At 37.6% G+C, this 288,358-nt stretch overlaps 2 protein-coding genes across 7 annotated transcripts; one reads left to right on the top strand and one right to left on the bottom strand.

The window, feature by feature from the left end:
• Nucleotides 1-62,419: 62,419 nt before the first annotated feature.
• Nucleotides 62,420-223,302, top strand: PDE1A (phosphodiesterase 1A). Of its 6 annotated transcripts, none has more exons than XM_014954703.1 (17): nucleotides 62,420-62,760; nucleotides 63,087-63,200; nucleotides 159,173-159,286; nucleotides 172,306-172,488; nucleotides 172,942-173,008; nucleotides 174,006-174,122; nucleotides 175,546-175,686; nucleotides 184,979-185,079; nucleotides 187,596-187,721; nucleotides 193,592-193,693; nucleotides 193,813-193,933; nucleotides 197,714-197,795; nucleotides 199,409-199,529; nucleotides 201,752-201,936; nucleotides 212,451-212,726; nucleotides 219,680-219,799; nucleotides 220,112-223,302. In XM_014954703.1, the coding sequence occupies exons 2-16, from the start codon at nucleotides 63,097-63,099 to the stop codon at nucleotides 219,754-219,756; spliced, it is 1,917 nt and encodes a 638-aa protein (XP_014810189.1). In that variant the 5' UTR covers nucleotides 62,420-62,760; nucleotides 63,087-63,096; the 3' UTR covers nucleotides 219,757-219,799; nucleotides 220,112-223,302. The 6 variants fall into 6 exon arrangements, with proteins under 6 accessions (XP_014810189.1, XP_014810188.1, XP_014810193.1 ...); XM_014954702.1 differs by having other exon boundaries at nucleotides 62,420-62,859; XM_014954704.1 differs by having other exon boundaries at nucleotides 62,422-62,508.
• Nucleotides 223,303-232,266: 8,964 nt separating this feature from the next.
• On the bottom strand, nucleotides 232,267-284,219 carry PPP1R1C (protein phosphatase 1 regulatory inhibitor subunit 1C). Its single transcript, XM_014954230.1, is given in 6 exon segments — nucleotides 232,267-232,703; nucleotides 260,087-260,147; nucleotides 262,043-262,080; nucleotides 281,565-281,625; nucleotides 283,897-284,021; nucleotides 284,024-284,219. Coding segments are annotated over 6 exon segments (498 nt in total). The 5' UTR covers nucleotides 284,148-284,219; the 3' UTR covers nucleotides 232,267-232,614.
• Between the last annotated feature and the right edge of the window lie 4,139 nt (nucleotides 284,220-288,358).

Raw genomic sequence — 288,358 nt, 5'->3', positions numbered from 1 at the left:
GGCCCCCAAAGATTTGTGGAGTTTTGAGCTGTAGAGTGCTGGGTAATTGCCCAGAGAGAACCAGGAAAAGCTGCTGCAGCATATAACATGCGTGTCCTAATGCTAGAGCTTTTGATTTGTGTGGAGGGTGTAATGACTTGCAACCTTAATGACTTTCAGTGACTTGTGATTCATGTAAAAGCAACTTCTTGCTTCACTTTGTGATAGGTATTTGTCACCTGCTTACGTCAAATAGTACTGGAGTATAACTGAGCAGGGCCATTTATGCACACAATGAATGATGTTACCTTTTCTCACTAACTTAAATCATAAGCCATGAGAACAGAATGAAGTCCATTCTAATCTAAGCTTGTTGTTAGTAGTCACATAGTTAAACAAGCCCCTGGCTCAGTGATTGTGGTGGTGGTTTGTCTACCTTTTAGTATGTTTGCTCTGAGTCAGCTTTAAAAAATCATGCCAGTAACTATAAATAATAATTGTGAAACCCTCCTTTTTGCTGGAATTACCGCATCAAATTTGTACTCTTTAAAGATTTTATGAAAACTTTACCTACTATGCTCAGTCTTTTCTTTGCATCTCCTTCTTTTTTTTCTTCCAACCATGTGATGGTGGCTTTGTGGAACTATGTAACCTGATTTTATTTTCCCCTGGGGAACCTGATGACAGCATACCTTTTCTCAGTTGTCTGTCTTTCATGACATGAATTCTAAGCAATTTCTTTAAACTTTCTTCTTTATTATCTCCCTCAAATCTTTTACACTCATCAGTAGTTGTATCTTATTATCATAATAGCATCCATACCTATATCTTGTTTGAAGGTGGTTTTAAGGTCTTCATAAAATAAATTCCATCTTATTTTTCATGTTTCGCTATTTTTGTTTTTATAAAGGGGACAGGAAGGGAAAATCTAAAAAATTGGTTTTTAAATTAGGACTATTTAAAATAAAGGAACCCAATAGAATTATAAAAAACTGTTAGCATTATGATGAAGAAGAAATAGGAAGGAGATGGACAATTAGATTTTTCACATGTGTTAGAAAATAGAAACTAGGTTGGTAAGTTAGTGTTGCATATGAATATTTTAATTAGTTTTCTGGTTAATGTGAGTGCATACATAAAATACTTTGTAATTTAAATTTAGAAAGCCAATTGGAAAGAATGCCATCAGATATATATTCTTTAAAATGCCATTTTATAGAATATATAAAATGCTTAATTAAGCAGTAAAGCCATATAAACCGTCTGCTTCTGTTTAAATAGTCAAGATGTTACAGAGCCATTTCTTGTAATTTAAAACATCTATGCATTTTTGATTGCTTTAAAATTAGCATTCAGCTTTCCTAAGAACCTACTTTTTTTCTTCTGCAGTGAAGTATGCAATAATTGTTAAAGATGAGGATTTTGAGCAGAAATTCTGTTCATTTTAGCACATCTTGAACTTTAACTTAGCGATTTTTTTCACTTTTTTGTTCTTAGTAGCAGTTTAAAGAAGATCAAAGCTAAAGTAGACACCGGCAGTTTGAAGGTTTCTGTATGATGCATGGTGGGTACTTTAGGAGGAACTGGTTTTTATTTTTCCATTCATCAGCTGGACCTTCTCCAGCAAACTATTTCATCAATGCTTAGTAGCTGAAAGTGTCATAGGATACAGCTCTTTCAAGCCATGGTGTTCAACATGAACTCATGTGATGTAGAGCTGGCTGGAGAAGGGGTATGAGCAGAAAGGCTATGTCTCTTCAGTCATTCCCGGTGGCAGAATTCCTGAGGAACCCCTGCACAAATCAAAGTCACTTGTCAAATCTGAACTACACCCCAAAAATCAAAGGAGCCCACCAGGAATTCCATAGCCATGTTCGCAAACATTCAAAATCTTCTGTAAATGCAGTGTGGTCTCATAAACAGGCAGAGCTATATTTGACTGTAACTTTCGAGTGTGTTTGGAGATTCTCTGATGCAACTCAAAAGCTGTTTTGCAAGGTGCTTCTCAGAAGGATCATTTCTGACAGTTTAGAAAAGATGAGGAGATAAAATGAGGTATGACTGTGGGGGCAGAAGTTTCCTGTAAAGTATACTTCACTGTTTAAGGGTTTCTTTACAGATCTTGAATGCAAAAATGTACTTTCTGTCTGACTTGGTCTGCCAGTGGTCGATCTTTTAAATTCCTGATTGGGGTGTTATAAAGTGTTTTTTCGTTTGTATGTTCCAGGGATTTTGTTTCCTAGTGGCCTCCCAGAAATCTTTATACCTGCTTTAGTGGACAGTTTAATATATACAGATATTGTTATAAGAACATGAAGTGTTAACACTGATGATTTTGTAAGTCTAAATAGGATAACTTGTGTTGTAGAATTAAGCTTCAAGTTACAATATTTTATAGAATTTTCAGACGTATTATCTGATGAGATGTTCAGAGGTATCTTCACTATAGTCCACTAAAAGATTAAAAATTTTGACAGTTTTGATTCCAAAACTCCTGTTTTCCCCTACTCTGTCATGACTGATCAGTTTTTCCTAATTCAGTAATAATTTAAGGGCAAGGGTGACTAATTTGTATACAATGCATCCATAAACGTGACTGTCTCTTAAAGAGCTCCACATCTCCTGAAGTGAGGTTTCACATACAGGGGGAGCCTGCGAACCACCACAGTGTTAGCAGATGGTGGAGTTGTCTGAGTATTTCAATATTTGATGTTTTAATATTAATGATTCAGTTCCTAGTATCCTTGAAGGAATTTTTATTAAAGAGTGCAGAAGAATAGCAGTAACAGTGCAGCTCTTCAAAAAGTCTAAAACCAAAGCAGAAACCTTAAAAAAATGATGACAGGTGTGTCATTTTAGAGAGAATAGCAGTGGCAGTGTACAAAAAAAACCCCAAACACATGGAAGCCGTTGTTAGTGTTCAGTGTTTAATCAATATGCAAGATGGGCTCGCTGCTTCTTATTTACTTAAACTTCCCTCTGAGGGTTTCAGATTTGTAGTATCCTACTCTAATTCTGCTGACTTACTGCTGCTTTGCAAGGTGTGTGGGCTCCTTTTCAGCAATTCTGAGCTCTCTGGCACTTTTTGGAAACAAAATACAGCATTCTTACAGGAGTACTAAGATTTCCCATCTTCATTAACTACATACTATAGCTATGGCCCATGAACAGCAAGTCAAATTGTTCAGCTTTAAGCCAATAATATGAATTAGGGTGAAATGCGACAAGTCTGTGTTTGTCCTGCTTCCTCACTTCACTGCACAGCTTTGTTGTTCCTCAGCGTATAGGTCTGCTAGTGTGTGTGTCTGAGCAGTTGAATTATTTACTCCAGGCTGAAGTGCAGGTTTTCTGCTTTCCATGGGTTTATGCCTGGGTGTCGTGCTGTTTAGAGAGTGCAGTTATTCCATGTAGACCTTGTAGTCCAAATTTAGCTGCTCGGACTAGGAAAAGCTCTACTCACAGGAATTAAAGATAGAAGTTAAAAAGGAGAACAAAGAGTCAGTGATTAGGCAAATTGGGTTGGAGGAGGCAGAGTTGAACATTTTTAGGCTAGAGCATATCAAATCATGCTTGTCAAAGGCGGTGAAAGTGACTGCTGGGGTCATAATGGGTTAGTTATTTAAAGATTGGTATTTTTCATATTAATGGCTTAGGTTGTGATCTTTTACTCTCCCTGATGAACACTTATTCACAAAAATAGTTCCTTTGACATCATGAGCATTATGCTTGTAAATGCTCTTCAGAGCAAGGGGTTTGTGATGTGGCTGTATGGTGCTATTTATGCAGAGTACCTCCCCCATCAATGTACAAATCTGTCACAGTTATATTCTACTTGTCTTTCTGCCTCAGTGTTTCCTCATGGCTGTTGCATTTCTTTAACCTGAACCATATAACATGCAGCGTGTAGTGGAAACCATATGTCTTCAACAAATCTCTACATATCAAACTTCCAGTTCTTCAAGGAGTTAGTCAATAGGCACTGGGAACCTGCCCTCAGGGACAAAGGTGCAGAACAGAGCTGGTAGATCTTTAAGGGTGCTTTCCATAGAGCACAGGAGCTCTTGATCCCCAGGTGTGAGAAATCAGGACAGGAAGGCAAGAGACTAGCATGGAGCATGGATGAGTTGAGACCTGCTGGTCAAAGTAAAGGGTAAGAAGGAAATGCATATGCAGTGGAAGCAGGGACAGGTATCCTGGGAAGAGTATAGGGACACTGTCTAGTTGTGTAGGGATGGGGTCAGGAAGGCCAAGGTGCAGCTGGAACTGAACTTGGCAAGGAACACAAAGAATAATAAGAAGGGCTTCTACAGATGTGTCAGCCAGAAAAGGAATGTCAAAGAAAGTGTACCGCCGCGATGAGCAAGACTGGTAGACTGGTAACAGTGGATGTGGAGAAGGCTGAGGTACTCAACAACTTTTTTGCCTCAGTCTTCACTGGCAACCTCTCTTCCCACACCTCTCAAGTGGGGACTAGGGGACTAGGGGAGCAAAGTCCCTCCCACTGTAAGAGAAGACCAGGATTGTGACCACCTAAGGACTAGATGATCTTCCAACCCAAACTGTTTTCTGATTCTATATTCTCATATACAGTATGAGAATACACTGTGTGGCAGCCTGTATGCAGACTAGAAATACAACTGTTCTGTTGTCACAGAGTTTTAAAATCATCCCCCCTTGGGGCACATAGGTCATTACTTTGGTTTTATTTAGTATTTTACCACTGAAGGATGGAACAGGTGTTTGACTGCAGTTGTTTGCAATGATGATGCTGCCCCTTCTGCTTTGCAAGCAGATAAAGGTTTATTCATTGTAGGCATGTTCTAGAATATCTGGAACATCAAATTGCATACACTTACGTGCTGTATTAACATGACCTCTTCTACCTATATTATAGCTGTCAACATACAATGGGCTTTTGGTATTAGATATCATGCTAAGTTTGATTTCTGAAGACAGCATTGTGAGAAAAAGCATTCATTTCCACTGGTATGACATATATCATTGCCTATACATTTGACTGCACAGGGTGCTGCAGTCTAAACCTTTAAAATAGTACAGAAAATTTAAAACGGATTTATTTGCATTGTCCGTTTTTTTACTTTGTATATATAATTTGTGGTGAGAAGAAAGTGTTTTAAAAGCTTGATATATAAATCCAATATATTATTTTAAATTTCTTGTGATTCACATTCAGATATCCTTAATGAGCCTAAGAAACGATAGCCAACTAATCTTGGCTCGTTAATTTAAAACTGATGTTAATGGCATTATTTTTATCTATATTCCTTTAAAGTTGTTCCCTGTGCTCCTGTTAAAATTCATGATCCATAAATAGATTCCTAATTCATGCTCTGAATCATCATATAGTTTGAAATTGTAATAAAGTGAAGATTTCTAATAAATACTGGCTTTTTAAAGCATCTGTCAATTCAGTCAGTTTGCACTTGAGATTCTTGCAATAAATGTACGTGCTATAGTCAAAATAGAGAGTGTTTTAAACCATTCTGGTTGCTGGGCTGGGTCCTGAACAGAAAACTGCTTTCCCTGTGGTGCAAACTGGCGTGATTTTCAGTAAGCTCCCTGGGAATTGTCAGCGTCCTCTTCACAACTCTGCAAATCTCATCTTACTTCAGCTTCTTTACTAAATAGTATTTGAATTAAGAAAAAAAATGTCCTCAATTTATGTTTAAGGTGAAGGTTTGTAATAATATGTGATTTCTCATAAGCAAATGATAAGATTATTAGTAGGATTGTTGTTAAAGTAGTACTTTTCAAAGTAAGAGGAAACTGTTCAGCATACATGGTCTCAGTTCTGTAGGCACTTTGCATTCATGTACATTTGTTTAAAAGAAATCTCGACTGCACTTTAAAAAAAAAAAAAAGATGTCTGTGTGTGTGAATGTTGGCAGAACTTAAGTCTGTACAACTGAGGCAACAGATTCAACAGCTGTAGAAATGCCGTAATGCATTAACGTGATCCAAGAATTTATCAGAATATGGTGGAAGCCAAAGTTACTGTGGTTCATTTTTTGTTATGTAAACTAGCATACATACAGAGATTGCAAATCAGCATGCTTCAGCCCTGACTGTCTTTGATATTTGTTGTCAATATGTAAGAAATTTTTACCTGGCGCTCGTTCAAAAATGCGGTTGTTACTAAGAGCTTTGTAGTTGCTTTTAGAGTAAACAACTTTCCTATCAGTGTTCAGCCACTGCCGAGGCTGAAGCTGAGCCGGGTGGCTGTGCTGGGGGGTGGCAAGCGTGGGCAGCCGTGGGCCTGCCCTTAGTCCTGGCCTGGAACAATGGCAGAGCCGAGATGTGGGGAGGTCCCAGTTTTGTTGAAGGGCATTACCACTGTGCCTGGCCTTGCGGTGGGACCTGAGGGTGCTGGGTCCCACCTGGACCTGCTTCCTGGCTATGGTCTTGGCTGCCACTGATAAAGTCAAGGATGTTTGCAGGCACTTGTCTGAAATGGAGGGCAGCACAGAGGAGCTGTGCTCATGCAATTGTGGTGATCTCAGTGGTGGGGTGAATTAGCAGTAGCAGCGTTATGAAGGGCACTGGAGTAGAAGCTACCAGGCTCATCTGAAAGGGAGTTTTTAACTGTTGCCTCCTAGGAAGGGAGAAAACATGGTGCTTGTCTCAGCTAGAATGCAGCAATTTAATGCTCAGATCCCTCTGCTTTGACTCCATCCTGTCTACCTTACAAATCAGAGCTCCCAGAGTTGTGCTGGCTTGGTTTTGGCTTAGGAATATTAAATGCCTAGTCTCTGCTCAGCCCCAGGCCAAACTGTCTTGGAGAGCTTGGAGCTGCAAAGTTGTCCTGCTGGAGGCAGGGTTGTGGGTTGGCTGCTGTGGCTGTTGATTTCCTGAGGAAATCAATAGGCAAGTGGTTTAGAGTAACTAAATAATTTATTCATATCCGAATATATTTTTTTTCTAGGAGATCATAAAATTATTTTAATCACAGGCTAAATCATGGTATCGTAGAATGGTTAGAGTTGGAAGGGACCTCAAAGATCATCGAGTTCCAATCCCCCTGCCCTGGGCAGGGACACCTCCCACTAGACCAGGTTGCTCAAAGCCCCATCCAGTTTGGCCTTGAACACTGCCAGGGATGGGGCATCCACAACTTCTCTAGGCAACCTGTTCCAGTGTCTCACCACCCTCATAGTAAAGAATTTCTTCTTAAAATCTAATCTAAATCTACCCTTGTTCACTTTAAAACCGTTACCCCTTGTCCTATTGCTCCATTCCCTGATAAATGTTACTATGCTTTCTAATGATGCATTGTGGGATGCAGTATATTCAGGTTTTAGGATGCAGGTTGACTGAAACCCTTTAAAAAAAAAATACAGAGCTACCAAAAGGGGTTCTCCCTGAAGAAATTTATATTGATAGTGATTCATTCCTTTGATTATTTTTCAAACACTAAGAAAGCCCCAAACCCCATCTTTTAGCCAGCTGGCAGGGAGCTGTAGGACTTGTGAAAGAAGAAAGGAAGCTAATATGAATTCAAGGCAGAGTGAGCTCTGTAGAAGGTACTGAATTGATTTTGTGTTTGCAAACTTATGTGATGTTGTATGTAATCTTTGATAATCCTTTCCAGCCCATAATAATAGCTGCTAGCTTGTTTTATTAATAGGAAGGAAGTCTTAACTGCATTAGTAACGAAAATGTGTGTGATGTAATTACATGTGTAATTTTGCACTGAAGCATAAAGAAAGGAAAATATGACATAATGCATTTGCTTCTATTTGTCTTGGTGCTTACTTACTAATAGAAGGTAATTTTTAAAAGTGAGAAACTTTTTTAGAATATTGTTGCTCTCTAGGCCTATAGTTGTTTTAACTGATTGAACTCTGCCATGTACCTGTCAAAAGCCTAAGGGATTTCATGATGCCATTCAACATATTTTTCCTTTAATCAGTGCCACTGTTTTTTAATAGATTGTGCAGGTGGTTTTCAGTGCTCAGCCTAAGAATTTAAGGAAGACTGAGATAGTCAAGGCATCAGGCTCTTTACGCACTATGCCTTTTCCTGGGCAGACTCTGCAGACGATGACTATGATATCAGTCCCAGCAATGCACCCAGTACATTGCAAAGGGAAAATGAAAATTAACTGATAATCTCCAGTGGGGAAAAAAATGGTCTGAAAATTATTAACTGTTTTTAAAAGAAAACTAAGAAAACTTAATAGCTGTCTTAATCTAGTAATGCGTTAGTTGGTCTGTTGGTTTTTTTAAAGCACGATATAAGATTTAGGTGTAGAACTGTAGAGTAAAACAGTAGCATGAATCCTAGCATTAGGAAGTGACGGAAGCATTTATGATTTATTGTATCTCTGTCAATGACAGATTTTAATCCATATGTTTATTTTGGTTGTAATTTATATATGTGCAGCTGTGTTAATTACATAATTGTAATTGTCAGATTTATGAGGAAGTAATAATCTCTTTGCTCTAGAAGAGGCTGTCACATCTACAATGTAAGATATTTTTCTGAAGGCAGTTCTGTGTTTTCTTTCCCAGTGAGTGAGAAATAAAAGAACATAAAAACACAAGGCTGCAAAAGTGCAGATTTACACTGGGATTTTATACATTCAAAAGTTGTTTTTTTTCCCAGTTGTTTGTTTCATTTTACCAGTTACAGAAAATGAAATGAAACAGTTTATTGTTATAAAATTGTTGTATTCCTTGTCCCTAGGATTCATCACTGCTGCTTGTATTAGGTGGAGAAAGAGGTACTTCATACTTCACATCCATGCTGCTCATGGAATTGTGTCAGGGACTATATAATCCGATTCACAATATGATTTCCCTTTGCTTAGGGAAGAAAAACTGAGGCCAGTCTTTTTCCTGGCTCAGTTTACTCCCCCATCTATGCTGCTTTAGGTCTGCTTCCTTGGTGTATTTGGTGGGGGAAAGAAAGCCCAGCCCAGTCTCACTCTGTTGCTCACCATCTGCCCTCCACACTTGCTGACTTTTGGGTGGAAGACAAGAGTATGTCTCCCATAAGTATGGGTTATAACGCAGTTTTCACTAGTTGATGGCAAAAGTTTTTCACCCACGCTTTTTATGCCCTTCTCTAATTACTGTGGAGGTAATAATCTGCTTGCATGTTCTCGTGCTTGTATCAATGGGAAAGCATCCACTGGCCTGAATCAAACGCGATCAAACTCCAGATTGCTACTGAAACAACTTTAAGAGATGTTTAAGGTGAAGGGGATGTTTTTACATATACATCATGCACTTATTTAAAGATTTTTTTTTTTATATAAATACAAATAAAGGATTCCACTTCTAAGCTGAGCTTCAGGTTTTTGAAATATCTCAATTATTTGGATCTTATGATAGATACATGGAAGATCAACATTTACTGCACTGTGCTAGGATTTAATTATCTGTACAAATACATATGTAACTGTAACAAATACATATGTAAATACATATATACTATGTAACTGGGAGTATGAAGTTCTTTTTCACTAGTGCTATCTCAGAGCTTTTGTTTGAAAGGGAGCTAAATAGGGTGTTGGTCCATGTAAATGACCTATGCAATCTTTTCTAATTCAAAGTCTATATCAGAGATAAGACTCTAGAGGGAGCCCATCTCACAGTTTTCTGCCGCGAGAGAAATGGCTTTGGAAAGATCCTAAAACTATTTATATTAATGAGTAATTTAAAGTGAAATTTCTTTTGGCTCTGAGATACAAAAGAAAATACCACAGAACTGTAGGACACTTAGTTGCAAATGTCTTTAAGACTTTTGTAATTCACAAAGTCAATTCTACCTTAACCATTATCTGTGTTTTTTTAATACTACAGGGGGTGTATATTAGAGTAATTTTCAATCTTGTGCTTACATAATAAAAAGCAATTGATGACCTTTTCCTTTAAAGAACTCTCAAGACCCTGTGAGTGTAGTGACACAGAGGAAAGGTTTGATTATGTGCATTTTTAGGCATTCTGCTTGTGCAGGCAGTGTGAAAACACAAGATTTTTGAAGAGTAGGTCACAACACAGGATTTTACATTTGTTTGTGAAAGCCTGTATATTGCATATAAATTCCTGCCGTATGTCAGTGGACACATAAAATATGGGTCATGCAGTAATAACTTTTTTAGCCATGATTTCTAACTAGCTAGCTGTGTGTCAGTTGACACCGGGCAATAGACCTTGCATAATGTTACAGCAACTTATGGTTCATGTCTATAGCGATTATTTAATTTTAGTCCTTAAATTGTTGGTTTCATTTTTTCTTCACTAAATAGAGAGGCTTTATAATTTAGCAAGATTTTTGCCCAAGACAGATTGTTTAAGGCTGCACCTGCACTCCATGACATCTCTTCCATCCTGTGTGACTGGGTTTCCTGCCCATGATACTTCCAGGTGACAGTGCCCTGGGTGGGCACTGTCTGCTCCCATCACGTGGTCAAGATGCACACTCAAATCTGAAAGATGGGAAGCATCCCCAGTTTCTGTCTGGATGCAGCTGGACTCACCCAAAGTGAGAGTGAAAGTTTGGATCAAAGTTAAAAGCAGACTTTAGTTTCAGCTGCTCAACCTTATATTCACTGTGCTGGATACCTTCATTCCAAGGAACTAGAAGATTGAATGTTTCCAAAATTTGGATTAATAGGGAATAGTGGGGGAAAAACCTGTTGTTTTTATAAAATACTAAAATATATTATTTGTTAATTCTGAGTGACAGCTTTCATATTTCATGAAGCAATTCACAAGGGATTTGGTACTGAAGACATTCAATATCCTAATTGCACTTTATGTTTAGTCTCTTGGTTTATAAACGATGGAGCTAAATCCATCAAAATCTGTTTACAAAGACAGTACTCAGTATTAACTGCTTTTTACTTGCATTCAGATAACTGTCATGCTTGTAGTTAACAGCGAGCGTTTTTTTTCAACACCACATTAGCAGAAGATTATGTAAGTGTGTAGTGCAACTTAATCACAGGGTAACTTGTATCAACATGGTATTTACAATTCAAATAGGAATAGAGATGTATGTAATTTATCAGGACACACTCTCTCCATCCATCTGTTGCACTGTGCTCTTAGAATGCTCCATAAACTTTGAATATTCAGAAAGTAATAACGCAAACATCTTAGTGTATATACCATTTGTCATCATGAACTATACTTGTGGTTTAGTCCAGATTGTTTAGTCCAGACTATTGTGGTTTAGTCAAAGGTGCCTTCAATCACAAAGAACTTGGCTGAAGTAGCATTGTTAAGATAATAGGATATTACTCCTAATAGTAAAAAATCAGAGCCGCTTGTGCAATTTTTTAAAATTAGCATATGTTATGTTTGTTTGTGTGTGTATTTTAATATATCAAAATATATTAATTAAAGGATTGTATACATTTAGTGCAAAGCTATTATTTATATTTTTTTCATGGTGTGAAGAGCAGTCAGTGCTTTTTCTGCTCTCTGCCCTTAGCACAGAATGAACACAGAACTGTTAATTTTGTAGGCCTTTGTGGTGGTTAGCGTGGATGTAGAAAAGGTTTGTAAATATCAACGACCTGATTTTTCACACCATTCCTCTGAAGTAAAGGGATATTTCTTTTCCCATTTTAAAACTGGGAATATAATACTCAGATTAATACTGGAGTAACAAGTTACTTTATGATGTACACCTTTAAGGAAAAGCAAAAGCTATTTAGCCTTCTGAAACTGAGCATTAGGTCTTGATGCATGTCTTGTTCTAGTTCTACCCCTACTGTTCGAGGTTACCAGCACTCCTTTTTTCCTGAAGGCGCTTGACATAAGCAATTTCTTACCCATGAGTTAAAATAAGCTGGGTTAGTTTAACCGGTAGGAATATAGTTCTAGTCACACAACTTTTCTTTCTTACTAAAATGGGCCAGGATGTATTATCATACAAGCAAACAGTCAACAGATTTGGAAGGTGTGGCACCCTATTTCAAAAAGGACAACAATAAGCAGTTAGAGGCAGAATGAGTTATTAAATTCTTCAGCTGACACAGTGACACCAAGAAGAGAATATAGTCCCAGGGTAGTGGGTTACTTGCAGTCTAACAAACTGTCATGTTAGCAAATCTTTTGTAACTGCCTACCACTTACTAGCCTTTTCCATTTACAAAATAATGTGTTAGTTTGCTCCACAAAGGCATGTGAATCCCAGTTCGTTTTTGTAAGTTCCTTGCCCAGCCTTTTCAGTCCTTACTTACCCGTTGTCTCATGGGATTTGGCTCTAACAGGCACCTGATAGCACTGTGCAAGTAGCTCTTTCTGTTAGTTGTGAAGTAGAATGAGCTCAAATGGGCGAAAGTCTCTCTCTAAAGGACTGGCTGTGGAGGCAGGTACTTGTGTTACACGGAGAAAGAAGCTTCCTGAGTTACAGTGAGGAGGCTGTAGGCTTCTAAGTGTTCTTCAGATGACAGTTGACCTGGCTGGGATCGATGTATTCAACAGTATTCAGGTGTTGGTGGAAAGCTGTACTTGGCAGATTTCAGTGTCTGAAGTTCAGAGAGTCTGGAGAAATATGCAGACCTGTGGATCTCTGAACTTTCCTAGTAGCTGGAGATAAAGATTTCTGGACATGAGTGAGAGAAAGAACCTTTAACAGCAGTAACAACTCACAAGTAGTGAGGGACTGACTTTAAGTAGCTATGAAAATCTTCTGAAAGCATAATTTGGAGGAAAAAAGCTATTTTCTTGTTTGGGTGATTGACAGTTCCATCACCAGCATTTTTCACAGTCTAAAAGCTCTTTCCATTAGACAAAGCAAATATAAGTATATTCTAGTCCTGCATCATACTGATGCATTTAGAAAATAATTCTAGCTTTGTGTAATTGTTTACATGAATTACAGGCTTGAAAGAAAATTACTGAAAATTAATTGGTGAATCTGCTTCCAGTCATATATAAAATTGTTTTTTAAGATAAAAATCTTGAGTGTCCTTCAAACAAAATTGTCTTACATTTTATAATAAAGGTGATTGCTAACTTGTAGAAGTAAACCATACCAGAATTTTTCCACTTGCCACAAAGGGAGGGAGGAGGAAGAAAGTCCCAAGTATCTGCCTACTTGTTCAGTGTTCTTTCCAGTATATTCTTATGTAAGGAAGAAAACTCATAAGGTGATCTTTCATATGTATTTACGGTTACTCTGAGTAATATTTTGCTTGTGTTCCTTCTCTTTGCTGTGTGAAATATGTGAAAGGATGGAGCTGCAGCTGCAATAAGAGATGTCTTGGTAGAATCTTGTGTTATTACAATTAGTTATCTTGATCTGAAGGTGTACAAAGAGAAATAATACACTAATAGAAATCTGTATTTAAGCATAGCTACAGAAACCTGTGTTACAGAAATAGCATGTCCTGTGCCCTGTACTGCCTCTTGTGGTAACTAGAAAGTTTATGTGGGTTTGAATTCATTTGGCTGGACTCTGATGATGGATTTTCATTTTTTTTTACTGCTGTGAGTAAACACCAACTTCTCAGAATGGGTTCAGTTTGAAGAAGAGCAACGTGCTGGCCAGTGTGCATGAAATATCGGGTAAACAGATGATAAGCCTTGCTCCAGTGCCTATCTTATTCTAGCTGATTTGCAAACGATATGCAAAATTTGCTGAAGGATTTTAATCCAAGTGATGAGGACACATGCTTTTACAATAAAATGCCCAGGACTGCATTTCAAAGGCTGTGTGAATGACATAATTTTTGTGAGACTCAATTGTTGTTGTTACTGATGTCAGTATAATCATGAAGATATATGACAAAGTAAATATTATTTGATAGGCAGACAAAGTAAATCTGAATGAAATAGGGCTCATTTGAGGATTAATTTTTGTTTTGTGAGAAAGAAGAAAGCAAATACTTGTGATTTAGATGTGAATTACACATTTTTTCTATCCTAAGGAATTTATAAGGTAATTGTACTTTTGCTTTCTCTTCAATCCTTAACCAGATGTGGGCTTCATTATCTTTAGGCAGATGCTTTTTGTACACTGTTATGTTTTACTGAACAGTAATTGATTTCTTACTGTATAAAGACATAACTCTGTGGACTAAGCTGAATGAAAACGAATATCATCATCAAAACTTAAGTTACCTTAAGCCAGAGGGTGATGAATCTGTGGAAGAGAGGTATGACAAGGCAGGGGTGACCGTGACATTAGGAACTTGCAAAAGGAAGTTTTGAAGGGTGTCCCCTGTGATACTAGCCAAGTAGGAGCCCATGGGGGACTGACAAGAGTCTTTTCTTAGCCACTGTTGGTCTTGCTGGTTTGCACCGTATTATTTGATGATCCAGAGAGTTTCCTCTCTCTTCTCCCCTTTCTCCAGCCCCAATATAAGGAATTGTCTTCTATGGTTTTCCCCTTCCTCTGGAGCAATGAAGATTGAATGTGGAGGAGGGAGATGCTTTACCAGAAAATACAAAATTGTTGTTACTTCTTTGATATTAAATCTCTTCAGTTTCAGGGTTGGGATGCGTTGCAGTATTTTGAATCTGGACAGGAATTTCTGGTGATTGATAGAGCACATTTTGATTGTTTTTGTTTGTCTAATTCTTGTAACGTGGTAGGTTTCCCACTTCAAAAATCGTCTGGTAGTTTTATCTTCTGAATTCCCTGCTGTTCTACCTCATATTCAACTTAACAGTTTCTGTGACTGTCTTGAAAATTAGACTGTGTTTTGGTTACTTAAAATACTTGCTTTCCTATTTGAGAAATAAAGGCTGATCCTGCTAAATGGTGGACAGCTTCCACTGTTAGAATGACTTTTCATGCCTCACGTTGTGAGGAATACTTGAGTGAGCTTTTTAAAGGTAACTTTAGCTTTCTGTAAGCATGAAGTACTGCTTACTGCATAACAGTACACGTAAGCTTAGGTAATATTATTAGCAAATAATCTGGTTCTCTGTGAAGATCAGTATGACTGAGGGGTTCAAACTGATTATTGATTTTTATTCCCTTATGTGGAGTCTTGCTTTAGTGGAATCAAGTCTCCTATTTACAGGATTTGATCAAAAACTTTCAAAATATGCTAAACCTTAACATTATATTTTATATACTTCATCTTATGTCCCCAATACTAACGCTGACAGATAAATCCTCCATTGTTGTTTGTAGGAAATATTATATTATTAATTATGCAAGCAAATTATATCAGATTTTTTTCCAAATTTTGGTTTGTTTTGTGCATTTCATGTAGCCATTTATTTTCTAGCACATGGGGAGCACTGCAGAAATTCTGATTGCTTATCATAAAGTCTTAAAAAAATACATATCTTTGCTTGATCTGAAAATTAATTATTCACTTAAGAAAAGGTCATGTTACATGTAAGTCTGATTTCAGAATCATTTTTTCAGAATCTTGCATATCCAAGGATGAGTAAGAGCTGTGTCTAGCGTTACTTTTGAACAGATAATGACCTAGTTTCTTCTTTATATAATTTTAATTCCATAAGCTAATTAGTTATTTTTGCAAATGGAACTGGAAAGTAGTGATAAATTATATTCCAGTGCTGATTAACAGCATGGTCTAGGGTTACTTGATTAAATACATTATGTATTTGTTTGGAAAGGACAGATAGAATGTGTCACTTGCAGCATGGGTAAATTGCTATTGAGATCATTGTTCTGTTTTTCAAAAAGCAATCATTAAAGGTAAGGGCTGATCTTTCAAATATTTTTCAAGTGGGATTAATGCGCACACAGAAATGGAGACAGTACTTTCTTTAGAGACTACAGATTGTCTAGCAAATATAAATTAATGTGATGTACATAAGTCCAGCCTCAAACTATGGGTAACTTGTGATTTCATCTCTTTGCGTCATTCTAAAAATGGAAACTGCTGAATGCAAGGAATCTTTATCCTTTTATTCATCTGTGTAATATGTTAGAGCATCCTACTTGAACTAGATGTAAAAAAATTGGAATATTTAGCAATATCTACATGTATACATTTGTATATATGTACATGTGTATATGTTCATTTATAAGTACATATGTGATGGACAACAGAATTTTTTGTCCCCTCTGCTATTTGTGGAATCATTGATACATTTTTCAAAGGGGGTCCTATTTCTTAACTATAGTGTCACTTGTCATATAATTTTAAACAGATAGTTCTTCGTAAATATTACTCGATGATAATAGGCATTGCAACACCCTTTATAAAACTGTGACTTTATGGTGTGCAGGTTTGTTTAGCAAGAGTAACCACAGTAATGTGAGTGCCTGTTTCTGTATGTACAGAAATCACATGGAAGTTAAGATTAATGGAGCGATGCAGCAGAGAACAGTAGAAGACCGCTTAAAGTTAGCAGAGAGGAGTGCTGCATTAAATATTTCAGGTGACAGAAATCATAACTTGGTGTTTAATTTGCTTCTTTTAGCTGTGTGCTGTAATAATAAAGGCTTCTTTATCATTTTAGAATTTTAAAAACGTATTTTAGCTGTGAAATGTAGCTGTTTTTCTGGTGTGGATTTATGGACATTAAAATCTTGCCACTTCATTGTTAACAGGATCAGATAAATCTGTTTCTGCCTCTTACAGAAGTTCAATTTTGTATACCACAATTTTGTATACCATTGTGTCGTAACTCAGAAGACTAACAAACAATAGGTACAACAAAAAAATTCCACAAAATTTTTCCCTTTTTGGTTAATATATAGGTTATACATAGTTTGCAAAGTACTCTTAGGGGCCCTTTTACCCCTGTGACCTGAGTTGCATGACTATAATGTTGTACCTCATGTGTTTTGTATAGTGAGATTCCTAGAAACTTGCGCTTATTAAAATGGAAACTTCCTGTGGTTAGAAACGCTTTTGTACTGGACTGGTCAGATTAAAGTTGTGGGAGAAACCAAGGCCACTCTTCTATTACTAACTCTTGAATCAGACTGAGTGGGCCATAGATGTGGACAAAACCTGTGAGTAGACTGCTGGGAGAAAGCAGAAAACCATGCCCTTTTTGCACTAAAGAATAAAAGGCCAATAGAGTTTTATGATCTGGGAAGAATATGTAGATTGGTGTTTTGCCTTTAGCTGCCAATTCTTTTGGACTACTGAGCCCTGGGGGGACGATGTGATGTTGGAGAAACTTCCTAGAGGAGAAACTTCCAGTTGCAAGTAAATGCCATTGGCAGTTAGAGAACGGGAGGAAATAGGGATATAGCTATCCCGTAGTTTCAAATGCATGCACTTCCCTGAAGATGTGACCTCTCATTATACAAGTAGTGGCATTGCAGCAGTCCTGTACAAGTGACAAGCTGTAGAGCTCAATAATGTCTGTCTTTTGCATCCTTTTCAAAGGCAGGTTGTTATATAGCCAAACACTTCATCTAGTAATTCTCCCTATTTTCTTCCATGTCAATACTGAATATGTAACTGAACTTCCATTCAAGACACAGAGAGCTGAAATCTAAGAAATTCTGGGATCAAAAGTCAGTGTTATGAGTATCTATAATGTCAAGTATTGGAAGGATGTAATTAAACCCTTATGTACAGTTGAATACCTCCTGAATTTCATTTCAGTTGCAATCAAGCATCTAAAAAGCAGTTGGTGTAATCACAGGTTTTATGACATTTGATAGAGGATTTTTATTAGCAATCTGTATCAGTTATGAGATTTGAGAATACTTCTTCATTGTGGCTTTTTCAAGTCCAGTAGTAAAAGACGGGGTTTATTTCATAGAAAGCCTAGTTGGTAGGGTGTTTCAAGAGAGGAAGTTGTTTAAGGAGTAAAGATCCTAAAGTTGTCATTCAGCAATAATCAAAGAAAAAGTTCAGATTTAATGCTTGTGGTTTTTATGCTTTTATGCAACTGCAAGAAATCGGACTCACATTTCCATTTCCTTGGGGAACTGTGGGCTCCAAAGTACTCGTATCTTTTCAACAAGCCACGCGTCTCCAAAAAAGGCAAAAATGTCATAGGAATGACATTTTAAAATAAACGGTGTTTTTCCACATTAAAGTTTCTTGTTAAAAGGCATAAGTTCCCTCACCTCCACCCTCTTACAGTAGAAATAGGCACAGTTTTGCATAACCACTTCTGCATGATAAATTATCATGTTGGTCTTGAATACACATAAAAACGTGACTACAGAAGAAATAGAACTGAAGAATTCAGTTTAGGTTGTGTTTTTTGGTCAATAATGAAATTGAAGAGCTTTGGTTGCAGATATATCCTATTTATGTAAAACTAAAGCAGTTCAGATGTGGTTAGTTTCCATGAAGAGCCCTGAGCAACGGTAATGCCTCAGAGGGATATGAAAGATTGGCTGCACGAAGGAAATGTATTGAAAAGACAATGAAATTAACAATTCAAACTGCAGAACCTTTAGTTTCTCTGCTTTATCTACTGAGGTTTTTACACTGATTAATTCAGTCCCCACCTATGATTCATTCAATAGCGTAGCCAGCCATTGCTCTCATGTTTTGGAGAGACTGCAGAGCTACTATTTTGGTCTCCAAAGTAGGCTCTCAGTTTTATGAAGTGTACACCATTTAAACCAAGCTTCACCTCTAGAATGACAAGAACAGCATTACTTTTCACTTCAGTAAACTTATGTGCTTAAAGAAGATCTGCTCTATAATCAGAGATGCATTGCTGAACCAAGTATCCCTGATTTTAATTACTAAGGAAATGTTGACCTTTTTTTCAGTACATCCTAATTGAGGATAGAAGATGTACAGTCCATGGTTAGAATTTCCATTCAGATTGTTTAGTATATACCACGTCTCTGACATTGGTGTTTTTAAGCCAGGCTTCTGTTGAAAAGAGAGATCCTGCCTTCCCTTTCATTCTCTGCCATGCATTTTGCCCTGTCCTTTGGGCTGTTGCCAAGGTAGCACACAGTATGCTGGAGCAAGGAACCATGCTGATTGAAAATGAATCAGTTTTTATGGTTTTTTTTGCTGGCTTAGTTCCAGCCAAATCAGTTTTCTGATAAGCTCACCATGTGGCCGCACAAATGCTTGCACTATTAGAAGGGAAGCAGCAGTAATACACTATTTAGGGTAAGAGGAAGGAGCTTGCCCCTTTAGGTAGCAGTGAGGTATTAGATTAGATTCATGTGGTCCATTGAAGCACATTTTGTGTTGTCTGGCATTGAAAAAATTAAACAAACTCAAGTGGTTGCACTCTTGTGACTGCTATCACTTATGTCTAGGGTCCTTGAAAGAGTTGGAAGCGTCTCTCACCTTTTCTAGTTTCATTGCTCCACTTTCCCCATGGGGTCCATTATAACAGGACTGCAGGGTTGATGCGTGGTGAAGCAGGCCAATTGAAAGCTGGTTCTTTTCCTAGAAGTAAAGGTCTGCTGTTGTTGCTGTCTTGTGTGCACAGGCATTTTGCCCTATGTCTGCAGCAACAGATAGCCACTAATATAGTGATGCTGATGGAGCTTCGCGTGAGAGAAGGAAAGCCAGCTGGCTTCCAGGAGAGGTAAGCACTGCTATGTGCGATGGTAGTGTTTGCAGTGGTGTTGTAGATACTATTTTTTTTGTTTATATCAGTTAAATGATTGGTTGCTGTTACCCAGACAATTTCCTGTATTAGACGTTTATTCCTGTGTAATTCTTGCTTCTTGCCATCCTCAGTAAGCTTATCTTCTAGAAGTATCCAGCTCTTAAATGAAATAATTTAATATCTGTGTTTTAGGCATGTAAATTATCTTCAATGGTCCAAGTTGCACATTCAAGTCGGGGCTCTCAGTCCATCTGCCAGTAGAGATTCTTGCTGCTGCTGCTCCTTTGTTCAAAAGCGTTTTATCCCAACTTCCTGATTTTCTTAGTGGAATTTTAATTTTGTGTGGACATAGCAATAGCCTTTAGGGGTGGCAAACACAGACCCAAGCAAGATCTAGAGGCGGAGCCTCCTTATTTTTAAAAACAAACTTGTTCATGAGCAAGTCTCACCCCTCAAACTGCTACTGTCTGACCTCCTGAACATCTCTATATGGAGAAGTGCCACATCTAATCTGACTAATTTGTGGCCAGATGTGTGATGGAATGGTGCAGGTCTGGGAGTGAAGAACTGCTGCCTTCTGTAACAATGAGTTATTACCATGTTTCTGCAGGTCTGTGATAGCATCTACTTGCGGATGCTTACCTGCGGCAGTTGCAGTGCCAAGCAGGGTTGCTTAGTCCTTGCTTGGGTTGCTGATTTCCTAGGAGAAGCAACAGAAGCTGAAAGGTTTGGGTTTATTCATTAAAGTCAATGGCTGTTTCTGTTTTCAGTGTCTGTTCAAGTAAGAAGCTGCTGAGTTAACATTTGTTTTTTGCAACTTAATTATGGTAATTGTGGTTTGTTTGGTTTTTTGTAATGTGCAAAAGTTAGAATGTTTTATGTAGGTCTTCATCCCTACATGACTGAACATGGGGAGAGCTGAATTCCAAGTAAAGAACAGGTAAAAAAGAAGCAAATCCTACAAAAAAGGAAGTATTTACTGTCTTTGTTCTTTCAAAATATGTATGTGATACAAGTATGTGACTGACTTTTTTTTAAAACCAGGAATTTATTGGTGTTTGTAAATCCTTTAAGACTTCCTGATTCTTTGCCAAATCTATAATTTATTTGATTTATAAATTTATTTTTATAACATGAGCTTGCTAAGGGATATAAATCATTCCTGTTTTTGAGAGTGAAAAAGACTCATGCTTATGTTTTGGTAATCTGAATAATAGGGCCTCAATTTAACCATAGGAGCAATATAAAGCAGCATTAGATGTTCTTATTTTCAGACAGTGTTTTTAATACAATACTCCGTATAACTTTTGATAATTCTTTCAAGTAAGAAACCCTTAATCTCATATAAGCAAGAAAATTTTTACTAACTACGTAATTTATCACCAGTCTATGTGAAATACGTTATCCATGCATACAGCTATTGCTAGATGATGTTTCTATTATTCTCATTTTTAAAACATATGAAAGGTTAGACACAATCAATGAAAAGATCTGTGATGAAATGCAAACATTCTGAGCTTCCTTGGCAGAAAATCTTACATTATGTTTCACATCAGGATGCTTTTCTCCTGTTTTCTTCCTTTATACTCTCTCCAACCTTTAGATATGATCAGCTTTTCCAGTCTTGGTATTAATGTGAGCTTTGGATGTTTTTAAGGGGATGGTGAAGGAAGAAAGACATTTTAGAAGATTAAGTTCTGAATTTTCTCATTAGAATTGCAGAATTTCTTCAATGGGAACAGCAAACAATGAAATGAGAGTACAACAAAAGAGAATGTGATTTGGCATCTTGTTGATGATTAAATCCAGGTACTTGAGAGACAGTCAGTGATACAGTTTAAGGGTCTTTTATATTTTAACTACTTGGAAGAAAGGAAAGGTCATTTGCATGGCATGCTCTCAGACTTTACAAACCATTCTCTGAAACATGAATTTCAAAGTGCTGCTAAAAATGTATCTTTCCTAATTGCTCGTACCTTTGAAGAGGTAAATTTATGTGTGCTTCCAAAGAACTATTTAGTGTGGGGTTTTTAATTTTTTTTTTTTTTACTTGTTATTTTATGTTTTAGAGTGTGTGTGTGATGGTATTGAAAAATTAAATACAAGGAATTTTTTGATGAATGGTATTTTAAGGTCAAATGAACTGAAATGCATTCGTGGATTATTCTCCTTTCTTTGGCCATTTGTTTGATCATTATTTTTATAATCAGTTTAATGAAAGTTAATGAAGGAACTACAAATAAAGTCTCATTCTTTGAGATGGCTGAGAAATGAATTTAATAGGCAGAGGATTAACAAAAACACTAAGTGTAGAACGTACAGAATTTTTCACTCTTCATAGTTTCCACTGGCTGTATGCTTCAAGTAGTCAAGTTTGCATTTGCATGTTTCCTTGCAAGCATATGAGTGCAGACTTAGTAGAAATTTTGAATCGTAACTAAGCTACTGATAATGGACTCAGTGAAGTACGTGGAATGAAGAACAAGTGAAATAAATAAATAAATAAGAAGTAATTGAATTGTCCACTCATCACTATTTTATGATTTTTAACATTAGAACTGTAAGTTCTTCAGGTAAATATAGTTACAAGAACCAGCATCTGGAAAGATTGCAGTGACCTGTGAGCGGTGTGGCTAATGGTTTTTTTTGTTTGTTTGGGTTTTTCTTTTGTGGGTTTTTGTTTTGTTTTGTTGTTGTTGTTGTTGAAACCGTTTTGACTTTTATTGTCTTGCCTTGCTGATTTTGCATACATTCAGATGCTGCCTGATTTTTTTCATACTGGAGCTATTCTAAGCTTTGAAAGTTTCTGGAGGATTTTTACTAAGTGCTTCTTGACTAGTTATTGTTTCTGCTCACTTGATTTTTTCCAAATGTGAAACTGTTGTGATTAGTCTTCAGTAGGATATGGTATGTGTTAGGATTCCCAGATGTTACGCAATAATTTGGTTTTACATCTCCAGAACAGTCTGGCCAAAAGCAGAAGCACTTCTGGCCCTGGGCAGAACATTTCTGTCCCATTCCTGCTTTTTGCCTTGTGTTCCTTTTGTGATGAATGTGGTTTGGCCAAACATGATTCAGAAGTTTACTTTAGTAGAGACATTACTCTGATTAACACTGGTATAGCAGAAGAGTATCAGGTTAAGAGTCCCTGTGGGCCAGACTGCACATCTGTTTGGAGCAAGAAACTTTGAAGCCTGAGCCTTAAAATCTAAGCCATATAAATTGCTTTATTGCTGCAGTAAAGTTTCTCATTATGACAAAGGATGGAGTTCTCTCAAGTACAGAACTGGTATTTCAGGTATGTCCTAGAGAGTCCAGTGTTGTGCACAAATTAATTGAGATTCATTGTCTCATGTTTATATGCTGTAACAACCATCCAGGATTTTTCGTAGTAGTTCAGAAGCGTCTTGAATCCTGAGTTATCTGTTAACCTTGGTGCTGGCAGTTTCAACGTATTTTTTTCCAGTTCAGTACTGGATTGTGAATCAGCTATACTTCACCAGTTTGCTAGTTTCTCTGCTGATATACATGTTCCTTAAAGGAGTCATTTGCAAATTTAATTTTGAAAAAAATTAAACCAGATAAAGCCCTGAGCAATCTGACCTCCTGCTTTGAGCAGGATTTGGGACTAGAGACCTCCTGAAGCCCCTTTTGACCTGAATTATTCTGATTCTAAATGAAAAGTGTACGTATCCCAACTTTTCTTTTTATTCCCAGCCCCACCCGCTCTTTATTGTTGATCTATTCTTCCCCAAAATGGGACTGCAGGAGTACTGCTTTAGGAAATCCTTCCATTTGCAACAATTCCACAGCGAAGAATCTTGCAGAATACCAGAAACTGGAGTGGTTGCATAGGTGGACCTGAGAAATTATTTCTATTCCCCTTGAAAACAGAAATATGTATTTGTTTCACTGAATAGTGCAATGACCTTTTCCTTTGGTCATTCATTGCAGCTTTTGACATGGATAATATTAGTTTGGAATCATGATCAGAAAAGTGGACCCTGTGTTACCCACTGGCATTTTCTATGTTGTCCTGTCATTTGCAGTTCAAGTCTATCTTTTTAGACAAAAGCAACACGTATGTTTTATGCTCATAAAGTAACCATCCCCTAAGACCCATAACCAGGTATTGACATCTCCTGTGCTTCTTCATCCATTCTAGGTATAAATGTTTTGGTCAGAGGTTGTACATAGAAATTGCAGATGCTTCCTTTGTGTCTTCAAAGACCAGCATGTCAGAACTGGCCTTGACCACTTCACAATGAAGAATCAAAATTTCCCTTTTGAAGCTACATGGGAAAAGAGCTGACAGTACAGGCATATATGGTTTATCTTACTTGAAAAATACCTTTATCCTCACTTTGGCATTACATGATCAATTCTTAATAGGGATAGGCAGTTTAGTAAGCACCTCTGTCATGGAAGTGGTGGCCAAACATTGGCACAGGTTGCCCGGAGAGGTTATAGAGTTGTCATCCATGCAGGTATTTAATTCTGACTGGACATAGTCTTGGGCTACCTGCTGTAGATGATCCTGCTTGAGCAAGGGGATGGGACCAGATGATCTCAATGGGTCCCTTCCAACCTCAACCATTCTGTGATTCTGTGAAAGATTCCTTAAAACAGGAGAACCGCAGTTTCTGTATTGGATTGTGTTTAAACTGTCAATAATCCTGTCTTGAATGATCTCAACATTTTTTTCACTATATACATCATCCCTAAGGCATTTAATCACAGCATAATATCCTGCTATTGATTTTCATTCAAAATTCCTGATGATTCCAAGGGGAATGATGGCAGAATATGACTCTGGAGTGTTCAATTAATATTATACTCAAGTCTCCTGACACCTAATTTCCTACATGACTGAAGCTCAACACTTGTAAAATTTATTGCCTGGTGATATTTTTAAAGGGCCATTTTGATTTTATAAACCATCCTTCAGTAATCAGGGACTACTTTGAAATGAATTACATTGTGCAACTGGGAACTCTTGTTGCATGTTTAGTGAAATATGAACAGTGTTTAGCATCTGGATACTATGAATCAGTCAAAAATTGTAAGTGAAAAAACAAAGCGTCTATTAAAATTTATTCCACTTGCATGGAGAAAAGTCAGCACTTTTACATAGAAATGTCTTTTAATCGACTGCTGAGTCGGTTCACAACTGAAATTAGACAGCAGTAACTGTGGATTTTAAGTTCCTATAGTGTAGTAATTCTGTATTTGTTCTCATTGTATAAAATATTTAGAGGAAATAAGCAGCAGGTAGAAACACCTGGTGAAAGAACAAGGTGTAAAAGCATGTTAGAAAATGTATAAATATAGCCCCAAGTGGTCCATAGGGTAAGGAGGAAGAAACCATCAATGTAATATCATACTCCTTGCAAAAAGGAGGACTCTCCCCTTCCTTCTCTCTCATCAACATCACCTCTTCATCATCATGCTCCTCCCAGTGAAGATTTGGGACACTGAAGTCTCACTATAAAGTTGCTGGAGGCTGAAGTGACTGACCTTAGGACCCAAAGGGCAGCGACAGGCTGAGCATAAAACCAGAGAAATGGGTAGATAGTAGAAAGATTGCGTATATCAGTTCTGACTCCGTAAAATTTTAACTATAAACGTTAGAATCACTTTTTAACTGGACAAATAATTATTTGATTAGACTGTTAAGGCTTTAATTAAACTAATGTAAATTGTAGCTTTGCATTTAACTAGTGTTTCCCCTTTTGCCTGCAAGATGTTAAGTATAATGTGAGTCAGCAGCAGGCCCACGCACGCACTCTGCTCCTTCCCCTTCCAGTTCAACAATGGTGTAGATACGTTCACATCCTGTGTTTTGGGGCACAGTGGGGGGAAGAGTTGGTAAGTCCGTGAGATACATGGCGTAAGAACTGAGTGGACTGAAATAATTCATACCATATTTTTCCACACTCCTCTTTTTCTAGGGTGATCTGGGTATGAACAAAATCTTCAGAGACAAAAGATTCTGCTTATGACTATGCATCTGCTATCTCAAAAGGCTCAAGAGGAAACATTTGGCTCTTTTGTGATTATAGTATTTTTCTCTGATAATTTCTGTAACATGCTAGCTGGCCTCCTACATCAACTCCTGAATGGCAACTGACAGCATTTTTTCTTCATGAAAAGAAATTTTTAATGGGCTGTACCATAAATAGCTGGAACTTGCTGTCTTATGTGAAAAATACAGGATATGAGTCATTATCAACAGTAGGAGACCTTAGATCCTCTGTAGCTTTACGTATCTTCTGTGGCCATATCAAGGACTGCGTTTAATCTGAGCGGCACATGTTCATTCCAGATAGCTATAGGAGGCGACTTGACTCCCACTGGCTGGTTTTGTAGTACCTGTTCTCTAGTAAAGCCCACTCCACTCTTTAAAGAAGCTCCAGTTCATTTTACAGTCACTCAGTTTCTGGTATGTTAAAGTAAAAGTGAGGAAAATAGAGTAATTACTGGCTTGTCTCTGGGGCAAGAGAGGGGAACAGACTAACTCAGGAAGCCAGATGTCAGTTCTTTCAGGAGTTTCTGCTGTCCCCTGTTCTGCCAGAGGAGTCACTTTTGTGATGTAAATGTCTTTCAGTGAATCTTTAAACATTGTAGCTAGGTTAACATTTTTATCAGTTAAAGAGAAATTAATTGTTATTATGAAAGCTTCTGTAAATCTCTAATTATTTATAACATTTTAAACATACAGTTCAAAAGCAATGTCATTTATTTCTCCTTGTATTCCATTCACAAGAGTTACATATGGATTTTGAAATTTTTGAATACAGTTTTGAGTGCTTTACATTTCAGTCTTTCACACGTAAAGCCAAAGCACAAACATTATAATTTAGCTTAATGTAGGGCGCAATGGGAGAGCCCTTCCAGATCTTTTGTTCCCCAGGACTGTATTTAATCAAACACCATACTTCTGGATAATCTAGCAGTAGTCTGCTAAGCAAGCTGAAATTCAGAAAACCTTATTCCTTGAAACCAGGTCCAAAAAAACAGCTTAATGCTTCACATAAGGCAGGTCAATTCCCAGATCTTTTAAGGGAAATGTTTTTAAATGTTTAACACAAGGTGGAACAATAGTGCTGACATGGTGGTAATGTCTGGAAAGCCACATTTCAGGTGGTCAGCAGAAACTTCCAGTGTCCTTTGAAGGCTACGCAAAGTCTGCCTGAAATCTCTTCCACTTTTTGATATTTCAGCAGGTTGTGTTATCTTGTGTTATTACAAAACACCAGAAGCAGGTGTTGGAACACTGGTGATAATACAGGTGTCTGTCTCCTAGGAAAATAGCCAGCTACTTGGCAATAAAGTTAGGCAGTTCTCGTGTAAATTCTGTTTCTCATTGTTTTACACAAAAAACGCAACATCTTTAAAGAAAAGTACTGAAGGCTTGGGGCCACCTGCCCGCGTTAGCCTGGTGGGTAAATAAACTTTTGACAGGTGTGACCTATGAAGATCACATTTCTATGTCCCTTTGTGGGTCTGAGGCCAGAAAGAATGTAAGACTGAAACCAACCTAATAGCTGTAAACTGAAAAATCACCTCTAATTTTCTCATCATGGTTGCTGTGTCTTTTATCAGCAACTGCATAAGGTATTCCTGAAAATAGCTCATGAACTTTATGATACAGTGGATCATGCAGGAGCACCTGTTAAGGTGACTTCTGTGGTTGTGATGGGTAATAATGTGGAGATTTTGACTCTGTGGAATTATGAAAACCCTACATATTAGGGTAACTGTACCATTACTGGAAGGACATACCCATCTGTAGAGTGACAACTGTAGAGTGAACTGAGGTTTAAATTCTGGTCTAGACTGGCACCTAGCAAACCCTGGTTTCCAAATATTTTTCATTCCCATAGAAGCTACATATTCAGCTCCCAATGCAAGTATATGTCAAGTGAATATTGTTCTGCTAAAGCTGCAGAATAATGCATCTCCGGAAAGGCTGCTACAGTCACTTGAGTGGAAATCTGGAATGTTTGGGCCGTAAGACTAAAACCAAAAACTTACAGCTGTGTCTGTCTAAGCTGCTTATGACATTAGTAAGTAAATAAGTAGGACAGGGCTGATAGGCCCTTGACTAACCTTGAACTGTCAGATGTCAGGCCAGAAAAATGATGGGTGGCTATGCGCTTTGTGTTTTCAGATGCCAGCTTGAAGCTGATTTATAGTAGCTTTCCAGTCTCAGAACAAACTGCTTAGGGCTTCAAGGACTGGATTGGATGTTATGGACTTTTCAGCATGTACACAGGCAGCTCAGAGAGGCTTTCAGCATGGGAAATGGAAAGTGAAATTAAGGGATTGATGTAAATCCACACTCTGAAGTTAGTCTTTCTGCTTTCTGAGATTTCTGATCTAAAAGATGAAGTGTGTAATCCTGAAATTTGGCAAGTGCCACTGAAGAGAGTAGCTGTTGCCTTCTCTCTGCCTTGATTTTCCACTTTTATTGGAACAGGTATGATGTGCAAGGTTACAGATTTCTGGCATTGCTCACCAGCCTTAAATGAGCACCTTTGCTGTAGCAGCAAAATGCCTAGTATATTTAATGGGTAAGAAGTTACCTGCAACAGAGCAGACATGCCAAAATCTTTTTCATGTCCTGAATTTTTGTTGACTACCTGTTAGAGCTGTGGAAAAGTTAAGACATGAGCCTGGTTTAGATAATGCTAATTAGCATCTGTGCTTGCTCGGTAGCTAATCAGAGATGGAAGTCATATTCTCAACACATTTCTGTTGTGATACACTTTGACAGGGGGACTGGCCAGAAGGTGTATTGCTTCTGCATCCATCACTCTGTATGCTCCCTGTTTTGTGGCAGGCAGTGAAGCTGACTCACAGTTCAAGCAGTAGTGGCTCATGATGTTCACCAAGTGGCAGTCCTAAATTTCATATATGCTTTTCTCCCATCTGGTAAGTGGATGAGTCATTTATGACTCAATTTTCTCTACTCAGCTTAAGAATAGTTCCTAATGAGTCAGACAGAATGTTTTCAGGGACTCCTGCTGTTGGAGAGCACTTCACCTCTACTACTCTCATCTTCTCATCTGTCCCATACTGTGGGCTGCAGTCTAACTTTCAGAGCACAGTCCTTTTACCTGAAACTCAAGATTGGTGAAATTGCTGCTTTAGCGAACCGTTTCTCATTTAAGTATGACTTTTAACATTGTCTGTAGTACTGCCACTTAGTGAGGTGGAGGTCAGCATCACAATAGTAGTGATTTAGTCAGTGTATGTAAAGCTCAAGTCCTGGACCTCCTGGAGGTTCTTGTGGCACACAAAATGCTTCCACAGGGCATGCTGACAGAGACAGGACCTGCTCTTTCCGGTGTCTGTGTCCACCGATGCCAACAGATGATCGTGCTTACAGCTGTCTAATACAGTGCCTCAGCAGCATGGGTACAGCTGTACCTTCAGCTGGAGGACATTCAGTGGGGACAATTAGGGTCACAAGTTTGTTATTCCTCTTCACAATGAATAGAGAGAGTAGGCCTGGGATTTTGTACAAGATCTATCTTAATTCTAGGCAGATCTTTATATGTTGGTGCTGTGTTTGGAGTGCAAATTCAATATAAGTCCCTTGTCATGGATGACTGTACTCTAACCCAGGAGACAGTGGGAAAAGGCAGGTGCCAGGCTGTTGGCAGGCTCCTGACAATCACTGGCAGGCTGTTGCTCAGTGACAGGAAAATGGTTAGGACTGCCACATTTGTGATAATAAAAATTGGGCAAACTGATCTGCTAATATGCAGCAAGGGCCTGTGTTTGTGCAGAGAGCCTCAATATTCTTAAAGTGGCTAGTGAAGTCTATAGATGATAAACAGGAGGTAAAGGGATGGCAGAGAACTTTTGGAGGACTTCCCTTTATGTGTATGTATGTGTTAGCTTTATATACTGCAGCTAAAAATGAATGTAAAGGAACAATTCCCGTAGAGAAAAATGCAGATAGTGTATCCATGAGATGCATATAGCAGCTCATGTCCCTTACTGTTTTCCCAACCATATGGCCAGTCCTATAGATGTGCCCCTTATAGAGAGACCCTGTTCTACACTTTACTGCTGCCTGACAGTTCACTGGAAAAGAAGTTGGAGAATCACCAATTAAAAGAAATGTCAGGTTTCTTCCGTATTTGAATCTCAAAGCTTTTTAATTTCCAAATCATTCCATTAATAATCAAAGTTTGTACACTTAAAACTGAATCTTTGGACTATATCTCCTTTTACTTATCTTTCCATTTAATTAGAACTAAATAGCTGTTTCTCCTCAGTTCATTCTTTTGCCCCTAAAGCAATTTCTTATATTATGTCCTCACTAATTAATAAAATCGCTTCTAGATAGCATATGTTCCTAATGGCTCTTTGATTGTTTGAGGATTCACCACAAGAAATAGCACTTGCTTCACAATCTATATCTGAAATTAAATGGCTCCTATTAATGTCATTTTCTGCTTGACATTATTCTCTGTTAGCAGATATTTTCTAATTGGAGATTAAAGATAATGTGGATATTGCCTCCAAACTTAAATGCTTTGCTTCAGTTTTAAGTAAGGTTGATAAAATAGAATGTAGAGGCAAAAAGAGGATGATTAATAGAAATAACTGCGTGAACACAAGGATTCCTACATCTGGAAGGAAACCCAAAACATTTTAAACATATCACCTGAAAGGGATCAAATTATTTTTCTTTCCAGATATCTGAGAGCCATGGAATATGAAAGGTCTTTTATTTAACTTAGTTGACACCAGAAGACTGCAGAATGATGCTTAAAATAACTGGATTTGAGGAAAGAGAGTGAAACAAACAAACTGCAGACCCCTTTGTTATCAAAATAACGATAAAAAATTGTCTTAAACACATTTTTAAGGACAGAATAATTAAACAATCACATTTGGGGACAAACAGTTACAGAAAAGAGAGAAAAATGGGCCAGACAAAAGAAAAAACAGTTAGGGTGGAGTGAGATTGCTTGGTAATACTCCCAAACATCAGCCTCTAGCCTGCTCTTGGGCTTTGGTCTTACTAATAGCTATAGCACAAAAACTAGGAATGTACTGATTTCAATTGATGCATGCCACAAAGTCAGGAGGTACAAAATAGCAGGGGAGATAAAAAACACATCACATAAAAGCAGTTGCATGACTTGTGAAACAAAATAACAATAGGAAATTTAATAACAGCAAAGGTAACGTTATGCTTCCATGAGTTAACATTTCTATTAGAAACTGGAGGCCCATCACTTGGAGGTGGTGGAGAAGATAAAGACTGTTGACTGCAAGGCACAAGAAGATGCCTAACCTTGAAAAAAGCGAACGTGTTCCTAGGAGCATCTTGGCTGAGGACATCCTAGCAAAGATGATTTCAGTGCTGTTGAACGAGGGGCTGTTTAATCTTTACATGCTTTGCTACACTGAAGCCTTGCTTGTCAGAACGAAAAAAAGTATTCAAACTTTAACTTTCCAATTCCACATGCTAAGAAATGTGTATGGATTACATGCTTCTGTAACCATCAGTCAATAACATTAGTGACTGCAGAGCTGGTTTTTGCATTACTGGAGAGAATGCTACTGCTCGCAGATTTTATATCTTGAGGAAGGTTCTGTTCTCTAAAATGCAGTTTTCCAACTAAGTGTTTTGATTTATCTACCACTAAATAGAACTACATTTCATTACTGACTTTAATGGAATTGGGAAGGGACCCAAGAATATCCATATTGGTGTCTAGTGTTTTGTAGATGCCTTGGGAAAATCTGGTATGCAGAACTGACCAAGAATAGCTATCTTCTTTCATGAAGTGATCTGCAAATAGAAGCAACTGAGAAAAAGATTTCTGAACTATATCATTGCCGTTTTATTTAAATTAGAAGAAATGGTAGGAGAACACACTTAAGTTCATCACACACACTGCATATTATTCTTTATTCATCACTTATATTTTCAATAGCACAAGCTGCCAAGTAATAATACACATGTAAAATATATATTTGGAGAGTGTCCAGCAATAGGCTGTGCCAGTGGATCCTCCCGGATTCTTTTTGAACTCTAAACAGAATGTAATAGGTGTTTAGGTTTAGTTTGAAAAGATTTATTGCATTAATTTCTTCCATTTGTTTTGCTGTAAGAACTGATGCAATAAAGAAGCAGCACCAAAACTCTCATCATATTTCCATTTCAGCAGGTTGATAACCCAATTATTTTGTTATCAGTGAAACATGCATATATTTATGTGCCTTGCATCCTAACTAGTATCACTAATGAAATATGAACTAAAAAGCAGTTACTGAAATATTGACATCCTGGGCACCATGGCAGCCTGGCATTCCCACTTGCATTAAAACCCATCCTCTCTCTCCTTTCACTGGTTTATTGGCTGTTTTACAATTCTTATGCTGACCCTCAGCTTCTCCAGTTTATTAAGAAACTTCCCACATGGTTCCTTATGGTTTGTTGAAGTCTGACTTTAAGCTTAATTGAGATTCATGCCCTGGATCATTTTCCAGCTCAAATTAATTTTCTGAGACTTTTTAAAAAGTTATTTTTCTGCTAGAAGGGAAAGGTAGCTGAAGTTCTTCTGCTTCTGTACCTCCCCAAGCTTGTAAGTCCATGTTTTTGCTGGGATTTTGCTGAACCCAGCTAGGATTCTGTGAAAGAACTAATTAAATTGTCATTACTAATGACTAGGCAGGTCAGTATTTCCTAGCAAGGAGTGGAGAGATGGATATAAACTTAAATGTCAGTAGATAATTCTCCAATGAATAGTAGATGTGAGGTGGGGCTGAGCTAGAGTTCGATGAATGCTGTCCAGGATCTATAACCTGAAATAATTTTTATCTTAGATAATACTTATTTTTGGATTCATGATTACTTTTTCCCCTCTTAAGTATCCTGCTCCTGTGTTTCAAATAGTACAACAGAAAATTTCCAATAAATTGTTACTTTTTTCAAAGAAATCTGGAGGTTTATCTGGAGGTTTATACTACTGTTAGAGAGCTCCAACTGTTCAGGCAGGGACATCTGAGCTTTGCACAGATATTTTGGGTGAAGTCACACAAGTTACCACAAGTAATGTTGGAAAAATAGTATGAGTAACAAGCAGCATTGGAGAGCTGCAGTCCTCAAGGTGCTGAGGGAATAAGGCTTCTGATATGCACAAGTTACATCTAGTCTAGGAGATAATTCTCAAAACTGTTGTAATTTATCTAATTTTTAATTTGAAGAGTTGAGCAGGTGCATTTGCAGTTGTCTTCACTTGGTACTTTTGTGTTTACCTCTGCAGAAGGGTAGTGCTGGGATCCCTCAGGTTATAAACCAGTCTGTATTTTTTTAGCCTGAAGGAATCCCTCCACATTTAATTAGAAGTGTCAAATAAGTTTCTGTGTGATACTTTGACCAGGTGTGGCTCACAGCATTTTAAAATTTTTGCATGTCTGGAACTCTAGATTAAAAAACAAAACAAAACAACAAAAACCCAAACTCTCTTAATTCAGTTTATTTCAGTCCTCTGCATTTGCATATTTCAAGTAATTTTTTCCACTCATCTTTGTGATGTTAGCTGTTCTCCATTTCCTTTGACAATTAGCAATAAACTGGATGTTGTCGGTCGGGATTTGCTTTTGCATGTAGAGGAGCACTTGTCCAAGGTCTTACTGCTGTCTCTGTCTTCCTTCCATGCCTATAAGCATATACTCAGCTCACTGTGCAGAAGAGAGATGAAACAGTAACTCATTGGATAATAATTCCTAGTTCACTGATTAGTCATTGCTTTAAAAGTTGTGTTTGAATTTATTGTTCCATTGTTCCCAATAGAAAGGATGAAGTTTGGCTTTGGTTGTGTTTCCCCCCCACCAAGTAGCAAGCACATGGCAGGCAACAGCAGCAGCAGCAGCAGCGTTAACTTGTCCATATCGCTCCGGCAGTGTACTTCACTTCTCTGCAGGAGCCATCCCCTGGGTGAGATAAAGTGCTTATCTCTGTCACTGTCAATTCTTAGCTTTTTATGTAGCCAAAATGAAGGTCAGCTCTACTATGATTTGCACTCCTTAAACTACATAAAGAATTTTCTCCCTCAGGAAAGCTACTAGGATTTGTTTTATATAGACCAATGCAGGCCAATTTAAAATTCTTGCGGGGGCATGAACTGAACCAGTGTTCTAAAGTGAACATAATTTTTGGAAAAAAATAAAAAATAAAAAAATTGCAGAACTTAAAAAAATTCTGTGATATGATTTTCCACTTAATTATATAAATTTTATTAAGAATTACATACCTGCATTTTAGAAATCAAACCCATTTTCTGTTTCATATTTAGTTTTGCAAAAGGCAAAAATGAGCCACCTTTCTGTTTCATTCTTTTTTTCAGTCTATATTGTCATTCGTTATTTTTCATCACAAAGACAGCTTGTTTCCACATTGCTTTCCCAACTGAGTGCTCTTTTTTGGGTGTACTTAATTAAATGACTCCAGACAGCATGAACTGCACTCAGCTAAAGCAACATCAGCAGCTGATGGCATTGTGTTGCCTAACAACTTCAGAACGGTTTCTACAATTGTGCTGAGTTGCCATAGTAATATCTGCCCACTGGTGGTGGACTTGCTTAAGAAATTTAAATAAAAACAACTGTCAGATTAACATCTTGACAGATATGTTAGCCACAGCAACATCAAGAAACTGGAAATTATTTCTGTCACAAACATAAATGAAGCTTAATTTTGTTTAGCATCATCCCTAGTTATGTGTCTGTTTTGGGAGCTCCAACGTTCTTCTTCTTTATTTGATATATATAACTATATGAGATTGGCATATATGAGTCCATGGAATTACTTTTTATCCATGACACCGCTGTCTCCTCTTGGTTAGTGTCAACTGGATTTACACCTTAAATTTGTGCTTTATACTGTGGAATATTACAATATTGGACACTTAGCATGTTACTTGTCTCAGGTAAACACTACTCAGCGAGGATCAGTTTTAATACTGTATTTTTGCAACACACTTCCTTTTCCCTCTTGCTGACATGGAACTGTAATGTATTTTATTTCCTCAATTTGCTGCAAATATTCTTGAGATAATCTCATTTTCCTTTTTAAGCAGTTCAGTTATTTGGAGAAGATAAAGGAGAGCAAGAGAATGTTTGTGGATATGATTTTAAATTATCTTTTTTTTATTTTAAAATACCTCTGAGTTCTGAGTACCTCTGAGTCTTCCCACTTCTCCAGAGTCTTTCAGACACTTTAACATATACTCTATAGTTGTAGGATTGAGGTTTTTCTGCCCTGGAAAGCTAGTGTAGCAACTTTAGCCCAGAAATAATTATTAGCCATCTGTTTTGCTTCACTGTCCTATGCAGACAGAGAGAAAAATCCCAAATCGCTGTCTCTGCAAAAGGCACTGGAGCCTTTACTTTGGATGTGTTTCCAGAGTAGTTCTGCTTAGCTCGATAGATGGAGATAACCCTTTCCCCTCTGCTATTCGGTCTGTCTGTTTAGGCTTCCTGGATTAAAATTCAATTTAGTCACATAGTCGGATGAAATGGTGCTTTAGGTTGGTGTCCCTGACAGGGATTTTTCCTCCCCTAAGCAGCAACTGATTGCTCTTCTCAGTACGCTCTGCAGCCATGGTGTTAAGTGAGAGCTGACCTAGGTTTCTGACTTGAACCGTGGTGTCAAAATCTCTGTTTATAAAGTATCACATTGTCCCATCCCAGTCTGCCTTAACTGTCCAAAATTAAATGTGATCAGAGTGGGACCCTGTTTAAACAGACATGGCGTGGAATATTAACTGCTTGCTGCTGATGTGTTTGCTTAGCAATTTGCAGGCTATCATTCTGATTAATAAAAAAAATATCACTGTATCTATGGAAACAAAGTGTGGAAAATTGCTTTTACATCTGAGGAATGTGCAAGAGAAATGGTTAGGTGGTCTTAAAAATCATAGCAGCTGTCTTCAGAGCAAAACTCAGGACATTGCTGCTGTAAAAAGGAATGTAGCAAAGTGCAACACATAGAACCATGACATTTTAACTTTATTCCAATCAAAAATTGTTTTAGCAAATTATAGTTATACAGATCATTGGATCTTTTTTTTCCCCTGATGCTTTTGTGAAATGCCATATCCTAATTAAGGAGATGTCCCAATAGAAGATTTAAATAACATTTATTATTAATGAATTGCCTCTAGATTCATTCTAAAGGAAATAAAAATTGCTACATGAGGATAATAAACAGTATTTGCACCAAATTTGCCACTGCTTTTGCTCTCTTGAAGAGCCTCTGTATGAAATGTGTGGAGCTGTGTCTTCTGCCTGGCTTCTTGCTGTAGAATTAAGGAAGCATATATGTATTCTTCTCTCTTTCTTTCCCGTTTTATTTTTCTGGCTAAAAGGCATTGGCCAACAAAAAACAGTTTTAAGGAAGCTCTTGGCATTAAAAAATCTAGCCTTTAAAGATGTGTTTTTCCCTCAGCTTATTGACTCCTAGAGGCTATTGTTTGATTTACTCAAAGTATCTGTTGTCATGTGCCATTGTCACAGGAAGTACAGGAAACTTCTGAACTCCTTTTATGATAAATAAAAGTAAGTGACTGAGTTTACTCACTTTCTCTGATACTGTTGATGGACATGGAGGGTCATAATCTTCCTCAGTTATCATGTTTCCATTCATATTACAAATGTGTCTTGGAGGACTTAAACTTGATTCTGTTTGGGTGAAGGTAAATAAGTAGAGGAGACATCATGCCCTCGGCTCTACAGGCTCTTACTCTTATTGCAATCTATTATTGAGGTAATCAACTGAGCTGTGAGTAGATTGGAGTAAAAACCCCAGCTCTCCCAGGAGGATAGGTCTGAATAGGGCTTTTTTCATTGGAAGAAAGAAAGGAGCTGAGGGAGCAAGTGGATTTTATATTTCACTATCTTCACTGTTTTATTAAGCGTATTCTTCAACAAGTTATTGTGAATGAAGAAAATGTCAGAAGAGAATATTCAATTTTGTTAGTAATATATTTGTATAATGTATTTTATAATTCAGTTCCTTTATTGTAAGCTGTTTCTAATGTAGAGTCAGGCCAAATGTCTTGCCTCTTGATTTACTTAGAGGAAAGGCTAAAATTGGAAGAATAAACAAAAGCTCATCTTGTGTATCTTACATTGCTCAGAACTAAGCAGGACACAGATCTGAAATCCTGTGTTGATAGTAATTTCCAAAGGTTTTGGGTAAAGGCAAAAGAAAGGAGCTTTACAGCATGTACACTGCATGGCCCAGCGTAGCTGGGTGACATGAACTACTAAGAGAGGGAAAACTCTATTGAGGCTGTGGTGGGAGGGACCCCAAAGCACAGTGGATAATACTTTGTAGCAGGAGCAGAAGGGAACAGGGTTTTTTCCATATTTTTTTTTTTCCCAGTGAAACACTGTTCCTCAGGGGCCAGGAGGTTGAAATGAGGTTCAAGAGCTGTGTGACAGCAGAGCCCCCTGTGTTCCTTGTGAAACCAGCCTTGGCTGACAGTAGAGAGTGGCTGCAGGAGCTCTTCTGTGACTGTGTCCCATTTAGATTGATTGGAAAGTTTGTTTTTCATTTAAAAGTCATACTTGCCTGTACTCTGTGTTCTAGGGGAAAAGAAACTTCTAGAAGTAAAATACTACTGGTGAGAGTCATCCTTGGGAGGTTTTACTTGTAAATCTTGTAAGCAGAATCTGAACGATATATTTAGAGGTTTGGGGTCCTTAACTTGACCTGGCCTAGACCTGCTTTTAACAGCAGTGGATCAGTTAGTGGGGAACAGAAAATAGATTGAAAGAAGGAATAGAAAGAAAATGTGATGTAACACAGAAGGCTAAAATGAATGAACAGGCAGACAACAATGAATATTTAAGATATGTCTCGAAATATATTTAAGATGCATAATATATTTAAGATATAATGCAATATAGTTGAAACATTAATTGCCAAAATATACATGCCTGAGCTTTTGAATGTTTTAATACTTTAAAAAAGCCCATGTAAGGCATAAAACTTCAGCTGTTTTAAAACTGCTATTATTGCATTGATGGACTATGAATATTTATCTGCTTGAAAAGAAACTGAGCTCAGTGAGGAATCCAAGTATATTGCAATAGTTCTAGCTGAATCTACACCTTTTCACTATGTGTCAAAAGAGTTGTTTATATGGATTAAAATACTTTAGCAGTTAAGTATTAGTCTACAATTTATGGGCAGCTGAGTTTGGAAGACATTCACGTAGAGGCATTACAAAGCGACATAACATCATCTGCAGAAGTGTTTGTGAAGGACTACACTGTGTTTTATCTAGCCATAAGCAGCAAAGTTCTCCTTAGTGAATGGTACAGAAGAGTTTTTCTGTGAGAAAAGATTTTTTTTTTTTTATGTGTTGTTTTGTTTCCCTATGCTTCCAGATATGATAAGAGTTTACAGGAGTGTTTCCATATCATACTTGTGAGATATACTGTGTGTGCAGTTTGGAAAGTCATACGTCTGCAAATGTGTCTGGATGTTCCAGACAATGTTGAATTGGTTTTGCAGTGGGATTCTCTTGGAGGGCCACAGATTGAATTCCAGCAAGGGAGACAGGAACTTGGAAAAAGTTGGTGAACAATCCTAACATCGAGAGTCTTTAGATTTTTAACACTGAGAATTAAAACCACAAGGAACCAATACAAAACCCCCCAAAAGCAACAAACAAAGAAACCCTACCTACCAAAAAAATCTCTAACCCCAAAAAACCAGAACAACAGCAATGAAAAAACCCAACCCACTGGAATACATACCAGAGAGCTGCAGAAATGCTTTTTTTTTTGGTCTTTGTTTTGACATCTTAATTTCCCTTTTTCCTCTTTAAGAATATGTCAAGGAATGGATGAAAATGATAAATATTATACCAGCAAACCTAAGATGGGAGACACATGCTTTGCTTTTCTTATGAAAGTGGAGTCTGAGGCACGGGAGACTAAGCAAGTTAGGCAAGGTCCTACAGGCAACCTGTGATAAAAATGACCCTCCCTCTCCAGATTCTCATGCTGGTGCACTTACAGCAACACTTTTTCCCAGTGTGGCCGTTATTAAACCAATGTCATTGAAAAGATGGCACTGCTGATAACATGTAAAAATTAAAGTGAAGTATTTGAGGAGACTTAAAAAGGCTACTGCTAAATTAATGGTGTTCGTGTAACAAAATTTGGCCAGATACCAGAATATTACTTACTTAAGTTCTAGGAAAAGTTTCATCCTCGTTATATAAATGGAAACAACTGCAAATAAAATAGTACTTTATTTCAAATCTAGCAGATAGGACCAATTTACCACAGTAAAATTTGCGTAAATTGCCCTATTCCTTTCAAAAAATGAATCAGCAATTCAAAGTTTCCAGTTCAGGTCTCTGTATTAGCGAGTATAAAGGAAGTTTTATAAAAGAATAATCAGAACATATTTTTAGGATATCACATCTATTAAACAAATTATTTCAAAGGCTCCTCATTGTGTATATGTGTATATATATCTATGAATTAGAAAAGTTTATAATTGTACATTTAATGGAATCCTGGTAAAAGAAACTGAATCTTCATCTGCAAAAGCCGTACTTAAGAAAGGCACACTTTTAAAAAAAAAAAAGCAGTTTACTCTTGTTAGCTTTTCTTCATTGTTGCTCTAAGTAGAAAGGAAATTCCCATTCATTTGAGCCTTGGAATTTTGTATTCACATAGTCCAGAATAAACTATATTCTGTGACATGTTTTATTTGAATGTCATGATTAAATCTGTTAAATTAGTAAATCTGAGCTGTGATTTGGAAAGGAGAACACTGCAGTTCCTTCAAAAAGCATCTTTTGTCAATGGAAGATAAATACAGGAATTCAAAAATGTAAGAATAAAGAATTGTTGAACTTGGAATTTTATTTGAATGGTTCGTGCCTGTGGAGACACAAACAGTGCGGTTACAAAATCACAGTTTACTTATAAAATCATTTGACTTTAACATTACAAAAAGTTATTAAAAATGCAGAGGAATACTTTTTTGTGTTCTCTCAAGTATGAGTGAATACAGAATATATCCCATGTATTTCTTTAAAATTTTCTTCATAGGCTGAACATCCTCACAGGTATCCTCACGCCCGTGTTTCTGCATAACAGAATGAATTTTTTGTGAAATATAACAGTGTCTTGAATAGTTATGTGATAAAGTAAACCAACTGAAATTAATAAATATTATCACTCTATAATACCCATCACAATACAAAAATGTAATTAAAAAGAATGGACTTAAGCAGAACATGTCTTTGTGTTAAATAAAGCAAAAACATGAAAATGAAATTTTTGCTAATTGCAAGTAGGCTTTCTTGGGATAACCTGATTGAGTGCAATTTAGAATCACAGAATCAGAATGGTTAGAGTTGGAAGGGACCCTAAAGATCATCTAGTTCTAACCCCCCTGCCATGGGCACCTCCACTAGACCCGGTTGCTCAAAGCCCCATTCAGCCTGGCTTTGAACACTTCCAGGGAAGGGGCATCCACAGCTTCCCTGGGAAACCTGTTCTAGTGTTTCACCACCTTCAGACTAAAGAATTTCTTCTGAAAATCTAATCTAAATCTACCCTTTTTCAGTTTAAAACCATTATCCCTCATCATATTGCTAAGAGTCCCTCACCATCTTCCCTGTAGGCCCCCTTTAAGTACTTTCAGCCTTCTCCAGGCTGAACAGCCTGTTTTATAGGAGAGGTGCTCCATTCCTCTGATCATCTTTGTTGCCTTCCTCTGGACTCTCTCCAAAAGGTCTATGTCCTTATTTTGCTGGGGGCACCAGAGCTGGATGCAGTACTCCAGGTGAGTTCTCACAAGAACAGAGTAGAGGGGCAGAGTTGTTTTGTTGCTTAGTAAAGGCATTGGCTTGTTCACTTTTCAATTGTCAAATGTGTATTAATTTTCTATTCTTATTAAACCTCAACAGAGTAGTTAAGTTAACTAGTCAGAATTCCATTACAACTTTAGGGTGCTCATACAGACATGTATAAATTAAGTTGCAGCTGCTGTAGGATTTTGGTCTGCAAATTCTTTGAACTTCCATGCTGCATTTAAAGGAAAAAGAAAGGTCTTTTAGTTTCAACCACTGGAATGTACTTCTTGTAAAAGCTACGTGTTTTAAGGCAAAATGAACAGTGCTCCAACACGTTGATTATTAAATAGTCTGCTCTGTAAGAAAGTGTTAGCAAATGTTATCTCCATCTGTGGTCTTCACTGAAGACTAAATAAGGGAGAACTTACATCAAAGAACATTTTGAGTATGATGCATTTGCTGTTAGAAAGGCCAAGTTTATGGAACTTTTGTATTGCAATATTAGTACTTGGAAAACATGGAGACTGTATTAATTCATGTAAATGAGGCTGCATATTAGGAAGATGGAAAGACTGACAACTCTGCAGTTAACATAAACTTGGATATGAACATCCGATTGCTATGTTAGAATGCGTTTCACTCAATATATTTAAATTCTAAAGGTCTTCTATAGGATAAAGGTACATGGAATATGTTCCCTGCTTTACTGTAGTTTAGTTTTGGGGATTCTTCTCATGTCTATGTTCCTTCCTGTTTTAAACTCTATATGACAACAGGATGATCTATTTTTATATATATATATAGAGAGAGAAAAGCAAAAAAGCAGAAGTATAGGGCCCACTTTTAATGGTTGTGAGAAGTATAAAGCATTTTAATTGATACTTGAATTCAGTGGGATTTAATCTGTAATTCCCACGATCAAAGGTTTAGCTAAGGACCCAGATTGCTATGGCTTGAGTTAACATAAAATTTTGAAATGTTTTTTAAGAAAATAGGAATTTAAAAAAACAGGATCTAGATGCTACATATTCTGTATAAGAAAATATTTTTTTTTTGTTCTGTACTAACTGAAGAGACTCCTAAATCAGCTTCAGATTCACTCCCGTGTACAATGTCTGTCACAGAGACCCCAGCTTCAAGTGAGTGCACTATAGAATTATGCACCCATGGTAGTATTTCTCTGAAATCCTTGCGACTGTCCTTGAGGGCTTAATGATGGAGGAAAAAGAGGTTCATAAAGTGGCATATGAAGGGCCTGACTTGTCCCTTTGAAAATACAGTTCCTTCATATTTAAAGGACAAATCCCACACCAAAGCAGCTAATTCTAAAGAATTTCTACTTTCTAATTTTACAACATATTAATTACATGGTTAGTAATAATAGAAGTAATATTGTTACAATGATATTACAATGAACAATCACTAAAATGCTACTGGACGAGTGGCTGTGATTGCATTGTAGGTTGAGGGACAGCATAAAGATATTTCATAGCTTCAGAAAAACTAGCAGAAGGCCTGGATGCCTTCAGCACGTCGTCTCAGGGTGATGTGTGCAAGCCCACCTACCTGTCACTGTGCAGTGGTCCGTGCAGTGGTAGCCAGTGGCCACTGGTTCCTGCAGCAGCCTGCTCACAGCTCACTTCGGAACTGACCTGAAACTTGCACTGTAGGCAGAGCTGCTGTGCTGGGTTAGCAGGTCTGCAATTCAAACTATACGCAGACATTTGTCTGCGTAAGCATCTTCAAATGGCTATTAATGTATTTAAAATTATGCTTTGTCTTAAATACTTTGAAGTAGGATCACAGTTACAGTTTTTATTATTTGCTTTTCTAAAATTCACTGTGTAATTTATGGAAATTTCCAAGATGTTTTGTTTATCAGTTAATTAAAAATCCAAAATATTGTTTTTCAAATTTATTCTCCTGTTTACACTTTCTGTTCCCCAAATGGGATTCTTGGCTTGGGACCAAATAAATGTGTTTTCTGTATAATTAAGTCCTAAATGTACATATATGAGAAGGACAAAAATGAAAGGAATGGGAGGAGAAAATGCAAAGATTTAATTTCTTTAAAGTGGCAGTCTTGTAAGTTCCTTATTATTCTTGATGCGGTTCTTGCTCTTAAAAAATGCCAAGTCTGATTAGAAACTATTTATTTAGAGAGCCATAAATTCTTCATTGGGGATTTTTTTTTACACTTAAACTCCATGTTATTTCTGGGATTTTGAAGACATTTATGAAGTGCCTGACAGTGAACAGATTATGGGTAAAAAATTATCTCTGTGTTAGTGTGATCAGAGTGATGAGTGTTTTGGTTTTGTCTCCTGTTGTTTGTTTTCTTTGCCATTGTTAGTTTATTTTTCCTTTGTTTCTTTTCAGTTTGAGCTTTCCAGCATGTCTGTAAATATTTTGCGGCATCCTTCGGGATGCCATGGGTTTGCACTGATTTTGGATTATAATCTATTTTTATTTACACTGAATTTGCAGCAAGAATGTTGAACATCAACCTTACAGAGTTATTTCCCTATTGTTTTTGGTGCATTACAAAAGATCTTTCTAAGCTGCTGTCTTCATCCAAACGGCTGAAACCTTGTACACAAAAGAAGACAAAAAGCTGCTTTGGAAAATATGGAGAGATTATGAGAAACTTGAGATACTGTTTATTTTTTAAAATTTCTAGCAAAAATATTCTGTTCAATCCACCAGATACTTGCTATTAAAACTGTGTGGAGAATAGGAAGAATCAGATCTTCTGGACTAATGTGATTCCACAGGAGAAAATATTTGTTAGTTACAAAAGCCACATTTGTTTGAAACTTACGCTAGTGCCAAGTGTAATTTTGTCTGTGCAGCCCCTGGTGCCTTGGCCTGGTATTAGTTTACTGTATAGGGCTATAGAGTGAAAGCTGGCCATCGTTTCTTCTCTTCTGTATTATTTTGTGCCAGAGACACAGCCCTTTTATCACATGCTATAATCTCTTTCATTTGCCTGAGCTTTATGTAAACTATGGGATACCAAGTATTTCACATTCATAAAGATTCAGATTAGAATAATAAACTTTCACCTACAATGAGTGATATGAAAAAGTGTTAGAAAAGGGTTTAAAAGGATGTACTTAAACTAACTTTCTGTCCTGAACTGTGTCTTACAGATGCACAAACAAGCAGTAAATTACAGATGGTGTGAAGTTATCCGTAATGGCCTTAGTTAACTTCTCCATTTATGGCTTACCATTGTGTCCCCTTGGCACTGCCTCTCCCTTTCCTTATGTAAGAAAACGCTGCTCTGCATGCCTTCAGCTGCCAAGAAATCTCTACTTGGCAAACTTTTAAAAGGTGGGTACTATTGTCTTTTAAAATGCTTACAACTCTAAATTCGCAACTTTTAAAGGAAATCGGTTGTTTCATGTCTGACATGATTGGGCTTTGTTGTCTGTAAAAATAACTTGAAGATTTTCTGGGGTTTATTTGCCTTCAGCAGAGCCTATAACCCAATTGAAATAGTTCTGCCTGAGCAGATCAGGCTTGCTTTTGAAACTCAATCTCAACTCATCAGGAGCTTCCTAACTTCCATGATTTCCTGAGGAAATCTACGACCATGTATGTTTTATCTTCTTTTTCTTCTCTTATCTTGAAAAAACCACATTCCCTTCCCCTCCCGAAAAAAACCCCACAAAAAACCAAAAAGAAAACCCCTCTCATATTATCACTACTGTTGGCAGAGGTCACAGCTGAAGAAAATCTATCCCCTTTTCTTTATAAGGAAGTGACAGAGGGAGACTCAAGAAAGGTAATGGGAAATAAAAAATTGATCAGAATAGATGCTCTAGCTTGTTTAGGAAGTGGTTGCAATGTGGCAGAAATTGTTTGTATCTGCTAGTAACTGTGTGGAGCAGTGTTGAGAGATGACATTTATTCTATTAAAACAAGTAAGAGCTATTCTGTACTTCTCAGTACTCATTTTAACTAAGTTCAGCTTCATTAACACAGAAGTTTTTGGACATACTCATAGTCCACAAAAGGAATGTATCTGTTATTGTCTCTTTCAATTTTTTTTCTAAAATACCTTGTAATGTCCAGTTGAGTGCAAAGTTTTTTTTTTTGCACATCTAGCCTTCTAGTCTAAGGGGTGTAGGAAAGCATTTCCAAAAAGGCTCCTGGCTATTGATTTCATCTTTATGTAAGTTTTACTTTGGGATGTACTTACTTTTTTAACATTTGCTTCTATGAGTGAAGGAGTTGAGGAACTGAGAAGGGAATGGAGAAGAATTTTTTCTTATGTATTCAGCACCTTTATGGGCTTGTTTTTAAATGCTGTAATTTACAAAAAAATAAGTAGAATAGAGTTTGTGTATGTTTAATTGCAACTGAAAAGTATTCACCCTCTCAGATACTTACAAATAGAAAACCTAGGAAGCGTACAGATTCACACTAATGAGGATTAATGAGCTGTTATGTAAGTTTGTATTTAATTGATTTGGATAAATATCTGTCTGTATGAACAAATGCATTTTTTTCATGCAAGTAATGTGTTTTGCATATGCAAATATATGTGCTTGGAGCTCTTTCAGTCCCCAGACAATTCCAATGTGGTCTTTTGGGAGATTATAGAAGGATGTGCCAAGTGTACTTTCAGTTAATTTTTCTGAGCAAAGTTGGATTCTAAAAATTTCCCAAGAAATCTTCAACTCGTGCAATTTACTGCCAGTTTTGCAGTCAATAACAGGAATGAGCTAAACACACTTTGATATCTACTATAAAAAATAAATAACATTGCATTTAATCTTCCTTTTACCATTGTCACAAATTTAAAATCTTGATAAATGTCATGGAGGTAGGCCCAAGGTAGAGATTTTTCTTAACTTGGATTTTCCTTATCTCTATTCTGTACTTAGCTCAACATGCCGTACATCTGTCTTCAGTAGTAAGTACGTTGCCACCATATCAATATGTCAAAAGTCATCAAATTGTGACACAAAGCATGTGTCTATCAAATAAAAAAAAATAATTCAAAAGAACTCTTAAGTATGTGCTAATACTTGGAAGGGCATAAACCATCCTAATAGTAAGCAAAATCCAACAGAATGTTGTCCCAAGCCAGTTTTACATATATTTCATCTATCCTTAATTTTAAGAACTGTTTATAGAAACCATATTTGGTTAAGTTACTTTTTATTGTCATCAGTAGATAATGTCAGTCAGATGGATCTGAATCTGCAGAAGGCATTACTTTTACTAAAGCTTCACTGAAATTAAATTTGGAATTTGAATGGATGCCCAGGAATGATGTCAGCTATAGCAGATTAAATTTGCTAAGGTCTCTTCATTTTAAATGTGTTTTTAAAACAAAGCAGATAATTCATCCAGACTTTGGCCTTTTAATTTTTTTAGCCTTTGTTTGGGCTAAATGAACCATTATACTTTGGGTTATTGAATATTACATTTTAAATCTATTTTGCATACAAAACCATGGATTTAATAGACATATATGTTTCAACAATAATTTATAATTACTAAAAAATTAGTTATTTAACTGTCTTTTGCATACTGTCATAAATGTTTCTTTATATTTTGGAGGAATGAGTAAAGGAAAGGCAGAGAAATAATTGCTGATGAGCAATATTGTCTGTTACTTACCCTCACAAATCAAATACACAAAATAGTTCTTCAAATATTTAATAGTGAAAACAGTATATAAGATGTAGGAAAATAGTTAAATAATTCAGTATTCTGTCTCTGATAATATTGTGTATTAGATATACCTGGCCACAATTTTGTATTAATGTAACAGGATAATTTAGTTTCTGTTCCATCTGGTGATATGCTTATGATCTGACTAAAGCCTGAAAATTGCTAGCCTTTTTATTTGTATCCTATGTTACATTAATACTAGTTGTCATTATTTATACTTAATCTGCTAAAAATCTTAATAACATAATTAAATCAATTGCATCCTGCAGCAATGAAATTCTACAGGTAAATTATATTGTCTATATCCTGCTATTGGAGACAATGTGAAGTGTGTAGATTTCAAGCACATCTTTAAAGGAACTTTCAAGTTATTGGAAATGAAAAGTCCCAGCTTACTGCAGTGCAAAGTGCAGCTTTGGTAACACATCTTTATCCATGGTGGCAGTACTTTGCTGTATGTTAGAATCATAGAGCCCCAGTTTTAGTTGGAAGGGGTCTCTGGAGGTTGAGTAGGGGACTTGTCTTGCTGAGCCTTGAATGCCCCTGAGGATGGTAATTCCACAGCCCCTCTGGGCAACCTCTTCCAGTACTTAACTAACCATATGGTGAAAATTATTTTCAAAATATTGGAATTTCTCATGGTAATTTTCCCCCCAAATACCAGAATTTCTCATCTTTCTACTTGTCTGTTGCCTTTTGTTCTATAAATATGCACCTCTGAGAGAAGTCTAGCTCCATCTCTTCTGTATCCTTTGGCAAGGTAGCTGTAAAGAGTAATGAGGTCTACCCTGAGCCTCTCCAGTTTCCCCAATTCCTTTGATCTTTCATAGATGATGGGGAGCAGCCTCATAAAGACCTCGTCTGGCTCCTTGAGCACCTTTGGATGCCTTCTATCTTTCTTTATGGACCAGTTGGTTAGGTGATCCCTTCCCTTTCTGCCTCTATAGTGAGTACTGTTTCACTCCCACAGTGTCTGTGAGGAAGCTTACATACTTGGGAAGCCTCAGGACAAGCCTTTCTAGGGAAAAAAAATAAATGCTTTTTTTCATTCTTTTTTAATGCCTTCCAAAGATACGTGGCAATTTTCTTTACCATCTTTTTCCCTTTTCCAGATTGTACCTTCACCTTCGGGTGCACCTCTCTTTTACCAATGCTAGTAACTACCTCAGTACCATGAGACCAATCAGAGAAGGTGGGGGGAACAGGTTTGCCATTCCTGAAAAAAAAAAAGGTTGGCTAGTTTGCACCTATGTAGCTTTAGTCTCTATTAGTTCTGTGCAATGTTAAAACATGAGGATTCGCTGATGCATAATGCTGAAACAGGGAGGTACTAAGGTAACTTTTATCTTACTGTTGCATTCTTTTTCTGGACTTTGGCTTATACAAAGGTCTTTATGTATTTTGACTACAATTTTTTTTTTTTAAATTTAGACATAATGTTACTTTCTGGTGCAAAAATATCAAGCAGTGGGTTGCTAATGCTAGAAAAGGTTTGTTAGGTTGTCAAATGTCATTAATCTCTGATCTCAGAAGTGGTACATGAATACTTTTTTATTCTCTTAGAAGACCAGAAACAATATTGGTCTGACTTCTGAAGACTAGTGTAAGATGAAATCTTTCTATCATATTCTGTTGTTATATTTGTGCTCCTACTTTTTGTCTTGTATACTCGTCATAGCACTTGGAAAGTTTATATTTCTGCTTGTTTGTCTTGTGTTCCTTCTGTTTTCCTTATAGTTTAATATAATTTCCTACACCAGCACAAGTTATTTATGAAATTCAGAAAGCCAGGCACAAAGTTCTTGTAAAACTTCTAGCTGACTTTTTTTTGTTCAAAATAGCTGCTTTTTTATACAGGGTGAGAATATATCTTAAAACTGTATTAGAAATTGTGTTATCCACTACCCCTTAATTTCTCTACTTTTCTTTATTAAGTCTTTCAAAAGAAAGGGGAAATTGTATTTTAAAAAAAATGTTCATGTGATACATATGAACTGTGTAAACCTGTGCTAATTTTAGCAACACTCTAACAATCAGCCTCTCTAGCCCCAGAAGCTCTTTTCTCTTCAGAACTCATTAGTCAAATAATTCAGTCAAGTTTTAAGTGATTTGCAAAGATGCCGTAGCATGGTTCATGGAGAGGAAATTTTACTCTGACCCTGCTGATTGCACAGCACTTGAGCAAGACTTTAGCACTGGTTAGTTACCTAAAGTGGGAATTCTCTGCTGTTGGACATCTGACCTGATGAGAGGCATCCTGGAGTCCTGAGGGAACTGGCTGATGTAGTTGCCAAGCGACTCTCCATGGTATTGGAAAAGTCATGGCAGTCAGGTGAAGTCTCTGGTGATTGGAAAAAGGGAAACATTGCACCCAATTTTAAAAAGGATAGAAAGGAGGATCCTGGGAACTACTGAGCTGTCAGCCTCACCTCTGTGCCTGGGAAGATCATATGACATCCTCCTAGAAGCTATGCTAAGACACACAGAGGACAGGGAGGTGATTCAAGACAGCCAGCATTTTTTCATAAAACTGCATTGCTTAGCTTCAGGTACATTCACTATTATACATCTGTTTTCAGAGAACATAATTAAAAACTTTTTCAATATATCTAGTGTTTTTACAAAGTAAATTTATTTTTCTCTATGAAGTACAGTCTTCCATTAAAAACTTAGTTGTATAACTTCAGAAAAGCATAATTTCTAAATTCTATGAATAATGCATCAATGATTCAGAGTTTAAACTCTATAACAACTGATCATAATTCAAGAATAGATCTAAATTCTAGTACTGCAGTAATAAGATGATTTCAGTTAGAGTTAGGTTACAGGGACTGATCAAGGTTTTCCTAATTTGAGGATAGATACTGTATGTAATTCATGTTCTGTGAAGGTTTGTTGGAACGCAAAATGAAACAAAATTCACATGACGGAATGCTAAAGAGGGTGAATTACAAGAGCATGCTAGCAGTAACTGATAGCTTTTTTTCTTGCTAAAAATGAGCAAAGAAAATAATCTTTTATGATTTCTGACAAATACTAGACAATTTGAATGTCAGACAATTTGTGAATAAATGAAAAATCATTAACATGGGGAAGGAAAAAAACCCAGTTGTGAAATTTACATACACAATATTGGCCTCTGTAATATTTTTATTACTCAAGAAAATGATTTTGATATCATTTTCATACTTATCTCAGAATGCCAGCTCAGGTCTCAGCAACTATGAAAAGATACATGAGAAGTTTGTAATTCTTAGGAGGAGAACTGAGAACAAAACATGAAATATTATGCTGCTCTGTAAATCCATGTCATTTACATGTGAATAGTATGAATGGTGTGGAGAATGTGAACAGGAATAATTATCTGATGTTCCTCTAATGCAAGAATTTAGGGAGATCATACACAGTTCTCGTGTGTTACACATAAAACATAAAAATGACTATATTTTCTGTAATGGGTTATTGAAGCGTAGAATGAATTGCTCCAGGTTGTTGTGGAGAATAATGAATAAGGGATTTCAAGAAGGCTTTAGGCAAATTCATATGGAATAAATCTAGCATGGGACATGATATCAAATGTAATCTCCTGCTCAAAAAGTCCCTAGTTTGGGAAGATGCTGGGGAAGGCTCCTTTTATTCTTAGCTAATTTCATATTTGTTCGCTGGGTATGCAATATTAGCTGTTTTTGCAGACTGGATTTGGCGTGGAAAAATCAAATCAGAGGTCTTTATAGCCCTCATATTCCAGAAACAGGGTTGTTTTAATGAACAAAAGGAAAGATATTATTCAGGCTATATCCAGCATTTTAGTGGTCTCAGTGATATTCTGGCAGGTGCTTCAGTTTAAACTTGAGCTGTGACTGTTTAGTGTAAATGTTTGCAAGAATTTTAGAGTTACAGCTCAAATCATGCTGATATTAAAAGCTTAAGATTAATGACTGGAGCACATTCTTTCAGTTTTGTCTGTCAAAATTTAATACCTTTGCTGAAAAATACGATGACAGGAGATATTTCCTGTTGCGTAAAATTCCTGCTCTGTGACACAGAGGCCAGATCCTTCATAATGCAGCAGCCCTAAGGGAGTTATTACCCTAAGATTCATTTGTAAAGGACCACCCAATGCAAAGGATTGTATCATTCTGTGGTCTCTTTTCTGCAGTTTGTGTGTCAGTTGCTTTTTGTGTCGATGCTGATATGCCCAACGGCCTCACAAAGAAAAGTTCGCTAGGCCAGGAGACCTCAGTGGGAGCTGAATCAGGCCTTATGGAAACAGTGGAACTGTCTGTGTTATATTACCAGTTTCTCAAGTAAAAGAACACCTTAGTTTACAGATTCATTAAAATTGGTATGGATTCACCAGTGTTTTGCTCTGTATGAAAGGTAAATGAACTGTTTTTTGCATGTATAAATACAAGCTAATGTCATTAAGTTCACTGAGATAATGTAAAAGTTATAAATTACTTAGACCACTTTTATAAACAAACAAAATATATTAAATTACATTTGGGTACTTTTTTGTGTTTTTTTTTCAAATGGTAGCTTTCCTTCAAATTTTTGTGGAAGGTGTATATAGTCATGAGAAAATCCCATTAATCCTTAAATGGGCTGCATAAGCTAGCTGTTGTATTAGAATAGAAACACTGTGCCTCTTTTTCTATTATCTATGTTGTTAATTATGTGTTTGACTTGAAATATTCCTTCAACTTAGCATATGGGAATTTTTAGAGGATATACTGTCATTCTTTTATCAGAGGAAAAACAAAATGTCACTTTTGAATTCCATTTCTAGGCCTCTCCTTTTCTGCAATGACAGTCAGATATCTACCCTAATGGTCATCATTTAGGCATCAAGTGCTGGCCTGCGAAGTGGTTAACAGTGTAAAGATGTTTAAAATAGTTCTGAACTAATAATAAATTACTAGTCCTCTATCCTGTTTTACTGATATTTTTCTTACACATTCACCCAGGCTATTTTGTAGCATAAAATAAGAAAGCGCTTATTTTCTCTTTTACTCATCTTTTTTTAAAAGTCATATAAATAATCTGATTGATGAACTGATCAGTGTTGGAAGCTATCAAACATGTGATACTTTTGCTAACTACTAGTTATTAAAAAAAAAATAAATTGCATGAGCTTAATCTTCTGATGACAAGTTACTTCACAGAAAACAGCTGTGGCAGCACAGAAAATAGAACTGTTTGAGAGCTCAGCTGGGACATTCAGGCTGATTTCACAATGAAGTTATCTTAACAAATGCTGGAAATTGTTTTGATCTAGTAAAAGAGTAACAAATGTACCTTTTTTTTCTGAGATTTAAGAACCATAGGTATGGACAAGAGGAAGCAATGTGCTGTAGAGAGGGATTATAAGGCAGGAGATGTAAATGGAAAAAGATCCTATTATTAGAAGTTGGAGCTGAAACTCCAAGTTGGAAATGAGGGACAAGTTTATTAGTAAAAAGAATAATTAAACACTGGAGCAATTTAGAAATAAGTTTGATTCTTTATTGCTATTATCTTTTGTTCTGATCTGTAAACTAAAAAAAAAAAAAGTTTTGTAAAGGTACACTTCAACAATACCATCGCTTTTGAAAGTGATGTGGGCTTGGTCAAACTAGCATGCTGATCTGTGTCCAGCAATGCCCCTGACTGGATAAAGCAATGCACTTTTTAGATCATAGAACATCCACATACACCCATTGCTTTCCATGGATACTTTCTGGAGAGTCAGAAATACTTTCATTTTGAGTGAAGTGCAAATCACTATTTGTTGCTAAAGTGCTTCTATAATGTTGTATTGATAGCACGGATATTTTTAAGAATGCTTTCTCTCTTTATAAGAAAATAACTGTGCTTTATTAATGGAAATGAAAATTAGATTTTACCAACCATTAGACTTCTGTGATTAGAGGTGTTCTTGTGCTTATAATGTGCTATCCCATTGCTTCTCCTTGGGACTCTCTGCTATCTTCTTTTTCATGGGATATATTTGAATATGTCAACCCAAGCTAATTAAAACACCTATTTAAGATTCCATTATCAACCTGGGTACCCAGCTCTAGTGTTTACCTATTGTAATTAGAGAATGTTTTTTAATTTCTAGCCTAAACTCTGCTACAAATGAAACTGATTAGTTCTCCTACTACCCTAACTATATATTGACAACCACTGCTTATTTTCTTTTTTAGTATTGATATCCAATATATATATATATTAAAAAACCCATCATATCGAATCAAACTCTTTTATTTTGTAGACTAGTAAACACAAGTATCCTTTCTGTATGCTAGCTTTATTATTTATTTATATTTATCTACACTCATGATATTTTTTATTGTTATTCACCTCACTCTTGTTTGAGAGTGACTCACTTTTATTTCCCCAAACTATTAAAGCTTGGTTTCTAAAACTGGGCAGAAGAGTTCACCTGAGATCTCCTAAAAACTTCTTGTCTTTAGTGTTTACTTATTTATATTCTGAAATTCGCCTTTTGTTGCAGCATGGTTACCTTTTTGACTTAATAATGAGCAGGAAGAGCCCTGATCTGGTAAGGCAGCTGTGTCAGATCACGCACAAATTCTTCAGCTCTTTTGACTTCTGTAAGCTGATAAATCCGTGCCTGTTTTATGCTCAGTCTGTGTTCTGTTTCAAGGGAAACCACCTCACTGTTTTATTAAACATTTTTAAACGCAGTAGAGTGAGTTTCACTCCTCCATCTCCCAGAGCTTGACATAGGTTCTATCTGAATTAATCTGCAGACATTTTTTTGCTATTGCTAGAATGTTTACAACTACTTACACATGCTAAAAATGGTCAGAAATTATGTTAATAGAGATCAATACAGGAAGGAAGCATTATGATGATAAATAGACAAACAACCAGAAGAAAAATAAGATAGCCCAAAAAAAGGATTGTAATGAGCTGTGTAGAGTTTACTCTTCCTTGTGCAGCTTCACCAGGCATATCAAAGTTTATTTGTCAGTATCAGAACTGCACAGAGTGAATCAGGCAAGAGATGGAGTAATGGTGTTTTTCAGTTCCCGCTCTATCCAGCAGTCCTACAGTGGTCTGAGAATAATGTCAGGTGCAAAGAAACATTTTAATGAAAATGTTCTGTGATGTAGGAGTTACAGCTATTCTTGAGGTAGAAAAAGCACTTTTGGTTGTATATCTTGACTAAAGATGTAACTTATTACTAATGTATTCCTCCATCAGTAATGCATTTGGCATTAAAAATAGTTCGCTTGCTCCTCTGGCCTCAGGTTTCAACCTGTAAATGCAAGTAATTTTCCTGCTCTCCACTAACAATCAGCCTTTAGCCTGTGCTTAACATTAAGTTGCTCAAGAGTCAATAAAGTACAAATTAAAAAGGTAGATAATTAAATCATGTGTTTAGAACCTGTTTTTCTAAGCAGTCTAACATTTAAGGAAGAAAAAAATGTTTTATTTGAAAACTGATCATTTTAGTTGCTTTTTGACTTCAGTCACATTATTTCTATCTTCTAATTTTTGTTGGGAACATGTATGCATAGATATTAATACCAAATCATGGGTTGATATGAAAAACTTGACAGAGAGATATTTTGCCCACAGAACTTTAAAACTTACCTAAACTTTACCTTTACACTTTGGTTGAACTTGCATGTTCCAGTGATATTAAACACATTTAAGTGATACTAAACATCTGACTGTCAGCAGAGTTTTGCTCTTGTCATTAATCTTTTTGCATGCTAGACTGTTGAACTAATTTTTAATTGTGCTGCCAGATTTTACCTTCAGTTTAATACTCCATTCATCTTTTAAGATGTTTAAAAGCCAAAAGCTGGAGTCCATCTTGCTGGATTTAAGGTTAAAATGCAGATTATGTTAAGAAAAGGCCCTTCTGATTTCAGCTGCACTTAGATTTGAAGTTATGTAGCAATTCCCCGAAGTGTAGAGGTTCTGAATAGACTAACTCTGAATCAGATAATATTGTGCATACTCCAACACAGTCACGTCATGCGCTTAATAATATTCAATACAATTCTCTTCTCTTTCATACTAACTTTTGGAGAATATTAATTTTGTACAGATTGATTTTTTTGAAATAAGAAGCTGCAAAAATTAAGGTTGCATTTGCTGATTTTTCTCTTGTTCCTTTCATGTCTTCTGTAGATTTTGTGCTATACAGCAAATTTTCCAGGCCAAGTTGAAGGATGCGTGGAACATATTCTTGGTTTTTTGTTAGGGGATCTATATTTACTTTTCTGCCATGCATATGGAGTACCAATGACTCCATCATCTTGTTTACTGAAGCAGAAGGCATTTTGCAAAAGTTTTATGGGAGACTGCTGCTCTATAAATTAAGGAGGAAAACTACTCATCTTCAGATACTTGGGTTTTTTTCATTTTAAAATGAATCAAAAAGATTTTTCTGTGTCATGAGAAGCACTTTTATATTGAATGAAGATTTCTGTCACTTAGTATTCTGTTCCCAGTGATGGACAGGAGAAAATACTTGGGAAAGGAATATAACAAAGGAGAGGTACACAGTGATCCTTCTTTAATACGCTTTTTTACCTTGTCTTGTAACATCCCATGGTTTGTTCACATCCTGAGCTGGAGGTTTCACGTGAACCATTTTGTTTAACAGCCATTGTGGTTAGTATCTTATCTAGTCCTTTTGGAAATAATTTATATATGGTCTTCACCATTGCTCCATGAGTTCAAGTTCCATATTTAGTAGCACAGTAACTGCAGAATTACTTTCCTGGAGAATTGTAGTTCTGTTCTGTTACTCATTAACACTTACATAAATTAAAGTAGTTATCAAGGATGTTGTAGTGAAAATACAAATTTTCCTGTTAACAATTCGTTTCGTTGATTCTTATCCTCTGCTTTCCCTGTTGTTTTGCCTGCCAGTCAATCACTACTGAATGCCTTTTTTCTTGTGTTTTCTCTAAGGATGAAAGAGATTTGTTGTGGGGTTGAGGCTTTCTCCTCTCACTGGCAGGAAAGGTCCCAAGTGAAACCTGGCAACCCAGGTCAGAATGCTTTTACTTACAGATGATTGTCTTTCTGCAGAATATGTGAAGTAGGAAAGGAGGTGGTATAGTATTCAGTATTAACTGGTTATTTTTTGAGGGGAAAGCCATTTTGTGACAACCCAAACCTCAGATCCTCTAGATACAGTTTAGATAGTCATGGTTTAGCTTTCTGTGCACACCTTCTGAAGTTTTCTGATTTTTAAATTTTGATGGGAATGATACAGGCATCCAGAGTGTAAGAAGATAGGCTTGAAAAACCCCTCATCTTTGTTTTGCTCTTTCTTCTGTTTGTTGGAGCATGATCTATAAATTTAAACAGCAACACAACAGTTGTGACTGTCTCCACATTCAATAAATATAGTCAGATTTATTTTCTCCCCCCCTCCTTAAGTAGGAACCAAGGTGGGTCCAGGTAATATCTGCAAGAAAGTAACTGTACATTTAGGGCATTTACAAATGAAAATAATCAGGTTATGTGTTTAGTTATTTTTATTGCTTTCCTTTCTTGATCAAGTGACTATTTCATAGGTGCAATATACTGCCATTACTAAGTAGATTTTTCCTTCAATATTTTTATAAACTGGATTGAGGAGGTAATTTCTTTACAGCAAAAGCATATATGAATAAAGACCTTGATACTTTGAAAGCAGTGTTTGATCTGTAAATCTGTAATCTGCTTTCAAGGTATCACATGCAATACTGTATATCACCCAGAACAGCATCACACTTGTAAGAGATGCTTGGGTTTATGGTGCAGAAAGTCTTGTGTCTCAAAGGGAGTACCTTTGCCCTTCTGTCTTGAAAAGTTTAATTTGTAGTTCAGGCTTGGAAGGGACTGCTATGTGTGGTGGAAAGAATTGATTCCACCTGTTTGGGGTCAACTACTAGTGGAAGACTACTTTACGGTAAAAACAGCACTGGTAAAGGTAGATTCCCTAATTTACATCTTTAGTTTGAGATGAAGAGACATTTTTTTTCTCTGCTGGCATCTGTTCTATTGCAGTCTTATAAATACCAAGAAACATTTTCTTGTTGCTATGGTCTTGGTATAAGTAACGTATAGCAAAAGGGAATGATTTTCTTGTTTTCTTTGTTGAGTAGCTCAGAATGAATGCTTGAAATAACCTCTTTTAGACAATAATTTTCTGAAACTACTTTACTCCATGTTACCTTTGTCTACACACATATTGCCACCATGGACTAGTTATTTTCTTTACATCTGATGTAGTTCAGTGGGATAAACTGGCAAATGCTTTGCTGAATGCAGATTTCCTGATTCCTTTTGCCTTGTATTCTCTCTTTCCCTGGTTATATACTCATCCTAATAACTTGGCAATAACAATTTTTTACAGCCAGACACAGCTTTTGTGGTTCAAATGACCTTACTACCTTACTGCCAAGCTCTTCTGTGCGTGATTATCAAAATTATAATGGCTTCATAAAAACTCCTAAAGAAGAGATTGAAAACATATGAAATTCGATAAAACAGGCAGTGGCGTCTGATTCAAGGAACACAACTAACCTAGAACATTTATATTTATTCTACAACTGTTTATTCTACACTATGGGGGAAGTCTTGCCCTTTTTGACATTGAAAGGTAAGAATCTCATGTTATTATGAAGTACACTGTTATCTTGTGATCATCTGTGGCAATTTCAATATGCCTTATTTCAACACTGCTGCCAGTTCTAGAATGCTTTCCTCTCTTTGCAAAAATCATCATATTAGTTTTTCAACTAAACTTCTTCTTAAGGGGGTTCCTAAAAGTTAGTGTTTGTTTCATTAATGATCTTCCTCAACTTCAGCCTATGCTTCTCAAAACCAGTTTGCCAATTCATCCTAAATAAAGAAATTAAAATCCACCAAACCTTCAAAACCCATAACCTCCATTTTCTTTGGTTATGCTGATTGCCCCATGACACTGTATAAGCTACATGCAATTGCTAAATTTCCTGTTTTCAGAAATTTCACTGAATTTTTAGAGTTGTAAGGGACCATAGAGATCACCTAGTCCAACTCCCCTGCTGAAGCAGGATTGCCTAGAGCATGTTATAATAATCCAGTTTTTAGTGGTTCTCTACAGTCATGTTTTCATCAAGGTAACCACAGCCTCTCACTCTCTTTCTGAAGTATTACAATTAAGTACTGAAAACTTATAGAGTCACTTTTAATGGGAAGTAAGGCTAAAGAAATCTTCAGAACTATTCTGTGTTCTCCATTTTTCCTACTTTCAACATCCAGTTTCTTTCCTGTGTATGAAACAGTTACCTTTCAGCTTAAATTACCAGTGAATTTCTGCTGACCAGTTTCCACATATCTGGAGAAAGATGTAGCATGCAAACTGCCAACTGAGCATCTCTCTTACCAAGCAGGTCAAGATGATCCTATTATCATTGAACAACTCTCTTGCTTCATTTCATTCACTAACATGCAAGACGCTTTCCACTGAACATTTGATTTCTTCTTGATTGACAGCTGTCTGTCTTTGTTCTCAACACTTTTCAAACTCTGCTTCCAAGGCCTCTTCCCAAGTCCAGCTGCTCAAAAAACAGTCCTCTTTTTATCTTTTTTCTGTCTTGCTACTAATGATGCAGTAGCAAGTTTTCCTCTGCAGTTCTTTCTGTTTGGATTATCTATAGCATGCCTCTCATGCATTCCAGATTTCTGCAATTATTCATTTTTTGCCATCTCTCTATCTCCCAGAATTTTTCAGATTGTTTCACTGAAGTAAATTAATGATTCCTTAAAGTAAATTGAGCAAATGACCATATTCAAAGTAAACTTAAAACCAGATGTGTCTACTTAAGGCACCTGGTTGTCTAAATTCCATTGACTGTAGTGAGGTCCTAGAAAACATTCGTGCAGATTTCAGACATCTGCTTTAATCACCCCAACTTTACTTGGCTCTGAAATGGTCTATGAGCACTGACACACAGGCATGGACAGATTTTGGAGCTGGTGACCTCTAGTAAGGGGCAGTATTGAACAATCAGATGTGACTTAATGTTGTAAGTAGGCTTGCAAATACATGTCTATTTGTACCCTGAGATTTATCAGCTAATTTTTTGCAAGCCTTTATGAGTATTTTTTTTTATTTTAATTGCCTAAAAGCTTCAATGAATCTGACTTAACATTCATTGCCAATATGATAGACCATGCACATAGCAAACAAATAGATTTTTTTTTCTCCCTGCTATACTTAAAGCTTGGTTTTTGCAGGACATATGAATGAATACACATACTTTAATGATTATATGAAGAAGCGTCAAATACAGTAAATCAGATGCAGCAGAAAATACTATAATAAAAAAATACATTAAAGGGAAAATGTTACTTGTTGGGTCTCCATATTTAGATCATTTAATCACTGTTAATATATCCCAACTATTTTACCTACTTAATTGAGTCGATGCCAATGCACTGTGTAGACCATATGTGTAAATTTTAAAAGTTGTTATTCCTCAATTATGTAACTCTTCTAATTTTATTAATGTATTCTATGGAGAATCTGAAAATCCAAGATTACTGTAACATCAATATTTTGCCATTGCCAGATTGCTGGAGATGTATGTATTTAAATAAAGTCCCTGAACTTTAATAAGACCAAATATTCCCTTTTTTCTCTGCTGCACTTCTTATTGATTAATAAATCACACATTTGGGCATTGCAAGCAAGCTGGAAACTCTTCTTGTGAAGGCAGCAATTGCACATCACAAATGCGAATGTAGTGGGGAGGGCAGAAGGAGAGATGGAGAACACTGTCTAGTAAACCATTCCTTTTCTTCAAGGGAAGAATTTGAGTGATGGGATCTTTGCCCTACCTTAGGTTCTGTTCACAAAGTGCCATGTAACACTGGAGTCCAGTGGCAGGCAGTTCTTCAGTGATTTAACTCCATTATTTACAAGTGTTGAACTCTGTCTTACCCAGCAAATAAATGCAATGCTTTACCTGCTTAAAATTAAATGTTTATTAGTTCTTTTTAGATCAGGGCCAAGACAGTCAGCAAACAGATCTAATACCCGCTGTCACTACTTAGAATAAATTTATCTTATCTTTTTGAGGGTTCGTTGGTTTTGTTTTGTTTTCATATGTTTTCAAATTTCTTAATTGGTTCATGGCTCTCCTGCAGTTCCACCACGGGGAAGTCTGTGTTGTCAGGTTTGGAGGGATGAGTATTAGTCTGACAAGTCACCCTGCAGGCCTCTTGATACTTCCTTATTCTCCATTTGTCATGAGTTAGATGTTTTGAAGATAAATTCAAACAAGGCAGCATATTTAATTTCCTTTCAGGAGCAGAGGATTTATTTAAAATAAAGCTCTAATTCTCCTCATCAAAACCTGCACAATCCCTTTCCTGTTTCTATAGTTAATCTCTAACTGGTCCAGCTGCAGGACTTTCCCAATTTTAAGGTAAGTTGTTTTCATTGTAACCGTGTGATTTTGGCATAACTATAAAGGTCTCTCACTACTCAATAGTGAAAATCCAGCCTGATTTCTTTACTGTTGGGTGCATTTTAAAATGATTTCATTGCGTTGATATTACTGCCGAAGTGAAGTATTTTTAGATGAAAGAAAAGGAGCTTAGGATACATTATCATTAAATGTAGGTTCCTATCAGAGGATTAAGTGGCACTGGAACAGTTTTATTTTGACATAATTAAGGCTGAAAAAGTTAATAATTCCTATTTTAATATATCTCCATATTGACTAATAGAGGGTTTCCTTTAGTGTTCCCTTTACTTTGGAAATTTTACACTAAAATTATAAAAAAAAAAAAAAAGAAAAAAAGCTGTAGGCAAAGGGCAAAGAAGATTATGTTTTTGTAGGATGAAGATGGACTGTAATAACAACTTGCTGGGACTGTAGCACAAACACTGGGTTAGGTGGGGCAAGAACAGAAAACCAGAACAAGAACAGGAAGTGGAAAGATAAAAATTATTTAAGATAACTTTATCATTTCAGGTGTTATCTCTTCAGTTGTTTTGGCTTCCTAAAGTAGCTGGTCATTGTTTAGTATTCTGGATCTTCTTTAGACCAGTTTGTACTGCAGGGGCACAGGTGTGTATTTCTGAGCAAGTCAGGTTGTCCCCAATCTGTCCCTTGATCCTCTCATTGTTATGTACGGGCTGTAATGCATGGTTGTCCTGTATTCCACCAGCACACTCCTGTCCTTTCTGTCACCTCTTGCAGCCAGAGGGGTGTTGGCACTGCTTTGGCTCTGTGCCTCCTCCGTGCCTGCCTTCCTCTGAGCAGGAGGAAGGGCACGGGCTTGGCTGCTTCATTCTCTGAGAGTTACTCACAGAAGCTAAAGGGAGGAAAGGTCCTTCATTTCCCTCTGTCTCCATGAGGACATCTTTGTTCACATTTCCAAGACAACAGCATACTTAAAAGTTTGTTTGTTTGCTTGTTTGTTTGACATGGTTTGTCTTTCTCTCCTTAAGGACATACAGGACCCTTGCTCTGGCTACTTCCTTTCTTTTCTAATGCCTTATCTATCTGGTTTTGTCTGTTTCCTGCTGTTTCTTTCATTTTCAGAGAGACAGTTTCATCCTTCAGTATGATCTTTGGTGTTTTGCTATATTGATCCTCAGGATAAGCCTTTGGGGAGGGGGCTGCTCTGGTTGTGTTTAAGGCATGTGAGGTGTGGTGTGGTCCTGTGGGTAACAAAATTTTTACAATTTTCCTTCGTGGAGTTCTGGTGAAGTTAGCAGGTGTATTTCCGTTTGCAGTGATATTACATAGGCAGTTTGTTCCTTCCTCCCTTCCCGAAGGATAATACCTGCTTATAATGCTTTTCTCTAGTAAATCAAAGCAATATATTGCAAAACTACTTATTTCCTTGTGAGGGAGAAAGAAACGCCACTATTTTTTCATTGTAGAAATGGACAAGAAGAGCCGGGAATACTTTATGAGAAAAAATAGGCCCTAAAAATTCCCCTCTGTCCCTGGAGGTTTGTGTGGTTTCTATAAATAATTTCTTTGCGTTGCTTCAGATGTCTGGCAGTTAAAAGGCAGGGGAGAACCCAAATTAGTGTGAGAGGTTCTCATTAGTTATTCCATGGAAGGATATTTATACTCTTTCTTACAAACTTTAGTTGGACTCCATGCGTAACAGGAATGGAAAGTTTGGAAGTTTTTAAGTGGATTCTCAGTGAAGTTACAAAGACGCTACTGCTGTCTTTAACCAAATAAATGCTTTGCAGTTTTTGAAAAAAACAGCTGTTTGTATTTCTTCACTGTTCTCGTATGATGCTGTTTGAAAATTGTAAGAGCTGTCATTCATCTAGTAACTGTTTTTCAGATATTGCTACTGAATTTTATGGGACTGACTCTTGTATGTCTGAGTCAGAAATAATTCTTTGAAAGTCCATGAATTACTACCAGTTTAAAATTGTGTATGTATTAAATCCATAGAAGCAAATGAAATGTACTACTTAATTATCCACGTGAAATCAGGGCTTAAAAGATGCATCTCAAACTGGTTTATAACTCTCATAGGGTATATTTTAAATCTATAATGTGCATAAAGAGTATCCTAGAGAAAGAAAATTGATTTGGAAATTCTGAAGTGTTAGGGTTATTTCAAAGCAGTGAGTCTCTCTTTTTATTTTTTTGTAAGATCCTGAGTACTTAACGATATTATCCATTTCTGCCGATTGCATCAGATGGGAACCTGTCATCATCTTACATCTTTGTAAAATTTAACCCAGCTAAAGCTATAATGAGATGCGTGTCTCCTACCCTTAGGCTACTTCCAGTCAGCATCTGAGGACGCTTGTCCTCATTGTTCAGTCATGGACCCAAAGCCCCTTTTCCCAGCTGACAGTGACACTAGTAGCTGGCAAAGTTCAGACATACTCACTCCTACCTGGCACACCACTCTGATTGAAAAAAACATGATCACTGAGATAAATCTGTGGTATATTTGATTGTGTGGCTGCTGCTTCAGAAATGAAACTCGTTACTGACTTACCAAACAAGGCAGGTGCTGTTTGCAGAGCTGCTCTGCAAAACCAAGTCTGTGGCTGAGCAAGCAGCAAGGAAATCCTCTCTTTTGCCCTCTCTAAACCCCATCTTTGGCTGTACAACTAGGTTCTGAGGTTTGCACTTGAAAGGCAGAGCTGGCAATTTGCTGCATGACCGGAGTACCATTTAGTCCTCAACCCTTTTGCTGTTTGCATGCACTTAATTGTGTTTTGCTGGCAGACACACACGGTTTAGCATCAGATTTTGACACATGCATGCTGTCCCGAAGGATTCGCTGAGCGGGCTGTCTTGCAGCTGCTGCATTTTCCACCAGTTAAATTGACAGTTACCTACTGTGTGGAGTTGCTAGGAGAAGGTGAATAGTCATCATTACAGCATATTCCTTCAATAACAACCTGTAGAGCTCTCTGATTTCTCTTCTGCAGGGATTTATACATGTCTTCACTACCGACTGAGCATTCGTACAGTCATATTTTTACTGAGAGGCTGGTAGATATTTATTCATTAAGAATCAATTCAGGATCAACTATAGAGAGGAAAGCTCTGGCATTTGAACATGCACTCTTTTTGTAGGGTGATGTGGCTGATACTGGCTTCTACCATCTGCTTTCCTATTGCAGCCTGTTTCCAACCTGCAGAGCAAAAACCAGCCTTTCTCTCCTTCTGGATTGTTAAAGCCGTTCACATTTATCCTGCATGGCAATGAACTGTAGTCCATTTTAAGGAATCTTTTGTGCTTCTGTGCATATTCCTACAGCAGGAAAAGTGCATGAGAAAGGAGCTTGAGCAGTCAGTAGTGTAGTGGCTGGCTCACCCGTATGGATTAGACTGACTCGTGAGGTCAGAGGAGCTGTGTGTACTTGCTCTGTGCTTGGGGGGGAAAGAGTGGATTTGTCTATCAAAGTGAATAGCAATTCAGGCAGGATCGTCCCTTAGCTGTTTTAATTCTAATGTGTTTTGATATGACAGCAGCTACTGTCTAACATGCATGGATCTTCTGACATTTGTAGTGGACTAAAGAATGCTTTTACTTGCTGATGAGCCTGACTGTAACTGTATCGCTGTAGGACAATAACGATGGGGGCTCGAGCGACGGAAACAACTCGGGAACTGGAAAGCACCTCTATGAAGTATCAAATAGGAGGACACGCAGAGAAAATGTGGCAACGGCTCAAAGGAATGTGAGTAGCTTCTCTTCTTGGCTTTTGTTCTGTTCCCTGGGAAAGATCATTTTCATCTGTTTGTTAAAATGACTAATTAGCAAATGGAAGCTGTGAATAGTATTTGCTTTCATAATACTGTACATCGCTCTCATATATGATGGTGCTTAGATTAATGTCAGACTTTGTGTAAGATTCAGTCACCTAATTTAAAAGATATATAACTAGTGGGAGTTATTATCCGAATTGAAATACAGGTAAGTCCTTTCAGGTTAACACTTCTAGAGCTCTGATATGATTTTGTAAATCTTCAGAATCAGCATTGCTGAAGCTGTTTCATCATTCCTCTTGGTATATATAGGTAAGTGTATGATTGCAGTTCCATAGGAGGTATTGATACTTTGCCTTTTGAGGGTGCAGGTAAAGAAGTCTATATTAAAAGGTGCTTAGCTATTCAGAGGATGCCAAGTTTCTAGTTTTTTGTCAATTATTTTGGTGCTCAATAATGCTAAAAACTGATTGAAGGACTATTTGAAGGGGCCACTATGCACCTGCTGTGTCTAATTCACTCCTCTCAAATACAATTTTCAGTGTAGACTTTTGGTGCAAATGATCAGTAAATACACATCTGCAACCTGTCAGAGAGAAACTCTGTCAGACCAGTGTGTTCTAAAACCTTTACTTAAACTTCTTAATGCCTCCTTTTAAGGGTTTTTGCTCTGAAAGCTGATGTCAGAATGTTACAAATAAATACATGTTGCAATTGTTGCTTTGGAAGCAAGGAAATGGCACTGTTATTTTTACTGGGAAGATTTGAAATACTGGGTTTCTAAAGGTATTCCACAGATGCTCTATAGTGCCTCAGTTGTTGAAGGAAATGGGTTACTTACAGTGCTAAAAGGATTAGATGCATTTGCTATGGCACTGCCTGTTTCCCCTATGTATTGAGTAGAAATTCAAGCTCTAGGAGTTCCTACCATCTGCTTTATTTTAAGAGAAAGTTGGTTTACTTCATTGGAAAGTCACTTTTCAGTTGTGGCCAGACTTTTACCAAAACTGCTCTGTGATATGCTTTTGAATATTTGCTCTGAGTCCTGTCATCACTCTGTTTAAGATTATGCACTTTGGGAACCATTTTTCCCCTAGAAACCCCAAAGTGCACATAGTGGAGCAAATATATTGGTCATTTCCTCATGGCACACAAGTTGCCTCTGAGTTTCCCCTACTAGAGTCCTCCACCCGCTTGTGCAGACTTCCATTTCTGTAGGGTCTAAGCTGCTGCTTTTTTTCATTCTGTATATTCTCTGTTACTGCTAGGCTCTTGGGTTGTAACATTTCCTTTCAGCTACCTCTGGAATGGTTCCATTAAACAGACAAATGTAAATAACTAAACATTAGTGACGCTCAGTACAACAGCTCCAGGAAATAAGGTTCATGCTTCTTTAGGAGTACTTAAAACAGTAGTTGGAGTTTGTGGTGTATCAAAATCAAATGGAGCTTAAATGTTTGACAACCGTGCATCTTGGTTGGTGCCAACCTCATGACTGTTGTGACTGCAGGACAAAGATAGTACTAAAATACTTGTATTTAAGAGAAACAGGTTATATTATTAGACACGTGCGCAACTGACTATTTTTCAGGCTTCCAAATGATTTCATTTTATTATTCAGTAGTCAATTGGAAATTACTGGCTAGTCAATATTATTAATATTTTATGGGGAAATTTCAAAGAGTTGAGTTTTTCAGAGCAGATCTCTGTGCTCAGTTTGTAGTATAAGCATCAGTCATTAAGCAAAAAGATTCATATTGCTGATACAAACACACTTGTACTTCAATATCTGTGTATGTGATAGGGAAGAGGGACAGATAAGTGGGACTGTCACAAATAATCTGACTTGGGAAGAATCCTTTTATAAATTGTCAGGGGAATTGTTTTGTCTTAGGGGAACTGTTAATGAAACTAGTATGTGTGAAGCAAATTACTGAGTTTTTAAAGGAGCATACAGTGGTGTATTTTCATTGAAGTGAAGACGTGGTGTGATGTATGAAGCTGAAACTTTTCTTGCTGGTGAGGCCTACAGAGTTTTTGCTAACATATACATGTGATTGCGCCACAGTTTTACTGTATTCTGTTAGTGAAAAGTGCTGATTATCTTCTTGCAAGCAGGTTATTATTTCTGAAAGAACATTGGTTTTGATTTAGGTAACTATCTGGATAGTGTTTAAAAGCTACACAATAGGTGCTTACTTAAAATAAGCTTTTCTTTTAGTATTTCAGCTTTTCATATAATAAGCATTTAAATATGGATTTGGCTGCAGAATTCCATATGCATTTAACCCCATATGTCTTGGGGTGATTTTGTTGTTGGCTGTTGTTGTTTTTTTATTTTTGTAAATGCAGGCTGTTCTGTAAGAGTTGCATACACTTAAGGATAAATTAAGATCTTTATTTGAATGCCCAGTGAGAAAAGCTGGGTATTGTGGAAGCTTGAATGAAAGGGTGTTTCTATGGATTCTATACTCTATTGGCTTGTGTAGACTTTCCTATTCTCGTGCTCTCCTTAAATGCTGTGATAAAAGCTTGGACGTTTTGAATAAAATGAAAGCCTTGCCTGACTTTCACCAGCTCCATGTGGCCCTACAGCCAAGCTCTGTCTTCTGCATTGCAAGTCAAAATCCAACTCTACTTTCTTTACATTGCAATTGCATTAATGCTGCAAAAAAGGAGATTCTCCGGCAGAGAAGAGATTTATTTGAAATTAATAACTTAATCAGCATTGGTGCTGAGTTTGTTGATGTCCGACTATATAAAACACAAGCTTACTGAAACAGGACTGGTTTGAGAAGAGGTCATGTACATTTCTGTCTTGACTTGAGCTGCTGATCTTTGAATTGAGAGATTTTCAGTATGCAGACTGTGAGCGTTTAATGTTTTGTACTTCAGGGAGAAAGCAAAAACAAACAGCAAGTGACAACTAAATGACACGTATAATAGTGGGGCTTTTATAATTCTTAGTTATGCAGAAGAGTGAAAGCAAAAGCCATTCAAGCCACTGTTGGAATTCCAGCTGCCTGACTAAAGGGTGGTGTTGTACACTTTCTGCTTCAGAAGGCATCTCATCACAGCCTGGCCAAGGTGCTCCTTCTCAGACCGTTCAATGCCACTGATCACACTTTTTCTCCCTTAGCCTTTCATTCTCTATCAGATGGAATCTTACTTTAGACAGTAACTAATTCTCCATCTTAAATGTATTCTTGTGTCAGGTGCTGACAGGGCATGGCAGTTGAGCTGTGAAAGAGAAACAGCTTCTTTAAAACATTTTGATTCAGATCCCAGATAACCAGATATAAAGCAGAGCTTTGTATGCTTGGTATTCTGCTTAATCTGCAGATAGACTTGACTTTGTGTTCTTCATTATTCTGTGAAATGGTGTGCTGTGTCTTGTCAGTATACGTTGGCTGTCTGCCACTTCACTCAATGTCACCCGCAGAACAGTCAGACCCCCCCGCCTTATCTTGGTTTGCAAGTAGGCATCTTCTTTGCAAGTAGCTTTTCGTATCCTCACCACTGTTGAATCCAGTATTAGGAGTAAGTTCCATTTCTGAGCTTTGACTTAATTAGTGAGAAAACATCTTGCTTTTCGCAGATATACATATTTGTTAGAATTGTCTCTAAGAGACCAGAAAATCTTTGAATGGAAAAAGTTGAAATCCAAGATCCCAGGAGTCTGGGGGATTGGAGATAGCATGTGGTTAGAGCCCGCTACTTTACTATCAGTAATTGTTACTGATTTAAAAAGAGAATATGTGTTATTGCCATCACTGTCCTAAAACTAATTTGTGCTGACTTGATGGCTAAAGGGATTTGAGGAAAAGCATGAGCTTCTTTCCTTACCTTCTTCCCTTTCTTTTCCTCCACATGCAGCAAAATAGACCCCATTTTCTCCAGCCTTTTGCAGAGTCTGAACCGTTCCAGGAACTCAAAGGGGCTGACTCATAGACCCAGTTTGTTTATCCTGCAGTGCTGCAGTGACAAATGCCTATCACTGCACGTGTACGCATTTTGTAGAGGCAAAAAGGGGCCGTAGCCACTGAGTTGAGGAAACTTGGCTTTTTGTCAAGGAAAGTAGAAAAATTACTTCCTCCGTACCTGCTGAATTATCAGAAGAGAGAATACTTTAAAATGCATCAAATAGAATCTGGATTAGCAGCCTATTAGGTCTAAAAGGGACCAGAATGGGTAATTTATGTAGTCATTCCTTCACCAGATTCATGGATACTTTGGAAGAGCTATAGAACAATTTCCAGAACTTATATGTCAAAGAAAGCTTTCCTTTGCTTTTCTAAATTCCTTGTTCACTTTTTTTTTTTAATACTGTATTTGGTGTTTGTGTTTGCTTATTGTCCTTTTTTGTATGCTTGATTTGGCTAAAGTATGAAAGTTTAGAAAAGGTTAAGTGAAGAGATTATCATTATAACAACATTTTGTGGTATAAAGGTTTACAAATTTCTGAGTACTGAACAATCAAAGAGAAGAGAAGAGCTAGAATTACAGGTGGAAAACTGATAAAAAATGGCGAGACAGAAATTGTCACTGTCACATTAGGAACAAATGGCTATACAGTTCAAGTAGTTTTTACTTGTGATGTTGCCTATTTTTACTTTTTTCCTAGCTTTTCTTTAAAGGAAAATCTTAAGCTCTTGAAAAAATTCCAGTGGCAGCTATTTCTAAAGCAAATTTAAGTAAAATTAAAGCCGTTATTTGTCAAATATGATTTCACAAATGCTCTGAACAGAAACTATATAATGATTTATCTGTTGATTGATATGTATCCCATTAGTGCTATAATTACAGTAAGAATTGTTCCATTATAAATTGGGAACAGCTTCTTTTGATTTTGAAATGAAAGTCTGTTTCTGTGTCTGAGTACTCAAGATAAACAATTTATAATAATAACTTTTTAACCTAAAAATATATATCTAATTAAATTTAAAATATGATAAATGCTAGAATTTTCAATAACTATAGATATTTTAGCCATACTCAACTACTTAGCATTAGCAATTTTGAGAATGCTTTTATCCAGTCATATTAGAATAATGATATTATTTGTTAGAAAGGTATTTCCAGTATTATCACGTACAGGAGGCACAGAATTAATTTTCTGGTTCATAATAATTTTTTGCTGCAATTTCTGGCACATATCAATGCTTTTGATGGATTAGAGTAAATGCTAATCCTCCAATTTACTGTGGGTAGGTGAATTGCTGTGCTTATAGAAAGCTCTACTAGAAATGATTGCAAATTGAAGGAGTGGTGCACAAGCCATAATTTGCCTATGATATCACTAAGAACAGCAGCAGTGTGTCTTTACAGGTCTCACAGTCCCTAAATAATATAATATCAAAATCCCCCGTTTCTAGACATTTAAATGTACATGTATATGCACTCCTCACATATGCTTCCAATTAAAATTAAGTAGTTTATCTAAGAACACTGCAAAGGCAATTAAAGATAACATTTCACGAAGCTGACAGTTAAACTGCAATATAATGAAGTCTCAAATTAATATATTCTGTATTTTTGTTTAGCTGAGATTTCTAATTCTACTTATGCCACATCAAACATTTCTAGGATTTCCTAAAAGACTCTTTCTGTGGCTATTTAACTTATAAATGTTCAATCAAGTCTCTGCCTAGAAAGCGGCTGTATAGAATCCTCTACACAAATAATTACTTTTTTCCCATTTTGAACTCCTGCCAGCTACTTGTACAGGGGCCCTTGTTTGCCCTGCAGACAACCAGTCATTATAAACATTTCTTTCAAAAATCTCATTCCCCAATTTAGCTGGTACACATTGAAGCCTGCCACAAAATGATTAGCAGTTTCTCAGAGCCATTGGTCAAAAACTCAGAGCTCATACTGCCCTTCCACATGTAACTCCCGGTTTCTGCTCCACCTCCACAACGGACTGAAGTTAAAATATCTGAATAGGCAAAAAAGCACCCTTTGTCTTGCTAATTATATAGAGTTGGAAAATTGCAAATGCCTAAATACTGAAATTGCATAGTTACCAGTGGAAGTTATAATAAAAATAGGCATCGACTTCATACAGCCTAAAGAGAAACATAACCTCAGGTTTATCAAAATTGTTCCTGCAGAAGTTTTCCTGTAATATGTCAAAATAATCGTTTAGGAGTGAATTAAGCATATAGCATTGTTCCATTTTGCTTGCATTTGCCATCCAATCTGGTTTACTCCTGATATCATCTCTGGAGGAGGGCTAGAGTGAAATAGTGCAATTATTGCTGCTACCATTTACCGGAGTCTTTCGAAAACTAAGACTGCAAAAAAAGGTTTAAAATCTGCTGAATGGTAACAAGTCCTCCTGTGCTACAGTATTGTGGTATCTAACATCTTTTTGTGAAACAAAACATCCAAAGTGCCCCAAAAGGAAGTAAAATCAATCAGCCAACCAACAAAATGCACTAAGCTTGACCTACAAACTGCAGAGTGATAAAGTACTTCACTTGTTTTTCTGGGGACAGCAGATGCTTGGGAGATTTTCTGTTTTTCCTGTAGTGCCTTGCCATACAATTTCATGAAGTGCTTGAGGTCAGCAATGCAATTTATGGAACTTGTAAAATAAGGCCTGATGGAGAGGAGCTATAGCGGCAGTCAGAACTTCATGTAAAGTCAATCCTTTAATTTTACTAAGGAGATAGAGAAAACTGAGCAGTTGAGACTCAAATAACAGAAAAAAATTCACTCTGCTGTGGTTAAGGGAAGCTGAACAGAAATTGAGTACATCAGTTATAAAGTTACAGCTGACAATGAAGTGACTCAGTTCTCACAGTCCATAAAGTTTTACAATTAGTCAGGCAGTGTTGCAGGGTGAACAAGCCAGCCTTCTCCCCAACTACCTTTTCTTTTAGACAACTGCTTAGACTTACTTGTAAAGAGCTACTGAAGGCATTCAATATCTGTTAGTGGCTGCAGCTGGCTGCAGAGTAGCCTGTGGCTCAGACCATAGACACACACATTCTCTGAATACATGTATACAAGGTCTTAGAGGAGTATGCAACTTCTGAAAGTTTCGATGATTCTCAGTTTGCCAGCATGTGTAATTTTGTAAGTGTTAAGTCAAATACCATTACCATGACTTGTTGCATTTATTCTTGTGGATTCTGCTAGAAAAGTGATTTCCAACTGGTCTTCTGTGAGCTGAGGGAGTTGTCAGTTACATGGTCCCTAAAAGATGACCTTTTTCAGCAACCATCATGGATTAAGTTGTCTCCCATAATTCATTCTTGTCTCCTAACTCTCATTGCTGCCTCCATGCTATCTTAGCTGCTCTAGTATGACTGTTTTTGATGCCATGCAGGAAATTCTTCTGTGTTAAAAATAACCTGTAATAGCTTTTTTTTACTGCAACCATAAATTTAAACTTGAATCAGTTCCTAGGTTGGACACCTTCTGTGTTTTCCTACCTAGTTGCATCCTTATAATGGAGGTTGTCTGAGGGTGGGAGTATCTGAAGTCAAAGTGAAAGGAAATGGTCCTGCTTGAGCAGCTCTCCAACAAAACATAGACCTAAATTGCTGATGTTTAAGTCCCTGATTCTGTGATACTGTAAATCCTACTCTTGGGTACCTGGTATTAGACCAAAATGTGAAAGAAAGTGTTGATCCAATATGAACTTATCCTGAGGGTTCAATTTTGTTGCAGTGTTTTTGAGAGGTTAACTTTGAGCTAGCAGATTTTATGAAGATCAAGTACTGCCCACGTCACTCCAGCTTTATGATGCATCAGATAACATCTGTGCTCCTGTAGCTGACAGAAAGCTGGCCTGAAAGAAGGCCATTATAAACATCTGTGTTGTGTACTTTGGCTGATTCAAGACAATTGTAGTCACATAGTTGCACCTCAGATCAATCAGTTAAGTACTGCTAGGTAATCTATAACTAGCAGTTACAGAACTGTAATCTAAACCCCCCCTAAGCCTATTGTTTGCCTTTGCCACCACTGGCAGTATTTCAGGTGTCTGCAAATCAAAAAAAAAGGTGATATGTTAAAATGCTGCTATATTAAAATTTTTATTCTTCTTGACCTGAATGCCTGGAGAATGAGTACTCATTAGTTGCCATTGTGCTGTTTATGGCCTGTACAATGAAGCTGGACAGTCATGAGATTTAATATGGGTTCTTTAGAATTAGCAAGAGAAGTAACGCTTCTCTGAGTCAGTGGCATAAGATGGTGAAAAAATAAGGCAAATATGGCAAATAAGGCAAATCTGACCTTCCAGAGAAGCCAATATACCTTGAGGTATCATCTGGAGAAGAGAAAAATGTGAGACCTGCATTAAAGCTTTACTTTTTTCAGAATGAGTAGTTCTACAAATATCCCTCCGAAAGTTTTTTTTTTTTTTTTTTTAAAAAAAAAAGGAATGTGCTTTTTCTGAAGTCTTCCTCCCTGATCTCATGGCTGCTGCCTAATGGCATAACTAAATGTTTGTAATCATAGTCATTCAGCATTTTTGCCTGGGTTTGTTGCTGTTTATTTAATGAGTTTTTCCACGTTAGAGACTCGAGTTACAGGAGTGTAACCTTCCAAGCATAATGCAGATACTATTTGATGCAGTGTTATTTAACAGGGAGAGATCTAAAGGAAGAAGTTTGTCTATGCAAGTGCTTATGCTCCATTATCTATTGTTTGACATTGGCTGCAGTTTGTTTGACCCAACCCTTCTCCAGACTTTTGGCGCCCCCAGGAAAACAAGTAGCCTCCATAAATATTATGCAGACATTTAATTGTTGTGAATTTCTCTGATAAATAGTGTTTGGAGGCACTTATATTTGAATGCTTCACTGTGAGTGTAATTTATGCCAGAAGGACACTAAGGAACAGACTACTGGGAGTATTTACTTCTTTCTTTGTTCATCTACAATACAGAACTATTTTTCTGCCCAGGAAAATTGTAATGAAATACTCTGTTGGGTTTTTTTCTGCTGTGTTGTCTGCAGAATTTATTGAAGAATCAACATCTAAATCATGCTTACCTGCAGTCATGTGATTTGTATTTTTATTTAGTGTTTGTTTTTAATAGTTTATTTTTTTTTCCTGTAATACCTCTGACACCACTCAGTTATATTCAGTAGCTTTCTTTTCCTTTTTTCTTAAGGGCTTGATGAAGGTTTGAAATTTTTCCTCTAAATTGAAAAATTTTATTAATATAATTGTCTTTCCTAACCCCAAATACTTTCAGTTACAATAACTGAGACACCTGTTTGGCCGAGAAGGCAAACATGCCAAGCTCAGCTGGAGCTGCAAACGGTTGTCCCTTTTCACAGTCCCTTTTTGTCATCAGTGTGTTATTTTCTCATGCACAGGCAACTGCATTGCACTGCACTGCAAAAAGCATCACATCATTGGCATTGATTTCCATAAGGGCGGGCTGGAGTGCAGAATTTCTGCTCTGAAGAAAACTAAATGCATAAAAAAGTCTTGAAAAAGGCCACCAAAATTAAATCCTTGGAAGAATGAATATTCTGAAATGTTTTTTAAAACATTTGATTCAGCATCTCTTGCTGACTTTTTCTACTTTCAAGACCGTAAACTGAGGTGACAGTAAACTGGTTATTTGAAAACCAGTGGTTCTAGTCTCTGTGCTGCCAAAAATGACCTGGGAGCATAGCTCTGAGCAACCCAGTGGAACAGTTACCTATAGTCAGGACATCTCTGAGACAGATATAATTTTATGGGCAAAGTAAGCTCTGCACAAAATGTGAAATTTTCGATTGGAGAAAAGGTTCATTTAGAGAATTACTGACCAACTCTGATTTAATTCTTTTCAACTTAACTAGAACAACCTTGGATTTTATGGGTAATTGGGAATTAGATGTTACCCTTTCGCAGAAAACTGCTGCAGTTTCACAGAGATGATACTTTATATCTCTGATCATATATTCATTTTTCTGTAATTTGGAAGATACGTTTCAATGCTACTAAGACACCTTCACCAGATTGTAAGATTAGTTAAAGTATACAAACCAAGTTTGTGGGATAATACAACAGTGAGTGGGAGTAAGGTGGAGATACAGTAGCTTTTTCCCTGCCATATGCTGCTGTGACAAGGAAACCCTATTCTAGTGTCATATCTCTGTTGAACAGATGTTATTGGTCTTAATTCTAAATAACTGGAACAAAAATGAGGATTCAGGTTAATTTACCTGTGACTATTTTGCATATGTACATACTTACAGTTTAAGTGTGTTTTACAGACAGATACATCAGGTTTTGGCTTTTTGGTGTTTTGGTTTTTTTTTTCCCCCTTTTTTTCTGTAAAGCTTAGCTCGGTTACAAGCCCAAGTTAATAATGAGAAGAAATTTATGTCTCAGTCTCTCCAGGTGGGGAATGCATTTGGGGCTTTTAACAGTGGTGTATTATTATATTACTCTGGAAAGTGTTGAGCCCTTCCTTCCTATTGCCACTATGAAGACTCCCCAAACTATGTTAACTGTTTTGATTTATTGAGTGAAATAGTACCCTTACTCTGGAAGGAAAACTGCAATCATTAGATGATTATATATAAAAGGAGTGAAAAAAACCTTATACTCTTCAAAATAAGTTCATTTCTACTAGGTACTTTCTTGTTTATGTAATTTTTTTCAGAAGTATTATGTTTTTAACTTAAAATGCCATAGATAAAAACTTTGGCTTATTTGGGCCTTTTGACTTCAAAGTTCCTTTCGAAGCAGATTGATTTAATATTGCTTGTTTCTCTAGAAATGTTAAAAAATATTTGTCAAAGAGATGTCAAAATGAAGAATGTTAATAGCATACACATGTAAATAGTTTAGTGATAACTATGAGAAACCTTTTCCTCCAAAAGAGAAATATTTAATTCTATTTTCAGTTGTTCTCTTGAGTAGTTTGGTCAGCCATTGTCTATGTAGCCTTGTGAGAGCTACATGTCAAAAAGGGATTCTGTCTCCACTTGATTGCTGGAACATCCCTACTGTTCCAGAAATGTTTGAGTATATAATGTGTAGAAGTAACTAGGTATGAAAGTGTTAAAACTTTTTGGCTCAACAGCCTTCTGAACAGAAATAATTATTTGGTTTCCTGGCTTTGCAATTTAAAAGGTATGATGCATGTAGTAGCTTCCTGCTATTAAGGGAGTTATGTCATGTCACATGATCTATTTGGTAAGAAATGAAAGATTGGTAATATATTTCTGTCCTGTGAAACAGAAAATTGAATTTCCAAAAATACCAAATGGGCAACTCATGAATGCTTATGGCTTAGGCCTTATGATTCCTAATTCTGATTTAATATATCAAAACTTTCCTCTTTCATTCACCAGCAATGTATTGTTTTATTCTTCAGTATTCCAAGAACACAAGATATACCCCTGTTGTAGATCAAATGTGATTTATATGCTGTGTGAAACTCAACATTAGCTAAGAGAAAAATGGTTTGCGTACATAACAGAGAGGGACAAAAAGATTGAAAAGTGAATGTGCAACAGCTGCAAGTTGTTTTAGAGCTGGATATGAGGTAAACACAGGATATGAGCATCCCAGAAGATTATAACAATTTATAGCTCAATCCAAACTTTCTGAGTTGCTCCTATCACTGTTACAGCCTAAACCAAAGTTTGTGTTCTAAGACTTAGATCCTTTTAGAAGACTAAATTGTAATAGATTTAATGCAACTATGACAATGAATGTCCTGATGTTTAAAATAAACACAGTATTAAAATTCTTATAGAAAATCTTACCTTTGATTTGGTTCTCTAATTGTGTTACTGCTTTCTCATTAGAATATTGCGTATCTGTTAATATCACATGTTAGCTCTGCTACAGTCTAATTAAATTCAACACTAATAAACATGCCATAATATGTTAATATTATCACTTCCTGGAAGAATCGGGTGACCGAGGTGGGCATAAGCTATGGAGTCATCTCTGTCACCTATTTCTCCCTTGACTTACACTCAGCTTTGACCAGATTCATTCTGGATAAATGAAAGAGTCATATATATCCTTCTAGCACTGTGCTGATCTTCCTTTCTTTATGACAAAGGGCTGTATCCAGAATGTCGTTGTATGTAGTTTGAAAATATCCTTGCATTCACATACAAGATGAAAGCAAAATGTGAAGACTGGATAATGAGTTAATGAAAGGATGTAATTTCCTGTGAGTTTTAGTTAAGACCTTTTAGTTTGAAAGTTCAGAACATTTTCATCATCAATTCAGTGCTCAAATCATCTCTTTGGCTTTGGAGAGGAGGACTCAGAAGTTGCAAAGTCCTTGAATCATGTTACTATTTAGGGAAACATGGTTATTAATAGAACTTTATTTTTAAATACTTTTCAACCTTTATCTTTATATGTTAAATGTAATCTCAAATGTATGCTTATTTTGAATGAACAAGGGAATGGAATCAAACTTTATTAAGACATCAGCTTCAGTAGGGGAAGATTTCAAGGGGAAGGATCTCAAGGAAAAGGTAGAATTCATAGAAGTTTTAGAGATTAACTGTATTCTTTTCATTCCCAGTAATGAAAACCAGTATTGCATCTTTATATACAGTGACTCTGCATTGAAACAGACTCAGAAAGATACTGTGTAAAGCTCTATAACGACAATGTAAAGTGACAACAGATGTGATTTCTCACACTAAAATGCATTCTTATCATTTGACAATGATTAACATTATGATGATCCTCTTGGCATGGAACTGAAATTTTTCTACATTGTACGAGCTATATTAAATCTGTCTTTAGCTGGCACCCATGCCTTACTGAAGCTGGCAGACTACCACATGCATGGGAGCAATTCCAGCTTTATACATGGGCATAAGTGCAAAAATCTCCATATGATGCTTCACTTCTGAAAATTAGTTGATGATTTTCACAAAAGGGCTGCTGCATAATGCAACTCTGTATCTCAGCAAAAAGTACTTCATGGCTCATATATGGGTTCTACTTTGCTCAGTCATCTGCTTTTATCCAATCCGTTAAGTTCTAATAATATTTAAAGGCACTGCAGTTTCTGGCTGTACTGGGACTTCGTGGTTCAATCTGAAAGTTCTGAAAATCTTGTAGCTTTGTGAGACTGGAGTTCAGAGATGTAAGAAAATGTCAAGATCCAACATTCAGTTCATTCCTTCAGGTAAAACATGGTGTTGGGCTACGGATTTTTCTGAAATGGACAGTGTGAAAGATGTTTGGGGTTTTTGAATGAGGAAAAAAAATGTATGTAATTGGTTTTGTGGCATAATTAACATAATAGAGTTGATATCATGCCTGTAAAGCATAGACCGTAGAACTTCAGCCTGTGATTTCTCCATCAAGTCCATAATTTAATAAAGTTAGCCTGGGTCTGGTCTCACTTACACCAGTATAATTGGAGGCTATTGAATTACAACATAATAAATGAGACCTCAAAACAGATTCACTTTATTGTGACAAAAGTGCACGGTATTTCATGGACACAGGGGAATTGCCTAAGGTTTATTTGTCAATCCTTTTTATGAACACTGGGCTACATCAAGTAAACTATAATTTTTCAAAGTTAGTTATTACTGAATGTGATTCTTCTTTTCTTAATTGCTAAGTGAGCAAGTCACTTGACAAGAATGAGTCCCTGAAACTTCTGTCTTTTTTTTTTTTTCTTCTCTTTCTTCACCCCCCACTTCTCCCAAAGGAAAGAAACATGTTTATCTCCCTTTGTCTATCACTTGGCTGCAGCTACAGTAGTAACACAGAAACAGATTGCAACAAATTTGCTATTTATTGCTATGATTTTGGACTTTTGCCACTCTTGCTAATGAGATATATTTTTGCAGATAGGCAAACTAAGGATGGGCTCCTCAGCTCACATGCACTCAATTGTCTCCCAGTTTGTCATTAAATTTATTTTTAACAATAAAATCAGCAGATTGTAATTTGTATTATGATTGTCACGAATAGATCTCACCATGTTTAATGCAACTGTGAAGCTTTGACTATGCAGATGAAGGGAGATAAACATTGAAAGAAAAAACAGTTGCACGGCATCATCTAAAATTTTATTTTAGCGGTTTTTCTGTAGTAATTTTAGGAATAATAACAGGGAGGAAGGGAGAGATAAGAGTTTTATCTAACGCCACCCCCACTTAAAGCAAATAATTACATTGTATTCCTTTCTAGTGCAGCGTCCAGCTACCATGATATGCAAAATATTGTATGGTATTTGGTATAATAGTAGAAGTATATACCACATTAATTGATGAGGTCTTAAATGTTGTGCTTACATTTTTATAGGTAGCTGAAGGCTTCTCACTATACACTCAGCACTGCTAAAAGTGTATAACAAATAAAAGTCAGAAGTTTTGGGTTTTCACTGCTGAGTTGCTTAAGAGGAAAGTGTCAGAAGCACAAAAGCCTTTGTTGCTTCATTTCTTGATTAAATCCAGTCTTCCCCATTGAAAGAGCTCTTTTCTTTTGCATTATTACCCTGTTACAAAATGTCTCTTCCCATCAAAAATATTTCAGTTGCCCTGTGCTTCTCTTCCTAATTAACACTGAAAGCCATTCCTAAAATTGTGAATCTAGAAGCTGCCATTCCTTCATGTGTAAAGAATTAAAGTCAGCAGTTACACATGTAAAAGAGATGTTTTACTTAGTAAACTATCTCTGTACCAAAAGTAGACTGCTAATGAGCAAATGTAGGCTACCATTTTTAATTTTTAATTTCATTATCCGCAAAGCACCAATACTTACATATGTGATTACAGCTGCCCAGATTGCCTTATGTGTAAATGAATTATGAAAGTGAAAATGAACAAAGGCATTATTTGAGCAACAATATAGTACCAATTGTAGTTATGTGATTATGCAATTATAACACTTCTATTCAGACACTTGTACTTCAATGGAGCTTGCACATGTAGCTTTTTTCTGTTCACATCAAGACTTTCCTAACAAATTTGGTAAGCATAAAAAGGTTGCATTTGTACTGTGGGAAAAATTATTAACACCAGGGGTTACCCCACTAATCTGCATCTGCTTCAACTCACAGCTTTGGATATGTGCTTGCTTCAGTAGTCAAGCTAGTTTCTTGTCTCTTACTTCCCTGCCCTTTTTTTTTGGGAAGGAGAGTTACCTTTAATCTAGATTATTTGTAGGATCCATATAATTTCAAGGATCTGGTTTATTGGCACGGTTGGAGGGATAGTGGATGTGTCATGGAGTGGGAATGAACTCTCAGAGATGGGGTGTAAGTATTAATTCACTGCTGAAACTGGTGTATTGAGAAATGGAATCCCTAAAGTGTATAGAAAAGATTTTTCTTCACTGAAGCTGACAAACACAAGGAAATGTTACCCCAGTAATGTTCACAGCAACGCCGGTGCTGAAGCACTGTTAACAAAACCATGAGTTTGCCTCCCTTCCCGCACCCCACAGTGCAGTTGGAACAATAGAAAACACTGAATCAAAGATGCAGTGTTTTACATTTGCTTGGCACCATGCTAACTCAATAAAGAATGAACTTGCTCAAGGATTTTTTCCATAGAAATAGGACAACAAGACATTCTAGTACCACTCCCAGAGTATGACTCACAAAGAGAAAGCAGCAGAGAAAAAGAGTTGCTTTTTTTCCTTTCACAAAACCACTCACTTCCTTTCAAGGTTATGCACTTGTTTTTATTTCTAAATGTGTTGTTTGATTCTCTTCCTATTAATGTTTGAAAAAACTAGTCTTAAAGGTAGATGACAGCAATATTTATGGAGCGGGTTGTCATCCCCCTCCATTTTTGCTGTAAGATGTATGCTACATTCCTTCTGTGTTTAGTCACTTCAGTACAACATGAAAACCTGACGTGACTGCAAGTTCTCTTGAGTCCTTACTAAATGGGTTTGTTCTAAGAAGATGGACCAAACAATACCAATAAATTCTCTCAACGTTCATTCATTAGCTTTGAGAATTATTGTGACGGGCAGGACTTCTCTTCATGGTTAAGGTACTTCTCACTCAGACTAAACACACAAGCTAGGTTTTCACTTCCACGCCCCCCTCCCCGATAGCCATTTCTTATCAGTTAGCTTCTAAACAATGTACTCAAATAACATGCTCAGATTGCTTTCCACTTAAAAATCCTGATCAACATTCTTATCCTACTTCTTACAGAATGATTAGGTTGCAAAGTCCAAAACTCACATTTACTTGCAGTTACTTGATATAAATTGGGTCATTGTTCCACATTCTCATTAATGTTGTGTTTCCCATCTGCTGTAGTTCATTATGACCGTGTTGCTTATACTGTCTATATACACAATCAAACAACTTCTCAAACATTTCAGGTTGTTCTTTGAGTTCCAGTAGCACAAAAACTTTAGTGTATCTGGAACTATTAAGCAAATACCTGTTGTTCTGAGAGCAAGAAAGTGAAGTAGTACCTGACCTAGAATAAAGGTCTAATTTTTAGTTTCTATTGATTCTGTTTTGGTCATGTCACTCTGTTATGCTAACAAAAGAGTTTAACACTTCACCTCTCAGAGAAAGAGGCTGAAGTGATATGACTGGTGGTGCTGTGGGACTTCTTCAACAGTAAAATCTGGTAAGTAAACCTAATACATTTCTGATAAGCATATGTTAATCGAGCTTTGGGAAATGTGCACGTTTTAGGTGGATGGCTCATTGCTATTTCTTTGCAAGGAGCAAAGTATTCAATTATTAAAAAGGTATTTAAAAGAAATAGTTAAGACAAAGGAGAAAGGAAGGTATATTTTGGGAACATGAAATATTTATCTTAATGGAAATTATCAGGATTTATTAATATGCCTAATATTTTCCTTTAGATAAGAAAGAAAGAAAAACAGGAAAGTGTTACACGCTTCCATGTTACCACCATGGGACGCGTCTCTGTGACTACTGTTGATTCTGACTATACCTATTCACACGTAGAGAGCTGCGAGTCGGTGCTGATGTGTAGTGAGGGCTATAAGTGAAGGGTATACACTCTAGATAATTCCAGTATCTGCAATGTCAGGGTTGGTTTCTGTGTTCAGTTTTCATTTTAAGGGTACTTTGAGCTTTTTTTTTTTTTTTTTTTTTTTTTTCATCTCAAAGGCAGCAAAATCAGCTAACCAAATCACTTGACTAGAAAGTTATATTGAATTTTCCTCATCTCTACTCCTGCTTGCCTCTTTGTATTTTGATTATTCAATGTTTCCCCTGATATATGCCTACAGGAGACTTCATTTCTCTGGACTGACTTTTGAGGCCTCTGGAATCCAGAGTCACTGGTAAAGCTGATTAAAAGCTAACATACCCATCCCATAAGAAATGTTAAAGTCTGTAGGCTTTTTACTGGATTATAAACTGTTTCATGGTTAGAAAGTTCATGCATCTTTTACTTTACATCTGCTGTTTTATGCAATCGGCTCATCTGGGACTCAGCAAGAGCCCCAGACAAATGATTATTGATTTGTTCAAGTTATTTATTGTGCAAAGATGTGGGAGAGGAGTCCAGTTAAAGACATCGATACACTGGGTGAACAAGTTACAAGAGCCCCAGACAAATGATTATTGATTTGTTCAAGTTATTTATTGTGCAAAGATGTGGGAGAGGAGTCCAGTTAAAGACATCGATACACTGGGTGAACAAGTTCTGAAATGTCTCCTTACCCTCTTACCCCTAATCTGCAAACAAAAGATTCTGGACACTGGGCAGACTTGGAAAGTAGCTCTACACAGAGTTCACAAAATTGGTATTTTAGTTTGATTTATCCTGGTTTGCTAATAAAGGCAGTCTTTGCAATAGGGAGTTTTTATAGTGGATATATGTGGGTGCATCACAACCTTCCACCTTCTGCATACTCGCGTAGACTTACATCTCATTACTGTCTAGCTATTAATTGTATGTGTCTGTGAACAATGATGGCTTCAAGTACTAAGCTGTCAATATGACTTCCCCAGATGAACATCTGAGTAGGCGTAAATGTCATGATAAGCATGCTGCCTTCATGTATCACAGAAAGTTATTATCTCCTTTTTGCTGATTCTTATATAACTATACTTTTGGGTGATAAAAAAAATACTTAATTTTTTCCATAGTCAGCTGTGTTAAACATATATATATAGGTGAAAATTCCCCTTACTAATACTGATATTTTTTCCTTCAAAATACCTGTCAAATCTGACTGATACTTTTTCACATGTTGTTACTTAGGTGCACTTGAATGCTTTAGAGCACTTAGATATGTGAAGTTAAATACACCAATATAAATTCAAGTCACCGACACCAATCGGCTCTCAGAAACTGCGGAGAAAGAAATTAATTAGATGCTTTCTCTTACTTAAAGTGTAAAAATAATCTTTAGAAGTTAACAGCACTACATACCATTTCCAAAAGTGTATCTGAAGGGCTGGGGACAGGCAGACTCATCCACAGTTTTTGAAAGTTACAATAAATTTTAAAAGTACTATTTATATTTTGGATTTTTTTCCTGTTAGTTTTCCAAATTGAAATAGTGTTAGACCCATAATAAATGCAGTAAACCACATGGGAATAATTAAAAAAAATCATGGCATGAAATTGATACTTTAGACAAAAACTGGAAACTGAAGAGGCATCAAAAGTAGGGCAATGCAGTCTCCACATTTAAGATAAGTATTGTTAATGCAGAATCTCACAGAAAAACATGTCCTTGCAAAAAAAAAAAAAAAACACCCAAAAACCAAAAAAAACCCCCAGAAAATGTAAGATCATGAAGCCTTTGTGGAAGTTTTATCCTTATAAGCACTTGTTATTATTATTTACAGTACAGCAGCTAAAAGAATTTTAGAGGTTTCTGGGCATTATTCTCTGGGCTGTTTATGTTCCAGGCTACTGGTGTTGCTGTTAGGCTGCACTGTTAGTGGTGCCTCTTCCCGGGAGTCAAAGTCTGACCAGTAAGATGAAATGCAGAATATTGCCAATCAGAAAACCCCCAGAATTTAAATGCAACAAAGGTTTGGAGCAGTTCAGATGTGAACTTATAGGCTGCCAGTACTCACTGTATTTAACATTTACTGCTACTCCAATCAGATTTTTTTTAAAAAGATCTTTATTAGAGTTTTGTGTCTTTTTGTGTCAGGGTCAGGAGCAGATGCTTGAACTTTCTAATCTGTTCTTGTCAGATCAGCACATGGAAAAATCAAACAAAGCTGCCTGCTACTTTTAAGCCTTTCAGAGACCTTTTTTTTTTTTTTTCAGTGGATGTTGAAGAACGTTAAGTGTGAAAATGTTCCAACCAAATGTTTGCCAGACATCTCTCACTGTTCATGTAATCCTCAGTGCTCAGTGGCTTTGAGAAAAAGCAGGAAGAAGAAAGGATTTATTTCTTATTCCTCTTTAAAAGATACTGCTGATTCTACTTGTCCATTAATGGCATAATTGAATAAAACAGAAAATGGTCATTTCCTTCAGTTTAACTATTTTAAATCAAAGTTTCTAAACATTGTTTTCTTAGTATACCTCTGTGTACAGCATAGTTGTGTGCCGGAAACTATTCTCAGTAGTGACTGACTTTTGTCTTAGTTTTTAATTAAATCTCAGATAAAATGGAGACATGTAAGCTGGACTTTTAGAAAGTTATTACGGTATTTTGGTGCCCAGCCTTTAATTTTTCATGGAAACTAAGTAGAGGACTTTATGGCACTTTTGATAATCTTGCCTCAATCCGTGATATTGATAAATTCCACTATTACAAGATTCTGCTCAGATAATGAACATAACACTAATTATTTCCCTGAAGTATCACCATATCACAAGAAACAAACTCAGCTCTTCGTCTTCTATGCCATTCTTTTCTTCTTAGATCTATTTACACGTAACTGAGTTTCTGCAGCTCTTTTATCATATCCTGTAGCTTAAAACTCCTCCTTGGTATTTTTTCTAGAGTTTTATTCCATGTTTTCTCCCCATACCACTGTGGAAAGTTTAATATTCTGGCAGTTTAAGTAGAGCCTCAGACCACATCTCTAGAACCTCTGTGACTTCTGTTGTCATTGGCTTTTCTTCCTTTCTGTTTCTCTTCTTCAAGCAGTTGTATTCTTTTTACATGTTTCTGTTTGTCTGTCTAGACCCTCAGTCTGGAAAAATATGCTGCAGCTTTTTGGACCGGCCACCAAAAAAAAAGAAGCAGAATTTCCAAGTTCTTAGTTTTAAAATAAGACAAGCAAGAGATTATGAAATGATTCATCACTTCCTGGCAAATGTAATTATCACTGCAATTGCCATTCATTATGTATTTACACCTTTTAAAGGTGTACTAAATATTACTGTAAGTTCAGAAAGTTATCATTTCAGCTGAATCAACTGAAAAAAATTAGACCTGCATGGGTGTGTGCTTTAAACAGGAAACAATACTGATCTCCAGAACTCTCAGAGCTGTCTGCCTTAGAATGACCCGCAAGAAATGTGTGACATCTGTGTAAAAATGGTGTATGCTGAGGTTAGGATAGCAGCTATACAAAAAGTATTTCAGCTGGTTTAGCTATTGTGTTTGCCATTGTTGGAAGCTGACTGCTGAAATGTGAAACCAGTTCCACCTCTTAGCTGGGTGTTTATTCACTGTCTAAAATGGGACATGGCAGATCCAGCAATTCTGTTTAGTATTCGGTTTGTGTATTTATTTATCCAACCACTTGTTGCTTCACTCCTATAGGTGGTAGCTGGCCATTATCTACAAGCAAACAAGGAATCTTATTTTCAGAAGGTATACTTGTAATTTCTGTGTATTTTGAACCTTACAAAAATGACTGAAAGAATAATTGATTCTGCTTGTAAGTAAACTACTGCAGGATGCAGATTCATTCTCACCAGTCATTACTGAAAGTTAAAACAAAATTCAGACTTGGTAACGTATCAATGTACTAATGTCTTGGATAGCTTATGTTGTGAGATCTTTGGGGCCGTAATCAGCTTTCTGTTCCGTTTGTATAGCAACTGTCTGTGTCTACCACTGGGAATTTTGGGTTCTCTCATGGCAAACAAATGTTTAAAATACATCATTTGAAAATCTATAGTGCGTGAAATTTTTTCCAAGTTGTTACAAATGACTGCTATGTTAGAGAAAAATCTTTACCTAACTATTAAATGCTGTTATTTTTGCATATCATCTGAGCTCTGTTCATACCCAGGGAGATTAGATGCAAAGAGCTGCCTTTATTTCTCTTATCTTCTGACATTCAACTTAAGCTAAAGGTCTCTCCCATGACCTTATATTGTTGTGCATTAGAATCAAAGCCTTCCTGAAACATGTCTCATGCTGGAATACTACTAGAAATGCAGGAATCAAATGGTGTGTAACAAAAGAAGTGTTAAGAGTGTCATGAGGGGAGTACTACTTCAATGGAAGTAGTAAGGGAGGGAGAAGACGTAAAACTCCCCAGAACTGATGTGTGTGGGAATGGCCCTAACCTACATTATCTAAATTTCTTCAGTCACTGTGCACAGCTGCTGATCAATTATGGTAGGACAAAACAGCATTTCAAAGTAAATTTCAGCTTTAGAATGAATGAATATATTGTCTAAGAGAACTATGTCAAAATATATAGACGTTTCAGTACTTTTATATCAGAAAAATAAGTAAATTGTGGTATTTGATTTAGAATCTTATATTAATTTGCCTTTTTAAATTTCACAGTGTGCAAAAGTGCTAGAGATTCAAGTAGATTTCATTTAATTCTTCATTTGAGTAATTAGATAGCTGGAAAGGGCCCTGAACACCTCCTCTGTTTCCACATGATTTTTAGAATCCAGAATAGTTATGTCTTTGACCTCTTTTCTAGGCAACCTGTGTGAGGCTGACTTATGGAATTTCAGTACTATTCCTACTTACTCCTACCCCAAGTCAAAGGTGTTAGTGAAGAGTCTTTTAAGAAGCTGAAGCAGGATAACCCTCATTGGTTTTGTGTCTTCAACTGAAGGGGAGTTATTGACAGACACTGTTCTTGCATTATAATGTTGCTTTACTTGAAAGATTGCATTGTGCTGATGGGAGAGGGTAGGTAGGTTTGCTGAACTCCAGACTTGACTAAAGATTTTTTTTTTAGTTAAAACCAAGATTGTGCAACAAATTTGAAGTAACCCTGTGATTTAGTGAGTCAGCCTGGTCAAGAGTAGTGGCCACCTTCTACAAAGTTCTTCAGTATTTCTCACTGTGATATGAAGTTTTATTTGTATTACTGACTGAGCAAAAGTCTGATATTGTAGATGGGGTTTGTCAGCAAGCTGGCAGAACATAAATTTTCCTTTCCTGGCACAGAACACATTAAGAAATTTATCAGGGAATATTATGCAGACTCAAAATCTGTCAAAAATATGAATGATGGTGTGACAGAAACCACCTGCATAGCTCATGATGTTCTTGGATCAAAGTACCAGCAGGAAATTACTGCAGTATTCCAAATAGTAAGTGTGGTTTTGGAACAAAGCAGAAACCTTGAGAACAAATTGATATTTGCCTTTTGTCACTTTTAAGCAGTTCCTTAAAGCTTATACCAGAACACATACTCAATTTGGGGCAAGTGCTAGTAAGAAATCATAGAATCATAGAATGGTTTGGGTTGGAAGGGACCTTAAAGATCATCTAGTTCCAACCCCCCTGCCATGGGCAGAGACACCTCCCACTAGACCAGGTTGCTCAAAGTCCTATCCAGCCTGGCCTTGAACTCTTCCAGGGATGGGGCATCCATGACTTCCCTGGGCAACCTGTTCCAGTGTCTCATCACCCTCACAGTAAGGAATTTCTTTTGAGTATCTAATCTAAATCTCCCCTCGTCCAATATAAAACCATTACCCCTTGTCCTGTCACTACACTTCCTGACAAAGAATCCCTCCCCAGTTCTCCTGTAGCTCCCTTCAGATATTGAAAGGCTTCTCTAAGGTCTCCCCGGAGCCTTCTCTTCTCCAGGCTGAGCAACCCCAGCTCTCTCAGCCTGTCCTCATAGGAGAGGTGCTCCATCCCTCTGATCATCTTCGTGGCCCTCCGCTGGACCCATTCCAACAGATCCATGTCCTTCCTGTGTTGAGGACTCCAGAGCTGGACACAGTACTCCAGGTGGGGTAGAAATAGAGAGTTACAGAGCCATAAAGGGACAAGATCTGTATGAGACTGGGGTGCCTGATACATAAGAGATACATAAAAAGATACCGTTAGACATTATTGCATAGGAAAGGGCTTTCTAAAGAAACTGTTGCTACAGATTCACTGAAATGAAAATTTGCTTGATACAGCAGAAGAAATAAAGGAAGAAAGAATACCTAGTTCTTACAAAGACTGTTAGTCCATAAAAATCAAAGCACCTTTTGAAGGGAAGAAATTTCATCAGCTCCCAGTGTTGAAACTTAGTCTGAGTTGAGAGTGACCTGTCCAAGATCAGTCAATGGACTAATCAAAAGCTCAGGGCTATTAGTTCCCAGCCCAGAGTCTTATCTATCAGTCCACGCTGTTTGCGTTTGTACAAGAAGGAAAAATAACCAGGTTATTTTTGCCATTAATCTGCTCTAAATGTCACTCACTTAACAAAGGACATTCTGTGAAGTGATCAGCTTCCACCATCAATATGGCATAAGTATACAAGGTTTTTTGCAGTATTAGAAATAACAAGCTAAATCTGTAAGTTAGAATTGATGTATCTCCTGTGCATTCAGATGTCACTTCAACATTATAATTTTAGATTAATCTAAGAAAAACTGTGAGGCTAACGTACTTACCACTCATGATACATGTAGTTTCCAAGGTGGTTTCAAACAGTTGGTGAAATTTTTTTTTAATCCAATTTATATATTGCTTGTCAACCTCACTTTAGACAGAATATGAGAAAGGGTCATTGCTTACAGCAGTTACCAATAGAAGGATGTTTTCCTACAAATTTGAAGGTATGCTTTTGATACCGGTTGGCTGAAATTAGAGTGTAAGTTTGATCTGTTAGCTGAGTGGTGGCTTCGCCTTTTAGACTTAGTTTTTCCTCTGCCGTTGACACTATGAATGAATACAGTGACTTGCTTCATCACCTCTTTTGTTCTATGGTTCCTTGAGAAACATATCCATATAATTGCTTTTAGGTCTTGGAGGATCTTTCTAAGAATGATACAGTGGCTGGAAACTATATTTGGCAAAGAGTTACCAAAGGTTTGTTGTCAGAATAGAAAGGTGTATCCACTGGCTCTGAAGTACTAAGGTACATTTTTGTTCTGTAGTTTGGAGTAGTATTAACTTACAGCAAGAGCTGCAAATACAGTGAGAGCAAAATTAGAATAAAAAATTATACTTGTGGTTGAAAAATACAGTGCAATTGCCAGACTTTTGCCACATTTAGGCAACAGTTCTCAGCTGTACAAACACAGGATAGGGAATAACTAGCTACATTGCAATACCACAGAAAAAGATCCAGGAGATAATCACAAACTTGAACAAAAGTCAGCAGTGTCCTGCTGTTATGAAACAGGTAAAATATCATGCTGGGAGATACAATCTCTGCTAGTGCTTGTGAACACTGTCACAGTGATCTGACTTGTGCAGTTCATCCATCTCTTTCCAAACACTGGTCATTGTCTTGGCTTGTATTGTTACTGTTGGTTGCAAAATACTAACTTATGTATCTGATTTTGAGCTCTGCATGCCCATCACAGTGTTATTCTTGAGAGGTTTTGTACTCTTTTTAATGTTCACAATGTCAACCTGAAGTACAAAATGTTCTTTATTTGCAAATCAAGAGCAAATGCAGTCTTTCAGTAGTATCATTCTGAGATACTTGTCCCACATCACCACCATAATTTGTTTGGTTTTGTTTTCAGGGATTCAGACTGCATGTTTGTGTAATGGCTGATTAGGTCTCCCACTTTTCACTCTTTTAAATGATAAGTATTTGTAGTTTCAAAATTTTTGGTTTTAGCTGGAATGTAATTTTCTTCATCATCTGCAGTACAGTTTCATAGTTGCCTGATCTAACAGGAAAATACTGTAATGTGAAGTGCATCAGAACCAGTTCTTCTAAGAACTAAACCTACTTTCTGTTTATTTTCTCACTGCTGGCATCCATTGCTGGAAGAAACCAATGAAGCATTGTTTAAATGTGCAATTATTCCTTATGTTTCCAAAAAGCCTCAGTTCTCTGGGAGCTCTTAATGGCTCCCTTCTTGCTGTTGTATTTCTTGCTTTAGATACCCTGAGCCACTTGGAAGTCCAATTCATTCATTATCCCCAATCATTATCCCCACATGGCTTTGTAACAAGAGCTTCTGCACAGCACAGTCACTGTTTGAACTCTCCCTGAACCCCTCCATGAAGATACAGTTCCCCAAACCAGAGAAATGTGAATCACAAAACCAGTGATTTACACAAGAGTATGAGAAACATGTTATCAGAAATAGAAAACAACATATTCGTGACATTTTCGTGGTCTTCCCGGTGTTTCTTTTCTAAAAATAATCACACCAAGATGGCCTTATCAGAGTTGACCTGAGTAGTCCATAATGTTTTCCTTAGCATATATGCTTTTGTGAAATGTTTTCTTAATTGTGATTTTTGAGCTGGTCCCTATAGTATCCCTAAAAGAATAATTTCCTAAGGATCAAAGAGTGTAATGGAAGAATTCATATAATTAATCTGGATAAAGGGATATTTAAATAGCATTGCATTGATCCAAGTGAGAAAAAGTCTTAGTCGTAATTGACATTTTACTGACAGAAGTCATGTGGGCACAGATGCTTGCTTGTATAGAGTCAGGGTGAAAGCCAGGTTCATAAATGTCTCAAACACTCTGTAAGAAAGGCTGTTAAACGAACAATTATATTTTAGCACCTGTCATATAGTCATTAATTATAATATGCTCATTTCATTTTACATGCTATTTAAATACTCGCCATTGTTAAATACTTTCTTGATCATATGTATCTGTAGATTGAATTCGGTCATTGTACCAAACAGAATCATTCTATGTAATTGAATTGAAAGTCTTTAACTTACTATAGTGGCCTTGCAATAACTATTGTGGGTTACTTCAAATGATACTGAAGAATAGGAGCAGCTGTCTTAACCTGAGACTTATGAACAGGAGAATTTCAAGCAATGCACCTCAAGAAACTGAACAGCAGTATGGGAGGAAAGGGTGCACGCTCAGTCTGCATCGATTGCACAGTGAGACACAGTGTCTCAGCAGGTGAGCATCAGCTACTAAAAGGTTGATTTGACCCATGCCTGGTTATCTTAGTCTAAGGCTTAGAGGACATACCCATGCTAAGTGCCCTGCTCAGGGCTGAGTAGTAGTACTACAGCCTTTTCTCTTTAACATTCCTGGTTCTGAGCTGTGCTGGTGCTGCTAACAGACTATCTGGAGGGACGTTGAGCATCTTCATGGCTCAATTTGTTCTTACGTAAAAGTGTGTAATTCCTCACTTGAAAAGTGGCAGTGAGCTTCACTAATGTTTCTGGAAGCATGTCTGACAGGTGTTACCCACGTTCAGGGCCCTTGCAAGGGAAGAAGTTTAAAATTCAGTAGAGAGTGTGTTTTCCCATAGGTTTACTTCAAGATCCTCTAAAACCTGTTTCTTTGAAGGAATATAAATAGTTCCTTCCTAAGGCTATCTCAAATTGCATTTTTTATTTTCCACTGCAGATGTCCTGATTAGCCATCCTAACTGGATGGGGTTTTTTGTCGGGAGTATGATTTACCACATATAGCGTATTTAATGATTATTGCTCCATCTGCTCTTTGAGGACCACAGTGACGATGACTTTGATCATGGAATGAATGCTACTGACATTAGTGGGACTGATGTTATAACAACTCCTCTCCCATGTGAATGAGAGATGCTCTCTCTGTTTTTCAAAATGTCTAGGATGAGACAATTACAACTCATGGTGGGAAATACTGAATTATTAGAATTTTGTTTAACTGTGGGAATTATAATTGAAATGAATTGGTGGTGTTCTGTTCAGTTGTGTCTATGTTGGCTGGTTGGGACTAGTTACATGACCATGTATGTCATATTTTTATTCCCTTATGCATTAATTTAATTCTTGTACCAAGTGGTCTGGTCTGAATATTCAGAAGCATAGAATAGTAGACAAAATAAATGTCTGATAATAGCACAGCTTGACGTTCCCCACAGCACACCTACTGGGCTTCAGCAAAAACATCAGTTTGTGGTAGACGTTTGTGGTATCTGTTATGCATTGTTTGACTGGATTGGATATTGTTATCTTGGACATGTTAATTCCAGTTCTGGCTTGTCTTGTCAGGATAGTAGCGGAGTAGCATTAATGAATGTACAGATCTCCCTGCTTAATTATAAATTCTGCAACAAGATAATTAAAAATCTGCTACCTTGCTATTTATATCATTAATTTCAAATTAGTCTCATTATGCTTTACTACTTGACAATAATTTGTGTAACAAAAGAGAGTTACTGTGTTCATGGCAGTGGTATTTAAAAGTTGTTGACAATATGTATTTTATATTAAAGGGAGAAATATTAAACATTAGTGAAGAGCTGATTTTATTACTGATAAAAATGAGGTTAGAAATTAAGGTATATTGTCAAATATTTAATAGGTAGGAGCAAGAAAACAGATATTGGCATGAAATATACTTGTCAAAGAAGAAATCAATGGCAAAATGTCCACTGTATTGCACAATGCAATGGCAACATTTGCTTTTGTCATGAGAATTTGCAAAAAATAGATGATGACATTGTGCAATATTTCTGTGTGCTGACTAAGGGGAACCACGAAGCTTCTGGGACTCAACAGAAGAATCTTGCATCTTTGCATTAATGATTCTCATCTGAATTGTGTTTCAATGGTTTAGTTCAAATTGCTGATTCTGATTCTAGTCAGACATAAAAAGTCCAGAATCATAACAAATAACATAATTTGACATATTTTTTGACAGGTTCCAGAGGAAAAGGTGAGATGGAATGACTGTGAAGCAAAACTATTTGTCCTTCTATTAGAGGATGAGTAGAACTGAGTGGTTAAATTCTAATAAGAGCGACAATATCGACACCTTTTGGGAAGAGGGAAAATGCACCCTGTCTTCATTACAGATAACATAAAATATTATACAGTGATCAGTTTTAAGCAACATCTTATTAACATTATTTTTCAGCTGTTGACAAGATGTTTTTAGATACGGGAAAATCTTTTTCTTACCGAATATTATGTTTTAATTTATCATTCAGTAGTGATTCATAAGAAGTTTCATAGTTCCATGAAAGACATCAGTACACAGATTTTGTTAAAATTTCTGTTCTTTGTTGCTTTTAGTTCAATTTTGAGACTTTAGTATGAAAAATATCAACTCATTCTTAGGTCCAGATACACCTACAGACCTTAGGTAAAGAATTTAACAAGGCTTTAGTGTGTGCTTTGTCTTTTTAGTGGATAAGAAGAATGGTGCATTCTCTAGGCTGGGAGCATAGCCCATTACATATATATGCTAAATTTGTATGTAAAATAATTGCATGAGTAGTAAAGGCAATTGTATTGTACCCACATTTAAACACCTCCGAGAATCTTAACTGGCAGAATTAGTCTGCCTCTGCATTGAGTTCAGGCAGATTATGGTATAAAATGAGTGCATATTCAATTATTTTTTTTTGCAGCCTGCGGTTCTAGTACAGTTTCGAAATAAATTTTTCAGAAATGAGATTTTAAATGTATGAGTGCAGAAAGATATATTTCCGTGAAGAAAAGGAAGAGAAAAAAATCTAGGCAGAGACCTTGCAGGAAACCATGACTCATTCTTTGTTTATAAACTATAACATTTGGTGTATTTCACATTCTCTACTCAGGTTCTTTTTATTTGATATTGCTGGCAAACTTTTGACCCTTGATAAAAAGTGTAAGCACTGAACTACTTTTCATCACAGTTTTTTATTTTAAAAAATTGTTGACTAAATAAGTGATATTCTGACAAGCTCACTGTAGATCAACAGAGCATCAGAGTTTATCCAAAGGAGTTACAGGTTCTGAACACAAACACTGTAATGAACCCTTCTTCAGGATCATTACCAGTGGAAAAATGCTGTATTTCCCATGCTGATGTAATTGTACTCAATTTCTCTTGCAAGAGGCTGAAGGATTCTTTTCTGGTTTCACACACATACTTTCTAAATCAAATGAGCTGATGCATTTAAAATATATTTAAGATTCTCTTATATCTAGACTAGAATTAGTGGGAGAGCATTGTTTTACGTAGTTTAGTCATACTAAGAATTAACTTTGCAAGAGGGAGATAGAGAAATACTTGATATACAAAAAGTCTACATTTCTCCTTTGCTTGTTGTTTTTCCTCTTTGGAAAAGCTATTGTCAAAAAACGGTCATTTTTTTTCTGGATCTCCCTCAAGTTTTGCTAGAAGAGATAAACTTCCCACTACTCTTCTGTCATGAGTACACAAATTTGGCACACTTGGAAGGGTGTCATCACAGTAAATAGAGACTTGGGAAGAAGTTCATGTGGTGTTGGGGAGACAGTGACCTGGAATAAGGAGGAAAATAATGTAGGTAATTTATTTGTAAAATAGAAGGTGCAAGTCTCATCTTTGAAAACCAGTACTGTGTATTGCAAAGGCCGTAATAGAAACTAGATAGAAAGAAAAACAAATTCAGATCATTACTATATGTATTACATTTTGTGAATAACTTTGCAATAGAAAGATAAGAATGATCAAAACGTTATTGTGCTAGAATAATAGATTTATGAGTCATGCACAAGACATTTTTTTTGTCTATGACCATGTTACATATCTGAGGATAGAGCTGAACTCAGAATTTAATTTATCACTATTTGTAAGACTTTAAAATGATGAATGTCAGATTTCAAGACATCTACAGGGAAACTGTTATTTAAAGCAATTTTCGCAATCAGAAAGCAAAGCTCTGGTATTATTAGTGTTTCTATTTCAAAGAAGCAGTTTTGTAAGATGATATATAATCACCTGTAGAGCTTTTGCTGTTGCATCTTCTTTTGTATCTAACCAATTCATAATGACAATGTGACCAAAGAACAAATAGTTGATAAAAAAGACACTGCAAAAACTCTCAGATACTGCTCTTCCCCTAGGGAAATGCATGTCTGTGTACTTTGAGATGATTTCTGGTATGCAGATTGAGAGACGTGGAAGCTTAATGATGAAAACCAGAAAATGTCAATAACTGTCCATAGACCAGAATATTTTAACCAATGGAAATGAAGTGATTTCCAGAAAACTAAGAAATAGCTGAACTTGGAGACCATGATGAAAGGCAGTACAAAATGCTTTCAAAATCTAAAATTAAAAAAAGCTTACTGTATCTGAAGCAGAATTGCCTGAAAAAAAAGTTTTAAAAAAATACTTATTTTTTATATACTGTTAATTAGATCAAGCCTACAGTTCTTCCAATTGTCTTGCAATGGTTTCTGTATTATGTATGACTGATGGTTGTTTAAATTTCATTTCAAGTTCATACTCTGCCACCTACACAGAAATTTAAAACTGTTAAAAAGTAAAACTTGCATAGTGGAGAGGTAGTTACAATAAATTCTTGCTCTTTATTCCAGTCTTTCAGATGAGAACTTCTACTGTATATATAGAAAATTGATACAGCCTACCGTGTCTTTTCTGATTCCTTTTAGGTCTCTGTCCTATTGAATGTCCGTATATTTTCTGTGGTGAACTGCAGCTTAGCAGAGAAATTCTTTTGCTCATGCTCTTGCTGTTGTCCAATAGCCATTCTTAACATATGCCACAGTTACTCATGTTTTCCTTTCTGGATAATTTTTGAGTTTTAAACTACTTTTTGCTTTCTTTAATTATTTTGCTGGCTATTTATACTGACATATATTTTAACCATTGTCTTTAAAGAATTTTGTCGCTATTTTTTGCTTGGTGTTCTGTAACCCATCTGTACTAAGTCCTGGGCATTTTATTACCCTTTCCCCCCCTTAAAGTACATTATGCTTACTCAGTAGTTGCTCTCTTGTCCAGTATATAGTTCCCATTATGTGTATACATTTAGAAAACACATGGCACATCAATTACAGTGTTTTCTAATAGAGACTGAAATTCCATCTACCATGGCCAACAATAATATTGCACTGGCTCAAAACCAAAGAATGCCATGTTTTGAGTTGTGTATTTCAGTGCTAATTTAGCATCGTATATCCCAAAGGAATTTCTTTCTCCTTCTCCTTTCCCCTCCCTTCCTTCTCATCCCCCTCTCCTCCTTCACTGGGGACGCAGAGTATAAAATCCTAATAATAGGATCAACAAAATACAACTGTGATACTGGTCATGTTCTTCAGAAGAGTTTTATTATTCAGGAAAATTAATGTCCCCATGAGAAACTGGTATTTGTATTTTTTTGTGTTTCTACTTACTTGCTTTGAAATTTCCTAGGACTCTTAAGATGCAGTAAAATATAAAAGCAAAAGTAAAGAACTGGGAAGCTTCTTAAGCCAAGTTCCTGTACTCCAGTCTGAGCAGGAAAGTCTTAGCAAGGAAATTAATCTCCTGTGTGACGGCATTGACGTAAGTCTCTGCTCAGTTTGTGTGTGCATGTAAACATGGAAAGCAAGAGAGAATAAAACAATTTTATAAATATTCTTACTTATAAGAGGTAAAAAGGGAAGTCAGAACTTAAAGACCTGCACGACTTTGCATGGAGCTTTACCACATGTACTATAATAGATCCAGTAACGTTTGCCAACATTTCTATCTGCACTCTGAATGAGTCACAATTATCTTCAGTACTGTCTAGTTTTTCAAGATCGGAGAAGTCATTAGGTTAAGTTTTAGAGTGGGTTTTGCTGACGCCAACGCAAAGAAATAAATTGAGACTGTCCTACACGTTTATGTACGCAGAGTGCAGTAAGCTTAATGCAAACCACCCAACTGGTAGAGCAGTTGGGTGAAAAAGTGTTCGGCCTGATCCATGACAGGATGGAATGTGTATGGAGCACGTGAGTAACTATAATTTAGCTCTTAAACATTACACATGGTTCTAGTAAGTGGTATTCTGTATTAAGCACGACATGTTTGTGATAACGATTACCCTTTGTATGGCGGGCAATCCCAGCACCTCTGGGGACAGTACAAGACATCAGACACCTGGGAAATTTTATTGGCTTGATATAGATGGATTTAGAGATCCTGCATGTGAACTGGAAGCTAGTAAAAGAGGTGCTGAGAGACATATTCCTCTCATTATCATGAAAAGGCTGTGACAGATAATCTGTCCTGTAGAGAGCCTTGGAAGACCCTCTTCCTTGCTTAAGTGACAGTGATGGCATAGATGGATTTCACGTCATCCCTCCGTTCCCCTTCTTATGCATCGAGTTTAAATGCTTAGCCTGTATGCAGCCTTTGTGGGGCGGTTTTAATCCACCATTCATATAAATAGCTAAATAAAAATCTTGTTAGGAGTTGCACAAGATACACTGACTTTCCTCTGTAAAGATTTCCTCTTCATGCTTTAGTGATTTAATTACATTACAAATTTCCTAAACAGTGAACTGGGGCAACGTACTGAACTGAAAAGTGAAATAGTATTCTTGTCATAAGTCCTGCTTTAGATTTATATATTTCAAACCTGTACATTACATGTAAGAAGAGAAGCAGGTGGAAGTATGTTGTCTTTTTTTTAATTCCTACTTCACTTAGTCCAGAAAATAAATGGATGCATGAAACCTCGCTCTCCACTTGTTCTCTTGTTGCTCATGAACAGTAGTGAAAAACCTCTGATCACTTGCTTTCTGATGGAAGCAGAACAGAGATTATGGCATTTAATTGATTCAAGTTTTGAGTGTCACACTCAATTGCCGAAACTAAGGATGAAATTTTGGGTGAAGTGGCAAATAGGTGAAACAGTTGAAAGCCCAGAAGGTGCAGTTGGTTGGTAAATGGTTTCATGCACACACAAATCCCAAACTAAACAGCAGATTAATTTGGAAGCTGATACCGAAGTTGGTTACCAAAGAATTTTAGAGCGATAAGATTGAATGATGTATCCAGAGATTATTTACTCCATTTTCCTATCCAAGGCAAGGCTAGTAATTTCCAAAATGCAACTTATATAGCCTTTTAAAAATCTACCCTTAAACCTACTCATTGTGATTTCATGAACAGATTTCCTCAGTAATTAATGTGCTTATCATTTTCCATTGAAGAGTATTCTTTTCACCATTGAATATTACCACAATTTATGACCCTATAAGCTATTTTGCAGCCCATTATTTCTTGACAAGGATAAGGAAAATAGTCTGTTTCCATAAACTTATATGGCTACACTTATAATCCGGAAGTTTTAAAATTATGTTTCACTTTTCCTTTGGCTACATTATGTGTGACTTTATGCCTTTCCTCATATGAGATGTTTTCTAGATTTCGGGGTTTACTCCAGTATGTCTCTGCTGAATCCTTTGTCCCAAAGCAAGAAACAACACTTCAGGTGGGCTGTGGGAATATAGAGAGAAAGGGAGGTTGCTCTTCTGGGCAATACTCCCTTTTAAATGTCACAGGGTGATGCTTGTTTTTTCATAAGACTGTAAGAGTATGTTTAGTTTATGATTTACTGCTACGTCCCATGCGTTTTCTGAAGAATTGCTGCCTAGCCAATGGCCCCTGGTCCACCAATTATAATTGTAATTTCTTTGCCTTCTCTTTCCGCTGGTCCTCCCACCTATGTTTCTTTCTACAGGGGTAGATGAGCCCTTAAACCCCGAGCCATATCTTCATTAGCCAGTAGATATTTTAGCTAGAAAGTAGAAAGAATCTGTCTGACACATAAAGGTTACTGGTTCTTAAATTTACCATCTTAATTGCCCATAGCTATGAATTTAAAGTAGGAAAAATATCTGCATTTCTAGACTTCTGGCAAAGATAAGAAATATGTGGCATTAAAACAAGCGAATAAAATATTTTGGGTTCTAGCTCACATATAGCCTTTTGACTTGAGACATAGTAGTAAATATCAAATTACTTAAATATTGCTATAGATCTCGAGGTTAGGGAAACTTGGATTTTCTGCATGTTAAAAACTATTACATGCTTTTGGTCCAAAAAGCCTGCTTTCACATGAACATATGCGTGGGAGGTGAAATAAAAATAGCTTGCATGACATGGAAAGAGCAGTGGTCATTGGTTGCGATGGGCAAACAATAGCAACGCTAATTGGAAAGTAAATTGAAAAACAAACAATTCAGGAGTTTTCTGCTTGAGTTTCATTCAGTATTGGCAAATTAAATACGATAACTCTAGGGCATCATTGAAATAGATTTTTACCATTCTAATTACTGCTGAAAGGATTAGTCTGAAGTAAGAAATGTGAAAATTATCTATAGAGGACTTTTAAAAATTGCAGTAATGCTTTCAAGCAAAATACTTCCTCATTCTAATAAAAGTGCCCCTCTTCAGTAAATTCTGTGTATCAGGTCTGGGTATATCCTACAATTTACTGATAGTACTCCAAGATGCTCTAATACTGTAATCTGCAAAAAAGTTACATGCAGGTTGAGGGAGCTGGTTCTCCCCTTATACTCCACTCTGGTGACAACCCACCTGGAGTACTGCGTCCAGCTCTGGAGTCCCCAGCAGAAGAAGGACATAGACCTATTTGAGTGTGTCCAGAGGAGGACCATGAAGATGATCAGAGGGCTGGAGCACCTCTCTTATGAGGACAGGCTGAGAGAGTTGGGATTGTTCAACCTGGAGAAGAGAAGGCTCCGGGGAGACCTTATAGTGACCTTCCAGTATCTGAAGGGGGCCTACAAGAAAGCTGGAGAGAAACTTTTTACAAGGGCATGTAGTGATAGAACAATGGGTGATGGCTTCAAACTGGAAGAAGGTAGATTTTGATTAGATATCAGGAGGAAATTTTTCACTGTGCCAGGTGATGAAGTGCTGGAACAAGGAACAGGTTGCCCTGAGAAGTTGTTGAGGCCCCTTCCCTGGACGTGCTCAAGGCCAGGCTGGTTGAGGCTTTGACCAACCTGGTCTAGTGGGTAGTCTCCCTGCCCGTGTCAGGGGGGTTGGAACTAGATGATCATTAAGTCCCTTTCCAACCTAAACCATTCTATGATTCTTTGTTTTTTATGCATGTGGCTTTTCCTCTGAACAAATTCAAGAAAAATCTTAGTGAGACTCAGGCTTCAGGCAGTCTAGTTAATTTGTCGTATCTTTCTGAAATGCCCCTTCTTGAAGAATTTGTGTGAATACTTATTCAACATGTAGACATGATTTCTGAATACTGTAAGAAAAAGGTCAGTGGGTTGTTGCCATGTTGAATGAAAAAATGATCAAAAAAGGCTCTTTGGAAGATGAAAACCAATGCAATTAAAGTGATGTTCTATTACCATTTTATATTAATATTTTCTTTCCCTGTCTTTTTTTTTTTTTTAACAGCTCAAAATTTCTTGTAGCCAAATAATTACACTGCAGGAATTTCAGGTCCCCCAAATAGTACTTTATACGGTGTCATGCTTGAATGGAAGTGGCATGAACAGTAATGTGTGTTGGACTAGGCCCAGAAAAATTTGCTGTTAAGATGCATACTAGTTTCAGGACCAATAAAACTGTGAGATGAAAGACTGGGGAGTTCAATGGAAAAACATATTTGGTATAGGTCTCACTGAGAGTTTCTTTCTTGAAACTCTCAAAAGATATTGGGATTTTTACCTTGAGCTATAGGTAATCTGTCTGAATAACACAAGTGTAGTAGTCCTAGGCACTTAATGTCAAACAGAAAGAAAAGGGAGACTGCTTTGTGATTTTCAGCTTTCTGTATAGACAGTGAGCGAACACACTTCAAAAAGCAGCTAATTATTTTGAAATGCTGAAACCCAGAGCAGGAAAACTGCATGAAGAAAAATGTGAATCTTGGCAAAAAAAAAATCAGTAAGATCATGACTACATGAAAGTCTCTAAAAACATGACAACACGCTGAAAACTGCATATTGTTGAAGAAGGATCTTCAGATCCTTCAAGATCTTGGCAAAAACTAATCTGTGACCTGATAAAGATAATTTTTTTCCTGACAAAGATGTGTTTCTCTCTACTTCTCAAAGGAGTAGAAATGAAAAGTGGAGCAAGATGAAACTGAATTGATACAAAATAGCTGGTGATGTGTGTCTGATAATTTTTCCTTTAGATAATTGCTCCATGTCTGTGTCAAGAAAATAGTTTTATATAGTGTGGGGATCAGTTTCTGGGTCCTTTCAGGCTAACCAAACTTGACACTGTCACTCTCTTGTATAAGCAGTGTATTTTAGCTCTAGGAAGAGGTTTTGCCTGTTTCAGTCAAATCACTAAACTGCAAAATTTTCCTTTGTGGAACTACATTTTATTGGAATGTTCATTATCTCTCTGTTTGTTATATAGCATTATTTCATGGACATTTTATGAATTTAATAATAATTTGTGCATAATGGAATATGAACTTTCTTGGTCATATACAGCCCAAGACATCTCAGTGTTACTTACTGTGCCTTTTCTGTGGATTTACAGTGCCCCTTGAACTAAATTTGGTAATGTGAGTATATATGCACATGACTGTGTAAGTCTACCACTTATGCTCTCCCTCCAACCAATAATGCAATTGAAAAGATGCCCAACCTTCGTGATCCTACTTGTGACATATCAGTAACTCCACTGAGCACATACTCAGTGCTTTTCAAGAGCTAATCCACAAGGGAGCTCCAGTGCTGGGTCAAGGGGGAAGGAGCAACTGGGGCAGGCAGGTCCTTTTTTCCCTCGGCAGGAAGGGGGCACACGGGTTCCAGAGTACAGGGCAGGCAGAGTGTGCAGCTACACGCAGGGTGATGGCTTGCTGCTCCTTTACGGCTTCTCTGGCTGAGTTCCATGTTTCCCGTCAAGCCCTTTGCCAGCACAGCTTTGTTATGGGCCCTTTGACGTGCCCGGGAAATGGCATCTCACCTGAACCACTCATGACTTCAGTTCACTGAGAACCACGGTCAGCCACTTCTGCTTTATAGCTTTCTTGACAGCCTGTGTTCGCTGCGGTTGAATTCTTCCTGATTTATGTCAGCGTGATGTCAGAGCAAGCTTTTCAGCTTGGAGCTCTGTTGAAATCTTATCTTGCAAACAGTAACGGTTAGCTACTGTCATTATCAGAACTTGGTCAGTTTTGTTTTCCTCACTCATGTAGTGTCGATTTGTTTTATATAGTTACGGTCCTACCGGCTGCAAACACCATATTCTGCTTCAGCCAACTCTAGGTTATTAGGTTATGAATGCTAAAAATTATGAGCAGTACTTTAATTTGCATAGTTATATCCACACATCATCCAGAGTGAATAAAAGCCAGATTGTAAAATAATTACAATCTCTTGAAGTAGAGCCAGCCTCACAGACCAGATCCATCCGTCTTCATTAATTTGTATACAGTTCTTTTACCAGAACAAACTTTCTGAAGGTACTCGCATGGGAATGCTGAAACAGCTGCACAACTTTTATTTTGAAGAAAAAAAAAAGTTGAGCCTCGGAACAGTGTGTTTTAAAGAGAGAGAGAGAGAGTGACTCTGCATTTAAGACTTTGACCAGCATGTGTAAGTAGTGCTCTCATGGCTGGAATAATCTAACAAATTTTTACCTGGGTAGCACTTGGCAAAGCTCCCCTTTTTTCTCGCACAGTTGAAAGGAATCCAACACAACTCCGTGCTTCAATCAGCTTGACTCCAGTTTTGCACAGCCTGCCCGGTTTGGTAGTGCACGGCCGTGCCTGGCTTATGTGGCCTCTATGGCCCTTTTCTGCTCCACTGTCAGAAAGAGGGAGGGAGGCTTCCCCCAGCACCAAAATATCGTTCTGTGTGCTCTCTGCAGCACAGTAGCTAAGAACAAGTTTCCCGATTACTCCCTGGTCTTTTTGGAGCTATTTGCTGGAAGAAGTCTTTTTCCCCACTTTAAATGGATGATTGTGTTACAATCAAGAAAAAGCATCTCCAAAGACCAATCTTTCGGTAAGTGATGCTATTATTACTTTGAACTGAAAATGTTATGAACTTTACTCTTTACATCCTATTTATTAACTTAAAGTTCATATGCAAACACAAAAAATTGTTCACGAGGAAGAGTCTAATATTACGTAGCCTGGTAACATGTGAGATGATTTTGGTGCTCAGAATATATTTTTTTCACTTGAACTGAGACTTTATAGAAGTTTTTTGCCTCTCCTCTCTGTCTTCTGTGTTCTCTAAAGTTTGGTGTGGTATTGTCTTTATTATGAACGACGAACAGCGTAGCTCTTGAAAACTTTTTGTGTGTGTTTTGTTTTCCTACAGCTCTGCAGTGCCTCACTGTATTCTGGAATTATAAAACTGTTTAAGTGTGCAACGTGGTTCTTGGTTGGTTTAGCTGATTATGTCTGGTGGCAGAATTTTAATACTTGAAATGATACACCTTTCAGAGTAAAGTAGCTTTCTTATTGGGATGTGCAGACAAGTGCTTAAAGTATAACTAATTTGTAGGACTCTTCTGCTAGGAAAGGTTCAAGTTTAAAGAGTCATAAGTTGGAGTTTTTGTGAGGTGGTTCTCCACTGCTTCCTACATATGTTATTTTGATTTATGACACGTCTTTATGATTTCTGATTATTTTATATTTTAAAGTCCATTATACAATTATTTTTACAGATCAGGATTAGATCTAGTTTATTTGTGCTTTTTACCATGGGAAACCCCTTGCTTTCCTTTGGCCAGTCCTAACTTCAGACCAAGTGACCTTGAGTAGGAAATAATGTTTCTCAAACTACTATGGATAAGGATGCAGTGGCTGTAAGATTAAATAAACCTGCAATAGTTCACACTTTCTTTGTGGCTGGTGACATCTTTAACAAAAATCCAGTTCTTATTGGGTGACATCAGTAGGAAGAATATTGTAACCACAGTGTTGATATGACAAATATAAAATTAGAGGTGGTCCAAGAGCAAATACAGGATTGTAATTTATTGGATGACCACTACTGATGTCATATATTATGGCAGTACAGTAAGGGTTGGTATTGCAGCTCCAGAGTAAGTTCAGACAGGTAGTCATGACAGGATTATGTACTACTAACATTATGTGTGCAGAAATCTTTCAGTAGTTACAGTTATAGTGCAGAAATAAAATCTGGACATTAAAAGGTTACTGCAGGAGTGAAGTGACTTAACCGTTAACCTTAAATTGTAATGTCCTGTGTGGATTTGCTGTGCAATTTATATCATAAATTAAATTAAATATTTTGCACTTTGCTTTAATAAAGTGGAGTTAAGAAGTTATCTCACATAAAGCTTTTGACTAATGATTAAGACACATTTGATATTTTCCTGAAGGGATATCTTTATTTAAACTAATAGTTTATTTCAATATATTTCAGTTTAAACATCAATAATTGTTTTTAAGGATCTATGATAATTATTCCATATGCTGTAACTTTAAAAAAAAAAGTAATCTTTTACATGCACATTCTTCACAGTCTTTTGGGGCCATTAGAATTGCGGGTGAATTAAGTGCATGTTTCCTGATGTGTTTAGGAATCAGCTACAGAAATCTGCTGTAGATAGTGTAGTACTGGATAGTTTGCAAGAGCTTTCTTAACGGATGTTTCCCTAAATTGCTTTGTGGGAGTAAAGTTAACTCAATGAAATACAAGAAGTTTCAACATTTCTGACTGAAATCCATTCCCGCAAATCAGTTCTAAATACAGAACAGCAACTAACTACTGTTGGCATGCTTAATCCAGAGCAAGAAAACCCCTAATATGGAAAGCCCCCTAAGAGTCCACAGCTCTGCAGTGACTCTTCTGGCAAAAGATTTTTGTAATACTACAGTAAATGCTTAAGAAACGTTTCCAAGGTCAAGACCAGCATAATATTTTAGTCAGCTCAAACGTAAAGACAATCTCTGTATGCCATAAAGATCGTATCATGTACAATAAATACAGATGCTATCAAAGTACATTAAAGACCTGTTTTTTCTAATGTGTGTTCATTTTCCTTATGACTTTGGAAACTATTTTGCCAGTGAGAAAGTGTTCTTGTACAAGAATTGTGAAGATTTAGCCTAAATCCTTTTAATCCTGTAGTTTTCTCTCCCTGGGTTTGAAATGGTTTTGCTGGGCCCAGACCTTACATCGAGGGAACTGAATTAGCAGTCTAGTCAATTTTTCCAAAAAAAAAAAAAAAAAAAAAAAGGAAGAAAATATCAAATTACCCAAATTTAATATATTTTGATATTTATCCATGTTTCACCTACAGCAAACACTAATTGTAGGTTACTCTTAAAATTTGAGTTTTTCTCGGGAGCTATGTCAGATCTTGATAAGTAGATATGAATATTTTCCTACTTAGCAAAGTTACATTTACGGTGGATTTATACTCTTACTTGAGTTGCCCTCCCAGTAATGTAAAAAATGGGTTGAGTAGCTATTCTAGATTGTGTCTTTAATATGACCAATTGTCTACATAAGAATGGGATAGCTCTTATGTTTCAAAGTGGGAAACAATTATAAAAAGACACTTCTGATTATTTTTCAGTTTATTTGTAAAAGTCCTGAATTTATGAACTAAACATGTTAAAATACTGGGAATGAAGTGTAACTTTTGGTATTTGCTGCACAGTAGTGCTTGGAAAAAAACTAAAAAATTCATTCAGAAATATAACTGTGAAAAAGCTAAGCCTATGAATCATGTTGAACTGATTACTAAAGCACATCGATTTGGATAAAATTTTGTAATTGCATCAGAAACTGACTGCCAAATACTTAAAGATTCCCATGTTCCTTAATATCAAAAGAACAGTTTGCTATATGCAAAGATATATTTCAACAGAACTTGTAGCTTGGATATTCACTGGCTATTTTAATGCTAACATAAATTACTGAGGACATTCCAAATTTTTATTAAGAACAGCATCTTGAGCATGTTTGCTATAACTGGAGATGGTGAAATTAATTCAAACAATAAACAAATCAGCTTTCTCAAAGAAAGCAGTGGGAGCTTCATAGCTCTGACATTTAAAATTGGACTGAATAAAGCCATATAAAATGTGCTGTAGGGAACAAATCCTTCCCTGCCAACTGCATAGATTAGATGACATAATAGGTGTTTTAGTTCTCAAATTTCTGTGATTTCTATTAACATAAGAATCTACACAGTCATTAGTGAAAGCTTATACTGAAGCTAACTTTTTTCTGCACTGTGCTTCCGTCTTCAGGGGGGGTGGGTTGTGGACTTTGGTCTTCCTGGTCTTGGCTGTGAATGCAAGCAAAAGGATCAGTGTATCACAAAGGAAGTTTTTCTTTTGGTGTCTTTTTTCCCTTGGAAGGATCAAGAAAGCCTGGAATTATTTCAAGAAACTCATGGTCTTTTGAGATTTCCAGATCAATGGCAATTGGATAATAACAAAGAATTTGTCCTTGCTGTGTAACGTCTTTGATTTAAGGCTCTGAATGTGCTTTAAAAATATTGATATGTTAGCTGCAAAGTACCTCTCTTTTCTGTTCTGCACATTTTCAGTGGTCTCATGCAATTTTGGATCAAGGGTTTTCACTTAGAGCAGTAGGGACAGAAATATAGGGCTCATGGTGCTGAAAACAAGAGAAAGAACAAGGGTGAAAAACACTTGTTTTCCAGCTCTTCAGGGAGCCCTATTATTATCTTTTCTATGGTGTCTGCATATGAAAGAAGCTCCTTGTACTGCTACTGTTGTTCCAGTATCTTTGTTCATTATATATATGAATGTTATATTAACTGCAATTAACTAGACTGGATATCTCTATAACTTTGAATTGTCCTTTACTGAGAAAATACCCATTCCAGTCCTTCGGTTTCTTGCTTCTAGTCCCTTAAAATCCCTTAAAATATATATGGCAGATTTTTTATTTTATTCTGTACTAAAGTCAGCTCCAAAAATTCAGTGCTGATCCTCGCCATAATGCATTGGCAGAAACTATTGGAATAGTTTCCACCACTACAGGGCACATAGGTAATTATATTCTGTATACACTGTACAGTATATTGTAAATGTTTACAAAGACCTGGTTTCCTGTTTCTGCTGCTGTAATTTGTGGAATAGGAATGATCCTATCAATAACTACTTGTTTTTTTTTTTACTTACATGCAGTGTAATGAAATATAGAAATAGCATGTTCTGGGACTTCTAGATATTATAAGTTTTTGGTGGAGACTCTTTTTCTCTGGAAAATATGTACTAAGGAATGTAGCAAAAAATAACAATCACTGTAATGCCCTTACATGGCTTTTCTTTTTTCTTTTTTTTTTTTTTTCTTTTTTCTTTTTTCCTCTCCTGGATGCTCAAAGTATTCATGAATTCTACCAGGTACAAGTAAATACATGCTCATCTATGCTAACACATTTTTTTTTCCTATTTTTGATTTCTATCTTACTCTCTTACTCCTGTTGCTTCAATATAGTATATACTGAAGAGGTATATTTGTGTTTTTCATGGGTATAACTGGTATTTGCACCTTTCAATTAGTGTCTGTGGAAGAAGTACTAATTCAGAACAACACGTGAAGAGGAAGCAACTTACTCAGTAAACAAGCAAAAATTTGTGTAACTATGGGAAGCCTAGAAAGATTTTAAGCAGATTTTAACTGCTTAGAAGCTCATAAAAAAAAAAAAGGATGTTTTCTCCCTTTATTTGCAGTGGCCTTGAAATGGGTCCAGATAATAATAATCTTTATACTGTGTATAGGGAATAAAAAGATGTATGGGAAACTTTGCCAGATTTATGTTGAATTGTGCACTGCAATTATGATGAATGTACATTATATGTCATTATTGCTAGTGATAGCTTAATTGTAAATTAATGTAGCATATTAATTTAATGAGTGACAATTTATTCCTGTGATGTAGGAGGAAGGTGGGCAGAGAAGAGAAGATGCAGTCATCCTTTGTTTTTTGCTCTAAGGAAAGGCAGGAATGTAAAAACACAGCTCCATAGGAACACCCTGAAGTCACAGTCTGTTTCTTGGTTGCCCTTTGCCCAAATGGCAAAGTTTTCTGCAACTTCTGCAAAGCTACGTATGGTTCATAGCCATGGCCATCCTCTTGGTGATGTTGCTAAGGGTATTTTCTGCCTACCTGCTTATTTCTACCCATTCCTGTGTGGCTTTAATGGCTTCACTGACAATGCCCAAAGATATTTATGTAGTTGTTTGTTGGTTTAAACTACCAATAGTTTTTAAAAATGACAGTACCTTAGAAGAGCTAGCTTATATATTGGAATTAGAAAGAGGTTGGTGTAAAAAAGTAATAATAAAATAACTGGGTTTTAGGAGGAGGGCTGAGAGGACAGCAGCGTCTGTTCCTAGCATGATAAGAAGCTATGAAAAAACAGTTTGATTGAAGCAATAAGTGAAGACATTTTTGAGGACTACCCAGATCATTAGGAAGGGTATAAAAGGTTCTTAGAAATTCATACTAATAAATTACACTGTTTTTGAGAACATGACACTTCCAGAAGATGGTGGAAAGGAAAATAAAACCTGAAGCAGTGCATCAAAAAATTTATCAGTAGGTGGCATTTTGTAAATTAAGAAAGCAGCAGAGACAGAGTAGTAGATTAGGTAGGGGGAAAGCATGGAGAATCCAATCTTCAGACAGATGATACACATGTATTCAATAAGTAGATTGAAAGGAGGCAGAACCAAGTGCGTTATAAATGGAAAAGAAAAGGAGCAAATGTCTTACATTTGCTTTTGTAGCTTAAAGCTGTTCAAATACATTTGAACAGCTGTCCAAATGTTAGTATTCAACCCCTTAATCATACTAGAAAAAGGTGAATAAATGCATTTTAGAAAATTCAGCAAGAAAAAAGCCTGTTTGAAACTAAATGAAATGCTCTATAATATAGGTAGCTTGGCCATAATTAGTTTGAGATAGGAAGTTAGAAGAGTGTTTATAGCCATCCCAGTAATAGTAGGCTAGATTGCTGTTGAAGTGATGAGGGGAATCCTGACTGGTTTTAAGAAAGAACTTAAGAGACGCTGTTCTGGTGCTTTCAACAGCTGAAAACAAAAGCTTCTGGTGGATAAGAACTATCACATGTTTTTATATTTTAGTCTACTGAAATTCCTAACATAAGACAGTTCATTAATGAGGGTCTGCTAATTTATTTAACTGAAAAGCATTTTGTTTTATATTGTTGTATGTCCAGTTTTGCTGTGTCCTGGGTTGCATTTTCTAGGGAGCATACCATATGAAAAGCAATATTGCCTATGTATCTCAAGCTTTTTCTTACAACTTTACGTAGTTCCTACTTAATCAAGAACTGGTTTAACACTAACGTTGACTGTAGACTTCTGAAGAGGAAATGTTAAGTGAGAATTGATGTGCTTTCGGTGAGAATTGATGTGCTTTCAGTGATTAACATTTTCATCTCTAAGGATTACTTTTAATTGGAATTAAAGTGTCATTTGCATGGTTTGGAAGGACATTCTCGGGGAAGTCAGGTTATGCCTCAACCAGGATCAAAAAGAGGCAATTTTCTGGCCCACAGCAGCAGATCAGGCATAGTTAGTTGCTTTTCAGAGGAGTTAAGAAGGGAGGAGTGGAACTTCTATTATCCCTGAAGAAATAGGAGTGATGAGCACTCTGAGTGTACAGCAGGCACCTGGCTTTGTGGCAGTGCTCCTTCAAGAGAAGAAAGCAATGAAGAAGGAACAAGAGAATGTTCAAAAGCAGACAGTGAATTTTTTGCACAGCCTAGAAAATAGAGAGGACAATAAGCAGCAAAGAAGTTGAATTCTGTTGAGAGCTGAGACTGAATTAATTTTTTCCCTGGTTGGGAATTTTTTTTTCTCCAATTTTTTTCTGAAAAATCAGGAATGAAAATGTAATTCTTTCTGGAGTGGAATTAAATTATTCTGGAGGCAGATTGAAGAAATAAATTATATATGCAAGCGTTTGGGGTCCTGGCATTGTGAAACATTGTATTGGACATACATTTTGTCAGACATAATAGCCATAAACCAAACCCTGTTATGCTGCGTTCTTCAGTTTTCTGAGACAAAGCCTAGGAGTGAAGAAGAAACACTGTAAATGGATATGATGGAAAGAAAAACACTGGCCCACTGTGCAGATTAACAGTGATTTATATTTTCAAACTGGTAGGAAAAGGAGCTGTAGCAAAAGCTAAGAGTCACTCTTATTTCACAGACCTTGCAGCCTTCAGTTTGGTGGGAGAGATTTATTTTTGCTCTTCCTGTGCATTATCCTTTTCTGGAAAGTTGTATGTTGTACTCATCTAGTAAGAATACTAATTTCTGCTTTCCTGAAGCATTACTACCTTCAGTACCCAGAGAGTACATGGCACATGTCTTGTCTCAGGTTAGCATGCTTCGTATCCATGTAAAAAACTCCATGATGAAAACTGTAGCTTGTCCTTTGCAGCGGCTCCATCAAGAAAATGTAAGGAATTAGCAAAGGAAATATGCCCTATCTTGCATGTTTAAGTAATAGGCAGGGTTTACCTGCAAACGCAGAGTTTTTGTTTCTCTGTGGTGGTGAGAAGAATGCATTGGAGCATGGCCTAGCGTCTTGCTGGGGTGAGGGACTGGGGTGAAGGTAGATCTCTCGCCTGTGTATCTGGGAGTGGAAATCAGTAGAGGAGGGAGGGGAGGCTGACTCCCCCTAGAAGCAGCAGCAAAGAGGGGAAGTGAAGTTCCTTTATACAGTTTATAAACAGCTGTTTCTATCAAACCAGGGTCAATATCTTCCAGCATAATCCTGGCTAGATCATAGGGGTCTCACACCATTGGTTTAAAAGACCGACTAGTATGACTTTCTGGGTTTCTAATTTGCCTGTGTGTACATGAATGCACTTGAAGCAAAAGAAATTCACTCATGTAGCGGATCTGTGTGTGTTGGGATTGGTCACAATGTTGAGGTGCTCATTAGTATTAATGTATAATTAGTATTAATCTGCTTGGAAATTGTCTTCCCTAAATAGGAGAATGCAAATGGGTATCTCCGGAAGACATGACATTTAAAGTATTTTTCTTTTTTTTTCCGTTCATAGGCTTAATATTTCAATGTATTCTGTATTTATAATATTTTGGCTTGCCCCTAAGGACCTATTGGATAATGTCATTAAAAATTGATTTCCAAACCAGGAGAGAACAGTAAAGAAAAATCCAGGCCAATACCCTATTTATTACTGGAAGTTACAGGAATCTTGACTTCTGAAATTATTAATTTTCCATTAAACAATCATACACTTGCAAGCATTCACTTTAATTCTTCATAATTTCTCCTTTTGTGTACATAAAATGATACATAATAGAAAAAATGACAGAAACTGCCTACCAACCTAAGAATGATAACTATATTGATTTACTTTTAAAATTAATATGAAGGTGAAAACAGGATTTTGTAAGGCATTAAAAAGAGTTTATCTTTTAAATATTTCTAACTTTCTGTCATGACTGTGATGCCTATGAGGCAATAATGACAAAGTCATGAAGAAAATTAGCAAAGCCAAAAGAAGGACTGGGGAACAGTTTACATAAAGCTTTGGAACTGCTATCCCAAAGAATTTTCTGAATTCTGCTCTCAATAATGATTTTAAATTTCTTTTAAAAATGTGAATTTTGATGACTTTCATAGACATCTGCATAGACTGCATTGGCATAAACCTGTGCTTTTCTGAGCTCAGCTACTAGTGTGCAAAATTGGACTTATCGGTATGTTCTTTGATAAGAGCTTAGTTGGCCATTGCAACACTACATCTAAAATTATACCACTTGCTTTAATGTTCTTGTCTGGCAATCTGGTTTATTCAGAGTTTGGAAACCTGAAATTCAGCAGGAAAGAGGAGAAAATACGAAGGACTTGAGAGCTTCATGCATAATACAGGTTCATCTAGAAATACTAACAACTAATATAAGCAGTTCAGTTATGTTAGCCTTAATATCTTAACTCATATACATAAATTTGTACATAGCCTTAAATAAAACCCTGGGTCTTCATTTATACATTATGATCTCAGCGTAAAATTGTAAAACTAACCAGAAAAATGTAGATTTTCTTCTGGTATCAAGTATAACTCATTTTCAGTCCCGCTAAGTCTCTGCAAGGCGTTGTGTTGTGTTGTGGAATTATAACAACATTTTTATTTTTAACAAGAAGTGTGCATGGAAATGTAGAAAAAGAAATATTTTCCATTACTTCATCTTTAAGTTTTGAAATTATTACTATAATACTAGGAGCTGTAAGCCAGAAATGTTGGATGATTACAAAAAGAGCAAGCAAAGAAATTGCAAATCATGGAAATATGATTTATTGATCAAATATTTGTAAAAATTATATCCATCATGAACTACTATAATAGGTGCCTTCTAAGCATGGATATTTATAGATCATTGTACTATTATGAAAAAGCCTGTCCTCAATTTATTAGTCTTGAAGATCATGCTTTACCATAATAAGAATAAATTCAACATTGTCTGTTGCTATTGTACTATGTTACCATTTAGTAGGCTCAGTCCCGACTGAGAGCCTTTTATGCTAAGTGGTGTACTAATAGAGACTCTGAGTGCTTTTTGATGATAGACTCACAAAAAGTTAAAAATACTAGAAATCTCATCAAAAGGAGAGGATAACTCATGGGGATGGATGATCAGTGAATTAAGCACAGGGAAAGCCAGGCATGTCATTGGTGCTGGAGGTGGAGATCATTTCATAGTGAGAGTGGAGGAGGAGTCAAGCCTGGCTGTTCTTAAATGGAGGAGATTGCTGCATATTGGTAGTGGGAGGGGAAGAGACCTGGGTTTTGGGAAAGGTTGAAGAAAGAGCTGGTGATTGTGAGTGGGAAAGGACATAGGAAGGGAGGCAAGTGGGAGGATAGGGCATGGTATAAGCAAGTGAATCTATGTTTACATCGTAAATCAAGTCTGAAAAATCTCTTCTCTTACCTCTGCTTACCTTGCAATGGAGATGTGGTTTCTCCAGCACTGTATGTGCCCATTGCTGCTCTGGGAGCCACTGAGGCGCTCCACAAGCTTGTGCCAACACAGGACTTATGATGACTCCGTGGTGACGTCTGGCAGTGTTGACCAGGTTTTGAGTGTTGCTGTTTCCACTCCAGGGTCTCTCCCTGCTGCTCCAAATTTCTGTGCTTCCTCTCTACTTTCTTTCAAGCAAACTTCTTTGTTTCAGAAATTGGTTCATAATTCCCTGGTTTATGTTTAATGTGGCGGATGGTCATCTTCCTCTTTAACATAAACAGTTTTGGGAAACAACCCTGTCAGAGAGTTTTATGTATCCCATCCACACACACTATTTACACTCATGCTCCTATTTTAACAGCTGATGTTATCTGGCCCTTTTGCTGTAGATGGACTCTGCAGATGCCCCCGCAGATGCAGATGAAGAGTCAGGATTTTAAGTATAGGATGTCAGTATCAGAATTGAACTTGATGATGATTGGGGTGAATATGTGAATATATGAAACAACACAAAATGTAGTGGCTTTCGTGGCAGAGGAACGCTTAGAAATTGATAGGAGCTTGTGGAATTGAGAAAGGAAGGATGATGAGAAACTTTACAGAAATGATGTAAAGCAAAAAAAAAGAGAGAAATGGATAATAAAGAAGTTAAAGCAATATTAAAAGAGGAAGAGATGAGTAACGGAATATAATGAGTAATGTGGAAATGTAAAGATAAGCAGGTGGTGAGCTGACAAAAAAATTAATGAGAATATGGTCATTTGCAGTTTTATATGCTTACTCATCCCTTAATACACTAAAACATAAATTGTGTTAATTATTCCATCTTATCTGTAGGTAGACCACAGATAGTGACAATGGTGAAATATGTTAAATATTTAATGTCAGCCTGATGGTCTGTCTGGGACACTGCTACTGTGCTGTTTTGTGCTATTCCCAGGCAAACTTTTCCAAGGTTAATGATGAACTCAAGAGACATTACAAGATCAGTTGTTGAGTCATTTTCCAACTGGCATGAGCGAGCTTTGTAGTTTCTCATTATGAAAAATGTCTGACTCCTTAAGGTACTTTAAGGCATATGAAGAATCCCCTTGGGAAGCAGATCCTGGTGGTGGTGCTTTTGGTTTTTGTTTTTTAGTTTGCAAAAATAAAGTAAAGCAATTTCTTGATCACCAGAAATGTTGACATACAGCTTTCCTCCAGGCCTGCATCTAGTATTTGAAACATTGCCAGACGCAGAGAAATTAGGTCTACTTTATTGTTCTGTACTGACATTCTGATTGTTGGAACTCAAAAGTTTTCAGTCCATGTTCAGACTTTAAAGAGTGCTGCTTTTGCCATGTCCTGGTGGTTGTTATAGATTTTATGGGTAGATGTTTCTACTTTTCAAGGAAATTAGTTTGGTCTCCTGGTGGCGACAACTGAGAAGCATTTTGTGCTGAGCTGATCATTCTTAAATTATTCATCTCCTAACTTTAGAAAACCCAGCTTTTAGCACCAGAATAACAGGTTCTGTTAACCTTTCATTTGAGAGCTAATCATGTGTTTTCTTGTGGCTTTGGATAGACACAGACTGGAACTTTTGTTTTATGTAAAACAGATAAAATGCATTGATGTAAAACTAATACATTGTAGCAACCTTCTCTGTTGATAATGGACAATTACAAGGAATTGTTTAAACATTGTTGTGAACCAAATTAATAGCTTCTTTAATGATGGAGAAAGGTTTTCAGTGCTATAACATGCTTCATAAAAATAAAAATTGAATTAATATTATACCCAGATAGCTGCAATGTTTTTCCTAAATAATTAACAGTATTTTCTTCTGTTTTGAACAAAAACAAATTATTGACTCCCTGTAAAAAATGCATATGGATTTTAAACTGTTTTCAGCAAGACTGATCTAGCCAGAATGATTGCCCCTTCAGGGCCTAAATTGAAATGTACTGCTGTGTTACCAGGTCTCCCCTTTTACATTCCATCCTCTTGGAATGTAAAAAACAACTTTAATGACTCTATTACCTGATGTAAAACCTGACTACATAGAGTTTTTCTTAGGAATCCTGAAGTCTATGTCTTAGCCCAGGCTGAGCTCCCTTCTGCTACTGACTGTTTCCATTACCTGGCTTGGCTTCTTTGCACATCTGGGCGTATCTTCTCTCAGTATCTGGGCACTACAATGAGATATGCTGTAAAAGCATGCCCAGTTTGAAAAGTTTGTTTCCTGAATGTATGGAGGAATAGTTTGTCATCAACTTCTTAATAAGTTTTTTCATGTGTACTTCTCTGGCTTTTGGTGATATCTTTGCTTGAGAGAACTAATCCAGTTCTTCAATATTTCCCTTCAGTTGGTGTTTCCTAAATTTCTGGGGTTTATTATTGTTTTCCTTTCAGTCTGTGGTGTGTCTACAGCTTTGTTCAAACTGCAGTTCCTCCAAAATAGACAGATTATTCTGGCAACAAGTTATTTAGGGTTTAGTTGATGGAAAAATGGTATGTCTTTATACACAAGTTTCTCTTATATCACCTCACCAAGACTTGCTTTTTTTATGTTATCATCCATTCTTAGTCATTATAATTTTCAATATAGTTCCCAGATTGTTTTCTGAATTGCAGTTGCCTCATAATTTGTCTCCATCTCCTTTCCATAACATTTTTCAATTGTCTATATTAAATTTTATTTTGTGTAACGAGGAGCATTTCTTCAAATGAAATATTTACCTAACCTCCTACGTGCATGTAACTTTACCCATTCTGTTGACTTTCACAAGCTCTGAGCACTGAGCATTATTTCTTCATCCAAGAGAATAAGCAATATTTATGATACCCAGCTTGCAATGTGCTTCTTCTTTGGCAGTGAACCATTGTTAATTATTTATTCAACCAAACATATCTTCATCTTAGGTAATTTCATCAAAGTTATATTTCCTTACTTTCTTGATGAGAATTTCCTGCTGTCCTAATGGGACAGACTTTAATAAAGTCAATATATTACATAAGCACTTCCTCCTTACACACTAGGCTGGTTAATCCAGCAGAGAAGAATATTAAAGAGGTTTGACATGATTTGCTTTGGGAAAATTAATTTTTTAACGTGTATGCTCTTATAAATGGATTTATTAACTAACTATTAACTACAAGATTTGATTCTTTTTGTGAATCTCAGTTAAATGGATGGATATATTTCCCAGAGTCTTCTTTACCTCCCCAAAGATAAGTACTTTGTGCCTTTCCTTAGATCTTTGATATCCTCTGTTATACCGTGCCTATTAGTTTATGTCACTATAACTAATGACTGAGAGAAAGTTTCAGGTAGTTCCTTTAAGTATGGAATGAAGTCCAGTGAATTTCATCAGGCTTTGGCTATGTGAATCTGTGTTAGTTTAATTTATTTTATGCCTCAGCCTTTCTGATTTCGATCCTTTTCCCTTCCTTTTCCTATAACTGACATACAAAGATTTCATCATTTTAAGAGAAATCTGTTTGCACTTTCCTGTCATAGCATATTTCTATTACTGTGCATAAAACTGAAATAATAGCCCATCATCTCTCTCCTTCTGTAAATATCTCTGATTCTTGAAACAATTAGGTGCCCACAACTCGTTCCTATCTACTTTGTACTCTCTGACATACTTTTTTATGAAAAAAACTTCAGAGCTCTTGCCTCATTATCTTTATGTACTTTTGGCAGTTTCTGTTCTTCCTTATCTTGGTAATTTTCTGTAAGTTTGCTTCATTAGTTGACCCCTGAAGTAGTCATTTAATAAAGCTACTTCTTCCCAAAGGCCCTATATCTTTCCAGTCTTTTTACTTGACACCATTTGTCTACATATTTATTCCTGATATTTGTCTCTTTTGTGCCTTTGGTTTCAGCTAGAAGTAAGAGTTAGGACACTTGCTGTGCTGCTGGTTGCTGTACTGCTTTGAGGATTGTATCTGGCAGTGCCATCAGTGACCATGGAAGAGCAGCAGCGAGCAGAGAACTGAATACTTGCCTCAAGCAGAAGAAAGTTTTTTGACCAGTGTCTTGCACTGACTCCTTCTAGCAGAACTGGGGTGTGGATTTTCTCACCAGCAGGAATCACCTCTCTTAATAGGAGATTTGGTATCTTGGTGGACAGAGAATGTGCACTGAAGGTAGAACACTGTCTGGCACGTGAGTAGGCAGTGACTAGTCTTATGCAGCTGCTGATGTAACTGCAGCCTCCACTAATTAGCTAATTCCCTCAATCCTGCACGCCTGGGTTCATCTTGTTGATTAAGTCCTTTGTTCCAGGAAGTTTCACACTCAAACCGTGCCCTCCTGCCGCTCTCCTGAACTATAGAGGGATGGAGTGATAGGACAAGGGCTAATGCCTTTAAACTGAAAGAGAGTAAATTTAGATTAGATATTAGGAAGAAATTCTTTACTCTGAGGGTGGTGAAACACTGGAACAGGTTGCCCAGAGAAGCTGTGGCTGCCCCATCCCTGGAGGGGTTCAAGGCCAGGTTGGATGGGGTTTTGAGTAACCTGGTCTAGTGGGAGGTGTCCCTGCCCGTGGCAGAGGGGGTTGGAACTAGGTGATCTTTAAGGTCCCTTCCAACCCAAACCATCCTATGATTCTATTCCTTCCTTGGCAGACATGTCCCAGACTGCGTGGTGATTCTGCCCAGCTTTCTTTGGCAGGAATACAGAGTCTGGTTATTAGGACCAGGGTGGATGTTTCCAGTGTCAAAGATCATTTTGTGGGCCGAGGCTTAGAGATGGAGACTGAAGAGGAGACATTGGTGTTGACATCATTTTGCAAAATGAATTAACCATGCTCTCTCTAGAGAAGTGTCCAGTTTAATTTCTCTTATGGAATTAAGTGAAATCCAAAACAGTAAACAAGCAGCATGGATTACATACATTACAAATTATTCATGATTAAAAGCACATCTGTTGCTCTACAAGTGTTCATTTAAAATAAGAGGTGGGTTGTTGCTTTGTTGTGGTTTTTTTCATACAATAAACTCTCATTTTGTATAGTGAGTATTCAGGGAATAAAGAGTGACTGGATGAATTGGATTGCTATCATCACTGTCCCGAGATCTTGTATAGATCCTGAATAGATCCATTAATGGGGTATTTTTTAGGCTGCAGCACAGATGTTTGAAATTTCCATGTAAAGCATTTTTCTGAGATTGCCAAGTATGCATTTATAGAAACTTGCAAACTGGTTTGGTAAAAGGCATTGATTTCATTATATCCATATTTTTTCCTGATTATGCTTTGTTGGTGTTTCTTTACTAAATAACGGTGTGATCCTGCAAATAATTGTGCCCATGGGTAGTCATTATAATGAGATCAGGGAAACTACACATAAGAAAACACTGTTCTTGACAGCGTTTCACAGTATCAGTCCGTAGAAGGTAAATGATCTATCCAACACTGACTTGGATTGAACACAGAGTTATGTTTAATTCAATTCTTCTACTAATTAAAAGTAAAGCATTAAGACTCCCACAGTATGTGGAGTGATGATCAAATTACATTTACATAAAAAGGATCATATTTATAAGAATATAGAATTTAAAGCGAACTGGACATAACTGTGTATTTTTCTCTTTATGGGAATGTAGTCAAAAGTTTGAGTAAGTGTGGTATAAAAAACTGTTATTGATTCAATTCTCAAGATAATATTTCTTTAATGCTAATATTATAATTTTAAAGCTCTATCATGTAACTTTACAGAAGCTTTAGTCCAGCTGCTGAGACAGATGCTACAAATCTCTCAAGATTGATGCTGTTCAGTGTGAAGATGAATTGAGAAATAGTCTTTACATTGTTAAAGTTATCTTTATCATTTATGTGGTGCAGATATGCAATATCTGATGATATATTGCAGAATGAAACTGAATATTGCAATTTCAAAGTATGCAGGAAATTTTAAAACTGGAAAATGGCTTTAGAGTTTGTTCACTGCTGCATGAACAAGAATCAGTTATTTCAGATCCTCTTTTATATAAAAATCTGCAACTGAACAAAGCAGGAAAATGACATTTAGGAATGGTTTAATGATAATGTATTATTTTTTTTTATTATTCTAAATCAATACTCGTTTGAATTTATTCATTTATGGCTTTACAAACAAGAGGGATTACTGTATTTACCTGTGTTGACTTCATGCTTAATAGAGTACATACGGTTGCTTAGAGTAAATCTCTGCTTCAAATCCAGTAACATTTGTTAGATAAATCATATCTTTTAGGAAAAAAAATGGTTAAATGATCAGTGGTAGAGATTCTAATATACTTTTTGTAAATTATTTTAATGCTTAATTACTTTCGTTGTTAAGACAACTCTAGTGTTATTTTCTCTAATTTAAACTTAATTTAATCCACTTTTATAACCTTGCTAGATTGAAATACTTCTCCTTTTAAGTTTTTGGCCCTACTTAGACATTGTAGACTGTGTAATAGGAACTTTTAAAACTGGCTCTATTTCCATATAGATTGAACTGCAGAAGTTTTACTGTAAGGCATTAATTCCCGTATATTCATGGGTTTTCTCTCCAGTTTTATAGCCAATTTTCAAAATCTTCCTTGAATTATGAACATCTTATTGAACTGCAGTGTTCCAATGCTGATCTCGCCAGTGCCAAATACAGAGCTATATGAGTTCTACAACTACTTAAGATTCCTTTGTTATATGTCCAAAGCTATAATTTACTCCTTTTAGGTAGAATATTCAGATAACTTATGTTTGGCCAATTATCCTTCATGATACCTGTGCAAGGCTACATGTGTATATGTACCTTTATGTATTTAAGAATTCAACAAAAAAAGTTCGATTTATGACATTTATTCACTCAGACAAAACGAAACAAATTTATCTGACCTGATATAAAAATACCTAATCACTGGATGAGGAGGTATTGAAGCTTGGCCCCGTTTGTCTTCTTTTTATATTTTACCACTTAAATTAAGTATCTGCTAGGATACAAACCAATTTCAGTTTATGCCTCCCATGCTGATGTCTCAATCACTCAGTTAAATAACTATTTTCATACTTAGGTCAGTGATTATTTCAGTACTCAGCAAAGGAGTGACTAAAGATCAACTTTGTGATTGTCATATGGCATGACAATTAGGACGCTTCCATAAGGTATCAGAGACCCCTTCCATAAATCAGACAGAGGGCAGATTTGAACAACCGCAAACAGTAATGATCAGGTGTGGATTAAGCTGCATTGATTGTTCTTAGTACTTTATGAAATCTTCTGTCATGTCAATTATGTGAATCTTTTAATCAGATTTTAGTAATTAAAATCACAATTAATTTATTAATTAAAAGAAAATACATGCTTATCAATGAAATATTCCAATTCAACTTATTATCCAGCCTTTTAACACTAGATAACAGTTAGTAGAGAATGGTTACACACAGTGTTATTGGACTCCCTTATGTATTTTCTTGGTGTCCACCTTGGTACCCTCCAAAGGATCTAGGTTTTGTTGCAATAGTAACATGCTTAAAAGAAGTATTCATCTCCAGATCCTCATCAGATTTGCAAGGCGAAGGAGAGACTTTCCACTCCAAACCACATAGATCCTGTCTCTCTGTAGTTCCCTGCACCAGACATTCTTAATTTCCTGCTTACAGGGATCCTTCTGTCTGGGTCTCAGCTCTTCAAATGTTACCTCTTTTTGGTCACCACGGGGTATCTCAAGACTCCATAAAGTTTCACCACAAAGACCATGAAAGATATATTTATTCCTCCCATTGCTCAGTCTGTTACTGATCTGGTTCCCTTGGAAAAGAATTTTCAGGAGGAGGAATAGCAGATGCCAGTATATTTGTCAGCACCAGCTGAGCCAGCCATCCTTTAATCATACTCTTTTATCCCAGATGATTACAAATCCTTCCAAAATCTTATGAGAAAAGTTGCTTGACATCTATGTGGAAGCAGTCCAGGAAAATCCTTACAGTGTTGGATGTATTGCACACAGCTGTGCCTAGATGGATAGCTTTACTCATGAGTGAAAAACTGTTGGACATGGCAAAATTCCTTTGGCAAGCAGCAGATTCTTTACCATCAATCTCCAAGAGAGCAGATTGTCATTAGTGTGGGCCTTCATGTGAGCAGTTCTTTACTTGTCCTATGCTGGACTTTCTGGTGGTAGAAGCAGTGAGCAAAAAGTCTGAACAGCAGTAGTTTTAATCTTTTCCATATGTAAAAATCCAACTGTAATTGTTCTATAAACTTCAACACAAGATTCCCAGACCCCCTTTACAGACTAATTTAATTAGGGCCTGAGGGAGTTTTAAGTCCTTTATTAATGACACTCAGCTTGTAAACAGAACATCACTGAAGGCCCTTTGTACTGATCCTCACATCCATTGCAACAAGTGTCAGGCTTTCTTCAGCATTTGAGACAGTTCTTCAGGGATTGCGTTTTTTACTGAAAAAAATTGTGAAGCTTTACAATCTACCTTAAAAATAAATATATATTATATGGATACAGTAGTGAGACCTCCATCATCAAAAGGCCATTAGGAACACGATGTCAGAAATATCTTAGGTAGGCTCTGCATCTGTCCTTGTGTGAGAGATGCTTCGGTCCTTTAATCATCTTTGTGGCACTTTGCTGGACTCATGGACTCATTCCATTGCTGTGAAAATATCAAGCACTTACTCAGCTTAGTAACATAACTACAGTTCCTGTGGACTATATTCTGTTATGTCAGTTACCAGATATTAACTATATGATTGATACAGTTCCATATTAAATGCTTCTGGCAAAGTGTTTATCACAGCTCTTACAAGGACTATTAATTAATCATTTTATGAAAATGCAGAATGTTATGGTGTTACCAAACCCGGACTTTGACCAGACAGATCCAAATTGCATCAAGAAGTACCATTTGTGCAGCATTAGATCTGAACATATTTTGGATCTAACATTAGATCCAAACATACTTTGACATACTTTCTTGCAAATATGCAAGCAATGTTTTGTGGTAAGCAAATTCTCCTTGGTCCCAAACCTTTGTCTCACAGCATGAAACAGATTGTTACAGCTTCACAAATGTAGATTTAATTTTTTGTAGCTCTTGCTAGGTGAAGGAGTCCTTCCACATGCTGTCAAATGTAGAAAGAGTGATTTGTGGGTTTTTTTGTTAGTTTGTTTTTGATTTGTTCAATGTTCAGGATGCAAATTAAAGCTAGGCAAAATTGTGATTGTCTCTCTTTAATCTGAAATGATCATTAAACATGGCTACTGGCTAGCAGTTTCAGCAACAAGAATTTTGCCTCCTTAAAGTCTTATAACAGAGAGGTCCATTTTATGCAACTTAAAATTTGTCAATGAAGTTTTCATATTTAAGGCTTCCAGTTGAAAGGGTTCCTAATTTGAGCAGAAACCAAGAAAATTATAGATGTAAAAATATAAAGTTGCCTTTTAGGTTAAAAAAGGTATAAATCTGCAAGGCTTAAAGTTAATAGCTATTGTTAGAAATCAATAAATCAGGATTAGAAATGTGTACTTCCTTTTGAGTAAAATGCACTTACTAACTTTTAGCAGTTCTTTCCATTTTCTGCTTTAAGAGTGTTTGGCTTATTTTAGACATTTGGTCCCGGTGTTTCTACTGAGCTTTGAGGAGGATTAGTATAGGATTTTCAAAGGTACAAAGGAAAAATGTTCCTTGTGAATCTTTGAAAATGTTTCCTTAAAGTTGTTTGTAGAACAATGCAAGATGCTGAAAAATGGTTCAGGATCTAATGCTGGCATCGGATACAAGGTACAAGATGTGAGGAATCAGACACAAGACAGCGAACAGGCTTTTGGAATGAAAACCTGGGAGGCATAGAACTTGAAGGTTTTAAAATTTCGAATAAACTTGACAGATCTCCTGGAGGCAATTGAAGAAATGTTCAAAGTCATAACATTATTTGTGGATATTTGATTATAAACATGTGGATAGCCATATGGTAGAACGTGAACAAGGTATGGGAGTGATGCCCTGCTGACCATGAGTGAAGAGAATGAATCTACAGAAAATTAAACACGAAACAGTAAATATGCTCATATAAATTATTTACTTGCTCAGCTCTCATTTAATCTCTGAGACCTCTAGGATTACCTCAGTTAGAGTCATAGTCTTAGAATTGGAAAGGAAGCTGACAGGAGGTTTCTTTGATAACCTTCTGACTATAGTTTATTTCATATTTTCTTCCAAAATAAGCCTCTACTGACTACCTCTTAACAACTCCTACAAAACTTTGTGTTCCTGGCAGTAAGTAAAGGTGATAAAGCAGCTTTACTAAGAAACTGCAGAGACCTTTAAAACATCTTCGAAAGTTGAACTTTATGTACATATATGTATTACTGAGAATAATAGATTATTTTTATTACTTTATTTTAATTTAAAACCTGTCAGGTCATACGAAAAATAAGTAATCTCACTGTGGAGTTACATATAGAGTTGGTGAGGAACATAGGTAGCTTTTGTTTTTGGAGATGTTTTTTCTTTTTAATACCTCTAAACACAAGGAAGTACCCTCTCTTTTTATTGCCCTTCTTGGGAAGGGCATCTCAAAACATTTTTTTTATTTGAGCTGGAGTCACAATATGGAAATCTTTGACAACATCTGACCTCGGGCAAAGTGTTTCTTGATGGGGTAAGAAAATAAGTAAAGAAATGTATAAAAAATAGTTTTTTATATTTAAAGTAATATCTGTTTATCTTTTCCTTGATGGTTTCTTATCCATGAGTTTGAAGTACTCCGTAGATATTGCTAAGTTCCTTTACTTTTCACTACTTGTGGAACATTATGCAAAATACAGTGACTTCTGGCTGTAATAAACTGTGATTGAAGTGGACAGGAAAACCTTGTCTCATTTAAGGAGTATACAGGCTGCTGTCTCTATTCTGTCTCCTAGTCAAAATATTTCACAATAAAAATTTACAGGCTGAAGAGCATTTCAAAATATTTCACAATAAAAATTTACAGGCTGAAGAGCATTCTGTTCTGAAGAACAGAAAGAAACTGTTAATGTGAATATGAGCTGGAATAGCACAGGAAAACAAGGTGTAAGGAAATTATGTTTAAAGGAAAATGAAAATTATCTTAACTGTAAACAAATTTATATCCTCTGAATGCCGTTTCTTGAATGGGAAGTCGTAGTCCACTAAGACAATGAACGATGCCCCATCTGCAGCCCTAATAGGATCCAAATACTATGGCTGTGCTCTGTTTGGTGTTAATGCGGTGCTTTTAGCATGTTCTGTAGCAGGCAGCTGCAGGAGGAGATAGGGGGAGAGTAAGCATTTCAGAGGAGAATAAACTTTTACATGAGGAGAGGCCTCCAGACAGTAATACAACTTGTGTGGGAAATAAAGACAAAAAAGATACAAATGTAGCAGGAGTAATGGAAATTGAAAAATGCAGTTGGGGTAAGGTTGCCCAACACTTTGATTATAAAGACCTGTTTCCTTCATTTATAACCTTGTCAAACCTATACGGAAATTTTCCATGCTAGGTGTCTTTCCTAGGATGGGGTTTTTTTATTGTTGTTATTGATGGTTGTTTTTTTACTCATTTGAAGGTTTTAGCCAAAACAGTACAGCCATTTCTGAAGCTAGACAAAAAATGTTGTTTTCCACTTGCACAAACTCCTACTTCAGAGTGATTCTTGTGTTCCCTGGCACTTGAAATGTGGCAGAGAGGTCATTTTGTCATCTACATTGTACCTTTTACTGACTTAATGAAGTCTTATCTCAAACTGGGAGTTATAACCTTATACTAAACTTGAGTTTTAATATACTGGGTTTTAGCTTGCTAGGCTTGTTAAGCACAGTCCCCAGGGGATTCTGTCCAGCTCAGAGAGAGACTGTCTTCACAACTCCTCTGTGCGAGTGAATTGGGTTTGAATTTACAAAGCAGTTATGCTAGGGGACTTTCCAAGACAGTCACATTGTTCTCCAGAGTGCTTTTGTTAGCAATTTTGCGATGAGGTTTCTGGTTCCTGCAAGCCTGAAGCTCAGGGAAAAAATTCAAGGTTGTCAAAAAGATTAAAGCTACAACTGCTATATAGAGTTGAGTAAGAATCTGCTCATTAAAGCAAATCAAAAGCCTGCACACATCATGGGTTTAATTTACATTCATGTGAAAAAAATAAAGAGACAATCATCTTTGTTTTGATGGCAGTACAATTTCAGCATGTATTCAGGTTGTTTTCTTCCTGATCGCTCCATGTACAATATAGTGGAGTTAGTCCAGAAAGCAAAAAGCTGAAATGTGGGCACATTTTTGGGGCCAGATTTTTCTTTTTTGATACCCTACAACTGAAGTCCTGCCATGCATGGCTTTCACAAAACAGTAGTTACCTAGTTACTTTTGCTGCAGAAGAAACTTCTCTGTTTTTTTTTTTTTTAAATCTTCTTTTTAAAAACTTTTATAGAAATAGAACAAAGTGAAACCTAAACCAGTTTTATTAAATATTTCCACAATCTGTTCTGGTTATGCCAAAAAGGCTATTACAAAAATTTTTCTTAAAGAGAAGCAAAATAAGAACATAAAATTTATCTAGGCCTTCTACTAAACAATGAAAATATGCATTCTCGGGGAGTATATGAATCAGAAAAATACAGGAAATACTTGATTCTGCTTTTAATATTTGCTTTAGTTATGTGTCTCTTTATACTAGTTCATAAAGCTCTTTCTTTTTTCTTTCGGTAGTTACTGCAAACAAAACTTCTAAAATCTGTTTTACTGTGAGAACGCAGTACCATCATCAAGGGAACGAGAGTGCATAAACAGTGTCATTGCTTGGCAAAGTTGCTTACTATCCTACCCCCACTTCACTTGGTAATTTTTGGTATGATGTGACCATCTGAGTTTTCTCAGATGAGAAGGTTTATAGCATGTAGGGAGCAAAAAGCTCATGGGAAAATTCCTTTTGTAACCTTTTCTCTGTTATTTTTCTTGACTGTTAGTTCTCTATTCTCATCTGTGTAAAATATGTCTGCCATAGTACAACTGTTAATTACTTACTTGCTGTCTTGATGTGAAAGTAGAGTAGAATTGTTAATAAAATTACTTGAGTAGAGTTTCTAACTGATGAAAAAAGGGAACTTGGATTTCTTTTAAAAAAATCTAATAACAGAGAAGACATTTTAACTTAAGACATTTTAGCCCTGGAATCTGGGAATTTATTTCTGTCTGACATGGAACTAGTGATCAGTCTATAGTTTGTTTAGATCGTGTTACTTTTTTAAAAATTATTTTTAAAAGAATGATTTAATTTTCCTTCCTCCCAATAAAGTAATCTCAAGCCACATTCCATAAAAAGATTTGATAGGCTGTTGTATATCATTCTGTGAAACTGGGCATTTTAAAGAGAAATCACGAAGCTTTTGAAGCCTGGGCTGTTCCTCACCATCTTTGTATTATGTTTGTTATTCAGATGTGAGTGTGCCCAGGGTATTTTAGGATTCTGATATATTCTAAGAAAGCAGGGCAAAACATTCACTTTGTGGATTCAAAATAGCACTTTGGTAGAATAACAATTTCATTTAAAGCTGATTGCTCAGGAACCCTTCAAGGAATACTGGAAAAATAGTGAATGAACACTGTGGGGTGTGAGCTGTCCACTATCTCTAAGTCATGTCTGTCTGGGTTAAGGCTGTGAGCTGAAAACTGAATATGCTGAAAAAGTGCTTGAAAATCTGTTTTGTGCTTCTTAATCTTTGTTAAACGTGGATGTTTGTGTTCAGTGTTCAGTTTGTTATTACATTTTTCCCTGCAAGCATTGGTCATGTCCCCAGATATGCTTTTAGAAATAATATAAGGGCTATCATTCAATACTTTATGAGCAAAATGATAATAAACGATGTAAAAAATAGATCTTTTCTGACCAATTTTTTTCTGAAGAGTGGCATTCTTCTACCTTTGTTATTTTTCAAACTAGTATTTGCTCATGGAAGTGTGAAAGATTGCGAATAGTTATATAAGATTACCAAGTTGCTTGTAGTGCTATGCAGCCCTCTTCAAAGAAGTGTGGGCAAGAACTCTGTTTGATCATTAGTGCATGCACAGGTAAGAAAACAGTTGCATGGGAAACTGTAATAAGTAACGATTTTCCATGCTGGGCCTGTCAGCAGTTTTGAAATTTTCCCAGGATAGACGAGAAGGGTACAAAATGGATTAAAAAGCAGATTTACTTGTAGATTTACTATCATTTGAAAACAACTCGATTAGGATACTGCATATACTAAAATAGACTTATGGGAAAATCAGCACTACAAGCTGCTTCTGCTCTTTCTTCTGTAATTCATATTAAGTGCTTTGCTGGAAGTGTCCCTTTGATCTCATTGATTGTAATCAGCTTTCTGTTTGTCTTTTAATTCCTTGTTGCTCTGCTTAATTGAAACTTTGTACACTCTGTTAATATTGAGTTTCTTCCTTATAGTTTAGGTATTTACCAGTTTCTCTTTTGCTACAACTTTGTCTACTATATTTCTCTATGTTTTTTTTTTTTTTTTTTCCAGACAGAAGTGGCTTAGTGGTTTAATAGCTAATCTAAGCTACAGCATACACAGAGACCGTCTTGCATGTGAGCACATCTCAAGGCTCTAATGTTTAGTTAAACAATCTTTCTACAAATATAGGTGTGGAAAAGAAATATGTCAAGACTGGCATTGAAAACATTCACTGGCAGGGTTTTCCTCTCTGAGATCACAAGGATTACTCAGCTAATGCAGTTGTTTTCTCATTCTGTTGTTGGGTATGACCTTGTGCAATAGGCCTTTTCAAAGAGTGTATTTCCTTTCAAAATACGGTTTCTGATGGCATCTAAACTTGCTGGCATCTGCACTCTGAGTCTGTGTGTAAGGAGGAACTGAACAAAAAAACACAGTAGTTTGAACCTGTTGCTGGAAGTAAACAGACTTATGAGGGTATATACAAGGCTTCTGTGATGGACAAAGGTGAAGATAATTAGGTATCAAACTGGGTGGCCCATAAGTCAGAAACACCCACCAGCCTCTCAGTGTGTCAGTTTGTACTGTGATATGAATTTAAAAGGAACATAATTCCCCAAAAGAAAACAACTATTCATTGCACACATGTGCAATAACTCCTAGGATGCCAAGTGAGCACCTTAACTGCCATGTGACTGGAGGTCACGCTGTTCTCAGAAAAACGTAGCCTATCTGTATGCTGTTATAGGGATAGCTTTGGTAAGAGTCTATTTTATGTCCCACTGAGGTTGGAATAACTCCCTGCAGTGTTATTAAGAGTTTCACAATACACCTGAACTACACTGACATCTTCTTGGCTGCGTGATTCCCTCCCCTCCCTGTCACAGCAGGATGCAGCTGTAGCCAAGAGGTGAGTCAGTTTAGGCAGGTGAGCTGGGGGAAGCCCCATGCCCTTTATTGTTTACCTATGTTGCAGAAAGTGCTTTCATTTTCCTCAGCTCAGATTGCTGAGCTGACTCACCTTGTGACCACCCTACCAGGACCCGTCTGGAGAAACTGGAAGGGGCATGTGAATGACAGGGGAGAATAGAGTATGATCACACCACCGGGTATTGATCACTGATACCCCCATTTGGTGCCATATGAAGTTAGGTCTGGCAGAATGGATAGAGAGCTGTTCTATGTAAAATACTGGTGCAAAGTAGACCTTGATTTACCACATTCACCATTATAGTCAATAATTCACATAGATACACAGTATTTATAATAGTAAAAGCTATGAAGAAATTTGAAGATTTTTTTTTGCAATGAGGGTGGTGAAACACTGGAACAGGTTGCCCAGAGAGGTGATAGATACTCCACCTCTGGAAATATTCAAGGTCAGGTTGGATGGAGCTCTGACCAGACTGGTGTAGTTAAAGATGCCCCTGCTCATTGCATGGGGGATGGCATAGATGACATTTGACGGTCCCTTCAAACCCAATCTATTCTATGATTCTATAAAATATTGATCTCGAGGATGGTTCCCTGTAGATATGCTTTATCACTTTTGCATCAGTAATTTAATTTCCCTTGTGTATTTAATTATGCTGACATCCCTGAATATAATGCTAGTTTGTAGTGAAATTAGGGCCAATAATAGACCTATTACTATTTAAATTCTGCTTTCAACCCTAAAGGACAGTCTAAGTTTGTGTTGCCTTCTGCAGGGATGTGCAAGTCCCTTGTACACCAAAAGAAATCCAGAAGATGGACTATACATTTCTTAGCCATTCAGGGCACATGACCCTGTAATGGCAGTATCACAGAATAGTTGTTCACAGTATAGCCTATTCCCCCCTGGTTCCATTACTGCATGTTTTTTTAGCTGAAGAAAGTTTGCATAGTGTATTGGAAATATAAACAGAGCTCTAAAAGCCACAAGGCGTCCTTAACTACAGTGCCATCAAACCTTCTGTTTCACAAATAAGTATCATGTTTTCCTTGGATTTATTAGCACTTTCTCACTGTTACTTTTTCCATCAGTAATACTATCTTAGTATGTAAGAACTCATTGCAACAGGTTTAAAAGGTACAAAATTACTGTGTTGCAACAACGCTCTGCCTTCTAATTTTCATCAGAATGAAAAGCTCTTTCTTATTAAGTGTCTTTTTTTTCTTCATTTAAGGAGTTAAGTATTCCTGTTACGTGATTTGTTTTCTCTGTAATCCCGTTTCACGATAGTTACTGAACAGTGCTTTGAATATTTTGCTAGTTCAGTTTTGTTTGTCGAACAAACAGGAGGTTTTTATAACTAACCCTAATTTTGGAAAGAAAATGTTTCCATGTTACAAAGATTAGCCAGTAAGTGAATATTAACTTTCGTTTCTTTGTGACATAAATAACAGGCGGAACAACTTTGCTCTGGGCAATTTTATTAATATTTTTTCCTTCATTTAGGACACACAAGGTAACTTTGTTTCCTAGCAGTTAACTCAAGACTTAAATCATGTATATGTAAAGGTACATCGATAGACTGTGTAACTTGTTAAAACATTCTGAATCGGGGTAATCATGATGTTTAATGGCATATTAGTACATTGCGTACTGCATAATTCAGTAAAGCTAACTTCAAGTTGCTGCTCTGTTGACAGTTACACCTGTGCATTCTTGCTGACGTCATTTGGGTTTATATGGAAATTAAGCAAGAGCAGTAATTGGCACTAAACATAAAATGTTCTGTTTGTAAAGAAAACAATGTGTGCAGAAAGGAATGAGTATCACGAGGGTTTAGAAAGTTTTGGCGTATTATTAAGAGGAAATATTTAACAGGATGATTAAACTTTAAACTAAAAATATTTTCCCATTGACTTTATTAAGAATATCTCTTTAGATTTTAAATGAGAAAAAGACACCTATAGACCAACTGTAGTCACCATGACAACAATGCACAAAAACCATAACAATTTTACTTGGCAGCATAGTTAACTTTCAAGCTAGTAGATCAAATCAGCAGATCATAGGCTAACCTTCACCTGAAGTCATTTATTTTTATTCTATCTTAATACATGAGCAAACCATAGTACAAAACAAATGCAAACTCATGGTTTGGCTATGAATTTAATAACTTTTTGTGAATTTCATTTGAATAACTAAAACCTTTTCTTATAAAGACAGGTCTTTTGGGGGGGACTGTGACTGTAATTTTTGCTAATATTAGTGAAAATAGAGACAGATAACTTGACTGTGCAGCTGGCAGGGGGTGGTGGTGGTATGTATTTGTTCAAAGAATTATGGAAAGCAGAGATGGCAATGACCTACCAGTATAAAGTCATGCAGCTATATCTTTTGCCAATGCAAAAATATTCCCCAAACTACACTGAGTGTTATTGTCTAGTCTAGTTTTCAAAGTTTAAAGCTATGTAGATTCCATTGGTTCCCTTGGGAGCCCGGGTTGTTTCACTGCCAGGAAGCCTTCCTGATATTCAGTCTCAATTTTTCCATGTTTAATTTCAGGCTAGTAATGTGAAAGTCTCATACTGAATAACTATTCTACTTTTTTGTTTATGATCTCAAAATATTTGTAGATGCTGTCAGTCTAGTCAAATGTGAACCAATCTATACTTAATTATTTTTAACTTTCCTCTTTCATTGAGCCTTTTAAAAGCTTCCAGTTAATGTCCTCTTCGAGCAATTTTTACTTTCCATGGATATGATTGCTTACAGAAAAACTTAATTCCATTTTTCCTCATACCAAAGTCATATGAGAAGTAATGCTCTCTTTCTTTTCCAAGATGTAGTTAAACATCTCCAAATTACAGGTATCTTTTTAGTGATATGCTGGCATGAATATTTGTTCCCCTGAAGTCTACCTCAGTAGTGCTCATTTTCAGCTCTCTCTCCCCTTGAAATGCATATTGAAAAATGTTCTCACATTTTTCTTAGCCTCCAAGCATGTGAGATTATTTTCATAATGTTGTTTTATGTGCATTTGCAATAACTTTTAAATCCTCTTTGTTGTCACCTGGCTTGAAATCTGAATATTTCATTAATCTTTTTCCATTATTAAATAATAAGTAAAAAAAAAGTTTTTGTCCTGGATATTAGCAATCTCATTGCTAATGAGATATATCATCTCATCCTGATGCTGCTCTGTTTATGATTTTCATGTCAATTTTCAGTTCTCAAAACTACCTTCCTTTGTGAGCCAATTTGAATTATATTTCCAGGTATTCCAGTGTCCAAATCTTTCTGGAAGTCTGGTGATGTAATTTCTACTCCACCTGATTCATCTACTTGTTTTACTGCTCCGTCAAAAAGGCACTTGAGATTACTTGGTTCAATCCTTACAAAACCCAAAAAGCTAAATTGCTTGTGATTCCATAGATCCCCAGCTAATCAGTGTGCTGTTCTCTTAGTATATGTTCTGAATTACTAGGAGCTACAAATTCAAATTACTTCTTGGTAGCTGCCAGCACCACAGTTTACTTCCTTCGGTTCTAACATTTACTTTTCATTGGTCTCCAGTTTTAGATATGTATATTGTCAGTATACTGGCAAGCTTTTTGGGGTTTTGAGTGTTTTTTGCTAATTCCTTCTAGATAGGCATTTTTGGAGCGCTTGTTGATTCATATGAAATTCTTTCCTGCATAAATCTTTTCATTATGATTATTGTGTTTAACAAGAAAGGAAATCTGAAGACCTTGCTTACAGGAAGAGCCACACAAACCGATTTGTTGATGCTAGATACTACGGTCAGAGCTAGAGGGGTCCTGCCTTCAGCCAGGTGGATGAAAGGGACAACTCTGGACTCTGGATTCGATGGCCTTGCACATCAGACCCACAGGAATAAAAGGCTCTGGTGGACAGAGGTCTTACCTACCTCCAACTCCAAAGCAGGGCCCACTTTGATTAGATTTTTGAAGGCTATTGTTCAGCTGAGTTTGAAAGAATAAGGAATAAAAGGCTCTGGTGGACAGAGGTCTTACCTACCTCCAACTCCAAAGCAGGGCCCACTTTGATTAGATTTTTGAAGGCTATTGTTCAGCTGAGTTTGAAAGAAGAGGGTATGTGCTTGTAGTCCAAGGGTGGAGATAATAAAGTAATTTAGTGTCCTTTTTAAAAAATCTATCATTAGCTATAGAACTCTGACTTTATCATCTGTGTCTTGATGAATAATAACACATTCTTTAGCTGATACGTTGCCATGAAACTTGCTTATCCAACAGAATACATCGTGTTTACTGAGTTTTGGGGCATGAACATCAGGGGAAGTACAGTAGTTCTCTTTCTGGAGAAATGTAACATGGTGTTGAGAAAGCTTGGCCATTTCTTTTGTAGTACTGAGAAAGCACAATTAGGCAAATGCCATTGCACCATAAAGAATAAATCAATGCAGTTTAAACTCCGCAGTATTTAAGTTTTTGAAATGAATCCTCCAGAATCTTAGGTTGTTTTTCTGTGAAGATCTCCTGACATGCCACCGGGTACGTCTGTGTGCCAGTACATGCTTTGCAGCCTGTGGTCCATAGCTGGTGAGGTTCTATGCTCTGCCTCCCAGGGGTCTGCAGAAAGTAACCAAGAAAATCCATGTGATATCTCTGCTTGAAAAATACTGTTGGAGGAGGAAGCAAACCAGAAAGAGTTGGTGATCATTATTCAGCTTCGCCAAGAGCAGCTTCAAAATTTTATGCAAGTCATCAGAATAGGTAAGGTCATCTATCTATTCTGACACTCAAATCTGTGAAGTTTAAACATAGAAGTAAGCTGTTGTCTGAAATGGGCTGGTCACGATTGTAGAGTTAAATACGTGCTTAAATAGCCTGCTGATAGAAGGACTAAGTCTGTCTTTTGTTTGCTGACTGATCCGATTTACACATCAGAAAAAACAGTTATGAATTTAAGTTATAGATTTGGTAATCAAACATTTGAACTCCTCTGTCAAACAATATGCACCTCTGACATAGTAGAAAAAATTGTGTTTAGCATCTGGGCAGACTGAATTAGAGAAAATAAGGGAAGAGACATCTGCTTGTAAGTACTTCATCTGTTCCTCCTTAGGCATGCGGGGGACTTCTGATAGTTTTGGGAAACTTCTTCCACTAGTGGCTTCATATGCCTTTACCGTTGCCTGTGGGTGGAGTTTCCCCCATCTGCATGGCAGATGAAGATTTTGGACAAGCAGTCATCACAGGAGTTGAAAAATTATCATATTTTAGGTACAAAAACTTTTCAAGTTCATAGTGAATTAAGATATATATTTCGTTTTGGTTCTGTGCAGTTTATAGGTGGGGACAAGATTTCAGAGCAATAAATTGTGGAGACTTTTCCGAAGAAAAATGTGGCTAAATAATCAGAGTTTCTTCATCAGTACCTTTCAGTGGGGTTCCTATCATTGGCATATAAATACTAAAACAAAAGTAAACGTTCTTAAAAGTGTGTCATTAGAATGCTCCTGAGGTCAGTAGTATATAGTTGTAAATTCTGGAAATGTTGCATGTGGGGAATGTCATGCATTTATTCTCAGCTGTTGAGCTGTTTGTCCTGTTTGACAGTAACAGGCTCGCTCTTTCTCAGAAGATTTGTAATATTGCATATGGCCTCTCTCCCAGTGGCCTTCGAAGCAATTTTACTGCTGCATAATAACATTTGTTTTTATGTTATGAAAGCAAATTTTGGCATCAATATATCTCTGAACATCTAACCTAAAATATGGTAACCTGTTTAAGCACTTAATAAATAAAAGACAGTCACTGTGGGCTAGTGTTGCTGTTTGCTAAGAAGCAGTAGAACTGGTGATGGAAATTCAATCGTTGTGTAACAGAGCCAAATTTAGAAAGAGAGATTTAACAAAATTAGGATATGTGTCATTTAATGATCCTGAAGTATTTATCTCATCCTGTGCAAGAACTTTGAATATATCAGACAATTATTCTCATGTGCTTTGAGAAAAAATGAAACATTAAGCATTATTGTGCTTTTGAGCATACGGAGTATAAAATGATTTGTAGATTAAAAAAAAATATCGTGTTATGCTTGCTTATTTTACTAGCAAAATAAGTCACTTTGCTAACAAATAGCAGCACTGAGCTGCTAATGTCATTTGGAAACAAGGATGCTCTCCAGTTACTAGCTCTGTATGTGCACATATATTCAAATGACCCCAGCTTTCAAGAATGTAGTTTGTATTTTACAATATTGGAGAGTTATCATTAGTTCCATGAATTTGTTGAAAACTGAAGTACCACATCATGATACTTTTGAATATGATGCAGCTGAAAACCAATACTTTTTTGTCAGACTGATTATGGTTCTGGCACTCTAGAATAATCTGTCTTCAATTTAAAAATTAGGAAAGATAATAAGGGTAATTTTCTTATAGTGAAAAGATTGACTTCACAGACTTATGACAGATCAATGGTTGTATGTGGCTTACCTATACTGTAGTTTCCAGTAGGGTTATTGCTATGTACCTTTGATATCCTTCAAATTTCTTTGCATTGAGTAACAAATTTGTCTTTCTCGGACTGGTTGAGCTTCTGAATTATAAACAAAAGGAATGAAGAAAGTATTATATTGCTGCCTTTGCTGCACAATGTTACAGTAAGTAAGGGGATTATCTGCTTGTCTCCCAATATATAGATGAGGAATAAAAAAAAAAAAAAAAAGAAAAAAAAAAAATTTTTTTTTTTTTTTTTTTTTTTGCAAGTTGATACACTTTCTGTGTTCATTGATCCTTGATTGAATTACAAGAAATCTGCAGTACATAACTCCCTTTAGAGTGAAATGATTATTATAATCAAGTACCTTACTCAAAATGTCAACCTTTTTTTTTTCTCAATTTTTCATAATTAATGTTAGTATTGTAGTTTCTTCAATGAGTATGTAAGTTACCTGCAAATATTATGGATCTACTGTATTGTAGGAGTTAAAATAGAATCTGTTTTTTGTCACTTGCCTCTGCTATTCATTAAGGAAAGAAAATATGTAAATTATGTAACTGTTTTTGTTTTTTTTTTAATTTTGCAATGAAATGTGGCATTTTGAGTTAGCTCTTCATTCATATTTAACCATCTTATAGGTTTGGCACAATAAACTCCTCTGAATTTTTTTTTTTTTTAAGCTAAAGAGTAGTATGACCATGTTAAGCAAAATAGAGATAACTTAGCGGAGAGTATGGCAGAAAGGTGATTTAAGGCGCGGACCTGAGCTTGTAGGAAACATTTTTAACTTCATTCAAAAGCTAGGTTTCACCAGGCAGGTAGTTTTCAGTAGTCAGTCACTTTGGTGTCATGAAACTGTAGTTCTGGGCAATGCAGCTGACTCCCTGTTGGTTTTTCAGCCTTTGGGAGAAACACAAGGCACAGAGTGGGAAGAATAAGCCTGTGAGCCAAGAGAGTTGTGTCCTATTTCCCATGACCCCTGGCACCTATCTTCTCATGTTCCTCAGTATCCCTATTTGTAGAACAAAGATAAAATTTGGTGTGTAAGTCTCAACTTGTTTATAAAATGTCACAATATCCTTGGATAGAAAGTGGTATGAAAATATAATCTAATCTACCAAAAACAACACCATACGACCAATCTCTTCTACTCTGTATCTTAGTATTTTAGCACAGTTAAATTCTATGAAAATAAACTGTCTTAACAAAAATGAAGAAGTTAACTCCCAAGAAATAAATTTAGTATATTGTCACAATGACAGAAATTCATGGAGCTCTTTGGCAAACAAGTTTATACATAATTTACTCCTAGGTTAGTTTTCAAACAAGATTCAAACACTTTTAATAATTTTTTATTTTATTTTAAATTTCTGACAATTAAAAGGAAAATAAATTGGGAAATTTAGATAACCTACAGCATAGAAACTCTTCATCATGTATTAATTTTAAAATGTGAAGAACCACTCATTACTACATTTATATGAATTGCTGCTTTTTGCTCAAGACTGAATGTAGAAGCCAAATAAATATGCAACATTTAAATTTTGAGAAGTTAACAAAGGCTCTGTCTTTAACTAGGAATAAGAAATTGTAGAATTTTTAGTAAACTTTTAACTGAGATGTTACTAACTTGAAACTGCTGTTTAGATTTTGTTGACAATAGAGCAACACTTTCCAAGGTGGCATAGTTAGGGTGATGGCAGAGCAGAATATGCAGGTTTTAAAAGGAGATCAAATGGTTCATTGTTGATTCTGTAGGGCCTTTTACTTGTAACTCTAAATGATTAAATGTGACAGATTGACTGCAGATTTCTTCTGAAAGTATTTCTTTCAAGCCATTTATGATTGCTAGATTTCTATTTTTATGAAAGATTTCCACAAAATGGTTAGTTTCACATAACATATGTTTTATGTGAGCATGTGCTTTTTTTTCTTTTTTTTTTTTGAAAACCATCTTTGAAGTCAGAACTTATTTTTTATTTTGGAAAATTCAAAAATCAGACTTGACATTCTGTATGAAATTCTAGACTATTTCTAAAAGCGCTAAGTAACCTAAAATCACCATATTTTTATTTAAAAAATGGTTTTGTTTATTATGTTTTTCATTCACATGAATACTTTCTAAATTTAGTACCAAGCACAAAACAGGTTTATATCCTTTTATTTGAAAATCACTGGGTCAGGTTCATGGTTTTAATGGCATGACCTGTCATTATTGAAAAGGATAAAAATTACAGGATGAGGTTTTATTTTATATTTTAAAGTTCAGAGTAAGACTTAATTTAAACTATTGGCATCTGGACATAGTGTATCTCCCAGCTTAAAAGAAGAGTAAGTAAGTTATGTAAATATTACATGATGTGAAGATGAGAAGGAAAAAAATTCCCCTTGCATTGAATGCCTTTGCTTAGTTACTACAAGATGTGAACAGTAATTTCTTTTTCTCTTGTTCCCAACATATTTTTTGCATTTTACCTTCCTGTGAAGAAATTCTTCTGGCTGGGGAATGTGTAGGGCATAAGTGTCCCTGACCTTGAAGGGAATTCCTCTGTCAGGACTCATGAGACTTCAGCACTTCCAAGCCTTTGCAGCTGCCCTGTCCCAGCATGCTCTGAATTCTAGGTACTTCTGAAATCTAGGTATGAATTCAGCATATTCTGTTTTCTCGGCAATCCAGCAGATTCAAACACAGTATATGAATAAGTGCATCTCTCAGCCGAAAGTATGTAAAAAGTGGCAGGGCAATTAACTGTTAGTTAAACAGTGGCAGTTACTCCTGTCTCAGGAAACAGCAGGATGAGACTGTGATGTTTTCAGGTTTTCCACTGAAAATAGTCAGGAAAGTTCAGGGAGTGGGGAACTTTCATACAGTTTTGCTGCTATTATACTCTTCTGCTGGTGTACCTGCTGATGCTGCTGATGATGTACTTTCCATTCTTTTTCTCTCTTTTGCTTCTGTTTTCTTTTGGCACCTGCTATTACAACAAAATTTCAGCAATGCCTGTAGCATCAAATGCATAAGCAAAACTTAAAATTAATATGCCAGACTGATGGATGGGCCCTGACATAAAGAGAGTGGAACCCTTTGGTCTTTTTGTGGGCTTTTTGACCAAAGAGAATGCTGAAGTATTTTGTACAACTGAAGGTATGGTCTTACAGCTCTCAAATTACTTTCTAACCTCTAGAAACATATTCAGAGACAAATTGCTATGGAGAATCTTCTTCAGACATCATGGAGTGGCTAAGAAGCCTTTGTATAATTATTGGGAGTTTGGGGCCAAGGCAGAATCCCAAATGAAGAAAAGAATATCTGCGTACACTCAGTGAGATACAGCTCATGTGGTGCGCGGGGAAAACATATTGTTCCATGTCATTTCTTATGTTTACTCCAAACACACTGTCTTTTTCAAAATCAGTTTGACTATAGGAATTAATAGCCAAATTTAGATAAAATGATTTGCTTGGAATAACTGTGGAACTTCTTAAAATTAGTATTATAGGGCACTTGGGTTTCTGGGAAGGTTTTATTTTAGTCTCCAGTGACGTGATATGGTAAGCTGTGCAATTCTGCAGCTAAATAGCTGGCACTATTTGAAAAGTACAGTTTAGTAGTATTTTCCATTGTTCACAAATGAGACTTTCTGATTTAACAAATAGTACTTCTTTCCTTTGGAAAACTGTAAATATTACAATTATAGATGTGCAGCAGAGCCAATTCAAGTATTCTCAGAAATACAGCCTAAACTTGATTTTGCCTCAGTGTTGGGACAACCGTGTTCAGGTCTCCACTATCCAGCTACCCCAGACTCCGTGCTGCGTGGGGCTGGTGAAATTTCTGACATCTTTAAGAGGGACAGAAGTATGGGAGGGTCAGTGGGATTTTAAAAGAGCTGAAACAGGTGTCTGAATTATTGCCAGGCCAATATTTTGCTGTCTTAGAGATGCTTTGTATGTTTTTAATGTTTCCTAAAACATAGAGCAAACAGTCTGATTTAAGTGGAAGAGATTGTGTGTAAAGCTAGGAGGACATGTTTATTTATATTACTTCTATAATGATTTTTTAGGAAAATTTTTAGCAATGGTAGTGCCATAGGCTGGAAGCAAAGTTAAATAGCTTCTAGTAGCTGGAAGCTCTCTACAGCAGCATAAGATGATTTCCTCCCACTTTTTAGTGTTGAGTGAATAGTGGTAAGAGAACAAAACTGCTGTCTTCTTCAATGAGAATCTCAAAACCGGAATAATATCTTAATTTGAACATATAAGACTGCTATATTAATTATTTGCATCCGTACCACAGATGTTTTCTACTGTCTGAACACATTAATTTTCTAGTTTGTCATAGATAAAATGGCATTGTATTAACAAATGTTGTTTTCTTAAAAAAAAAAACATACTAGAAGTTTATATAAAAGGATATTGTGTACAGTGACCATCAATCCACTCATACCTGCATGATTGTATCATGTTTTGAATTATTTTCAGAACCTCATGAAATGTGAATGTCATAGGTATTATTGATCATCCCTTTAAGGATATTTGTACCATAATCACTGCAAATATGTGATAAGCTGTTGAGATGTCTGTAAATTCTCCAGACAAAAACTGCCTGAAAAAGTTGCTTTGGTTGGTTTTATGAAGTCTTATAATTGGCCTGTGGTATAAAGTATTGTGCATAAATTATAGTCCATAATTTTGTACAAATGAAACTCTGCAGCAAAGGGGAGTTAAGGCATGTACCTCCTGTCAGGTAAACTTTTTGAACTCCCTCTAGTCCAGGTTAGAGTGGGGATGCATAAGATACAGATTCAATAAATCCAGCCAAGACATTCTGGTAATTATCCATTTAGATGATCATTCAGTTGCTTCTCAGCCACTGATTCCAGCTATATCCAGCTATAAGTCTTAGCTTAATATCCATCTTTCTCATATAATTTGAATTCTCTAAAAATATTCTTGTTTTGTACGAGTTTTGGACCTCACATACAATCATAGAGCCTGAAAATGTGATTGAACTTGATAAATAGAATTTTTAAATTATTATTTAAATTAATATAATTTAAATTAAATAGATTAAATAAATTTAAATTAATATAATTTAAATTAAATAGAATTATTTAAATTATTGTGTTTTTTCAAAAAAACAGGGTAAAGTGATAAGCTGTTTTTAAAGATACTATCATTTTATGTAGCCTTTTCTTATTAGCTAATTTCTGAAAATTGTCTTTAAGATAATAATAACTTTTAAACAAGTTTGTCCTTTAGTTCTTTTCCTGTCCTTACATAAAAATATCTGGATGTGATTTGGAGGGAATTTAAGGTCAAATAAGCAGGTGCCATGAGAAGGACAGGTGAGAGTCTAGATTCTGGCTTTGGTCATGATGGGTGGTGATGTCAGTCCGGTTCCTCAGGGACAGGTACCATCTCACACACATGACAGAAAAAAAAATTCTCAGCTGGTCTCTCCCCTGGCAACCACAGCCTGTGTCCTCAGTTCAGAGGGGCAAGGGGAATGACTGGGAGGATTTAGTTCTGGGAGACAGGAAAGGGGAGGAGGGAGATCCTTACACTGGACCACTCACATGTTCCCTAGGGTGGCTGGGTAGTCAGACCTGGTGACTAATAAATTGGATTAGGAGCACTGAGTCCAAGCAGGGACTGCAGAGTTGATCTGAAAAGAGAACAATAAAAAAAAAAAATCAGCATATGTTTTATCTGATGGGTTTGGTTCCCATTTACGTTACGGCCAGTGCATTATTTGCCCAGCAACGGAGGTGGATTTAATCTGTGCTCCTTCAATACCATGCCGGTGATGTAAAAAAGATTATGGTGCATGTTGCTTTCCTATGCATGTTAATCAGGCATCATGCTTGACTGAGAAGCAAGGTAAAACCTGGGCACAGTAGTAAATGACGAGGTCTCCTTTCTTAAACCAGGTTATAATCAATTGCAAAAGGTGAAAAATCATGCAGAACAAGGAATAATTGTGCTCCTGACACCTCAGAAGACTGCAGTATATATGTGCTTTCTCTGTCTCTGTCTCTCTGGCTTTCTCTCTCTTTTTTCTGTTCTCCTCACAACACATGTACGAGACCAGGCTTTTTATGTCATACTGCAGCAGTAGCACCATCCCACACACTCTCTGTCTCTGAAGAAATGTAACCCTTCTCCCGTTTATCTTCAAGTAGATTTCAGTGATTTCTGAACTGAGTATCTTCTGTCGGAAGGAGCGTATGTCTGCTTAACCTGTAAAGAAATGACAGCCTAGGCTTGAGTCAGTAGCTCAAATACAGGCTTCTAGTGACATTTGAGACACCTAAGGGTGCCCGAGACATCCACCCAGGGCTGGCAGATATGGCACAGGACCTGCAGGACACCTGCGCTCTTCTGGAGCAGCAGCTGGGGACCAGGTGAGATACTCCAGGGCATCTCCAATGGTGCAAGATGTCTCTATTAGATAACTGATTTGAGCCTCCTGTTTGTGGGCGTAATGTATATTTAATGTATAAGATGACTGATCAGAAATTGAATTCCTGGTTTTGCGTTTGTTTTGTTCTGAGGCCAAGATGTACAAATCTGTAATTACATCGTCTCCCTCTTGATGCTAATGGAACTGCTTATACACGTAATTGCTACTGTTGTGGGTAAAATGTACATGACTGAGCTCTCCCATCTCCAGTTCTGGCTATGCAGCAGCTGTTCTTGACGGGAACTTTGATAAATGACAGACCATTCAAAATTTGTCTTGTTCACAATATTAAAGGAGCAAAGCCACACAAATTTTAGAGCTAATAGCTAAAAGTGAATGTGTATATTTACACAGGAGGCTTTGCACTTTAGGGCTTGTAAAATCTTCTGTCAATTCTGGCAGTGTACAATTTGTGAAAGAAGCAAAAGACTTGATTATATAGCATCTCTCTCTGAGACCAGATTTATATTTTGTGTGCCAGAGCAACATTAAGCAAATCCTCTTCTTCCTGCTGAAGAAGCTAGCCAGTTTGTAGCTCTCAAGCATTTTCTTTTTTTAGTGATAAACATTACTTTGAAAACTTTTCCGTGCACCTGAGTACTGACCAAAGACAACAAGTTACGGAACAGGAAACCATAATTCAATTCTTTACTGTATAGAAAGCTTTCCAGATGACCTAAGCAGCTACGTTATTTGTATGCACTGGCTTTTTAAAGAGGTTGATATGTTTTTTTGGCTGATGGAAATGGAAAATCTGTCTCTTTTGGTGTATTCTGTGTGCATTTAATTGGCTTTTAATCTTCTCCATAGTTACATGCCTATACTGCTTTTCCTTCTATTTCAGAGAACAAGACAGAAAAACAGGCATAAAGCATTCCCAGCTACATGCCTTTCAAACATGCAAATGCTGCAGACTGAACTCGGTTGCACGGCTTTAAACACTGAGGGTTTAGAGCAAAATCAGTATAAAAGGGACCTTTCTGTTATTACTTAAACATTTCCTTGCTTGAGATGGGTATTCGTTATTCGTATCAGTTGTGGTATAGTATAGTTTTATTATGAATGCTGCTTGGTTTTTTTCCTTTTCTGTATCTAAGGTTGATTATCCATTCAGTTAATACTTTCTTCAAGTCTGATTTAAGGTTTTCCAAATAATTGAAATTTTAACATGATATCAGAATTGAAACTTATGCCAAACCTCACACCTGAAGACAGAGTGGATTGCTCTGTAGGTTGGCTCCTTTCCTTTGACCTGGCTTGAGAAAGCAAAGTGACTTCTGGCACTGTTTGTTGGGCTGTGGGAGGAAGCCAATTCCTCCAGTACCTCAGGTATATGCAATTCCTTGCAAATGCTTCCTTTACAGTGATAGGTAGAAAAACATCTCAAAGAAAAGAGATGGGAAAAAATTATTTATTTACTGTGGCAGTAGTTTTCCTTCTTTTTTTTTTTTTTACTTGGACAGATCCCAGACATTTTCAGCTCCATGAGCTCTCCAAGTGATACTGATGGCCAGCTCTCTGAATTGATAGGCAGGTTAAAGTTCAAGAGATCTTTTGGCATTATGCCAGTTATGATTCTTCAAGTATTCTTCAATCTGACATTTGTAGATATTTTCAGTTGATGTGTGTCTCTCTAGAGACAAAGAACTGAAGCTGAAATTTTCTATCATTCTGTCAAAAATGATTGAACAAAACAGGAATAAAAATCTACATTCTGCCTTCAGGAATTTTTAAAGTTTCTGTGTAGTAGATATAATATGCTCCAGTTCTCCAGAATATTTATCTTTTTTAATGCATCCAATAATCCGATCTAGAAAATTTGTCTACTAAACATACATTGGTAGTATGGGATCAAAACCTGCTAAGTATCATAATTAATATTTATTGCAGTTCCTCACAAAAAGTATAGAATACAGAAATCCAAACCTTTAGATCAGGTACTTTTGCACAAGACAAAAGTCTCCTGCACAAGACAAGGCACCTCTCCTGTTCTAGAGAGATGACAATTACGTGTCCAGTCTAGCTTACTCCATGGAGTTGATTGGATCACTAGATGAAATTTTGAATCTATTGATATAAATGGATAATTATTCCTCTTCTGTTGGAAGTGGAGCTAGCTTAGGTATTATAATATGTATATTTATGTGCAAATAGCTTTTACTACATGGTCTGAGCTTAAAATTTCATTATGAATTTTTACATACATGATTTTTGTTCCTCCTTCTCGGTCGATGCTTTACTACCTGATCCTCTCTGAAAAGATGAGTCAATTGCCTTAAGTATGCACATGAAGAAACTACAGAATCATGAGTTAATATGCTTATTTTCATAGCTGGACATCCTGGTACTTATTCCATCCTGGTGTCCTAGTCTGAGTGGCCACGAGTGAACTGGATTATAAAATCATTGAGACTAGGAACTAGGATCAGACTGTTGTTTTTTGTTGGGCTGATGAGAGTTCCCCTGATAAAACAGACATTCAGGAATTGGCTGATACATACTTACGTCAGCTAAGCAGAGGTCTAATGTACTTACTGATTTAGAGAAGCAGAACAATCCTTATCAGATGGCCCAGAGGTTGATGCATGTGAGAATCAACTGCCAAAGGCATAAAGCTGTTCTGTCATGTACCACTGGAAACATTCAGAAAAAAGCAAAGTGATTGCAAAATGCTTCCACTGTTCTGTGCTGTATTGATAAGAAGTTTTTGACAACACGCAGGCTGCTTTTCAGAGGAAAATGCTAGCTATTCAAACCCAAAAGCTTTTCTGATGCTGTGTAATTTTCAGTGAAATTTTGGTAGAGAAAAAGATCCATACTCAAAGCCTACTTGATAAATTCCACATTATTCAGAAATAGATTTTTTGTTTTCTTTCTGAAATATATTGAAAGCTCTGAAGAAGTTCTTGTGCTTTTGTTTGCTGTGTTAAGTTACATGAATGCCCATAGCATTAGATGTAAAGATAAATCTCAAATATTGAGATTAGGTCAAATCTGAATGTGGAATAGAACATTTGACTCTAGGAGAACCACTGTAATATACTTCTTTACTGTGATTGCTACAAAATTAGACATTCTCATTTTAAATTTCAGAATGATAGCTAAATCTAGTAGCTAAATAAAACCAGTCCCATTCGATAGGAAGATGCTGGCAAATGATCTAGTAGATTGCATAGTTACACCATCTAATCCAAGAGAGGAGTTGCAGGGACATTTTTTTATTAATAGAGAAAACAGACTACCATGAATCCATCTTAAAACCATGTTTATCTTTTTAATAATTATGAGTAGCTAGTTAAATGCAATGACAGGTCTAATAAACAGAGATTCTATAGGCGTTTGTGAATAGGATTATCGTGATACATTTATCTTTGTTTCTTTTTAAAACTCAAAATCTCTAAAAGGTCTGAAAAACCTCTTAACTGATTTTTATGGGGTTCCTGTAATCCTATTTATAAAAGAAAAGTTTCCATGTTCATTCGCTGATGTAGGTCCACAAAATACTGTTTAAAGATTTTTCTGTTTATATAAGATTTATGAGACAATATGTTTTGGAAAAGTGCCACAGTTTTACAAACGTGGGATTGGGAAGCACTGAAAAGATTCAACAAGGCAACTCAAAAATTGCATTATTCATCCCAAGCAAACATTGGAGCAAATCTGAAGAAAAAGTAATTTCCAAACCAGACACCTAGGCTTTACTCGTATTAAATTTACAGTGTTATAAAGGATGCTACTGAAAAACACAATGATGCTTAAGGTAGCATTTTTCCCACCACCATCAAAGAAAGGAAAATTCTGATTGTTTTATAAGACACCTGAAACTGGTAGTTTGAGACATAATTTTTTAGCCTTCTGCTAGTAGAAATCTGGTAGAGTTAAATGTAGTGTGCATAAAAGGACTGCAAAATCAAATAATTATTTTGTTAAAGATGATGCGTCTCCCTCTTAGAATGCTTCATGTCATCTCAGAATATTCTGACATGTCCCCAGTATATAATTTGGAGCTTGGAAGAGGCTACATTGCTGAAAAAAAGAACCCAGCATTGCAGCAGAAACCAGCCATTCCGATCAAGTCGATTCTTTGTATGTAACAAGAATAGCAGTGAGGAAAGGAAAGGTTGTTCCCAGTGAAGTTTAGTGCTAAATCACAATTTCCAATATGTAGATATGGTTATAGTAAAAGGCAGCATGGTGCTTGTGTTGTTTGAGAAATCCTTACATAATGAATCCTTCTGCTGTGCGTGGGAGAGCTGTTCTGTCTCACGAGTCCCAGAGTCCCACCATACTGACACCAGTCTCTTGGCTCAGCTGCCTGCTTCTTTGGCTCTTTGGGACACTAACTCTGCTCCTGCTGGGGATTTTCAAAGAAGTCCATCTTAAATTCTTTGTCAGCTAGGCCATTTGTGAAAAGAAGATGCACTTATATATTTTACGGTTTTATGTATTTTCAGGACTGAAACATTGGTTGAAAGCAATGAATTAAGTCCTTTTAAAGCACAAATTGTGCTTCATTGGTGACAGCAGTAAAATAGCTTTCATGAACTGTTAATCTGTATATCTTTATTATAGGCATGAGCTATTAATGTATTTCTAAACTCTTCTTATCTGTTTTCATAATTAAGTTGCTCAATGGCTTTGTAATGAAACTTTGAATATGCACTGAACTAAAAAAAATAAAAATCAGTGCAGGTAGTCTTCACCTAGAAGACTTTTTTCTTCATGTTATACAAAAATGCACCAGAAAACACGTGCTCATGTAAACTGATGTAACTCCTCTGTGTTCTGTGAGATTCATGCCAACTAAAATTCTGACCTGTGGTGACTAACACTATTACTGACGTCAGCATTATATTGCGGAGTGATAAAGATCTAGGAAACAGTTGCCCTCAGTCTTAGAGAACATACAATGTTTTGTATTTACTTGTTTTGCATCAGTTAAATATTGAAAATAAATACCTGTATCATCATTAGAGCAGGACTCCACAAGAATAATCTATAGGAAGCTGCCTTGCCTACTGACTTGACTGTTGTATACTTAAAAGTGTGTTACTTTCAAATCATTGTAGATAAACATTTGAAAAAAAATTATCAAATAATACATCTAAACTTAAAGTGTAGCTGTGTATTAATAAAATTCCTCAGTATGTGAGCTATACAGTTATGTGTAATGTATGTTGTAGATTAAATGTAAGGTGAGGGAAAATGTCCTCTTAATGCCAGTACTCCTCAGTTCACCTCTTTGGTATGAGTGGCAGGAAAAAAACCAACAAAACTGTAAAGGTCCAGGCTCAGTTTAGAGCAAAAGTTTTGAGGGACCTAAATGAAGGAAGGTCTGTGGGGGGCAAACTTTGTCTTTTGTATGCCTGCCCCAAGATTAGAGGGAATGCTAAAGAGATTAAGTGTCACGACTGGAACATGGATGTGGAGAGCAGGCATCCATGAGTCCTGGCAGGAACACATGGAGAGAGCAGGGAAATGCATGTGTTTGGTTGAAGGTGGAGGCAGCCTGCAATTAATGGAAATGGCAAAACAGAGGAAAAGATTCAGGTTTTATTGCTGTAATCCTTGCACTTGTGTTTGTATATCTTTGGGCTAAATTGAACAACAAGTATTGGTGTTTAAAACAATCTGAACCACTTTGCTCTGCAGCTTTCATAGGCTTCTGGATGGAAAGGGTCTGTAGGTGCACAATGCAGTTAGACTTGTGAGGTTAATGTAATTTAAAAAAATTGCAGCCTGGATTTTCAGCCTTAAAATGTTAGGACGGTCTGGTTGTAACCACAGGTGATTAGTCACAGAGGTAAAATTCTGAAATCTGCCTCACAAAGGAATTATTCCCATGATTAAATTATTTGTTGTCAGATTTGGGGGCTCATGTCAATCTGTGATCAAATATGTATCTGCATGTCAAGCTATTCTGCCTCTGAGCGGGATTAATTAATTCCTCCTACTGCAAAAATAATTGAAATCCATGTCAGACAACTAGATAGTATAAATGAAGTCATGAAAGTTTAGTAAATTTTTATGTCATTTCTGTATTCATGTTTGTGGTTGAGGTGCCAAGACCTCCTTTTTGCAACATACCAGAATCTCGCAGAATAGCTGTGTTTGAGTAAGTGCCTCCAACTCTATTAGCACAAAATGATTAGATCTTCTTCTGATTAATCCTCTTCATGGGTTATTATTGTCATTTTGTGAGATCAATTTTGAAAAGGTTTATTCCTTTGTACTGTAAGAATATCTCATTCTGCTATTTTGTGTTTGTTCATTTAACAGTGCTCCTGTTTGAACTTTAGTAAGAGTATTCCAGAGAAGACTCCAAGATTAACTATCCTGGATTAAAATATAAACTAAATGCAGCTGACATGACCTCAAAATAATAATCATAGTGAATGAAAAGCTTAAACAAGTATTTATGTACTAGTACATTTTGAAAACAAGAGTAGAAAACAGTTATTTCATGGCAAAGCATACTTTAAATTACTCCCTGGATTAACTTCACAATAAATCCGATTCACTGTAATACAAATGCCTTTCTTTAATACCTGATCTAGGATCTACAGGAGGAAAATTATTGCATTGATTTTACTTAAATTTCTTCTTCATGTAGATTACTTTAACATGAGTCCAAAAGTAGAATATTAGAAGTAGTTTAAGATATATTTTGATCAGGCAGCAAATTTCAAAGATAATAAAACCTGAAGATGAATAGAAAAATGATACAAAATACTTATAGTCCTTTATTCTCCAGACAGTTATGCCATGGATCATATCTTTTTTCATAACCATTAATTGTTCCCGCATATCTCACTTCAATTTCTTGTTATTGAGCCTTGAGCAAGTTCCTTCATAAAAATACATAAACATTTTTAGTAGTTTAGTTACTGTATTAAATGTCAGTGTCTTTACTTGGACTTGTTCATATTTCATTTATATTCTTTGGCTCACTATGGTAGAGGAGGGCTTTAACCTGACTTTCTTGCATACTCTCAGTTAATCAATCAGGCGTTTCAACACAGGTTTCCTAAAAAGGAAACAAATCCATCTTTTAACAACTGTTGCATTTGCCTTAAATGTTAAAAATGTTAAAAAGATTTAGATCTCTTCATTGGTTGATTTGATCCCCCAGCTTCACGGTGAGTGCACCGTTTCTACTTCAATGTGTATTTGATTTATTTATACATGGGAATACCTCTAACAACTTTGGCACTACAAATTTTTAATAAGCAGGAGTAAAGCTATATATATACCTTCCATTTGAGTGTTTTGCAATACTTTTGCTTTTCTTTTTTTTTCTTTTTGAGGTATATCCTCACTATGGTAAGAAATGTAGTTTGTTTTCTGTCTCTCTTTGTGTGTGTATCACTGCAATGGAAATCTCTGGCCAATGTTAATAGTGGAATTTCTCACACATCTTTCAGAATTACATCCTTGAATCAGCTTAAGAATTGCTTCGAGTCCACAAGTGCCTTTAATGTTCCTACAGTTCAATTTCTAGTCATCAATAATAATAAAATATGGCATTAAGAGAACACGAAAACCCACAGAAATAATGAGCTGACATAGATATAAAATAGCTTAGAAGACTCACTTCCTAATATGGTCAAATATAGTGTTATTGAACATTGCATAGAACATAGCCAGCCAGGGTCCTGACCCTGGTATTAAGGCCATATAAGCACATAGACAGTCTTTAGCAGTTACTGTCATTTGCTGACCTTAGGAAAGGGTGGTCTCCCAAAAAGGTGATATCCATCTGATTTGCTGTCATTTTCACATTATCTTTCCAGGATGAAATTGCACTCTAACATGACTACTCGCAATCTGTAATGCCAATAAAATCTTAGAGGTTTTTCATACCAATGATCACAATCAAACAGGCTGTAAACACTGTAAATTAAGCCTGAACTCTTATTTTTGTGATTTGTTTGATCAAGATACACATGCAAAACCATATTAATCAGAACTGAATTGGTATTAAGCATCTCACTTAGTTTTCCTTGCACCAATATCCATTAAAGAATGTCCTGAATTGCTGAATTACTCATGACATTATGTAGATATCTGCAGGTGAAAGCAATATATTAATAGGAAACTACTGGACAAGGCACTTGCACATTTGGTTTAATTAATACTCCTGTGTACTTTGCTCTAATATTTCTCTATGGTCTTTATTCAGGTAAGCACTCCCTCATGATCAACATCTGGATTGATCGCTACTGTATTAAAGCTGGCTTGATTTTCTTGGGCAGAGTACTGGCTTACTTCTCTGAGTAATGCTATGTTAGATTAAAATGAAGAATTTGATTTCAAAATTGAGGATTCCAATAAAAAAAATGTTGCGATAGCAGAATCTGAAAAGCAGTGGAAAACAAAACAATATATTTTTTGAGAATATGACAGGTAAATCACAGTATATAGTTACACTTTCTAACAAACTGTTTTACTGCCTATTTTGACTTTTTATATACACAAGCTTTTCCTAAATCCTTAGTAAGTGTGTAAACAAATGTTATCTTTTATCATTGAATCAAGAACTAGTTTTCTATTTTGAAATTAAAATATAGCCAGGTTCTTACTTGAAAGGAATGTCAAGGCTTTGCAGAGAGACTGAAGGATAGTGATTCATTCAGTAGAGCTCGGAAAGATGAAGCACAATTAGCAATTACGTTAGTCATGACCATAAGTGAGCTGAACTTTTCAGGTTAGATTTCATGTCCCTAGAGGACTACATTTAGGGATGTTATACTGTCATCCCCTTGAAGAATTCAAATTTTGATTTCTGAGTCCTAGAAAGGCACAGACATTAACAGAATTTTATGTTATTAAAACCCAATTTTGAAAATTTCTTAAAAAAACACTGCTTGCCTAGAAACCCAGTAATTTTCCAGCTGAAAGCTCTTTCTGGAATAGTATTTGTGTAGATAAAAACCAGGACATTTCTAAACAACATCACAAGTAATTAAATGCAGCTGGATTAATATAGTTATGTGGCTTGTTTCGAAATTGGTGTAGGATTTTTTTTAGAAAGTAATGGAGCAGTACAACATTTAACAATTCTTTTTAGTGGGTTTTTACCATAAGAGCACAAGAGGTGCTCTATAAGGCACAGCCCATGTACGTTGCCTTAGGAAATGATGCTGGATCTGATATTCTAGTTAGCAGGGTCAGTAATACAGTGGTGTAGCTCCTTAGAGCAGAGTGATAATTAATTAAAGAATGTTCTTTCTAAAATAAAGAAGCAAACACGTCTCTTCTGTAGGAAACATGACATATTCTGAAAACTTAGGCTGTAATCGCATTCAGGTTTAGAGATACCTTTTGTGTTATGTTTCTTTCAGCTGGAGAAACAGAGATTAAGTCAAATGTTATCTGCTGTGAAATTCTTGATGAATGAATGTAGTTTCCATGTTATTCTGATCATGAATATTCTATGCATATTGTCATGATTGGTTTGAGCAGCAAGTTCTGAATTTTCAATCCAGTCTGCATACAATATGTGTAAAGTGTATATAAACAGGCAAATTAAAGTCAGCTACACAAATGATGAGGAACAAAAGATTAAAATAATACCTTGGAGGTAAGTAACAGTCTATGTTTGCTAAATTTTCTCAGAAAACAAGACAAAAGTAACCCTTTTGATGATAGATTCTGGACTGTACCTTCTGAGGGATGCTCCACTTCAAGCCTGGAACATCAACAAATTGGAAGGTATTTCAGTGAATAGGCTGATAATCAGGTTGGTTTAATAGCATTTTTTCAAATCAGGCAAGTCAATGTGAAGAGCAGCTGGGGTTAGTATATCTTTTTGGGACAGATGAGTTAGAGCACTTTGTGGGATGTGTAAGAGAAAAGACCCAAACTCATCAAAGTCCTGAGTGCAGCAGAGAAAAAGCTAGGCAAGTCTGTGGTAAGGACAGTGGCCTGTTCCATCATTCTGTCCTCTACATTAGAGCAAGGCTGCAGTTTACTTCTTTCTGCATAATACTTTCACAGTCTCTTAGTCTGTTCTTATTAAATGTGGAAGAAATATTGAGGTGCCAGGCACTTTGCAGGCTGAGGAAACTGGCAGCTGTATACCAGGCAGTGACTACAAATAATTTTTTATTTGGTTTGCTACAATTGCTGTCACAACTATTTCCAGAAAAAAAGCCAATATCCATATAGCATATATATATTAAATGCTTGATAATGGCTTTAGTATGATATTGTTCAAGAATAACTTTTTTGGAAATATTCTTCCTGATTTGCTCGAGAGACTTGTTTTTGTTTGGTTCTGCTCATCCTGAAGTATTTGAAGATGGAGCTGTTCAAGGACAGATAGTGAATTTCAGCTTCTTACCTGACCTTAATTCAAATTTAGTTTCTTATGTAGACAAATCTTAAATCAAGCTCACATGTTTAAATAAGAATGGTCATGTTACATTTCATCCTATTTATGATCGTTCTTAAAGAATATAGGGGAAAAGTTCACCCTCTTGAATCTTTCCTCTTTTAAACATTTATACAGCTCTCAAGTATTTAAGCTTTTCTAATGTTCTACTTTTCATTACCAAACCTACTTTGAAGTACTTTGATTTGGCAATTCTTCAGCAGAACAGTTATTTTTAACAATTCCAAATGCCAGAAGTTAGTTTCACATGTAACATAGAGTGCTGGATTCTAGCATCTCCTATTTTATTTCTTTTTTCTTCATTTTAATTGCAGTATTGCAATTTTAAATAAAAGCCCTATTCATATTTTTTTTTACATTGTCATATACACTACACGTACTATATCCTTTCTTCAGAACCACTGAGGTGGTAATGATTTTGCAGCAAAATTGTACTGTAATTACTACAGCTGTTGTACTAAAGCATTTATGTCTTGCTCTGTCTTTTGAATGAAAAATTCTTTTAGAGAAAATAGATTTGTTAGAGCCGTTAATTATTCAGTAAAAAGACATCTGAATTAAGTTGGTGGTATTTTTTTCTGCAACATTTTAGGCAGACTAAGGTAACTCTTAAGTGATTTTAGTATTTTATTCAATAGCCTTTAATCATTCATAATACAAATATTTGTATTTTTTACATTTCACAATTTTACCCCCACAAATAGAGATCTGTAATTTGTTCCTAAGTACCCATGATACACTTTAAAAACAGAATTCAAGATAAATTGGCTCTGTCATCCCATCTGGAAGGTGTGATTATATATTAAAAGTATAGCTTTTATATTCTGCTACTTCAAGTGTTTAAGTTTAATTATAAGTAAAAAAGTAGGACTTCTAAACCAGATGACAAGTTAGAGCTTAGATTGAAGTAGGATTATGTTGGTTATGTTGGTTGTGTTGATTGTATGACTCTGACCATCCCTGGGGCAGAAGTAGGTCATGATCTTTCGTAAAAGTGAGAGAGATGCAGTCATGATGATTGGGAGCTGTGAGGTAGGGCTAAGAGAGGTCCCCTGAAGCACAGAGTGTGAGATGTGGTAGGTCTGTGCTCATTTGATAATTTCTAGTGGTACAGAGCTTTGGATACAAGTTTCTTGCTGGAATGTAGAGCCAACACTCAAATGTGAGTATGAGGTGTTCTGTTTAGAAATACTCTTCTTCTGCCATGGAATATTTTGTTAGAAATAATGGAGGGGACTGCTTTGGAAGATTTAGAGGCTTAATTTCTGCCTTTTAGCAACTTCTTCAATCACTGTGCTTAAAGCTGCTCTCTGCAGGAAAAATAAAGCTTTTCAAACAGCTGTGGGGAATAAGAGCTATGTGTGATTTGTTTGTTTTTATCGTATTAGCTCCAGCAAGTAAGATGTACTGAAAGTCTTCTATCATCCTCAAGCATGGTTTTTGGCAGGTGACAAGTTTACATTTGATTTCCCAGCTTGTTGTTGGTAGTGAATTATGATGAAGACTTTGAGACATATAGACTATTCAAGTATTTGGCAATACTTCAAGATACAATTTGGCAACTTCAAGATGAAGCCTAGCACTCTATATACTGTGTATACAATTCAGGGGAACCTTGTAGGTCAAATGTCAATCTTCAGACAAAAGTAAATATTCAGCAAAAGCCATTAGAAGGATAATTTGCAATTTACAAATCAGTCCTGTGATTTGTACATTATTTATCTTTGATTTCATGGTTTGATTGTTAAATGAGAATATCAGATAATGGAAATGGACATTGAGGTAATAGAAACAGTCGTAGAGTTTAGGGTAAGGAAAGACTGGTTGACTGGATCTAATAAAAGACAGATAAAACTCCTGAATGTATGTGCTTAGTAAGAAATTCAAAGTTTGAGGACTTTTCAATTAAGCTTCCACCTGGAAAGCAATTGAAGAGAGGAACCAGATGAGCCTTGATGATGGTTCATTAGCAGAAGTCAGAGAAAAGTTTGAAAGACCCTTAAAGTTTGGCTGAAATAGATTTCATTATGTGTCTTGAGTGTGCACAAAGGTGAGACAAATTCACATATGTGAGAATTTGTGCTGATGACATACATTGACTCTAATAGTGAAAGTTACTTTTGGGGATGGATGAGTAACTGGGGACGTGAGACAAAGACAGCAGGGAACAACAGCTGCAACAGGATCCAAGATGAGCCTCCTTCTTTGGGGTGTCTCTCCAGAGCTGGTGCTCATGATGAAGATGATGATGATGAAATGCAGACCTGCAAATGCAGACCTTTGGAGTTACTGAGGTTAAGATGCTAAGGCTTCTCAGGCACTTGCAATTTGTTTGATCAGGTTTGATGAGAATTAGGCCAAAATTTAAAAAATGCTTTAGAGAGCTTGGGTCAGTTTATGGTTGCAGGTGGAAACTGTGTAAGACTCCCTGGCTTTCTGTGGTTTCAGCTACATGCTAAAGAAAACTTAGGAATTTTGACTAAACTTTGGTTTAGCCTTTAAAAACTCTTGATTCTGGTACTAAGTGAGACCCAAAGGATAATATTTATACAGTATTAGAGTGCTAAATAATAAATTTATAGGGTGAGCAAGTTAAAATTAATTGAAGCCTAATAGAGAATGCTTGCCTGAAGGAAAACCACTTCATCTTGCATAAACTCGGTCAATATTTAAACAGCCAAGGCAGTTCTATCACTATGAAAAGGCGGAGTTTTTTCATTAAGAAAGTGTAGATTTCAATGTGTGTTATATTGCTGGAGAACTTCTATTTTAATTCTTCAATGTGGGATTGAAGTTTTGGTATATCAAAATGTTGGCTGAATTACCAGCATATTCAATATTTGTTTTCTAATGACTGAATCATAATTACAGATCAGTGTGTACCACTCATAGCACTTAAAATAATCATGAAATGAGTGTGATTCGTGAAACCCTTAGCAACCACGGGGCTTCCTGTGCATATGCTCAGACACAGTGGTGACTGAGAAGTAATTTCATAAAACACATTTGCAGCACTGAAAATGTGATGTATCTTTCTTGCGTTTCTCAGTATCAGAATGTATTGAGGGACAGCCCTTCTAATTAGAAGAAGTATTAGATAACTGCATTTAAAACTGCATTTTACATGATTTCAAGGAACTGAAACGTGCATCAAGGTCTGGGTCAAGAGCTGTCAGTTCTAATCCTTGCTCTCCATTGATATGCTGGCCTTGCCTTGACGGGTGAGATGGCTCTATATCCGCATGTTTTTCGCTACCATGATGTAAAAAACCTTGAAGTAAAGGTTAGCCTTACTGAAGCCATGTGAGCTGGCTGCATCGTAACCACAGGTAGGAGCAGGGAACAGGAGCGGCTGTTCCCAAGGGATCCAAAGGGCTGACCCAAAGGGATCGCTGCTGAATCTGTGTTACCATACTCTGAATATTTCTCCAGTGTCTCTCACCCATTTGTATGATCAGGTATAGGCTTTTATAGCCATGTATTACAAATATTACAACTGTAGCTGGTATTTTCCTTTTTCATAGTCACTAATTATCTTCCATCTTGCAGAATACACAAAAAGGGAATTGCATCCTTTGTCATAATAAAATATTTCTAGTAATCCATATATTATAATTTTTTTGCTTGAGAAAGTGAGAGAATAGACTTTGTACATGGTTGATTGTTATTATTATGATTTGTTTTTTATTTCTGATCTACATTATTTTAAAGTATAAATTGGAGGTGCCAGTGTATATAGATAAAGATTTTAGATGTGCATGCTCTTCATAGAAATGTATAAAATTCAAATGATCCCAATTCACATTAATATAATAGGAATTTGGGCAATTTACATAGGGAGTTTTATAATTCAAGTCAAATAGTGATATGTTGCATTTGTTGCGACTTTTCCAAGATGAAGCTTTGCTATTCCCATTTTGGATTTATCCTAATTCAGATATTTTCCTAAATCTCAAATGTGTAGGTATGTAAAACAACTTGGATTCTGGAATCGGGCTGTTTTAAATAGATGAGCTGAACTTCCCATGCTTAATGATTTGGAATTGCTGGAGATTGGCCCCTTTTCAGAGTGTTCATGTTTGACTTCTGCCTTTGAAAGCAGAGGAACTACTGGGTGAGCAATGCTTTCTAATGGTTGTGAGATTATTTAGCTGATTATTACAAGAATCACTACAGGTAGCAAAACTGGTTTCCAGTTTTAATTCTAAATAGTTTTAGAGAAAAAATTCCCACTTCCCCGAAGTTCTCAAAACCTAGTGGTATTTAAATGGTAACTGACAATCTTGTCAGAAAATGGTTACTCTCTTCTTTACTTTTAATTTCACATTACATATCAGCCCATTTTTAGTTTGTAATGTTCATGTAGAGGGTCAAATCACTTGCATAACAAAGATTACAATTATTCACTTATTTTTCTTATTCAGTATTAAATAGTCCAAACAAAACATGAAGCAATTGTTTACAGAAAATAATCTTTTGTACTGTCCTTAAACTTTTTAACACGTTGTCAGTATTTGCTCATAATCTTTTCAAGGAATTAATACATTTGGCACACAGCTAGGTTTTTCTCAACTAGTTCATGGGAACATAATGATTTACAACTTGTAATTGGAGTTGACTTAACCAACACAGATAATTTTTAAACTGATATTGTGATTATTGAATATTAATATGAATAAATTTTCATCTGTAGTTAGCATTAGCATGTGTTTATTAATTTCAAAGAATTACTCATGTTCATTGCCCCTCTTCCACAGTGACTTCCATTAATTTAAAAATAAAATAAGCAGGGTTAGTTTACAGTTTACTTCTTAGAGATTATTTCACTTCCCCTTTAATAGAATCTGTGGCAAAAGCCAACTTTTTTTTGTTCAAAGTTTCCAAAACAGTTTTAAGTGAAGTCCAGATGTGTAAGTGAGAAAGCTGTTTCTTTGCAGTACTTGGTGGGGAGACTTGGATGGCAGATAAAGGCAGTCTTTGGGAAAGCAGACACAGGGTCTTTTTCTCAGGTTCAGAAGTTAACTTCAGGCTGAATTTTCCTCTTCTGGATCTTGAAGACTATTAAACTGAACCTTTAACTCTCATTTATTGTCAGCAATCGCTGGTAATTTATTTTCCCTTGAAAGAGGAAGAGGCAGTCTTTTAAATCTGAAATTTAAATCCGAAATTTAAATCCTCCAACTCATCTGCCTCTCTATTTTACAGTCTCCCTCCTTAAATAATCCCAGCCCTGGCACCTTTCTTTGTTATCTTTTTAATCTGTGTTTAGGAAAATTATTCAGTATTTCCAAACATATTGGTCTTGTTGAAGTTTGCTTGATTCCATAGAAGAAAATATTTTCTCTTGACAACATTGCAATAAGTCTTTTTTAGTCACTGATTCCTTATCTTCCTTTTCTTCTGTAGTTCCTCAAAACCATCGTAGGAAGCCTTTCTCAATCAACCTAAAACCTCTCCTCTGTTAATTTGGTACAACCTCTGAAAGTTACAATAGGTTTATCAAAACTTTAATTCAAACATGGGAGAATTTTAATGAGGAAGGAGGGAACAATTGAGTGGTGAATTTGATTTGTTAATCAAGAACATGCTACTTTAGCTCCTAGTAAAATTCCTGGTTTGCCTGTGTTGCTGAGTGGGCCTCAAAGTTCGTTGCCCACAGTTGGACATAGGCATCAGCTGCATGGGGAGGCGAGGGAAACACTGGTCCTGGTAACCTCACAGATGGCACCGTTCAAGATCGGTAGGAGCAGAGCGCATTTGGATTGTCTGTAAAAGCATTTAATATCACAGCACTGTTAATGGTGTTTACCCAATATGACAGAAGATGGTTCTCCACCCACTCCCTTTATTAATTGCAGATGTCTCTTTCTCCCTTACAAACCAGGGCTGCTAGTTTCAAAATGCAGTTTTCAGTTGTCCTAAGAGAAAGAATCTATTTCTTTTTCTCGGTAAATCTCTTTCTTTCATGTTGTGTCATATTAACCCTGCGTGCAGTTTTCTTTGCATCTTAAAACAGTTCAGTTTCTTTTTCTATTTCATGAGATAGCCCTTCTGTTTTTCTCTTGTTGCTGTCTATTATTTCATAGTAGCACAGTTCACAGTAGCACAGAGTGATATAATTATCTCCAATTTTAAGTAGCATTTCAGGTTTTCTAATGGCATTTCTCATGTTTGTTTTCAATTTATCACACTTAATTACATGAAAACAAACAAATAAATAAAAATCCTGTCCAATACAGCTGGAGTAATAATTCTTTTTTGTTACCTTTCCCTGTCCTTCTCACTATTTTCTTTGTCTTGCAGAATGCTGGGCTATGAGTATTTTAAAATTTATTGGTTTGTCTTATAAATTAATATGTTTATTCTTTACTAAAATGTTAGCTTCATTTCTGAAATGTCTGCTCTTAAACTCTGTGGCTATTTTGCTTTTATGTGTAATATATATTCATATCTTGTTATAACCCGTTTAATTTTGCTTCATTGCAAGTTCATTTTTCTAACTTTTGCGGGAGACCTCCTGATTATGAACTGACCAGTGTCTGATCAGCAACACATGGAGGAATTGTATTGCTTGTCCAGCTTCCTAGTGGAAAGTTGTACTGTAGATAGAGCTAGATTTTTCTTGGAATTGCAGAGGTTGGGGGTCACTGGGCACAAGTTGCTGCAAAGGACATTCCAGTTAGATATTGGAAAAAAACAGTCCACCATGAGGCAGGTTAAACATTGAAGCAGTTTGCCCAGAGAGTTTGTGAGATCTTCATGCATTCAAAACTTGAGTGGAAATGCCTCTGAGAAATTTGAACTGACTTTCAGGTTGGCACTGCTTTGAGTAAGAGCCTGGACCAGGTGGAGGTCACTTACAACCAAAATTATTCTGTGGTTCTAAGATAGATCTGCACTGGGTCAGCTACAGACACTCTTGAGGACATCTCCACAACGCGTGGATGCATGAGATAACAAGGTCACTGGTCATCATTGCATTATAAGTATTTTGTCCTTCTGTGATTCTGTAACCTATTCCAAATCACTTTACGTTTGCCTGAGCAGCTTTTTCAAATTACCTGGTCTGTTACTGTGTCCTGCGTTCTTCCTAGAATATGAACTATACAGAGTAAGTTACATCAGTTTGACTGCCACCTACGCAGTGAGATATTGCAAGGTCATTGTGGTTTAAAGGCTCCCCAAGGGACTCCTTTCCTCCTGCAAATGTAAAAATGATTCCAGATATCTGTCATCTGGTCTATGCCCTGAGAAAATGTAGAACTACTGGAAATCGTAGGATTTTAAGCCATTTTGAGCTAATATTGTTCTACCATAGCCTGCCCTCCTGTCTCACCTCCCCCCTGAAGTGTTGTATTTTTAAATTGATTTATGCTTCCACCTTGGAAAGTAAGACTCGGAGACAAGCTCAAACATGGAGGGAACAGTGCAAGTGACAGAAACACGCCTATTGGCGTAATTGGTGTAAGTAGTGGCGATGATGCTGCCAGTCTCAGCTGGGCATCTTAGCTTTGGTGCTCAGGAAGGGTTGTACGTGTGTTTGTGTGCATTACTGAGGAGCAGACATCCCAGGAGAGGTAGAGTACATGTGTTGGGTACTGCAAGGTGAGTATCTACTTATGAATTAGCTTCTTTAGTCTATAGGTACTTCTGAAGTGGAAGGAGTTATGGACAGGAACTGCCTCCCCATATATAAGGTTATTTCTGTGTAGGAGATGCACTCCCTCAGTATTTCATCCACCCACTTCACTTCTCTGAGAAAATGTTTTGACACTAACTTTGTCATTCCATTGATATGCAATGCACTGTGTAATATACCAAGTAAATATGGTTGCTAAGAGCCTTGTTTGTGAATTTTCTCTGCTAATTTGAATTGAATTAAGACTTTGGAGAACTGAGGAGGCTGGGCTTAAAACTGATTGCTAAAATTATCCTTGCAGGTTTGGACATAATTATACTTAGGTCCAAATAAATATAAAGAAAAAACACAGAAATGGTTTTACAACAGAACAGTACTTTCCAAGTTTGAGGGATTTGTTTTGAATATCACAGCATTTTAAAGAAAATTATGCATTTTAGTTAAGTCAAATCAAATCTTGTATATGCCCAATAAAAATAGTATATAGACTATTATTATGTAACATACTATATATATTTCTTATATATTCTCTTTCATGTCATAAACATGATTTTTTTCTGAAAGTAGTCAGCTTTGTGCTGACTCAAGTTCAGTCCACTTTTTAACTAAATGCTTGTTTCACACAATTTTTTTTCACATTTCATACACATAAAAAAGATTATGTCATGAAAGTTATATTAAAATAATGATGTGTCTTTAATTACAGAAATCTTTATCTTATATGATAGAAAACTGTAGATTATTTCAAATCAGAGATATAGCACAGAAAGAAGGAAAATACCCATACTTCTTTAAGCATCCATTTAGTCACAGCTCTACACAGTTACTGATGAGGTTTTCATTTCACTCCAGTGCTGTGACTACTCTGTATAGTTAAGTTAAGCAGTGTCAGAAGTGCTCTTCTCATCAGAGAGTTTAGGAAAAATCTGGTATTCAAGGAGTTTATCTGTATAAGTGTATTGCTACAGAGGCATGAGTTGATGCATTACAAAATCCCCTTTGGGCGTATCCGTGTTTGTAATATAAAAGAATGTTCTTAAAACTAAAAGTAAAAGCACAATTGGGAAAATATTCGGATTTTTCTAATGCCATAGGCACCACCTTTCATCTGGTATAATGATGAATTTTCTGTAAACACAAAAACAATGGAGCTCCACATTAGCTCACGCTAATAAGAAATACAAATTCTGCAGCAAAAACATACTGGAGACCTAAATAAAAATTAAAGACCTTTAATTGACACAAATTCAGTATATAGTGGATATTAAATAATTACAATCAACCTTCTAAGCACAGACAAAGTTTTATTTGTTATTTAAATACATAATAGCAATGTCACGAGTTGATATGATATCCCTCTGATGGCAGTTACTGAGTCCTCTCTGACTTACTGGAATGTATATGTCTTTTCTTAATAGATCTTACACAGTTAGCAAGCTGTAAAAACATAAAACTGGTCATTGTTAGGCACGTTCTAAATCCATTTTTTTTTTAAAACAAGACAAGCAATGCGGTGACAGCCTTTTACCTCTACGTTGGCTCTTGTGTTGATTCCATTATTTCTAATAGAAAATGCAGTCACTAAAATTTTACATACGAAATGCACTGATGTTTTTGTTTTCTTTTTCACAGATTAAGATGCTTAGTAAAGCAGCTGGAGAAGGGTGACATTAATATAGTGGATTTAAAAAAGAACATTGAATATGCAGCATCTGTGCTGGAGGCAGTTTATATTGATGAAACCAGGTAAGTCTGAGGGGAAACAAAAATAAATGTAAGAATGTTGGGAATCACATTTTATAAATTTGGTCTTTGCATGCAATTGTAACTGAAGTGAGATGAAAGTCTCTGCACATCAAAAGATTCCTATGTGGCATATGTGGCTTGTAGGTCTTTTAGTGACAAGGTTGAAGCTAGTAAGATTCCAAAGGTCAGATGTAACAATCATCTGAAGAGTTTGTCTAGTTCTCGTCTCTCTCACTTGTCAAATGTCCACAGTATAGTCATAACAATTTTCTGAAGGATGGATTGTCTTTCCCCCACAGGCGACATACCAATAATCATGCTGAGGACTGTATCACTGAAAGAAATGGGCTGTTTTGGAATGAAATACTCTTGGAGATGAGTCAGAATATTGTAATCTGGCCTGTAAATACATAAATTCATGAAAAGCTGTGATTTATTTTACAATGTTTGATGGTTTGTTTATGATTATTGTTACTGGCAGTATTACTGGCAATCATTTTTAATGTGGGTTGACTCCAATTAAATTAGAAGTTCTAAGTATTTGGCTTCTTAAAAGAATTTTAAGATATGTACTATGTTGAAGTTAATTAGCTAACTTACAGTTTTTATTTCAGTGTGGCCTCTTAAATTTTATTCTAAGCAGAATTGTCTTGTAAAGATGTCTGCCAAAACTTCTTTGATACTTCTGGAGCATGCGGCTGTGTCTTGATTCCCTACTACATTTAAGTCTGCCATTGTACTGATTATTTCATGGCCCCAACTCTCTCTCTCTTTCCCTGTCTTCTGTTCCCCTTTCCACCTCCACATCCCCATCCCCACTCCCACCCCCCCCTTACAAACCTGCATTTTTGATGAGGTGCTTAAATTACTGCTCTAACTTTTTCCTGTTTCTTTTCCTTTGATGTGTGTGATTCACACACCAAACCTCCACAGTTGGGAATTTGGAGCATCTCCTACTGGGCTTTAAAAAGCCTACCAATTTGAAAACAGAAGAATGAAAACAATAGCAAATGAAGCTGGTACAAATGGCCCATTTTTCAGAGATTATGATACAGACTAGGTTGGCAGGATCACTTATACTGATGTCCTGCTCTTTGAGTGCATGCATGTCCAATTCTGTAAAATCTGACAAAACTGTTGTAACACGGAAGCTTCACTGAGCAGTGTCCCAGCCACAATACAGTTCTTAGGGACACTTTCAAAAATGTTGCTAGCCAATCCCAAATTAAATGCACAACTTGAAAAGCATTAGGGATTTCAGTGACTTCAGAAGGGCTCACCTGTTATGAGGATGTTTACAGATTCAGTTAAATTAAGCTTAACTGAACAGACTTGGGCAAACCATCTTCTGTGACTTCCAGGGGACCCGAACTTTGCTGGAAAATTGAATGAATTTAAATTAAATATTTTAAAATATTGGTAGTTAATGTGCCACTGTGTATATATTTATATGAGTTTTGCTGGCTGATTTAGGTTAATCAAGCTTCTTTTACATTGCATCTGGGGTTCATTTGTGGATTTACATTAGTTTATACATGTGGTTACATTGATGCAGGTCCTTTGGGAGACATATGAGAAATGATCAACAAACTTCTCTTTGGGCTCATGTTTCCACAATAGAGGCTGTAAAATTTCATTTTTCACTAGCTGTTCTAAACGTAAATCTTGTTGGCACATCTCATGTGCTCAGCAAGCTTTGTAAGATCGCAATCCTTTCTTCCCTGTGTTATGGAATACCACATCACCACCAGTAGACAGAGTGTAAGCCTGTATTTTGCATTAATAACCATGACAGCTGTGTCAAAGCTATATAGGGGACAAGAACACAAACCACTGTTTATTCCTTCCATACACCTCCCAAACACTGTGGTTAAATAAGCATTCCTGGCTCTTTCTGAGTAGTAGCACCAAGACAATGAAAATAACACGAGATTTACTTATTTTCTAAACTGAGATGGCCTCTGTGGAAATGAATAGGATCGTTACAATGAAGAATCACATCTTTCTGGCACTGTGCGGGAGCATCAAGACAAGTATTGGACGTTTCATACACTGAGAAAACTAGTACACCTGAAAATACATAGGCTTTGGCAGCAACGGGTGCATTATTTTTGCTGTACGCAAATCTTTAAATAAGCTAATTGCTCTCATAGGACTTCACAGCAGGATTATTACACTGACCAAATGAAGATAGATATATATATAATTTTATAGTGCTTTGAAACATTTTCATATTCCTCAGGCTATTGTCTTAATCCTAGGGGAATTAGAACCTCATAATGTTGACTACTTATTTTCAAAAATTCTACTTCAGTATATGGATAACACTTTTGTTCTTCCATAGCTCAATGCACAACAATGTTTAATCTTATTTATTTATTGCATCCAATATTTTGCAGAATAGTCTGATTTTTCACTGTATTAAGTCAGAAAGGAAATACCCGAGACAGGTATCTTGTTTTGCTCTAATTTATTGTATACTTCTGTTCTCCAGTGCTATCTCAGAGTTTGTAAACCTACCAAATTTTGTTAGCATTCCTTATATAAATATGCAGCAAGCATATGATATATCTCAATAATATACTTCATAATGTATAACTTTCCATACCTATATTCTATATTTCTGAAATATGTAGGCATATAAACCAAATTTTCTTGCCCATATTACTTGTGCTATAAATAATAGTTAAAAGTGAAATTACTTTAATGAAACCTACTTTTCAACTTTTATTCTCTTATTTTTAGTGGTTTGCATTTTATACCCCATATTTTTCACTTTGCTTTATAGTGTTTGATTGTGTTTTTAATTTCTCTTCCTTGGACTAATGCAGTCTCCATGAAATTCAGACTCTGGTGGTCTTTGTTTTAAATTTATGCTAAAAATACAGACTCAGCATCTTAGATGGAAAATATTACGTACAGCACTGTTTTAAATATTGATGCTTCTCCATTAAAAACAATTTGTAAATTAAGATATTTATTGTGTGACAGAGAGACACTATAATTGCCACCTGTACTTTCATAGTAAACTTTTTTGTGTGGCAAACTGCAAAGATAATCACATTTTAAATAGCATCACCTCTATTCTGTAGTATAAATCTGCACTGAAACATTTGAAGATAAACACACAAAGAAGATTTCTCCAGCTCCTGGGAAGCTAATCCTTAAGGAACAAAAGCAGTGTATCGTTGAGTCAAATGGCAATGGAGTCTGGAATTAGCTTGTGTGGTTACATTTGTCCTCATTCCCACCAAAGAATGCAGGTTGTCTGTCCTGCACAGAGCTACTGCTGTTGGGAGTCTGGAACTGAGTTAACTGAACTCATTAGTAGATTAGAAATAATAGTTTAGATCATAAGCAGAATGGCCTATTCCTGCTGAGCCTGAACATGCACTTCTATACATCACAAAGTTCAAAGGATTTCATTAAGTTTCTTACATAGGAATTGCTATATGGATAAGAGTAATTGCTGTAGTGTAGAGCCGAATTAAGCACTCTCACTGAGTACAGATTGTTTCTATTAACTAAGTCCCAGAAGGAAGTTGCATGCTTTACAGGATATAATAGTTCCTGAGATATGGCTTATAAGATAGAAAATTTAATAATGCCTGGTTCTACAGGGTACAAAGTATTGCAGGCTTAGGACCAAAGGTTCAATGCAGAATTTCTGCAAGTCACATGAAAATATCCATGCTTTCTATTTTAAACCCACGCTTGATCCCTGGGTTTTGTCTTGATGAATTTACTGACCCATTGCTTACATATCCAAGCAGAAGAAGACCTCAGCTTAACCAACCACCTAAACCAGAATCCTGCTGCAGAATTAGAACTCTTTAGCAGAGTATGAAGTATCTTTCTCGGGTCCTCTTACTTTCCTTTTGTCTGATGCTCTGTTGCCCCACGCTATGGCCTTTTATCTGAAAATAAGCTAACATTTTTTAAAACTATGTACGCATACTCATTTCCATACATGCTTTTTCTAAAACTATATGCAGTTGGGTTGCAGAAAAGGCACATAAATAACACAACAGATTTTATTTATCTGTGGAGTTCTGAGAGTAGACTCCTTAAAAACAGGGATAGGCAGTAAGGAGAACCTTCCAAAATTCCAAAAAAATTGGGGCAATGACTGTCAATATCCCCTATAAAAGGTTCTGAGCTGATGGAATGTTGGAAAGCACAGAGAAATCAGACATATGTAAGTGCTGCTTTCCTATGAGCTTATTATCTATGGCCCATGTCAGTTAATAAGCTTGTTTGACAAGTCCTTTTCAGAACTGCTGCATCTCTCGGTGCCGAATAATTATAATCTGCACTAAACACTTCCTTGAAAGAAATCTAGTGCTGTGGTGGCTGAAGTGGAGGTTCACTGGCAGCTGAAGAAAATCAGTGAAACTCTCACAGTTCCAGCCCTTCAGCGGATCTCCTCTGTGGAAGCAGTTCAAACTTGCTCAGTAGGTGTTATAAATAATACTGACAAATCTTGCAGAGTTTTCTCCATTAGTACCTGCCACTTGGCTCAAGGCAGTGGAAGAAGGATATTTAGAGTCAAACAGGAAATAAATACAGCCTGATAATTCAGTCATGAAAGCTGTTCCATTCCTTGTAAACAAAGCTCTTTATTCATGCTAACTGAGAAGAAAATAAGTCAAATAAAACCTAGATGGAAATTACAAGATTAAAAAAAGTATTCCACAGCCAAATGAAACAAGAAACTTAAACTTCTTGTGGAGAACATTCTAAAGTTGTTCTGGGTAAAATCAGTATATTTTATTCCAATTATGATCTTACTACATTTTTAAATGCCTTAATATTTTAGAAAATAGACTCGATTTCAGGAGGATATTTATCTGTACATTTTCAATTCCATACATGATTTTTAGTCTGCTTGAGGCTCTGTAGTGCCCTTTTGATAGGTTTTAAACTCTTGAGAACTTTTGACTTAGAAGAGACCATGTTTCAGTGACGTATGAAGTGGATCCATTGTATATAGCTGGCAATTGCTTTGAGCATCTTTGGTTCAAGAAGACAAATACAGGTTATTGCTAGACTGATGAGGCAAAAGGAAATCTCATTAAGACTGAGCTGTGTTACAACATATGTTTGTATGAGAGGTCTGGAAGTAGTGAAGTTATTTCAATTATATTATTATGGTAAACACAGTCATTCTTGAGAAAAAGCTCTTACTTTAATAAAGTACACATTCTGATATGTATAATGTTAGCTAAAAAGGAGGTCATTAAACTCAAGCTTTGCGACTGCTGTTGTAACACGTCAGATCATACTGAATTTCCAGTGTATTACTCCACTAATGCACCAATTATTTCTGTGGTTTTTGTACTTAAAGCAGGGACAAACATATCTTCAAATTGTGGACAAAAATAAGATAGTTTAAATTGTGATCACATCACTTGCAAGAGAAAGAGTTTTGTCATTTCAGCTCACCAAACGTTCGCGTGACCCTTAAAGTGTGCCACAGAAGTACTTGTGATAGGAACATGCGTGTGTGTATCTTTGTCTCATGGAGTCTAAGGAGGAAGAAAGGAGCAAATGCTTGACTAGATGCTGGTGCTCACAGAACTCTGTGTCATGGAAGTGTGAGTGGAGCTTAGCAACAGCCCAGCAACTAAATGAAATTCTCCCGTTTCCAGGACATCCTGAGGTGAGGAATGGTCAGCATATGCCTGTTCTTGGGCAGCTTTCAGTACACAGTTTTGGAAGCTGGAGAAGGCTGTTCCCTGCTGTTTTCAAGTTTTTCAGTACTGCAACAGAACCCTAGTCCATGGCAACTACTCCATCTTAAGCTAGTAATTAATCTCTCAAAAAATAACGATACCCCTGTGCTTTCTTTCACTCTCTTCTAGCCATCAGTATAGGTTTATTGGTTTCTCTGCATTTTAAATGAGAACAAAACTCAGTAAAGGCTTCATCTTTTATGTTTCTTTTATCTTCCATCTTGCATCTTACAGCAGGAGTCTGCTGCTTGACATTACAGGACTATTTACGTTCTGTTTCCACTCACAGCATACAAAATCTAGCTGACTTTGTGAATCACATAGTTTCACTGACTGTTAGGCTCTGGTTATGGAAGAAATTGGACTAATTCAGATAGTGTTATCCATTCAGGTTAACCAGCAGAAATAGTCACACCAGCAAATTTCTTTCCCGGTTCAAGAGTTGAGAAAGGTAAATTCTCTTACATCAAAGAGATGTAGATATTTGTTAAAATTTTTCAAAGCATATATTCCCAACCTCTCTACTTGAAAAGACAGATTGATTTGTGCATTTATACATGAAGGTAACTAAGTGTTTCATTCACAGGAGAGTGGGGCATTTGGTCAATGATGTAATTTAATTTGAAAGATCTATACAATATTTAGCCTCAAAATTAGTTTTCTTGTAAAAAATCCCCTGGTAGTATTAAAGAAAATAATCTGCCTAATGATACGAGGATAAAACAAGTGGAATGGGATGCCCTGTTTGGTAATTATTTGCCAGATGAAAAATATGCTCTATATGATTCCTTTCTGAGCTGATTTAGTTGATGAGAGATTGGAAGTGGCAATTATTTAGGTATGAAGTTAAATCATAACGTTGAATATTCAGTAAAGTTTACTCTAAGCATGTATTGCTTTCCTCCATAGCCAGCCCATGGTTAAATGTACTTTGCCTGAAGTTTCTTTGTCAGCAGCAAACGTACCATTTGAAGAAAATCATTCAGTTCATCCATTAAGGGAATCTACAAATGGTGCTTCTGTAAAAGCTGCTATTGAGAAAAAGCTTATTGTGTTGAGATTAATTTAGTAGATTCCACTCTTATAAAAGCTTAAAATAAGCCTTTAAAATCTTTTGTACTAAGCCAAAGGTTTTTTCTGAGGGGGAAGCTTACAACAGCATCAAAGTTACATTTTAAAAATACCCTTAAAATCACTGAAAATCTGTTAAATTCTGAGCAAAACTCTTCAGTTCAGTTAAGATATTTAATAAATGGCCTGCGTCCCTTTTCTGAAGTTATTGAATTTTTCTATCTCAAAGTTATTGCTGTTAATTTATTTATGAGTCATGCCCTGAGATAGTCCCTGCCTGCCCTATAGAGCCTCCAGAACACCACATTAAAGTGAATTAAAAAAAAAAATACATTAGCTCACAGCTGTACTCCTGAAAAATGATGTTTTTAAATCATGAATATCCTGACCTGAATTTTAAGATTGTTGACAGTCTTTGATATGTACATCTGTATTTCTGAATAGGCAGTACATATAAAAAAGTGAATGTTTCCATTAGCAATAGTCTTTACTCTGTTACTTATCTGCTGTTGTAATAACTGTAGTCCATCCAGAGTCTTTGCCATTTATAGTAATTAATTAGTAGGTTTTTTACAGGACAATTCTGAGAATGTGCTAAATTTTAGGAGTACAACATGTTGGTAAATTCGTCATTTCCTTTAGAAAGACCTTTATGTACTAAAAGTGCTCCTTAATAATTTTTACATTTTGTTTATCCTCAGTAGGAGTCAAGAGAATCTTTTAGCGGATGTTAGTGGAAATTGTTGTGTATTAGAGAGGATATAAATATTGATTGAATGTATTGATTCATGCTCATTCAGGAAGATAGTGAGAGACTAGAACACTAGTATCAATGGGCTATTTGGACTATAAATTCTTTGCTCTCTGCATTCTAAACCTCGAGGAGAAACTTGATCAATTTATTCTTAAGGGATTGATCATTAGCTTGATTAATTCACTAAATGGTAAATAATACCTCCTTTTCAATCCCTCCTCTGGAAACCTTTCACCATCTCTGTTAAGCAGAATGAATGATCAGCACTGATGGATTTTTTTTTTCCCCATAGCCATTATCTAATTACTTTTTAAAAAATTTTCTTTTCTTTCCTTTTCTCCATAATGCATCTGATATATTCCTGATGGAAAAGAGATATAATTCTGACTAGTCCATTACTTTATTTAAAATTCTGATTAAATGAAAAGAGAACTAGAAATTATCCCTACTTGAATTTTGAAAAATTATTCTTGGCAAAAAACACAGTACTGTGACAAGAAGATCACGTTATTAGTTACTATGACTGCAATATTAATTGATTGCTAAGTTGAAATGCCATGGGCCATATCTTACTTATTCCCACAAATGTCAATGGGAGTTCCACTCATGGAACGAATAGAATTAAATAACCCAAGCCTCCCCCTTTCCTTCCCACGCATATCTCTTCCTAGTATTGCATCTGCCTAATAGGCTGATGATATATGAGCAAAATAAGTGTACATAAACCTGAAATTCTGACTTAGTTTTGAAAAAATGTACTTTCTTTGGCACATTGTGTTAGATCTTCTTTGTTTTATTTAATGGCATTTTTGGCTTGAGGGAAGAAAAAATTAGTGTGTGCCTTGGTATATTAACATTTATTTAATTCAACTAGGATATTGGAGTTCATGCCTCCCAGTTGAATGTGACTGATCTCAGCAGAGTTGTACTATAAGGCTGAATTTGTGGAACAGCTATGTAGCTTTAAAATGGAAAATAAATGCCTACCATTTTTGATCTTTGCTGTGGTTGATTTGGAGGATGGGGCAGTCACTCCACTTCAAATATTTTCCAAGCCAGAGATCCTAGCCTTGAGTTTGACAGCTATGGTCACTTGTTATTTTGCTCATTAATTTATCCAATGGCATTTTTGAACCTATGAAAAAGTTTAAATATTGCAAAATGTTGCAAAATTATATTACAAGGTACAAATTACATTTTACAATTTACAGTTACAAATTATATTGCAAAATCTTGCAAATATCCTTATAATACCTGGCAGGAAGTTCAGTGGTTTTACTGTGTTTGGTTTTGTTTTGACCCTGTCTTCTGAGAGCATTTCACCTTTTCCCCTCTTTAATCAGGACTAATCCTGATTAATCACCTATAATTATAATTTATCTATTCACCTGTGTTTCATAAAGTGGCAAGTTAGAGCAAGAAGTCTACATAAATAGTAGAATTCTAAAATGCAGAATTTATAAATATATTTTCCACTTATCTGCGCAATAATAACTTTCATCAGGCAAAAACCAAACACCAATAACTTCCTATTGATTCACTGATTTTACTGAAGCTTTTGAAAGTTGTCAGTTCTAAGTGGATATAAATTAAAATAGCGGTAATATAAACAATCAGGAATAAGAATGTTCTGAATACGTAGTTTTAACTGTTATGTTTTTCCCAGTTATTATAAACAGTGTTGTGCTGTGGAATTTATTCAAAGAAATGATGATGTTACAATGCTCAGCGATTGCATCAGAGTGATGTTATAATACATCTGCTCAGAGAGTCAACCTTGTGGCAGTTCAGTTCTGAGCAACAGAAGTTGTAACAGCAAGAGGGACAGGCATGTAGGAGCTCTGAGATTTATTTGATGTATTCACTGCAGTGATGTAGATTGATAGATGAGAGGCCAACAAACAAGCTGCAAAATGGTTCAACATAAAAAGATAAAGATCCATGTAAAAAAATATAGTGGTGACCTATCAAAACCTGATTCTCATTGTTTGAAAAAGAAAATTGCCTTTATTCTAGTGTAAGTGCTGAAGTACTGTTTAAATGTTAATGTGCAAAAATTCTGATACTTCTGCTGAATGTTCTTTTTGTTACATAGAGTAAATTTATATATATTTATGCATTTAATAGTAAGTAAAATTACTGATAAAAATATTTTATATTCTTAATGTCTTAACATATAAATTTGCTTTATTTGGGTTACTTTAAAATGTGTTCACAATCAGCAAGTAAAAGATTAATGATTAGATGTATTTCACAAAATACACAATATTATCTATGTATGCCTATATGTGCACACCCATGGAAATAGAATGGCAATACTATATTTTATAATCAAAGTATAACTAGTTGAATAAAAGTTGACAGAAGTTACAGGCTATAAAATGGGTGGAATATTGCATTCTAAGAATTTGTGATAATTAAGCATAGTTTGTATGGTACAAGATACAGCCTAATTTATTTCCCTTCCTAAATAAAATTACCATCAAATTATCCATCTAACCATCTATTTACTCAGATGCGTAGACCCATATATGATCCCTTTCCCTGTAATTACAGAAGAATGGCAGTCATTAGCAAATTTATTCAAAGGCCATTTCTAGCAATCCATATGTCATGAGTAATTTTCCCCAGTGTGAATCTTATTCTTCAAAAGGTTGGGAAAATGTAGAAAATATAGTTACAAGATGAAGGACTAGCTCTTGTTTCCTCTCCTTAAATATTTCAGTTAAGCTTCTGAAAGACACCAATTCTTTTTGAGAAGTTACTATGGTTATGTGTTGAGGGACCTGTAAGAACTTGTACTTGCAAGGGACTGTGCTTATGACGTATTTCGATGTTGCAGTTGCTTTCCCAGTTTCAGAGACACTGAAACTCTTTCTCTCCCATAGCACATTGTTCAGTCACCTCTCATCAGAGAGCGGTGGTTTCATGAAAATTACTAAATACTTTTTTTCAAATTCTGTTTTCTCTGTTCTGTCTTCATAAAGTAACTCCTATTTATATCATTTGCAGAGTTAATAGCGCTCCTGTTTTACAAATGAATCGTTAAAAAGATTAGAGAAACAGCAGTGTGTCTTGCTAGCCTTAATTTGTATTGCAGCAGCTCATAGCTGCAGGGCTCAGCACTCGGTCCCAAATTCGGATCTGCGTCAGACTGTAGCAAACTGACGTAGCGCTCTGCTTCGTGCCGCACAGGTGATATGGAACATCCCTGCTGAGTGCTCTGAGGCAGCCCAATGTTCATGGTCCTCTTATCACTGGAATAATTTCATCTCATTTGAATAACAGTTGGAGTAGTTACAAAAATACGTTTTAGGGATTATAAGGTTTATTCCTGATAATACTACAAATACATCAAATGTCAAATGTTCCTCAGAAATATAAATGTCTTGATGTCACCAGGGATATTTACTAAGAGTGTTAGACCAATAGGGATTTAAGTGGACTATAACATAGTTTTTAATTTAGGGAATGAAATCAATTTATTGCCTTTGACCTGTGGCTAGTCTCAGTCTTGGTTCTATTTTGCAAGATAATTTGCCCAAATCCTTTCCTCTACACAAGTCCTGCTCCTTCAAAATAAATTACTGGCTTTTGGCCTGTGTCACACTGTCAGAAAAATCTCATAATTCTTTTCCATTCTGCTCTGTTTGCACTCTGTGTTAAAAAAACCTTCCTAGTTTGATAACGTCCCTAAAAAATATGAATGTTTCTGCTGCTCTTTCAGTAAACAGTGGTGGTGTTGGGGGCATTTTTTTTCTAAACCCCACTTGAAAAGTCTTGCAAAATATGCTGCCAGCCAGATGAACTGCTGAAACTGAGAACAGGGCAGATGAGCACAAATATACTGTGCTCACTCTTCACCAATAATTTATGACTCTTCTGGCATCATGCTTCCTACTAGGCATCTTCCTATAATCCCTCATATAGTATTAGATTTACATAGGGATTCCTTTGAACTATACTGTATTCAGTCTTTTCTTCATCATCCATGTTGCTGCTCAATTCCTCTGTATGCTAGGGAAGACCTGGATTAGGCAATGTTTTGAAAATGTTGAAGAGAAAAAGAGAAAGTGAAAGGTGTGAAAGACTCGCTGAATAAATATGAGGAGAGAGTACACACACAGGGGAAAAAGTCAACAGAGTTATGCTAAGAGTAGGAAGAAAAGACAGCGGCAGAGGTGACAACATGAAAATGGAAAAGGAAGGGATAATGTTCCTCTCACAAATACCCATGTGCAAATCCTGTTTGCTGACTTCTCACTGAATAGATTTCCCAGGAATCCTGTTCGCTCAGAAGAGACCCAAGTTTTAACTTGACAAGTGGATTGTCTGATGAAAGATACTTTGTCCATCATTACTTTTTGTCCGATTCATGCAAACTTGAACAGTTTCAGAAAGACAGATCAAATAATCAACTAATGCCTGCAATTCAGTTGGTGCCACTTTTAATAAACCATTTTAAAAGGGTGGCATGCTTTACATATGTTTGAGTCATCCTAGCTTTGGGGTTCTTGCATAATTGCATGAAGGAAGACTTGTTATCTGACTAAGTAAGGGATTTGGTTCTTGGAAAACCGAGAAGACTGAGTGATGTGGGGAAATAACAGCATGGAAAAGGTTGTATTCCTTCATCTGGTAGGTCTATAGAAGTGTAGAATTGAAGTGCTGAGTCTGTTTTAAGAGAATATTTGGTTGCATATTTATTCTAAATAAACTGGTGTCCTCCAATTCAGTTTTGTTGAAGTTTCATTTTAATGCTGTTTCTATTTTGCAGGAAGTATACATGACTTTTCTAACTTTTTGAACAACTAAGAACTGTGAAAGCTGACTTGCAACCCATTGTTGTGTAATATCTTTACTGATATGATTCTGTTACCCTACCTTCAGCAGGAATACAGATCCGCACACAGAAGGAATTAGTTCTCTTTAATTTGCACTTTTATTGCACTGGAATAACATGATGAGTGTGTATACAGGGTGTTCATTGAAATGCATTCACCATAACATTGCTGTTTGATATCATTTACTTTGCGTAATGATTCTTTGTACCATTTTTGGAGGACATACCAGATGGACCGCTGGTGTTATCATTTATAGCAACAACCCCTCTTTCTATAGGTGTTCATGTCAGCCTCAGGATTTTATAACCCATTGATTACACTCAAATCCACCAAAGCTGTGATATCTTCGTAGAAAAATTGCATTTACTGGAATTTCTTGTATTTGAGTAACTTTTAACTTCTGGAATGTGAGCAGCAGGAGACAGAGAAGATATCTGCTGTGCCCAGCTTTGGTGGCCTCAGTATGTCTAGCAGAAAAGACATTTAGTGATGTGCTGAGTCAGTTCTACAGATGATCTCTGCTTTTGTTAAATTTTGTTAGCCGTTCACCTGTCCATACTCCTTTTGCTTCAGTCTGCCATCTTCTTGGTTACATTCTATTAATTTTTTTTGTAGGAAGCTTTTGGACACTGAGGATGAGCTCTCTGACATCCATTCGGATTCGGTCCCGCTGGAAGTGCGGGACTGGTTAGCTTCTACATTCACAAGGGAAATGGGAATAGTGAAGAGAAGACCTGAAGAGAAGCCCAAATTCCGAAGCATTGTGCATGCTGTACAGGCTGGGATTTTTGTAGAAAGGTGAGAGTTTTGTTTTCTTATTACAGAAAGTACTGCATTTAATCACAGTGTCTGTCGCTGAAGATTCCTTAGGTGGTGGGATGAAAATGAAGCAAACCTTTGAACCAGAATTTAGGTTTCTGCAGTTGTTCCGTTTTTCTATACAGAAATCCAGATGAAACCTCTAAATTTGTAATGAAATCTCCTGGACTTTGGAAAATTCTGGGAATGACCTTTATGGCTTTGAAACTTCTACACTAAAGTGTACCAAAGACTGAACTAACATAAAAGAGTAAAATACCAGCAGGGGGGCTTTTCTCGTAAGTTCATAAAAAGACTTGTCGTCTTTGGGACCAGACCCTTAAATAGCTTAGTGTTAATTCACAAACTGTGAAAGATAAATTTCAAAAAGAAAAACTGTTCCAGTGCTTTTTGAAGGAGTACTATTCCTTATTATTTTATTTGTTCTTTTAGGATGTACCGAAGAACTTCTAGCATGGTTGGTTTGGCTTACCCAGCAGAAGTGATAACAACATTTAAGGTAAAATAAGTTTAGTCATTGGGGAATTTGAATGTAGTTGTACCTATGTTTAGTGACTTTTAGGGTGAAATGAATGTATTTTTCTACTGAATCTACCCTAGCCATAGTTAGTACTACAGAACTGAGCACACAGAAGAGAGAAATTGATAGTTAAAAATTCACAAATACAATATGATTCTGTTTATTGTTTCACTGATCAGTTGTGACTTAATTTCATTCTTAGAGCAATAGGATTAAATTTGTATAAAAATTTTAATAGAAATGTGAGACATAGTTTTATCAGCTCTCAGTGGTATGGTAATCGGTGTCTCAGACAGCAGCATTTGTTTCCTTTTTAGGGATGAAAAAGGAGAAGTGGTATTGGGATAAAGCTAACAAAAGAAGCTGCAGCTTATGGAACAATCACAGTATTTGCTGTGAATTTAAGGCATTACATTTAAGGCTATCTTTTATAATAGTATTGTTCCTGTGGCTATGTGTATTTCTTGAGAATGTAGTGCCTCACCTTTTCCCATGAAAGTTTCCGCTGTTTATTATTCTCAAATTGCCATATGGCTATCATGTTAATGACATTGCATATAAACCTATTTAAAGGATGGGTATTCATTAGCAGAAATTTAAAAAATGTGGCCTTTGATTCAAAGCATAGAAACTTGCATAGGTCATGGTACAAGTATTTTATTCATAACTGGCACAACTATTTTCATCATTAATATTGAAATAATCATTAACATATTATCTACAGTAAGTGTTTGGAAGAGTTGGACAATAAAAAACCACCAAACTCTGACAGTTCCTGAGTAATGTGCTCTAGGAAATCCTGCTTTAGCGGGGGAGTTGGACTAGATGATCTCTAGAGGTCCCTTCCAACTCTGACAATTCCGTGATTCCCTTCAAAAAACCCCAAAATATATTTTCTACTGATTAACTGGAAATCTACTTAAATGAGTGGAAATGTTATGTTGGATTTTTTTTTTTCTTTTCCCCTTATCTACAGGATGTTGATAAATGGTCTTTTGATGTATTTGCCCTAAATGAAGCAAGTGGAGAGCACAGTCTGAAATTTATGATGTATGAGCTGTTTACCCGATATGACCTCTTGAGCCGTTTCAAGGTCAGAAACTAGCCACAGATAAAAATACGTATCTGAAAATAAGTACGTCAAATTTAAAATACAAGAAACCCAGGATATGTTTGATACAGTATTTTATTTTACAGTGCAGTGTAGAATTTCAAAGAATATGGCAAATCGAGCATTGTAATATGCAAGTAGTTCTTCCAAATGGAACTTTACCCAGAGCATGCAAATTTTTCTGCAACCCAAGAAATGGAGAGCTGTGTAGAGGCATTTCAAGTCAGTTTGGGATGGGATGTTGCTAGCGAGAAGCTAAATGCTGTAAGCATTAAATAGACAGATTATGTATACAGCCTGTTTACTCAGCAGTACTGAATCAGTGTCCCAGCTTCATGGAACAAAGATTCCTAATAAGGCAGACAACTCTAGTTATTCCTAAGTAATTTTTTTTCGTGTTCTAGGTTGTAGTATGTTGCCTACCACTGTGCAGGGGTTTCAGCTGAACCTTCCTCTCCTAACCAACTAAGGGATATATAAAGAGAAAGCTGGTTTTCCATGGTGTTTGCAGGGTGTTGCAGTACAATATGGAGTATTTATAACCAGCTTTGAAAGACTGAGATAAAAAATGGATCAAAATGCCAAATTTATCATTATAGTAGTACTCAATGAAAGTTTCATTTTAATGTCAAAATCTCTCCACTGCAAAACTCCATGCTCCTTTCAAAGAACCTGCCTCACCCTGAAATTTGTTTGAATGTTTTAATTTTGATCCATATCCCAGACTCAGCTTTTCCCTTCAAGCTGCGGCTGCTTGAAGTCAGAACTACACCAGAGCTACCATAGACAACACAACTAGAAAGTACACGATGTTGCTGGTTCAGTGGGCTTAAGCCCATTCTCAGTCCCCCTGTTTACCTGGCAAGGCTTTTAAATAAAGAAAAAAATCTTAAGAAAAATGTAATTTCATTACACGGGAAAAAGAAATGGGAGTAAATAGTGCCTGTACTTCATACATTGCCTGGAAGAAGAGAAGGAAGTGGAGTCATACAATCAGATTCAAAGAGATCTTGTTTCAGGTGAGGCAAAACTGGTGAAGAAAAGGAGATAAACCATTAGACTAATGAGACTCTTATCTGTCATGCCTTTATTATATGAGCAATATATGTGTTCCTGGTACAGACGGACAGATGTGTCTTGAAAACTATTTGATTGATAGCTCTGCAGTCTCTTGTACACTAACCATATGCTGTGCGTGGTGTATATAGAGGGATAAAACATCTAGAAGAATTGGGTGAAGACTACCTGATGCATATAAAATATTAGATCTTTAAATTTTAAATTTTTCTTTTGTTATTTGTTAACTAAAGTCTGTGGTATGTTTACTTGTAGGTTTTTTAGTGCATTATTATCTTTGCAGCTGTTACAGGCAAAAAAAATTTATTTTAATTTTTGATTCCTCCAGATCCCTGTTCCCAATCTTATATCATTTGCTGAAGCTCTTGAAGTTGGTTACAGCAAATACAAAAATCCGTATCACAATTTGATCCATGCAGCTGATGTTACACAAACTGTGCATTACATAATGATTCACACTGGTATCATGGTAAGAAATACTGCAAAGTTCAATTTACTTCTTTTCTCAGACTCTGCTGTTTTGGATAAATGTGTACATGTGTCTTTTCCTAAGGAAAAAGCTCCCTTGAAAATTGTGCAGAGGTAGATTCCAAACTACTATTCAGGCTGTGAACTTTGTCATTTTAACAGTTCTTCCAGGCTGGAACTCTTCTGATGCAGAGGAAAAAGAGAGAAAAAAAATCCTTCTTAAATTCTTTTTGCTTTTCATTGCCTGGGCTTGAGTATTACATATCATACTAAAAGAGATACATTTGCAGGAGTGGGCAGGTGAGAATTTTTCACTTCCACATCAGAGCCTGGGAGGTGTGATCAGGCAAGGAAGCTTCAGTATCTGCTGAGGTCCTGGCCATTGAAAGATATACTGAATCAGTGCAGGAGTACAAATACTCTGCAGCTGCTTTTCCTTTTAGTTTATAACCTTATTTAGGACTGCTCTTGCATACTGTATATCCCAATATTTTTTAGTATTTGCATTGGAACAGAAGTGAGTCTGTGCAAGTATTTTTTGTCTAAACACTTAGATTTAATACCTGCGGTGGGAGTCACTATTAGCTTGCTAGACAAAAGTAAATACTGACTGAAAGAAAATGGACATTTCTGTCTGTTGATGATTTGTCTTCACTAAAAATGCACTTGTTTAAAATATGAATATATAAAAAGGTGGGAAGTGATAGTGTCTGCTTTCTATTTGCAGAGCCATGAAACAATTCCGTAAGACTTTTGGAACATAAAATTTTAGGGCTGACTCTAGGTGTTTGTGCTCCAATATATACACAATAAATGGCAGTCACTTACGTTAAGCCTTTTCTCACTGAAAGCTTTGCCTTTGACTTCAGTGGAGGCAAGAACAAGTCCACAGGCATGGCAGGGTTTGATTCTACTGTTTGAAGGAAGTGTTTTGCTATCAAGTTTTTAAAGCTACATTTTAACACAAGTACTACTTGCAGAATGAAGCCTGGAGTCTTCATCGGCCAAGATTCCTTTTCACATTGAGATGTTTTCTTGAGAAAAAACTTCCATATTAGACTGAATCATAGGCTAGACAGCTCTTGCCAAGATGACTCCAAACCAAAGTTGTTGTATACGGTCTTTACCTGTCAAAATAGTATTTTAGTAAAAGAAAAAGCTTGAAGAGATTACATCAGGATTCCTATCCTACCCTTGTCTTCTACTGTAAGACCAACTGCAAGCATTAAGTGATGTGAGACATGTCTTTGTTGCAGGTATACACCTGGCTCATCAGCTTAACAGGGAAGAAAATCTCTTTGTTGTATTAGACGTTGCAGACATCCCTTTGGCCTGCTGTAACTGTGCCCCTCCGCTCTTCAAAAAAGACAGTAGCATCCAGATTTTCTTTGTGATGGCAGGACAAGATTCAAACTTCCAGAGCTATCCTAGTCAATTTGGATTGCTTAGCCATTGATTAAACAACTTTGCAACACGCTTTGTATATCTCGGAACGAAGGAACCTGTTTCACATTTGAGTATATGCTATTCCACTGGGTGCACAGGAGAATGAGAAAGGCCCCTCCAAGTCAAGTTTTAAAATATTAGCATGTTAACCTTGCAACTGCACTTTGAAACAACAACTATTTTCAGAAAAGCTTAGACTTTATTGCTGTTACTTTGCTGTAAAATCTCATTAATGTTGCATGGTCGCTACAAAATATTCCTATAAAAATAGGCCACGTTTTAAATATTCACATTTGAATTGCTGAATTATGATATTGGAAAGTTCTTGGAAATATATCTAACTAGGACAACACTTAGTCAAGAGTGCCTTCAAACAGATGTAGCTTGCCAGGAAGAAGGAACATTTATAGAAACCAGTGTTTGAGAGAAGGCCTAGTGATTCTGCAGCTTGCAAAGTATTTCTGTCCCAAATGTCATTTGCAGTTTGAGAACGCATCAGTATCATGTAAATGTTCTATTTACCTTGTTGGGTTTTTTTCCTGTTGCCTGGTTAACTCTACAGAACCATACTTATTAACAATTTGAAGTTTGCTTCTCAAGCTAATAGTTTCCAGAATATGTCCATTGTAATACCTCTTTTAACTCTTCTGTATCTTCTAAAAAATACCTGGATTGGAGTCAATTTGATGGAATTCTATGTTAAATTCCTGTGTGGTTTTTGCAGACTGGCATGTGATTTGAAGTTCTTGTGCTTTTGTTTTATCTTAAGGAACTGATACTGACTCCCAGATCTTGCAAAGAATTTCTGTTTTCCTTCTTCACTTCTGAAAGACATACCAAAGCAAATGTTTCAAAAAGCTGAGTTTTAGAAAATCCTTTTCATGATTCCTGTTGTTGAGGTCATACATTTTGTATCTTTTATAGGTACCTGGAAAACAGCTGTATTTCAGCGTTTGCCAAAGAATCTGGCTGGTCAGAGGTTATGCTTCTCTATAAGCCTTTGGAGAGAACTCAGTGAAGAATAACACATATTTGGAGTTATAGAATCATAGAATGGTTTGGGTTGGAAGGGACATTGAAGATCACCTTGCTACAACCTTCCTGCCGTGGGCAGAGACACCTTTTACTAGACCAGGTTGCTCAAAGACTCATCCAACCTGGCCTTGAACACTTCCAGGGATGGAGCATCTACAGCTTCTCTGGGCAACCTGTTCCAATGTCTCACCACTCTCAGAGTAAAGAATTTCTTCCTAATATCTAATCTAAATCTCCCTTCTTTCAGTTTAAAACCATTTTCCTTCATCCTATCACTCCAGTCCTGATAAAGAGTCCCTTACCATCTTTCTTGTAGGTCCCCTTTAAGTACTGGAAGGTCTCCCCAGAACCTTCTCTTCTCCAGGTTGAACAACCCCAACTCTCTCAGCCTGTCTTCATAGGAGAGATGCTCCATCCCTCTGATCATCTTCATGCCCCTCCTCTGGACACACTCCAACAGTTCTGTGTCCTTCTTCTGTTGGGGGCCCCAGAGCAGGATGCAGTACTCCAGGTGGCATCTCATGAGAATGGAGTAGAGAGGCAGAATTACCTCCCTAGACCTGCTGGCCATGCTTCTTCTGATGCAGCCCAGTATACAGTTGGCTTTCTGGGCTTCAAGCACACATGGCAGGGTCACGTTGAGCTTCTCATCAAGCAACAATCCCAAGTCCTTCTCCTTAGGGCTGTTCTCAATTTATTCTCCACCCCACCTCTATTTGTGCTTGGGGTTGCGCCAGCCCACATGCAGGACCTTGCACTTGACCTTGCATAGGCCTAGCGCTCAAGCCTGTCCAGGTCCCTCTGGATGGCATCCCTTCCCTCCAAGATGTTGACTGCACCACACATCTTGGTGTTGTCAGCAAACTTGCTGAGGATGCACTTAATCCCACTGTCCATGTTGCTGACAAAGATGTTAAACAGCACCCGCCACAGTACTGAGGAACACCACTCATCAGTGGTCTCCACATGGACATCGAGCCATTGACCACGACTTTTTGAGTGTGGCTATCCAGGCAATTCCTTATCCAGTGCCCAGAACCTTCTCTTCTCCAGGTTGAACAACCCCAACTCTCTCAGCCTGTCTTCATAGGAGAGATGCTCCATCCCTCTGATCATCTTCATGCCCCTCCTCTGGACACACTCCAACAGTTCTGTGTCCTTCTTCTGTTGGGGGCCCCAGAGCAGGATGCAGTACTCCAGGTGGCATCTCATGAGAATGGAGTAGAGAGGCAGAATTACCTCCCTAGACCTGCTGGCCATGCTTCTTCTGATGCAGCCCAGTATACAGTTGGCTTTCTGGGCTTCAAGCACACATGGCAGGGTCACGTTGAGCTTCTCATCAAGCAACAATCCCAAGTCCTTCTCCTTAGGGCTGTTCTCAATTTATTCTCCACCCCACCTCTATTTGTGCTTGGGGTTGCGCCAGCCCACATGCAGGACCTTGCACTTGACCTTGCATAGGCCTAGCGCTCAAGCCTGTCCAGGTCCCTCTGGATGGCATCCCTTCCCTCCAAGATGTTGACTGCACCACACATCTTGGTGTTGTCAGCAAACTTGCTGAGGATGCACTTAATCCCACTGTCCATGTTGCTGACAAAGATGTTAAACAGCACCCGCCACAGTACTGAGGAACACCACTCATCAGTGGTCTCCACATGGACATCGAGCCATTGACCACGACTTTTTGAGTGTGGCTATCCAGGCAATTCCTTATCCAGTGGGTGGTTCATCCATCAAATCCATGTCTCTCCAATTTAGAGACAAGGATGTTGTGTAGGACAGTGTCAAATACTTTGCACAAGTCCACGGAGATGATGTCAGTTACTCTTCCCTTATCCACCAATGCTGTAATGACATGGTAGAAGACAACCAAATTTGTCAGGCATTATTTACTCTTTTACTCTGAAGCCATATTGGCTGTCACCGATCACCCCCTTATATTCTTTGTGATGGCAGGACAAGATTCAAACTTCCAGAGCTATCCTAGTCAATTTGGATTGCTTAGCCATTGATTAAACAACTTTGCAACACGCTTTGTATATCTCGGAACGAAGGAACCTGTTTCACATTTGAGTATATGCTATTCCACTGGGTGCACAGGAGAATGAGAAAGGCCCCTCCAAGTCAAGTTTTAAAATATTAGCATGTTAACCTTGCAACTGCACTTTGAAACAACAACTATTTTCAGAAAAGCTTAGACTTTATTGCTGTTACTTTGCTGTAAAATCTCATTAATGTTGCATGGTCGCTACAAAATATTCCTATAAAAATAGGCCACGTTTTAAATATTCACATTTGAATTGCTGAATTATGATATTGGAAAGTTCTTGGAAATATATCTAACTAGGACAACACTTAGTCAAGAGTGCCTTCAAACAGATGTAGCTTGCCAGGAAGAAGGAACATTTATAGAAACCAGTGTTTGAGAGAAGGCCTAGTGATTCTGCAGCTTGCAAAGTATTTCTGTCCCAAATGTCATTTGCAGTTTGAGAACGCATCAGTATCATGTAAATGTTCTATTTACCTTGTTGGGTTTTTTTCCTGTTGCCTGGTTAACTCTACAGAACCATACTTATTAACAATTTGAAGTTTGCTTCTCAAGCTAATAGTTTCCAGAATATGTCCATTGTAATACCTCTTTTAACTCTTCTGTATCTTCTAAAAAATACCTGGATTGGAGTCAATTTGATGGAATTCTATGTTAAATTCCTGTGTGGTTTTTGCAGACTGGCATGTGATTTGAAGTTCTTGTGCTTTTGTTTTATCTTAAGGAACTGATACTGACTCCCAGATCTTGCAAAGAATTTCTGTTTTCCTTCTTCACTTCTGAAAGACATACCAAAGCAAATGTTTCAAAAAGCTGAGTTTTAGAAAATCCTTTTCATGATTCCTGTTGTTGAGGTCATACATTTTGTATCTTTTATAGGTACCTGGAAAACAGCTGTATTTCAGCGTTTGCCAAAGAATCTGGCTGGTCAGAGGTTATGCTTCTCTATAAGCCTTTGGAGAGAACTCAGTGAAGAATAACACATATTTGGAGTTATAGAATCATAGAATGGTTTGGGTTGGAAGGGACATTGAAGATCACCTTGCTACAACCTTCCTGCCGTGGGCAGAGACACCTTTTACTAGACCAGGTTGCTCAAAGACTCATCCAACCTGGCCTTGAACACTTCCAGGGATGGAGCATCTACAGCTTCTCTGGGCAACCTGTTCCAATGTCTCACCACTCTCAGAGTAAAGAATTTCTTCCTAATATCTAATCTAAATCTCCCTTCTTTCAGTTTAAAACCATTTTCCTTCATCCTATCACTCCAGTCCTGATAAAGAGTCCCTTACCATCTTTCTTGTAGGTCCCCTTTAAGTACTGGAAGGTCTCCCCAGAACCTTCTCTTCTCCAGGTTGAACAACCCCAACTCTCTCAGCCTGTCTTCATAGGAGAGATGCTCCATCCCTCTGATCATCTTCATGCCCCTCCTCTGGACACACTCCAACAGTTCTGTGTCCTTCTTCTGTTGGGGGCCCCAGAGCAGGATGCAGTACTCCAGGTGGCATCTCATGAGAATGGAGTAGAGAGGCAGAATTACCTCCCTAGACCTGCTGGCCATGCTTCTTCTGATGCAGCCCAGTATACAGTTGGCTTTCTGGGCTTCAAGCACACATGGCAGGGTCACGTTGAGCTTCTCATCAAGCAACAATCCCAAGTCCTTCTCCTTAGGGCTGTTCTCAATTTATTCTCCACCCCACCTCTATTTGTGCTTGGGGTTGCGCCAGCCCACATGCAGGACCTTGCACTTGACCTTGCATAGGCCTAGCGCTCAAGCCTGTCCAGGTCCCTCTGGATGGCATCCCTTCCCTCCAAGATGTTGACTGCACCACACATCTTGGTGTTGTCAGCAAACTTGCTGAGGATGCACTTAATCCCACTGTCCATGTTGCTGACAAAGATGTTAAACAGCACCCGCCACAGTACTGAGGAACACCACTCATCAGTGGTCTCCACATGGACATCGAGCCATTGACCACGACTTTTTGAGTGTGGCTATCCAGGCAATTCCTTATCCAGTGGGTGGTTCATCCATCAAATCCATGTCTCTCCAATTTAGAGACAAGGATGTTGTGTAGGACAGTGTCAAATACTTTGCACAAGTCCACGGAGATGATGTCAGTTACTCTTCCCTTATCCACCAATGCTGTAATGACATGGTAGAAGACAACCAAATTTGTCAGGCATTATTTACTCTTTTACTCTGAAGCCATATTGGCTGTCACCGATCACCCCCTTATATTCCATGTGCCTTAGCATAGTTTCCAGGAGGATCTACTCCATGATCTTGCTGGGCACAGAGGTGAGACTGACCAGCCTGTAGTTCTCCAGGTCTTCTTTTTTTCCTTTTTTATAAGTGGGGTTCATGTTTCCCCTTTCCTAATCAGCAAGACTTAACCGGAGTGCCACAACCTCTCAAATGCGATTGATAGTGATTTAGCAATTTCATCAGCCAATTCCCTCACGAACCATGGATTAATGTCATCAGGTCCATGGACTTGTGCGCTTTCAGGTTCCATAGATAGTCTCGAGCCTGGTCTTGTCCAACAGTCACATTTAAAGAAATAAAATTATCACTGCATTTTCCAAAAGTTACTGTCTATCTTAGGAAACAAGATCCAGCCACCTCAGATCAATGTGTTAGAAAGTTAGATATCACAGATGGCACACAATCTATTAACCTTCCCAAGAGATTAAATCCCAGATGATACGACTGAAATATATAACTCAAGCTTGCATTTATGAAGTCTTCATCTTTATAAAGATTTAAGAATCCAAGTCCCAGGGAATACATCTTGTAAAGAACTTTTGAGTCATCTATCATCTTCCCACCATCCCTTTTCTCCTCCCACGTACCTGTATTGCTCAAACTAAAGGAAAAGATGTCTTTACTGTCAATAAGTGCATTGTGAGACTCCTTTTCTTACTCATTTTTTAAATCATCATTGTTTAAAAAAGTAGTTTGAACCAGAGCTCATGAAAAGTTGAAATGCATCTATTTACTTATAAGCAATTTATAATACTGGAAAACATCTCTCAATATAGATATTTTCCAATAGGTGTTACACCTGCATGGCATAGTATCTTCATGGAGGGAAGCAGGTTCTAGCTCCTTGCTGTCTTGCAGACCTCCAGACACCTGCTTTTCCCCCTTCCTTTGAGAAAACCACTCCTTAACTGTCTCTCTAAGAGCTTTCTTCTGCTTCCTTAAAAATCCTTTAGCTAAAGTACTTCTCTGATTCTCTGATTTGAATACTGATCAGAATTTTGACTGTGCAGCTACAGTCTCTAGAATACTTGCTCTCATATCATACTGTATGAAGTTTCTGTGTAGCCCATAGATATTGTCTGTAAGGAATGCTATTCTACTTATAAATTGTTGTCCAGCAACTATTTTGGTTACTGAAAAAGCTGATCTTAGAAAAGGCATCATAAAGAAAAAGTTTATGTTTAGCTTTAGTTACTAATAATTCCTGGGTTTCTATTCTATTTGGTATGTTGAAAACATTGTGAAAGCCAGGACTGGTCATGGCCTGGTTTCTTGTGACACACAATACGATTGAAGGTCATAGTTTCCATTTTTAGAACTGCTTACAGTACATTCTCATTCCTCTGTTGTGACCTTTTTTAATATATACTGCTTCACCAACAACCAGTACTTGTTGTTCCTCAGCAGTCTTATTTTGTCGCTGAATAACCCATTTCATTATTTTCACATTACTTATGAATCTTGACTGTTTCCTTTCTTCTTCTTTGAAAGAAGTACTACTATTGGCAGCTCATACTACTTCTGGCAGTTTATACATCTTATATCCATTCATACACATGTGTGTGCATCTATGGGTGCATAAGGATGAGATCATTCTTCGAACCTTTAGTACAGAAACTTACTTCTACACTAAAAAAAGTCTCAAATCTGTGTGGAAATGCTTGACTGGCATTTGACTTAATCAGTCCTATGACTGCGGGGGTTAATTATCATATGATTTTTCTGCCCCCATTTTTAGATGGAGTAAATTTTCTCCTCAAGGATGATTTATCATTCAAGGAATAGAACTTGAAACATAAAAAAACAGAGGTCGTTTTACAAACCAAGTGATACACAACAGCCACAGTTAACAAGAGCTATAAAAATGCACAAAATTCTAGGGTCTGCATTATTTTGTATACATGACCTTTATTACCTTTTGTTCTGTAACTGTATAATAGCCTTATGCACCCTTTTTTGGCATTAGTACAAAGTGTGATAAAATTTAGAACCGAAAAATCTCCCATGGGCATAATTTTAGTGCTATGTGCCTTGGTAAAGTTAATGCAGATGTTATACCTAGAATTTATTATGAACTGTATATATTGCTCGCTAAAAGACAAATTATAACCTTCACCTCATATCAAGATTTTAGCTGAATGTACCATATTTTGGCAAGTGCCATGTATGGACTAGCAGATTAGATACTTCTTACTCAAAAAAGCTACACAGTATACCATGTAATTATCTTAACTTCTTCTATTTTTGGCCACCAATGTTTAATTTGCTAGTGACCATAGGGACATTAACTTGGTCTTAGCAAAATCATGAAAAGTTCAAGGAGTTATTTTACTGTATAATACTGAAGTGATGTGGACATATATAGTTACCTGGAATAAGACAAGAATAAAGTTTTCTTAAGTTGAAAGTAATGCAAAACATTTCCAGTACTGTAGTGTTTAATCTGAATTGGGCTATTATAGAAAATATGACTAAGATTTGTTTTTCGCTTACCAGCACTGGCTCACAGAACTGGAAATTTTAGCAATGATCTTTGCAGCTGCCGTCCATGATTATGAACATACTGGGACCACGAACAATTTTCATATTCAGACAAGGTAAGCAAAGTGGTCTCTTAAGTGTCATATCTGGACTTTGCTGTTCATTGGTCTGAACTGTTTCATACCTTTTACTGGTTTTGCCAGGAAGCAGCCAGGTCATTCCTGATTTTACAAATTGCTTTCTTGACCTCTGCATGGTTAATGGGATGGCTCACATGAGCAATGACAATGTGGAAAAGTAAGGAATTAGCTCCATAGTGCTTGAAATTATTGTATTTTGGAGCTGACACATCAAGAGAGGTTTCAAAAAGATTCAGAATGCGGACTTGAAAACCCTTCACCTTAAATCCAGATACTTTTGACTCCGAATTTTATTTATTCCACAGCATCCCCAGAAAAATACCACTTCACTTTCAGCAATGTGTCTGCATTTACTTCAGGTGTTACATTTTGTTTCAAGCTGTATATTAAACTTACAGGGTCCTAGTACAAAGGGAGAAACCTCAAGTACATCTTTCAAAATCTCTTAGCGTGTTCTGGCAGCATCTGCAGTAGTTACAAAAAAGAAATGTAGAAGAAATCCAGTTTGAAAATCAGGCTAACTGTATTCTCATGCAGGCACAGCATATCATCTTAGCCTCTGGTCCAGAACTACAGCATATACCTCTCTCCCTTAAAATATTTTCAGCGTATCAAAGGAAAACACTGAAAAATCCATTTCTGGGTGATAAATGTTATACCTGATACTTAGCCTAGGACAAAGCATCTTCTTGTTCTCTCATACTAAACTAAACTTTTAGTATCCTCAGTTGAGGAGTCCACTTTACCTGCTCTTGAAAAATAATTCCGCAGAACACTGGCATATTCTAACACAACAGCTCTGTGCCAGAAATGCTACTACTTCGAACAGAAGCATCCTCACACTCACCTATAGAGATAAAATGCCCAATGGTTACACTTAAATCCATGATGTACTTTTGCCCCAACATGTGCCCTTCAATAATGAGCTAATTCTAGATCTGCAGTTGCAATAAAGACATAATTCTTTTCTCCTCAGCGCAGTCTGTCTAAAAATAAACTTCAGTTTGTTGTTCCAAGTTTATACAACTTTTCTATTTCTGTCCTTAATATTTTGCTCTGAACTATTGCAAAAGTGGAAAATTAATTAAGCTGTTACCCTTTGAATTTTACTTGGACATACTTGCAAACAGGTATTTGTTTTGTGATGGAGCTCATTCTTCCCTTCTAGTGGAACTTGGCCCTGATATGGCACCCTGGGCTGTGATTCCAGACTTCTTTTGCCTGAGAAAACTTGATGAAATGGCTGTCATAGTCAGAGAAAATCAGCACTGTTTAAAACTAGCCATAAGCAGTTATATGGGTCAAGGTGGGCTTTATGGACATATGTGATTGGCAAATCACAGATTTCCTCATTATTTTACTAGAATTCTGGATGTAAATATATTCATTATTTGGGTAGTTTATGGTTTATTCCCTCTAAATAAAGTTTCCAATCATATTTTAATTTTTTTAGATTACTTGGTGTCCTAACATACATGTGGGTGGCTACACTGAATATATACTATTACTCAACAGAACAAGAGGTTGAATTTACCTTATTAATATCATAGTAAGACGCGCTGCTAAATCATCACACCTTTCTTCTAGTACAGACTTTCCAGCTGACCAAATTTAAATACTCAGTAGTTGTTTTATAAGAACAGAAAGTGTGGAAGAGAAGGGAGATTCAAAGTTGTTCTACAGGTCAAATCATGTCTTGGGGAAGCAAATTCCCCAAGAATTAATGAAGTTTGAAATTAAATATGATGAATCCACACTGTGTCAAAATTTGTGAAAATCTACATGTAACTTTGGTGTTGTAGGTTAGCTTTAATTTAGAGGGGAAAGATAGTGTCAAGGGTGCTAACATTAGCAGAGTCTGGCTTTAGGAAGCACTTGAATGCAAACAGGTTTCAGCTTAGCTGCCTTCCATTTCTTTGTTATGAGGCTCAAGGTTTGGCTGTTTTTATGACAAAAGTTGTCATTTATTTAAAAACATGCAATTGAAGTTTTTTAATTATTTATTATTTACAGCTCCTGATTATGAGTGACATGGACAAAAGCACATCTCTCAGAACAGGGGTAGTGACTTCTTAATACCCATGCTATGTGTGGAGTCCCCTCTGTTGGTGAATGCATTGCATTTTAAATGGTTGTATCATCAAAGAGTACTCGAGTAGCCTAATTAGAGAATTTCTGTTGCTCTCTGATCCTATCTACAATCAAGAAATTTAAAAATCTCACAATTTTTTGTCATGGTTATATCATATAAATAAAACATTACAATTTTTAAAATATGACTTTCCCACAAACAGTATATACAATGGAATAATGATAATATTTTATGCCTTTGGGATGGAAACTTTATCAGTGTTTGATACAATAAGAACAAATAAACATAGTTTGATATATATAGTCAATAGATCTCATAGAGAATACACAGTCCTACCCTCTCTAGTGCCATCATCAGGATGCTATTGCAAATTCTGCCTTTTTTTTTTTTTTTACACTAGGTCAGATGTTGCAATATTGTATAATGATCGATCTGTTCTTGAAAATCATCATGTAAGTGCTGCTTATAGACTCATGCAAGAAGAAGAGATGAACATCCTGGCAAATTTAACCAAAGATGACTGGAGGTAAGACTTACTGTGACATTCATACTTCATTCCAGTATTTAAAAATAATAAAAACTACCAGGCCTTCCATGTGGAGTCTATTTTAAGATGTCAAGTTACAGGAAGAAACTTTAGCACTGGAAGGAGTAATGGATATTGAGAGCTTAGGAAAGGCTGCTGTGTTGTAAAGAACTACTGTTTGGGAGACTCCATGTATTTTTCCAAGTGAGGTCGTGCATTCATGAAGCATAGTGTTGGAATGTATGGACAGTGTCTCAGGTGAGATAGCTGTTCAGGAAGAATACATTGCTGCCCCTCTTGAGCTAGGTTACCTTTGTCTACCTGGGTTAAAATCTCGGTGCAGTGTCACACTCTGCTGCCATCCTGAGCTCTACTACCTCTGGGATTTCTGCTGTATAACATAGCACAGCGTAGTCACATGTTGGCTAAGCATTAAAAACTGAATTATCTAGAGAGTCCAAAAATAATAAAGTCCCAGAAGCACTACGGAAAACTTTTTAATTCTTCTTAATGTAGTGTAATTGCTGAAGAAAATATGACCAGCTGGAAGAATCAGGATCATAATTGATATGTCACAAATACTAAGACCTGTAAAACCAAAATGATCAAGTGTTAAAGATAAGACTTTCTCCATTATTAGAAAGGACATGTTATCTTTGTATATAAGATTTAAGATATGAGTCTTCTGTGTGTTTCTGTAAACATAGCTATTATTCAGAGATCCTAAAAATAGCTTAAATAGGTGGACTGTGAAGTCAGAAAGAGGCATTCTGCTTCCAGGGAAGTGTCCCACTGTGAATGATGCCACTATGAGTAACAAAGCTATACTCTGCTTTATTTATATTTTCACAAAACTATGTATTTATGAAGGAATGTGTGAATGTCAGATCAAATTTGGTGTGGTGTGTATTTACAGATGAAGGACTGTTTTATATGCTAGATTTACATGATTTTGCTTATCTACATGATTAGAACACACCTAGACAAAGCATTTATTGAATGTGAGTTTGCTGACCCTTGTGGTTTTCAATTAATTATTTTGCTGTAGCTACTCCAAAACACTTAATATTAAAGTATCTTTAATTTTTTATTCAATTCAAAGTAAGAGAGCAAGCATATAATTTTTCATTCTTGTAAAAGATTTTTTCTCAGAGGATACTCATTTGGATTTAGTTATCATAAAGACTGTGTTGTAAATTTAGTTCTGGCGAAAGATCTCTGGAAGTAAACTGTAAACTTCACATACACCGAGATTTTCATTTCCAACATGAGTCAGCCTTGCTCTGCATGGAATTATTCTGGGCCTGATAGGTCTCTCTGATCCTATTTTTGCTTGTCCTAGCTATTGAGTATGGAGAAAGTGGACAGCCATCAGGGGCTGCTATTCTGTCTCTTAAAACCATCATTGTAGAGAGGTAATGATTTTCAAATCTTCAGAGTTGTTGAAGTGATGTTGTTTCATATTGTGTCCTACCAGAGAATGATTCCAGGTAGAAAGGGGCAGATCTTCTTCAGTTGAATTTCAGTTCAGGACTGGATCAAGGGTGGCTTGAAGAGACTTATGTACTTCCTCAGCCATGGCTCCTTCATCACTGAAGCCGACCATATATATAGTGTTGCTCCTGCTGACAGAAATCTGGCTGCTAGCTAGTAAAGCGCATCCCAGTTGTTCCCTTTTGTTGTGTCACTGGGGAAAAGAGTGATAGGGTGAAACTTCGGTGAAAGAAAATATTCCCCAGTGGAAGGAGAAGCCTATGGTTTCCAGGTGTGTGCTGTTTATACGTATTGCTTTGGTGAACTGCAACGAAATAAAGGGAAGAATGTGATAGATTGTTGCCACGTTTCTGAAACACACCCTTCTCTGCATGGGTTGCTTGGTCAGGTCTTATCACAGTTTGTTTTTCTTTATATTATGGGCCCTTTGCTATGACTTCAGTTATATTTCATTTCTCCTTGGTTTTTGAACCTGTGATAAACTACCATGTTCCTTCAGAAGTTGTTCAATCACAGACAAAGTGTGTTTGCACTTGCTTGTTAATTTCCTTTCACTGTAACCCAACTGGGATTTCCTGGAGGATTTTGAGTTTTGAAAATTTTGTTTGTGCAGTGGCTGTGCAGATCCAAGCCACTGTTATATATGTAGCCAGTGTGAAGTAGGTGGGATCTGGCAACCAGAGAAAGTAGAATTTATGGTCTCTTGTTGGGGCTATTCAGTACAACTCAGAAGAGATGTATGAACTAATAAGCTCAAGCAACTAAACGAGGACACTTAGCGAGGCAATTACAGTCTGTACTTTCAAACAAACTGGTAACTTCCAAAGTGCCAGTCTGAGAACCTACACAACCTGTTAAAGTCTGATACTTAATTTAGAGGGCAAGTTGTGAAAATGATGGTTTCCTGGTATTTGTTTCTAATATCCAAAGATACCTGTTACCCTGTCATCCGATACAGTTGTTCAGTAATGCAATGACAGGTCTGTTAGCCACTTAACAGAGACTTTTCAATTTTCTAATTATTACTAGAGTGAACTTGGATCTATACTGAAATTCATGCTGTTAGACTAACAGTTTTGAAGTTTGCACTGAATCTAATTGGCAGTAAATTAAAATGATAATTTGTTCAACTTTTTAATGTACTTCTTGGCACTGATTAATTTCTTGACTACTGTCAGATCTGTTTTCTTGAGTTGCAGCGATTTCATTTTTTTAAAGTTTAATACCCCTGCCTATTTAAATTGTGGTTCTACTAATTATTTCAGCAAGAAGAAGCAAAATGACTGAGAATGACTTTATAGTATTACATTTTCTTTTCTACTTGTTAACGTTAAGAAGATAAATGCACTAATAAACTGTCAGCCTCAATTAAGCTTAAAACATAGGGTTTAGGTCTGAGCAGGGAAACACTGACAGCATTCTGATGAGGATGTCCTTTGTGGATAATGTATGTGACATTCCTAGTAATTTCTCACTATTTTCTCAACTCTGGAAATATATTCCAGTCTTTCATATTGTCTTGTTTCTCTCACTTAGCGCCCCTAAATGTCTAAAGGGGATCTCTTTTTGTTCTCCTTTCTCCTTTGATTGCCAGGCTTCTGGTGTTCTAGCGCCCCGTGTGTCATGCCAACACTTATAGGCAGTCAGGCAGTATTAATGTCTCAAAGCATTCCAGTCACAAGGTGTACAATGCTATACTGCCTGATTATTTAAAAAAAGGCTAACAAAACAATATACATTATATACAATGCATAAGGAGCAGATTTTCTTTCACAAATTCCTTTGGGAGTCTTCTGTCTGAGGAAAGCAGGATTGCTGTAACTTGCCAGATGAACCTTAAATATTCAGTTCCCAACTTGTTTTTGCTCATCTTAGCCTGTTCCTGCATTTTTTCATTAGTTTCCAGCTGACTGTATGTCTTTGCCATGGACAAATCCAGGTAAAGCTGTTTTCTGTTTGTTTCTGTTTACTTCTGTTAAGTACTTTTCCAAGAAATTCACGTGTCACTCCTTGTCTCCTATGTTTATTACAGCATTATTAATGTCATTTTTTCACATAATCTTACATCTTTTTTTTTAGAGTATCCTATCATTAGGACATATGAATATAGGAGGGTTAAGAAAGGATGAAAGTGTAGGACATGATGGTTTATTTTAGAAAAATGGAGATTGTATACTCAAAACCAGTAATCTTCCAATTGTGGGCCCCAAGAAACCGCTGTGCACTACACGTGAATACTGTTGCCACTTGCCATCATAGAACTGAAGACGACAACACCTATGTATATTTTTGCCACAGAAGCATGAGCAATACTAACTGTATTAGCCCAATGCCAAGCTGTGGAGTGCTTAATGAAGTGGGAAGAGGTTTCTGTCCAAGAGCTACCTATGACACTGGCTGAGGTGTCCTTCAGTATGGAAGCTGAGATGGTCTTTTTTCCCCTGTAAAGCAATTTGGGAATGGTTTAAGTCCCAGATTAAGCTTCTGCGCAATGGTATTAGAATGGGCATTTGTAGCTCCAGTAGAGCTTTATTTAATTTTTTTCCATCCCTTCTCAATTTTCCATCCCTGTATTGATGATGGATGAGGGCACAGGCGGGAAACAACTGCAGACTGTAGGTAGAGAGCCTCTCCTTTGCTGTAAAACAGCTTTTTTTGTGGCCTGAATCGTCAGAAGTGTGTGAGGGCAGTGCTGCATTGTTTGATCCTTATTCAGGTGATAGAGGTAGGAATTAGGGTCTGTCTACTGCCATGACCGTGTGAGTAAACTGGAAGCAGCTCTTCGCTTTTCTGTGTGTCTTGTGTAGTAGGTGTGAGCTTATTTTTGGTTACTCCTGAAAGTTCAGACATAGAAAGTTCCTTGGAAAATCTCCCATAGAAAGGGAAAGTGATAATTATTCCAGTCATACAAAGAACAGGATTTAACAATACAGAGCCCTCGGTTTTCATGCATTTAGCTGTTTGGGTGGGGTTGTTTTCCCCAATGGGTTTGAAGGGTACAGTTTCAAAGCAATGTGGAGGAGGAACATTTGGGATGCAAATTAATTAGTATCTTATTATGAGGTCAGATAAGGTAAGGCATTTTCTAAACACAAGTTGCTATGGCTGCATATTATTGAGTAGAAGCGAGAGGACTGAGTCTTTATCCAGTTACATCAAAGCAGATCAGCAGTAAATACACAATAATCAATGAGGAGTATGGACTTAAATATGCAATTAATTTGGCTCAAAAGCAGTCTTGATAGTTTTTATAACGAACTATTCTAACAGCCCTAAAGAAAACTGCCATTTACATCTTTAAAACGTAGTAATTTGAAAAAACTTCATTGTTAAGTAAATCAAAGGTATTAATACAACATGAAAGGTCAGTGAGAATAAATGAAGTAGGATTCTACTGTTGTAATTGATACTTGGACATCCTTAAGACTGGGGATGTGCTCATGAAGATATATGATACATAATTGAAGATTTTATGTGGTGAACTGTCCCTGATATATGTATAAACAACATTTGCACATAAATCCTCCTAGACCATTTAAAAAGCATGTAAATAAAGACCCAGTAGACTCTTACATGGTCTATATACAATCCTTCTACATCAAGGAAGCAGAATTTTCCAAATCAGTAATTATAGTTGACAAAATCAGTGTAATTTCATATACAATGAGAATTAATACACTTTATTTACATGATTCATATTTTACTATTTTCATACTCATTTAATAGAAAGCTGATGGAGAAGCTAACATCTCTGACCATAATACCAAGATGTAGATAAATTATGAATTGCAAACCTGTTCTAACTCATGAAAAGGCCATTAAAGTTTTTTTGAGGTGAAGGGTAGTTTGTCATGATGTTCATATATTGTTGTGATGCTGATAGTGTTTCAGATGTAATATCTCTTGCTCTTCCGAGTGTTTCCACAGCCTTCTTCCTAGGTTTAGTGTTATGCCTGCTCTGCAGTAATATGAGGGTGGTAATAAGAGACACAAATATATCCTCTTGTGTGGTGGTAAGCCCAGAGACCAACTGCTTTTTTTGAATACTCTATTGCTGGGAAAATAAGGAAAGACTTATTAGGGGTGACAGAACTATATGTATTTTTAGTTTATACACTAGAAAAGAGGAATTACAAAACAGTGTGACTCTGAAATAATGATTACAGAGTGCATTTTCTGAAGTACATTGGTTTCACAGAATCACTTTAGGATACAACATTCAAGTTGTTAATAATTTATTTAAGTGCTTTTAAAACCGTAATAAAACTCGTGATGTTGTTTAGAAAGTTATAAATTAACAAGTACTGCTTAAACAAATGTACCATACATAGAATAAATGAATTGTAATCAGTCATTTTGCTTTTAATTATTCTTAGGGAGTTGCGTAGCTTGGTCATTGAGATGGTCTTGTCTACAGATATGTCGGGTCATTTTCAACAAATTAAAACCATGCGACATATTCTACAGCAGGCAGAGGGGTAGGTTATTTTCCATTCTGTTCATTATCTATAGTATTTCAATGAACTCATGTACAAGAAAAGAATTTAAATAGTTTCTTTTGTTTTGAGATAATTGGAGCATGTCCTTGAATTGACAGGGTAGACAAAGCCAAAGCCATGTCTTTGATTCTACATGCAGCAGACATAAGCCATCCAGCAAAATCCTGGGAACTGCACTACCGGTGGACCATGGCCCTGATGGAAGAATTTTTTCGACAGGTGCCATTTTAAAGTCTTTTAATAAATCTAGTTCAAGAAGCAATGATTATACAATTAGATCTTTTCATAATCTACCAGCAAGGATGCTGTTGGTTGTGATTGACAAGCATAGTCAGTAGTATATATTCCCTACTCTTCATACATACCACTGACATTAATTCAACTTTTATATGCATGAATAAGATGAAATTTTATAGCTCTGTATCTATTTCAGCTGATATCAGGATTCTGAGTGTTGTAGCATTTTTTTTCCTTTCAATAATAATATAACTTGTCAAGCTGTTTTCATTCTGTAGACAGAGATTTATATATGCTTTGAGTTAAAAAGAAACACCAGCAGGGTAGGATGAGGGACTTGAAAATAGGGAGAACTCATGTTCAGCAAAGAAGGCAAAAAGTTTTCTCCATTCCACACTTCAGAAAGCTCTCCTATTTCTTTTCCTTGCCAGTTCTTGCCATGCGTATGCCACATAGTTCCAAAGGTTTTGTTTTCATAACAGCACTATCCAAAGCCAGAGGTTAGACAGTATCATCCTGTTAATGCTGTGGCCATATACCCTAGAACAAAATTGAAGACACAGCTTTGCGAAAGTCTTTTAATTTCTGTGAGATACTGAATTCAAAGAGAAGCCCAGCAGGTGTTGGTGCCACTGCTGCCATTTTTTTTACTAACCTCAGCTGGTGAAAAAAAAACATTTCTGCAAAGAGGGAATATTTGTGACCAGGTACATTTTTAACATAACAGTTACTGAAGTACAACTGATAACCAAAATCCAGTTAAAGTATTACACAGCTTCTTCAGTTACACACAGGTTTTAAAAATGGTTAATACAGATAATGGAACAGTATACCTCTTGCTCTTCTTGATTGTCATTATTTTGCTATATGCTGACATTTCCAAATTACTTAGGTCACATTGGAAAAGGGGGTCAGAGAATAAAAAGTCAATATGTTAAACCATGAGGTTGTTAGTCCCGTCTGCCCTAGAAAGTTCTTGCTTGGTTCCTAGAGGTTCTTTGTATGAATTCACAGCAGAGACCATGAGGACGTTCTTGACTCTGAGCTTTGCACTGGGGAGACAGATTGGAGAGCTGGTGCCTTAATCTAAATAATGAACAAACTGAGTTTTGTGGAAATACTGAGTAGAGTCATGAGCATTTGTGTCTGCTTCTGTAAATGGAAATTATAAGGATTTTGAACTTGAGAGGAAAAAGGAGGAACAGATTACCCTAGATATACATTACTTGCAAAGGTCAGAAATGACCAACTGTAAAAACATTTTAGACACAGAGAGACAGACTAGACAGAGCCCATGGGACAGTGAGGCAATGTGTCCAGTCAAGTGGATGTAGCTTTAGCCATAAACAGTACCACACTGGTCACTGAGTGCAAAGGATCAGATAATGTTTTAGTTATTCCTTTATACTTTCATTAGAAGAAGTAACTGGATCCCAAATAAGCCACTCAAAGACTTGAGAAGGTACTTAACAATGGAATAAAATCACCAAATACATATTTCTGCAACTCAAGAGTATAAATTATGGAACTCTTTCAGGCTGTAGAGGAGCGTGCAAAGGACTGAATCTGTCCTTATACGTACTACTAAGAACAGTGTATGTGGAGTTGTTCCAACACATTTAATGTGTGATGTATATATATAAATGCACTGGGCAGGGCAGACACAGTAGGTGTCCTGCTTCTTAGATGCAGTGGTTTGGTTTTGCATCCTCTGATCTGTTGATCTGAGCACATGTGGTGGAAATCTCTGGGATTTCCAGATCTATGTCAGCCAAGATGAAGTAGTACAAATGTATGCAAACCCCACTGATTCCTCCTCTTCTTTTCTTCAAAAATAGTAATTCAACTACTTCTACTGCCTTAAAGAAAAAAGCAGCAGAGCCTGAAACTTCAGATGCAAAACCAATGCTTTAACAGGCAGCTTTCAAAGTAGTGAGCTCTAGCAAAAAATGAACATTCACCTATGCAAAAAAGTTTGTTAACTGCAGCTAACAGTTAAAATATGTGTTAATGTTAACTTCAGGGGAAAAGCCAAACAAGGCTTTAAGTTTAAAAGCAACAACTACAGAAAGTGTGTTATAATGCCAAGGAAAATCTAAGCTACTTGTTTAAAATAGAAATACACCCACCCATCTCAAAACCTTAAAAATAAATACATAGTTCAAGTCACTCAAAGAAGTATCCCAGTTCCTATATCATTCTGCTCTCAGTCTGAATAGATCTAAAAGCAGAAGAAGGGAATTTGTCAAGTGAGTTTTTTGATTTTTTTTAAAATTTTAAATCTCATTTTAATGATCAATTTAAATATCAATGCTGTGTTCATTATTACAATTTACAATATACAGATTAAATTCAATTATTAATTATGTATTATATTAATTACAAATTAATTCATAATTAGGGTAAAGACTTACCTGAAAGCATAAAAAGATTCAAACTGATTCCTTGCTAGTGTGGAATTTTATCTTTTTTCATACCTAGTTAAGGGAAGATTACAAATTTAATCTTGCTTTAGAAATCCTGTATTCAACAATGACTGAAACTGTTAGGACTACCCCAGTTTATATTATATCACATCACCATACAGCTCCTGCATTTACATAGAGATACCACTTACCTACTAGTAAGTGTTCATGTTTTCTTCTACACTCTGAAGTCAAATTATGAACACTTGGGCATGAAATTTAAAGGCCATAGTGATAAAACTCTCCACTTCCACATGAAACACAAGCTGCGAGCTACATCTGTTCCTGTGACTGAAGCGGTTTTATTGGTATTATAGTTCTAAACTTCTCCCAAATCTAGTTCAATGATATATGATAAAAAGACTAAGGAAGGTTAATACTGCCCCCTTCATCCATCAGCTTCTGATGAGATTTTTGGGAAAATGGTATGTTCATGTACTGCTCCCCACTGAATGATCATGAAACAGCACTCCCCATGAATAATGTAGTGTATAGACCATTGTACTTGAAAGATGTAAGTTTTCCTCTATCTATAAAATCAGTGCTTCTGAGGGCCAAGTTTTTCCAGCAACACAAATTATAGCCTCCTTTGAAAGATGTCTCTTCAGGATTTTTTTACACCATTAGACTTTTTTTTTTGAGCTTTTGCAAGTCAGTTGGTATACCATGTTGAAAACAGAGATAATATCCCCGTCTGTTAAGACTGCTATGACAAAAAAACTTTTAATGTGTTAGGTGTTGAAATATTTTCAGAATTAGGTTGGTTTGTACATATCATCTGAGCAGTTAAATTGAGCTTTTTGTGAAATGCCTGCTAGTGCGAGTGAGTTCAGTTCAGATCATGCCTTTGATCTGCGTAAATCCACTGAAGAAATTTTACATGTTGGATAAAACAATGTAATAGAAGGAAACCCTTAGCATTTGGCATACTGTCACAAACATGTCTAAATATCTTCCATCACGTTTCATCTGGGATCAGCAGGACTAAACTGTGAATATTGAAGGACTTCATATATGTTACATCTCATTGGCAGATGCCTTGCTCTTGAGGAGAACTTGCTTGCAATAAGTTTCTTTATATAAAAATTGTCAAATGTAAGTTAGAATTCTGATTTCTACTTTTCCTGAAAATTTAAAGATAAATAATGAAAGTTTTTTTGCCTGTGGCTTGTTTTTATTTAGGAGTATAAGTAAACAAAGTAATCTGTTGTATAAATACTAAAAATGTTCACATTCCTTTGTCTTTCTGACCCTCTATCAAATATGTGCTTATAATCTTAAACCTTGTTGTTTGCAGGGAGACAAGGAGGCTGCTTTAGGTCTTCAGTTTTCTCCACTCTGTGACCGCAAGTCTACTTTGGTAGCTCAGTCCCAAATAGGTAATGACAAGTTCTGTTTTTCTTTTTCTTTTTTTTATATGTGTAGGAGCATGTGTAATCATGTGGACATTTCTTATACTCATTTTGAATTGTAGATGTTCCAAATGCGATCATATAGAAGGTATTTCTTTGCACCTATCCATTCACCAAACTCATATGCTCTTACAGCAGAAATGCACTGGTTTCAGAAGAACGTTTAGTTATTTCAGTGTGTGTGATGCAAAGGAGGATTAGGAGAGGGATTAACCAAACTACTTGACATGAGCCCAACTTTTACTGTATACACTTCAGAGTTTGGTAGACCACGTCCTCAGACATGATTGACTGATCTCAATCTGTCCTCAGGCAGATTGACTCTTGCTCAAGCCCTCACAGATGTGTCTCTACTACAATCTGAAAGCCTGGTACTGTTCTGTAGATGCATCTCAACTTAAAGCTATTTCATACGTCAAATCTCTGGACTGCAGTTAAGACTATCAGTGCGGGAGGGTCAGAATCCACAGGGTTGACCAGGACCACTGCATTCTGTTTCTATCAATCCGAATTGCATTTTGGTTAACAGTGGCCAAACTTCAGAACAGTGGCCTTTTTCAGAAATGCAGGTCTTGGCTCTCTATATCCCTTTTTCCATGAGCAATAATAAGGAAATAAAAATTGGTAAAGATCACTGGGATAAGTTACAATGAGATACCCTAGAAGCATACTGAGTAAAGCAGTATGTTCTACAAACAGCTGTACCTCTTCTGTGTACTCGGGGAGAGATTCTATATGTGATAGTGTCTTATCCTTGAACTGAAGCATGTCATCCGATCTGATCTTGTCACTCAAAATGTCCTTTATTACATTTCACTGGTTGTTGAAAGGCATTGTGCTTGAGCATCGTACCAACTGCAGGAGGGAAGCTGGATTCTAGCCTGAAGCACTGTTGCTCACCTTTGTGCTGTGTTGCGTGGTTAGAGTATGAAGACATCTGGAAATCCATTGCTAGCTCATGTTATAGCAATTTTTTTTTTTCTGTTAAGTGCTCAGAAGAGAATAATGCTTCATTCTCTCACTGTGTCATTCCATACCTTGATGAGCACTTTAAAATGTAAAAGACATTGTTCAGAGCTGACATCTCAGAACTGTGGGATGAATGCTGTCTCCTAAGGATATTACTTGTTCTCTTCACTGATTTGACAGAGCACTCCTACACACTGTGAAATAACACTTTACCTCCACAGAATAATAAACAGCACTTTTAAATATTAACTCCTTGGCAAGAAGATCTGAATGGTAAAAGAGACAGTATGACTTCTAGCCCCTTGGCTCAGCTGTAGCTTCCTTTCTATTCAAGAATTAATATTCATTTCAAATGGTAGGTGTGTTCTGAAGTGTGTAAAATTTACAAGGAAAAGGAATGAAAAGGTATAATTATTAATATCTAGTTATATCTGTACAGCTTCAGGTAATTTTGGTTTCAGTTGTGCTCTTTTCCTCAAGATTAAACTACTGGCATCTAGTATATTGAATCAGGAGTACAGTCAGAAAATCAGCCTGATATCAAGTATTTATTCCTAGATTTGAGAGCTGTGAAAATGTAAAATCTGAATTTCTCTCTTTTTCTTCTTTAGGTTTCATTGATTTCATAGTAGAACCAACATTTTCTCTTCTTACGGACTCAATGGAGAAAATTGTTATGCCTCTTATAGAGGAAGCGTCAAAATCTGAAAGTCCTGCATTTGGGACACACAGGTATTAATACACTGCTTAGTTATTGAACTAACATAATAATGTCACTTGAAATTATCACAATTGTTTAAAGTTTGGAAAGTAACATAACTAGCTGTACAGTATTGCCATCGTGTGGTGCTATGTTGTAATTGCAATATGCTATGACTCCATTGACTGTGGACAATCGTGCATATAAAGAGGCAAAACCACAATAACGAGCATGATACACATGTATAAAGTCAATTTTCTACAGCATATCTAATAGCTATATTTCTTTGACTATATCTTTGCAATAGATTATTGAAGTTCCTAGTGCTCTTATCTTAAGCCATTTTCAGTATAATTTTAATTGACAGTACCAAAAGTCATTCTTTGCTTTCTGAGAGACAATTGGAAGTAGAGGTGGTGAAGGTGATTTCGGGGTTTTTTTTCTGGTTTGTTTTTTTGGTTGGTTTTTTGGGGTTTTTGTTTGTTTGTTTGTTTGTTTTTTTATTATGCTTTATGTCACTTTCCTTCTTCCCCTTTCCATGTTAGTATTATTTGTTATATACACTTGAGACAAAATTGATTCGACTAATTCACTTGAGAGATTCACTTGAGAGATCTAAAGACAGTATAAGTGAGATGCAATGGGGGGGTTTCCCACCAAGCTCTTGATTTTTGCACCATGATAGAAGTTGTCTATAAAACAAACTAGCTATGACAGGCAATGTTGTCTGAGTGACTCCATGCTGAAAGCATCATTCAGTAATCATCTGATGCTTTTACAAATATTGTCTCTGTTACCATGTTTTTTTCACTTTAAAACTGCAATTTGAGCTTTTACTGAGGCTACTAATATCCTAATTCTGCAGAGCAATTTTTCATTTGCTGGACATTAGTTAGTTTGTAATAGCAAAATTATGAGCACAGGTCTTTTCTGGTCATGAATTTACATGTATTTCAGTTACTAGAAGTAAGTAAAAGTTACTAGAAATAGGTATTTATGAGTGTGCTCTTTGTGTTTTGGGGGACGGTGCTAAACAAAGGCATTATTGATGTCAGACTTGTTTATCTACTCACTTTTTAACAAATGGAAGATTAGCAGCTGCAAATGATTATTAGCTCCAGGCTTCATTTTTGGTTGATGTTCATGAGTGATTGGTAGATGAGCAAAGGCTTATGATCCAGTAAAGTTTCCTCCTGTGAGGTGGAAGATAAAAGGATTTTTTTCTTAATATGGAAACAAGAGCTACACTTAGAAAGACAGTGAAGAACCTATAGCATGATACAGAAATGTCTGAGCCAACAGAACTGTTCAAACACTGCTGTGTGGCTGCCATGAATATGTGGTGTGACATTCACTGTGGTACTTGGGAAACATTGGAATTACAGCCTATTCTTTCCACTCTGTCCCATTCAATGTCTCTGAAGCATAAAAAAGTTACAGTTAACTCTTCTTGTGCAGTTCTCGCTGATGCTCACTGTGACTATATTTTCTGTGTAATGGAAATCCATTTGTATGCATATTAGCAGCTGGTTTTGCTACCAATGAGATAAACTATACAGCATAACTGAATAAACAAAACCTAGTATGACATGATTAGCTGTAGAAGTCCAGAAATAGGTCTGATTTTTTTAATCCTAAGAAAAAAGTTCATTCTTTTTTTCCCATTTTCACATGTACCTGCATATTCACATACGAATCATCAGTTTGACTTCTACTTTACGTTATGTGTAAGGTAGCTGCAGTAGCTCTTTTGTGGATTTTAAAGCCACTGTACTAAATCCTGCTTTGACTGCACTTGAAGGCACATGCCTTGAAGAGACTTTTCAGCTGAAGCTAAACTTACTTACCTGTTATATACTTTTGTCTTGCTTTTTTAAAATGGGTCAACAAATAACAATCAGACAGCTTTCCTGTGAGCCTGAAAGATACCATTCATTGTTCAAAAGCATAGCTAAGAAGCTGCTCCAAAATGGCTACATAAAAATTCTTTCAAGAACCAACTTAGAAGTAATGTATTTTCATCTGTCACATTTTTTTCAAGAATTCCCTGGAAAAAGGTCAGTAAGAATCCGTCCTAGGTTGCAGCTTCATGAGTTGAAGAAATGCCTTACATCTTGGACACTCTTTAGTGAAAATTGTTATTTTGAGTTAGTGATTGCATGTTAAGTCCTAAGGAATGTGATGCAAATTAACTGTATGTATTATTAAAATTGCCTGACTGTGTTAACAATTTAGAGGTTTTTTCCTTCTGCAGCCAAAGTAGTTTGGGAGCAGTAAGCAATGCTGAAGCACAAAGACGACCCAATTTTAAAAGTTCAAGTGATGGAGGGCCTCACACAGAAAATTCTCTAGCAACTGTAGACCTAGTGAGCTTTAAGGACAACTTGATGAAGATCATTCAAGCAAACAAAGAAAGATGGAAAGAACTAGCAGAAGAAGGTATGATGTACTAAGGTGGAATGTTTTCATAGGTTACTCCCTAAGATCTTCCCTACTTTAATTGTTCAATTTCCTTTAATCTATAAAAATACGTAGTTGTCTTGTATTCATATATTTTATGTTTTAATGTTTGTTTAGATCATTCTGTTTTGCTTTCCCAGGAGGGTATAAAGAGATGTAGATGGTCAGGAGATGAGAGGAAATCTTACAGCCTGTATACCATAAGGCTCTGTGCTGTTCAGCTTTAGAGGTCTGATTTAGAAATGTGCATTCTTGCACATTTAATCATAACTAATACTGACATCTGCTTTAAATGCCAAAATCAACATTTCAAAGTAGTACGGGCTGCCACATTTCTTAAGAAATGTAAAAGTTGTTCTTTGCTAATAGAAATGCTATTTGTTCCCCACTGTATGGAACAAAACTCAGTATTGCAGGCTTCTTGGGACTATGCTGTAGGCAATTATTTAAATGACTCGGTGAATCTAAAGATCTGGACAATCACAGCATGTATTAGACCCAAATAAGGCAAACAGTGACTCTTAATTTGCCAGTTAATAGTTAATAAGGCCAAGCCTGCGTCAAGCATCTTAATTCATAAGCCATACCTGAAAATTGTCTGGGGTTACAGTTACCTGACTGAAATGATTTGTGATAAATGTTGAACACAATTTATAACCTTGATCCAGGTTAAGTGGATGGCATTTGGGAATATTTTGTCCACAGTCTGTGTTGTTTCCGAGTAAGCACCTGGCATATTTGAGTATAGCGTTTCACTGCTGGGGCTGGTCTCACCATACATGGCCTGATACTGACTGCAGGGAATGGTATCCTGGAACCCAGTGCCAGCTTTGTCTTTCATCCCATCATCCAGTGCAGCATCTTTTTTCTCAAAGAGGTGCCAGACAAGACAGACAAGACAGGTAAACACTGCTGAGCAGTAATAAAATCTCATTTAGTGCAAAATTGCAAATAAATATTTTTGTTCGGATAATACTGAATTAGAACAAGCTTCCATAATCTACTATGACAATGACTTGAGAATTAGGTGGAAGGGGCAATTGAGGATTTAAGTAATACTACCTCTTCTTCAGGACCAGCTTCATATGATCAGTTACCTGTTTTGGTATTCTCCAATTAATGCTGACTGGTCAAAAGGACAAAGCTACGATTTGCAATGATCAGTAGTAATAGCAGACCACCAGGGTGCCCAAGACCACTTAGCTATAGCCTGCAGAAATCAAGCAGTCCTACATGCAAGGTCCTTCAGTATGGAAGATTGGAGATCTTGCTATCTGGAAGTCTGCTATTTCCAGTTACATCTAACTACCCAGTTTGGTTTTGGTACATCAGATTTTTGGTGTATTTTTTTGAAGTGTAGAGTGTTATCAAAAAGATAATTTCCCCTTCATTTCTGGTGCTTTGTAGCGCTCTATAAATTACTGGTAGATTTAGCCCAATTTTACTAGGCTGTTGACAGCCATTGAAAACACAAAGCTTCTCACAGCAAGAGATTTAAGAGTTGTTTCTCTATACAGGCAATATTAATGTCAGGCCCTGCAAGATCTGGGAAACTCTGGGCATGGTTTCTAGTGTGAAAAACAGAACTGTTAATGCTCAAGACTCTATGGACTTTGTTGAGATTGCAGGTGTCCATATTCTAGGTTGCCCTTCTTTTCTTCCATCAACTTAACTAATGAAATATGTCTACGTATTTCCTGAACAGAGTTATGGAATTACGGTAGAAAATACATCAGGAAAACTGATGGGTAGGTGGAAATAGCTGGTGTCGAGACCAGAGCATGATGAACAATTCTCCGTGTGATTGTGGCTGAATCTGTTTTGCAAAACCTCTGTGAGAGCAAGTAATTGATTTATAGAAAACTGCCCGTAAAGAGACTACTTGCAACATCTGCAGTTAACTGGAATGTGGCCTGGAGACCTTCAGGGTGCCTGGTGAGAATGTAGAAGAACCTTGTGAATAGTGTAAATACTTTTGAGCACAGATTTATATTTTGTTAGTACATAGTAAGTTTTTTAATAAAAGCTGTGGGAGGATTATATAGGTTTTGTGAAAGTTCAGATATTTTCCATTTTTTACAAGCTATGTGTGGGCACTTAATGCCATATGTGGGCATTAAGGGCTGCTGGAAAAGAGGTTTTCACTAAGTGAGCATAGCCCTCTATAGAGCACTGTCTGAGGTAGCACATAAGTTCCTTGTGACATAATGGGAGAAGGAATCTTCCCCAACTGGTCCAGATCAGCAGTATATCTGGTCTGAAGCTGCACTCTGCAAAGGCTGAAAATCCTTAATTAGACTGTGCAAAATTAACATCTAGTGAAGAATGGAAAATATCAAAATACATCCCCTTTCCACTTGAAATTCCTTTCAGATTGCACTCAAATTTGACTAAGCTTGTAAATGCATAACCTGAGAACTTGAAACTCAGACGATTTGTTTCATATTGTCTGGATCTCATGTTACCTTCTCTGACTCTATTGCTTGATGAAGTCTTTAGGTTGCTCTGAGCATATGTATGAAGTTGTGTTGTATTCATACGGGAAGAAATACCAGGGGTAAATCACTGCCAGGTGAAAGGAGTTTTGTTATTGCTGTCGTTATTCCTAGCTAGATTATTGATGACAAACTGCAAAGAGCTGGGCGCACTGAGAAGGTGACATGAATGAGGGCAGCGTGCCATGGTAGTAAGCAGGCTGGCTGTTAGCGTCGATCTCCAAACACACTTCCTGAACTGGCTATGACAAACAGTACTTTGCTGTTAAAAGAACCATCTGGATTCTTGTCAGTGGGTTCAGCGAACACTAGACATTGTTCCTGGATTACTTCACAGGCTTAGGAGAAGATGTCTCTACAAAATATAGTGATATAGATACAGTTTCTCGCCTTTTCAGGATAAGGTAGCACTGGTTGGGAGGTGGTTGAGCCAGAGGTGGGCTAGGGCTGAGGAAGATGGTCTGACTGCTCTGTCTAGAAAGGCCAGAGCTGGAGACCAAGACACACTGACAGTGCTGTGGATGGGGCAGCGTTCCTGGAGACATAGTAGGCCCAGCTGTTGGTGCTACCCCTCCCTGCAAAGGTAGTTGCTGCTGAGACTTGATTCAGAGCAAGCAGCTTGTGCAAGGAACAGTGTGCTTTGTTTTGGAAAGGCCTGTGATGGTAGGGAAAGTGTTTATCTACCTAGGCAGCTGTTTGAGAGCTTCCTTAACAGAAGGCTCTCTAAGTAAGATGGCTCCATTTTGCTAAAAAGGCCATGTCTTGTATAATTGATGCAGAGGAGCTCAGTGCTCCATAGCCTAAGGGTCCTCAACCTTTCACCACTGGAGAATTAGAGGAATGTTTCTCAGGCCTTTCAGGGAATGCTGTTAACAGGGAATTACCATAATGATCAAACATCTGGGATTCTAATTTGAAAGCCTTGATGTTTAATTAATATTCCAAACCCCTAATCACCAGATAATCTGTCTTTCTTTGACTCAACACAGTGATAAAGAGACCATTCCATCCTGTGCTTTTTTCAACACATAGCGGTGATGGCTGCTGCTATTTGCAGTTGTGGTAGTTGTAGCAAATAGACAGTAAAGATGCTTAGATGAATCTGAGAGGTTGTTTCATTAGAGAAAATGTTTGCTAAATGGATTTTAAGATCTAGAAGTTATTGACCTACTGAGAAAGCTGTAAGAAACACACAACTTTTGGGAAAGATTTAAATATCATGTAGGATCCTCCATGATGCAATTCTTCTTAGAACATAGAGAAATTGTAACAGAATGATTTAATATTTTAAAAATGCAACGTTTATTCCTTATGCCTACAACGTTTATTCCTTCATGTTTATTTTGTTCTATATAAATGTTCTGAAGATTTACTAATCAAGTTGGTCAGTGGGTGGCAAACTCAGGTACTCTGAAAAGAGTAGAAGAGTATGCACTAGTAATCATACTTACCATCTCGTCAGTAAACATCATTATAAATAAAGTTACAGGGATAAATCAGTATAATTATCTTCACAGTTGAGCAAAAGGGCAGCTTAGGACACTTACCTCAGGCTGTATAATAAGATGAGGGAATGCAGCGCAGAGGCCAAGGGTCCTGCTGCCAGTCCAATGGGCCCACCAGGGAAGCACGTTAAGGTTATTCATCTCCAGGATAATACAATTTATGCTTATGTAACTCTTCTGAAGAATTAACTATTACAGGGCCTGACCAAAGGTTCTGTTATTTGTATGGAAAGTCATCAGTGACAAACCTTCTCAACACCTTTTGGCAGTGCACTGTGCTGCATGACTCCAAGTTGTATGTCTGGGATCACTGACCGCATTGGGGCAAGGTGAAAAATATATGAGGCTGAATGATGCTTTTGTACTGTCCTGTGCTTGATTTTATATTGTAAAAATAAGGAAAAATGACAACTATTGCATCTTTGGAGTAGAGATCAGATTTTTTTTTTTTTCCATGGGCAGCAACTTTGAATAACAAATGTCTCTTCTGAAATACCTCTGCATCTTACCTGCAGGCCCCCCTCAGGCACTTTCAGTCCTGCATACTTCCAGTCACAATAACCACAGGGTTCAGTTCCATTTTGTCTGAAAGATTTTCTCTGCAGACTCACTAATAAGAAGAGAGTAACAGCTGCTGGAATGCGAAAATCTGAGAGTGATGATCTGATAGCATGTTAATGTGATTTAGCAGCCGCTAGGAAGGGCGGGCAGTGGGAGGATGTGTGTGACAGTCACAGAAACCGACTGACAGTTTGGCACATGAAATCTACCCTAATGGACTGTTTTAATCTGTTGGAGAAAAATAAATTCAGGGGGCTAAAGGACTCTCATCTGGGACCAGTAACAGTGATTTTAATTGCAGGGCTAAATGTTTAGGTCATAAGGAGTTTTGGAGCTAATCCAAAAAAAGTGTTAAGAACAGTGGGAAAAGGAGAATTTTTCACCGTGGTCTGAGGAAGTGCAATGAACGAGTTGAGCTAAGCGTAGCAAGAAACGTTTTGTATCAGCAGTACCTGGTAAATAACAGACTGAGGAATGATAACTGAACCTGGTAATGGAAAGCGTGATGTGCCCTCTTGGAGTATACACCAGAAAGCTGGCCTGCCCTCTGCACGTGACAAATGACATGACTTAAAACACCTTTTCCTTCTAGTAGGCTCAGAGCAGCATGTCCCTCCCTTCCCCTGTCCCGAAAGTCCCAGCTTACAGCTAATCAGCAAAAGAGAAGTAAAAGGAGGAGATAGCTACCCTAGGAAGTCATAAACTCACAAATTATTTTTAACCAAATCTTTCAGTAAAAGGTTTTTGGTAGCTAATTAAGCTTTTGCTACTTTCTCTGTATGACATAATGCTGTAACATCAAGTGCTACTGGATTACGTGATTTGCAGTGGTTTTATATACTCCTATTTCTGTGATGAAATTTGTGTGAGGAGTTGAAAGTGGAAGGAATCAGTATCTGAGTAACTCTGGGTTACTGCAATGTATTCTTGGGTTTGAAAATGACCAGTTGTTTGGGAAAAATCACAGTTGTTTGGGAGCTCCTGGACATGTCTTTAAATGTACTTGGGAGTCCCAGAGACACTAGGATCAGTCCTCCCCCTTGCTGCAAAGTTTTAATGCTTATTGCTCTTCTCTTCCTCTTCTCTTTAAAATGGCTGATGTGAGAACATGTCTTTTAGGAAGATGCAGTTCCTTCCCATGCTGTCCTGGTTTTAGTCTTTTGTCTGCTTTGAGAAATTTTGTTTTCCAGTAAAAAAGAAGGAATACAGGCCTAGTAATATACAGAGAGAGACCATAACATCCAGCAGCAATCTTCGTTACAGATTCCTCAAATAATGTAATTCTTAGCAAAGATGATCAGCTTTTCTCTCTAATTTAGTAGCTTGCTAATTCTTAATACTTCCTTGTCGTTATTCTTTCTGTAAGTTATTGTAGCTTATTTTCAACATAGCCAATGAAAATAGCAATGTCATTCAGCAGACATTTGCTCACTGGGGTTCAGCACTGTGGCAGTTGCTGCCATTAGCTGATTCAAGATGTTCTGCTTATAGGTGGTTTTTGTGTTTTTTCCTCTCCACACTTGTTGAGTCAGCACATGTTCAAGTGGTGCAGCTGCTGGAGACAGAAAGGTATTTTATAAGTCCTGCACTGTGCAGACTATAGCAGTCAAATGTTCTGTTTCTTATTAACAGAAAGGCCAGGAGAAGAAAGACGATGGACAGAAGAGAAAATACCAAAATATAGAAAAGCTTCCTCACTGCTTAGTAGACCATATCCTGAAAGTGCTGCTGCACACACAGACAGTAACGTAGCTGAGCTGGTGGAAATCAGTGTTGTAGTTAATATTGCAGACTCACCAGAGCTTCTGCAGCAGCAGAGCAGCACGGAGACCACAGAGTCCTATGGTATGGTGCTGTAGATTGAGCCATGTGATAGTTTTAGTGTTTCAGGGACAGTTTGGTCTTTCATTGGGCTGACAGGAATTCAGTGCTCCGAATTATTCCAGCAAATAATAATAATAATAATGATAATAATAATAACAACAATGACGTAAAGAACTTGCTTCAATTTTCAGAGACTTAATGAAAGAGGTCACTTAATGAAGGAAGAGTAGTATCTGGTGAAAGGGAGAGAGAAGTCACCTTCACTAGTTAACACATTTTCTGTAGATGCAAAATTACTAAGTGCCAGAATTTTTCAACTGTTCTGAAATTTAGCTATTTTCTTAGGACTCCTGCCATTTTTCTAAACAAAACAATGCAGTACAATTATTTTGCCAACAGCCCAGTCTAAACAAAAGAGAAGAAAGACACCACTTCTGCCATGTTTACATATCAAATGCCATTGTTGCTTCTCATGAAGGACAGTGATTTAAGGCAGGAGTTCAGAAACAGCACTGAAGTACAGAAAGAAGGATAAGATTGAGTCACCCCTAACAAACCAGTTGGGAGAAGTCATTTGTTTTACAGATGAACTCACACAAATTTAGCTGAATAACACTTGGGTTCTTGTACAGAAAAGAATACCAAATAGTTGAAAATATGTAAACAGGCCTGGCTCCAGGCACTTTTACCAAGTTAAAACAGAGAGAGCAAAACCAGCAGCAACAATAACACGTACCCTGAGTTAACTGCACAACACACTTCTGTCTGCCTGTATCTGAATGGATATGACAATCCTTAAGCTGTTCAGTGACTGACTTCCTCTCAAAAAAGAAGGGATTTTTCTAAAGGTCCAAGAAGGTTGTTTAATCCTGTTAATCTTATTCATATATTTACTCCTATTAAATATTGTCAATCTTGCAAATGCCAAGTTACATTTTTCATTTAACATACCCCATTTCCATCCCCTGTGGACCATGGCAACGGGAGAGAGGAAGCAGCAGCCCAGTGCAGGATGAGGGGCAGCAGCCTTGTCTGCTGCTCTCAGAGGGTCCTGGCATTTCATGGCTGGATGGAGGCAGAGGTTCTGCTGTAGTATTCATTACAATCCTTACTGTCCAGCACTGGGGATCAAACATCATGCTTCTCTTATAGTATGGTATTAATTTAGGAGTGCCTTGCTTGAATGTTAGTTATTCAGTCACTGTCCCAGTCTCAGCCTTTTCTACAGACTGCTAAATACTTGTGTTTCATCAGACTGATAGGAGAGCAGAAATGATAGAAAATGCCAATTATGATATATGATGTCTATATATATACAATTATTAGTTTTTATGGAAAGCAGAAATCTATTTTTCCAGCACGTATTGCATATTTCCCAAATGCATGACGTACCTTAAGAATCCAGGATTTTTCCTCTTTTTGTCAGTGGATTTCATAGGGAGTGGAACAAAGCAAGTCAGAACGTAGACTCAGATGTTCAGCAGATGAGAGACTTAATACCAAGAAAAAGGATTGGGGGTCTTAATGAAAATTGTGATACCATCATAGAGGATTTTGTGCTTGAGGCTTCTCTGTCTCAGGCACAACTACCAGCCTCTCCTCCTGGTTGTCCTGAGCAAAATACTCCCAAGTGGACAAGTTACATTTCTTCAAGTTTATTTAACTGAGACTGACTTTGAAATTTCAATCACTGTGGAAGGGTAATCACAGATACAACTATGGGCATAAGAAGACTAATGTTTAGCAATAGTTTTATCTCCACAGATTTTAAAATTCCACGGTATTTTTCATACTTAGAGAGGATCCTATTTTTCTCACATTTCTTTTTGACTGACTTCTGGAATAAGTAGTATCACACTAGTTTAAATGTAATAGGAATGACATTTAACTAGTATGTTATAAGGTGTAACTTGGTGCAGAGATACTCCATTTCAAAGCTACATCTGTCAGATGTGCATAGACCTGAGTTAGAGTTTGCCTGTGTTTTAGATATCCTTAAAGAGACATATTGAGATCATCTGAAGGTCAGAAATAAGAGACCAGCATAACAGAAGTTAAGAACAGGCCATCAGCATTGTTCTGATTAAGCTGTTAATCTTCATTTGCCAGTTTAAGTTTGATAGGGAGTGAAGGAAAGCAATTTTAAATTTAGATATTCAGCTTTACAAACTGAAAAATAATAGTGGGGTTTGCCTATATGAATATTCTGAGACTTCTAATATAAGATTAAAGTGGTCATGCAGCCAGTTATGCCAAGAAAAATAGGAATTTTCATTAGTGTTGTCCTAAAACACCATTCTGAAAAAAAAATACTGTCTGTTCTTACCAGCTTTCAAGTTAAAAATCCACCATTTGTGGTGTGATCTAAGTCGATATTATAGTTATATGTGCGATTATAGTTCAGCTTTGCTTTCCTCAACTTACAGATGTATTTGAACAGTATCTGAAATATTTAATCTTGGAATTTCCTTGGCTTTTTTATAAAGTTAAGGAAAAGTGCATGTAGCTCTGCCATATGGAGGCAAATATGGTACATAAATCAGTTTCTTGGGACAAAAGCCTTAGGTAGGTAGATTACACCATGAGTGACATATGTTTTAATTAACATATCTATCTGCATTGAACATCAGATTTGCTTCAAGTTGCATATATATATTTCTTAATGTCTTCCACTTCTTTGTAAGAGCTGCATTGAAGTCTGTAGAAAAAAAATACCTGTCCACGTTTCAGAAGATTTGGAATCCAAACCAAGCAGGTCTCTAAAGTTTCTAAAAAAAAAAAGGCTTAACAATTTAGAAATTGCTCAAATTTGAATGTTCTTGTTATTTTAAAAAAGTATGACAGGAAGTGTAAGAACTGACAAAAGAAGGAAATTATTTAACTATTCCATACTTCTGCATATCAGTTCAGGTTCCAAGGTGTTCCTTTCCTTTTCCATATCACAGGCCAAATTCTGCTTCAGGGGGAACTTCCTCTGAATTCAGAAAAGTGAGGTGACAAAGATGCCAAATGCTGACTGTGGGCTATCTTTCAGTTGTCACATGCAATCACTTTTGGCCTGGATTTGGACTGATCACTCACAACCACAGTTTCTGGGGGCTGTCAGTTAACTCAATAAATATCTCAGTGCTTGGTTTCCTTCCTTAGTACACTGTGCAAAACCAAGTTAGAAATTTTGTGCAATATCACACAGCTATTTTGTGGAGGTGTTGTTCAAACTGCAATGCTTTAACTTTTTAAATTTATAGTGTTTTGTCTCTTCTATAGTAGTATGCAGATTCTAAACAGAGATTCTAATAACAGGAGAAATAGGCCCTTCATGAAGATGATACAGTTATTTTTTGTCAGACTTTTCACCCTCCATCACAAGTCTTCCATTCTCTGTTTTCTTCATCCTCTGTCTGTTCTGTCTGCTTTTGCTCTGGGCCATTTCATTTTTACTGTTCTCCAAGTCTCTGCAGTAGAGCAAGGAACTGAGCATTCCCCAAACATTATTTTCTCCTGTAGCTGCTGTCCCCTGAAGCTCAATTTCCCCTGTGTATCTTCCTTCTCATCCTGTATGTGCCAGTAGCCATAATGGCAGCAGTTCTGGATTGCATGCGTGTAACCCTCTATAACTTGTTCCAGCTAAAGCTCTGTATTAGCTGAGATTTTGAACTTTTCCAGGCTGATAGGCCAACTTCCTTCAGGGCTTCCCTTCAGTTCTAATGCCTCCCCCATCCCCAGCAAAATACTCCCCTCCATGCCCTTTCTCTGTTGCAGAACCGATGAGCTCTGCTCCTCCTAGTCCTGTGGTGGTAAACACCACCGCTGAGGAACGTGCCTGCTCACAGATGGCTGATGATGCTCCTTGCTCCGTATGATGGCAAAAAAAAAAAAAAAAGAAGAGGTACAAATTAGAGATCAAACCAGAAGGTGGGCCACAATGGTTCAGTTGCAATAGAGTAATCGGGAGTAGAATCTGACCCATATTAAACACACCAGTGCACATGTCCTCATGCAGAAAGTCGATGTTCCCAAGTGCAGCTCTATCAGTCACTACTCTGAAATCAAACAATTGTGACATATCCTTCTTATCTAATTCACCTATTTTGTTCCCTCTTTGTAGAAGAACTTGTGAAAAATGTTGGTGAACAGGAAAAAGACCAAAGCAGAAATTCCACAGATGCACAGTTGCAGGAAGAGACAACAAGGATACAAAATGAGAGTAGTCAGGGAAGCGAAGGTACAGCCTGTCCTCCCAGATCCATCGTCCTACAAGTAGTCTCTTTCGACATCCCTCTGAGTGATGAATCCAACTCAGAAAAATGCACTAACTCTGATCCGAACCAGAAAGATCTCACCGATGCCCAGCAAGAAACACAGAATACAGACCCACTGAATGGTAATGCTTCATCACAGAGCACCAGTCAATCTAATGAAGCTGTCCAGGGTGAAGCTGCAGCAGTGGTATCTTCCTGTCAAACATCAACAGTAATGAAAAATATCAAAATAAGGTGTTGTACAAACCATCAGCATAAGACAGTTTCTTCAGGCATGCGTAGAAACAGTAGTGTCCTAAAACCATCAAATAAAAGCTGTTTGATGTAAAAAAATAGAATCTTCTTGATAGCAGCTATTTGGTACCTAGTAGAAAATTTTTTACATAAAATACTGAGACCTTAAGTCAAACAGGAAGAATTATTTTAAAGTAATTTAACAATGCATGTTTGCAGTTAAATAGCAGTTTGTTATTGGAGAATGAGGTAAACTTTCAAAACAGAACTATCTAACATTTTCTCTTTGAATAGTTAATTATTCTTATGCTATTAAAACACACCCCCCTTAGTTTAGGTACCTAATATGGTTGTTATTTTGTAAACCACATCCTTTTTACTAAATGTTATGTGAATTTTAGAATTCACTTTAAATAGATGGAATTTGCTAACTGTAGAAGGCATGGGACTGTGTCATTCTCTTGATCAGAAATATCAGTCTCCTGGCTGTAGTTTGCAGGACAAGTGGAACAGCCAGAAAATCCCTATAATTTGAGAATTTTTTTTTAGAATGTATTTTATCACAAGCTGACTATGATTTAATGCCCAGTGATTGTAAGACAGTTTTAAGGGCAAGATGCCCAAGCAAGAGGAATAGATGTTGTCAAAGACACTGTGTGTTTACATTTTATTTTCTGAATTTGCTTATTGTTAGAATAAGCTTTGAGTTATAAGGGTACTAAGAATAATATTTTCCTCATTTCTAATTAAAATGCTAAACTCATTAATACTTTTATGACACTAAGCCTTGCAATATTGTGCCAGAAGTATGGCATTGTCTGAGCAGCAACTTCGAAGTGCTTATAAGACTTATCTTATACATAAATATATGAGTTGGCATATTTCTCTTTTTATGGAGAGATGCTTTTTATGGAGAACTCCCACTTATTCTAGAGTTCTGCTTTCCTGTGTTCCATGCTTTTATTGTTGACAGGTTTTTTCCATCAGAAATAACAGATGGCTAATTTGGGGTCCTAAATCAAAATATTTATACTAAAATTAATTTCACAGCATTTGAAGTTGTCTATTAATTGACATTTTTGTCTTTTGACATGTAGTTTTTACACCAATTTTTGTATTAAAGCCCAACTTGAAATTTAAATGCCTTAGAGATGTTTCCCATCTCCTGGATGAGAAGCACAGTAGGAAAAGCTGCATCTTTTATCTTTCAAACAATGCAGAAGGCAGATATGGTGTAACTGTCCTTGGGGGTCTTTAGAATGCTGACCAACAAAAATACCGTTTGAGAGGTTAGATACAACTCAGCATGCAGTTAGTGCACTCTGTTGCCTTGTCAATCTTTACATTCCACCTTTCCTATGAGAATAGAGATTTCTTATCTTAGAAAAAAAGCTAATCCTTTTCATGTTCTAAAGCAGGGAATTTTCTATAGAATGCCTTGTATTTTAAAACTTCAAACTGCAAAATGTATGAAAAGGCTAAGAAGTGGTTGAGTTTGTAATAGTGTATGTCCAAAGGCAAACATGATCTGGAGGTTGGTTTTGTTGGTTTTTGTAAAGATGGCAAAAAAGATTTAAAAACATGAATTCCACAAATCCAGGGATGTTCCTTCACTAGAGATGGAGATATTCAAAATGACTGCAGATAAATATTGAAATAGAAATAAGAGATTGATTTAATTATTTTTTGGAAATAAAAGGTATTGGTAAGGTCCTGAACTAAAAGCCAGAGCTCATATGAGGACATTGCTCAGCTCTTGGACCACTCAAGAGGTGGTAGTACTTAAACCACAAAGTAATAACAGATCATGGAAAATGGGAGATATACCAGGAGACATAATCATGTTAAGTGATTAATCACACAGGAAGAGAGGAAGCAAATTATTTTTAAGGCAGCTCCAGAGGCTGAGTGGTGCACCAGTACTTCCTTTCTGGGATTCCCCAATTTCCATCTGAGCCTTTATATGTTTTGTAGCACACATCTCAGTTGCTGCTGATTGCCATGGAAGTATATGTATGCCATTTTGGTATACAAGTGTAGGTTTCACTACTGAAACTAAGCATCTGTGCCTGCAAATCTTAAACTGCTCTCTAAAGATCTTTGGAAATGAAATGGAACTGAAAGGATTTTTCTTCAGACCCTTTTTTACTGCAAGATATGCCTTTTCCTGCTGGCAAGAGTGTGTAAAAAGTAGAGGTTACTTCTCATGCCCTTGATCAAACACATGCCCAACCATTGTAAAATTCTGTTCTGAACAAGTCTTCAAATTCATTTGAAAACTGTTCATCTGATACAGTTTGTGAACAAAGGTAGTCAGGAGTTCTTGGTGTTGTCATGGAAAATTGTATTATCAGAGAATTTAAGCATTCCCAATTCTTTCTATCTTGCATTCTAGAATAGGGACTTTTCATCTATTTAGACCTGTGAATCCTTAAATTTTTTCCAGTGGAAATGTGCATCCCTGGTCAGCCAACTTAAGCCTACAGAAAGTAGCTCTGCATTTCTTTTAGTCTCATGAACCTTTCATGGATCCCCTCACAAGTAATTCATAGTCACTCAAGTCAGAAATACACAAGATGAAGATGGATTTCTGAGGTACACTATCACAAATTTTAGTAGAGTGCTACTACGCATGGAATAAGGATATTGGTTACTTGTTATTTTTAAAGGCATCTGATATTTAAAGACATTTTTAGTTGTCATAAGGTATGGACAGTTGTCATAAGGTAAAGCAATATCCAGGTAAATGGAGAGTTTGATGAATGATTCGCCTGGTTTCTGTAGCATATTAATGTCAGAGTCCAATATTCTCTGACCATGTTCTTTTAGATATTCTATGTGTGAAGGATGTTATGTTTAATATCAAATTTACCTATTTGAATAGAGTTGATGTTACATGGGGACAGTCACACTCTTTTAATGAACTCGGGGAGAAACATCTACACCACTGGTTGATCCCCTCAACTGTGCTACATTCAGTGGATCTGTTGACCCAGCACAAGTGCTTATCCAAATTTGGGTTGAGGTTGTCAGCTTTCTTTGCAACAACTCTGGTCAATCACCCCTTGCTTTATCTCCTGAGCTCGATGGGCATGTCCCCCTTGCCCATCTCCATTGAGCCTTCTTCCATTGTAGGGGTTTATTGTGCAGTGACGCTATCATTTACATTCTGATGTTATGTCATTGGTTTGATTTGTAATTTAAATTTAATAACATTTCATTCTTGCATTTTCCCTATTTTCCTAATATTTAAATGTCATAGAAAAATGTTTTGAATACTTTACAGTCTTTTGAAATTATTTTCAGAGAGACTATGTCATCCTATTTTTTAAACTTTCTTTCCTAAGGACAAACCAGCCATGTTATTATGTAGTGAGAAATCTATCTATGCATTATTTACATAATATAATCTTTTAAGTCAGCACTGGCCCTTTCACAGAATGTTATGCTTCTAGTAAGCTGCAGAGAAGACCTAAGACTAATTTCTCAACTATTTCATAGATGATATAAATAAATGACATATATGGTGGGTTTTTTCTGTGCCTGCCAATTAAAAAAGTATACTGCAGGTATCTACATCACTGTAATGCACAGGGGCTGGGGCAGCAGACTTCCTGTAAACACATGGTGAGACTCAGGTCCTGGCTCTTTGAGGCAAATTAATTAATATTGGGTTTCAGTAGCAGCTTTAAGTACCTCTGCAGAGATGTGCCACCATGTTAAAAATAACCAAAAAGAAAAGCACTGCGGGCATTTAGTGTTGGAATAGACTGCAATATTCAGTACCAAAGGGAAAACTCAGGCTGAAGTGTTTCATGTTTCTCTTTCACAGTGGTGAAATGATTTAATATCATTCTAAATGGAGGGAACCCATTAAACCGTCATTGTTGTTGTCTAAATGTGGATACTTAGTATGAGTCGGTTTGCATTATTATCACTCCTCATGCTGGATTTTTCCACCTCTGTACTTTCTGTGCTGAGGATGGGGGGTAGGAGGCTAAAGCGATGTCCAGAGTGCCTGCTGAATCCTGGGGTGGAGAAGTGAGCACCTGCAGTGCTGGGGCTGGGAGAACGAGACAGAAAGTAAAAAGAAAAGCAACATAATTGTTCAGATTTACATTTTGTATATTAGCTGTCATTGTTCTGCCCTTCATAAAAACCAGAAAACTCAGTTCAGTTTTCTGTAAGTGATTGAATTATAACAGAGATGTGGAACACAGGAAAATAATCTATTTGCATTCTTGGGAACTGTCGCTGAATGTTTGGATGTACTATGGTGAGGGGGTTCCCCATTAAAAACAAACAAACAAAAAAAAACAAACCAAAAAACCAACCCAAAACCAAGAAAGGACTGTTTTTCTTTCCTTGTATCACATCTCTTTCTAGGTGTAGTTCTTGTAGACTATTGCATTTTATTAACAGGACTAGCTCTGCCCTGGGTCCTGGTCAATGCGAAGGGCCAACCTGAGGGTCCCTATTACAAGAGCTCATGTTGTGACTGAATGTCATTTTTCTCCACAATACCTTTGTCCTTTCCATCATCTCACTTTCATTTAATTGCATGTTACAAGATTAAGTGGAACTATTATAAGGTGATTTTTTTAAGTGGTGATTTTCCTTTTCTCCTGAGTGATTTATTAATTAGAACATTAATTTTAAAAACCGCTTACGTTTAATTAAACAACTCCATGTTTCAATGATTTATAAACCTTAATTGGCACACTTTTAACTTTTCACTCATGGTGATCGCAACATTAATCCTTAATATCAAAATGTAAAGGAGATAATAAATCTGTGATAAAACAGATTATCAGTAACTTCGCTCTCTATGACAGTAGAGGACTACCCAGTAACGTCGAGTTATACAAAGCAGTCAACGTCATCTGCAGTCAGTGACTAAAAGCCTCTGGAGGATAACCAGGTTTAATAGCAGTGGACAGAGCCACATCAACAACATGGCAGTTTGATTTATGGTAATGCAAGTGGCACCAAGGAATCGTCCGTGCCATGCAAATGCTAGTGCCCGTTGGGTGCCGCGGTGGCCCTGTGGTGCTCAGCTGAGTGCAGGACCCTTTGTGTCCATGGAAGGTGGGCACAGATCCCTGCGGTGCCTGGCTCGTTACCCTTCCTTGTACACACTCTGTGTGGCTGAGCAGCAACAGTGGATCAGGATCCCGGTATTTAGAGAAGGCATCTGTGTTCCTGCTTGGGATGAGGAGGGAGGGAAGGTCATATTAAAAGAACAAATGGTGTGTTTATAAAATGATAGTGATTAGAAGATAACAGCCATCAGCAACCACTCAGGGGGCAGAGTTTATGAGGTACAAACCATGATGCATTGACAGGAAGAAAGCTATGTATGGTTTAGAAGTCAAACTTTGAATTTTATGAAAATTACGCGTACGAATTTTTCGCTTTACAGGGCCTTCACAAACCACTCCTATCCTACTCCTAAAACCCTGCTAGCCACACTAAGTCAAGTATAAAATTTAAATATTTAGATCAATAGATTTTACTTTCATACCCCTCCCCATCCCCTTTTTTGTTTTTATGGATTATAATACAAGTTTTGCTAAATCCCTCCATAAACAACTGCAGGCTGAAAGAGTTGGAGAAATTATTGTTTTAATTAATGTTAGTCCAATTTTGAGACTTCAAAAACCTTTGGAGAACTGTTGTCTGTATTCCACCCACACTAAATTTATATAAAATAAGGGGGATGGGGAGGAGTGCTGCTTGGGGGAATATGGCCCATCTGCTGGTGGCTGCATTACAGTGTGGGCAGCGCCCACTCTGCCACCGTTCAAAGCAATGAGACAAGGGTAAAATCAGTAGCAATTCTCACTTGTTTACAGTGATGCCATGGTGAATTCATAGCTATTCATTTTCTTTCCTCATTCTTAGGAGTTCCCTCTCCTTTTTCTCTTTTCTAAACTGTGATCCTCTTCTTCAATATGCCATCTTTCAGTTTTCCTTTCAGATCACACATCATCCATGTGCTTGTACCTTTGTTTTCTGTGTTTCAAAAATATTCCCTTGACTCTGTTTTTATTTTTATAACTTTTATGCTTCTCCCAGCCCACTTTCTCTGCTTTTGAGACTTCTGTGCTTTTTCTTTTTCATGTTTTCAGTTCAACATTATTAATCAATGGTGGGATCATTCAATCAACTGATCAAAACTGAGAAGTTACTGTATACATAGTAAATAACACTGTAAACTGGCTACATTCTCCCCTATCTCAGTTTTTAATTTCCTCAGCTGTACTCATTCAAAATTGCTGAAGGGTTTAAGCAACTGCTTAATATTATGATTGTTGGCTTGAAATTTGTGTTGTATCACTTCTTAGTTGGAAAGCTGCTTGTGTCACTCGGTGTCATTTCTCCTATCTGATTGAATTAATTGAATTCTTAGAACTTGACAGTGGTGTCTTTCATTATCTGAGAGAAACTTACTCCCAATTTGAGAGCCTACATTAAAGAGGATTTAAACAGCTCTTCTCTGTAGAGGGTGAATTTTGACTTTCAGTAAGTTGGAAGATAAAATAAACCAAAACCAAACCCACTTGATTAACACTTACTCATGTAAATGTCCTAATATTTTTGTTTCATGCTGTGATCTATTGCTTTCATTCTATCTTTTTGCCTCTTGGATAAACCGTAGTGATTATTTAATTCAACCCTATGCTTACTCTGATGAGAATGCAATTAAAGAAAGCAGTGACTGAAATCTCATTTTAATCGTTAAAAAGTCTGGGGAAAAAAGTTCCTGTCTGTCTAGGGCTGCTCTTAACTTGGGTAACTTCCTCATTCAGGTTCCCAGTCACTTTTGTTTGTCTTTCAGGTGAGCCTAAACTTTGCAAGAAGTCAGAAGATATAGTAAAAGCCACTGAGCAGAAAGAAGCACTCATACAGAACTAGATCTGCTATTTCTTAAAAGCTTCTGACGTTTCAGGCAGGACAGGTAATATTGTCATTTCTTTCTTATAATGGGAAGAATTTTATACCATAAAACTTGCTTATGACTATTATTATCCTCTTTGTTCTATTCCAGTTGTAGTTTTATTACTAAATTTTGAAATGGGGATACAGCCCACTTCCTATGTCCTCTTAAAACCCATAAAGAAGGGAAAAATGATACTTTTACATCTCTGAATCCTTAATATCAGACTAAATGGTCATGCAGGAAAACATCCTCAATTCAAGTATATTAAATATGGGAAGTAATAGTGTTAAAAATCTATTGCTATGAATTTTCATTTGACCTCTGTTGCAGGAGAAAAGACCTCTAGCTGTTCCTACCCTATGCTGTCAGAGGCTGGTATCTGTCAACTTGTTCTTGGATCATCCTGTTTCTGTGGAGAGTGATTGGACAAAATGATCAAAAGTGTAAAACGTAAAACCCTGAGCTGGTAACTCAAGGCACTTAACAGCTCGCAAGATTTCAGTTGTGTTTGTTGTTGGTATTTCCTCTTCTATTCTGCTTTCTTAAACTAGCCAAAATACTTTTTTCAGCCAAAGTTGGACCTTGCTTTATTGCATCACTGACACCGGACATCTCCAGTTAACCATGAGACATGTGAAAACACGACATTTATCATCTGCCGGGGATTGCTGTTACGTGTCACTGCTACTGGCGTCCAATGGAAACGGAAAGTCAAAATGAAACGCTGTTATAGATACTTGTTCATTCAACCATGCTGCATGCAACATTAAAGTCCTACTTGTTAGCTTCCTTAAAATATCTGAAAATAAAAATATATAGACTGTACAGGGAATTTTTAGAGTTACACTGACCAGCCTGCGTGGATGATGATTCTTCCCCACTGTGGTGGCTGCCATATGGAGAGAACTGGTGTTTAACAAGTCAGTATTTGAAATACTCTTTAAAATTAATTATATAGCATCCAGTATTAAAGGTGAAAACATTCTCAGCCCTATAGTATTTTGGAAGACATCAGCAATGGTGTCAGCCCTACCATGAAGCTGGTGCTTAATGTTTTGTAGGGCCGAAGAGACAGCTGCAGGAATACGTGAAAATTGCTTCACTTCAACAAAATAGTGTGTTGCCTCTCAGACAGAACTGGAAGGTGACACTGAGGCCTTATATCACGTTTTTTTCTCAAATGCAAAGGTGACAACATGGATCCAGCAAATCTTTGCTAGCGTTTGTTTCATTAAAAGGAAACACCAGATCATCTTTCTCTGAGAGGCAGTGAAAACGGAGCATGCAGGCAGTTACCTCTGCAAGAAGCCTCAGAATGAGCCCTCCAGCCCAAACTGTGCCCTGAAGGAGACTCCATTTTCATCTCCACTTCCCTTGAGCTGCACATGACCCCTCCTAGCTTGCCCAGGTGTCTGTCCCATGCAGCTGCAGCCAACCTCATTTCCCTCTGCTGGAACCTCCCAGGAAAATTCCACCCTCCCCTTCACGTTGTAGGCACTCGGGTGGCTCGGGTCATTGCACTCCCAGTTCTCCTTTTTGGACCCTGTGGTTATTACCTCACTGACCAAAAAGTCTTTACAATCAGCCATGGTCTGCTCTGAAGAGGACTCGTGGATCTGGTGGCACGCCCCTCTGTGCAGAGGCCAACGGGCGATTGAGACCTATGTTCTATTCATCTGCTGCTTCAGGGATCTAACCGGAGCTCAACAGGCATCAGGCTCAGCCTCAACAAGGGCACACTTTGTCCCGATTGAAGAAGGAATCGTAAACTAGTCACCCTAGACTGAGGGACCCTTACATGTCCATATCTGTTGACTGTCTCTTTTCTGACAGCGGAGCAATCGAAATTGAGCTGGGAACAGTGTGAGCTCCGAGCCCCAAGATAAGGGCATGCCAAAAGGTGGAATTCCTGTCATTGAATATGTAAGCCATATACACACTATGCATAAGTAGTGTGCATAGTTTTAACTTAAGAAATGTTTGTGCATATAGGATGTAAAAAGTGCATTTAAATTGTTTTGTGTGTCTGGTCCAGGGCTTGTATTTAGCATGGACAAATTTCTGTACAGTGCAGTTAACGAATGAAATGTTAACAAATTAAATTGTATCATATATGTTATAGCGCAATCGATATTTTTTGCTAAGAGTTAAGAATTTATATATTCTCTGCTAGTGTTTGAGCAAATCATTAGTAGCCTGGACCACTCCGTGCACCTTTGCATCTTTTTGGGGAATGTTGGGCCTTTTTTTTTTTTCCTTTATAATAAAATGTAAACTGTCTTATGGGATCTTATTGTCATTAAGACAAGAGAAGAAACCTAATGGTCATATCAGACTTTTTTTTTAATTGTAAATTGCCATATGCTGTGGCAGTGGATAATCTTCTTGTTTAAGATCTGAGACCTTGGGACCTTATTTCAGAGATGTTGAGCATCCACAGTTCCCACCAAATTTGAAAAGAACAAGAAATGACTGAAATCTAAGCCAGTTAGAGATCTGGTTGTTACAGAGTGTTCTTCAACGTTGTAATTTATGATTCACTGATACTGAATGTCTGGAGCAATTAGAATTTAATGTTTTTAGTGTATTTTCAATTTCAGGCTTTTACCATAGTTGAATTTGACTTTTTTTTCTGTGTCGCTATCCCATTGTGATTTTAAATACTCTGCAAGAATTTTCTCCTGGAAATACAAGCAGAAATTATGACAGATTCTGCAGAGTACTCAGAGCAGCCTGTTGGGCTCTCAGTGCGCTGTTATTATAGCAGGCATCAGGATGTCCCATTGCAGAAACTAGAAGGAGCTCCTGATCTCACAGGAGGCACTCATTGCCTGCAGAACTCATTCATTAATATAGAAATGTGATTTATGTACAAAAAATCCTATTTGCTCATTTGTATTCAGTTTTAATCACTGTGGTAGATGTTACTGAAATACAAGAAGAGTCCTTAGTTTTTCTTTAATGCCAGCTGATTCTCTTTCTTTCTGTCTTTATTCTTAGCAAGATTTTACCTGGACATGACCCAGAGCTTAGTGTGTTGTTTGGATGAGGAGAAATTTTCTTTGGTGGAGAAGACCGATATAGCCAACAGATGTTAGTTAAGGCTTTGACCTTGGGTGAAATTTGTGTTAGGATGGCAGAAGGGGCTTCTTGAGAGCGCCTCTCCCTGAACAACAATTTATCTCTGAAACCTGTAAGGCTGCGCTGCCAAAACACTGCATGGGGCCATAAGAAACGGTGTTTGTATATGCATCTCTCCCACAGCATTATGGGCATGTACCCCTGCATTGAGCACACTGAGGAGCTGTAGCTATAGATTAGCCCTCAAGAGTTTTATTTTGTATTTTTATCTTGAGATATCTGACAGATCTATTATGTACTATTGTTATGGGTTATGATCTAGCCAGTATTTTTTTATTTAATTTTCAACAAGGCAATCTACAACTGTGTGTTTTTATTCTGCTGTATTTGTCCGTATTTCCTAAGATGATATTCCCAAATAAATTTGATTTGAGGGCAAGGATCGTGAAGCTCCTGAGTGTTAGCTACAAATTTGCTTTCCTGAAGCAAGTTTGATCATTTGCGTATGGTTGTCTTTGAAACGTGATGGAGCATAAATGTTTTTTTCCAGCCTGTCACCTGCTTGTGACTCCACACTTACCCATGTCTGTGCCAGTTTGCCACGCAAACTCACTTGCATCCACACAGCACTTCTGAAAAAAACTTCTTTGAGTCCTGCCTTCTTAGGCTTTACTGCTAAAATACCACTCACATGAAGAAAAACATAACCAATAGAACGTTTTTTTACTGCCAAAAATTTTTACTGTGGTTTGGTATTGGTGGAGTCACTGGGACTATTTATGTTAGCAGCAACTATTCAGGAAGGGTACAACTTTCCAAGGCACCTCCATAGTGTGGTGTAAATTTAATCACCCAAGTTCAGTGGAGCAGGAAGTAAACAGGACCCCTTCCTACTCAGACTGGACATGATGGAAAGAATCCCATTGACCTAGACATGTATCAGATCTTAACAACATACATGATGGAAATAAATCAAGACAACTACTTTATATTACATTCTTTGCAGTTCCTTTTTCCCAGATGTTATCCCAGCTTTCTGCACAAAGGACCTTCTTCTGTGGATAGATGCCCAAGGTCAAACGAGCCACTACTGTGACCAGAATAACTTCAGATTAACAAAAAAAATCAAGATCACCAGTGGTAAGTGTCTAAAATGTATATTTGTAACAGACTATATGGTTACTACATTTTACTCTATTACAAAGAGAAAATGTGAGTATGACTAACATTCCTCAATAGCAACTTCAAGAGATTTAAATTTACAGCAGTTTAGCAGACAAAGCTTTTGCTTTAAATCATTCTTTGAAAAAATCACATCCCTGAAAACTGGTATGGAAAAATGAGTGGAAATGGCATTTAATACTATGAGGAAAAGAGTGTCTCTGTCAAATGCACTACACAAGCATTTAGGCCACTTCCCTGGTATAATTTTACTTTCCTGGTCATTTAAATTGTTTAATGAGTCTCCAGAGACCCCTTTTCCATGTCCCAGGGCAAACATTCAGAAGTTTTATCAAACTGTGAATGTCTAAGTAGTCCCCTGGGAACAAAGCAGCAAATCGTAACCACAAAGTTATAAATGTGAAAAATGTCTTATAAAAACTGGGATTTTAACTGCTTTGGTCTGAACTTTGCTGCAAAATACGTCTCTTGTGTTTAGGCAAATCCTTTGCTTATAGCCCTTTTATAGAGAACTGTTGGAGAACTTTCCATTAGTAGAGCTTAGATAGATAATATCTTAATGAAAAATGCTTTCTGACAAATTACTTAATACATGAACTTTAAAGCTGATGAGTTTTATGCATTTGTAACATCCTGTATTGATCATTATTGCAACCTTGAAGTGATATAAAATTACACAAAAATAAGGTGGTCAAAATTAAAATAGTGGGTAAAATCTGGGCCTTGAACTGGAACATGGTTAAGCAGAACAGATGTTTTTTTCACTTTTGTTTGGACTGTACTTAAAAGCTACCTCATCGTCGCACAGGGCCTAATGCTGATGCACTTATAAGCAATACTCCTGAACCTGCAAGAAGGACTTTCATTAGAATAAGACTTTGGGACTTGTATCACAATACCATGAACACACATCAAATAACATGAAAGTATTTGCTATTTATTTGTATAAAGCCTGATATGATTATCTTCATCCAAATTCAATGAGCCAAGGGGTCAAAGTCACCTATGACGCAATTGCATGAAAGCCAAGAGAGCCGGTATCATTATACCAGGAATTAATTTGATAATTGGATAGTAATTGGTTGTCTCTTGCTTTCTCTGTATTCAGCTGGTTTATTGATTGTTTTCTGCAGTGGAGGGTACTCTGGGAGTCTAATGACCCTGTAAAACCACTACTCAAGTTCAAACCATCTTAAATTCTTTTATAAAAAATGTACTTCTTTTTCATTGAGACCTCTCTCCTTTGAGAGAGAATGATTTTTTTCCAGTCAGAAATGACCATTTGCCTTTACTGTTCGGGGTACTCCAGTAGATTCACAGAATCATAGAGTCATGGAATAGTTTTGATTGGAAGGGGCCTGTAAAGGTCTAGTCTAACCTCCCTGCAATGAGCAGGAACATCTGCAACTAGATCGGTTTGCTCACAGCCCCGTCCAGCCTGACCTTGAATATTTCCAGGGACTGGTCATCTTATCACCTCTCTGGGCAACATCTGCCAGTGTTTCACCACCCTCATTGTGAAATACTTCTTCCTTATATCTAGCCCAAATCTTCCCTCTTTTAGCTTAAAACCATTACCTCTTGCCCTGTTGCAACAGGCCCTGCTAAAACGTTGTCTCCGTCTTGCTTTTAGCCCCCTTTAAGTACTGAAAGGCCACTGTAAGTTCTCCCTGGAGCCTTCTCTTCTCCAGGCTGAACAACCCCAGCTCTGTCAGCCTTTCCTACTAGGAAAAGTGTTCCTTTGATCATTTTTGTGTCCCTCCTCTGGACTTGCCCCGACAGGTCCATGTTTTTCCTGTGCTGAGGGCTCCAGAGCTAGACACAGTACTCCAGGTGGGGTCCCACCAGAGCAGAGCAGAGGAGTAGAATCACCTCCCTCGACCTCCTGGTCACTCTTCTTTTGTTGCAGCCCAGGATATGGTTGGCTTTAGGGGCTGTGAGCACACGTTGTCGGTTCATGTCCGACTTTTCATCCCCCAGTACTCCGCAAGTCCTTCTCAGCAGGGTTGCTCTCAGTCCCATCATCCCCCTGCATGTATTGATACTGGGGGTTGCTCTGACCCAAGTGCAGGACCCTGCAGTTGGCCTGGTTGAACGTCAGGTGGTTCACGTGGGCCCACTTCTCAAGCTTGTCCAGGTCCCTCTGGATGGCATCCTGTCCCTTAGGTGTGTCAGCCATACCACCCAGCTTGGTGTTGTCTGTAATCTTGCTGAGGGTGTACTCAATTCCACTGTCTGTGTCATTGATGAAGATATTAAACACTACTGGTCCCAATATGGACCCCTGAGGGACACCACTTGTCATCAGTCTTCATTTGGACATTGAGCTGTTGACCACTACCCTCTGGATGTGACCATCCAACCCATTCCTCATCCTGAACAGTCCACCCATCAAATTCATATCGCTCTAATTTAGAGAGAAGGATCTTGTGGGGGACCATGTCAAGGCCTTACAGAACTCCAGATAGGTAACATCCGTAGCTCTTCCCTTGTCCACTGATGTAGTCACTCCATCATGGAAGGCAACTTCTGTGTCAGGCAGGACTTGCCCTGAGTGAAGTACTTCACAACTGGAATGAATGGCAGCATATTTGTGTCAAGCTTTGTAATATGCTGCGTAACACATCTTTATTTTAGCATTCCTGTCAGAGAAAGACCCCTATTCTGTTAGTCACAAAATGGTTTACGGTGTGGCAGAACTATGCACCCAGAGTAGTTCTGGGGGATATATTTGTATTCTCAAGTAAATAGTAGGTACAGGAGCAGGGCTACAGAGTTGATATTTCCAGTAAATTAGAGAATAAAAATGGCATGAGCAATTTAAATATTATTTATAATTGACCTTCATGTCTGTTTTTAATATTCAATCTGCTGAGTGTTTAAAAAAGCAATTAAAAGTTCCATATAATGTTAAAACCCTTGATAAATGTAATAAACAAATGACATATTCAAAAGAGAGAATCTATGTCCCATTAGGAGAGAAAAAGAAAGATGAGAGCAACATATGGCAGTATAATTAGCATGATTAGGGAAGCACATCAACAGAATTTATGCTGCAGGGAAAATGTAATAAGAAACCAACACACTTTCCTCACTGCCTTGAAAACTGCAAATATCGCTTTCTGAAAAGGAGAAGATGCAGAAAGGGTCTCTGGCATTTAAAGCTGTAACTTGTGTTCTTCTGTCATTATTAAAGATGCACACAGCCATCTGCAAACCATTTATTTTTTGCAGAGTTCACATTGTCCCATTGCTTTGATTAATAAGGAGCAATATTACACCTCAGCTGCTTTTCAGAAAGATGCTATTTTGGAAACCTAATTAATACTCATTGCACAGTTAGCTTGAGGTGTTCGTTAGTGCCAGATACTGAGTTCTTATTTGTTTCTCATTATGTGGAGAGTATTGCTTCTCAATGCCAACGTTTTTGTTTTGCATTTTGGAATAACCTTTCGACACCCCCGCTTCCCACAGCCCTCCCTTCAGAAGAGCTAATAACACCTGTCATCATTATTTTAACATGCCTATTATGTCTGTTGAAGACAATGTGGGCTATTTACATAGATAGACTGTCCTGATGCACAGCAAATATTCCTGCCATTTTCTGAACAGTTGGGCCAAAGAGAAAAGCAAAATTCAGAAACTTGGCAATGCAATTCGAATCTCAGCTTACCACTAAGGGTCAGTATATACTAAGCAAATGGATCATTACAAAATTGAAACTGTTTGGCCTAGCAGCAGTGCAAAATATTCTTTCTGCCTTAGAAAGCCCCGTTTATTTAATAAACAAAACAAAACCAAATTTCAAAATCCCCTATAGCAGAAATACCCCTTCTATAGATACTGGACTTGTATAAACTCCATCAGCCAACTTTGCTGTAGCTGGAGATCAGTAGTGTGTTACCAAGTGGCTCGAGGTTTAGTAGAAAGTGCACAAATACCTTGCTTGAGGTTTACCCGAAGTGCTGCTCTTCTCGCTGGAGGATAAAGGAGAGAATGCAGGAAAGCATTGGAGACATTTAGCATCCACTTTATTGCCAAGTATAACGCCTTGTGTGAAAAGGTCAGATGTAATTGTATGTCAGGAACCAACAGAACAGCTGAAATTCTTACTGCAACTCACCATTGCATTAAGCTGCTAAAGAAATAAAAAAAAAAAAAGAGAAGAAAAAAGAGAAAGAGAATAGCTGTGGGCCTAAGCACCAACGTGGATGCCACAGGAGCAGAAGAAAGGAAAGCTTTAGGGACAGCATGTTTTAAATATGCCATTACATTGTACCCCCAGGGCCAGGGGAGAGATGACACCTTATGTACTGCAGGAATAAGGTCTCTCATAAAAACTCTGTGTCTCAGCCTGTAAGAGAAAGGAAATGAGAGGGGCACCCTGCACTGATCACCGACTTCTCATTGTACTCTGCAGACTCCTAGGCTCAAACAAAAGCAGATCTGCAGCCTGCAGGAGCCCTCCTTAGCTCCCTCCACAGCCACCGGCGGCACTGCAGCCTACCCTCACCAGCTCTGGAGAGAGAACAGTTTTGGTTCAATAACACCAGCAGTGCAAGAACTAATGGTGATTTTTCAGTTTACATTACTGGGGACAAATAATGACATTACGAGAAAACAGTGGGGTAGTCTTCGAAGGCTTCAACAACATTTATGGCAATATGAAAAAAATGCAAGAAATTCAGTCATTAAATTAATAGCAGAGTAAGAGAAGCTTTCCTGTACACTACACATCATATTTCCCCAAAAGAAAGTATATTGTTTGCCAAAACCTGTGGCCATTCTCAAGTGAAAAATCCTCTGACTTCAGTGGAAATGATAGTTTAGAAAGGACTTTTAAATCTTGGCTCCTACTTTGTATCTATTTAAGTATTATCTGGTTTTACACCTGGAGAATAAACAACATATACCATCCTGTAAGTCAGGACGTGGAATTTTTCCAAATAACTTATTAGCACAATGTCTCAATAAATCTCTCTGAAGGGAAGAACCTGTCATGAAATAACAAGTATAGCATAAGAAAAAGAAACAAGGCTGAAAAATGCAATAACAAAACGCCTTTAAACTACTGTACTTTAATGACTTAAGGGATACTGGGAAAAGACTGAGATCAGTCCGAGGAGACAGCTTCCTTTCAATTCTGCAAACAACATTTCCTGCAATACCTTGAAAGCGAGAACAAGAGCAACCATACCACAGCATGGAAAGGTGGTAGATTTAAAAACACGAAGGAGGAAAGGGGAAAAAGACACAAATCAGAGTTGCTCATCAGGTAAGAAGTATGTTCACTGTTTGCCTGGGTGGGTTTTCTCTGCTTTCTTTTTCCACCAGCCTGTTTGTGGAAAGTGAACTAATACAATCCATCTCTAAAAATCCCACTCCCACCAAACCTGTAAGATTTCCCAGCAGGAGCAGGTATTGTGAGAGGAGACAGCTCAAACAGGGAACATGTCATTATAATTTTCCTTTAAGGTGTTTTCATATTGGCATTTTCTTTGGGACACGTGGTGTTCACTAACTTTTTATCTACTTTCTCAATCCCCTATTGATTCACATACACTAAAACAAAAGACAAAATTAATGGATTTGTTTGTTTGTTTGTTTGTTTTAATCCACGCTTTGGTGACATACACACCTCGGGTAGCAATGATTGACCACTGCCTCCCACAAAGAGATCAAGAGCCTTCGGGTGTACCCATGTGGAGCTCACCGTGCTGTGAGACAACCAGAGCTTCCAATTACACACCGAAGCATATGAGAGGCTCTCCGTTTAGGGCTGCTGTTTTCAAATGTCAGAGGCTGCGCCAAAACCTGGAAAAGACCTAGTTCAGTAAGTAGACAGCTTTTTCTGACCTTCCTTTCTGATTTCCCCACACTGAGATATTTCTATCATGGGTTTTGCTCACAATTCACTGCAGTGTTTCAGCTCTGCTTCGTGACAAGCACTTTTTTAGTGGGCTCTGTTGTTATACTGATTCTTTCCTTATAGCTCCACTCGCTGTATGCCTCACAAGTGGAAGATCAGACAAACAGGGTTTGCTTATCTTTTTAAGCTAAAAATGTCTGAGGTATTAAAAAATGTGCACCTTGATTATGTCCTTCCGATGAGATCCCACCAGCAAATGATGTCAGGATGGAGCTATAGTAAAATTTCTGCAACAAGTCCTGGCCCTTTGCTAGAAAGGAGTGGTCTATTTCTGTACTCAGACATGCTGCTTGCATAACCTTGGGTCAAGAAAGAGAGAAAGAAGCAGGCTTTTAGAATTATAGAATGCAGCTGGCATATTTAGAGATGGGGAGGTGATAAGACCTGGATTTAGAGCCGCATCTAAATACTGGCGTGACTATCTGAGGCTCTTATCGGACCTTGATGTTTCATCCAGATCACGACTGTAAAACAGAATTGTTGTCCCCTTGTTGCTGCAGTAACAATCCTGGAAACGCTCATCTCCAGTTCAAACTAAATCCACCTTTTATTTTTTCCTATTATTTATAAAGTGTAATCATCCTCAATTCCAACAGTCATCCTGAACCTGTGTGTTGTTGAATGATGAATTCTCCAAGCTCTTTTTGTTTTGCCTTTGAAATTTTGAGATTCTAAAGTGTTCGATACCATGTTTTGGTATCAAGTATTATTTATATATATATTTTTAATATATACATTATATAATATTATATATTTTATACATTTTATATATTATATACAATATTATAATTCACGTACATTTTTTGATTTGCCTATAAGTCCTAGACAGTCCTCATCTGGTCTCTGGGTTCTAATAACCAGCAAAAAGCCATTAATACCAAAAGCTCTTTATTAACTAGCTCTTTATTAACAACACAGATAGACGGTGTGAGGTTAAACTCCAATGACTGTTTTACAACTGGGAGTGCTGTGGCAATGAGTGACTACATGAAGAGTCTGGTGCTGTGCAAAAGCAAAGCTGTGGCAAAGCTGGGACCAGAGCCCAGCTCTTCTTACTGCCGTTCCAGTCTTAACTTTGGTCCATTCAAATGTTTTCTGAAGGGTGACTTCCTTCGCTTTGTTTTTTGTTGCATAAAAAGCCCTCAGTCCCCTAAGTTTCGTAGCTGCTTCTGTACAACTGAAGAGGCCTTCTTTTAGTCTGTCTTGCACACCCATACTGAGCTGGAGTCACAGATCCTGTTTGCAGTGTTTCTACAGAAAATGACAACAAAGAGGACAGATACAGAGATACAGACTAAGGGCAAAAAGATGGCTCCCAAATATAAAGAAACACTTGTTGACAGATCCTGTTCTCATCAGGTCTTTGTGGAAGAGCTCAGATTGAGACTGAAACTACCATGCGAGGCATAGACAAAAGGCTCTGTGTTTTACACTTCCTCTCCTTTTTTTTTTTTCTTTTTTTTTTTTTTTTGCTAGCTCAGCCCTTTAAAAGGGACTTAAAGCAGTGGAAAGATAAATGGAGGATAAAATTTTGTATCAAAGGCAAACAGTTAATACAAAATTACAATTAACTGGTTTCAAAAGTGTTTCAAAAGTCATTGATAAAAAAAGAAATGATCTGTCAAGTGTGACTTTGAAGAAATGTGTTTTTCCTTCCCCACTTTATTATATTTTCTGCCATAGAGATTTGTGTGGTCTAGCAAATGAAAATGTTGGTATGAACCATGCCAAACTTGAAGTAAAAATCCTAGGGCTCAGACAGAAGATAAATCACCGCAGCTTGATATACTGCCATTTACTGGCTGAAGCTGTGACAAATGCAGTGCAGTCTGTCCCTCTTTCTCAGAGAAGGCCATACCCTGGACTTGCTACAGGTGACAAAGGTGGATATTGGCATTTTCCACAGCTCAGCTGGTGCATGGGACCCTGCGTATGGGTCTCACACATCCCTGTGTTTCCTTCAATTCCCAAACCAAAACTTTCTAATGCCTCCAGACAGCAATGATCTTGCATAAAGAGAAATTGTTTTGGCTGATGTGACTAAAGCAAAAGTACTTTAAGCATTGTATATCCAGGGAACACAGGAGAGAATGTCTTTCTTCACTAGACCAAGAGTCATCTCTGCTCACTTTGTTTCTATCTACACTAATGTAAGTAACTCTAACAATACTGGTTAAAGGTGCCCTTAACTGAAAGGATTATTTCATATGAACATTTCTCTGCACGCTAGAAAAACCCATCGTACAACATACAGTCTTGTCTATATGAACGTATTATTTATTTTGTAGCTTTTAAATCAGTTTTATTTACAACAGGTCTCAGAGTACAGGTCACGCAGTAGTTAAGCTCTGGCAGTACTGATGTCAGGTCGCTAACACGTTTGCAAATTACATTTCTAAGTCATAGAAAAATGAAAGAAAGAAGAATTTAAAATAACCGGTTTATCTGTGGGTATAAGGATCACGAGACACATCTGCAGGCGGCTGTAGAGCCCAGCTGAGCTGAGGGTGCTCCCCGGGGAGCCGCCGGCAGGCCGAGCGCTGCGGTGTGGGGACACAAGCGGTGGCGGATGGTGGGACGCACACGCGGCTGCGCGGCTCCGTGACTCTCCGGGACGGGGCCCCAGGCAGCACCCCGCTCTTCAATGGCCCCACTCCTCTTCCCTTTCACTGACTCCCTCTTCTTCCTCTGGAAACGCTGACTCACTCTGACTCTTCAGGTGCTTAATCCCTGAAAATACAGAAGTTGTGTTTAAAGCTGTGCTAGCTCGCGTTGGACGTTTCTTCCCTCAAGGAAGAAAGAACCAAAAAAAAGAACTAATGGCAAGTTTTTAAATGCCCATACTGACTCCCTTTTTCACAAGCTTCTTAGTTCAAACAATACTACAGTGAATTTCCAAGAGAAATATTCTCTTCCTTGAATATAGACTCTTAGCAAATTTATCATATTTTATTGAAAAAAACTGCTGAAAGATGCCCGGTAGAACAGAACAGTATTTCCTTCTCTTTTTCCCTTGGTAATCCTTGATCAGATCAGTATTGCCCGTCTCAAGCAAGTTAAAAGTTTGCAAGACTCAGACAGTAGACGTGGGAATTACTGTATCAGAATTGGCCCTCTTTCTGAGACTGATCATCTGAAGGTTGTCACTCACATGGACCCAGTGTCTCATGGTGACAGCTTCCCACCTGCACCAGAGGTCTCCTCCAGCATGCGTCATGCAGAGCTGTCCTGATGCACAGAGAGCGTCACACCTGACAGAGAGGAGACTGCTGGTGCCAAAGCCATGACAAGATTGCATCATTTCTCCCGTGGAGAATGTATTCTGTTGACCTCCAAATACCACATGGAGCTGGATGAAAAGGGTAAATATCTACTACAGGATATTTGAAAGTTTAGTTTTGAGGACAGTTGTGAAGTCCCTGCTGCTGGCTGATTTCAGCCAGCAAGTCATGTAAGGTCTGTGAAAATTAATCAAATTGCAGTTATTTTCCCTGTCCCATATCCAGGGCAAGTAAGCAGGCCTCAATGAATGGGCCTAATCCCATTTTCTCAGCTCTGCTGTGGTGTGATGGAGGAATTCAAGCTAAAATAGGAGGCAAAATCAAGCTAAAAAGATGACAGAGAAGAGAGACCAGAGATGACGGGTTGTTATTTTCAAAAAAATCTAAACAGTAAATGAACAAGATTAGTTTCTGGGTCCCCTAGTTTTTGACACAGTTGTAGTGCATAGCTGTTAGTCAAAAATACATGATTTCAGCAAAACCTAAGACTGAATTAGGTTTTCTGGTGTCATTACTGCTGTAACAGTTTTGGTTTAATTACAGAGCATACATAGTTCTACTTACCATTTCTAATTGTCAGAAGGAAAAAGCTTCCCTAACACATCAGTTCCTCTGCTTGTTGAGGAGAACTTGTACTCCAGCCACTTTAGATAACCACAGCTGGATAATCAAACACCCCACTGTCATAGCACTTCTAGAGGCACAGTTTTCAACAAGGAGGCACACTTAAGGCATACGGAGCAGGATCCAGATTACCTCAAACTATGAGTAAGAGGAATTGATGGTGTATGTCCAAAAGTCATGGCCCCAGTGTCACTTAACCTGGAGGTTCTTATGTTTCACTGTTTACGTCCACACCACTCCAAAATATGGGATAGTTTTTTCCAAATACATCACTTGAAAAAAATTTCAACATAAGTTATTCCAGTCCAACAGAGTTACAAATAGCTGAAAACAGGATCTTACAATGGGTCGTACAACAAGAGTGCAGCCAGCTCCACTTCCAACAGGAGCCCATCACAGAGCAGTGATGGGCTTTGGGCTCCTCTCTTTTTTTTCCACACAAAAGACGGTACTTGGTTCCCTGGGAAACTGTTGTTCAGACGTAAAACAAGCAAATATATTAATGCTTCCAAGCCACAGTACTTGTAACTGTGCCCTGCAATAATCAAACCATTTCCAATTAACTAACTGTGATACATGAAGAAACACTGAGGGTGCTCAGCTACCACGAAGCTGGTCTCTTTAGCAACATTGTTTATTAAGACAAACACTTTTAATATGATTTCACCTAACTATAGATTAAGGGATATTGTTTCAAAATTACACTGGCTTTGTTGGGTAAATTTGTCTCTCTGTTGTTTACCTCTGGACTTACAGAGGCATTTCTTGCACATTCACAGTACCTAAGAGCTACTATTCTATACTTCAAACAGGATTTGCTAGGAGCCGGAATGCATCATTTTTTAGGGATTTTATCAAAGATGAAAAAGCTAAACTTTTGGACAGAAAAGAAGGCACATGATGTACGGTTAGTATGATGAAGCTTCATGGAATGGTATTTTTGGTAGGAGTAAGACTTTTGGCTATGTAGTTTAATTGCAATATTCAAGAGAAGAGGCCATTACCAGGGCTCTTGAGTGTCACTCCAGCAGCAGAGTCATTCAAGCTCTGTGTCCTGCCCTTTGTCAATATGAAGCAAATGATAAGCAGGTAGCGAGGTGGAGCTCTATCCACATAGATACCTTTTTCTAAGCAAGTTGGATCTACTCATACCCAATGTCTTTGTTTAGCAATACCTAAATTGTTTGCTGAAAGGTTACATTCTGGCTAGAGACAGAGTGAAAACTTATTACTCGGTCACTCCACCTGTTTTTACAGCTGCTACTAGGATAACATTAATTTATTAGAAAGGATATTTCCTTCTCATCTTTTCAATCTTCATACACAGTTCATGCCCTCAGCCTTCTCAAAGAGTAATCAAGAGACAACAGAACGCTGTTGCTTGGGGTTTGTTTCTATTGATTGGGGAAGCATGGTAGTAAAGATGAGCAACAAATATAAACTCTAACATTTTACTCATAGAAAAAAAAAAGAAGCCAAGATATGTGGGGAAATATATTGGGGATATTTTAAAAGATATAGTATGTACATATGGCAGATCCAAGTTAGAAACATTAAGTTATTGGTTCCACATAAACTACACAAGCTTCATAATATAACTTTCAAATATGGAGGACTGCAAATGCTAATCCAGAGAGCCAACCCTGTCTCTTCAACGTCCCTCATTCCAGGCAGTGAGTAACACCCTCACTCTCCTGAAGCACCATCCTGATGCTGTTTCATTCTGCTCCCTGCTCTGTCCCCAGCCCGGGATGCCCTGCCCTGCTGGAATCCACACCCCTGTCCCCTTGTGTGCGGAGGTGGTTCATGGGGTCCAAGTTGTCCCACCGACACTGCTGCCTGGGCCTTTGCTCTTCACCCAGGAGGGCTGACAGCGAAAACTGCCTGACAAGATCTCATACCCACAACGTGTTCGAACTCACTCTTATTCTGCTTCAAACTATCTGAACGCTGCCTCTTGTTGCCTTTTTCCTTCCCCCCTTCCCCCTCTCTCTCTCCCCACCTCACCCCCTCCCTTTTATGCTTCTAAAGCCATCAGGACAAGAATTGTTTTTCCTCAAAGGACTCATATTTCACTGCAGGTAATTCAATCCAATTAATGCTGATGAAGAAACCCTTAATGCCAAGCCATATTCAGCAGCAGTACACTAATACACTTTGAACTAGTAATTCTTTTTAGATGAAGTCACTGCCTCAAAGCATATCTCTAGATTACTTATAAATTATGAGTGCAAATGGGACAACTTTCTGGCATTTTTGCAGTCACATAATAACATCTATGCTGTTTAATCAACATCTGTCTTTTTGCTTCTCTCCATCTGACCAAAGCACTAGATTAGAAGGCTAAGCAGTGTCACAAGATATGAAATAACCAAGTGTTCCTGAATTAAATATCTCCTGGAAAAAAACATAAATTGATTCGAGTAATTAAGGCAGTTCCCCATCTCAAGTAATTAAGGCAGCTCCCCATCCTATTTAACACTTCTTCCTTCACCCCGCTTCACTGCCCAAGGAACGGTGTTGACATTTACCAAACTCAGGATTGAAGTCTGGTTGGCAATTTGAATTCCCTAAAGTTTGAAGGGTTATTTAGTTTTATGATTTGGAGCTGATCCTCTCTCTATCAAAAACACATTTCCAGACTTTCAGAAAGCAGTGAAAGGCAAAGCTTACCCACAGAAAGCAGTCTGATTTTCAGCGTTTCAGAACTCATCACTTTGAAATTATCAAGCAAAAAAACCTGGCCAAAGAGGATAATGGCCAAATAAAAATGTCTACTTTATGCCAATCCTAAAAGAAATATGTTCTGGTTCCCTCAGCAAAAATGAGAATATCAAAACAAAAATAACGTATTCATACCACTAAACGGGAAAAAGAACTTTTTTATGGAACATTTTGTTTTTAATTTAACAGTCAAATATGTTTTGACTTCTCTGAAACTCCTTCCTCATATTTTTTTTCCCAACTGAAATGGATTTTTGAATTAAAAAAAACCCAAAAGTAATGTCATGAAAAACAGTACCCACCACAGGTCTTTGCCTAAGTTGGAAGCAGTGAGTGGCAGCTGTGAAGGCGATGGAGCCCGGAAGGTCTGGCAGGTCTTCAGGAGCAGCTTCCTCCAAGCACAGGACTGGCCCATACCAATACAAGACAACAAGTAGCTTTATCAGAAGACTATCTTGGCTAAGAAGGGACCCCATGACTGAACTCCAATGCCAAAAACGTGATGCGTACAGTCGATGAAAGTCAAGACAAGGTAAAAATAAGGAATATAGAGAAAAAATATAGACCCACAATACAAGAATGGTGTTAGGAAAGCTCAAGCTCAGCTTGAGTTAAAACTAGCAAAAGGTGTCAAGGGCTACAGGAAGAGTTTCTTCTCCTACCGTCACAGTAAAAGAAAAACAAGGAAAATGTGGGCCTGTAGCTGAGTGAAGTGAGCAATCTAGACATAGACAAATTGAGGAGCTCAATACCTTTTTTGCCTTGGTCTGGAATGAGAAGGTCTTCCAGGCTTTTGTGCCCACAGAGAAGGTCCAAGGAGGAGAGGAAAGGTTGAGTCAGTGATTTTTTGAGAAATCTTGACCCACAGAAGTCCATGGGGCTGGGCCACATGAGTGCACAGAGGGACCAGCTGGCATCAGTGTGAGGCTATTTTCCTTCATCTTTGAAGGAGAGGTCCTCATTTGGTCTGAAGCTCATCACCTGTGAGGAGAGGCTGAGAGGCCTGGGCTTGCTTAGCCAGAAGGGGCAACTTTGGGGCACCAGAGGCCTGCCTGTACTTATGGGGAGCTTACCCAGAAGATGGAGATGTCTGATCATGATTTGGAAGAGACTATATTCTGACTGGATATAAGGAAGAAATTTCACTGAGCATATGTAATCACCGGTGTGGTTTCCCAGAGATTCTGTAAAGTTTCTCTCCTAGGGGGTTTTCAGTACTAGACTAGACAAAGCCTCGAGCAATCTGGTTAAATTTGATGTTGATTCTGCTTTGTACATCAGGTTGGACTGTGTGCTTTCCCAAGGTCCCTTGCAACCTAAGTGACTATATGACTTTATGAAATCAAAACTCGGCAAATCCATCTTACAGTTTATGAAAGTATGTTAACATTAACTGTGTGACTGAAGGCTACATTTTGACCCAGGTGGGAGCTTCACACACCCCCTTTCCCTGGAACAGAGATGAAGCTTCTAGTTGCAGCAGTCAGACTGATCTCGGGAACAAGACTTCTTTTCACTCCTTAAAAGTATGGAGCCAGAGAAAATCAGCATTTCTGTACTGTTTTTGTGAAACATACAAACTCATAACTAGGTTTTCTGGCCCATTGTGTCTACATATACATATATGTGACCTATATATATGTTTGCATTTGCTCCCAAATACAAGGGATGAAAACAACGGGATTAAGGAACCAAGTGCTACTGCATTTGCAGATACAAGGAACATGGGATATCTCTTGCATGTGACAGATATATTTACAGACAAAATCTCACTTAGAAATTACATCCCAGCTGTGGCCCAGTGCATGGAAATATCAAAGAAAAGAATTTCATTTCCTGAGAGGGAGGCATAGGGCCACCCTGCCCAGCCCAGGGCACACTTCCCTATCAGGGAGCTCCCCGCTGCGAAACACAACAAAGGTTTTCCTGCTTCTACCACCTCCAGCAGAAGCTGAGGACTGTCAGAGCCCACAGGAGCAGCTGCCTGGCAGAAAACCTCCTTCCACAGGAGCGGAGCAATTATTAAACATTTTTCCTCTCTGTGACTTCCATCAGTTCAACAGAATACAGCTTAACTAGCCTCCATTCTCAGCATTTCCTGCTTCATAAAAGTTTAGCAAAAGCAGGTTTAGTCATCTTCAAATGTTTATTGTCAGGTGCTCAGCTATACTGCCAAATTTATTTAGAAGCAAGAAATATATGTCTTCTCTTCCCTTTGTCCCATTTGATGACAGTATCAGAAACAGCTGTCATTACTGACCATGGAAAAACTCAAACCTTAACACCTGCACTGGTACTAAACACACACATCTCAGGTATTTTGACCTTCTTGATCAAAAATTCATTTGTTGGCCAGAAAAATAATTATTTTCTACTATTTTTTTTTGTTTATTTGTTTTAAATAGCTGAAATACAGAAGGGTATACACTCCATACAAAGGAAGGCCAGTAAAGAAAATTCTGTAGTTTCCCAAATGTCTATTTCGAGCTTTCTTTTGTTTCCTTCTTGTGTAAATGACCTGCTATCTACCTCCTTCATCTGTACAATCAGTTCCTGAAACTTTTAATCCATTTTTACTTAATTGGTTGGTTTAGATAACTCTGCTTGCATACAAGTTAGAGTTCAGTGCATAAGCTTTTGTAAGCAATCCCTCAAAAAACATTAACCCCCTCTTTAACCCTACTTGCCTCCTCAGCTGCTGCCCAATGCTTCCTTCTACTATCCAGCTTGCCAAAATTGACGGTCATCTTCTACACCTTACCATTTTTGTTTTCTTTTTTTTTTCCCTCTCTCACTACATCCTCCACTTCCTTTGATCAAGTTGCCCTTGAACTCAGCCTGAAAGTTTTCTGGCAAAAGTCCTTGTGATCTCTGTCTTCATCTTTTTCACCTTGTTGATATCTTTGTCTGTGATACTTTTTGTCCCAGTACTTCTTCCACTGTTTGTAACACTTTTTCTATTGCCAAGCTCTGCAGGATCTTTTCTCCTTGCTCCAGCCTCTGAGAATGGGTGGCAGAGGCTGCAAGTTTTCTTCTACTCTTACTGTATTCCCTACCTTTGACAGTTTACTTCTCAAATACAGAGACTTATAAAGGCTCTATGGAGAGAGTTTGTTCCTTCCGGCCAAATTAAAATTCTAGAGAGCACCTTTGGCAGAAACTTGCAGAAGTCTAAGACATCATTTCAAAGTGGTCAAAATCAAGCTCTTGATCTGCAGTTCTTTCCAAAATTATTTGTTCATTGACTATAGACAACACATAATTTTTTTTCCTGACATTCAGGCTCACACATTTCTGTTCTCCACTCTTCTCTACAACACCATATCCAATTTTCATCCAAGTCTTGCAAGTCTTTCTTGCTTAATATGTCCAATATGGTATGCACCATTTATCCAGTGAAAACAGTTGCGGAAACTCTCCTTATCCTGGGGTCTTCACTACTACCACTTCTCCTTCTCTAGGCTTTATAAATGTACCTGTACTCCTGCATTAAATGTTTGAACAAGATTTAATGCAGCATAGTCCTAATCCCTGGTGTGGGTTCCTGGGTGCTATACTAATATGACAAGAATGGTGGCATACAGTGATCAGTGGGGGATTACTGAGTATGAACCAAGAGCTAGACCATGACTGGTATTTGTATGCAAACAGAACGAGTTTTACATACCTTGCTTTGTGTTTCTTCATTCCCACCTACAGGAACGGCTTCAGCCTGCCAACCTGGCAGCAATTATTTAATCTGCTGATGCTCATGTTCATAAATCACATCAGATCACATGTGGCAGGAGGTTAGCCTGGCTCCCAAGCAGACCCAGCACAAGAGCAGCAGCCCAGCCTTGCTGAGGGCGGCAGCCCTGGCACTCTTGCCTCCTTGGGTGTCCCAAAGCAGCCACTTTCTTGGGTGGTCCCTGAGCCATGAGTGGTCCACAGAACATCAAAAAGTAATCTGTGAAGTGACAGCAATAAAACATGCGAACCCTGACCTTGAGAATTCACATGTGTGTGAGTAAGCAAACAGAAAAAAATAGAGAAGACAAATCAAAAGTAAATGGACATGGAAAATTTTGCTTTGTAGATATGGGCAACTCTAAACAAGTCTGCTTGATGCAGCCTTTGAAAGCTTCCTAAAAGTTAGATTGTTCTTTGTTGAGAAAGACTGAAAAATGCTTCTCTGTGGAACTATGTTAAAGGACTCTTTAACAGTACTCATGCTGTAAACTTTTGTTAACCAAGGTTTCACAGAGAAGTAAAACTAATCACTTGAAGCTTGGTAACCAACAGGCAAAGCTCTGCCTTTACTCCTGTGGTTAATGAGTTTGAACACAACCAGGACATTAATTATTAAACAGATCTTGGTTCCACTCCTCCAGAAGTTAATAAGGCTTTCCCTTATTGTTTTCAAAGAAAGAAGGGTCATATTTTGTTATTGATTTTAATTCCCAGTTATAAAGAATAAATAACTTCAAACAGCTACTGCTTATTTACAGTGAATGTATGTAAAATACTATAAATTAATGTTGTATGTGGCTTTAAAGTTTGAGGTATGAGATAAACAAAGTGACACATAAAATTGGCACACTAGGTTTCCTCAAGCTCCTGTTTAGATTATCCAAGGAAAAGCAAAGTCAGGGTGTCACTCTGTCTTCTACAGCTGATGGAGTCTTCAAAGGCCAGCACCCATGGTGGGCCTTCAATGTTTAGAACAAAAAGTTTTTGAACCACTGGTGTGGCAGCTTAAAATATGTTGACATTTTAGCAAGCTATAAATCAGCAACAAAACTTGTGTGCTACATTATACCTAACTGTTATACCTAACAGCAGACTGAGGAGGAGAAAAAAATTCTCACATGTCTGTTATGATTATGAGGCCAAGATATTATTCAGTCATGCAATTTCACCGACTCTTTTTTCCCCTCTAATGTGTATCTCTTTCAAAAGGCTGATGGCTAAATCAAAACAAATGATCTGAAGCACTGGCAAATATGACGAGTTTTTGAAGGTCACATATCTGATCTGGAGCAGATCAGATTGTCAGCATAACCAGCAGGTCACTGTGGCCTCTTAAATGTTTGTGAATGATCATTCAGGTACCAAGCAACAAGGATTGACGAATTTTCTAAATATCTAAAGGTTGTTACTAACTCTTCTCTTAGCTCCAAGCATACAATACTCAGTCCTCATGGTGAACCTTTTAAATGACAAATCTGGGGGCTCGTGCTACTTTCTCCACAGTCAAAAGACTCGATATCAAACTATGACAATGAAGACTGTATGAGAGCAGAAAAAATCATGTTGCAAATGTCTGGCTGCTTTCCGTTTTGCTCTCTCACACAGCACTTTTCACTCCATTTTTCCCTCTCAGAAGTCACTTGAAGCAGCACTGGCTCCATCAGACTGATGTGAAGGAACTCCTTCAGCACAGAAAGGCTTTTGTCGGTCCTCCACAAGCTGGCCAGAACATGCACCGGAGACAGAGGTCAGCTTCGCTGTGGCTGAAGGCACTGCATCTCCCACTTACAGTAGCCAAAAGAGTAAACAGAGAGGCTTTTGTCACCCCAGGCAACTTCTGCTAGTATGTAAACATCTCATTTTCCTGGTTCCTTCCTTCTCTTGCTAGCTCTCAGACTGCAGAAGTCAGCCAGTCTTCAGAGTTCAAATGAACAGCAGAAGTCCCTGCAGTCAGCTAAGTGGATGTTTCAGTCTGTAACAATGTCAGCCCAATGCTAATTACCCTTTAGAAAGCCAGAAAACATTTCTTAGCTGACTCTGTGGAGGATGGCTCTTGGTCAAATACCTCAACAACAACTTGAGCAGAAAAACATGCAGAGATGACTTCCATATTGGTAATGAAGCCAGACGGTACTGCAAGGCTCTCCTCCTGCATGGCTCCATGTGCTGGTCTGGCTGGGCAGCTGGAGGCTGCAACCAGGACAGGATTAAAGTTTTCCAGCTGACATTTTTCATCCCAATTTTTCATAGTTCAGACCTAGGCTTAGAGCTGTCGATAAGTGTGCTTGAATTTAACCAATGCAGGCAGATCTTCAAAGGTGCTGTGCTCTGACGGGTCTTGGGAAGCTTGTGAGAAGGTCAGAATCGCTCACAGGAATCAGCTGTCTGGATGCCAAGTTTTACTGGGCAATGCGTTTGCTTACTGGAATTGCTAAACCCTCACTTTTAACACCAGTACCCCTTGCAGCCAGGCGGCTGTCTGTCTTAGAGTAGATCAAAATCACAGGACTGGCAGAATTATTCCCTTATGTCAAAGTATTACAGTAATTCCATCAAATAAAGGGCCACGTTTTCAAACCTGAATCAGCTGCTCTGCAATAACAGAAGCCAATAGCTCTGCTACTGTCACAAAATATGTATTGAAACTCACTGGCCTTAAAAGTTTACCAGTAGCCTTTTCTAAGTGTGGCTTCTTTAAAGTAAAACATCTTACATTTTCCCAGGCAACTCCTGTCTTTCTTATAATACACCATGTGCTGCTCCAGCCTAGTTTATATTTCCAGTTTGAGACACTCAGTAGGCCAACTACCTTAAAATAAGCCATGAAGGAAAAAGCAGGAAACAGGTTTTACAACAACATCAGTCAAGACTTGGGAAAGCTGATGCTCAAGACAATATGACACTGTGCTCAATATTTTGACTGCAGCATATAAGTCTGTTTGGAGGAAGGGGCAAGACAAGTATGAGTTTTATAGTCTGCTCTGTACAGAATACAACAAAGTTATGGTCCTACCTGCTGTAAGTAAAGGGAGGGAGCAGTTAAGGACAATTAGATAAATCTTAATTTTCATAAGAACTCTTAACTTCTGTATTCTAAAATATATATGGACATTCAACATGAATTATTGATGAAGTATAAAATTAAGTTGAAGAGTAAGCTTTATGCCAGAGATACAATTATATTCTTAGTCTTATAATCAATGAACATTTACAAAAGTGATCCTTTTCTTGTGTCTAGGAACAAATGCTTTGTTCACAGGTACTGTTCTTTTCGCTGAGGATACAAAAAAAAAGCAGTTCTGCTCCCAATATATTAATATAATAAATGGTGATTTATATATGAGAAAGCAAATTGAGTCTCATACCAATTTAATTTCCCTGATTTGTGCCTGCCAATAGTGGTAACCAAGAATATTTTCTCCTTTTAATTTTTTCCTTCATCAGGAAAACATAGTGGTAACCAAGAATATTTTCTCCTTTTCTTCCTTCATCAGGAAAATCTCTGACCTGCTCTCCTGGTCACTTCTCTTGCTACAGCACAGTTATTCAAGCTTTTATCTGTTCTAATGAAAACTGGAAAGGCATTCTTCTCCAAAATTGCTGTTGAGGATGCACAAACCAGTCCTCAGAGCAAATACAGAGGAATTTCTAAGGGATTTTAGTTCAGCAATTAATTCTCGGGGAAAATGCTGTATTAAAGAACCCGAACTGAAGGAGCCTGAGCTGTTTGGCTGTTAGGCAGGCTGAGACTCGCATCCAGTTGGGATGTGAGGCAATTATGGTTTCCATGGTATGGAAAAGTACGCTGTGACAGAACAGTAGCATGGCTTTTTGTTTTTCATACCATGTACTTTAACTTCAAATTAAATTGCTTCCATTTGAATGGCGATTTACATTAGGGTTAAAAAAAAAAAAAAAAAAAATTGTTGCCTGGCAGAGATCTATTTATGGTGGGGACAGATGAAGCAGGATACCTCTGCTGAAAAATCTGCAAGGAAGATAGCCTGTGGCACTGGTCGTGCCTCAGACGCTGGGGAGGGCTGCAAGAGCCGGCCCAGAGCAGGGCAAAACCACAGCACGCTCTGCCCTGGCAGCACATGAGATAGAAACAACGTGAAAAAGGAAACTTCTGCTTAACTACAAACTTCTGAGCAATAAGAAAAAAGTGCAGCATTTTAACCTATCCTTTGCTTATAGTAGTTTTCTCCCAAATAAAAAGAAATATGTGATACAAGCTTCAATTAGTCAAGCAGAGGAATGCAAGCTTATGCAGCAAAATAACATTTCAATGTGTGGCAGAACCACTGATAACAACGACAACCACCTTTTCACTCTCCAGATCAACCCTTTCTGTGAAGATGATTTTGTAGATTTCCTCTAAAAAAAAAAACAGAAGAGCCTAAGTCCATTTCCCTTGTGAAAACAAATATATGTATCACCATGTGTTTGTGTTTGGTTGGGTTCCTGGATGGCAAGGAAGGATTTTTTTAATCCCAGGGCCATTTATAGATGTAAACTTTAATAATGTGAATAGGATTCTCATCCTGATCAGCTCTGTTTGTACTGCTCAGACAAGCAATATAGCTGCAGTTCACACCCCTTCGGGCAGGTAAGGTTTACTCAGAAAGTTTCTCTGCAAAACCTAACTAATTTGTGTAGGAAGAAATGTTTTTATGTATAGAATTCTGTTAATGATAAAAGGCAAACTTAAAAAAGTAGCGTATAAATAATAAGGGGACATAGGTACTTCTGCAGTATTGAACACCATGGCAGACAAGGAGATAAGGGACATATAAGACTACATCCAGATTCAATGCTCCAGGTACCTGTAACTGGGTTATCATACAAGGACCAGCAGTTAAATTTAGGCCCTGTCACAGGTTAGATGTAGACAGAATCTGGGGTCAGATTTCACCAAGATTTTAAATATGGCCCCGTTTGCTAGAGCTGGAAATGCTCATCCTTAGTTACATGGGGCCAGTGCCACCACAGTCTCACTTAGTTTTGGCCATGTTGCGTGGCAAATGTTTTTGCCTGATGCAGAATTCTTTGTTAAACACCAAGGAGGTTTTGTTTTGGTTTTAAGTGCAAAAATAGGGGATTCTCCTCCTTATTGTAATAATGATAAATTTTGTAGAAACGTAACATGGTCAAATCCTTGCTTTACCTCTGCTTCCTAGGGCTGTTATGTCCCTTGTTTCCCGCTCACTGCTGTGGCTACATAAAAATTGTCCCTGTGGGATGTCCAAGGTCAGCCTGGGTTTGTAGCTAAGCACAGTTGCCCACCAACCTTTAGGTACCAAAAGAATGAAGGCAATTACCTGTGATTCCTCATACAGTCAGTAGAGAAAGAGAGACTTCCAGGACTTGGCTCTTCACTTGGCAGCCTATAACAAGCCCAGGATAACTCCATGCCTGACTTGATTTAAGCAGGATGGATTCAGGCCAGAGAATTTATAAAAATGACAGCAGCAGACTTCAACAGTCTTCTTCAACAGCACTTGCTTGGAGCCTTACAATTTTTGTTTGCTTGTGATTAGAAAAACCCTGAAATTTCATTATTTCCTTTATGAGAAAAAAAAAATTAAAAAAACCATTTCACCAGAACATTTAGTATTAGCAGTACTGAAACATTGACTTTTGCCTAGTTTGTTAAACATAAAAATCTAGACATGCCATAGGAAAATTAATTTGTTCAAAACACAAAGGAAATTAGATTTTTGCATTCAAAACCTTACTGAAAATGCTTTATGAAACGTTTTCATCTCTACAACTTCACGAGCCATTTCCGAGCAGCTGTGTTTCAGTTTTCTTTAAGCATTCTTATTCAACTTCAACATTAATGGATGGCATTATCCAGCTGCTCCCTTTTTCCTGGACAACTGCACTGTAGCTTGACTTTTTTGTATTTTGGCCGACAGAGGTATTTTTCTCTAGTGAAACCTAAATAGATGACAAAAAACTTACTGCCTCATCCCGAGAGGAGAGAATCCTTCACGGAGGAGGGGAGGCAGAAGCCTGAGTACATGGTGGGGTGAATGAAGTTCTGCACGTAACGCCTGAGCAGCTTTGCTGTTTCACAGCATCTCCTGTTTCACCTCAAGGTCTGGCATGGTACCCTAAGCATCCTCTTCAGTTTATATTCTGGATCCATATTTTTTGCTTTTATTATTCTTTTTGTGGCTGTTGATTCTTTCTGTGGTCTGGGGCAAATACAGGACAAGATTTGTTAGCGGCAGATTTAAGTCTCTTGCTGAACACTCTGTGCAGCTTGAGATTTTTAGGGTATGGACAAAAAGCTCTCCAGTGAGTTATAGTTATTGAAATGAAGACAAGAGCAAAATCTTTGCTGGTCAGTCAAAAATCCAAGGTGGTGTTTCTCTGTCACACTTCCATGTGCTGTGCCGCTTTCACTTTTAATTAATCCAGTCTGTTTGCTTTCTGTCAGAAGTTTATAAGCTTCTCTGTTAATTTGCTGATGAATCCCCTACTGAGTTATAATTATAATCTTCATTGTGATCCTTCTTATGATGACAAAGGAGGTAGGATTCTGGCATCAGCATAACCTGACATCAGTGATATTATAAATGTTGGAATGAGCTCTTCTTTTAAGTATTTTATAAACACCTTCAAAATTACAAAAACATTGTGATGATTAAACAAGTGACTGATAGGTCAGTGTTTACATCAAATTACTCCCATCACAGTCACTTCATGGGTGGCATATGAATAGCAGACACCTACCATTATTTTTTTTTATATTACAGGTACTGTCGCTGTAGTCCTTACATCCAAGCAGGAATCTGTCAGGAAGAACGAGCCTCTTCAGTTTTCCCCACCTCAGTGCCTGTGAGCTGCTGAGGTCCTCTCAAGCAGCTGGGATCCATTGCAGAAGAATAAAGCTGCAGATGGCTAGAGTCCTTCCCCTCTCTCTCTGCAGCAGGCATTTGATGCTAACCAAAGCAAAGCCTATGATACCAGTTACCAGTTAAGTCAGATTAATTGGAGCACCGGAATATTTCTGGAAGATCAGAGCCAGCCTCTCTTCTGCTTTCATTAATACCCCCCAGTGCTGGAGAGGTTTTTGTCCTGTTAAGAGCTAAATTATTTGGGGCTTGCAGCCTGCCTTAGTGCTGATCTTTGATTCTGAGACATTTTCCTAGGACACAGACAAACTGACATTTAGAGAATGCTCTTACAGAGGCAGGGAATGTGCTGCCTCAAAGTAAGATGTCATCCATCAGACTGAAAAGTGAAAATCTGGCATGGGCAGCCACAGCTTATCACTACCATGTTATGACTACTTACATTACACGTAAGTAAAGCAGCAATTGAATCACAGAATTGCTGAGGCTGGAAGGTACCTCCATGGGTTGTCTAGTACAAATCGCTGCTCAATGCAGGGTCAACTGGAGCAGGTTGACCAGTACTTTATTCAGAATATCTCCAAGGATGGAGACTCTACAAGCTCTCTAGGCAATTTTTTCCACTGTTTGACTGCTCTCACAGTAAAAAACACAAGTTTTTTCTTATATTTAAGATGAAATTTCTGTATTTCTATTTATGTCCATTTATTCTTGTCATCTCTTTACATACAGGCTCCTTATTTTCTGGCACAGAGAAGTGTAGCCAAGGGAACTGTGCCTATCACTACAGTTTTATAAGATGTAACTGTATTTAAACATAAAATTGCATCTCTAGTCTGGAAGTAGCTGCGCAGAAGAGGCAGTGTGATGGCAGATAGATTTCCTTAATTTTCAGTGCCATTCACATTGTTCAACATAGACTTTTCCAAAGAATCCATGCTTTCTAACACCTAAATGCCTGCTGGCCCCTGAGAACCCAAGGCTTGTCAGCTGCAGCTAAAAAATGCACTAACGAGAGCCAGGAGGCAGCTCTGGGCACTGACCTACTCTGGCTGTGCTGACCGATCCTTTGCCAGGTCCCCAGTTTGGCATGTGCCAATTAGCTCTTGTTCAGAAAATTCCCAGCCTGGTTTAGGGAGTGGCATGGGCCATAGATTGTTTCCACTGGATATTTTGAGTGACCCCCACGGTTTGGGACCATAAAAGGGTCTGCAGCATGGATGTGAGCTGTGTGGAGCCAGCTGGCCTCAGGAGAGAAACAAGCCCTTGTGCAGGTGTAAGGTGTAGGACCTTACACTGCTGAGCATTTTGCAATTTGACTGTCTACCTCGTTCTCCTACCAAATACACGCTTAGGACAGGAGAATCTTTTCTAGTTCCTTTTTCTCATGTAACAGGTTTGTAGGTTTTAAATGTGCTCAAAAGTGTTGGTGTTGACCTTGTGCCCAGCTAAGGCTCTTCAAACTCAGCTGATACACCCAGCATGATCTCTCATCATTTCTACCTACTTAACTTCACCATCACGTCTGAGACTATGCAAATATTTTTGTGTGCTGAAATCTTCTCAGGCACACCAGGCTGCTCTGAAGGAGCAGAGATAGCACAGCTCCCTGTAAGTTGGCGCAGCCGCTTGTGGGGGCTGAGATTTGATATCGAAACCAGAGAATAAACACCACGAGGTCCTGCAGCACAAAGCAACCTCTAAACAGAGACCCCAAGCTCACGTGTGGTCCTAACCAACCTGAAACTGAGGTGGAAGACCAGCCTGGGCAGCAAGGTGGCCTTCTCCACTGCCAGGCAGGCAGCCGGGCAGAGGGCTGGGAGCACAGGGGGAACATGGAGCTTGGCCCCATGGAGCTGGGCTGCCTGAGCGACAAACCAGCAGTGAACTAGCAAACCAGCAGTGTCCTGCAAATCAGCAGGACATCTGGGTGCTCTTTCCAGCAGGAGTCCCGGCTGGCCCCACATCTGGGAAAACAAATGACCCTTTCCATCACAGCACCAAACCAGAAACATCTGTTGGAAAAAGGTTCTCCAAAACTGCCCAACCACAGTGACTACAACAAGCAACAGAGAACAGCGTCACTCTCCTGCAAGGGACAATTTGTAAAGGTATAAATCCCTTGAATCAAGGGAGACAAAGCAAAACATGGTGATTTATGGTATTTTTCACAATAATATACGTGGGTTTTCCCATCTCTAAAAGAAATGCAAAACAATTTATTACTTTAGTACTGAATGCAAAATAATTTTAGTACAATCATGCTTATGCACAAGCAGGGTGCTTCTCTATCTGGAAATGGGCAAATGCAGCAAACCAGAAGTCCTAGTTTAGATACCAGCAGGGATCTGGGACAATGCCTCTGCACTGATCTTTTAGGAGAGGAGAAAAGAGAAAACAAAGACAGTAAAAGGTTTACTGTGACATCTTCAGTAATAGCTTAAATTTTAAATCTTTTCATTTTAACTCATTAAGCTTACTCACAACTGAAACCCCGCAAAATTCTTATATTTAAGCTTTTTTGGTCGCTAGCAAACTAAAACCTGATATTAAGAAATCAGTTATTCAACATAAAGTGCAGTCACCTCAAACTATTTGCATTACAGTAGATAGAACTGGGCTTGCTTTGCGGTTGCCATGGGCAGCAAAACATCAGGGGCAGAATCTTTAGTGGCTCTTTATTGTGTGAGTGACTTAAGCTTGTGAGAAACCTACCTCTTCTGGTTTGCCTAAGGCACCAGAATACCCCAGAGCCAGCATCCCGTACAACCAGAATGTAATTACACCGTGGAAGCACACTATCTGGCACTCACATTTACAGTCAGAGCCTGAAAAAAAAAGTATTCTCTCAATTTTCCTGGAAAGCACAAGCAAGAATATTAGTATACTCAATTTCATTGTGGAAAATACAGACAAAATAAAGAAAAGGTAGATGCTGCTCTGAAGGCCTAGACTCATTCATATCAGAGTCATAGATTCTGTAAAAATGAATTTTAACACTATTCTTGCTTTTGATCTTGCAAAGAGTGTGAAGAAAAGTCAGTCTCTAGCCACTCCAGGGAGCTGGGTAAAACTGGTGGCACGCAGCTGAAATGTAGTAATAACCTCACAGATTTTAGATGGAAATTATAAATTGCGGTCAGAATTTAATATAATTGCACTCCTTCTCTTATAAACTTTCTTCCCTATTTTGAAAAATTTTCAACGTGCTTCTTCAGACAGAAGCATTTAGTAATTCACTGTAACTAGTGGGAAGGAGCTGCAGCTGTGTGTCACCAGGGGGAGCCTGCACGCTAAAAATCCCCTTGACTTATTTAAATAACTCTGCTACCTTGGGCATTGCGAGGAGATCCAGAGCTGAATTTATACAATTTCTCCTCATTCCTGAAAGAAAAGAAAAAGGCCTGCTGCCTTCCTTTGCCTTTGGGGGGGACAGCTAGCCTGTGGGTACTCCATTCCTGTGGGATACAGGCAGCTGCTTGCTCTGCCTCCTGAGTCATTCAGCCCCGCTCTCCAGCGGTGTTCTCACTGCCACCAGCTCCTCTCCGGTCAACTGGCCTCATCTTCCTTGAGTGTAAGGTCTCAAACTAGACATAGTCCCAGCTAAGCATGGGTTTCCTATGCCTTACTAGCCACTCACCGTGTACAGGTGTAACCCTGGTGTGTCCTGTGTCCCTGTCACCTGGAAAGATGCTGTTGCACGGAGCAGCCCACCAACCTTCGCTGTTTCCAGGGTTTACCAGACAAATGTTTACATGCACTTCTTCCTGGGTGTGCAATGTACTCAGTTAATGCGCACCTTGAGCTGTGAGAATCAGAGCAAACATTTTAGGTTTCTTTTCCTGCTTCTAAGTGTTCATTAGATCACTCAATTCTTTTCAGTGTATTCTTAAAATTAGTTATTCTGTAGATTGCTCAGAGCCTACTGATAACCTCCTCTGGCTATAAAAGACCCATGGAATAACATTGGTTCACAGGTTGGGTGAGCATTGAAAAACTGAAAAATCCTCCCACTCTTTCCAGAAAAAATAGCAGCTATACCCGATGAGAACTTTTTAAACAACATCCTTCTGGCCCGTGCAGCTCACAGGAAAATGAATCCCTTTTCAGATCCATATGCTTGCTGCAGTATTTCCTGTGTTTTTCTGGTCACATTCACACACATAATTCATGCAAGTGTTCAGTCCTAGCTGTGGGCCTGAAAGGATGTGGTTGAAATCTTCAGGCTGCTCATGTTCTTGTCTCCATGCCAAAGCTTTGGTGGATGGTTTTGGGAACTCTGTGTTCCTGCTAAACTGGGCAATGTCGCATCCCAAGGGGTGAGGGAAGGGAGAAATTATGGAGGGGAGGAGAACCACATGGCCTTCTTTAGAAAATTTTTGCTTTTCAATAAATTCAGACTAATAGGCCTTCACTTCAATAGAAAAAAAAATGGAATCATAAAAAAAACAAATAGCATCCCCACCACAAGAAACCCAACACAGATGGTCCCTGAGAATCAGAGGCAAGGTTTCTCTTAGCCTAACCACATAAATAAGGACCACATTGTTCAGAGACAGATATCACAAAGCTAACATACTCCTTGGCCATTTACTTGGGTAGGAATGAAACCTGATGAGAGGAAGTAAAATAACTAGTGGTAAGTTACTGCCCCTGAAGAGCAGCTTGTGGGCAGGAGATGCACTCGAGGAAATCGTTGCATTTTTCAAACACCCCAGGCCTGATCCCGGGAGAAATGGGTGCGGGTGGAGGGAGCTCTGCTGCTGGACATCGAGCCTGCGCCAGCACACACGTGCTCGTAAGGAAGAGCACGGCTGAGGGGGTCTCAGCTGGAAGGTCGAGGGATGATTTTGCTGCACCAGTCACTGCTCGTGCTATACAAATTCACTGGGAACCTTGGGCTTGCCTGTAGGCTGTCACCCTATATTTTGACAGCTCTGCCTTTTGGAGGTGGCAATTTTTATAAATTGAATCTGACTTTGTGGAGAGGAGACATTAATAGATATAGAGGAACTGTAGAAATATGCAGTTAGATTCAAATGCAGGGAATGTTTTCATTTTAAGTGTAAATTAAATGAGACATGAGCCTGCACAGCACGGAGGCTTTTTAGAAAAATAGTCCTTAGAGAGGTGCCCCTGTATTTATACACTGTACCACCTACCTCTATCTCCAGAAGACCCCAATATATAAACTGAGCGAGCTCTCCCACTGTCACACTGGCAGGGCCGTAGAGAAGCAAACTCTCCCCAGTGGAGCTGACTCGTAGCAGGAGGGGTGAGGACCTGAAAAATAAATTTGCCCCTGCCCCTGCATGCACAATCCTGCAGCTCCTGTCCAGGAGCCCAGGAGATGTCAAACACTGAACAGGAGCAGCATGTAATCTAGGTCTAAATTTGGTCATCTTCCTTGGGATCATATTCAGGATTTTAAATGCTTCAGATGAAACAAAGGGGTAATTATTATTTATTACAATAGGGCTCGCTGGAGTCAGTGTCTGCCATGTGGCTTGGTTGCTAACCTCCAACGTAGAACATGCAGCTAGAGCCAGGAATAAAATTTAATGCCCTGTCAAGTGACTGGCTTCATAAGAATCTTACATCTTCTCCTAGAAAAATATTATCTTTTCTTCAAAAGCTGCCTCAATTCAGAGCACAATGCTGCCAAAATCTTTGGAATTTCACTATAAATGTGTCTTATGATACAAAGTAACCAGAACGACACACGTTACCCTTCCTGAGCTTTCTACTTTATATTTAAAAATAGGTACTAAGTCTCCCACATTCTCTTTCTATAATATTTTATGGTGTTATCTCTTAAAAGGTTGACTTTTTAATGTTGTTTATTACTGCCTAGAAGCAATTAATAATACTATGATGTTTGCACTACTCTATATTTAGTAGAACAATGCTTAATAACATTATTTTCAAGTCATAAATGCTCTTTTATGAACATTTGTAAGATTGCCCTTCTATCATAAAAATAAAGCCGTACCCTTAAAAAGAGTCAAGTTTAGTATACCTTGCATGAAGATTATAAAGAGCCATCAGATATGTGGCCTTCAGGCTGAACCCAGTGAAGTCAGTGGAAATACTCCCCTAGACTTCGGTCTGTGCTGGATCAGGCCCTTAAACTGCACGTGGTAATTTAGGGACCCATATTAGTGCTCGGCTCAGTCCCCTTTTTCACATGCCAGGTAATAGTGGCAGATGACAAGTTATAACACAAACATCCCTGGTTTGCTGTAGAGCAGATGTCAAGCTTAATCTCCACTGAACACCTCGGTCTCTCTAAAGGTACTGTGGTATTTATTGCAGCCGAGGCCAGAGCCATTTTGAAGCAGAAGCCGCCAGCTGTGTGAAATGAAACGTATTCAAAGCTGCCAACAGTAAGAAATTAAATACAGACTGTGGTGTTGTCTGCCAACTTTTTGGGCAGTAGCAGAATTGTGGCAGCCAACTGAACTTGGGATGGCAGCAATCTAATATATCCCATTCACCAACTCAGAGATTCGCTAATTAATTTTGCCCAAAATTGTATCTACTGTCATAGTACTGTACAAGCATGACAAAGGAGAGAGGGTAGAGAGAGTGACAAAAAGAGACCAAGCACTGGAAGGCAGCATAGCCAGGAAATTTGTTCAAGGCCATTAAGTGGTGTGTTGCATTGAGGTGCACTCTGACTAAGACCTGGGACAGAATGGTATATAAAGGAAGAGAAGAACTAATTTCGAAACCAAATCTGCACCTTTCTTTAGTGACCTGGTTAGGCAAAAGGAAAAAAAACTCAAACATAATGATACAAGATTGCAGCATGAATTTTCTTATTCCAGTGCTTCAGGAGGTACGGGCAGTTGTGGGACTTCCACCCATGAAACTAAATGCTTCCACCCATGAAACTAAACAATGGAGCTTTGTCATATCATAGCACATGAATAAAGAAGAGCAGCACACTCAAATATTGAGGCAGAGCTTTGCTTTCTGTTACCCAAGGAACAACATATTGAGATAGACCTTGTACCTAAAGAGAATGGATTGAAGAATGGGTGTCACCGGGTTAAAGAAAAGAAGCTACTCCAGGAACACTGGAGCTCTGCTCAGAGATTAGAGGAGGAGTCAGCCCTGACCTCGAGGATTGCTGTTGTTACTGGATGGGGCCTGTGTTAGTGGAGCAGTCCTAGCCATCCACCCAGTGCTTATCATCGCAGCCCTTTAGCCCACTGGAAAAGCAAAGAGGTCTGAAATATACATTCAGGACTGGGAGATCATCACTGGAGAGACTGGGAAAATGTAATACCCTGAGCCAAAGTGACTTACCTACATGAGAAAAGTCTGACTACCAGCTCAGTCTGTGAATTTTCACAAACCTGGTCTTGATGTTCAGAAAACTGCGTAAGATGTGTTATATTGTGACTAATATCAATTTCCTAAAAATTTAAGCCAGCATATGAAACAGAAATCACACAAAACCACAGGTTTTTTTCTTTGTGGTATAATATCATGTTTCTTGTTCTTACTCTGATGCGTTTAGTAAGTGTTAGAGCTCTTCACAGAGTTTGCCATATAAGAGGACAGCCAGTAAAATTATAGAAGTTTCTGTAGTCACTGCTCAAGACTTACAAACTTCATACTTCTGCCTCTTGAAATAAATTTAGCCTGAGATTTTTGTTCCACAATGATTCTCGTGGGCTCCGAACTCAGTGCTTACCACACTAACAATAATCCTTTATGTCTCCAGACTCTATCTGTGTTTCTTGTTAACCTTCAGTCACAAAGTAATGAGATGCATCAGACATCATCAAGCTGGCCTAAGGGGTTACAAATTTGGATGAGGGCCACATACTGTACTAATTGCTTCTAATAAATTACATATTTCAGGAGGGACATCATGATTTTAATCATTTATTCTGCATGTTGTTTCCTTTGGAGAGAAGAACAAGCAGGCACTAAACAAGCTGAGCATCTGAAATTCATGGCAGAAACTAGAAAGAGCTCATTTAATATCAACCATCATTGTAAATACTAGAATTATGCATGTATTAAATCCCCAGGTCTGAACACTTTGGGAGCAGCCAGTGAGTCCTGGTTGTTTTAATGAGTCAAACCAAAATGATGTCTTTGAATGTTGCTTAGATTTATAACGACTCAGATTTAATCCCATTTCAAATGTTGTAGCTGGGGCCTAGCTCAAGAAAAAAGTCTTTGTTTCTATGCAAAGAAAAATACATTAAGAGGGGAATTTAAAGGATGTATTTCCCAAAAGGCTGAGAGGGAAAACAGTCAAACGTACCTTTCACCTCTGTGGGGAAAGACTTTAATTATGATTCGATGGCAGCTAATTGCAAAGGTGGTCCAGTGCTGCAAGAACTTTCTTTAAAGCCAAAATTGGTAGGATCTTGATGCTGATCTAAATATCCTCCTGCAGGGTGAACTAGGATGAGTGAAGGTTTCCTATTTCCCTGACCTCTAGCACACCCACACCAGTAGGCTGACTGTTAATGAAATCCTCAAACCACTCGGGAATGTGCACTTCCTTCACAGGGGGAGACCTTGATGGTATTTAAATAGCTGCTAGTATTAATAGCAATAGCTGGTAGATAATGTGGAGACTTGGGAGCTCTAGGGAGCAACGAAGGTTTGGGAACAGCTCAGGCTGTCTTCTGTTTGTCTTTGTAAACCTTGCTTCCTGTCTCTTTGGTCTGTGTTTCCTTTCAAGGATGAGCTGAGATACCAAACAAAACGTGATTATGTAGGTAGGTAAAAAGAAACCTGCCTGGATACAAAGTATGCCTTGGGATGGAAAGCTGCAATTGTAGTGGAGACTCAAATGTGCTCTTTTGATTTTCAAGTGGTAATGAGACACCAAGGAAGCACCATTACCAGGGATAAGGCAATCTGCTTCTTTCTTGGCAGTCTAAACTGCCTTCCACTTGCTCCCTCTCCACCTGGGAGGGTTATCCTTCCATTTTAGGTTTCTTTGGTGAGTGTGAGGGGAAAAGGGTGAGAATCCAGTAAGACTTTCTGTAACTCCTCTGACCCAGCAACCAGAATAATGAAGGTATCTCTAAAGATGCTATCTGTGGATGGACGGATGGATGGATGGATGGAGGGATGGGTATTTGTGCTAAAACAGTTGGGCACCTAACTTTGATACAGAGGGAAAAGACCAAAGGATTCTTCTTGGTTTTGTCATACAGAATGAGAAGCAGATTAACAAACAGGAGAAACAGACCTTATGCAATGGTAATTGACTGGAAAAGATTTCCCTAGGTTAAACTGGTGACTCTTCAAATCAAGAAACCTTCCTCTGGTTGTTTTTATGGTGTTTTTCATAGGAAGATTCAAGACAACTTCCACATATGAAGATCAAGAGTTTAAAATTAAGACAATGATGGAATTCAAGGTTAGCATATTAGAGCACTGGAAGTTGTAGGAGTACAAGAGAACTTGAAGTTCAGATGTAAAGACCCAAGAGTAACAGAAGAAAAAACTGACACAAACAGGGGAAATAGAGATGAAGAATCCTCAGTTAAGATTGCTGGTATACATAGAAAAAATGTGAATAGAGGTAAATCACAACATACTGAAAATATGATGGATTAATTGGGTGCAATCTTTGGGTACTGACTTTTGCTAGCATTGCATGCTACATAAAAGCATGGAATTAACAAACACCAGTGTAGCAGGGTTAGAAAAAGAAATATTTTTGAAAGCAAAATGGAAAACCTCTTTGACATCCATTAGATCTAGTAACATAACACTAACAAGAACACTGCACTGAGCCGTTATCTGGTTTGCTGTCTGATTTGCTCTCCAGATTACCACTTAAATCAATAGCTCTCACATTGATTTTTCCAGCACACTGTATTCCAGTAAAAAGAACAATGCTGAGATGAGTCAGCTATTTTGTCCGTCTTTAGGGACTCTGGTGCATTTTCGTTTAAGAAAATAAAAGCAGGAGCCAAAGTACACACAAATATATAGTAATAAGAATCTGCCTGTTGCACCATAACATGACACCAGCTCTGCAGACACAGGGGTTTGCTGCAGCAACTACAGACCTGCCTCCAGCTAGAGCAAGCCTCTGTAAGGATGGAACCAAAATATTTGGGGATGGTCTTAAATAATTACATTGTCTTTCAGTTTAGGTGACAGCTATGGCAGAGGAGAAAAATATGCCCACATTTAACTATGAAGCTGATCTCCATATATTTGCCATGACATGGTAGAACCTCGGCAGCATTGCATTTTCATTTGTTTAATGCATTTTCATGTATTTGCATATTCCATGTAACATGTTCTATATTCCTTATACTGTAACTAGTCATCACTATCATCTGGTGTTGCTTCTGCTCCTTTTAACCATGTTAACAATTTCCTACTTTGTTTGTAATCACAACATGCAGGTTCATTTACTCTGGCTTTCTCTCTCTTGCTTAGCTGTGAATTCATGAAACCAACAACCTATCTCTCTCTCACACAGTTTTGTAATTATTTCCAGGAACTTGCAAGAAGTGCAGCAAGAATGTTTTCAGTTCAAAGAAGAAATGATAATCTCAAGACCTGAAGCCTGACTCTCCCCATGGATTCTCTGGACCACCTCTCTGCTGCAGGCATAGAGCAAAGCTGGTGCCCATCGTCTCTCCCGCAGCTCCACACACATGGCAGCTGTCTCAGCTTCCAGGATCTGCACAAGCTTGGCTTATTTCTGGGAAATTTGAACTAATAGCAGCTAAAACCCACTAAAATGCCAGAGAAATGTAACAATTGGAAATGCTTGTCACTCTTTTCCATTACAAATTCTGTTTTATGGAGATTTATTATCTCCATCTTTGAATGTAAGGTACTGGATTACAGTCTATCCCACCTTCCATTAGTAACAGCCCTGGAAAATATGGGGTGGGCAAAGAGAGTGTAAAGGAGACAGCATCAGCATCCAGAATCCTTACTGTATAGTGAAGACCATATTGTGAATATTCTGAGGGACAAACAGCGCACAGGAAATAAATATATGCAGAGCTGTGGGAATAGTCTGTAATTATAAAGCCTATTATTCTGAAAATACTGCTGAATATTGCTATCTTCAACTGCTGTAAAACTAGAATCATTACAAAAACTCTGTACTTCTAAGTAATGCTCAGTAACGTGTATTTCACATTGCTACATGTTTGCCCCCTAATCTCTTAGTCTAAACAAAATAACATTCATGTTTCCATAACAATTAAGTGAAAGGAATAATGAGTTCTCTACTTCAAGTAATTTTTAAACAAAAAGGACAGTATTTATGGCAGTTAAAGTATGGTAAATCTGGAGCAATCCAGCCTGTTTACAGGAAAGCTTATCAACTTCCAGGTGTCCACCTGTATATCTGGGAATAGTGTGTAATTTGTGGCGTTAAGGTACTGAGGAGAGGCATTTTCTGCTTTGCTTTGCTCTGTTCACAACATATTTCAGCTTAGTTATGAGCTACCCTGTATCACATACTTTCCCACTTCCCAGATGTTCCCAAGGAATAGGTAGACGTAGAGGTAAACTATGCCAGATACTTCCCCAGGTCTCAGCAGGATATTAAAGATAACCCTGAGCAGGCTGCAGTCCCCAGGAGGAGATACACGGACCTGTTTCACAGAGCACTTCCCCTGCAGAGCATTTAGTTCAGGCTTGTGCAGCAAAACAATACAGCAGTGAGATCAATAGGTGCTATTGCTACTCATGCAAAGGTTCTTCCTTCCACAAATTATTATAATCGACTATAATAAGATTATCTCTAATACCCAGTACACAAACTTTAGCCCATTTTGACAAACAGATAGCAAGTCTCATATGGCACCTGAGTGGTGCTTTAACTGTTGCTAAGACGAGTGCTAGAGAAGTGAAGCTACAGAATGAGATACATAGAACTGGGTGATATGGTAAATTGCCTAACGATAACGGCTGTGAATCACACAACAAATCAGACATCTTGCCTTTTTTGCCAGGTAATAAATTGTGTTAAGGAGAAGGAATGGAAATTGAGGATATTCATTGCCTATCAAGAGACACCTGGCAGAACAGCTTTTGGTCTGCAGTCTGAAAATAACCCCGTTCTGACAAGTGTCGGTCCGAGGTGCTGGTGAATCACTAGAAATCTTGCTCCACCGAAAGCACCATCCAGCCTAACTCTGCTCAGAATAATTTGAGAAACAAGGCCTAGTTGCAGTGCTGAGGGACGTGATTTAGGGGTGTCCTGGCAGTGTTAGGTTAATGGCTGGACTTGATAATCTTAAAGGTCTTTTCCAACCTAAAGAATTCTATGATTCTATGATCCCAGCTAATATTCCTGATGCTTCTATGTTCATTTCTGAAAAACCTCTGAGCCCTTAAAACATTTACCAAGGTGTCTCATTTTCCCTTGTCTTCGCAAGGAAGGCTTCACACTTGCTATGATCAGACACCCACCCCACAATTTTGGCTATTCTCTTTTTCGTAGCTGCCTGAAAAGGGAGGCAGTATGTACAGGAGCAGTTTAAAGAAACAGAGAGCTGCACGGGCCCAGTATTTCTAAAACTTATATATTCAAGGAGTTCTCTTCAATGTTTGGGATGGGATTATCTGTTCTCTGAAACTTGTAAAAGTAGAGAGACTTTGCAAAAAAAAAGGAGCTTTTTAAAAAAATAAATTTGCTACTGCTGCAAGATTCTGTGATGAGGATAAATAGAAGGTTAGTATCAGGCACCTAGTCACTTCAAAGTGTGAAAACAGTGACGGCTGAGCATGAACCTGTCAGGGCTGTGATGCTCACGGGCAGAGAGCCACCGCTCACAGCCTGGTGATTCCTCTGTGAGAGAAGACCCAAAGCGACGGCGCGAGGGACGCGTGCCCTGCCAGGGCAGAGACAGTACCTGCACAGTACCTTTGAGGGCAGGTGGGGTGAAGACACTCTGCTTCCTCTGCTTGGGGGAGGCGCTCTGGGACTGGGGAGGGACAGAACACAGAGAGAAGGGGTAAGAGACGGGCATGGAGAGAGTTTTCTGGTCATGGCAGCTCTGGGGCTTGCTCCACAGCTGCTCTCAGAGGGTGCACACCCCACCCTAAGAAGTTTCTAAGAACATTATTTTGTATAAATCTGATGCCAGCTTCTGAGCTTTTGTGAATACAGGGAAAAGCAAAACTAGATAGACAAACTATGTGTTTAATGACAACCTTTATGGCTCCCAGGCAAAACGGACCCAATACTACTGAACATTACTCTTTGCTCTAAAAAATATTGTTAAGCATAAAATTAAGATACCCTGTGCTTTTAATAGTCAATGTCCTTGATTCTCATAAAGCAGATAAACATTTACATATATTAAAATTGTTTCAAGATTTACATTAATTAATATTCCAATTAAATACAGTGTAATGAATGATTATGTCTATAGGTAAGGTAGCATTGAAATTATTCATATATAAATTTTAAAATAAATAAATGGAAGATCACTCCACCAGCCTTTTTTCAATGTGGTCTATAAATCCTAAAATAATATTTTCAGCAACCAAACACTCAACCTTTAACTGGGCTTCATTTAAGTGATATATTTAAACACAGTTAAATGTTTTAGGGCCCCAAAATCATGTCTATGCACAGGAGAGAAATTATTCCAAATTAATGGTAGTAAAACTACACATAGAGTGATAGTATTATAATTATACTAATGTATAGTTAGCAAAATCTATCCAGAATACATTCCAGTGCTAAAGCAGAGCAACTTTTGCAAAATGAAAGCAGTTCATCAATATGAACATCAATATGGTGTACATATTATACCAACATAAAATACGTCCATATACAAAGGATAATGAAACTACATAAGGTCATACACATAGCTAGCGTTTGAAGACATAAGCATCATATCACGTTCCTAGGAAAAGGGTTTAAAAAAAGCTGTGTGTAGGCAAGCTTTATTTTTTTTCTCCTCTAATCAATTTCTAGTTGCATTTGGTCATAGCAATGTTGCCTTTTCCCAAATACTTGCTAAACTGCCTTTTTCCCTTAGTACTTTGACAGGTATATAGTCTGTGAATTTTAATCAATCAGATCTATTTCTTCAAGAAACATTTGAGACAGCTCTTAAGAAAAACACTTTCACACAAGTATGGCCAATCCTATTACCTTACCTTATCACAATCGATGGAATGATAACATTTATAAATAAAATATTGTTTTCTTTGGAAAGAGAAAGCTATTTATAAACACTGTGGGATAGGTTGTTGATCCTCCCCCCAGTAAATCTTTATAAGTCTGTATTTGAGTCCAAATTTGAACCAATCAATACCTCCTACTGCTATTTAAAGCACTGCCTGCTTCTCTGAGCAATGGGTGAAGGAGAAAGAGATCAGGGAATTGCAGGAGCTACACAAGGGGAGGATAGAAAACAAGATCAGAGGAGCCAACTTTTAACTCTTCTGCAAACATCAATGCACTGCCTGCTGTGGGCTTGGGAAGTGATGGGGAGAGGAGTTTGCAATGCTTTTGTAGAACAGCAGTGATCTACAGACCCAAAGCAATGCTGGATAAGGTGATGTGGCAGGGTCACCACGGCCCAGGTTTGCTATGATTTGTGAGGGCACGGCAGCAAGGCTGAGGGAAACTTGCCTTTCCCAGTTACCTGCTCCAGCAATAAGGGGGAACTAGCAGAGCTGAAGGGCAACACAGCTTTACACATCCCTGTTTTGAAAGTGATGGCCCTTAAAAGGCTGTGTTTCTGAATATGGTGTGGCAATGTAAATAAAACATTAATGCGGACCAATCAGCAAGTTTCAAGGGGGTTTTAACAATAAGTCTATTTTAACAATAAATATATTTTAAAAAAAATATTTAACTTACCTCTGCCTGTGAGACGTTTGTTCTCTTCTCATCTTTTTCTGGTGGAGGAAAAGATACAGAAAGTGAAAAGTTAGTACAAAAGCTTTTCTCAGTGTTAACTCTTGTGGCTCTGCCCTGAACCCTACAGAACTATTGTAAATCAGAAATTAGTCTTCTGATTTACAGCTTTTCTTTCTCTTTTGTGCACCTCAGAAAATGGGAGGCTGTGATTAGCATTTAGACATAAGCACTACTTCTAAAGCTCTTCACTCCCATTTTTTGTCTGTGAATGAGCAGCAAGCAATGGAGCACTTTTAGCAGCAGGTCCTGGGGCCAGTCTCGTAGCAGGGCTCTGTGCTCACCAGTGGGCATCAGGAAACGTGGCTGCTCTGCCCAGGGACGGGACTGTCTTGTATGTTTAGAAAAGGCTTTGTTGCCAAATGGTATGCAGCAAATTTTTTTGGACTAAAAAAATAATTAATAAGAACCTTGCCTCAGTTAAGTTACTAATATACCAACACTGGTACTGAAGAGCACCTAACAGTAACGTGGAAAATTAACAAAGCAAAGCTTAACAAAGTCTAATCTTTCATCTTAGAAGTTTCATAACATTACTGATGTAGTTTCAGAAATTACTGTGAAATATTTCCTGTTACTGCTTATTTTCGTTGCCTTAATTTGCTTTGAACTATAGGCACGGCAGAAATGGTCAATATTGGAGATTTCTAATGAAAATAAGCATCTGAAAATCTTTCTGAACAACTAAGTAAAATTGTATGAAACAGAGAAGGGTCAAGGATCCTTCTGATCATTGCCCTTAACCAGCTTGTGCATGAAATTAAATTATTTTTCTGCTGCTGTCTTGATGCGGTTAATGGTCAGAAAGTGGTGGTCTTCTGATGATGCTTTCACAAATATTTGAGAAGATCACATAGGACCTTTGATACACAGTAGTTTACAGCTCTAAAATAAAATGCTATTAAGAACAGACACATCAATCTCTCACTGTACCAACACCCCTTCTAAAATTTTCCACTTGCAGATATCACTGCAATTTCCACTGAGGTGTGGCAGATCTGTAATGTAGGTCTGAGAGAAGAATTAGGTCTACATCACTTAATCTAACTTATTCTCTAGATATTGGCTAGTGGTATCATTGGCTAAATATAGCTTGTGGTATGCTGTGTGTGAGGGGAAGAGCCCATCCAGGCAGACTGATTGCATTTTCTGTTGTATTCTTTACCGTTGCATCTGTGCATCTTACAAAAATTAATTGACTTACTGGATTTTTCAATGTATGTATTTTCCATTACCTTTATATGAAAGACATTCAAATGACTTATACTCAAGGTTAAAAAAATATGGTTGAAAACTGTGCTGATTACTGAAGCATGGTCCCACAGATACAGAATTAGACAGAACAATCAGGGGGCCAGTTCCTGCCATTGACATTTGTATGAACTTTGTTAAGGTGACTAATCTCTTCCTTGACTTCCCTACCTGTAAATAACTATAGCAGTATCTATTTAAATATATCTATTTTGTAAAGTACTTTGGGGTATGAAGTTAGGCTGGCTAAATGGGTGATTATTTCTGTGCTTGTAACTTTTCTTATTAGTTTTATACCAAACAGACACAGACTTCAATGATCCAACACTGAATTATTTTTTAGCTTGGGATCCTTGGGATTTTTTAGCTTGGGACTTAGTTTGGAGGCTGAAATTCAAATAAATCAGAATCTTTCAGCAGAGAACAATGAAAAGCTAGTTATGTCCCATTCCTTCCTGAAGCTCTAAACTTGCCCAGATTAAAAATACGTTTTGTAAATCCAAGCTGATATGATGAGGCTTGCATAAGGAACAAAACCTGCAATCAGCAGCTTTGTTTGGTTTCAGGTCTTGTTCCTAAGGTTGTGTGCAACTCTAAGCCTTTGGGCTTGCACTTTTAATGTTCTTAGTGGGGTGACATTAAACCTACCAGAACTGGAAAGCTTCCAGCTTTTCCTTTCACCCAGCAGCCTTTATATGACAGGCAACTTTGGGAACAAGAACTGGTCCTGTATGGAGTTAGAGAAATCATTCATATTCACAGGGCAAATAGTGCCAATGAGTCGCAGCAGACAACATGGAAATTTAAGAATGACTTACAAAATCCCACAAACAAACAGATTTTCAAATCCATTAAACAGACATCAGAAATTAACCTAAAGGAGCAAAAGAGACAAACTTGAGGAAATGAAGTGTTTCGAGCGAATTGTGAGGTGAAGGGAAAGGAAGAGCTGGTTGGGGATGAAGTTTGGTCAACAGTACATTTTGGCAGCACTTATTTTTGAGGACAGAAAGACCACTGCAGGTTTATCTTTGAGAGGCATTTTGATAGAAAGACTCAGTGGAGAGCATAGATTTTTAAGGGAACATGACAAGGAATGGGAACAAGGGAAGCTGAGATTACTGAGTGCCACAGACTGAGGCAGAGAGTAGAAAATAAACAAAAATAATGTGTTAGAGGACAAGGAAAAGACGAAAGGCAAGGGATACATAGAAGGAAGAGAGAAGTGCCTGTGTGTAGCTGAGGTAGTAATGAGAGACAGGGGCAGTGGGGTTATAGCAGAAGTAAAAGGGGAAATTTCGTGATGACAGAGAGCAGAGCGGTAGCGAAGTGTGGGCTGGAGCTCAGTCAAGAGCCCTTTGCCTGGGGAAACAGAGTCATATTAGTCTAAGTAGAACGATTACATTAATAATTGTGTGAACATTCTTCCTTGGACAAATACTGTTTTAACAGTGTAACTTACAATGCTTTGAAAGCAATATAAACAAATTTATGAAAGTATGTTCTTGTAACAGCCTTAATAAGAAAATGTCTTTGAGAGAGTTAATGTGTGTAGGAATCAATGCTCTCACTACAACAGGTCAGTTCTGGGATCAAGAGATTTCACGTAGAAAATCTCTGAGACAACAAAATTTATGATGAGAATGGAAGGTAGAAGGTATGAAAGATCATCATCTTGACTCACAGGAGAAAATGAAATCCTGTTTCTCAACATCCTTTAGTTCCCATTGACTACTGTGCAGTCAGGATTCTGCTCACAAAACATCCTAGTTACGTAGAATAAAAAAAATCCTTATCACATTTATAGCTAGGCAATTATATCGCTGAGAATGTGAATTCAAGTGATCAACTATTTCTCTCTTACGTGAGACAAAAGCCAAGTTTTCAGTAGATAACATCTCCCTACAGATTTACTCTCCTTTTGGAGCCGGGAGGGAAGGACACTTTGATGATGCTCCATTTTTGTCCCTCACAGACCATAACATTTCTCACAGAACACAATAAAGCTGTAATATATTCCAAATCTGAACATATGGCATTTTTCCAGTTTAACTTATTCTTAGCTGCTCTAATTAGCTAACAGGAATCTAATTACTCATGTCATTTCTTGATAGTTTTTGTTTTAAAGTGGTATAATAGAAATCACATGAAAAGCTGAGAACAGATTTGTATATACCCAAGTCACTGGACAGCCGAGGTGCATAAAAACAAGACCGGAGGTTTGTTTAAAGGTTTTTTACACCTGCATTGAGGAAAAAGCACTTGAGGACTTTTCCCCTGCACTGGGTAAATAGTATCTGAGGCTAGTGTGACCCTTACCTCATGTAGACTGGAGTAGGACCTGATTTTCATCAATCCAGTTATGTATACAGCCTTTATGAAATGAAGCCTTATTTCTTTAAGGAGAGACACCTCTGAAAGTCCATTTACCTGGTCAGAGACCATTTCAGTATTACAGCTCTAATCTTTAGTCTTTATCCAGGGCAAAACCTCACCCACTTGCAGGGAAACCTGCAAGATTCACCCCAGCTATATACTGCTGAAATATGGAGGAAGTAACACCAATGCATTTGTCTTCTGAATGCTCTTGTTAGCAGAGCTCCTTTGACCGTTTGTTAGCACATCCAACCAGCCAAGCTGACATAATAAGCTGAGCTACCCCAAAGGTGTCATTATATGAGGTCAGAAGCAAACCGAGCGGAAGGATGCTGGTTATGGCTGGGATGACAACCACTCGATATTGCTGATCACCTTTCCTGTGAGTCTCTACTGCTGGGCAAACGGCATGACCAAGCTGGGGGAAGCCTTATGGTTGTTTTAGAGTAAGATCAAAATTCATTTGCCTCTCTTCTCCCACTGGATAATGTTAATGCACTCGGAGCAGCTATGCAGGGCAGGAGGTGACCTATTTTAAAAGACTTGGCCTCTGATATCACCCATGGGCTCCACAGCGGAGTCACCAGCAAAGACTTATCTCATCCAGCTAAGTACTCAGCTTTCCTTCCCCTGGCAAGAGTGAATAAAAGCCTTTTCTGCAGGGTTTCAGTCAGGCACTGGAGGAACAGAACAGGTCAGAGAAGCCGGCTTCTACACAAAAGAAACTCAGTAAGAGACTCATATAATTGTTGGAGAAAGCTTCATGTAGAGAGTTTGAAATTTTCCTTGAGAAAATAAAACAGAGAAGCTTCAGATAAAAATCACAAGAGGCTGATTGAGTTTTGGATTTGGTTAGTTTTTGTCATAGTTTTTAAATTTTCCCTTAAAAATAATAAACTCAATACTCTTTGATTGCTCAGATGGTGGAAATAGTCCATGAATTGCATGGCTATAACAGAACTTAGTTAAAGTCTGACTTAAACAAGAACGGTTTGAATCTGAAAGAAATTACCCTGAAGAGAGACTTTCAGGACACAATGTCACTGTCAGTCTGGAGCCTTCTTATAATCCTTTCCCCACCCATCTATAAACAGTGCCACTGGAGAGAACAAAGTAGGTGATCAGAAGCACGGCTCCAGCCTTTCACACGCAGTGCAGGACACCCCAAGCGAGAGACAAATCAGGTAATGCTACTGCTATGAAATAGTTCATACAGTTTCATTTAATTTCATTTGTTTTGATGAAATGTCTCAATGGCCAAACAATAACATGTCCATCAGCAAAGTGTTCTCTCTCAAAAAGTGTGAAAGAAATGAACTGATACCTGACTTCTGATCAATATGCTTGATGATGACACACAGTTAGAAGAGGAAAGTTACTTTGCTGGCTCTGGCTCTACTTAGCCATGTCCTGTGATGAAGAGGAGGGTGGCTCCATGCTCCTGCTGCAGGGTTGGGGGATGCTCATGTGCTTGAGCTGCAGAGTTCTGCTCCCTGCCTTGCTGTGTGCTCATTTTGCAACAAGGCAGACCACCTGTTTCAAAAACTTACATTTAAATAGCGCAGACCCCCTCAATTTTAGGACCTAAGAAAAGAAACAGATAATTTTCCAAATAATTATTCATTCTCCTGCCACTTAGTGGCAGGCAAACCTGAAATTTTCTGAAAATTTGGTTTCAGTCATTTCACATTTTGATTCATCAGTACAATAAAGGAATTTAAATCTATCAGCTTGCCTCAGTGGTGTTTGACCACCACCCCTTTTGTTTGCCATTGGTTTTGGTAAAACAAGCTCATTGAAATCTGATGGAGAAATTGACTATCATAATTTTGTTTTTTCTGCTATCAAAACTACTTTTCCTTTCCTCCAGAAGACAAAGATAAAAAAGTATTTCATGCTCTGCTTTTGTCAGAGTTCTAACTACATATTGCCAGGTCAGCTAGCATTTTATCGCTTTTTACTAAACCACTGAGGTAAGAAAAGGAAAAAATTCCAAGAAGGGAAACAAAAAAATGTGTATGTAGTTAATTGTTTGACTTTTGCTTGCTGGTTTTTATTTGCCCGTATCTATCAATGAAAACTTGACTACGGGTATAAATGTAATTACATTTAATTACCAAAAAATATCCTGGTAAGCCCTCCTGGCATGATCATGTGTTTCTGAAAATCTTTACATTGCAAAAGCACCTCATTAAACTCCAGTATCCCAGCTGTGGTGGTAAATGTAGCTGGAGGGTCTGCTCTTCTTCTCAGTCAAGTGCTGACAAGAGAGTGCGTACACTGCGGTTCTGCTGCATCTCACACACCAGTCAGCATCTAAATTAATGCCTGGCCCTTTAGGGAATATTAGTAATAAGATTTGTATAGGAAATATTAATAAAAACATAGGGGAGAGAGGAATTTGCTATATACACAAGCATTTGCATGCTTACTCTATCAGGCGTTTGCAGTTAAGGTATGTAGCATGGGCCTGCAGAGATCATAGAGTAGCTTTTCCTAACTAGCTCCTGACTGTATCCAGCCCTTTGTAGTTCACTAAAATGCCACAGGCCAGATGAATCAGCTGTTTGGACATTTAGAATTTACTTTCCAGGTAAATTAGCCTGTTTACATTTACATAGTTCTGTATTTCCCACCTTCAATATTCAAGTAGCCATTACTAGCACTGAGAGTAGGGGCAACAATCTCCTATGTTAGACCAAATCCTTCCTAATGGTGCTCAAACTCAACCTCTAACTGATCATCCTTTTCCTCCCAACACACAGAACAGCATCTGATCCAAACAGCATCTATATCTCTCAACATCATACAGACAGTATCCAAGGGCCCACTTTCAATGGCACAGGCATAAGAATATGAAATAAAACCACCTCTCATAAATTACACAGATGAAAATGTCTTTAAAACATACATTCTGAGACCATAATCTGGTTTGGAAGAAACTGGAGACATTACAAACCTCAAATGTGAATCTAAATGCATTTGTTTACACCACATGAATGTCAAACGGGAATTATAGTGCCTGATTCACCACCTTGTTATTCCAGTTTCATGCCAGACTCATGGAAATCAGTCTAGTTTCACTGGCATTAAACTAGAATATAATGGTGATGAATCAGGTCTGCAGCCTTACCACAGAGTAGTCATGAATTACAACAAGCACAAAAAAATCATCCCTCTCTGAAGTATTCTGTTTTCAACTTTTCATTATCCCTCCCTATGATAACTGTTAAATATAAATATAAACCAAATTCTAAATAAGTCACATAAATCAAGTATAGCTTCTCAAAATACAAGTTGGAAGAGAATTTGAATTTAATCCTTTCTTTTCTCCCTTCTTGTTAACAAGAACTGATTTGTTCTGTCTGCCTTTTTGGAGTTACACTTCTGCCTGTCTCTGTGGCCTTCCAGCTGCTGTGAGCTCTGTAAGGCTCTTTCTGATACGGTCCTGGCTTTGAATGACAGAACACAGAACACTCTTTGTGGAAAAGCTCGTCATGAAAAAATCCTTCCATGCAGAAGTTCCTTTTCCTCGCAGCACAAGAAGTCATGTTCTGTAGCCCTACTCCATGAGAGGGTCAGGTGAGTGAGGAGCATGGAGCAGACCTTCCTGACATGAAGTCCCTCATCCATCATATGGGGACAATTCCAGTCTTGGCAGGTTTCCCCAGAGAAACTAATTAACACAGGCAGACATACACTTGAAACAAACATTCTGTTTCAATAACTAATGTAAAGATTGACTTTAACTCACAATACAAACAATGCTAGGCTTGGAGTTGCTTTCTTCTAGTTGCATTCTAAACAGCACAAACTCCTCTTTGCTGAAGGAAATGGAGATGGCTTTCAAAGAACTACAGACTTTCAAAGAACAACTCTTATTTAAAGAAGAACAAGGAGGAGGTAAGTAAAAGTCTTTTTTTGCTGTTGATTTCTCAGCTGAGACATTTTCTGGAGTCAGTATAAATCTCTTACTAGATTACCAGGAATGACTCTGAGATAAACTTTTCATATAATTTGCAGCTGACCCATGTGGACTCATGGCATCAGAGCTGGGAGAAACCTCCAGCAAGACCGCAGGGTGTCACTGTGTGCAGAAGCTTCAGGTCAGGGTTTGCCTCTACGTTTCTTCAGAGCTCCCTTAAATTAACTCACTCCAAAAGAATACCATTTAGTTAACAGCAAAGTACTAGTTTCTAATTCCAGCACAACTAAGTTAATCACAAATCTGCGCTGCCTGTTACCCTTCAACCCTGCACAAAGAGGAGTTCCCTCAGTGCCCGGCTTGGCGTTGCTCCAGACAAAATGAGTCCAGCCCAGGAGTTCAATACATGTGGAGGGCTGCTCAGTGCAAATACTGTGGTAAATAATCTATGGTCTGGATCAGCAAAACAAACCAGGCAAAACAGAATTTAATGAACTAATTCTAAAGTTACTGCAACTGGGAAAGAACTTTAGCAATACATTTAGTCAGAACTACTGATTATCTAATGCCAAGTAATGACGATCACATTAATATTCACTGCATCTTTGAAAATCCAAGTTAAGTCATTCAACTAAGTAAAATTAAGTGAGGCAAACTGAAGAAAACTGCTGTAATTGGTGATGTGAAATTTAAATTCCTTGGCCTATCAGAAAGGTTGATGGTAAAGTCAAGTCTCAAAATGTGCAAAGAAAGACTTAAAAGATACCTAATAATATTACTCTCTTTTATGCACTTTATTTAGGGTGATTCAAACCTCTCTTTTAGATTGAAATATATGTAAGAAAAAATCCCTTATTCTTGAAGCAAATAAATGTAAACCAGGATGACACTGATTTTTTGGAATGATCCAGAAGGGGAACCTGACAGCCAGCATTTCTGGGTGCCCCAGGCAATGCTGGAGGGCCAAACCGAACTACAAGACATCTTTGGAAAAGCAAACATTCGCAGAGATATGGAACAAGGCAAAGGACAAGAACTGCAAAATAAACCTAAAGCACAATGTGGTGTTGCAAAGTTTGTCCAGCTGTGCAGAAGGAGAACTCACCTCATTGTAAGGTTACCTCATTGGCACAGGATCTATTCTGACACAAAAGCAGACGTCAATAAAGATTACATCTTTGCTGCACGGAGCAAGGGCAGTTTCCACACTCACAGCATAACCTCACCTGGCCTGACACCTGACAGTGAAAGAAGAGATTCGCATGAAGGAAACAGGAGGGCAGTGGAGATAAAGACAACTTTGGAGAGGTTAGAGGAGTGCCAGAGCTATTGAGTGACTGCCAGCAAATACTCAGAGAAACAGGTTCAAAGAGAAGAAATGTCCCTCTGAAATTAATATGCCCACGGGAAACATACTGTCAGACTGCAATATTTGCAAATAATGGCTACCGTTTCACCAAATGTTACCAAAACACTTACACAAAAACCTCCCAAATAGCTTACAACTACTTAGTGCATTGACTGAATAATAACGTGTTAGTTTGTGAAAACACTTAACATTCATTAAGTATTTTCAAATACAGAAGGAAGCTAAGTACCTTGAGAAGACAGTTACCCAGAGTTGTGAATTCATCAGTAATACTGAGTAGTATTAGTAATGTGCTACTTTCCAGCTGCTTGCTTGCTTTATGTTCAGTCTGTGTTCAAATGACTTATTGAAGAGGTCGAAGATCTAAAGAAAACTACGGCAAAGATCATGAAGAAAAATCCGTGGTTACCAGAAATATAATCCTAGCTGATCCCCTGATATACATTCAAACCATTTCCTAGTAGCTCTATATGCAGGAATCAATTGTGATGGAAAATGGCTCAGAATCGACTGAGCGATTGCAATCAGTTACAGCTGCAATAGCTATCACTCTGAGCAGTTCCTTTCTGGGCTGTGAGCTGTAGGAGTATTCCAAGCTCTAAAATAAAAGCCAGCAGCAGCAGCCAAAACTAAAAAAGTCAAACATTTCTTAGCATGCTATAGCTCATAAAGCCATTTAAAAAAATATTGTAGCTGAACAGTTGTGTATTGTACTTTCTGGAAAGTGACATTTGCCAGGGAAGAAGAAAACAAATACAAAACAATAAAACTCTTCCTTAGCCAGTGATTATTATTGCTGCCTTTGCAGTTTCCTTCCTTTTGGAATAATACCTCAAGGATTTCAGTAAGAATGTGTTGTAAAGCTAGTCCTGGCCAACTGCTCACAGCTTGCTTGTGGTTAGAACGCATATGCATAAAGCTCCTCACACATACATGTATCATCCTATGCATGAAGCAAGTCAGCTACTTATAATAGTTCTTCTTGGGGTTTATGACACTTTTTACAAAAAGAATGCAAATACCAGTTTTTTAAATTAATCCTTTGGTTTTTTAAGCTTTCAAAGAGTCAGCAAAATGAGGTTCCATAATCTCATTCTCACCACCAGCACAACTAGGTGGGGTGGAAAAGATAGGGCAATCCTTGCTACCTCAGACTAAGTTAGCTTTCCAAAGGCATTTTTCAGCATTTCTAGCAACCTCAGTACATATCAGAGTCAGAGGGGACCCTGTGTTTTGTTTTCTATATCTCCATCTGTACTGTGACAATCAAAACCACATCACTGTGATTCCCACGGAATGAGCTGTTCCGCACCCTCCTATGGGATGTGCTGTACACATTAAGGCCTAAATCACACACTAGCATCAGCATTTTAGGGTGCTTGAAAGCACATTTCTAAACAATTACAATTGCTGTCTACTTACCGTATTTCAGAAAGACAGTAAAAGCCTAAAAGCCTAATGTTGATCTGGATCAAAAAAATCTTCTAGATCACAATTCTTTGATGGGAACATTTTTTTTTCTCCCCTACCACTACCGCATCCCCCAAAATTGCTTTTTAGTTTGTTGGCACAATCCCACTTCAAAGAGAAAAGGTTATAAAATTGCACATAGTAATAATATAAACATGTTGCATTCAGACCAGCTGGGCTTGTAAGTTAAATTGCTCCCTGATTCTGTACCTGTCCTGCAGCTCCCATGGGAGAAGGTGGAGCAAGTGCTGCAGCTACTCAGTGCCTGATCCCAGAGATATTACTATTTGGTGGTGCTCAAAGAAAGAGTAGGAAAGGTTCATCCCAATCTTTGCTTTCTGCCACTGTCTGAGAGCATCTATGGCAGGGAACTTCAGAAAGACGTGAAGGGAATACTATTACCACGAGCCTTTCTCTTTTCTGAGCGGTGGAAGCTCCGTGCTGAAACGTTTAGGCCATGGGATGTCTGGGCACCAGGATATGCGGTACTGTAGGATGCAATAGAACTCACTGCTTTATTGAATTTTCCATCTGCATCACTCAAGCTCATGTTCAGCCCTGTGTGACTCTTCTCTGCTTATCTCATCAGAATGAAGGACATGCCCTCAGGTGAAAAAAACATAACCTTTAAAATGCACATTTGTCTACTTAGCACTGCTGACTCTGTAAGTGCTTTTTGGTTCTTTTTGGTTGAATAATCCCAAGAAATTACTGCTTTATGGTACTTCTGCATCCCAGGGAGGAATAACGGATGAGCATGTAACTGTTCTTCATTCTGCTACTATGATACTATATTGATCCCGAGTAAAGCTGTTTGAGAAAAATATTAGAAACCCTCATTTTAAATACAGACGCATGAATAGAGTTTTGAAGGGGAGAAGGGGAACACAGAGCTCCTTCCAACAGACATACAGTTTAATTCTACCCTAGAATCAGGGCAGAATTCTACCTAGATTCCTAGAATCAGGATGCTCTGATTACTGTAAAAACAGACTTGACTGGTCCAGTTGATCTGATTTTCACCAGCTGGTGACACAGACAGCTCAGACTCAGAGGTAAGCAAAGCAAAGCAAAGCTCCACTCCTCCCTGCACTCTCTCCCAATTTCTGCAGTTCAGCCTTGTATAGTTGGCAACTGATAGCTTCATTTTGTTTAGAGTCTCTGCTAGCTTTTGGTCCAGATTCATTAAATTTCCACTTTTGGTGTATTTTGAAGGGAAGCTCTAACTTCAGTTACTCCATATAAAGAGTTAAATTTTGTCTCTGAAAGCTCAATAAATGGGGCTATCTTGATTGATGCTTTAAGTGCAACCCCTCCCCAATATTCTGAACATAATGAGGTTAGTGCTAAAAGCTGGATTCTCTCTCATCTGTCTGCATTATCTATTTATTCCGCACATGTCACCATGGTAAATGAGTGCTGCATTAAGTACTAAATAGTAGAGGTCAGACAAACCCTGTGTTGGTTTTTTTTCCCCTCAGCAAGGCTAAAACATTTATTAATGGATTTTAGCTTATTACCTTATGTAAAAAAAAAATAAAAATATATATATATAAAATAATCAGTATTATTAATTTATTGAAGTATAATCTGAACATAACCTCAAAACAAACTCATTTGGTATTCCTATTCAAAACATTTTTCCTTACGATGTTTAAATGGACTTAAATGGACTATTTCAAATAGTATCTAAAATTTTTTACCATTCTAAAAAAACACTTAAAATATGAACAGAATGTTTGCTCCAGACTAAACCGGACCCATTTTTTAATGCCACCAACCTCCCCAATTGTATAATCATGTAACTATATTACTTATAGCTTAAGTACTTTGATTACAGGAAGTAGTTAATTACACTTACGCATTTTTTAAATAGAAAAGCTCAGTATCATTCTCACCAAAACAAACTGTATGAGGTGTATAAGTATTTTGCACAGTGCAAATCTGTTAGAGTTCCTCTAGCAAATATTAAGCCTTATGAATGCAGTAAAGTTAGAAGCTTTCCAACAAACTTCCCCACCAGGTTATGTGGTTGTGCACACTGCTATTCTTTACCCAAGGCACACCTCTTTGTCAATTCAATACGCACGAAGGTGATAACAGAGGTAAACAGACTGAAAGCTTATCAGCCCTGACGCTGAATAATCAAGCAGCTGGAGATCTGTAGCACGAAGCCATATATATTAAAAATGATTTGCAAATAATCTCCTGGGGTGGAAGAAGGCTGTTTCTATGGCACTTCTCTATAAGGAACAAGGAAAACAGGTGAAGAGTACAAGGTTCAACTCTAAAAATACCTCCTTCACTTTCAGATAGCTTCATGGCCGTTGACCCTTCCGACACAAAACCAACAGGAGGCCAGGAGCGGGAGGAACAAGTGACGTCATGGTACACATTAGGAGCTTAGCTGCACTGATAAATAAAAAAGTACGCCAATTCACGTGCGCAGATTTAAAGCTGGAACGAGAGAAATGGGTAAATGCAATTCCACCCAAATTGGGTGCAAGTAAGCCAGGGGTTTATTTGTTTATGTCCTCTCAGCTGCACCACTTCTCCAATCTAGGTCAGAAATCTGAGTCCTGGTTATGACTATCCAACCTCTATTTCCACTGTGCTGGGCTGGCCCAGGCCTTTCTGCAGACCAGAGCTTTCTTGGGAGCTCAGGAGGAGTTTGCACCCCACACTCCCCCTTCTCAGAAAGGGAAGGCAGGCTTCAGTGAATAAGAAGGACTCATTCTTGTTTTGACTAAACATACTCACTTTAGTCAACTAGACTGTAGTCAGTAGAAGCAATCATTGTAAAATGTACCTATGCAATTGTCATTAAACACTGAAAATGAAGCAGCATGAATAAAAATAAACATGAAAAATGATGTAAAATAAGTGGATTTTGGTCAGAACATGCACAACACCTATTCGTTTTGACTTTGGGTAGTTTTCAGACCCTTCTCCTCATTAAAGCATTACTTACTGACTAAAGAGAGAGTCCAGACTCCACTTGGGCACTGTATGAATAAGTATATGTATTTCCTACTGTTTCACACAGTATGTTTTACACAATGACTAAAATATTCTCAGGGAATTTTTTATGTTTGTGAACTAATATGTTCATGGCCTCAAAGGATAGTGAAAACGCATCTGGCTGCTTTGGTGATCATTTTGATTTAGGCACAGCAGTGCCTGGTGCAGCCCAATCAACTCAAGACTAGTCCTGCCGCTTGCTGTCTCCACAGTACTGCAGGGAGCATGGCAGCTTTTTTTGGCAGGTGATGACAATGACATATAAAGTCCTCACCCTCCCATGGAGGGTTTTCGTGAAAGATGATAAGGAAAGCTTTTTCCTTTTTTAATTAATTGCCTCTGTTTGGATCCTGTGAGCTGTTAATTCTGAGCTGCTTAAAAAACAGCTCAAGCAGTTTGTTTGTTTGTTTCTTTCTTTCTTTCTTTCTCTTTCTTTCTTTCTTTCTTTCTTTCTTACTTTCTTACTTTCCTTCCCTGAACTTTTATTTTTATTTTATGTGGCTTGTCCTGGGGACTTCTGTGAGCCTGAACTTCAGAGTAAATTCAAAGTAACCCAAAAGAAAGAACATCCAAATGTATTGTACACAGGTAAGTAAAAAGGATGTGGTTTGACACTGAACATTTGCAGTCACACATCAGCCTGCTAACAGCAGGATATTTTCAAGCACAGACACTTTCCTCTCTGTTCTGGAATTCCTGTCACCTGTCAGGTCTCATGTAATGTTTATTTCATATATTTCATTGCTTCATTTTGTCAGACAGACCTTTCCAGGACAGGTGTAAAGAACATAAAGGTCCCCACTGCCCTGACCAACAGTGCCTGATCCCTGAGCATCCTGGTGCCTTTGGATGTAAAGGTCCTGTGATGGGAGGGGACACATATCTTTTTCATTGCTTATTGCTATACCTCCATGAACTCCTCGACTGAAATAAAAAAAGACAGCACACTTAAAGGGTATCCACATTTAGCCTGTAGAAAGGCCAACTATTTTCACTGAAACAAAAATACAGTTAGTGACAGCTTTTACTAATGTACTTCTTTTCTGAATGCTTTATTACCACATTAGAAGCCTAAATTTGCGATTGAGAACAGCTGCTATTTGGCTTGCTCGCTTTCTTTTTCCTGAACGAAAGGAAGCAGTATGTCCTACCAGAATCTCAAGCTTTTGAAAAATATATCTGTTTTCATGAACTGTGAGACCAAAAGTTCTCCGCTGAGTCAAGTTTCAGGGAGACTTTTGCCTGAGAAGTGTAGCAGGACTACTTTACAATCCCAGAAACACCTGCCTCCTACCTAGTAGGTCTTTTTTGGTCCCAGTTTATTTTGTCTTGGTAGAAAAAAAAAGAGATAATTATCTAATTAGATAAAAACCAAACACATTCATTCACCTAGAAGCATAATCTAGCAAATACTAGTCACAAACATTAATGCTGGGTGGAGCACATCACATTTATCCCCTCAAAGGTGTGGTGCTGGTATAGTCTGCATTATCAGAAAAACACATCTATACATGGTAATAAGATTTACTGTATGGGGAAAGTCTGGGAGTGTCTAGAATCAATTTAGCAGGAAAAACATAATTTACTTTGGGTTGACGTGGGATTGCCACAGGTGTAAGAATAGGTTTTCTTCCCACCACCCATCTGGCTGTGGTGGTGTTACTGCACTAAATACTGAGACCTCGGGGGAACTGGCAGCGAGCTGCAAGGTGTGAATCTGGACAATGGAAATTCATCTGGGAACAAGACATAAGAACAGATAATGCCCAAAGACAGGCTGCAGGCAAGTTTCTTGTCTGGAGACAGGTATAACTTGCTTATATCTTCAAGTTATGATTTTCAGCCTTCCAAAAACTCAGATGTACTGAGTTGTACTTGGGATACATGTTTAACATTGCTTTTGCAGTGATAATACACCCTTTCTGCCTTGAAATGAGATTTGCACAATACAAAAAGGCAGCTCTGGAGAAGAGTTATCAAAACACATTGCTACGTTCTTCTTATTTCCAAACACCGAGTGACATTTACATTACAAGCAAGGAAGCCAAAACATGCAACTGAGTAGGAAGGAGAGTCGGAAGCAGCAAATACATAGAAAGTTCAGAAACGCAGAAGTTTATCTGGATGTTTGCCCATATTCTAATGCTACAAGAAGACCAAACATTTTGACACAAGTGGAACAGACTGCTGGATGTTGCATTGGCTCTGTGACAAGGCCAGGCCTTACAGGAACGCTGGCATTGTTTTCTGATCACAGCAAGACCTAATGGCACCAATCCTGAGATGTGGTCTGACGTGCCTTCCTCCCTCAACCAGCACTTCTCTACATTCCACCAGCTGCGTCTTGAGCCATCACAGTATGACACCCTGCCAGTTTACAGCACAGTTAGACTTTTGTTTCAGCTAACAAGAACTGATTTTCATATATATTCTGCTGTGCTTGGTCAGGAGGCAGGAGGCTGTGAGTGTAGCATGGCAGTGCAGGGGTATGGTAACTTTCAGTTTCTGGTGGCTCCAAGGATATTGCAAGAGAAAGAGGAAGTTGGAGAGCTTTTGCAATTTTTGGATTAAGCTCTTGTGCGGCTTAATAGTTAAATACATCTTTAAAACTAAGCATATGGTTATGTTCCTTTTTTCAAGTACAGCCAGAGCAACTGTGGCTATAGCAGGATATGAGTGGGTTACCCCAGTAACCCATGCAGGCATCTTGCACAGGATGAGATGCTGCACAGTTTTGTAGTTCTGTCCACTAATATTTGGGTTTGCTTTCACAGATAGTAAAAGGGTCTTATAATTTGAAGTAAAAATAAAACTGATGAGATATCATGAAATCAAACATCAGCTGCTCACAAGATATGGTAGCTGATGGTAGCTGAGGCATGATAGAGTTAAGTAACTTTGTAACTCGAGTCTCAACTTTCTGGTGCTAGTTTCTCTGCTCAGATGTGACATGACCCACCATAGGGCACTTTACAGAGCACTTACAGAAAGAGTTAAGGTTTTATTCATTGCTACATTGCTTCAGGAGCCCTGATTGTCCACTGCAATCATTGATGCTGCTGCAATTCAAATTTCTCTTCGGTTGACTTTGATTGCAATTATATATGATGCCAACCAGAGTGAATAGGAGAAAATGCACCAGTCAATGATACTACAGGTTGGATATTAGCTCCTGCAGTCATATCCACCACCTGTCTTTAAATCATTTAGTGTGGTGTAGCCCTTACTGTTTCCTTGGAAGCAAGGAAACCAAGCAGACTCTTCTTATAGCTTTTGAGTAGCCATCATTGGTATAAAGTGACACACCCCTAGTAGATATTCCTTCTTCATTTTATAGTACAATGGACTTGACCTAAATCAGCGAAGAGAGATTCCTGTCAGAGACATCCCTGTACTAGACATCAGGGATGGATGAGAAGACTTAGAAGAAAGCAACTATTTTAGATCTTTGTATGGCAGAACTAAAACTGAATTTATTATAAAGTTCTGAAATGTCCAAACATATTTTACTGCCTTGTAGTTTCCAGATGGGTCTGCATCCAGAACACCAGAATACCACAAAAATGCTGCTTTTTTTCTTGCTGCAATCAGAAGCAGCTGCAACAGAAGGCTATAGAAAAGTCTGATTCTTAGAAAATGCCTGTCTCTGTTTTTCAAAATAAAAGAAGTTTAGATAATTTAAGTAAACTTTGCAGGGGCATCCAAACATTTAGAATTGCACTAGGATGCACATTTCAAACCCTTGGAAGCATATTCTTCACTAGTTATTTGCTCCTAATGAGGGAACTGGAGTATTCCAGTGGGTAAAATTCAAGAGACAGGATTCTGGTCTAGCCCAGCTCTAATTTAATAGGTGGCTTTGACAGTATCACTTAAATTCTCTGCTGCTCAGTTTCCCTGTTGATCCTAGGAATCAGGCTTCTAAATCAATTTGCTGGAGTTTCAAGTTCACATACTTACAATTATTATTTTATTCACTGTAAACATGTACAGAGGTGAATTTAACATTTTTGGAGACAAATCATTATTCGGCATCACACTGAATTCTATTCAAAATCCAATAAAAGACCAGTATTTGGAGTTTAATCATCGAGCTGTCAAGAGCCCTTAGGACTAGCTGATTCCTCTGAAAGTTGGTACACAATAATTTCAGAAACTACACAGCACCTTGCAGCAACAAACCTGCCAGGATTTTTTTTTTTACTGTTCATACTTCAATTTTAAAGCTATTGTCTGCATTCCCAATTTGGCTTTGCAGTCCTTGCACTCAGTGGGTTTACAGAGCTACATGTGCACACCCCATTCAAAACACTTGCCAATATCAAGCATACTGTATGGAAATATGCACACGCATGCTCATGCATAAACCACAGGGTGAGGTGCAGGAAAATGAAGGTGCTTTTAAAGTTTTTATTTTTAATCTGACTTTATGGAAAATTAAAAAACAACACAAGATTATAATTTAACCAAGAATACCTTCATTGATATTAGTTTCCAGTATCTAGTAATACAGGATAATATCTAAATGAATAAATGTAAATAAGTGATGAGTTGAATATACAAGCCCTTGGGCTTATATAAAAGTTGACTGATACTTGCAGCAATTCTGACTCATAATAAAAATGATTTATTTAAAGATTTATTATGAACATTGCAGGAAAGGAGATAACAGACATGCACCGCTTTGTTTACAGTAAAATTTCCTGTCAATTAAAAAGAGTTCTTATTCTCTGTTTGGTTTTGATTTGGTACTGTACCAAGCATCTGTTTATAAAAGGAAATATGACAGTACAAAGTGTACAAAATGAATTGCAAAAGACATTAACAGTCAAGGTGAATTTGCTTTAAATTAAGGCCTAGCAACACAGCCACTGTAGACCCCATTAAGGGAAGGAAAGCCAGTCTAAGGCAGATCTTTCATGCACCATTACTGAGAGCTGAACGGCCTGAAATTCAGGCCACAAAGCTACTCTCCAAACTGGGATTGGTGTTAGCCCTGCAGCAAACTCATGGGTCACCCTCAGGGTCAAAAGAATATAACCTAAGCCATATGTCAGGCTTGAACCTCCCTTATCTGTGCCCTGAGCTGCAATGAGCTCAGCCCCTAAAGCAGGGTTCCAAATGTTTCTTTCTGAGGAACTTCAGCTACCAGTGATGTTAATCAGAAGCAGAGACCTTCAGCAGAGTGCAGTAAGTGGAGATACCAATAGAGTTAGGGTGGGTTTGTTTTACTGAGGTGTCAGTGCATGGAGTAATGACCTAAGAGACACATCAGTGAGAAAAAGACTGAACTGCTTTTAAAAAAATTTTCAGGTGATGAAGTGATAAAGCAGGAAAAAAAGTGTTGCAGAGCACTATATAAAAAAAAAAATTGATATAAAGTAGGTAGTATGTTTCAAAGGGATTATGTCTTGAGGACTTTTTCCTGCAATCCACTTTTGCTGAGCTTTTTTGCCTATAGTACTCCCTAAACAGCTTATTAGAGTCTTTCTGAAGTCACATTTATGTGACAAAGCATGTTGCAACCTCAAATCCTCCCATCCCACAGAGAATCTTCTGGGAGGAGTCTTGGATGAAGATAATGTATCCACAGTTGAAAAGGAATAATAAAAACAATCATCACAGGCTTCACCAGAAAACTAGAAAACAACCAGTTTTGCAGAAGCAATTCACTTTGTTGAGTTAGCCCTGGAGCCGCCCTAGTATCTCTAGAAATCAGAAAACAAAGACTAGGGCTTCATGGATCTCCAAAGTATCCACTCAGGGAAAGAAAAGGTTTGTGGATGGAAGTGCTGGATCAGGGGCGTATTCTCCTTGTACATACAACAAAGGATTTACATGGAAGATAAAATCCTGAAATTATTGATATCATTTGGAGGCCAAGAGTTACACATATTCGTGGGGTTTACTCCAAATTGTTCCAAGAGCCATTATTTGATATGTAGTCCTATGAAATTAATGCCAGATTTTAAAACCATGTAGTTAATAAAACCAATTGGCAGACAATCCTCTGTACACAAGTTCATTGGTTAAGAAGGTTTGTTGGCACTTACCTGGGGGCACATGTTCATTCATGATGACGAGCGATGCTGGTGTAGGCCTTCTTTTCCTGATCTGTAACATGCAGAAACCAAGGAGAGTCATTAGAGTCCACCAACTGTCCTGCACCCAAAGCAAAGCAAAAAGTCTATCTGATGCACTTCCAACTACAGACCAGGCAAAGTTAAAAATGAAAATATTTAAAGAGCAGCAGGTCACTGTCTTACTGACTGCTCGTCTGGTCTGACAGTGATCAGGGTCATGCTGCTGCCCATACATGGAAAGCAAAGGCATGGAGGGGAGCCTTCCAAAATACCTTTAGGATTTGCAATCATATTGAATAATTTTTTGGACATGTATCGCTGACATGTATAAGCCATATCTTAAAATACTGACATTTAGCTTTGCTTCAGGGAAACGATTGCAACAGTTTGTGAGCTTATGTGTACAGATATTTAGTACTGTCATAGCTCTCACAACTAATCATTAATATTTTGTAAGTGCTATTGAGAGTTGATACTGCATGTACATCTTCCACTGAATTGATGATATTTCTAAACCGTGGCCAGAGGTGTTGCTTCTGTTCTTTAACTAAAGAAAAACAATACTTAAAAATTGCAAAAGAAGGTTTTCAAAGAACACTATACAACAGATATTTACATATCAATATGTAATCCTGAATTGTATACAGTTTTTATTTAGAATTGATTCAGTTAAGTACTTTTCTTCCATTAACACTGGTTGAACTACATGATATTGGACTACCCTCCTATAATGCACACATTTGCATTGAAAGCTTTGTGTTGCTTCACTAAAGCCTCCAGGCTATTGATATTCTACTGAATTCAAGAAAGGAACCAAGAGTATTTTAGCTAGAAACCATCCTGACAGAAAACCTCAATGTCAGTGCGTTTGTTCTTTTTTAGTTGCTGAGCCAACATCTGTATTTAGCTGGGTTCAAATTTTGCTTTCAGAGGTGTAAATGGAAAATTACATCATCAGAGCTAATGGGCTTATTCCAGATTAGCGTAACTGTAGCTGAAAGCAGAATTTACTACTTTAATTTCATCACACACCCACAGTGAAACTGTATAGCACTTGGAATTAAACTCACAACATAAAAAAAGGACTGCCCATAAATACAGGGCAGAATTTGGGCCACAGCACTTCAAAAGCCATGGGAATTCCAGGAAATCCAAATGGTTCGCACAGATTTCAGAAAAATATCAGAACACATCCTTCTTTAATTCATTGCAGGACTGTTCCATAAGGTATAGAGCATCTTGCAGCTCAGAAGTACCTATGGACAAAATGAGAACCCCCAGCAATTCTCCCCTGCAACCTTCTAGTATTTCTTCGTTCAGTGGTCACTCACAGCTCATCAGTTTCTGGCAAAGGCAGCTGCCTTTTAAGAGACACAACATCAGAATATTCAGGAAACCAGATACCTGTCCTAAAGGTGCAAATAATTTCATAGCTAATGGTACAGAACTGTCAAGGTTATAATATTCCCCTGGTATCATCTAAAACTAGACTTACCAAAATAGAAGCAAATGTCAAGAAGGACCTGCACTGAAAAAAATATACTGGGTCACCTAATTACAATTTATCCAGCTTTTCTCATAAGATTCCCTCTGTCCTTCTTTATGTGCATCTATGTATATCTGTACACAATAATAAATATCTTTTCCTCCTTAGACATGTGTATTGCTATATATATTATATGTATGTGTATGTTTTGGGAGTGAGTCAAAACCTAAAATAGCACAGACATAATTCCAATGCAGACATAAGTCAGGCATACTTCTACATGTATATATTTTTCAAATATATAAAACATTGTAACAATGACATAAAGAAGACTGTATAAAAATACAGGAGGTAACTGAAGTGGTAACTATTGTGCAAAACAGAACTCGTATTTTCTACGTTAAAATGAATGGTAAGTAAGCTGTCTTCTGTGCAATATTTCCATTAGGTACCCATTATCAGCTTCATGGTTTGCTTTATGCACAAATAATATACTTTAGTTGATTTGTTGAGAGTGTGTGTTCATGTGAAGTGTATGTATTAGGGTACAAGGCCAGTTATAGAAAAGGCACAACAAATATATACTGAATAAATCTACCCAAGGTAAAGAAGTCTTATTCTGGCTAGAGGACTTACCCTCCTCCCTCTTTGGGTGTATCCAGATATGGCTATAGCTCCAGAGCATTTAATCTATAGTTACATTACTATAAATTAGAAAAGCCTTTAGGCCACAAGTACTACCCATTCTCACCCCACATCTTGCCGCCATTCCTACCCCATTCCCTCAAAACACTAAAAGAAACTCATCTTCCTTACCTGCTCAGCTGCCTCGGGATCTATTTGACTCTGGAACAGTGGCACAGCAAACTGTATTTTTTTAGGGCTGTTGGGCTCCATTGTGGTGCTGAGGTGAGTCAGACAAGAGAAGAGCCTGGAGCTTGAGACTCGGTCTGCGCCTCTCGCCGGGCGCCCTCCCCGCAGCCAGGCTGGGTGCTCCTCAGGAACAGCTGTAACTCCTGACTTAGCGCAGGAATCCGCCTGAGCCCAGCAGCTCCCTTATTCCACATCCACGGAGATGCCGCCGGCTTGGCTATTTTCTTTTTTTTCCCCCCTCTCCCCTCTCTTCTGCAGTCCTTCAGATCCTCTCAGCACAAAGCCGAAAGGAACAATAAGCTAATTGTGTACCAGTTCACTTCTACATATGCCAAGCATTCACTCAGAAGCTAATTGAAAATGCAATACTAGCATTGCATGGCCTGGAGCCCTGGGATTTGAAAAAGAGGATCTCTCCACCGTACATTACTAACTGGCTGCTCAGAAGTGCAATGCAAGCTCCCTCTGAGTATTGCTGATGGGCTCTTAATTATTGATGAACACAAATCAGGAAGTTTTCAGATTTTGGGGGTGGAGGTAGCGGGAGGAGTGGATGCAATAATTCCATCTCTGTTACAGTCTGCCAGAACCGCTCTCCTCTTCTCACATATCAAACAATTGCCTTTGTACTTTCAAATCCTTTTCTAAACCTCTTCCAGGAAGGTTTTCGATGGTGATGCTACACAGATGCCTACACTTTCATGAAGCTTATCTGGTGTGCAAAGTTGGTTTGCACCTTAGGCTGGGTTCGCAGATTTCGACTGCGATCCCTTCTGGTGGGCTCCATCCCACTTGACTTCAGATACTGAGAATATCCACATTTAAGCCAACTATCTGGGCTCCCTCATGCTAGGCATCTCAAAGGGCTGTCCTAGCTAAGCGGAATATAGTGTTTACTGGAGATGACAACTTCTCTCCATTAACCCTAGAAAAAGTAAAGATGACTCATATTAGTAACCTCACTTTTAGATGGCTAAAATTAGGAGGTCCAAATTCTATTTCAGGGTACAAAATCTGTGCCTTCTTCCAAGAGCAGGAGAAAAATTTAGTTAATCATACCAATAGTAACTTTTGGTGAACATAACTGATTTCCACTTTTCATTACAGTTGTATCCTGAATATTTTTAGTGCCAAGGTGAAATGCTCAGTTTTATTTACCACAGCAAATGAAAGAGGTGCACAGAATAGCAATGTTCAGTGTTTCATACAATTATTTTTAAGCCTTCACTATTCTTATAAAGGTGAATAATAAATTTCTTTATAAACTTCCACAGACAATTAGAGCCAGAGCACAATTGCAGCAGTTCTGCTGGTACAACTAAGAGTCTGAGACAGTAAAGTAAGAGAAGCACATGTCACTTTCACTATGGACAATTAGAGAGTTGTTTTCAGGACAGTCTAATTATCCGATTTCAAAAGTCCTCCATGAACAGACATGCCATTAACTTCAATGACAGCTTCAGACATAGCAGATATACACAGGGATACACCCAGGGGATACACAGGGATCTGAAGTTGTGGCTTTTCTCTGATAAATTTTCATACTTGAAAGAAAATAAATTTGGTTTTATCAGTCCGTGATGGTGTGAGAGAAATGTTTTCCAGCTGTTTTGCTGTTATATATATTAATAAATAGCATATTTTAACTATCAGGTGTCTCCATGAAAAAAACTGTTTGCCGTAAAACATCCCCTTTAGCTGTCTACGAAACTTCATGTTGTGCTACATAATTGTGCTACAATTGTGCACAACAAAATTGTGCATAATTGTGCTACAATTACAGTGTATGTTACAGTATTACAGGAGATATAATTCTCATTACAAAGGCTTAAAATTTCTTACATGAATGATGAAAAAACACATCCAGATAGTGAAAAATATTAAAACATTAAATGCTCAAAGTATTATAGAGGTGCATTTCAGCTCTAGATTGCTGGATATTGCTGTCTAGAGAAATCATGTCTCGAAGTCATTGCTAGCAACAGTATCTGAGAAAAAAGCTCAACAATCATACGAAGAAACAAACCAACACCACCACTTCTTGGCAGGTTCAGAAGGGAGCCAGACAACAGGACAGGACTAGAAACAAGGACAAATCCTTAATGGGGCTCCTGCGCCTCAGAGAGAGGCCCACCAATGGCATGATGTGGAGATACTTGCCTCTGCAGCTCTCCTCTCTGTGCCTATTTGGAGCTGGCTGCCCAGCCATCTTCACATGCACTATAACAATTAAAGTATTTTTAAAATAGTATAAGAGGCATATTTCAGAGCGCACTCGAATATAGCATTTCAGAATTACTACATCAGCTCACTCTTACACCTAATTTACAGCACTAGATGTCTCCGGGCAAAGTGTGCTTGCATTTTCTATAGACTGCATCATAGTCTGGAGAAGAGCTGAAATGCATTTAAGTACTGCCAAATCCTTTTAGCTCATCTTCTGTTTTTAGTGCACTCCCCACAATATTTCAAATTCCTTCATGATTCAGCTAAAACTATCATGGAAAAAAAAAAATAAGAATAACTGTCTATGATCTTTCCTTCCTATGCCATTCACTAGGTTGTGGTATGAAGTGCTGCCTTATAATATATCCTACTGCAGTGACGAGCTATCGGAGTACTCATGACAAAGTTCCTGCTTGAGATACGTTCCCTGTTGTGTTAGGGGAGGTTTATAGTCTTTTTCCCAGCCAAAGAGAGAGGCTGCTGGGAACGGAATTCAACGTTGTCTGTCCTGCAACTTTCTTACACAACTTCTCTTGTGCCTGTGATCGGCCTTACCTTCTCTGCTGTGGTCAGGGACACCTGGAACATCAGCCTGGCAAGGAGAGGAGAAAGAGCTGGAGCTGCTTGTGAGGCCAAACTACTTCAGGCTTTGGCTACTAGTTTCACCAGTCCAGGTGCAGGGAATCACTCAGTTACAGTTCTCTGATCTCAGGCTGCTTTCACCGAGCAAAGGAAGCGGCACTCCTTCCAGTGTGTCTCTTAGGACATAATTCCCCATGGTAGTCACTGACACACGAGAACCTTTGCAAAGATATGTTGGTCTGTGCTTTCCTCAGGCTCTCTGATGTGGGCCTCTCCTCACCCCGGCATCTCCCCAGCAGCATCAGGGTAATAAACCCTACAGCGCAGATTGCTTCCCGGCTGCTGCTCACCGGCTTTCTGTGACAGCCAAAGGGGACTTTAGCATGCCCCTTCCTTCTGCCCTTTTCTAATGAACTGACAAATGTTTTTTCCACTGCCTTTGTCCATACAGAGGCACCAATTTTGCAGCTCTTGGTGTTGGTCATGAATGCTGGACATGGTCTTTTCTGTGCACACCATACCTGTTCATGGATGGGTTTTCCTCTTGGGGCTCAACACCCAGCATTGCTCATAGGTGCTAAAGTCAAATGTAAGTCTTCCAAGAATAAACAATGACATATTCAAAATGACACTGAAAGTTTCCTTTCAGAGTAGCTAAATACAGGCGTTGCAATCAGGGCAGCTCCCACTCAACTGCTGGAAACACAGTTTGCTATTTATATGCAGAAAATGCGAAGAATTTAAAATCTGCAAGGGTGGGAGAACATAGAGCAGATCATGTCTGTTTCGTGAGCGGTAAGTGTTGTTGCAGGCAGCTCAAGAAGAAGAACAGAAAGTCTTTTTGAGCAGCTGCAGAGTTGGTGGGACATTCAGCAAGAGCTGTTGGCCTAGTAACGGCCTAACCCAAACTTCCATCACCAATACTTGTCCATTGAACACAAGGCTTGCACATTCTTACATACTAACTACATACATGGATTCATAAAGCCTAGATAAGTAAAAAATACAGCTATTTCTATTTAGACAATCCTTTAGTTGAGATAATAATTCCTTAGCAGTATAATTCTAATATAATGTTTGAAGTTACCTTTATCTGATGGCATAAGAACTGATACTATCTATCCAAGTCTTTCTCTGTGACTCACAGCTCTACAGATCATTGAGTAATGTACAGACATTTACTGGTAGGTGTTATCCACTACCATCCATAGAATACACACAATCACATGCTACCAGGTTAAAAATGGAAAGCCATCAACTGGGCTATAAAAGCTCAGCATGCCAAATTCAGAATATGTTTTCAAAATTTTGATTTTCTTTTTGGTTGAGATTCTTTAGATTTCCCTTCTTCCTTGCCGCCTCCTCCACCTCAGAGGATAGGCTAGGCCTAGAGAAGTCACAGTGACCTCCATGGTGGTGTCTGCAGCACCCACATGGGAGCAATGGAGTTGGCTGGACCTCTGCAGCTGGCACACCTGGAGGGTGCTGTCCAGGGCTTGGTGACCTGGAGAAGGTGACCAGGGCACATTTGTTTACTATTTCTTATACAAGCGTTGGGAGCAGCAGGATGGGGGCTGCTCCATGAGTAGGGACAAGC

The sequence above is a fragment of the Calidris pugnax genome, unplaced genomic scaffold (genome assembly GCF_001431845.1).
Source record: "Calidris pugnax isolate Ruff unplaced genomic scaffold, ASM143184v1 scaffold103, whole genome shotgun sequence".
NCBI classification, from domain to species: domain Eukaryota; kingdom Metazoa; phylum Chordata; class Aves; order Charadriiformes; family Scolopacidae; genus Calidris; species Calidris pugnax.
This window is presented reverse-complemented; position numbering and strand designations above follow the sequence as displayed.

Coding starts and splice junctions, on each gene's coding strand:
- PDE1A (XM_014954703.1), top strand. CDS start 63,097: ATGGGGGCTCGAGCGACGGAAACAACTCGGGAACTGGAAAGCACCTCT. Junction 172,489..172,941: donor GCTGGGATTTTTGTAGAAAG/GTGAGAGTTTTG, acceptor TTGTTCTTTTAG/GATGTACCGAAGAACTTCTA. Junction 174,123..175,545: donor ACCTCTTGAGCCGTTTCAAG/GTCAGAAACTAG, acceptor TGATTCCTCCAG/ATCCCTGTTCCCAATCTTAT.